Source organism: Rhipicephalus sanguineus, chromosome 4 (genome assembly GCF_013339695.2).
Source record: "Rhipicephalus sanguineus isolate Rsan-2018 chromosome 4, BIME_Rsan_1.4, whole genome shotgun sequence".
In the NCBI taxonomy this organism is placed as follows: domain Eukaryota; kingdom Metazoa; phylum Arthropoda; class Arachnida; order Ixodida; family Ixodidae; genus Rhipicephalus; species Rhipicephalus sanguineus.
The window spans coordinates 200,695,537-200,932,797 of NC_051179.1; the positions used below are offsets into that span (position 1 = coordinate 200,695,537).

Consider the following 237,261-nt stretch of genomic DNA (forward strand, 5'->3'; position numbering starts at 1 on the left):
TCATAGTTTCGATCGCGTTTAGTTGCAGTTCCGGCGCATGCCTTGTCTCTGTATTTATGGCTCATGATGAATTGTTAGTTCTGCGATGATTCAATTTCTGTTATGGGATTACCTTGTTCGGCAGCGTATATAAATCGGCGCGGTTTCTGAGAATAAACAGTTGGAAGTTGGCGCCCGTGTCTGTCTGTTCGTGTCTTCGCTTCGTCCCCGTCTTCTTTGCGTCATTACAGTTTTCCCTCAAAAAAACTTCGTCCCCTACTCAAGCTAAAGTCCCTAGATTTTTCCCTGTTCTTTCTTAAGTACCGACAACCATTGAAGCGCCGGCGACGAATCTCATTGGCTAACGCTCGTTTTCGGTAGCCATGTTCTTCCTAACTCTTTTTCAACACCTGGTGAAACGCGTCCCCCATTCACTAATGACAGGTGGTTGACGGGAGGAGAAAGGCTCGTCGCGGTAGCATATTGTCCGCTGAAAGATGCGTGGCTACTGTACTTAGACGCACATGGCTTTGTAAATCTTCCAAGTTAGGAAGAAAATGGCGTCGGGTGCCAGCTGCGCGTGAGAGAGGGCCGTATGGGAGGCAGTTGTCGGTACTTAAGTAAAAGCGAAAAATCTAGGGACTAGACAGGCCCCTCTCAGTCATTCTTTTCGCTGAAAACCGAACTGCGAGCCCTACCAACAAAAAAAAAAAAGAAAAGAAAAAGCCGACAAAAAACAGCTGTTTGCGCCGGAAACAAGTTCTTCTCCATCTCTTGGACACCACGCGGGGAACAGTAGACCACCCCCCACGGGCCCGGTGTGCCCGGAGGGCACCGGGTGCACCGTTAGGGCACACCGGTGGCCCGATGTGCACGGGCCCGGTGTGCCCTAACGTGGCTACGCCCCTGTCTCTTGGACACCACGCGGGGAAGTGTGTGCGCTCGGCCGCTCGCTCGCCTGTCTGTGTGCGTGCGTGCGTTGTGAGCGTGTTTGTGTGTGTGTGTGGGAGGGGGGGTGGGGGGTGGTCTACTGTTCCCCGCGTGGTGTCCAAGAGATGGAGAAGAACTTGTTTCCGGCGCAAACAGCTGTTTTTTGTCGGCTTTTTCTTTTCTTTTTTTTTTGTTGGTAGGGCTCGCAGTTCGGTTTTCAGCGAAAAGAATGACTGAGAGGGGCCTGTCTTCCTCGAATGGCTTGAGTAGGGGACGAAGTTTTTTTGAATGCTTACGTTAACAAGAGTCGCTGCATGCTGGTTTTTCGGCAGCTTTAAACGGCTGTAGTTTGAGAGGTTTTTCAGACAGGAAGAAAAACATAAATAAAGATAAGTTAGCACAGCGTATTTACACACGCAGACAGAAAAAAAAAAGAACTACGGCGGCCGTTCTTGGAGAACAGCGGCCGCCGCAACCGTAGCCGCCGCCTTTAAACATGCAGTCGGGCCCGTAGGCGACAATCCTAACAGTGCGCCGCTAGCCCGATAGAGGGCGACAGCAGTAGCGCCACCATACCAGCTCACGAGGTCTATACGTAAATTGTGTAAGCTCAAATTTTCCTTTAAAAAATGTGGGCGATTATAACGTTAAACTACCCCGCATTGTTTCCTTCCGTATATGTCGTTAGCTGTTAATGATTGATAGAAATTTTCTGGGTCATGCTCACAGCACCTGCTCGTAGAACGACGCAACAAATGACGCGTAAGTGATCCACCGCGCCCATCAGTTCGTCACTGGTTGTCGTCTGCTAGGCCGTGGCTAGGAAAGCGCATCGCCAGCCCGCGCGTGAACGTGAGGACAAGAAGCGGCGATCGTCTGTTGTTCTGCGGTTTCCGTAGGATTGAAAAAAGTCACAGTTTCGCCGCAACGGCGAAGCAATGATTGCGATAGCAATAAATTGTAATGTAACGCGAAGAACAGAAAGCAGCTCGAAATTGTCAGCGCGTCGCTCGAGCTCAAAGGACGCACGAAAAGAACTCACACAGGACGACCGCGAACTAATTCGTCACAGCTCGACACGAAGCGCACTGCTCAAACATAAAGCAGGACGCACGAAACAAACGAACAGGTACACACAAGACGAGCTCACGGTTGTTACTTATTTCTGATTGAACAGCGCGCTCCTTTCGCAAACGCGGCCGCTGCAGCGAGCGAAGCGAAGCAACCGACCGGCCGCCCCTTCTTTGCTTGAGATAAGCGCACGAAAGCGACGACGCCCTGTAGAGCGAACAGCAACGGCGTTCTCAGGGGCGGGGCGACGATCTTTAAAGCGCGCAACACGCGCGCACGTCGCGCCATCTATGTGGCCACTAAGAAAGCATGCTGAATTACATGGTGTATATAAATAGCTCGCTGTTAGCAGGCTGAGAGACGGTGCTGTCGTGGCCTAACGTCTAACGCGGCGGGCTACAAAGCGAAAGGTCGCCCGTTCGATTCCGCGCGTCGGAAAGAATTTCTTAATTATTTTTCTTTGTGGCCTTTCTATATATATACATACTTATACATATACGGTGAATGACGGCGACGGGGACGGACATTTTCCAGCCGAGACTGTCCATATAATTGCTATCGCAATAATTACAATAACGTGTGTTTCAAAAGGAGTTCTTGGTCGCTTGGTACAAAGTTGCACGCGAGTGGTCAGTGTGTGGTCTGAAAGAAGAATTGATGTGCGCGATGGAATCTTCCGACATTATTGGGAAATGCAGAGTGCAAGCGAAAACCGAGGACTACGCCGAACGAGTGGAGGTGAGGTTTTGATTTTTCAGTGCTCTACGTGTGCTGAGCCATACCGAATTGTTTTCGTTCTCAGCGAAGAGGACGCGGCAAATTTGTGTCTGATTCCGCACCGGCTACCCCTGCTCGCCGCTCTGGCTGGCAAGAAATCACGCGTGAGAGCAGAAGACGCAGACAGGCACATTGCCCCTCTAGGTGGCCGTTGTCAGCCTGCTATCTTCCTATTTCTTTGTGACCTTGTAAGCTTGTGTATACATTTAAAATAAATAAGAAAAGGCGAAAAAAAAACGCACGAAAGTGGGGACACTTATGTGCGGAATTCGAGGCGTTGCTTACGCAGCCCCGCACAGCTGCGGTAGAGTTGTCTTTCATTTTCGTCCGACTGAATTTTAAAGCTAGTTGCTTCCGAACGGTGTTCCTACAGCTGTTGTGCCAGCCATGCACGCAGAAATACAAAAAAGTACCGGACTACTGCGACGTTTTTACGTCCTTTCGGCGAAGAGCCCTGCGTTTCTACCGTGACTGTGCGCCCGGGTAACCCGGGGGCAACAAACGACAATCCCAACTTCTCAGCCGCGGGCGTCAGGTGGCGCTGCCTGTTCGGCAGCGAGGGTTCTGCTAGAGGACGGACGTGTTTTTCGTGGGCTCCGGAATGACAGCGTCAGATAAGTTTTTTTTTTTGCATGATTCGAGCTTGTTTTTTTTTTTAGTTATATGAGTACATAAGCCACTAGATTGAAGCTTTGAAGCATAATAGGGCTTACAATTTTGTACTGTTTCCTGTGTGACAGTCGCCTGGGATTTTTTTTTTTTTCCGTTAGGTCACCACGTGTCTGAAAGGCACACATGTGCTTTGAAGTATAGCATACTTGCGGAGTTTTGTGATACCATTTGACTTTAAGTGTATCTAATCCGCCGTGTGAACGATCTAGCCATGGTCAAAAAGACCGTAAAGTGTTCAGGGTGCGGAATGGGGTGGAAAATAGAGGTTTGTACGGATGAGAAGAGAGAGGGAGCTGACGCCAAGTGTAAGCAATGCGAGTTAGAGGCGAAAATGGAAATAATGATGGCTGCCCAGAATACGCTCATGGTAAGAATCGCCGAGCTGGAGATCGCGTTGGCGACAGAGCGGGAAAAAACGATGGCTATGGGGGAAAGGCTTAAGTCAGCCGAGGAGGGGTTAGCAAAGGTAGTCATGGTGAACAAAGAAGCAAGCGACAGCGGCAACAGCGGGGCATCGACCCCCACAGTGGTAGACTCGAAGGGGGAAACAGGTTTGGAAAAGACAGGTGCAAGGGTCACAGGACCCAGCTTCCGCGAAGTAGTTTTGGGAAGGGGAGGGGACAAAGCAGCAGTGGCACGCGCTAGTAACCGAGGCAGTGGCCAGGTGCGGGACGGTCCAGCAGAAGAGTCGGAGCACGTGATAATCGCCGGGGACTCGAATTTAGTTAGATGCGAAGAAGCAGTCAAGGAAAGGGTGAGAGGCGACAAACGAGTTTTAATAGGGAAGTTCCCGGGACATAGGCTGGGATCAGTGATGAGACGAGCTAGCGCAAAACTCGCAACTAAGGCTAATGGACGTAACCTCGAGATAATCGCGGGAGGTCTAAACGACGTCTTGAATGAAGAATCAGCCGAACTAGCGACCACATTGGCGAAAGGGGTCGAGGACATGCGCGCCATTTCCTCTCAGGTGCAGATAGTGGTATGCACAATACCGGAAGTACCAGTGAGAGATATCAACTTGCAAAGAGCTGTTGTCGACGCAAACAAAGAGATATGGCGAATTAGTCGAGAGAAGGGCTTCGAGGTAGTGGATATAAACAGGGAGGTGCACAGGTGGGGCGGTTTCCAAAGAGACAGAATTCACTTCGATAAGAGGCTTGGTCATGAGGTGGGCTGGCGACTGGCAGGACGCGCAGTAGCTTTTTTGGGGGGCACGCGGGCCCTTCGGTGCCCACGGTAGCTTGTAATGAGGAAAACAACCAGGGGGACTCTTTGACAGGCAGTATAGCGAAAAACCAGAGAAAAGGTAAAAGAAGGGAGAAGGCGCGTGTTGCAATTAGTTACATAAACATGCAGGGTGGCAGAAAAAAGGCAAAATGGTTAGAGATTGAGGAACAGTTAAGCAAGGAACAGATAGGTGTTTATGCGGTTACAGAAACACACCTTAGAGACTTGGAAGAGCCACCACATATTGACAATTATATTTGGGAAGGATGTAACAGGATCACCTCAGAAAGGAGAGGTGGGGGTGTTGGAATGCTAATTCATAGCAGAACAAAATTGGATAGAGTGAAACAAACGTGTTCAGAGCACATGTGGGTTTCGGGCACAGTAGGTGGAAAGAAAACGTGGCTAGGTGTAGCTTACTTGTGGACAGGCAATAACTGCAGAGAAAAGAATCTGGAGATAGTGAAATGCATAAGCACCGATATTAAAGAATTTGGTCATGATGTCGAAATAATCCTTCTAGGGGACATGAACGCTCACATTCATGACCTTGACGGATATTCAGACACCAATGGCAAGTTATTGCTAGATCTCTGCGAGCAACGTAGTCTTGAGATAGTTAACGCGGGGCCTAAGTGTGAGGGGCGGATCACGTGGGAAGTCGGAAACCGGCAATCGAGCATTGATTATTGTCTCATGACAGAAGGAATATATGACAAACTTGGAGAGATGAGAATAGACGAGGAAGGCGTTAACAGCTTGGGTAGTGATCATAAACGCATAATATTACAAATGGGATATAAAACTGAAAATAAGAACATAGAATCAAAGTTTGGCAGCTTGTATCTAAATGACAAACAAATAACAAATATAGCCGCAAGAGTCGAGGAAAAGGTAGACGAACTACCAGGCAAAGACTGGAAGTATAGTGAGCTGCTACATGTAATCACGAAAGAAATGGAAAAAGAGAAGAAAACTATTTGTTGGAAAGGAAAGAGAAAGCCAAAAAGTTGGTGGAACAAAGAAATCCGGGAGGCGATCGAGAAGCGACGTGAGGCATCACGGGAGCACAGACAAGCAAAAAAGGAGAAGCGGCCACAGGACGAACTCAACCAAATATGGGAAATATATTTAGAGCAAAAATCCATTGTGCAGAAATTAGTCGAGGCAAAAATTAAAGGTGAAAGTGAACGCTGGATGACAGAGATTCGCGAAAAGAAGAAGGCCGCGCCTAGGATGTTTTGGAGCCACCTAAAAGCGCTGTGTAGGAAGTCTGTCACAATGCAACAACATATGGTAGATGAAGGAGGAAATCAATTGGAAGGGTATGAAGCGCTAGGTTACATCCGAAAGATAACAGCTGATTCGTTTAAAAAGGTCGCCCTGGGGATTCCCCCAGTGAGTAAAAGTACGCAAAGGAGTGCAACCGACGAAGATGTAGTACTAGAGAATTTCAATTGGAAGAAGGCCGAAGGAAAAATTCCTAAGCGCACTACTCCGGGCTTAGATGGGGTTCCCGTCAGCCTCATTAACGAACTCGGACATAAAACTAAAGAAGCACTGCTGAAAGCCGTACAAAAGTGCTTACAGGAGAGGGAAATACCAGACAGTTGGCGAAAAAGTAGAATGAACTTAATCTATAAAGGCAAGGGAGAAAAGGATAACATTCGCTCGTATAGACCGCTAACCATTACATCGGTGCTATACAGGTTGGCGATGCAGGCAGTAAAATTAAAAATAGAAGCGTGGGTAGAACAAAATGATATTTTGGGAGAACTTCAGAATGGATTTCGAATTGACAGGCGGTTAGACGATAATCTGTTTGTTCTTACCCAGTGTATAGAAATATCGAAAATAGAAAACAGGCCCTTATACGTAGCTTATCTAGATATTACCGGGGCGTATGACAACGTTAATCAGGAAATTTTGTGGGATATACTGAAAGAAGTGGGCATAGGTGACGACTGTATACAGCTTTTGAGGGAAATATACCGAGAAAATACAGTTTGTATAGAATGGGAAGGAATAAGTAGCAAGGACAGCGTTGAAATTACCAAGGGGCTGAGACAGGGATGTCCTTTGTCCCCGCTGTTATTCATGCTGTACATGGTGAGGATGGAAAAAGCGCTAGAAGGTAGCAACATTGGATTTAATTTGTCACACAAGCAGGTCGGCACGATGGTTGAGCAGAAGCTTCCAGGTCTATTTTATGCTGATGATATTGTCTTATTTGCGGACAGTCAAGATGATATACAGCGACTGGCAGATATATGCGGAAGGGAATGTGAGGCTCTAGGACTAGGATTTAGTGCAACAAAATGTGGATTGATGGTATTCAATGATCACGAAGACCATGTGGTCTTTATACAGGGCCAAAAAATACCGAGGGTAAGCGAGTACAAGTACCTCGGAGTATGGGTAAATGAGGGGGATATATATATGGAGGTACAAGAGAAAGCATCGGTAGCAAAGGGAAAGAGGAATGCTGCAATTATGAAGCACAGAGCTTTATGGGGATACAATAGGTACGATGTGCTTCGAGGGCTGTGGAAGGGTGTGATGGTCCCGGGGCTTACATTTGGGAACACAGTAGTGTGCATGAAGTCAGAGGTACAATCAGGAATGGATGTAAATCAAAGGACGGTGGGCCGCCTCGCGTTGGGCGCTCACGGGAAGACGACAAATGAGGCTGTAAAGGGTGATATGGGATGGACAGGCTTTGAAGTGAGGGAAGCTCAGAGCAAAATGAGATTCGAAGAGAGGCTGAGGAAAATGAAGAACAGTAGATGGGCAGAGAAGGTTTTCGGGTATTTGTATAGAAAAAGCGTTGACACGCAGTGGAGAAAAAGAACTAGGAGGCTCACCAGTAAATATACGGCTGGCAGTGCGGGCGATATGGCAACAAGGAGCATTAAGCGGAAGGTCAGAGAGGCGGAGAGGACTTATTGGATGACAGCGATGGAAAAGAAGCCGGCTCTGAGTAACTACCGAAAAGGAAAAAAAACGAAATAAGGAGGGAAAGGTTTCATGATAATTCAAGGGGAAGCGCTTTACTGTTTGAAGCAAGGTCGAGCTGCCTTAGAACGCGTAGTTATAAAGCGAGATTCAGTAACGAAGAACAATGTACATGCTGCGGGGGAACTAAGGAACCTATGGAACATGTACTGATTGAATGTGGCGATATTCACCCAGGTATACGTGTGGGCACGAGTCTACATGAAGCCTTGGGTTTTAGGGAGAACAATGGAAATGTGAACACGCCCGCGATAGAAATAAGTAAGAGACGGTTAGAGTATTGGTGGCAGAAAGGTAGAGATAAAGTACAAAAATAAATAATTGGGGAGAAAAAAAAAGGTCATTCTGCCTTAAGAGGCATAGAGATGGACCGTGAATTTATATTTTTTGGTATAATAACATAGATTTAATCAATGTAGATAAGGCATTAGGACAACGGAAGCTTTTTTTTTTTTTCCTCCTTCGAGCCTGGTGGCAGACATGTCACCGCCCCATTATAAAGGGGACGCTCATAGCATCCATCCATCCTTCGCAGCGCCGCCTGGGCAGCCAGTCGCGCTTTTACAATCCCGACCAACTCCAGCCGGCGACTGCAACGCCGCGGCGCGTACCGGCACGAACTATTATGAGCAGCGCAGGGCTAGGGGCTTTTTTGACGACCGCGCGTGGCCTAGGCACTAAAAGCGCGAACGTCCCTAGCCATTTTAGTCCCTAGCAGTGGCTGGAGCGGGGAGCCAGGGTTGCCGTTGGTGGCTACTTTGCGCCAAATTGGCTACTTTACGACCCAGTCTGGCGACCAAAATTTCAGGTTGGCGCCATGGCTACTTTCTGGCTACTTTGAACCTCTATTTTAGCGCATTCAGTAGCCATTTTTTCTCATTATCTGCAGATAAAATACCGAGCAAGCCTGACGACTACCCTTTTTTTTATTGAAATAGAAAATAAATGAAGGAGTTGTCACCATTGCTTCGTGACGGCTACCCCATTCCACATAGTTGTTAGGATAACAAAATAAATAAAAAATATATATATATACATATATACAGTCCTACAAGTTCGTTTCCAAGCTTTTCTGACGCGTCAGCCAGTGTATACCCGTGTCCTAGCCCCGCCATGAGTCTGGTGCTCATCGACGCACCTGAACGCAACGCGCAGTGCGCCTGCCGAGACGGAATGATGAAGTTCTTGTTCGCCTAGTCAGTGTCTCACACCCATTATGGGGGATCGGCCAAGAATTCGGGGGTTTTATGAATTTAAATAAAAATTAGGAAATTGGAAATATAACTTACAAATTAAAGATGAAATTTAAGTACGCCTTTTGGCAGATCAAAACTGACGAAATTGCGCGCATGTTGGCATACGCGTGGCTAGCGCGCTGTTCACGCTGCCCGCCATCGGTGCCGACGCTATACGAGCCAGTTTTATAGTGCTGACGCACAGCGTGTGTTCTCGTGTGACCTTGACAAAAACAGAGATCCGGTACAAAATGAAGCTGGACCGGTCATCTTCGAGCAGATATCACTTCTTGAAGCTGGTCGTGCTTGAAGTCGCAGACTTCAAGCACGACCTGCTTTTACGATTAATATTCCTACTGAATGGCTGGCTGGAATGTTCCAATCTTACTCTGCCTCTGGCAATTACTCTATTCTATATAGGCTGTATGCAGGTAATTGTTCATTTATTTGCAACTTGCTTATGGCTTGAAGACCAAGCATGAGGAGAAAAAAAAAAACTGTGTTCGTATGCTATCTTATTGTTGGCACAAAATGGTATTTATTGTTCAATAATAAAAACTCTTTTCATAATACCGCTTTTCTGCCATTTGGCTACAAGTTTGGCGATAAGGTTAAAAGATGTGGCTACTTTGGCTACTTTTAGCTTCAATTCTGGCTCCTTTTCAAATCTACCCAACGGCAACCCTGCGGGGAGCGATTGTTAACGCCATGACACTGTAACGCCATGGTTGCGCTGTGTGTGTTGTGCGCCAGTTTGTATTTTTGTAATATTGGCGCGTCATGCGAATGTGATGATACGTGAGTGTTGGCTGTTTCGTGCAAGTGGTAGTGTTGAATGCGCACTGACGACGGGTACTTGCTGCTGTGTGGTCGCTTTTAAGTGCGATCAGGACTGATTGCAGTATGGTTGCAATTTGAGTGGCGGTATTTGTTACGGATTACTTTGGACCGTGCAGCAGGGACAGGTGTCACACGAGCACTTTTGAATCGCTGGCGGCGTGAGGAGCGCTCGGGTACAGCAGTGTTGTGTGTGTACGCCGGTGAGCTTTGCACTAGGAGTGGAAGCTTGCGCCGTTCATGAAATAGCAAAACGTGAGGATATCCTGCGCTCATGGTTGCATGTGCGCACCGTACTTCTTCAGCACATCTTGTTTGCATACTCTGACAGTACATCTTGTCGGGTGTGAAATCTCAGCTAAGGCTTCTTGCGTTGTCGCAGTTAACCATTGCAGTGTTTTTTTTTCTCAAAGGTTGCATTAGTAAAAGGACCGAGGCAGTTGCGCGGCCTTGGCACTTCTATCTTCTTGCTCTGGAATATTGCAACTTTGCACAGCAACATTAATGCTTGCCTAAAAGCCCTAAATTATTCCGGCGCAGTACTAGTACTTCGTTTACGGTGCTTCAAAGCAAGTTATTTACAAATAGATAATTTTATTGAAATGTGCTGGCGTTCTATTTTACCGTGTGCTGGAGCCTTCCGTAGTAGTTATAACTCATCTAAGTGCAATATTTACAATATTTAGCATCGATGTACTACTTCGTTACACATACACCCAGACTAACCATATCTATCCATTTTTGTGTGTCTGGGCATTCTGTTGGTTTAACCACTGTGGAGCATGTTGGTTTAACCACGGTGGAGGTTTGAATAAGGACGTGCCATTGCAGCATCTAGTGCAGGATGCAATACAAACACTGAGCAAGACTGTGGCAATCGTGTTATTTTAGTCTGCCTTTGTGTTGTGTCCTGTGCTAGATTCTGAAGCATTAATAGGTCATGCTCCCAAATGCAATGTTTGTGAACTGTTGCTGAAGACAGAATGACCCGCATTAGGATTGACCAGTCCAACATTTTGCATTTCTTACTTGATAATGGGATACAATGCCAATGGTAACATTTACACATTTTTCTCCAGGGTCTTTAAGGGCTATTGAATGAGAGATTAGCTGCTTTTTAAGCACTCCTCTCGCAGACGCACAGGAAAGTGCATGTCAGGTGGCCATGTAATATAATACACAGGAAAAGCTTTTGGGAATGCCATAGTGCACCATATTTCATCTAATGTCACTTCCTGTATCAAATATGTTTGTTTGCAACAGCCATTGTGGACTGACTGCATTTTCTTTATCAAGTAGCCATATTCTGAGATGTGTACTTCAGTATGCCAGCTATACTGCATTGAATTTGCTTTCAGACTGTGAGAAAATCATTTCCTAGGTGACTTAATTGTCATATTTCACTGGACTCCCCCTTTTTCCCTAACCATTAAATAAGCTAAGCCACGACAGTTTTGTATTGTGGCACTGCCTGGTGCTGTATGCGGGCGTATTGTTGATGCACTTTTATATCGCAACTGCATGACTCATTCTCAAGTGACAGGGTAAATTTGTATGTAGTGGGTGAGGTGCGAAATTTCAATGAATGCTACGTTCTGGTGCGGTAATAATTCGCTCTGTGAGACTTGATAACTTTCCACAAGGCATGTGGCAAAATGGTCTGCAATGCACTTACTTTGTGGGCAACTGAACTCTTGTCCATTTATTGATATACTAGTTGTAGGAACACTGACTCTATGCATAGACATGTAACCATTGAAACACACAATGGTGTCCAAGTGTGCGTAAACATTCACTTCTCAATGCTAGTACTGAACACAGGCTTGAATAAATGGCACACAGTGCAGCAGCTCCTGGAAGTACATACAGGTATACACAGAAAGCATATTTATTTACCAAAGTAATTCATGAAGCAAGAGTGCATATAGGACTGCTATTATGTTTGTATAACTTTATCTGCCTCCAAGAGATCCCTGTGACAATGGACAACATTCTGTTAGAATCACTGTACTAACACATGGTTCAAAATTTCAGGGACACTGCATTTAGATAAAAAAAAATCAAACAAATCTTATTTATCTATCGCTCATTCAACACAATTGTTTCTTTACAACACCTGTCATACAGAGTGGTGCTACATGGAAACTGTACATGCAATTACGTAGTGGGTGCCAGTTGCATAGCAACTCTCTCAGATGAGTTTGTGCTCTGTACTCGTGCAGCAACTACCAACTTCACCTACCCCTGTACAGTAGGTGAAGTTTCATCTGTTTTTAGCTCACAAGTACTCGGGTTGCATTTTACCCATGAACTTCGATGACGTTCGGTTTTACGGTTTTTAGACCTTAAGATATTCTGCAAAGGACATGCTTGCTGGGGCTACTACCCGAGGGCTAAGAAGGGATTGCTTCCCTTTGATTCAGCACATTTTAAGACAAATAAGAGAGCTACAGCTTTGATGTGCCTGGAATCTGCTCTAAAAAAAATCGTGCCCACATCAAATGGTGCCCAATTTTGAGAACCACATATGCAGTCTTTCGGCTGCAGGGTTCCCCAACTCAGTCTTGACTGCTCTTCCTGAAACCCTCCGCTAAAAATTGAAATGTGGAACAGGATGTGCAACCACGAAGGATCACCGGAAGACCCTTAGGCCAGAGGTTGTACAATATGTTCATATAGTTTCCCACTATCTTAAGAAGATGGGAAGTAGGCACGGTGTCACAATTTGTTTGTCTACTCCCAATAAGGTGGGAAAGCTGTGGCCATGCATTTGCAACACCAGTAAATGTGGATGCTGGAAGAACCACAAAACGCTGTTGGTCAAGTGTTCCACAGGAGTGGCATATTGCATTCCCATGTCATGTGGGATGTTCTACGTTGGCGGAACTGGGCACTTTGTCAATCACCATTTGGGGGAACACGCACAAAAATTGCAAAAGGTAGATTACAAGTACGCACGTTTAGTTGCTCATGTCAGCAAAATGTGTGGCCCGGTTTAAAGGGACGACGGTTTGCGATAGGAGTGAAGGCAGTACTCCACGTATCAGTTTAGAAGCCTATCATATTAAGACATTTGATAAGTGCACTAGCCCCATCTCTTGCCCTCTTTAATGCTGAGTTTCATCTTCTGGATGCGGCTGTTACATCTTGGATCTCAAAGGAAAATAAAAATAATGTTTTTGTGTGTTAAGCCTTGTTTTGCATCCCTCTTTTTTTCCCATGCTTCACTCTGGCATATATAAGGTGTGTCATTCTGCCATCAAAGGGGCCCTGCGACACAAATTAAGCGTGTAGTTTTCATTGCTTCTTCTCGAACTATGGAATGCACTGATTTCGATCATTCTTTTTGCATTCACCTCAGTATTCAGCATTACACGCACTACAGCGCTGCAGTTTGCAGATGAAAAGGCGTTCCAGGGCCCCTTTAATCCAGTTGTTGGTCAGCACTAGTGTGTCCGTGTCGTCTCTAGTGCAGTGGTTCTCAGCCATGGATGACCTGGGAACCCCTTGCAGTGAGAGACAAAGGGTCAGAGTAATAAATTAACACAACATGCAGCTGAAACAGGTGGCTTTTATTTCTCCCTGGCAAAGCATGGTCAGAGTAATGTGCCACGCCGATTCGATGTCAACAGCTTGTTAACAAGCTGTGCTGTCTGCAGCCACCTTCAACCTCTTTTTTAACAATGTTTGTTCTTCAAATATTGAAAGCTAGAGAAAGTGTGCTCGCGCACATATGCCGAAGACAACTGCAACAGAAGCTTTGAAGCCATCTGATAGAGAAGTGGTATAGGTTAGCTTTGCCGCAGTGCAGGAGTTTTACGCGGCGAAGCATACCACAAATGAAAAGGGGCCGCTGTCGCAGGGAATAGTCAGCCTCCAAAAAGTTTTTTTTGATGAGTGCCGCGGACCCGTTGGGGTCCGTGGACACCCAGTTCAGAACCACTGCCCTAGTGGGTGTGTTCGCGCGGTTACTCGTCACGTTCTGTCTTGGCGATTTGAACATTGCGCGCGTTCTTGCTGTTAAATGGGAAAGAGAAAACGATGAAAACAAGAATCTACACGGTGATCAAGGCACATAACAGTTTGCTTTTAATGACGGGAGTTCAACAAAACAGCGCACAATGCATTCGCACTGGCTTTCCAGGCGAAATTAACCGACCAAGCACAAATGATTGGAAGCAGCGACGCAATAACCCGTCTGCGGCTACAGCCTGTTGCCACACTACAGCCTGCTGAACAGCAAGGAAACGATTGCGGATCGTGTTTGCCGCAGAACACTCTAACATAATTTACTTACATAATTGGCATGTATGTACAGTACATTACTCGTCCGTAAACAACTGGAAGCTGCCGATGCAGTCGCTTGCCGTTTGCAGTCGTTTACACGTTGCAAAAAGAAGCCTCAATACAGGGCATAACGACACCGACTGGTTATCTCATAGCAACGAGAGTTCACAAAACAAGAAGCACACATCGCGTTCATACCGGCTTTGCCATCGAAATGACCGCATGCTCGTGTGCATGGCAGATGGACGCGTAACAAATGGCGAACACCTCCTCACACGCAACAACATCGAATGATGACGGGCCCAACAGCGACCGAGCTCTTTTCCGACGTTCGTATGTTCCACGGAGAAAGGAATGTTGATATCCGAGGCTTTCTCTTCCACACAACACGGGACAACATCTACCGCGTGCTTTCGGTTTTCGCCCTGACTTGTCTCGCCTTCAAACGGGCTTCAGATGGAAAAACAAAAACAGAAAAAAAAGCTGCCGTGACGTGTATGGACGTGTATAGTGACTTTAGGGACTAAAACGGCTAGGGACGTTCGTGCATTTTGGTGCCTAGGCCGCGCGCGGTCGTCAGAAAAAGCACCCTAGCTTGCGCTCTCGTGATAGTTCACGCCGTGACCGCGCCGCGGCGCTGCAGTCGCCGGCTGCAGCGCCGCGGACGGACAGCGCTGCTAGAGGACGGACGTGTTTTTCGTGGGCTCCGGAATGACAGCGTCAGATAAGTGCTTTTTTTTTTGCATGATTCGAGCTTGTTTCTTTAGTTAAGCCACTAGATTGCAGCTTACTAGAGCTTACAACTTTGTGCTGTTGGTACAAAGTGGTGTGACAGTCGCTTCGGGTGTTTTTTTTTAATATTTGTTTTTTTGGCCACCACGTGGCTGAAAGGTGCACAGGTGCTTTGAAGTGTAACATACTTGCGGAGTTTTGTGATATCATTTGGCTTTAAGTGTATCTAATCTGCCGCGTGAATGCTCTATAGCCATGGTCAAAAAGACCGTAAAGTGTTCAGGATGCGGAATGGGGCGGAAAATAGAGGTTTGTGAGGATGAGACGACAGAGAGAGCTGACGCCAAGTGTTAAATGCAAGGCGAGTTAGAGGCGAAGATGGAAGTAATGAATGGCCGCCCAGAATGAGCTGCAAGGTGAGAAATCTCCGAAGCTGGAGAAAGCCGGTAGCGACAGAGCGGGAAAAAAACGATGGCTATGGCGGAAAGGCTTAAGTCAGCTAAGGAGGTATTGGCCAAGGTAGTCCATGCCAAGCAAAGGTAGCCATGCCAGCAAATGTAGCCACGGGGAACAGGAAGGCAGGCGACAGCGGGAAAAATGGGCATCGACTCCCACAGTGGTAGGGCGAGAAAAGGTGGAAACAGGTTGGAAAAGACAGGTAGCAAGAGACACAGGACCCACCTTCCGCGAAGTAGTCTTGGGAACGGGAGGGGGACAAAACAGCAGTAGCACGCGCTAGTAACAGGTGCAGTGGCCAGGTGCGGGACAGTCCAGCAGAAAAGTCGGATCACGTGATAATCGCCGGGGACTCGAATTTAGCTACATGCGCAGAAGCAGTCAAGGAAGGGTGAAAGGCGACAAACGAGTTTTAATAGGAAAGTTCCCGGGCCATAGGCTGGGATCAGTGATGAGACAAGCTAGCGCAAAACTCGCAAGCTAAGTCTAATGGACGTAACCTCGTGATAATCGCGGGAGGTCTAAACGACGTCTTGAGTAACGAATCAGCCGAATTAGGGACCACATTGGCGAAAGGGGTCGATGACATGCGCGCCATTTCCCCTCAGGTGCAGATAGTGGTATGCACAATACCGGAGGTACCGGTGCGTGACGGCAACCTGCAAAGAGCGGTTGTCGACGCAAACAAAGAGATATGGCAGATGAGTAGAGAGAAAGGCATTCGAGGTAGTGGAAATAAACAGAGAGGTGCACAGGTGGGGTGGTTTTCGAAGAGACGGAATACACTTCGATAGGAGGCTTGGCCATGAGGTGGGTTGGCGTCTTGCAGGACGCGCAGTAGCTTTTTTGGGGGGCACGCGGGCCCTTCGGTGCCCAGGTAGCTTGTAATGAGGAAAACAACCAGGGGGACTCTTTGACAGGTAGTATAGCGAAAAAACAGAGAAAAGGTAAAAGAAGGGAGAAGGCGCGTGTTGCAATTAGTTACATTAACATGCAGGGTGGCAGAAAAAAGGCAAAATGGTTAGAGATTGAGGACAGTTAAACAAGGAACAGATAGGTGTTTATGCGGTTACAGAAACACACCTTAGAGACTTGGAAGAGCCACCACATATTGAAAATTATGTTTGGGAAGGATGTAACAGGATCACATCAGAAAGGAGAGGTGGGGGGGGGGTTGGAATGCTAATTCATAGCAGAACAAAATGGGAGAGAGTGAAACAAACGTGTTCAGAGCACATGTGGGTTTCGGGCACAGTAGGCGGAAAGAAAACGTGGCTAGGTGTAGCTTACTTGTGGACAGGGAATAACTGCAGAGAAAAGAATCTGGAGATAGTGAAATGCATAAGCACCGATATTAAAGAATTTGGTCATGATGCCGAAATAATCCTTCTAGGGGACATGAACGCTCACATTCATGACCTTGACGGATATTCAGACACCAATGGCAAGTTATTGCTAGATCTCTGCGAGCAACATAGTCTTGAGATAGTTAACGTGGGGCCTAAGTGTGAGGGGCAGATCACGTGGGAAGTCGGAAACAGGCAATCGAGCATTGATTATTGTCTCATGACAGAAGGAATATATGACAAACTTAGAGAGATGAGAATAGACGAAGGAAGGCATTAACAGCTTGGGTAGTGATCATAAACGCATAATATTACAAATGGGATATAAAACTGAAATAAGAACATAGAATCAAAGTTTGGCAGCTCGTATCTAAATGACAAACAAATAACAAATATAGCCGCAAGAGTCGAGGAAAAAGTAGACGAACTACCAGGCAAAGACTGGAAGTATAGTGAGCTGCTACATGTAATCACGAAAGAAATGGAAATAGAGAAGAAAACTATTTGTTGGAAAGGAAAGAAAAGCCAAAAAGTTGGTGGAACAAAGAAATCCGGGAAGCGATCGAGATGCGACGTCAGGCATCACGGGAGCACAGACAGGCAAAAAAGGAGAAGCGGCCACAGGACGAAGTCAACCAAATATGGGAAATATACTTAGAGCAAAATCCATTGTGCAGAAATTAGTCGAGGCAAAAATTAAAGGTGAAAGTGAACGCTGGATGACAGAGATTCGCGAAAAGAAGAAGGCCGCGCCTAGGATATTTTGGAGCCACCTAAAAGCGCTGGGTAGGAAGTCTGTCACAATGCAACAACATATGGTAGATGAAGGAGGAAATAAATTGGAAGGATATGAAGCGCTAGGTTACATCCGAAAGATAACAGCCGATTCGTTTAAAAAGGTCCCCCAGGGGATTCCCCCGGTGAGTAAAAGTACGCAAAGGAGTGCAACCGACGAAGATGTAGTACTAGAGAATTTCAATTGGAAGAAGGCCGAAGGAAAAATTCCTAAGCGCACTACTCCGGGCTTAGATGGGGTTCCCGTCAGCCTCATTAACGAACTCGGACATAACACTAAAGAAGCACTGCTGAAAGCCGTAGAAAAGTGCTTACAGGAGAGGGAAATACCAGACAGTTGGCGAAAAAGTAGAATGAACTTAATCTATAAAGGCAGGGGAGAAAAGGATAACATTCGCTCGTATAGACCGCTAACAATTACATCGGTGCTATACAGGTTGGCGATGCAGGCAGTAAAATTAAAAATAGAAGCGTGGGTAGAACAAAATGATATTTTGGGAGAACTTCAGAATGGATTTCGAATCGACAGGCGGTTAGACGATAATCTGTTTGTTCTTACCCAGTGTATAGAAATATCTAAAATAGAAAACAGGCCCTTATACGTAGCTTATCTAGATATCACCGGGGCGTATGACAACGTTAATCAGGAAATTTTGTGGGATATACTGAAGGAAGTGGGCATAGGTGACGACTGTGTACAGCTTTTGAGGGAAATATACCGAGGAAATACAGTTTGTATAGAATGGGAAGGAATAAGTAGCAAGGACAGCGTTGAAATTAGCAAGGGGCTGAGACAGGGATGCCCTTTGTCCCCGCTGTTATTCATGCTGTACATGGCGAGGATGGAAAAAGCGCTAGAAGGTAGCAACATTGGATTTAATTTGTCACACAAACAGGTCGGAGCGATGGTTGAGCAGAAGCTTCCAGGTCTATTTTATGCTGATGATATTGTCTTATTTGCGGACAGTCAAGATGATATACAGCGACTGGCAGATATATGCGGAAGGGAGTGTGAGCTCTAGGACTAGGATTTAGTGCAACAAAATGTGGATTGATGGTATTCAATGATCACGGAGACCATACGGTCTTAATACAGGGCCAAAAAATACCGAGGGTAAGCGAGTACAAGTACCTCGGAGTATGGGTAAATGAGGGGGATAGATATATGGAGGTACAAGGAGAAAGCATCGGTAGCAAAGGGAAAGAGGAATGCTGCAATTATGAAGCACAGAGCTTTATGGGGATACAATAGGTACGAGGTGCTTCGAGGGCTGTGGAAGGGTGTGATGGTTCCGGGGCTTACATTTGGGAACTCAGTGGTGTGCATGAAGTCAGAGGTGCAATCAGGAATGGATGTAAATCAAAGGACGGTGGGCCGCCTCGCGTTGGGCGCTCACGGGAAGGACGACAAATGAGGCTGTAAAGGGTGATATGGGATGGACAGGCTTTGAAGTGAGGGAAGCTCAGAGCAAAATGAGATTCGAAGAGAGGCTGAGGAAAATGAAGAAGAGTAGATGGGCAGAGAAGGTTTTCAGGTATTTGTATAGAAAAAGCGTTGACACGCAGTGGAGAAAAAGAACTAGGAGGCTCACCAGTAAATATACGGCTGGCAGTGCGGGCGATATGGCAACAAGGAGCATTAAGCGGAAGGTCAGAGAGGCGGAGAGGACTTATTGGATGACAGCGATGGAAAAGAAGCCGGCTCTGAGTAACTACCGAAAGGAAAAAACGAAATAAGGAGGGAAAGGTTTATGATAATTCAAGGGGAAGCGCTTTACTGTTTGAAGCAAGGTCGGGCTGCCTTAGAACGCGTAGTTATAAAGCGAGATTCAGTAACGAAGAAGAACAATGTACATGCTGCGGGGGAACTAAGGAAACGATGGAACATGTACTGATTGAATGTGGCGATATTCACCCAGGTATACGTGTGGGCACGAGTCTACATGAAGCCTTGGGTTTTAGGGACAACAATGGAAAGCTGAACACGCCCGCGATAGAAATAAGTAAGAGACGGTTAGAGTATTGGTGGCAGAAAAGTAGAGATAAAGTAACAAAAATAAATAATGGGGGAAAAATAAGGTCATTCTGCCTTAAGAGGCAGAGAGATGGACCGTGAATTTATATTTTTTGGTATAATAACATAGATTTAATCAATGTAGATAAGGTATTAGGCCAACATGAAACAAGGAAGTTTTTTTTTTTTTTTTTTTCTTCTTCGAGCCTGGTGGCAGACATGTCACCGCCCCGTTTTAAAGGGGACGCTCATAGCATCCATCCATCCATCCGGAGTTGGTCGGGATTGTAAAAGCGCCAGCCAGTCAGGCCTATCCACCGATCAGCAGACAGCTCGTTACCGCCTTCACGTTGAAGCGACAGACAGCACGATAAACCACTTCGCACAGCCTTATTCCCTTACGCGCCTGTCGGACCAGATCCTAAAGGAGCTAGCTGCTAGCCTTACTTCGTATAACATTCCAATTTGTTGCTGTTGCAGTCATTCGATTCACACTTGCAGCGTAACTGACTATATTAATCTGAAAAAAAAAAAAAAACGGCAGAAGTTTTCAACAACTTTTGACAGCAGAAGTGTGACAACTCGAAGCACATTGACGAGTTGTCGACGAATTCGCCCCTCGCGCTGCCAATTGCTAGCTTCCTGGTTAGCTCAATTGGTAGAGCGACTGCCCCAGGAAAGGCGTTGGTCCCGGGTTCGATCCCAGGACCAGGACGAATTTTCGGCAACTAGGAGGCTTTCTTTCTGAGAAATTTGTATGGATTTCCTTGTGGCTTCGTACTACAAACAGCTGGTTGTCTATTTTCCCCTTTCTTAACTCCTCCGCCACCTTGCGGGATTCCGCAGAACGTATTTGCAACTAAAATGTTGCGTGGCCTGTACAGGTGCTTTGTTTCATGGAGCCAGCACATGAACTTTTCCAGCACAACCATGAGTGAATGTCAATGTAATAAGGGAAGCCATACTTGGGTCATGACTATTTTTTACTGCGTCATTCGTTGCATGTTGAGGAAAGGCCTCCCACCAACAAAAATAAAGCAGAAACACAGAGTCCTTTCTAAAAATGAGATGTCAAGGACACATCATCTTTGCCTGCTAACATGCTTCAACAGACATGCAGGTGTCCCAGAGCATGTGAACCTCTTCCAGTGCTTGGCCTGCCTGGTGGGCAGTGGACTAAACACCAAAGGCTGTATTAATCTATCCTCGCAACACTATCAAGCACTTAACATTTTTATAGCACGTATCACTCGACATACAAGCCGTGAACATCGGATACTGTCGACTGCATGTCGTGTAGCTACAAAAACAGCCACACAGGTAATGTGGCACTCAAATTACTAATTCTATGGAATTGCAAATAGCACTTCGAACACAGCACCCTTTTTGGCTTTTGTCCACGTACAAATATTGTGTGAGTGGTTTAAAATCATGACAGCCAATAGAACTGAAGAGATTGTCGGCTTGCCGACACATGGCCAAGCTAACTATATAAGTCCTTACAATTATCTCGTCGGCATAAAATAAAAAACTGGTGTAGTTTGTGCCAATGCAAATTTGATGCCATATAATGAAGCAAGCCCATTAAATATATCGCTTCAATATGACATTGAGATGATTACTGCCCTTTTAAAACAACTGCAGACCTAATGGTACTTTAAAAACACATCAGCTACATTGAATGGCATTTGGCCAGTGCACACATTCTTTGCCATAGCAAAGCACAACACATTGAGTTTTCATACAGTTGCAGCTTTGGAATACCCCAACTCACAATTGCTGGACTTGACCAAAACACAAGAACCAACATCTCAAAGGTTCAAGCGAACATGACAAAATCCACTGAAACCTCGAAAGCCTACTGCAATTACATTGTTGACTGCATAAAATGTCACTTGTATTAAGCAACCTCCAAGCAACACTATATGTACGAGGTGTCACCAAACGAGTGACAAAGTGCTTGCACAAAGTGGTGTTGTAATACTAAAAGTGAAAAGAACGCTCTGCTAGAAACCATAATGAGAATTACTGTTCGGAATAGATTAGGCGACATTCACTCCGCAGTTTGTGGTGTATCATCAGATGAATGTTGCTGTTTAGAAAGCTTATAGCCCTGCAGAATTGCAAGAATTGTTTATACAGTAAAAGCTCGTTAATTTGAACTCGAAGCTGACTATAAAATTGTTCGAATTAGTGGGCGGGCACTGGAATGAACAGACATCACACCACACTGCACAGACAGAACCCAAAAAAGGCACCACTGGACTCGGTTATTGCGAATTAGGCAATGTTACATATTTGTGGCAGGTGATTTTGTTAATTAAGTTCATGGAGCTCTAACAGCGAACAGAATGAATTGAGCAGCAAGTGACACGCCAGAAACAAGCAGCAACTTGCATTCATGTGAGCAGTGAGCCTTAATGTCAAAATATATGACGCTATTTATGCTCCAAAACATGTTTATTTACATGGCATAGTTAACACAATCAAAATTAAAAGTAGTAATTTGCATTTGCTTGCGCTTCTTCAGTCGCGACTTCATGAGCCTCGTTTGCAGCTTGTCCAAGAGCTCCAGCAAAGCATCCGAATTCTCAACTGCTGAAAAATGCTGATGTTTTGCGTCTCTAGTAAATTTAGTTTGGTTTTGCAGCACATTGTGATCACTCTGGGCCGACTTCTGCAAGGAGCGATGAAAGCCAGGGGGCTCCCACTTCAAATTAGCTGTTATGGATACCGAGGTGTTTTAATTATTGGGGATTTTTCCCCCACAGAAATACACAGGGCTCTGCCGGGACCAGGGCGTTAGTTCGAACTAACCGAGTTCGAATTAACGAGCTTTTACTGTACTACTACTTCATAGGCAATATGAAAAATATTAGTAGGCCTTTAAGAATTATGACCCCCCCCCCATAGAGCAATATTTCCAACTCAAAAAGTTTGTTTTCAGTCTATTTTCCAGCTTACAAATGCAGCTCCGACATCAGTGGCTTCTAATGAGAGTTGGCAGTACTACCTCACGACATCGTCATCAATACAAGTGGTTGCTCGGTCTCCCTGGGTATTGTAGATGTTGCAGAAAAAGAAGTTTGTGGGTTGTCTCCCTTGCTCTGTTGTGTGGTTGCTCTCTCTTGGTGGTTCTACATGCCAGTGCAGAGGGTTATTTTGGTAGCTGGCAGATTGCCTAGATGGAGGCCAGGAGCCATTGGGCTCTGGCAGTATCCTCGCCCTGCTCACCACAACTGCGTCGGTTTATGGCAGGTTGCACCTCGGCTAAAACACCCACAGTTTCACTCTCTACGCCCATCCTAGATTCAATAAGTGCACTCCACTTGATGTTACGATTTCGGACAGGTGTTTTTGAAGCCATTAAAAAAGTTTATGCATCATATTAGAGCACTTACAATTTAAATTTGCGATTGTCAGACACAAATCTACTTGTTAAAGCATAAAGATCACAAAGATATTTGCACTGTCAAGTGTTTAAGCCTGACAAAAGCAAACTTAGATGTTATCACTTCTAGTAGAGGTATTAAATGGCAATGCCAGGACAAAGAGCTGTAAAGGAATTGACCTCAGGCAAGCAAAAGTTATGGAAACCAGCTTGAATGCAAAGCCTTTAACATTGGCAAGACTTGCCGCAAGCATTTTCATCTAGATATGCCCCAGGAACTTCAAATTCTTTCCCAGAACGAATCCCGGTCCACCGGAGCAACTTTGCCTCTATGAAGTGTTTTAAGGGGATATGGTAGGGCAATTTGACCAAAAATGTGATTTTTCATTTCATTGACCAAACAGTGCATGGTCGAGTGCATCGGAGCATGAAAGCCTTTCAAACGGTTGCATGGGTTTGTTGACATGTTGTTTTTCCATAATTTTTTCTGCATGAATATGTTTTTCTGTAATGTGGCTAGACCGGTTAAATATTCCTGCCATTTTAACAAGTTTCGATGGTAAAATTCCTTCTAGGAACGCTTCTATAGTGTAGTCATTGCTTTATGTTGTGAACACTTTCCACGCATGTTTTTACAAGTAAAATTTTGCGTTTCTTGCGTTTTTCTGAAAAACCATCTGACAGACTGCGCTGAAATTTTCCGATTATACTTAAATGCATTCCAAATAGTCTGAATCAAAACATTGCAAAAGTGCTAGTTATAATTATGAAAAAAGAGATTAATTGGAAAGTTTCTCTTGTGGCACTTCGAGTGAGGACAACATTCTTTTTTTAGATAAATGTTGGAATCTGTTCTTTTATTGAATCTGTGTGAAAAATTTCACTCGTGCAGTTTTTGTTTCTGAGAAAAGGTACATTTAAATTTACACCCCAGTGTGAAATTTGGTACTTAAAGGGACTGTCTACCGTCCTTCATCGCTTTTCTATTTTGTACCGCAATAGAAAGCGTACCGTCTGAAGTATCCAACCTTGCAGCGGTTTCCCTGGAAAGTGAGTAGAAATTTTTAAAACAGAATTTTTCGATCTGAGTTCAGTCTTCTTCCATTGGCATGAAACATGCCCACAACTCTGGTTGGTGGACGCGATGATGATTGTAGTGCCGGTAAAATTAAAACCGAAAGCACATGTGATTTCTGTAGGATTACTTTATTTTCGCTCAACACTATTGTAATGAATGTAACAGTCGTTTTCAGTGCGCTAGCGGTTAAATGATGCCTTATTATACGATTACAGAACACTTGTATTTCTTTAATCGCAGTCTATGCGTTTATTTTAGCACTGCTGCCGCAGTCCAAGCCAAGTCGATTCATCAAAAAGACAATAAATGCGTGCCTTCACAGTGTAGCACATGTGAGACATCGTAACAACAATACAGCGGCACAGTACGACCAGCGCGGAAAGCCGCATGACATAGCGCACGAGTTGAAGCAGAAGAAATCGAAGACTGCCGCAAGCAGCGCCACCGAGCGCCTTTTTCAATGCGTGAGAAAAAAAAGGCAAAAAATTACTCTCTGACGCAACTGAAAGGTGCCTCAAGTGCGTAAAATACAATTTCAAGTTATACATATTTGTTTTTAAGCAAAATGAGTCTACTTTCGAGGATTTCTTGTCATACCAGTGGATTGAACCACATCGCTGTTGGGTGACGCTAGCGGTCATTCTTTCATGATTTTCAACCTCAAATTAAAAATATAATTCCTTTTTTATGGGGCAAAAAAGCATGCTCGTTGCCGCCGATGTGACGAACGATCTTCTCATTTTCACCACAATCAGAAAAATTTTTCCGAGCGGTAGACAGTCCCTTTAAATACAAAGACGTAACAAAAGCTACAGGGTAAAAATAACACGAAGTGAAGGCGAAAAGCTTTCTTGAGCACACAAAGATTTCAAAGTAAAATATGGAACAGTTAGGGAGGTATAAAGCTGAAACCAAGACCCATTTACGCAACCATACTGCCTTAACGAAATTAGAGGGTAGTGCACAGTGAAAGCAAATTAGAAGCAAAACGGTTGCAAGGATTTTACTGAAGTTACGTGTTGCTTCACCACTGCATGCCCATTGCTTGCTTACTTGTTCAGTAAACTGTGGTGAATGTACAAGAGATCGAGTGGGTTGTGAAGACGCATCTTAGTACGTTTGAAATTACACTACTGTTTAAAGCAGTTAAGTGCATTACGTTCGCAGTGAATACACATTCAATGGTGATATTTTCAGCGTGTTAACAGGCATTGGCAAATTTCAGTTATGACATGAACAGCAGCGGTGGCCATGTACGCAATTATTTTTCATTCCTGAACAGCCTTTATTTGCAATGTTCTGAAGAAAATACAATGGCAGAAGTTAGAGGCTTAATGGAACTGATCACTGCCATAATATACTTGAGATCAGCTAGGTTAAATAAGGAACCAGATGGGCACACAAGCAAAGGTTGAAGACTGGATAAATCTGTGCTACCCACAGTTCCCATTGCTGTGTCAGCACTGGGCTCGCAACAGACACTGGTGCCACATTACACGAAAGTGCTGGGGCAGTGATCAAGACAAGTATACCTGCGGGAAGACTGAGGTGCATGCCAATCGTATTGATGAAGCAAACAATGCTGGTAACATTTTGCAAACTAGTTTAAGAAATACAGGCAAGTTACGTACAGCCATCATACCGAAGTTTACGGACTTGAATATTGGGGGGGGGGGGGGGGGGGGTGGATATGCAGCGCGATATTGCAATTCAAGATTGGTAGTGTATGCCAACAATGATTCTAAATGCTGTGTTCAATCGGTTTCACTGGATAAAGTTGCAAAGTGCTTTTCTCGCGTTCCAAAATCTGTAAACTTTTGAGGCCAAGTGCAGTCAAATGTAGTGAGAGCAAGCGAGTTTTTTCATCACCCACATTATGCACACACAGCTACGAGGTTTGCACTGGCTACATTAACCAGATCGTACAGGTATGAAATCATAGCTTTTATTCGCAATAGATGCTCTACTCACTTCATACAACCCCCGTTATTTGTCTATGATAGCACGTTTAGGGCTGCAATAGAGCCATTTTTTTTTACATCTCTAAGAGTGGGCACTCGTAACAGTGGTGAGATCTGCTGTGCCACAGTGGCATTGGAATGAAAGCAACCGATTTGGCAGGGTATCACCGGGTAGGTGTTCAAAAAAAAAAAAAAAACCAGCACACATCACTGCTACAGCACAACTTCCATACACAGAAAAGTCTTTTAACCAATGCCAGGCAGGACAGCTCCTATTTGTCCATATCCCAGGGGCTTGGTCTTTGTATAATACGCATCATTGTGCACTAGGAAGCCATTTTGCTTAGCTATAAATAAGAAGACACCAGGGATGTAAGCAACTTAGCTTCACACTTATGGGCAGAGAGGTTCCTGCAACATTATATAGAGAAAAAACAAGAGCTCCTTAGAGAGGCAATGCAAGAGGATGGCACAGTGTGCACAAGGTCATGCGCTGTGCCATCATGAACCAACTCGCTTAGCTCTTGTAAGGAAATGGAGGCTTGGCCCGAAACATGACTGCCACAAATAAATCAGCAGTCTCTGCTTCCCATCATAACAAGAGAACAGAAATGGGTAAGTTGAAGTAGTGCATCGATTGCCTCTGTGAACTGCCAGCGATAGTGCTCACATGTCGTCACATACTGTTTTCGTGCACACTAAGTCGCTACGGAAGATGCGATAGTTCTTCACGGTGTCCAGCGCCACCTTTTTCTTCTCTGGCAGTGGTTGCAAGAAACTCTCTGCCAAGTGTACTAACAGAAGCTGCCCACCAGGGTCACAAGCGCTACCACAACGGTCCCAACAAACTGTCTGATGCAAGCAGGCTGCAAGAGGGACTAGATGGGAGAAGCTGCGCACACACACACACGCAGGACAGGAGGAGCAGGGCAGCTTGTCTCTCGCTTTTTATTGGAGTAGACGACAGCAGGCCCATCGACGACGGCAAAGGAATGTGTCTGGCTGAGGGGGCCCGGGGCGTCCTGGCAAGCCACTGCGGGCACCCAATTTTTTTTTTTATCTCATTTTGCTCGCTTAGTCTCATCTGTCTTCGCTAGAGGTCCTCAACGCGCAAACAACAACAACAACAGTGACTCAAAATGATGAACCAGCAGCGGCTTTTCACTCTTCACCCTTGGTGCCTCGAACTGTGCCTTTCTTGCGTTGCTGCAAGGATCAGAAACACCACCGGTCACAACTGCTGTCAATGCAACCACACCTTAATGGGTCCTTACTTTGAACAGGTCACACAAAGAAGAAAACTATACCGCACCTACTACAGCAGAGCTGTTTGCTCGAGGTTGGCCATGTGTTGTAGATAGAAAATTATCCTCACCACACTCTGGTACAGACGGTCAACCAGAGAAGCCGAAACTGGTAGAGGCAAAAGCCGAGCCAAGCTCTGCTGTGCCTTGCACAACGTTTTTTTTAATGGCCTGTTATCAAACCATTATGATCAGACTGCTCTAAAACCTTCAATTACTGCTCCAATGCTGTCGTCCCTACAGGCTTTGGTCACCACTGGCATCTCCACAGAAACTTTTCGTCTACATTGAAGACTATTAATGCAAGCCTTCCTTTCATATGCGGCCACTGTGGTGGTGTCCCTGAACAAACCTTTTGGCATTTGGTCAACAAGGAACCAACCAAATGTTCACATATGCCGTAAAAGCTCGCTAATTTAGAAAATCGGATAATCCGTATGTGTTCCCTGGACCCGGCCAGCATATGCATTGTTTCATGGCATCAAACTCTCGTTAATTTGGTCACATTTGGCCGCAGGCCAGCTAATTCGGACGATCCTCGGATCAAGCCGAGCGTGAAGCGCCACAAAAGTGCGATGCAAACAAACAAAAACGGCGTTCGCAGACAACCGATGCGAGGTGGCACTGTCCGCATTGCTATCATCATCAGTTATTGACCACGGTTTTGTCCACATGCGGATCCAGCACTCAGCAGCTTGATTTTAACTTGATGCATTGCACATGCAATGTTGCGAAACTCAAACATAGCAGAAGCTACTGAAAATGGGGAACTTTGGAGAAGCTATTGAAGATGGAGAACATACAACTCGTTTGTTACATCATGAAGGACGAACTATCAGTTGCCAACAACGTTGCTTGTTGGGCGAGTTGGAACAAGTCAGTCATAATGGTATTTAGCGCAAACAGCGTGTTTGCGCTAAATATCATTATGACTGATCAATTGCCGGCCATTTTACCTGCAAAAGAACTAACTATGGTCACGGTGGGAATGGCAAGCACCGACCAATCGTTGAAACAAACACACAAATTGACGTTTCGGCCCCGCTACGGGGGCCTTGTTCACAAGGAATGAAAGTTTTTAGGGCATGGGTTATATGGGCTTGATGATGTGACGTAAGCATCGAGTGTATATCGGGGGCAGATTGCCTGAGTTGCGGTTGAGCGTGTTATCGGTCGTCTGAATGTGAGGGGATTTAAGATGAAGCCTAGCTGATTTGTTCTTTTCTTTTCCTATTATCTTCGCGCTATATCCCAGTCGATGTCATGGCTCGTGGACACTGCGTGCTCAGCTAGCGCGTTAGTTGCCACGTGCTTGGTTTTCACGTTATAGCTGTGCTGTTTAATTCTTTTTCCAAAGTCGCCTGTTTCACCGATGTAAACTTGATTACAATCGGCGCAAGGAATTCTGTACACGACGCCCGGGAACTTCTCCTTATCGAGATTGTCTTTCACCGTCCCCACAGCTTGTCTGAGCTTGCGCGTAGGCACGTGAGCGACGTCGACTTCATACCCCCGAAAAATTCGGGACAAACTTTCGCTTATGCCGGGGACGTACGGCACAGGAATCCTTTTTCTCTTCCCCTTGTCATTGTGTTGTTGAGAGTCATTTGGCGTAGGATGAGCTAGGCTCTTTAACAGCTTTCAAGCTGTTACGAGGCCGAGTAGGCGCTGCCACACTGCAGCTGCGAAAAGATTCCTCGGTCACGCAGACCTTCGTGGAACTCCTCGCGAGCGAAGCAGCAGGTTTTCGAGACGGCGTGAAGGGGAGAGTGGAGAGGTGTACAGTCACGTTACGAATTTTCCCTCCACATTCGGTGGTAGCGCCCAGCACTGCCCGGCACCGCAGTGCCCCACCACAGCATGGGTCTCCCCTATGGTTGAGACTTTGGCGACCCCCATCGTCAAGCTGCACGTGTTTTGACGCGCCGGCGTGCAACTGCTGGTGATAACTACACTATACTATACAAGGCTATGCTATGCTAGCGTGCCTGGATAGCCGAGTGGTTAGGGCACTCGCCTTCAGATCGAGGGTACACGGTTTTGAACCCGCCTCGTGAAGAATTTTTCTCTTTCTTTATATCTTTCTTTCTGTCTCTGTAATAGCCGAGTGGTTAGGGCACTCGCCTTCAGATCGAGGGTACACAGTTTCGAACCCGCCTCGTGAAGAATTTTTCTCTTTCTTTATATCTTTCTTTCTGTCTCTGTAATAGCCGAGTGGTTAGGGCACTCGCCTTCAGATCGAGGGTACACAGTTTCGAACCCGCCTCGTGAAGAATTTTTCTCTTTATATCTTTCTTTCTGTCTCTGTAATAGCCGAGTGGTTAGGGCACTCGCCTTCAGATCGAGGGTACACAGTTTCGAACCCGCCTCGTGAAGAATTTTTTCTCTTTCTTTATATCTTTCTTTCTGTCTCTGTAATAGCCGAGTGGTTAGGGCACTCGCCTTCAGATCGAGGGTACACAGTTTCGAACCCGCCTCGTGAAGAATTTTTCTCTTTCTTTATATCTTTCTTTCTGTCTCTGTAATAGCCGAGTGGTTAGGGCACTCGCCTTCAGATCGAGGGTACACAGTTTCGAACCCGCCTCGTGAAGAATTTTTCTCTTTATATCTTTCTTTCTGTCTCTGTAATAGCCGAGTGGTTAGGGCACTCGCCTTCAGATCGAGGGTACACAGTTTCGAACCCGCCTCGTGAAGAATTTTTCTCTTTCTTTATATCTTTCTTTCTGTCTCTGTAATAGCCGAGTGGTTAGGGCACTCGCCTTCAGATCGAGGGTACACAGTTTCGAACCCGCCTCGTGAAGAATTTTTCTCTTTCTTTATATCTTTCTTTCTGTCTCTGTAATAGCCGAGTGGTTAGGGCACTCGCCTTCAGATCGAGGGTACACAGTTTCGAACCCGCCTCGTGAAGAATTTTTCTCTTTCTTTATATCTTTCTTTCTGTCTCTAATAGCCGAGTGGTTAGGGCACTCGCCTTCAGATCGAGGGTACACAGTTTCGAACCCGCCTCGTGAAGAATTTTTCTCTTTCTTTATATCTTTCTTTCTGTCTCTGTAATAGCCGAGTGGTTAGGGCATTCGCCTTCAGATCGAGGGTACACAGTTTCGAACCCGCCTCGTGAAGAATTTTTCTCTTTCTTTATATCTTTCTTTCTGTCTCTGTAATAGCCGAGTGGTTAGGGCACTCGCCTTCAGATCGAGGGTACACAGTTTCGAACCCGCCTCGTGAAGAATTTTTCTCTTTCTTTATATCTTTCTTTCTGTCTCTAATAGCCGAGTGGTTAGGGCACTCGCCTTCAGATCGAGGGTACAGAGTTTCGAACCCGCCTCGTGAAGAATTTTTCTCTTTCTTTATATCTTTCTTTCTGTCTCTAATAGCCGAGTGGTTAGGGCACTCGCCTTCTGATCGAGGGTACACAGTTTCGAACCCGCCTCGTGAAGAATTTTTCTCTTTCTTTATATCTTTCTTTCTGTCTCTGTAATAGCCGAGTGGTTAGGGCACTCGCCTTCAAATCGAGGGTACACAGTTTCGAACCCGCCTCGTGAAGAATTTTTCTCTTTCTTTATATCTTTCTTTCTGTCTCTAATAGCCGAGTGGTTAGGGCACTCGCCTTCAGATCGAGGGTACACAGTTTCGAACCCGCCTCGTGAAGAATTTTTCTCTTTCTTTATATCTTTCTTTCTGTCTCTAATAGCCGAGTGGTTAGGGCACTCGCCTTCAGATCGAGGGTACACAGTTTCGAACCCGCCTCGTGAAGAATTTTTCTCTTTATATCTTTCTTTCTGTCTCTGTAATAGCCGAGTGGTTAGGGCACTCGCCTTCAGATCGAGGGTACACAGTTTCGAACCCGCCTCGTGAAGAATTTTTCTCTTTATATCTTTCTTTCTGTCTCTAATAGCCGAGTGGTTAGGGCACTCGCCTTCAGATCGAGGGTACACAGTTTCGAACCCGCCTCGTGAAGAATTTTTCTCTTTATATCTTTCTGTCTCTGTAATAGCCGAGTGGTTAGGGCACTCGCCTTCAGATCGAGGGTACACAGTTTCAAACCCGCCTCGTGAAGAATTTTTCTCTTTCTTTATATCTTTCTTTCTGTCTCTGTAATAGCCGAGTGGTTAGGGCACTCGCCTTCAGATCGAGGGTACACAGTTTCGAACCCGCCTCGTGAAGAATTTTTCTCTTTGTTTATATCTTTCTTTCTGTCTCTGTACTGGTTATATCACCCATCAGGGTTATTACAGGCCACGCCATAGCAGTGCCCACACACCGCCATGATGATGATAGTTTTCAGGCACACATTTCGCACAGAGCTAGAACAGCTTCGCCGTTAAAATTACTTCAAGGACCATGAAAGCATCGCTTAATTCGGCAAGCTGCCATAATCCACTCTCGACACCTCTGCTCCTCGCACTGCTTCCACTGGAAACAGTAGAACTTGACGGGCAGTTTTTGGCTCTTCGTCATTTGTAAAATTTCTGTTCCCAATGCAGCAGCATTGCATGCCTGCTTTCCAGGACGATAAAGAAGCGGTAGCCACAGTGAGGAAAATTAGAGATCAAAAGCCCCGAGGAGCATGTCTTCTGCCCATGCAATGGGAAAACCAAGCAAGCACGACCGCTCCAAGTGACTGGAGGTTCGGTCTTCCTCCAATGGGGCGGCGGATGGCGTTGCGCAATGCTGAGCATGGGAGGCCTGTATGGGAGGGGTGAAGAGCACGTTTCGGGCTAATTAACACACGGGAGTCTGGTGCCGTGGTCGCATTGAGAACCAAGTCGCAGGATGATGAAATGTGCAGATTTTACACTGCTCTTATGCAAAATAAGTACAGGATTTATGCACTCATCAAGAAAATAAAAGTGTATTGATGTAACAGACATTTCTTTATTGTTTTCTTGATACTTTAGATAATTCGGCATTCAGTTAATTCAGACATCTTTTCCAGTCCCGCGAAATCCAAATTAACGAGCTTTTACTGTATATGCCAATTTTGTTCAACCAGGTTTGCCTTAAGAGAAGCCTGCAAGATTTATAGATTTTAATTATATATACAATTTCCCAAATGCCTGCCAACTTATGCAAAGTCAAACACCCACAGTTTCACTTGAGGCCTTTTAATCGGCCATATATGGCGTGCTCCAGTGAGGCTGCAGAAATCTGCTTACTGAACATTTAGTGGTCTTTTCCATCACCAATTCATGCATTGTTATGCCAAACCTAAACTCAGTCCCTATAACGAGGATGTGATTGTACAAAGAGCATTTCACAGACAAGGCATGCCATATATGAAAGGAAGATGGCAGCCACTAAAAAATTATCCCTCACGCCTTCTCAAATTTGTTACCTATAACTCATTACTCATTAACTATCACTATTACTAAGTTTTATTTATTTCTTGAATGGCCCTTGTTTGCTAATTAACTATAAATGCCAGTGCTATTAATTACTTATAAGCTGGAATATTATCATATTGACAGGCTTGTGGATACATGTTTGTTTTGAAAGTGACTATAGACAACTCGGCAACATTGATCAAGTCGCATGGGTAGTTAATGAGCCGGCACTACATGGAATGAGCATAATGGGAAGCCCATTTAAAAGCTCAACTGAAGGATGGCATGCTATCAAAATTCAGTATTATGCCATAGTCCCTCAATGCTTTTTTACTGGTCACGAAACTTCGGGCCAAGTTTGGTATAGGGACAGAACCTCCCGCCAGGGGACGTTACTGCAGACAAGGGGGCTTTCATCGCGGCCACTTAAACAGCATTTTCGGTGCGTCAAGAGGTTTCCGTGGCGGAGACTCGCTCTGGTGGCTTCACGGACAAATTTCCGATGGTTTTTATGCACTGATCACCGATCACGTATAGGCAGCGTACTCGTACCTGCACGTAGCAGCCATAAATATCTGTTCGGTTGCGGCAGTGTTCTATTCCTTTCTATCGCGGCGAAATCGGCGTGCAGCTAAGCCCTGCACGATGATTTAGCAAATACTGCTTGGTCATGCCTTTTTGACACGTTTTATTTTACTTGAGGCTGTAGCCGACGTCAGCGGAAGAACCGCGACCAACATTGCCAGTATACACCGCCGTACGTACGACGGGCGTGAATCCCGCCTCTTCACCGAAAAACGTACTGAGGCGCGCAACGTACGCGATGATACTTTCTCCCGGCGATTTATCCATGCTTTGAAAAAAGACTTAGCTTAAATTGCTCTGAATATACAAGACCGAATTAAACGTTACCTTAGGGTACATATCCGTGCGCCACCGACGCTCGGCGTAGGAAATACCACGTTAGAGAAAGAAATTGTAGATTGCCCATGCATCACTAAGTTCTGTCTCGGGCAGACTGCACGTACGAAACTCTGAAGTGAATATCACAACAATATTGTAATAATACGAGCGAAAACCCTGATAACGCTCTTTTACCCGCCTCGGTGGCTAAGCAGCTAAGGTGTGCTGCTAAACATGCTTGGTGAAGCGCTCGCATTCCAGGGAGATGAGGCACATAAACATGTGTACTTAGATTTACAGGCACATTGAAGAGCCACATGAGGTAGCTTTTTTTTCTTGCAAAATGTCTAAGGGCCCTCGCGCTCTGCGAAGTGCCAAGCGATTGTATACTGTATTTTCCCAGCCACGCTCTACAGCAGCTTCTCTCAGTTGGACGAAAGTTGAACAGGGGTCTTGTCCAGCCATTTGATCAACAGGAAATATTCAATCCTTTTAGAACCTTATCAAAAGGTGAAAGCCAGTGGGCTTCATCTATTCTATATATTCATAACAAACAGCAAATTGCTGGCTATAAGCATTTTATTTTGAAAACAGAAACTGAAGGCAAACAGTGAAGAACTTAGCAGCACAAAAAACTGTCAAAGTCTTAAACTATAGAGTAAGGTTTAAGTTCAGCAGATATATTATCGAGGATACGCAAACTAGGCAGAGAACACTATCAGGTAAACAGCACACACACTGTAAAATGCTCATGCAGGTAACACTACAAAGCTCGTAAAGATGACAGATGTAATGAAAAATACATTTGAGTGTTTACGAATACAGAAGCTAGAAGACGGGCCTCATTAACATGAATGCCCACCAAACAATGTCATTGCTATTATGGAAGCACGGCTCACGGCTTTCGGGGTCGCTGGGGAATGCAAACAACGATGCTTTTTCATCGGTTCCGCTATAGCCAGAACGACAGTGCAGCACACAGCATGTCTTTTTATCGTTTGTGAAACTGCCGCTAACTGTTTGTCGCATACGAAAACGGTCACAGGCACACACAGCACCGCACACACGCGATAAAACGACGCAAACAAGGCGAACACAGCACGCCGTCTTCTGCATCGTTCGTCACGCTGCCACTAACTATTCATCACGTTTGAATACGATAAGACGCACAGAAAGCACCGCACACATGCGATACAGCACGACGCACAAAAACAAACACACCATGCCCTCGCCTCGCTGACTGCTTCGACGAGTGCCGCGGGTGCCTCCCTATAGAGTCACTGGAAAATCAGAGTACCGCAAAGGTAGGCTGCACGCGGGCAACATTGGGCGGCGGCGGCCATTTCCCTTCCAGACCGTCCGGCGTGTCGCTAGCATGTGTTGAGAAGTGATCGATCTTTTCGCCTCGGTGCCGTGTTACGCTCAGCGGAATGGCATTATGTGTGTGTGTGTTTATTCAAGAGGATATTAGAAGTGATTTCGAGTCATCGACAGTTATGGATCGACTGCGCGGTTAGCTGTGTAACTAATGAAATGTGCGGCGAATGCTGCCATGTGCTCGCGAACTCGCTTCATGGCTTCATCGGTCACTTTTCGTGTCACACTCGGGTGTGTTCGCTAGGCCCGGAGCTGAAAACATAGTTGCATTAGCGCAGTGACATTGTGCGAGATGCCATTTACTTCGACATTTGGTGAATCTTGACTGTTTGCGCTAGCTTTGCAGTCGGTGTTCAGGTTCACTGCACTCGAGAACGTTATCGAACAACATCGAGAACATTCAACATTGCGTCCTTCGACTGATCGCTGACACATACCTTGCTTGCGCACCATGCTTGCTGTTCAACTGGTTCTTATGTGTAATAGAAGTTGTGTGTGTACGGTAATTGGAAGTTGTGCGCGACGTATTTATGTCTTGATTCGGAACGCCAGCAGCCAAACGCATGGGCGAATCGGCGTGCGGTAGGTAAGGTGCGTCTTATCTTGCGATACGTAGAAAATAGGTCAGCGAAAACTATTGACATCACTACCTAATTGTTTCATTTACTATTTCTTTTGTCCTTAATATTCCCAACGTTGCAGTGCATTTGCAAATATGTGGCGGTGTTCCGACAAACAGTCTTTTTTTTTTTTTGCGCATAAACAGCTGGGGTTCGGTTTCTGCGTTGCTGCACTTTTTTTTCATAATGCACTGTCATTAAAACTTCTTCGGCATGGTGCTTTATGTTCTGTTCATCAGAAATAGCACATCCGGGAAATTTTTAAAGCTTCTGCAACACAGTACGTATACAGTAGAACCCCGCTGTTACGTTCCTCACTGGTGCGTTTTCCCGGCTGTTACGTCGTTTTCCGCCGGTCCCGGCATAGCTCCCATAGGATACAATGTATTGGGAACCCCGCTGTTACGTCGTAACTGTCGGACCGTTCCCGTATGATACGTCGCGAAGTGCGCTCGGAGCCGACCGAGTGACTACCGAAGAGAGTGGCCATGGTGCATTTTCACGCAGCTTGGCCTGGTTTTACCGTAATATTAGCCGCATGAGAGGCGCAAGCAACAGGATCTTTCAATTGATGCAAACAAAAGCATGGCCTTCGAGATTCGTGTTGCAAAGATGGCGTCTATGACGTAATTGCTCGCGAAAGCAAGGCCTTCGAGATCGGCATTTACTATTGACAAAAGCACAGCCTTTGAGATTTGTATTGCACAAACATGGCGTCTATGACGTAATTGCTTGCGAAAGCAAGGCCTTCGAGATTGGCATTCACTTCTGCCATCACGTTGGCATAGACTCATCATCATCGTTATTTGTCGGAGGACGGGAGGAGTTCGAGCGGTTCGAGCTGGTTGGAGCTCGCATGGTCGTGCGCGTGGTTCGCGGTCGGCCTCTCAGCGCTGGTCGTGATTGCGTGTGCTTAGTTCTTTCATGCTTACAGCTGTTGGTGTTAAAAAGATCACATACGTTGATTACATTTCTGTGGATGAGGCCATCCCCAGCTCCGCGTTTCTATCCATCGATCGCCGCTGAGCGCGCCAATTTTCGTGCTGCTCGTAAGCATTGAAATAAAATTCTGTACCACTAAATATTTTGTCGTTTTTCCTGTTTTTCGGCTCTTACGTTTCCCGTCTCTTACGTTTATTTCTTACGGTCCCTTCAAAAACGTATCAGCGGGGTTCTACTGTATATACATACATAGGGCTCGCATAAAATGGACTCGCGCAATATGTGGGATCTGCTTTTAAAGACGATAGTCTTTCTTGGGGAACCTAAACGCAGAAATTTTGGTCTGTCTTTCTGTTTGTCGGCACGTCACTCGATTCAGCCACTCGGCCAAAGTTGAACCACTTGCCCAAGGTCCAGCTATCTTGAACGGCTGACTAGGTTCATACTTGTGTACATTGTTGATCAAAAAACAAACATTACGCATATCTGAGGCGCAACATCACTAGGTAAGTATTAGGTGGTGTGTTCCTTTAATAGAAAATACATAGATACGTAATTCTAGAGACCCTATAGTTTATTAAGCTGCGCTGAAAATGCGACTGCGCTGAAACTTGCCTTTCTCCGTGCCCTCTGCACGAGCTCATTGTTGTGTTTCGGTTTCGGTTCAGTATTGCACTGTACGAATGCCATGGGGCGCCGCTCTGGCATTCCTGTTTTACTCAGGCGACGTGTAAATAAAACAGTGTGTGGAGAGTACTCGTTGAGTGCGGATGTTTCTTCTGCTTCGGTGCTTCGCGCCAAACCGCGTGTTCGGGCTGGCTGGCATCCCCGCCGGTCGCGTTGGTCACAACCGGTCTTCGCCTGCTGATGCGCCGGGACTACCAGCCCGCAACACAGCACTCATGTTTCCCGACGTATTGCCAGATGGCGTCCATATCTCACGCAGCGCCTCTTCTATCGTCTTTAGACGACATTTGCAGCGAAGCCCGCAGATACGCGGCCATTTTTTTTTTTTTTTTGCTGTGGCCATTTCTCACCCACTAAACAGTATTTTGGGGTACGCTCGGCGCAATGCAGCATTAGCAACATTTTTTTGGCAACTTATTTAAAAATGCGATAATAACATTGCCTTATACCAAGTTTATCAACAGAGGTCCACGCTTCTGTTTTGCGCAATGGCAAATGATCATGCCACAATTGCCTTCAAGGTATACCAGTAAACAGTTATTATTTTAATAAATCTTCAATTTCACTCTCGTGCGTGACACGCTTATAACTCGAATAGCATACGTAATCCGTTCAACAGATCGAGATATAAACAGCCGAGCAAATAGCAAGGTATATATTGTTTTCAAAATCGCTGACCATAGCGAACCGAAAAGGTGAAGTATCCTGTCGCATGTGATCTTTTCCAGCAAAGTTTGTGTAGTTCACTGTAGAAATGTGTGTTCTTCGAGGGGGGCGAATTCATTCCGACCAACTACAGTAAAAGCTCGTTAATTCGACTCTCGTTAATTCGGAAAATCGGTTAATTCGGACACGTCATCTGGTCCCTGTAAATATACGCATCACTCTATGAGACTGGGCGCTCGTTATTTCGGACAGATTTGACCGCAAATCGGATAATTCGGCGACTTTCGGGCCGCTGGCGAGGCTCGAAAACGAAAAAAGAACAATTCGGAACAAAAGTGAAGCTCAAACGCAGCATCGCCATGGACATCAATTATCGACTTGGCTTGGATTGAGACTGGTTGAACGCCTTTTTTTCGCGTGTGGGTTTTGTTGCTTTGTTCCCGTTGGTGTGCTGCATCGTTGATCGCCGATTTATCGAGGAACGTTTCAGTACGGCTCCTTTAGCTTCATCGTTGCTGGTGCTTTTGTGCTGACTTCTCGTGCGACCGCACTCTCCGCCGATGGCAACGCCGGCGAAGCGGCCCAAGTACGAGGCCAAGGACTTCACCACCAAAGTAGAAATTTTGCGTGCTCTGAATAACGGGCTCTCCCGACGAGAAGTGATGAAGAGTGATGAAAGGGGATCCTTCAATCGGCGGCAAGAAGCAAGGAACGAGTAACCGTACTTTTAATCCCCCAACGTGACGGGAACAGAGCGCTTGCCGCTTCTCGTTATCGGGAAGGTTCAAAAGCCACGCTGCTTTAAGAACATCAACAATCTTCCCGTGGATTACCGTGCCAACCGAAAAGCGTGGATGACGGGTGAAACTTTTGCGGTACTGCAGACATCATGCGAGCTGCTGAGCACCTTGAAGGGCTCAGAAAAATTGTGTCCGCGCGAATTTCTGCTCGAAAACAGACAAGCATCCGCGATTACTTTAAGTAAAGGTATGTTGAAAAAACTCGTGCATTTATTGTTTTTATTTCGGCCATTCGATAATTCGGACATTCGGTTAATTCGGACATTTTTTCCGGTCCCTAGAAATCCGAATTAACGAGCTTTTACTGTATATATGCAGTCACGTAGAACGGCGCTCTTTGACATGAATTTTTCCCACACGGCATGCAAAAATTAATGAGATTCTCAGAGTATCTCACCAGTAACGTTCGATTGCTGGTGAGCTACTCTCTAGAATCTGCATGCAGTGGCGTAGCCAGGGGGTGGCACACCGGGGCCCGTGCTCCCTCCCCGCCCCCCAATTTTTTTCCCGTGGTATACATAGCACGAAATGCCACTCGACCACATCTGCCTGCTAGGCCCCCACTTCAGATCAAGGAGGTGCCCCCCCACCTCCCGAAAAAATTTCTTACGCCCCTGTCTGCAAGGCGCGTTTAAAATTGCGACAAAGTACTTCTAGAGACCGTGGTACTGCTAAATGTCCGGCCACGCTCTGCATTGAACGCGCCTGCACGCAAAGCGCTTGGAAGGGATATGGCGGCGAGAGGTCACGTGATGCGAGTAAGCCAATCGCGTCGGCGGCGGCGCGCGGAAAGCAGATGCGATACTCTGAAATTTTTCCAGTGACTCTACCTCCCTAACACTGGTGGCGCCGCCCCGCGGTCAAAGTTGGCGACACACAAAGCTCTCCCATAGAGTGACGGGGAAGTTTCGTGACCAGTAAAAGTATTGAGGGACTATGATTATGCTGAGGTATTTTAGCTTTAACATGCATGCTTGTTTTTTGTGGTGACCATATCTGACCACCTAGAAGTCACCTGCTATCGCTCACCACATGCTGTGCCTGAATGTTTCCAAATGTCCTAAGAATGTACGCACAACAATGCATACAGATTAGAGAGTTGCTCGTCCGGTCTTCTCTTGTGTTGTGTGGTGTTGCACTTTCAACAATGGTTTCCATGCATACAGATGAGTACATTCCGAAACATACGAGCACCAGTGATAATGCTGGAATGTACTATGGTGCACGTACAGAAGCCATGTGTTTGAAAATTACGAATGGCCAATGCCCAGTTCTCTGCATTGTGCTGCTACCAGCATTGTACTGTGAGTGTTGCTAGGCACAGGTTTGACCACTAACGAGTTGCCCATACCAACCTGACTGCTGTCACAACTATGTGACACTATCATAGTACTAATATACACTTAAACACTACCTATACTAACTATCAACCTTCTATACTCGTTCTGACAGAGCGCAAGCCAACGTTAAGAAAGCACTTTTTGAGGAATTAAAATGTGATACTGTGCATTGAAGAAAGTGAGCTTTGAGAGCAAAGTTGACAATGACATTTCTGAGTGGTTACCTCATCCAATTCCTTTTTGGTCTGCTCTTCCAGCTTGCGGATGTCAGCCATGGTCATACCATGCCACCTGTCCATCCAACAGAACACCTGCCGGTGGAAGTTGAGAAAGATCCTTCGCTCCGTCTGCAGCATTTGAAAGCACACACACAGGTTATGTTCCCAAAATGGCCGGCGGTCTTTTCTTTTTCACATAAACAGGGGGGGGGGGAGCAAGCTGAGGTGGGTATCCTTTTTCAGGCACAAAGACAACTAGATTACACCTTTATTTACATAGGTACAAAGTGACTTCACAGGCAACAAGCACTTATTTCTGCAGGAATTTTGTTGCAGCTAACTTTGCCTTTTTCAAAGATTTCTCAGAATATGTTCTTTCTCTGCATATTTCTTTATTCAGGTAATTAAAACATCAACAAGAAATTCGTCCACCTTTGAAAGGCAGGCACAATGTTGCCTTTTCAGTAGCAAGGTTTATGAGGTGCCTACGCTTATCTTGCCTATCATAAAGCTGGCCGTCCAAGCAGACGGCCATGCAGTTTGTGACAGGAATATCAAAAGGATGCCAGTGCATCTGTAAAATATTTCCCAATGTTTCCTGACCAGTACTTAAGAAGCGCAACCTGCTCAACCATTTGTCAGGACAGCAAAAATTCTTGTGGTTTAATTGCTTAAGATAGATTTACCAGCGCAAAAAAGACGGAACATTTAGGAAGGACACACACACATAGCGCTGCACTCACAACTGATTTATTACTTCGAACGCAGGGCCTTTTTGTAGGCACACGTCGAAGCAACAGAAAAATAACATCAAGAAAAGAAGCGATGAAAACTACGTGACACTGCTTGCTGAAAAGACTATCTACCGAAGGTAACCGCGCAGTTGAAAATTCTTACGCCACAAAGTATGCCCCCGTTATGAAAGTAATAAATTGCTCGAAGTAATAAATTAGTTGTGAGTGAAGCACTATGTGTGTGTGTCCTTCCTAAATGTTCAGTCTTTTAGCGCTGGTAAATCTATCTTAATCATGAACCAACTCGCCCAAGCGACTGTTTTAGCAAGGTTTAATTGCTGTCGAAACACGTTGCTGGTACAGTCGAACCCACTTATAACGATCCCACATAAAACGATCTATCGTTTATAACGACCATATTTGGGCGCCCTTACAATTTTCAAATGCTCACCATTGAAGTTGCGTCCACATATAGGGAACATTTTTCAAAGCCTCCTTCTTTTACAATGAACACGTCAGAAATATGGCGCATACGAAGCGAAAAAAAACTTAAAACAGGCCTTGTAAAGCACGAGCGCGGCCCCCGCTCCAGTTTACTCGCAACTAAGATATCCCTGATCGGTGAGCACTGCATGCAAATTTCGGACGCTGCGAGCGAGGTCGCACACTTTCCAGCCTTTCCTTCAGTGGCAGAATGGCAGTGAGGCAAAAAAAAGTCACAGTCTCGCCGCAACGGCGAAGCAATGAATGCGATAGCAACAAATTGGATGTAACGCGAAGAACAGAAAGCAGCTCGAAATTGCCAGCACGTCGCTCGAGCCCAAAGGATGCACGAAAAGAACGCGCACAGGAAGAGCGCGAACTATCATGCGTCACAGCTCGACACTGCAAGCTCGCTGATCAAATATGAAGCAGGACGAACGAAACAAACGGATACACACAGGACGAGCGCGCACTGTCACAGTTGTTACTTATTTCTGTTTAAACAGCGCGCTCCTTTCGCAAACGCGGCCGCTGCACGAACAAAGTGAGCTTCGTACGCTCTGTGACTTCAGCGCAGACATCGCGGGGAAAGCACAAGACATACAACCTCCTTTCTTCCTCGAGATAAGCGCACGTAGGCGACCGTGCCCTGTAGGCAGGGCTGGGCAAAGATACTCTGAAATTGTATCGCGATACGATACAAGATACTTTGGCAAGAAGTACTTGAAATACAGATACAAGATACTCCACGAAAAAATGTGTCCGATACGATACTTCCCAATTCTATCTTAAGGGGAGACGTGGGTCTTAAAAAATGGTTTTTTAAAAGTTGGGTGAATGGCATGAAATTTAATACACTTATTCAGCTTTTTCTGCAGATTCAAAATCTTTAAGTAGATTTTGAATAGCTGCATTAGAACAAAAGATATGCAATTTCTAACACATATTTAAGCATATTTCTTACGAGGATTTTTGGCAACTTTGCTTTGTCAAACACAAAAACAAAGTATGTGGCAAGATTGCCAGGCAGCTGGTCTAGCCGGTGATGCTATTTATTTTCTTATAATGTTGTTCACCAAATTATAATTCTCGATTATCAGAAATAGTATGCAGCAAAAAAATTTCACTCACATTTACGTCTATTTATTTTGCATTCAAAGTTTGTTGAAGACAATCGGATTAGCATCACCGGCTAAACTAGCTCTCTGGCAGCCTTGCCACATACTTTGTTTCTGTGTTTGACAAAGCAAAGTTGCCAAAATTCCCGTAAGAAATAAGCTTTTAGAGATTGCACATCTTTTGTACTAATGCAGCTACCAAAAATCTAATTAGAGATTTGGAATCTGCAGAAAAAATGGGATAAGTTTGTTAAATTTCGTTCAGTTCATCCAGCTAATAAAAGAAATAAAAAAAAGACCCGCGTCTCCCCTTAAGATACTTGGATAAATTTGCAAATTAGCTATTATAGATCTCTATAATGAAGCAGCAAAGGCTTATGTACAGAAGTGTTTACTTGCACATTTCTTAACTGCGACCAACTTTGTTAAATTTTAAGGAAATATCTGATTGCATCCCGAAAGTTCTGTCTTTTTTGCCCAAAGCCACTACTCCCACCGTGCTCAAAGCATACCAGTTTCATTCCAAAACAACTTACTAGAAAGGGACACTAAAGGCAAATATTAAGTCGACGTACATTGTTGAAATAACGGTCCAGAAACCTCGTAGTGCTACTTGTGCACCAAAGAAGTGCTTATTTTGAAATAAAATCACGTTTTAGTGGTTCGAATTGCGTTTGAAGCGCACTTCAAATCACCCGCCTGAAAGCGGTGTTTCTCACGTCACTGCTGCCGTGCCCAACGCTGCCCGCCTTTACTTTGCGGCGGCGTGCACTGGCGACATGTACCATTCGGGCATCTGGCAACATCACATGCATGCGGCATTTTGTCGAACTTTCTGTCAGAGCGACTTTCACGAGCGCGCTAAACACACGCAGCAGTACACGATACCAAAACTACCACTGAGACGCAACCGCGTGAGCGAAGCAGGGTGCCGGGCAAAGCGCAGTTCGGTGAAAATGGAACCTTTGAACCATGCGTGCCGTTCTTTTTCTAGAGGTTCTTTTTTCCATTATTCAAACAGAAACGAACAAGCAGCGTTTTATTACGCCTCTTGATGCATGGAAGGTTCTTTTTTCGATTACGAGTGATTAATTGTGGTCGAACTCTCTCACGTCATCGGGATCATTTCCAAAATGTGCCGCTCGTGGCGCTCATCGTGTGATACATTTAGCTTAACTTTTCGGTAAGTAGGGCACTGCTGTTGATATTATTGCCGTTTTAGACGTCATACACTGAGCTTTCACTCTGACATAAATTGTTATTTGCCTTTAGTGTTAACATGACAGCTCTTTATATGCTGCAAGGTCAGCTGTTTTTGCTTAACACTTTTGTAATTGATGCGTATCGCTGCTCTACTTGGCGACCAGCTAGCTGGTTACCATCTACTTGCAAGAACGTGATTAAGAAGCCTCCGCATGATGGCATAAATACCGCTGTAGTCTTACCTTGTGTAAGCGTATTACAGTTTTCGTAATAGTGCATCACCCTGCAGGTGTAGAGCAGCAAAAACGCTGGTAGCTGTATTTTTTGCGACGCATCGTGCGAAGAAGATACTACTACTGAGTCAGCGTTCGCAGTTCTTTGAAGACATAAAAGTGCAATAGTTTTCGATATCCTACTTATCTTCTGGAGTAAAGGATTCGCTATCAACATATTCACTAACGGGCAATCTTTTACCAGAGTCTTTTGATAACACTGAAATTGCTGAGAGACTCTGTTTTACCATTTCTCCTCCGAGAGAACTTGTGGCACACAGAAATGCCTCTAACATATTGTAGCACCAGAAAGCGTCGCAGGATATCACTGCTATTTGCACTATTGCCACTTCTAGCTGTTCTTACCTACTGATTTATAAAGGAAAAAAAAAAGACATTACGGTGACCTACAAAGGAAAACGAACATACCTAAGTCAAATAGCAAGGTGGTTCCGTATTAACCCTTTGAGACGCTATGTACACAATTGTGTACACCACTTTTTTTTACTATTTGTATCGACAAGGGGCTAAGAAAGAGCAAGATACATTGAGCTTTGGATGAATTGAACCTCCTGCGTCATAAACTTCTCTTTATTTAGCTACATTTTGCAGTGTACTGTTGCATATGATCACTTTACTGAAGGCATTACCATATTCGATGAGTCGTTCGACGTGCCGCTTCCCGCGACCCACGTCAAAAGTATAATTTTTCTTTGCTCAACATGGACGTAACCGAAAAAGAATTTGCATGATATTTCTAGCCTGAGGTTTCTTTCGATTTATGCAAAAACACAGTATGAATGGCTTCAGAATAAATATTTAATTACAAAGTGATTAGGAATGATTACTATAACGCATATAAATTAACGTATTCCGACATTATTTTTGTTGCAATATAATATCGAGTGCCTTGAAATAACATTGTATCGATTTGACGCATTTACAGACAATTTTTCATAGGCGGCGTCTGAAAGGGTTAAACAATCACAGTCAATAAATATGCAGTGTGTTTGTTCTTGTCAACATCTTCTTCTTCTTCACGTAAGTGGAACCAAATATTTAAAAGACAATGGTTAACTGCAACTGAATGAAACCAATGGCATATGCACTGATGCTACCGAGGACTTCTGATTTGGAGCAATTTCTGGAGCAGCAAAATTTTCATCTTGGAGCACTTTGGAGCAGATAATTTTGCATCTGGGAGCACTCTGGAGCAGCAAATTTTACATCCTGGAGTGCAATACAGAAGCATATTGCATTAACATTCAAGCCCCTGAATATTATTATGGGGCTCTTATGAACGCTAGAAATGTTTCGATTCATTGCAAATCTCATGGAAAAAATCATCTCAGGAGAACTCCATACTTCACTCGCTAATGAAAAAATAAGGGCTCATGCATTTGAGTGTTCATGGATTAACCTCTTCGGCGATTATTTTCGACACTAACAAATAAACAGAATGCCGGTTCAATTAAATTACATTTTATGAAATAACACTCGAAGTACATCTATGTGGTTATCAGCAGACGTGGTAGACAAACGCCGCGATGTACAGCAGTGCCTCAATGCCAAAGAGCTACACTGTCCCTAATGCATTCCCCTAAGAAAACTCCAAGGCAAAAGCCAGGTTCTTTTTCTTCTCGATGGACGGGTAGATCCTCCCCTTCCCTCTCTGCAAGCTTTCTGCACCTCACCTGGTTTTGCGCTAGCTCCATGATCGACGCACCGATCACGGAAGCAGTGTAAAGCGACAATGTCATGTGATGACGTCATCACGTGACATCACGATATATGACGTCGTGATGACACCATCATATGATGATTATTTTTTGCATCAATCGATTGACGCCGCCGACGGTCAATTTTCGTGTTTGATAAAGCCTCTAAGGCTTTCGCATTAATATTGCGTGTTGAGCATTAACAGCCTGGCCATTAACAACCTGGCCTTACATACCAAACTGTCCTCCACCATGTCACCTCTGTGCCATGCGCGAAACAGCCTCGTTTTCACAGAGTGAAATGGCTCAATTTTTTTTATTGTGATAGCAAATATATGGACACTCTCGGCGCATTTTTGCCGTTGCCATCGCCGTAATTTTCATATAAAGTCCAAATTAATAACATCACCACGCGCATTCTAGCCGCGGTTAAAAGCTCGCGAGCATTTGGCGACGAACGCGGCTGAAGCGGCCGTCTGTCTCCGTCGCACGGAGAGCGCATGAGATAACATCTTCCCGCGTGCGGGCCTGCTGTCGAATGCTCACCAAACAGAGAGGAAATGCCCCGCCCGTCTTTCGTAAGGAGCACGAAGGGACACCAGGGGCGCGGGGGACCGCATTGTTCGGAGGGCGCAGTCGCTTGCGCGCGCGCTATCTCGAGATATCAAGAGACGGTTCGTAAACTTGCTGTGCTCTCAACGCTTACTTTGTGTTTAGAGAACTCAGAGCACGAAAACGCTTCGGTTCCTGGGGCGGCCATATACCCTTAAACCAGCGTTTTGTTGAGTTACGCGAGATCGGATCCAAAAGAGTTAGCTGCTTGCCTTACGTCGTTTTACAATACAATTTGTTGGTATCGCATTCATTGCTTCGCCCTTAAGCGAAACTGAGTTTTTTTAACTGTCAGCTATTGACCCTCGAAAGAGAGGGGCGGACGTGTAACATGGCGTATCTGCTTCACTGTGGGCCGTCAGCGACGGGCCCGCTACTGACAGCTGCGCATTTGCGGCTGCTCCGACCAGGAGATATGCTTTCATTAATGAGATTACATTTTTAAAAAAGCAAGCAAAAATTAGAATTGAAACCCTAGCACGTGAGCTTGAAAGGGCAGGGCCTTTTAGGGGATATTTACCGCAGAATGATGTCAAACTCTGATGTGCCGTTGGAAGGAATTACAAAAAGGCTCATCTGGATGAAGATCCATCGATAAAGTGTATCTGAGGAAAAGTGTCAACGCGTTCCCACCGTTCGCGTGCTCTTCCATAAACGCGAAGCAAGGAAAATTCGATATTGTTCCACATATCTACTGCTAGCGATCCCAGATTTCATTCCGCGATGTCCAGAAACAGAAGTGACAGACATTTCAGCGGCACGCATGCAGTTATTAATGAACATTGCTTTCCTTGCGTGCCGTGTGACGCTTGAAATGAGCTATCAGCAGCTTTTCTGGAACAGACGACGTCCGCCGATGAATCGCCGTGGCACTTTCTCGCTACCGATAGGCCTAGACGTCACGAGCCTCTGCGGAGAGCGCGTTTTGCTTTCGAGCCGACTTGTAGAACAGAAGCTGCATCGACACCGTGCATGGCATCGTGGCTTACTTGGAACGCACGCGCGAGCGCTATTTATTCAGCGGAATAATTCTTGGTCCATGGTTGCGACTTTGGCAGCCCCAAGAACAAGCTGCACATGTTCTGACGCGCCGGTGGTGCGATTGCCGGTGATAGACACCCCCAAACCCGAGACTTTGGCGCAGTTTGGCGCAATTTTCGTCGATATTATCAGGATGGCGCAGTAAATACAATTTGGCACACTTTGGCGCAGTTGGCGCAGGAGTGGAATCACTGCATATGGTTTGCTGTCATGTGGCACTCGTTATGGCATTTTTTATATTGCGCCTCAATGGTTAATTACATAACCTCAATCATGGAACATTTTTAATATTCATTTTTGGGCCGAGTGCCTTTCATCACGAACAGAGCGCATTTAAAAACGACCGATCCATTTAAAAATTTTTTTTTTGGCATAGTACATGCTGCATAGTGAATATTTACCAGCTTTTTAAAGGAAGCCCTCGAAATGTTAAATAAAATCACGTGACTGCTCATGCGCTACCGTACTGCAGCTCTCAGAAACGTACTTCGAGCAAAACAACCGGCGCACGGACCGTGAAGACCGTATTTTAACGGAAGGTTACAAAAGACTTATAACAGTGACCAGGCGGGCAAGAACTATACCGAGGCCTAGGTAATGCATGGAATGCGAACAGCAAAGAGAGCAATTGTGCTAACAATCAAATTATCATTAAGATAACTCCTTGAATAATTTAGTGGGAAGAACAATGACGCCAAAACATCTTTTACGTAACTCTTTGTTCTACTGCATTTAGCACCGGTGGTGTCGCGGTTGTTAGCATCTCATTTGCATATAAATCAATCTCATCATCAAGCTTACATCCATGAGATCCTTCTAATTGCTGATGTGTGATAGCCACGAGACATCAATCAACCCCAATCTTGCATTATTGAGAGTTTGCAATAAAGCACCACGCAAGACAAACTTTGAAAACGACATTATAGCGGCATCAGAATTTGAGCGAAAGACGCCGCACGTATTGGAGTGGTGATACAAGTACAGATGGCCGGAGACTAGATAGCAAAATAAGACATGGCGCTACGAGAGCCCAAAACAAACTAACTCTATTTTCCCGCGTCCCCATCTTTCAGTCCCCAGGCGTGATGCCACAACACACAAAGCAACAGCGCCGCGCGAGGGCGCTGCATGTCAGCTGTTAACATTGTGACACACCCCCCCGTCTTAAGAAGAAAACTACGGGGAGCACCTAAGCACTGGTTTCCTCGACCTTTTGCTGCGTCGCAACATTGGTGTGCAAGGCGCAGCCACGGAAGAGTCAGTTCCCACATGAACACCACTGTTGCTTGCAGTAATGTCAGTGTTTCTGGCACAGCCCCTCTCAGGCGAACTTGTAGACGGCTCGACAGCCTCTTGCTCCGGCATGTCCGGAACAGTTGATTCAAGGAGTTGTGGTATGGCCGCAGCATTAGCATGAAGCACATCCCTTTCAGACGCAGGCGGTGGCCCTGTCTGGGCAAGACGCAAGTGGTCACCGTGTCGGTGCCATATAGACCTATTGTCGAGAATGATGTGGGCTGACGGCGGAGTGACGTCGACAACACTGGCCCGCACCCATGGTGCTCCCTGTCGAAAGTTTCGCGCATACACGCTGTCTCCTGGTTGCAATGACGGAGCTGGTCGGGATCCTCTGTCGGCATAAAACTTCTGCTTAAGTTGCCTTAGAAGCACCAACATCTGCAGGCTTGGCCGCAAGACATCCAACGGTGTCTTGAAGGCTTTTGCTGTCAGGAGTTCGCATGGTGGCCGATCCGTTACTTCGTGAGGTGTAGTCCTGTAGTGGAGTAAGAACAGGGACAGTTGTGTTTGTAAGTTGCCCGACCCAGATTTCTTGAGTGTTTTTGACAGTCTGTACTGCTCGCTCTGCAGCACAGTTGGACGCAGGGTGATACGGCGGTACCAGCATGCGGCATATTCCATTTCGAGTCAAGAAGTCCAGGTACTGTGCACTGGTAAAAGCAGGACCATTGTCCGAAACTATGATGTCGGGGAGGCCGTGCTGGGCGAATGCCATTCTCAAGGCGGAAATGGTAGCGTCTGCTGATGTGGAAGACTTCTATCCATTTCGAGAAGGCGTCCACTATAGCCAAGAAGGTATGCCCTAGAAATGGTCCCCCGAAATCAATGTGAAGCCTAGACCAGGGTCGCTGTGGAAAAGGTCAGGGTGTCTGCTGCACTGGCTGGGCAGCTCGATGTTGAGCCTGGCACGTAGCGCAGCTCTTCACACTGTTTGCAATGTCATTGTCAATGCCTGGCCACCAGACATGGCTCCTGGCGAACATCTTGCCCTTCTCAATACCCGGGTGGCTGGCATGGAGCACACCAAGTACCTGGGCCAGCAATTTTTTCGGAATCACGACTCTTGATCCCCGTAGTAGATAGCCTTCATGGAGACTGAGTTCTGCACTTCTGGCATTGAAGGGGTTCCACTGTGGTCCCGCTGGGAGGCTTTCTCCTTTCAACACAGATAGGACAACATGGCTCAATACTGGATCGTCCCTTGTGGCTCGTGCTACAACAGCTGGTGAGAGGAGTTGTGGATATGCCTCCTCCAGCATGAATATCTCAGCAGCACGAGAAAATGCAGTGCAGTCGTTAGGCAGCGGCAGTCTACTAAGCGCATCGGCATGCCCGAGCTCTTTGCCAGGTTTGTAGACAAGTTTGTAATTGTACGCGGAGAGCTTCAGAGCCCATCTGACCACTCTTGGCGAAGCCTGCACAGGAACAGGCTTGATGGCACCCAGAAGTCCAAGAAGTGGCTTGTGGTCAGTGTGTGCTTCAAACGGTATGCCCCACAAGCAGGGTGTCGGAACGAAATGTTTTTAGTTTCGGTTTTTGTTTTGTTCCACCGCAAAAAGTTCCGTTTCGTTTCTGTTCCGAAACGAAAAAAAAATGTTCCGTAACGGTTTGTAACGGTATTTTTATGCAAAAATTTGAAGTTGAGGTAATCATAAAAAACATTAGATTTGTGATATAGTTACTTGCCCTCCTCTTAATTAAGAAAGTGGGGCAGGGGTAAAGCACGTTCTTTCAACATTCTTCACAGGAATGGAAGTAACTGTACCACGAATTCCTACCACCTCGCACAAAACAGTACTATACCCTTCAAAGTCATGGTATTTATTTTCTCAAAATTCAACGTTCTCGGCCATCGGCGTCTTTGTGCACCAAAACTGCGCCTATACCGTAAGGTGATGCATCACAGCTGAGACATACAGGCCTGTCTGGGCGGAAATGTACAAGAACTGGAGCTGAAGTCACCAGATGCTTGCAAGCAGTGGAATCTTGCTGGTCCTTTCCCCACTGCCACTTCTTTCTATCACCAAGAAGCAAGTGCAACGGACGGAGAATTGCAGAAAGGTTGGGCAAGAAATGCCGATAGAAGTTGACGAGTCCCAAGAAGCTTTGAAGTTCCTTGATATCTTGTGGCACAGGAGCGTGCAGAATGGCAGACACCTTGTCCACGTTCGGGGAGAGGCCTTCCTTACTGATGTGCCCGAGATGCTCAACTTGGGGCATGAAGAAGTGGCACTTCTCGTGTTTCAACTTGAGGCCAGATTCTTGAAGTTTGCCTAGTACCGCACGGAGGTTGCGACAGTGCTCAGCATCACTTGCACCATTTATGAGAATGTCGTCAAAATAGACCACTACGTGTGGCAGACCCCTAAGCAAGTTCTCCGTCTCGCGTTGAAAAATAGCTGGAGCAGATGAGACCGACCCCAAAAGGTAAGCGGGTGTATTGAAACAACCCCATGTGCGTCGAAATCGTGACATGCTCTCTAGAGGCCTCATCCAGGACGACTTGCTGGTATGCATCACGCAAGTCCAACTTTGTAAATTTCTCACCTGCAGCCAGCACAGTCCAAAAGTCCTCAATCCTTGGAATAGGGTAGCGTTCCACCGTTGCGACTGGGTTAATGGTGATACCAAAGTCCCCACAAATTCTGATGCGCCCATCCCTTTTAGTCACGGGAACAATTGGAGCAGCCCACCTAGCTGTCTTCACCGGAACAATGATAGAATCTCTTATTAATCGCTGAATTTCTTGCGTGACTCCGTCTGTCAAGGCATAACGGCAGTGGGCGTGGCTTGAAGAACCGTGGTGGAGCATCTGAAGGTGCATGTAGTGAAGCCGTCGCACCCTTGAACGTACCCAAGCCTTCTTCAAACACTTCAGTGTAATCTTGCACTAAATGTTTCACATCAGCAAATGCATGAATGTTCACTTCAATGTCGGAGACGCCGATGCCCAACTCCTGCGTCCAGTTGCGTCCGAGCAGAGTGGGTGATCCGTTCCCGGCCAGAAAAATTGGTAAGTGAGCCTCTTTGCCATGAAACTTTACATGGACATCAGCTTTGCCTTGTACCTTCTTTAAATCCCTGGAATAGCTTCGCAGAAATACTTGAGACGGCTGCACAGGAATTGAAGGTAGAAGCTGCAGCAAACGCGACTTGGCAATGACCGAGACGCTCGCCCCCGTGTCCACTTCCATGCGGAGCGGCTTGCCGCAAACTTCAACATTGATGGTAAAAGGTGGAGGCGCCTTGGTGTAGTCAACTTGCCACATGTCGAAAACTTCAGCGGGCGAAGTTGTAGTGGAGGCTTCATCCTGGACAGTATTAACGCGATGACGGTTGCTCACCGACAGTGAACTTCGGCCCGTGAATGAACGCGGTCTGGGAGAGCTGTCGCTCTGTGATTGCTCGTCTTTTCGTTTCGTATTGCAAACCTTCGCCAAGTGGCCGCGTTTGTGGCAGTAATTGCAGATGGTCTTCACATGGTCGCAAGCGGACGCCAAGTGTGCATCCCCACAGCGATAACGGGACAAGCCCACCGGCGCTGCCGTGACACGGAGGGTGGAACAGAAGGTGCTAGCGTGAGCTTGCGGGATCTCCCCTGCATCCTTCTTTGCTGCTTCCATTGCTAGGGTGGTCTGCACTGCGTCTTCGAAAGTCAGGTCCGCTTTTTCCAGCAATCTTGTTTGGACGTCTGCGTTGTTGATGCCACACACGACGCGGTCGCGGAGCATGTCTTCAAGCTCTTGACGAAGTTGCAGTGCTCGGAAAGGCTCTTCAGCGCTCCAATGAAGTTGCTGACGGACTCTCCTTCCGCGCGAACGCGCGAGTTGAAGCGGAAACGCTGCACAGCAGCAGAAGGCTTCGGGCAGTAGTGGTTTCCTAGCACCAACAGAATCTCGTCCAGCGTCTTGTCACTAGGCTGGTCAGGCTTGACCAAATTGCGAAGCAACGCATACGTTTTCTGCCCGCAGCAGCTGATGAAGACGGATGTTTCGCTGTCTTCAGTGATGTCATTCGCCGTGAAAAATGCCTTCAGCCGGTCCACGTAGCAAGGCCAGTCATCGCCTCCTCCCTCGAGAGGCTCAAGATTGCCGAAATTTGGCATTTGGACTGATGATGGAGCGGCAGGAACTCGCGAGAACATTCTTTTTATCTTCTTCGCCAGTTGATACAAGTACAGATGGCCGGAAGATAGCCGGACACTAGATAGCAAAATAAGACATGGCGCTACGAGAGCCCAAAATAAACTAACTCTTTATTTTCCCGCGTCCCCATATTTCAGTCCCCAGGTGTAACGCCACAACACACAAAGCAACAGCGCCGTGCAAGGGCACTGCATGTTAGCTGTTAACATTGTGACAAGTGGCTATGAACAAGTGTCATGGCACCGACACAACTAAAAAGAAAGAAAATATCGAGAAAAAACGTGGGTTGCACGTAGACGTTCGCGCGCCTGTTTTTGTCGAGACGGCTCGAGTGCCATCACGTGAGCCTGCTCCACGAATAGGGACGCATAGACCTAATCGCCTGTGCTCACTGGAGCACTCTGGCAGAAAGATAAAAGAATGTCACTGTCGTTAGCTTTATTCAGGTGGCATAGTGGCAGCAGTATCAGCTTGAGAAGCGGAGTTCGGCCAACGTTTATTGTTTCGCACGGTGGTGTTTCTATAGCAGTATCTTGTATCTTTAGATACAACATACTGCTACAACAGCTACTAATGTTGATAAAATATACATGCTTCAGAAAAAATGTATTAGGCGTATATTCAATGCTCATTTTGTGGCATCCACTAGACCCTTATTTTGTAGCTCAGGAATAACTAAGGTGCACCAGCTATATAATTATGCATTAAGCCGAAAATTCAGATCGGAAACTATTAGGCACGTAAAAAATCTACGCAGTCTAGCCAACCTGCGTGCAAGGAATCTAAGCTACCCCACCCGTCATAGAGAGAAGTGGGAGGTTGATAAAACATGGTTAAACTCCGGCAAACAGCGTTTATCATACACTCTTCTGAATCACTGTGACCTGAAAGGTTTTCACTTATACAACTGCTCATACCGCAACATCCATGAATTATTTGCAACGATACAATACTTGATCTTTAAATCAATAGCACATTCAGTTATACATATTTTTTCTCTCAGTCCCAAATCAGAACTCTTAGATATATATTTGCATTTTTTTTTCAATTGTGTAGGTACTTCTAGGGTTGTAATCTATATAATGTATAATGTTGTAATCTGTATATTGTCTTTTTTTATGCAGTGTATTATATGTCTTATATTTTGTTTCTGGATGACAATCGCGTTATCATGTTTATGTTTTCTACACAGTGTAATAATTTCGTTTTCAATCTGTGGTTCATATATGCATTAAAATCGCAACTACAATGTGTACGCCCTGTCATGGCGCACTGCCTGTGAGGTGCCATATCGCCATGTTTACCGCGGTGCTGCTACCTCTCCGACTTTTTACTTTATATTTATTTTTCTGCTTTCTTTTTTGTATGGGGCCGTGAATCAGTCAAGCTGTTTTAAAACACAGCTTTTTTCACAGCCCTTTTCTTCTGTATGACGGAATGGAAAATAAACTGACTTTGACACGATACATCATTGACTGTATCGGAAATACAGACACTCGTTTTGCGAGACGTATCGCGATACAGATACAAGATACCCAAAGAGTATCTTCTTTACTGCCCAGCACTGCCTGTAGGGCGAAGAGCATCGGCGTTTGCAGGAGCGGGGCGGCGACCTTTAAAGCGCGCCCGCGCGCACTTCGCGCCATCTCGGTGGTGATTAAGAAAGCATGCTGAAGTAAATGGTGTATATAAATAGCTCGCCGTTAGCAGGCCGAAAGACTTACTTCTCATGGCCTAGCAGTCTAACGCCGCGTGCTGCGGAGCGAGAGGTCGCCCGTTCGATTCCTCGCTTTGGAAATTTTTTTTCGGTATTTTTTCTTTGTGGCTTTATATATATATATATATATATATATATATATATATATATATATATATATACATACATACATATACGGGCCCTGACGGCGTCGACAGACGCTGATGGCAAAAACTAGCCGAGAGTGTCCATATTGTTACGGGGAGACGACAGAAGAAGGCTGTATTTACAGTATTGACACAATCACAGAGATAGGGGTGACAACCAAGATGGCAAAAGCAGCAACGAACACGTCCTCCTCCTCTTCGTCTTCTAGGTAAGCGGCACATAACATTACCCGCCGGTGGTGAAAGCACCGACTCGGTGCGCCCAGGCAAAGACGGTTGCGAGGATGGTCACTATACACACGCGTCGGTGGGTTCCGGTAGGTGACAGGGCTTCAGACGGACAAAGTGAACAATGTCGGTGTGGGGCTGAGTCGACGAGGACGAAGACAATGGCTCACGTCACGTCGGTCACTTGGCGGCATACACGGTATGGTCCGGTGTACGGGAAGAGGAGCTTTTCAGAAAGCCCAACACGTCGTGCTGGAGACCAAAGGAGGACAAGAGATCCAGGATGAAAGTGAGCGTTTCGGTGACGGCGATCGTAGCGAGATTATTGGCCCGCTTGCGATTTGGTTAACTGAACGCGCGCAACTTGACGTGCATGGTTGGCGCGGGCAATAGCTTCTTGAGCGTACTCAGTAGGTGGGTACATGGAAGGCGACATCATCGTGTCCAAAGGCAACACTGGATTTCGGCCGAATAAGAGAAAGAAAGGCGAGTAACCAGCCGTCTCGTGCCGGGACGTGTTATACGCGAACGTGACAAAAGGCAATGTTGTGTCCCAGTCTTGGTGGTCGGCTGACACGTACATTGCTAGCATGTTGGTAATGGTCCGGTTCATCCACTCCATCAAGCCATTCGTCTGTGGATGGTAGGCCGTGGTTAGCTTATGTTTAGTCGAGCAAGACGTCAGGATGTCATTGATGACCCTGGAAAGAAACTGTCTGCCACGGTCGGTCAAGAGCTGGCACGGTGTCCCGTGTTGAAGGATGACGTTATGGAGCAAGAAGTCTGCTACGTCGGTCGCGCAGCTGGTTGGAAGTGCGCGAGTAATTGCAAACCGTGTAGCATAGTCCGTAGCAACGGCGATCCATCGATTTCCCGAGACAGACGTAGGAAATGGACCAAGCAAGTCGAGGCCGACACGATGAAACGGCTCATATGGGATGTCAAGTGATTGAAGACGGCCAGCAGGCGGGAGTGTTGACTTCTTCCGGCGCTGACAAAGGTCGCACGAGGTCACGTAACGGCGTACCGACCTGTACATTCCTGGCCAGTAGAAACGACGGCGTGCACGATCATAGGTTCGGGACAATCCGAGGTGCCCCGCTGTCGGCACATCATGAAGTTGGGCCAGAACAGTCGAACGAAGGTGTGCCGGAATCACAAGCAAGAGGTCAGGACCGTCAGGTATGAAACTGCGACGAAGCAAGGTGCCATCGCGTAGCATGAAGAGACGAAGGGAGGAGTCAGGAGTCGGTGAGTTGAGGCGGCCAATGATCTTGCGGAGAGTTGGGTCACGGCGTTGCTCAGCAGAGATGTTGAAGAGGTCAGTGATTGTGAGCACAGATGGAATGGTATTGTTTGCCGAAGGTTCTGGTGGGTCTACGGGATATCGAGACAGGCAGTCGGCGTCCTGATGCAAGCGGCCAGACTTGTAGACGACAGTGTACATGTACTCTTGAAGTCGCAATGCCCAACGACCAAGGCGACCAGTGGGATCCTTCAGAGAAGACAGCCAGCAGAGGGCGTGGTGATCACTGACAACGGTGAAGGGTCTGCCGTACAGGTAAGGACGAAATTTGCTGACGGCCCAAACAAGAGCGAGGCACTCCTCTCTCAGTTATTGAATACAGTCGAACCCACTTATAACGATCCCACATATAACGATCTATCGGTTATAACGACCATATTTTGGTGCACTTACGATTTTCCTATGCTAACCATTGAAGCCGCGTCCAGATATAGCGAACATTTTTCAAAGCCTCCTACTTTTACAACGAACACTTCAGACACGGTCGCGGTAAAAATATGGCACATACGAAGCGAAAAAAAGTTAAAACATGCCTTCTGAAGCATGACAGGGGCGCGCGCTCGCGCGTGCCCCGCCCCAGTTTACTCGCGACTAAGGTACCCAGATCGGCGAGCACCGCACGCAGATTTCGAACGCTGCGAGCGACGTCGCACACTTTCCAGGCGTTTCTTCAGTGGTAGAATGGCAGTGAGGGGAAAAAAAAACAGTAGGCAGCATGAAGCCTTGCGGTCAGCTTTCGCACAGTAACCCAGTACACATTCCAAGAACACGAGGTGTATCGCCATCAGCTACACAAACAACAGGTGATGAAGCGGGCGTAAGGACCTTGCGGAGACGGCGAGAAAGGTGAGCGCTCATTACTGATAATTGGGCGGCAGTGTTGATGAGCGCCGAAACTGGTATGCCATCGACTTCTACGTCCAAAAGGTTTTGTCGGGTAGCCAGGGTCAACAGAGGATTTCCGGGTCGATAGGCCAATGCAGCGTCACCTCCGGGAGCTGCACTGGTCAGTTTTCCGAGGATGGACGCCGAGGATACGGCGAAGGTGAGCGACGGGACAAAGGTGACCGAGAACGTCGCTGGTTCCCCGGGGACGGTGAGCGGTCGTAACGCGGGGCTGAGGTTTGGGCGTTAAGGTTGGTAGGGTCCTCGCGGGCGTAAAAAGGTGAGGATCGAGTGTCCTCTGGACGGTACGTTGCACGAGGAGACGACGGCCTACGATAGTGACAATGGCGAGAAATGTGGCCTACCCCGTTGCAGTTGAAGCAGATAGGCCTGTCATCTCGTGTGCGCCACTGGTTCGGATCACGGAACCTGGAATAGGTCGGTTGTGGGCGGTAGGATGGAACAGTGCCGACCGCGGGACGACTGAGGGCACATATGGGCTGGATGCCTGCGTTTGCCAGTTCTTTGCGCACGACGGCCTGGATCAACGACACTGTCGGGCAGGTTTCTTCGTAAGAACGGGCCTGCGGTGCGGATGGCGATGCTGCCTTGATCTCTCGCAGCACAAGGCACAAGAAGTTTTCGGTACTGGGCGGCGGCTGGAGCTCGGCATCTTCGAACGACGACGTGGCGGCGGTGTTTGGGAGTCGAACAAATTGCTGCGTGACTCGACGACTCTTCGCTTCTTCAAAGCATCGGCACTCCCTGATGATGTCGTCGATGGTGGAGCAGTCCTTGTAGACTAGTAAGTGAAAAGAGTCATCGGCGATGCCTTTGAGAATGTGGCTGACTGTCAGTTTCGGGCATTTGGTCGTCAACTTGCCGGCACAAGGCTAGGACATCTTGGATGTACACCATGTACGGCTCCGTCGAGGTTTGTGCACGGCACGAAAGTTCTTTCTGGGCGGCGCGTTGTCGTGCAATAGGCTTTCCGAAAAGGTGTTTCATTTTTTGTTTGCACACATCCCAGCTGGTCAGCTCCTCCTCGTGCGTGTCGAACCACACACTGGCTGTTCCCCTGAGGTAGTAACTGACGTTGGCCACCATCAAAGTGGGATCCCACCGGTTGGTCTTGCTGGCGCGCTCGTAATCGGCCAGCCACTTTTCGACGTGCACGTTGTCAATTCCGGAGAAGGTACCAGGGTCTCGGAGATGGGTCACAACGACGTGGCTGGGTTCAGTTGGCGTAGCGGGGGCAGGATCAACGGGCCTGCCTGTCAACATGGTGGATTGCCCAAGGAGACGCCCGCTGCAAAGTTCCGTGGTGTGCTTCGGATGTACCCCGCGCCTCCACCAAAGATGTTACGGGGAGACGACAGAAGAAGGCTGTATTTACAGTACTGACACAATCACAGAGATAGGGGTGACAACCAAGATGGCGAAAGCAGCAACGAACACGTCCTCCTCCTCTTTGTCTTCTAGGTAAGCGGCACATAACAATATAATTGCTATCGCAATAAAAAAAGGAGGCAGCACGAAGCCTTGCGGCCTTTCATGGCGCCGTTCTCTGCAGCTATGACTGCCTATGATGAACCAAAGAATGCTTTGGAACGCAAGAAGTGATAACCGCGATAAATTTCCATCCCATAAAGGTTCACTGAGCCCCTAAACTCGTCGACGCCACAATGTACCGCAAAAGGTCGTCCGTCTTTTTGGTAACGGCAGAGACCAGTTGATCGGTGATAACGATTTCCGCGCGACTGCGGCGGTGCCGAAGCATCAGAAAAAAGCGAAGGCAAGGTGGCGGCCGTCGATGAACGTGCAAATATGACTTATAGACGACAAGCTTGTATCACAGTCATCTGTAGATATCTGCTCGGCTGTGCGTGTGGCGTACGCCGTATACTGTGCGGATTGACCGCGGTACGAGCGCGCCATGCTGCCGTTCGCAAGTTCGCCGCCGCGCTTTAAAGTGCGCATTGCTTTGTAGAAACGAAAGTCCCTCGCTGTTGTTGAGCGGCACGGGCACCGAGAAACGTCGATGACAACTCAAGTGCGCCGCGCATCGTCGTGCAGGGCCGCGAGAGCATCGCGGAGACAAACAGTGCGCGTTGCTTGCAAAATGCTTGTTCTCTCAGCCTTGAACGAACAGGCTACTCGCCACACCAGTGCACGGTCTGGAGAGAATCAGGCACGAAGGACGTACAAATGCGCGCATATGGCATAGAGAAAGCGACCCGGCAGTGACTCCGCGAGCAGAGTAGGCAACGTGCTGCACGCAACTAGCCAGGGATGATCGGTTCCACGTGGCGTACCGCACTTCGGTGAAACGGCGTCAGTTAATTGCAAAGGTGGCTAATTAACTCGTGAGCACGTAGCGAAGTGCTCACGACGCGAAAAGGCTTAGCTTGTCACCGGAGGGGTTGTTAGCACTTTATTAATAAAGGTGCAGAGAAAAAAAAAAAAAAAGGCTTGGCCGCTAAGCGCACGTTTTAAAGGGACACTAAAGAGAAACAATGAATTGGTTTAGATTGATAAAGTGTGCTCGGAGAACTCTTGTGTAGTTTATTTCACCACCATAGATTGATTATTAGAAGAGAAAACCAAGTTCAAAGTTTCATTTTTAAATTTCGCGCCAGACTTTGTAATTCGTGATGTAAAAGACTTCAAAGAACATTTAACGTATTTTGGAGCCACTGGCTTGACGAAATTTCCACAAACTCGTTATGTCAAGTCTCTGGCCCCCTCAGAGGACAATGTACTTCGATTTAACCGCTTAGGAACCTCGTAGGCCCAAGCAGGCGCCGTCAAATATATGTGATGTCACGGCAAATGGTGCAGGAATTCCAAGGTGGCGTCGGCACCTGCATTGTCTTTCTGCACGTTTTCTCGCTTATTAAGCGTCTTCGCCCAGAAAGCGGGGTGTTTTTGGTATCGTGGAAGACTACTTTACTAATGCGAGAAAAATCGTTTTGCTCTTTAATGTCCCTTTAAAGGCGAGGCTATATACAACGAACTACTGATATAACGACCACTTTTCGCGACACTTTCGAGTTCGTTATAAGCGGGTTCGACTGTAGTGACACGCCATTTCACCAACAATAGCAGTCGTTTTCGTTCGTGCACAGGTGTACTGCTTAACGAAGTCCGATGTCAGAAACACCTTGTGGAGCAGGGAGCCACATGGTCAGCGGCTCCCAACAGAAGGTTGTGCTCCAGCAAATATCCTGTAAGCAAGCACTCCACACGCACAATGTATGCGACTCAATTTATGCCGTACACATGAAACAAGCGATCCCCAAGCTCTGTCATGGTGCTTGGCAGTGTGTGAAGTAAGAGCTCAAAGCGAAACAAAGCGCCAGTACTTGTAACGTATGTAGTAGTATTTGCGAAATCACTATATTATAGTAATTGTGACATCAAGCACAGTCTCGATGGTCTGGTGTGACAGAGACTCGCACAGCATGATTCATGTATGAAGATGCATGTGCAGGTTTCCGCAGAGATTGTCCTTGCAGGCAATCTCAGCGCCAATCTCTGTAGCACAAGACATCTCGCAGGAAGGCTTCCACCTCGAGAAAAGGGCAGTGAGCAGCTAGCGCTTTTTTTTGCACGAACATATAGTTTAACATACTATATACAATCAACATCCGATTTTTCGGACACCTTGGGACCGCGACATCGGCCGAAAAATCGGGCAGTCCGAAAAAGCGAAGTCATGTTTTTTTGTTCCGCCCAAGTAGTCAAATCGCCACAGCCACGTTCCAAATAGTTTCAATGTCTCCCAGTACACTTATCAGGTATTTTGGTGCGCGCTCAGGATCTTGTGAATACATGCGGTACCAGCCACGAACCCCGCTTGAGGGGGGACGTGGCAATGAAAACTATCTTGATTATTTATGGAGATAATGTGATGAAATTTGGCATGCAGATGTGATATGTTGTGCTGATATCATAACTGAAATCGGTTTTGAGCTATCTTTTGAAGTCTGAGTTACAACACTTGATTGACTCTCACTGTCATCCCAAAATTAATTAATGAATTAGACAAAAGTTCATCAAGATATTTGCATAAGCATATTCACAAGGGACCATTCTGTGCCGTAAAGCTATTGGTTTATTTTTTAATATTCAAATAAGCACACAAAAAAATCTTTGAAATTTCTTGTACTCATTGTCTTTTTGACAATGAGTACAATAATTGACTTTTACAAAAAGCCAATTATAAAAATCTGTATGGCGTGCAGACAAACATGGACAGCTTTACGGCACTCGCCAATGTCTCAGGATTTAAGTGCAGAAAACGGAATGGTTATATCTTTATTTGTTGTGAAATGGCACAGGGATGACTGACAGCAACTGTTCAAAAAATGAAAGCTGAGAAAATGGAGCTCAAAGAAAATGGAGCTAAAAGCTAAGAAAATGGAACTCAGAAGAAGCTGATTTTATTTTTCCTTGGAGAAATGTAGCTTTGTGGCTATCTTGAGCTCTATCTGTCCTCTTTATGATGACGCCAATATGATGGCACTGTGTCAAGGGAAAACTGCAGACTTGCATTTTGTAAAGCCCAATTTTCTCATCGTTTTTGATGACAGCATACTAGTAAAATGCTTTCTTTTTCACCTTCTACTGCTTATTTTGGTCTAATATTTCACCAAGACGTAAAATGTGGTCTCAGGATTGCAGAAAAAAATAAATGTAAAAACTGAACATTTTGACCAAATTTACCATTCCCATTGCCATGTCCCCCCTTAAAGGGCCCCTAAACCACCCAGCAGTCGAAATTTAGTTGAGGTGAGGAAGTTGTGCTCGAGTTTACAACGAACACGTAGCCGTGAGAATTTTTCGAAATGGTGCCGTAATAGCGGAGTTACACGCGTTTGATGATCGAAACGCGACAATCGCTTCTTTCCCTCTTTCCTACGTTACCCTCTTCCAAAACCGCTTTGCCCTCCTCGCTGAATGCCCCTCCTCATCTTGCGTGGCATACGTCACCACTGACGCGCTGTTCGAGACAGCGTCTACTTCCGGTTGCCGCGACTCCGGCGACTCCGACGCTCCAGCTCGCCGTCAACTCTGTGTGGTATCTGGGTGCACTGTTCGTTGACTAACCGCTGTTGCTGCCGTGCCGGCCCGTGCCCCTACGAATCGTGCCGGTATGGACCCTGTGTTGCGCGCACGCCTTCAAAGGATCGCCAACGTGATGGGACCCGTACGGGGACACGCCGTGCCAGACCACCTCGGCTCGAGATGAGTTCACGGAGCTCATCAAACCGCAAGGCGTGGATGTGTAATTACGCTAGTGACTTGGCGGTTGCGTTTTAGTCTGTCCGGCATTAAAGAAAGCGTCGCATAAAACCAAACAAAATGTCCCCAAGCTGGCGCCAGGTCAAGTGGCGCCAGCTATGGAGGATTAGAAACAACTAACAAACGCGTAATCTATGTCCTCCGAGCATTCGGAAGCGCCCTTCTCGACTCGCTAAGCCTACAGCATCGATTATTTGAGTATGGCTCTCCAAAACGGGGCTGAATCAGTACGAATACTTTGCTGTCGAAGCTTAAGGACATGAATCTAAAGCAAATGGAAGCATCAGTTCGGAGCTTACACGCTACAGAGCACACGGCGGCCACTTGATAGACTCGAGGTGGACGACAACCGCTTTTGGCACTGCGGCCATGTTTTTCGGAGGCTTGCCGGCGTAGCTTGCCGTGCAAGTTGGACTGCTGTCGCGCGTGCGGCGACGGCCGACGTTCTGCGGCACCGCGCCGTTGCGGCAGGCTTGCCGCTAGCATGAGCGGGCCCTTACGGGCCGCAGATGTCGATTCGCAAGCGGCAACACGACCAAGAACAGCAAGGTGCGCACGAACAGCTGTTTGGAGAGTAACCGGAAGTCGTCGGTTGTCGTTCAGCCAATCGCAAGCATCGAAACTGATAACGTCATAGTTTCACTGGTGATGTCACACATGTCAGTGGCGGGAATGGCGGGGACCGGAAAGGAGAAGCTATTGTTTTTTCGAAATTGTGGCGCGCCCGCGACCTGCAGCGCTGCGGCGTGTGGCATCGTTGATCGCGACGGCATTCTGCACGCAATGCGCTTGTTTACATGAAATGTTTGGGAAAATGCCGGAGGGGGTTTAGGGGCCCTTTAACTACGTGCCAACTGCCAATTGCAAATTTGCGTCTCGTGATGAGCGCCGCCGATGCCAGCAAAACATGGAAGAAAACGACTCTCTCGCATGGAGCGCTTCGAAGCGCTGATGCGGAACACAAAGGCTGCGGCGGAAGAGCGGACGTCTCGTCCGACTCATTTCCCCCGATGCGTGGGCGCACGTAAACGATGCGCTACTGTACGAAAATCTTCGCCAACATGCAGTATTAGCTGCTGTGTGCAGTCGATGGTTCCCAGTTGTGTGCAGCCAACTCTGCTGACGCCTCCACTTCTGGAGGGCTTGCTGTACCGCACGCACGCACTTGTCATAAAAGTGTTCGTGATGTTCACCCCGTTCCTGACCGCATACGAGCGCAGCGATGGCGAGCTGCCTTCGTTCTTCAAAGCAGCGCATGTGTGCGGCGCACTTAGCGGTCTCGCACAAAGAGGCAGCATGAACGCCGTCTTTGGGTTGTAGGCTTCATGCACTACCGAGCAGTTAGCTGCTTATCATAAAGGACTGTAAGCGATTAAGTCGTACTGGCACGGCGCGTTTAAGCACTGAGAATGCCACTGTGCATTCTCAGTGCTTATCCGCAAAGACATCACCGCACTGCACCGTGACAGTGGACCCCTTCAGATTTTCTATCTGTTTCATCCCATGACACTTAAGCATTACGGCAAAACTGACTTTCGGACACTGCTACGTTCGCAAATAGATAGACTCACTGAAAGAGCTGGTTCAAACCTAGGAGATGATATATGCGGCAGATGCGGGGGCTTTAATAAACGCTGTTTCAAATCAGAAATTTGGGCAGAAAGTCTGAAAAATCGGATGCCAAAGAGTTTCCTCGTCTGAAATTTCAGACGTTCTCATACATTGACGTCTATGGGGCTTGTGATAGTGCAGCAAAAGCGTCTGAATTTTCAAGCATGTCCGAAAAATCAGCAGTTGAGTGTAACATCAATCTATGGTGCACACGGCAACCTGCACATTTTACCAACACACAAATCTACGTTCTAGCAAGGGGGGTATCATGTCCCCATCAGGTATGGTGGGAGGCCTGTGAAGGCACCCCTGACACTGCACTGCACAACAGAAAGTGTTGGCACCATGCAAGGTTCATTAGGCACGAGCGCTGTTTTCTTTGCAGAATAATCCTTGATTCATGGTGGCCACTTTGGTGGCCACAAGATCAATCTGGCACAGCGTACGTCGATTTTATCATGATGGCGCAGTAAATCAAATTTGGTGCAGTTGGCAAAGGAGTGGAGTGACTGTATATGTCAGCGTCCTTGCAATGTGCATCACAATGCAGCCGCCAGGGTGGTCTGGGCTGGTGCCCTGAACTGCGCCATGCCAAAGCTACTCACTTTTTGAATGAAGGCCTCGACACGGTTCTGCAGGCCAAACCACTTGAACTCGACTGTAACGAGCTTGTACGCGCACATCACTGGCTTGCAGGTCTTCATCCAGTCACCCTTCAGTGGACCCCTCCCGGTCTTCTTGGACACAAAGGTCGACGGGTCCTCATCCTCCTTGTAGTCCTGCGATTGCAATGTACCACATTAGCCTACGCGCAACCCCCGTAAACAAGGCACAATATGGTGACCCACATGTCAGGCTAGTATTCCCAATTTAGAATTGGGTCATTCCATGCCAGACATTGCGCTTGACCCTCTAAGACTTTCTTCTAAAAAATTGTGAGCAATCATTTTAGTGTGCTACTTGCTTGCTCTCCTACAGTAATTTGGTAGAATTTTTTTTCTTTTCTTCGTTTTACTTGCAACTATCCAGCCATGTGATGTAGTTGTGCTGACTTATAAACTTTGCAGAATTAAAAAAAAAGATTGTCAAAGTGGGAGCATAATCACCGTATTGTTTCACCACAAAGCATATTGGGTGACAAAGGAGTGAATGCCAATTGGCGGGAATAAAAAAGCGCCATTCATTTTCTAGCAACCAGCAGAGATTTAAGGCACTACGTGTAGTATTGTATTTTTGAGCAATTTTTTAGCAACCTAGGTTTCGCCCATCACGGCAATATTCAAATCTCTCCGAAGGAGAGAAAACATTTTTTCTAGCAAAAATACTGTAGGAGGGCAAATAGTGCACTAAAATGATTGCCCACGATTTCTTAGAACAAAATCTAAGAGGGTCGAGTGCAATGCCCGAGACATTTGGCATGGAATGACCTAACTGCTTTCCGAACCGAAGGCAGCAAGTATGGCCCATACATTTAAAACATGCACTATCTGCTCTGACCTACCATGACACTATTATGCAATATTTGTGGAACTACTAGTAACTATGTTATCTCGTTTTTATCACAATAATGCTGTTATTCCCATGCCACCATTTTCCTTTGAAAGTTGCTGCAACTTTCATCTATGCATCACTTTTTAGTGCCCCTCTTCTCTGCAATACACCTTGAGAGTAATCTAAAAGACAGGATCGATTTACAATAGTGGTGGACATTGCACTGAACACATACTGGTTAGTTCAAGAAGTTTCTTATGGCCATGACATGGCAGACATCAATCAATCATGCAAAAAAAATTTGTCATGCATAAAGAGTGCTGACGAAATATCCCAGCACCACTAGTAGACAGCAACACTTAATGCAAGCACATTGTAGGAAGTTCACCAAAAGCCAAGGGAAGGCATGCGCACAGCACTTTCACCCGACAGGATGAAGACAGCCACAATTGCCCCATGCAGCGTGGCTCAGGAACATACACCAATCTAGGTGCAACAACTACAGCAGAGTCTGCAATAGCTTTCTTCTTCAACTTGCTGCAGGGTGATTCCACGTAAGATCGAACAAACGATGGCTGGTCGACCTCTTAAATTTATTTCAAAATTTTATGTATTATTACCTGATGAGTTGAAAGAAGAGATCTGCAATTTGTTTTGCCGCCAAAAATTTTTTCGAACCGCAGGAAATCAATAACGACGAAGAGGTGGAGTGGAGTGCTCATGCGCTCTGCTGTTTTGGGCAACTTTCGTTATGAATTGCACAAAATATATTAGTTAGGTAGCTGAAATTTCTTTTAACTAAATATATGCATGTTTTTGCTTCTGCTCAGGTATTTTTGGTTTTTATGTGTGGTGTAGATGTTTTTATGAAAAACCTCCAAATTGGCCCAGGAAATGTCATTTTCTTTACTTTGAAGGTCTTTATCTAAAAAAAAAAAACCTTGTAGCAGAGCGACAAAAATTCCACATTACGTTCTTCGCATGCTTATCTACCAAGCTGGCGAATCTTATATTTATACAGCTTTTCAGTAAAGAGATATGATCGGGCTAATTTCAAGGAAACACCGAACAATGGAAACTTCTGACGGCAATTAAAAAAAAAAACCCATTTTTTATATTTCTTAAACTTTGTCCACTTATTCTCCTCCACATCAGCTTTCACAATCATTGAAAACATGTTGCATAGTTCTGTTGCACTAATAGTTACTGCCCCTCCAATGAGACCCTTAGGCAAGGATTGGCACTTCCGACTTCTTGCCCAGTAAGTGTATAAAATGCAGGCAGGATTGAATTTCTTTTTATTAAAAGGCCAGCAGGTGCCGAAAAAGGTGTCGCCGGCACTGCAGACGTTACTTTTGAAATTATTTGGTCACTGCAGCAGCCATGAGCGCGGGGCTACCGAGCAGGCGCCCGCGCACCCGAGATGCTCGTAAGAGACGGCGCAGTGAGAGCTCGTTTTCGCGTCCTCAGAGCGACTGAGTTTGAAACAGCAACCCCTCTCGGGTGACTTGAATGCACGTGCACCGGTAGTCGCAGTGATCTGGTTAATGACGTTGATTTCTTTTTCAAGGGACATAAGAATGTCATCGTTAAACTGTGCGATCTGTGAAGATCTTTCATTGCAGTGGTAGAAACAGCACGCGTAGCACAAGTAGTCCGTCTCAGTGGCAGTCACTGATCCTTCGGGCGTTAAACGTTCCTTCAAAGCGTATATGCCTAGGTCGGTAACTCTGCGAAATTTTGGCTTCTTTGCAATAATTAATGGAGTACTGACAAGATTTTGAGACATCGCAAAAGGGACATTTTTTGCTTCATTGGTATGCAGTGTCAACGCTGTCCACACACTGGAGTCGGAGAACACGTATAAAATATTTTAATTTGACTTTGAAGTTTTCATCGCTGAGCATCTGGAAGCCAGCCCCACTGCAAGGACATTATCCCGACGAGTCAAGACAGTTCCCCCGAGTTTGCGAGTTCTGCGTCCTGCATGCAGCCTAACTTGTAGAAATCACTGTCAGGGTCACTGGACGACAATTCACTCATCGTTGTTTATGTGCACCACGAGCAGATGACGGATTTGCCGCTAGTACGTCGCGAGTTTCCGTACCTCCGTGACGTCACACTGCTATGAAACGACACTGAGAAGCCACCCCCTTGATATCGAACCCGAAAGTGTCTATTTAAGGTGGCACTAATTAAAATATATACGATACATTCCCAGGCACCACAATAGTCATTTTAGGTTTCTCGACACCAGTATTTTTATTTAGAGCAACAATCCGAAATTTTTAAAAATACGTGTCAGTACTCCTTTAAGCTTCTTGAGCTTCAAAAGGTAGTCTCCACAATACACTCATTCAGAGCTATACTTCTCGCCATGAGACGCACAGGAGGAGTAGAGTAAGAGCAAAGCACAAGAACTATCCCGCGCCTAATGAAGTGTGAACAGCGCTATGAACGCGCGGCCAGTTCAGGCCGTCTGCTGCCGACATCTAAGATAGGCAAGCGCATCCGGTTACCGATAGTTTTGCTTTTCTTTCCTTTGACATTCCATATTTTGCTTTGCCACTGGAGCGCCACGTTCATGCTTTCCACTGATCGCAACTGGCGCAGTGCAGTTTCTCTGGCAGCAGCGTGCGTGAAGCGAGCACTCATAGCTCCATTATAGAGTTTTCATCTTGCTTCCATCTCTGCCGTGTTATCAGCGCCTAGCTGCGATGCGAACAGAGGGCGGATAGAATAGCGAAGCTCCAGTGCATGTGTGTTCAAGTCACCCGAGAGGCGTTGCTGTTTCGAACTCAATCGGTCTGAGGACGCGAAAACGAGCTCTCACTGCGCTGTCTCTTACAACGAGCATCTCGGGTGCGCACGCGCCTGCTCGGTAGCCCCGCGCTCGTGGCCGCTGCAGTGACCAAATAGTTTCAAAATTAATGTCTTTAGTGCCAGCAACACCTTTTTCGGCACCTGCTGGCCTTTTAATAAAAAGACCGAGACGCGTTGCTGTTTCGAACTCAATCGGTCTGAGGACGCGAAAACGAGCTCTCACTGCGCTGTCTCTTACAACGAGCATCTCGGGTGCGCACGCGCCTGCTCGGTAGCCCCGCGATCGTGGCCGCTGCAGTGACCAAATAGTTTCAAAATTAATGTCTTTAGTGCCAGCAACACCTTTTTCGGCACCTGCTGGCCTTTTAATAAAAAGACCGAGAGGCGTTGCTGTTTCGAACTCAATCGGTCTGAGGATGCGAAAACGAGCTCTCACTGCGCTGTCTCTTACAACGAGCATCTCGGGTGCGCACACGCCTGCTCGGTAGCCCCGCGCTCGTGGCCGCTGCAGTGACCAAATAGTTTCAAAATTAATGTCTTTAGTGCCAGCAACACCTTTTTCGGCACCTGCTGGCCTTTTAATAAAAAGACCGAGAGGCGTTGCTGTTTCGAACTCAATCGGTCTGAGGATGCGAAAACGAGCTCTCACTGCGCTGTCTCTTACAACGAGCATCTCGGGTGCGCACGCGCCTGCTCGGTAGCCCCGCGCTCGTGGCCGCTGCAGTGACCAAATAGTTTCAAAATTAATGTCTTTAGTGCCAGCAACACCTTTTTCGGCACCTGCTGGCCTTTTAATAAAAAGACCGAGAGGCGTTGCTGTTTCGAACTCAATCGGTCTGAGGATGCGAAAACGAGCTCTCACTGCGCTGTCTCTTACACCGAGCATCTCGGGTGCGCACAGCGCCTGCTTGGTAGCCCCGCGCTCGTGGCCGCTGCAGTGACCAAATAGTTTCAAAATTAATGTCTTTAGTGCCAGCAACACCTTTTTCGGCACCTGCTGGCCTTTTAATAAAAAGACCGAGAGGCGTTGCTGTTTCGAACTCAATCGGTCTGAGGACGCGAAAACGAGCTCTCACTGCGCTGTCTCTTACAACGAGCATCTCGGGTGCGCACGCGCCTGCTCGGTAGCCCCGCGATCGTGGCCGCTGCAGTGACCAAATAGTTTCAAATTAATGTCTTTAGTGCCAGCAACACCTTTTTCGGCACCTGCTGGCCTTTTAATAAAAAGACCTAGAGGCGTTGCTGTTTCGAACTCAATCGGTCTGAGGATGCGAAAACGAGCTCTCACTGCGCTGTCTCTTACAACGAGCATCTCGGGTGCGCACGCGCCTGCTCGGTAGCCCCGCGCTCGTGGCCGCTGCAGTGACCAAATAGTTTCAAAATAATGTCTTTAGTGCCAGCAACACCTTTTTCGGCACCTGCTGGCCTTTTAATAAAAAGACCGAGAGGCATTGCTGTTTCGAACTCAATCGGTCTGAGGACGCGAAAACGAGCTCTCACTGCGCTGTCTCTTACAACGAGCATCTCGGGTGCGCACGCGCCTGCTCGGTAGCCCCGCGCTCGTGGCCGCTGCAGTGACCAAATAGTTTCAAAATTAATGTCTTTAGTGCCAGCAACACCTTTTTCGGCACCTGCTGGCCTTTTAATAAAAAGACCGAGAGGCGTTGCTGTTTCGAACTCAATCGGTCTGAGGACGCGAAAACGAGCTCTCACTGCGCTGTCTCTTACAACGAGCATCTCGGGTGCGCACGCGCCTGCTCGGTAGCCTCGCGCTCGTGGCCGCTGCAGTGACCAAATAGTTTCAAAATTAATGTCTTTAGTGCCAGCAACACCTTTTTCGGCGCCTGCTGGCCTTTTAATAAAAAGAAATCCAATCCTGCCTGCATTTTATACACTTACTGGGCAAGAAGTCAGATGTGCCAATCCTTGCCCGAGGGTCTCATTGGAGGGGCCGTAACTATTAGTGCAACAGAATAATACAACATGTTTTCAATGATTGTGAAAGCTGATGTGGAGGAGAATAAGTGGACAAAGTTTAAGAAATATAAAAAACGTTTTTTTTTTGTCGTCACAAGTTTCCATTGTTCGGTGTTTTCTTGAAATTAGCCCGATCGTATCTCTTTACTGAAAAGCTATATAAATATAAGATTCGGCAGCTTAGTAGATAAGCATGCGAAGAACGTAATGTGGAATTTTTGTCGCTCTGCTACAAGGTTTTTTTGAGATAAAGACCTTCAAAGTAAAGAAAGTGTTTCCTGGGCCAATTTTGAGGTTTTTTATAAAAAAATCTACACTACACATAAAAACTAAAAATACCTGAGCAGAAGCAAGAACATGCATATATTTAGTTAAAGAAATCTCAGCTACCTAACTTTATATTTTGTGCAATTCATAACAAAAGTTGGCCAAAACAGCAGAGCGGATGAGCGCTCCACTCCACCTCTTCGTCATTGATTTGCTGTGCTTCGACAAATTTTTTGGCAGCAAAACAAATTGCGGATCTTTTCTTTCAACTCATCAGGCAATAATATATAAAATTTTGAAATAAATTTAAGAGGTCGACCATCTTTCGTTTGTTCGATCTTACGTGGAATTGCCCTGCACATCCCGATAAGATCTGTCAAATGCAAAACCTCATGTGCACGTCAGCAAAGTGGCGATCTTTCTGCTGATCATATTTCCAAAGGATTGTATGACATATGTCTCGCAATTGCAGAACTCAATTTAAATCCGTCCTCGGAGGTGTGACTGGCCACATGTCAACGAAGCCACGAGAATCGCTGCTGCCATCAACCCCTGCAGCGCCCCGGACAGCAGAGCAAAAGCCGCGCAAGCTGAGCTGAACAGTTATCAGTCTTCAATGTGTGCTCGCTGTTAGCATGTCGTTTTCCCCCAGCCTGAGCAGAATGCTCCACCCCTGGTGTTAACTGGAGTGCAAACTGACAGGTGTTAGCAACAACTTGTAGGTTTGGGCGAGTCGGTTCATGAAGCGAAAACTAGAAGCAGCGCGAAAGAAACGACGACAAAAATAGGAACACACACAACAAGACTAGCGCTGTACTGCCAACTGAATGTTTATTGAAAAATCACCACTTATAGCTCTGCCACCAAAAACGCCTTGTCACACAAAAAACGCCACAAAAAATCAACGATTGCGGACATGCGTATTGCTAAACTAACAGGTTTAACTACTCATGAGAGATCTTTTCTCGATAAACACCTGTTAGTTGAGCAATACGCATGTCCGCAATCGTTGATTTTTTGTGGCGTTTTTTGTGTGACAAGGCGTTTTTGGTGGCATAGCTATAAGTGGTGATTTTTCAATAAACATTCAGTTGGCAGTACAGCGCTAGTCCTGTTGTGTGTGTTCCTATTTTTGTCGTCGTTTCTTTCGCGCTGCTTCTAGTTGTCGTGACAGATGTGTCACCAGGGTAAATGAACACCTTCGCTTGAAAGACCCATCTCATTCCCCATCAGCCAGGCGCCCACTGTGGTCGCCACTCTACACAATCTGGGGGATATGGGCCCACAGCTCTAAGTGATGGTGCTGCTGCGAAAGTACTAGCGAGAGCAACTCGCACTCGGATAGTGCGCGGAGCGATCCAAAGGATTGGTCAGGTTTGTGAGTTCAAGTCAGTAAGATCATCTATAGACTCCAAAAACCCTGTGGAATGACGAACACCTGAAAAGTGGCCTATCTGCTTGACATGCTGTCATGTTGGCCACATCTCTCAATGCCATCGCAGCCACAGGTACTCATCTCCACGTCCAAACATCCCCATGAACCACAGCTTGGAATATCTTAGAGGGGCACCGGAATTCATGGTATGGTTATTTGCGCTCTGCTGAAGTCAGTAATTGAAAGACCCAGGTGTTTGTGTCTGTTTATTCCTGTCCTATGTTCATAAAGGGAGGACAAATAACTGTAACACGAACTGAAATATCTGCAATGACGATTTCATGCGCGATCCGATCCATCCAGTGCCAAAGTTGCCCTTCAGAAGTATAATTTGCCTTCACCTCAGCCTCCCCAGTCCCGCTGCCACCACCTTAACATTTGCCACCTTGGTCATTCACTCGTCCCATCTTGGAAAACTAAGCAATGCAGCATTCAGACGAAAGGGGCTAGTTGGTTCATGTTGGCTTGGTGATGCTCTTACGGTTGGGAGACACAGTGTTACACATTGCGCTCGTCCTGTTACCACTGTGTCCCACGTACTTTGTAACGTCTCCCTACCGTAAGCGCATCAGCAAGCCAGCTTCAGAGTCGACTACCAACGTTTCTAGAACCAGGTCAGTTTCGCAGCTCCCCATAGACGCTTGCTCTCCGAAGTGGACGCAATGGCCGATGCAAGAAGTAGCAGCGCTGCAGTTCCATCTTGCATCATGCCTCACGCGTCGTCTGCTACAACACCCACGTGACCTATCGTCGCTGCAGCTTTCGGCGGCCGTGACAGCCAAGATTCCGAGATTTAGACTTTTTTCAATAACCTCGACTGTTTTAAAGCAATTATTTCACAAGCTAAGCTCCAGGAACATCAAAAGATAATCAAACGTGACCTATAATAAAGGTACAATCTCACACGTCTAGCTGTCCTCTCGCACGAATATTCCATTGCCGTCAACCTGCGTTTAGCCGCCACGGTGGAGCAGTGGTTACGGTGCTCGGCTGCTGACCCAAAGGTTGCGGGATCGATCATGACTACGGCTGTCTCATTTTTTCTGTGGAGGCGAAAATGAAACTGGCTCGTGTACTTAAATTTGTCACACTAAGCAAGTGGTAAAACAGAGGACCGTTGTTAATTTTCGGGTGAATTATTTCTGATTTCTTGAGAAAGGCGTACAACGCGAACTATGGTTGATCAAGGTACCTGATTTCATTCCCTGAGCTCGGTTAGGTGACTTGTACCGAAGTTAGTCTTCACGGTTCTGGTGGGATTGGCGTTCAGGAGATATTTCCTGCAAGTCCCTGCCCTGATTCGGAAAAGTGATAACCAGTGTTCGTTTCTGAGCAGCTTGAGCAACACGCGCACCAAGATGACATTCTTCAGCTTTGTCCCTTTCACACGTGCTAAATCGAAAGAAGAACTGCTTTCACGCAATCACTGTTCGCAAACAATCACGCACGGAGTACGGAGAAAGCGAGCACAGATGAACGCACAACGTGTCGCAAGCGGCTACTACTCGCGCGTCTGAGATCGCTGCGGCAGGTGCGTCGCCTCCGTGACCAGCTTCGGCAACGCGCCATTAGGAGCAACAGTGCGTTGCCGTATCCTATCCCAGGGGCCACGGCAAGTGAAGCAAAATGGAGCAGTAACGCCGCAAGTTCACGCGTCGGCCGCCTGTGCCGGAACACGAGCGGAGCTGCGAAACTGTACTGGTTCTAAAAACGTTGGTACCGACGACCCAATCTCGGTTTCACCCCTGCTACTTGGTGCAACCAAATTGCTCGTATCAGTTACAGCTCTAATAAGTACGGGTGCCCAGACCCCTGCCATACTCTGTACATACACCACCTGTGTCCTACCACTGCCGGCCACGTTACATCCACGTTACCGGCCACGTTACATCCGTCATTGACCACTGCCCTCACAATCTTGCCACAAGAATCGACTTTGGCACTATGCTCTGTTGAAAGGGCAGCAGGAGTCACAATAAAACTACGAGGGTCGTCCGTAAAATAAGGTTCCCAAGGAGCCGTAGCCACGAGGAACGCTGCTACGCGGGATCCGGCAACATTGCCGTGTAGCTTGGTTCCCCCTCTCACAGTTGCCGCCCAGGCTAGCCGTCTGGGACGCTCAGTCTTGGCTTGGCACCCGTTTGAGATTGAGTGCCCACTCGCTTTTCCCGCCACATGTGAATCACATTCTGCAATAAGTTTTCTTTTTGTTCTTTGTGCAAAAGAACACTGCACTGGTGGACATGCATTTCCAACTGCACAAAGACTACGAGCAAAAGTGTAAGCGTACAACACGTGCGCAAATGGTGCAGATAATTCAAACACGGATGTACAGACGTCCAAAAGGAACAGCGCTCTGAATGGCCATTGGTTTCAGTCGAAACGATTGCGAAAGTGGAAGGAACAATGCTGAAAGACCGAAGCGTAACGTTTTGGGAGTTCTACGAGACGATCCCTAATGTCAGCAAGACCGGAATTGATAAAATTTTGAGACTGTTTAGGGTATACCGAGGTTTCTACAAGAGGGGTTCCCAGAATGCTCACGGAAGACAATGAACGGCAACGTGTTGAAGTGACCCGCGAACTTCTTCGGGCCTACGAAACCAATGGTGAGCAATTTTTTAACTCTACTGTCACTGGAGACGAGACATGGGTCCACTACGAGACACGGGAAGTGAAGCAACAACACCATCAGTGGAAACAGCCAGAGTCGCCGAATCCGTGGAAGTTCAAACAAACACTGTCTGCTGGCACAGTGATGATGAGCGTCTTTTGGGAGGGGAAGGGGTTATTGCTGTGCGAATTCGTGCCTGTCGGTACAACAATCGATGCGAACCGCTGCTGTGAGACACCGACGAAGCTTCGCGGCACGATTTGAAAGAAGAGGAGAGACGTGCTCACAAAAGGAATGCATTCGCATCGGGACAACACTCGTCCGCATATTGCCCGTGTAACGAACGATCTCGTGAACAACTTTGCATGGGACGCTGTCGCACACCCACCCTATTGCCCAGACATATCCCCAAGTGACTATACCATCTCTTCCCTGAATAGAAAAAAAAAAGGAAAGACACCCGGTTAGGATGCATTTCAGAACCAGAGAGGAGCTGAAAGAAGAGGTTTTATGCTACGTTCGTGGCGAGCCGGGAGAGTTCTACGATTCGGGTATAAAGAAAATGGTACACCGCATGCAAATATGCACTGATCTGAAGGACGATAATGCAGAAAGATAGGGGAAGGTCTAAGCTTCCTAAAAATGTATTATTCAATGCCAGTGACTATGCTTTTCACTGTGAAAAATCATTGGGAACCTCATTTTAAGCAAAACCCTCGTACAATAATTGTTGGGTTTCAACGTCCCAATGATTATGAGAGACGTCGTAGTGGAAGGCTCCAGAAATTTCAACCACCTGGGGTTCTCTAACGTGCACCTAAATCTAAGTACACGGTCCTCAAGCATTTCCGCCTCCATTGAAAAATGCGGTCGCTGCAGCAAGGGCCCCTTTAAACTAGCCCATAACTAAGGTATACTGGTTTCACACTTTTTCAGCAAGGTCCAAAAACGCTGCCAATCGGTAGTCGAGGCTCCCGAGAACACGCGAGCCAAACATTATAGCGCAGCACACGGCCTGGAATTTACAATTAATTCTCAAAGTCAGCTAGAAATCGCTCCCTCTTCTCTCTACAAATGATGCCATACACCCAAATTCCACAGCCGCTGGCCGATTTGAGCACCCTGAGCTACATAGTTACCGTGGCAGCCGTGAGAGGCCAACATGTGACCGTGCATGCGCTCGCGATCACACTGAAAGTAGGTCGCGTTCAAAGAAAAAATAAAAAGTGCTCAAGGTCATGACGCACGCTGACAAAAGAACGCATGTTCTTGCCCCCTTGTCATCCCCCTCCCTGCGTAGCTTTCAGCATGCCCACTGGCACGAGAGGAGAGAGCGCCTAAAGCTTGCGGCAAATCAGCTCATACTTGACGGATTATAAAAATTTTTGTGGCAGTCGATTTCTGAGGCAATAAGATCTTTTACTGAAGCCATTAGACGACTACTTGGAAGGTAGTGTTGCAAGGTAGGACAAAAGCTGGAAGGAGAACAAGAAGCTGGCAATGATTCTAGAAATGACCGAGGAGGAGTACTCGTGGAATGCACCAGAAGAAATTGGCCTCACATTTCAGACACCTTCTCTGGAAATAGGAAGTGCACACAGAAAATCCCTTATGCAGAAATAATGAACCCAAGCAAAAGAGAATAACCGTGGAGCTAGTACAGGAGGGAGATCACACGAGGGCAAAGCTGCCCCGAATGTGTGCCCGTCCTGAGCACAAGCAGTGCACATGCGAGAAGCCATTGCTCACCTGCACTACTGCCGCAGTAAGGTCAACATTGGCCAAGCTCCAAAGAACAGTCTCCAATAATAATAATAATAATATCTGGGGTTTAACGTCCCAAAACCACGATATGATTATGAGAGACGCCGTAGTGGAGGGCTCCGGAAATTTTGACCACCTGGGGTTCTTTAACGTGCAAAGAACAGTCTCCAAAGAATCGATTACCCGCTGTAGAACATGTGCATGTGCAGAGTGGTTTGCAGACACTACAATACTAGGGATATACCAGGCAACGAGAGAATCGATAGAGGTGGCTCACGTAAATAAGAAAGGCACACAGTGTACGAGTGTTTCATTGTTGTCCCAGCCTGAACTTTATTTTGGTGTAGGTGCCTTCCCAAATAAATCAGTTGGCACAGCATCCTGTCCTTCATGCCCATGTACTTTTTGTCATGTCACGATTCCGTCCCAATTATCACTTGGTGAGAACCACGCCTTAACATATCGGAACCTTCTTGAATGTTTTCAACTGTTCCAGTAAGGTTGCATGCATGCCCTGAATACTAGTACGCAAGTGCCTGTGATTATCACTGAGTGTACTGTGACTCGTGCAGAAATAGCCAACGCTATAGATCCACAGATCTTATTCTGACGACTGTTCTCACCACTATTGTACTGTGAATGTACTTCGTTTTGCTGCGCACAAGTTCAACCAATGACAAGTCTGTTGCTTAACTTACAATTCGAGTTGTCCCGTTCTTCGCCGTCACTAAAACTTGTCACGAGTCAAACATGTATTTCTCGGTAACTGTGTTTGGTTTAGACTTGAGGTTTTATTCACCACCGTTGGAGTGAGTAGTTTACTCCTACCCAAATTGCTTCACGGCTGTTGCAGAGAGAAGCGTTTCAAAGTCACTTCTTTTGTGACTCCTATAGGCTTATCCCTTTTCAATTACTCATGCTTATTTTCTTTGTTATGTTGTCGGTCGGTGTGCTACATTACTTATGAACCAGTTAAGGGGGATCGAGTGGATCAAATCGCGAAAATAGCCAAAAAAATAAATTTTTGGAAAACACTTGTTTTGGCATCTCTCATCTTATCTACGCAGTATCTAAACGATTACGCTGAAAACGCACTCTAAGTGCCCGAAAAAAATTTTGTAAGTGAGGTCGGTGAAAAAGAAGCCCAAAATCATGCTAAAACGGTGCAATTCACATTGTCGTATCTCGTATTTCCTGCCACCGAATGCCGCCACCTTGGCGTCGTTTCAAAGTTCAAAGTTACACCTTTCTGTTCCCGCCCCTCACGCTTACGATCACCGCATAGACAAATGGCAAAGAAAGAAAAAAAAAAATCGGAGGGCGTACTCACGAACCATGCAATGAACGCAGCACTTCTATTGGCGGAGCGCGCGACACCGTTGAGAGGCGCTTTTCTACTGGTTGTTGGCATGGCGACGGCCGCTGTGTTTACGAGCGGAGTGCTCGCTGCTTGATCACTCCGCGCCTGTAAGCACATGAATCGCCGCTGTTCGAAAGGTGACGCGTGTACGGGAGGCAAAGTGCAAGCCTCTTTAGTTTTGTACGGAGGAAAACGGGGGACGGTACCGCATGGATTGGGCGAGCCAGTGATTAGATTGGGGCGTACCGACTGGGTTTTTGGCACGTCGTGTCATCCCTTGCCAGGACGGTAATAAAGCGACAGCGATGTAAACCATAGCACTTGATCATTGAAACGCTTACTGCCTATCAGATGACGCGCGAGTGCCGCTTTACCGGCTTTACTTCGGAGTTGATCTGCCGACACTTGCTCTCGCGCCGCACCGCTGAGACTCTAGCTTTGTGCGTGCGCGTTCCTGGTCCGGTTTCGATAAAACGGCCGTCTAATGTTCCCACTAGCAGAACAGCGTTCTCGTTTCACTGAGAAAAGTTAATGTGAGAAAACGCGCCTGCGGTATAGTTCGGTGCGAAGTTGCAGTCAGCTCCGGACTGCGGAGAGGGTGTCGGCTCAGTGGCGCGGTTTATCGTACAAGGAAATGAATCTTTAGGTGTAAGTACTTGACAGGGGTGATTGCAAAGTTTCACCAAACTAATACACCACTATTTAGGCCGCCTGACGACACGTTCCGTGGCTGCAAAAGTAGCGATACAGTCCAACATGCCCAAATGTTTACATGCAGCCTCGTGCGTTCCAGGGGGCTGCACAAAAGCGTCTGCGGTAAATGATAGAAGGTAATAAAGCTCCTAACTCGGGCCAAATTAGGAAGCGGAGGCCCGAAAGATTGCCTCCTGGCAGGGGCACCAATTATTACTGTCTTGGCACATGCAACCAAAACTTTGTTGTCCATTTCTTCAAAAGAGTGTTTTGTGCCTGCCACTTCGCTTGCGGAAAGCATGGCACAACTATAGCTGGACCGATTATTTATGCTGTTTCTTTTATTGTAATCCATAGACTGTGCTATACTTCAACACACTCTTGGAATTTTTGTTTAGGCTTTCATCCTTTCATTATTTCATAATCACTGCGTGGCACGATTAGCCGAGACAAAGGCATTTGCATGTAATGTTCCGTGGAAAATTATTAGGGTCGTACAAAAAAAAATCTAAAAGTGTCATTAAGTACAAACAGTATGTGAGCAAGGATACGAAGTAGTTCCAGCCTCCTAGCATGTTTCATCACTGTGCCAGGCTTTTTACAAGCAAGGAACATGTGAATTTGTATAAAATAAAAACTAGTAAAGATATCTTTATGAAAATTTGAATTTGCTTTTTAAGATGATTTGTAGTGTTTGTGCCACATTTCAATAACATAGACCAAGTAAAGTGTGTTGCGGGGCTAGTTGGTATGACATTAGAACAGTAAAGAACTGCGCAATGGACTGCGCTTGTCCTGTGTACTACTTCTTGTGTTCCGTCAATCGCGCAGTTCCTTACTGTTCTAACCTAGACCAAGAAACTAAGAAGTTACAAAGGATCCCCGCGTTCCCCCTTAAGCAGAGGGGACATTATTTGCGGTTTCTTAAAGGCCAACTCCGGCGATTTTTTGGCCATGTCAAAGTAATGGTGCTTTTATGTTCCTGAGACGCTCCTGTTACGGGCCCGATAGCAGAAATACTCGGCAAATTGGAGAATAATTTTAAATAAGCAAAAAAGCACAACACCGAAACCGAAACCCAACAGAGTGTACTGTCTACGTATGACGTAGACGTTGTTACCAACGAACCGGAAGTCGTGCAAGGCATGCCGGTCACGCCGGCGCGGAGTATGAAAACTGTGACAGCCGGGACGACCAGCAAAGCGCCGGCCAAACCAACGCTGCCTGTCGCCTTGTACACAGCAGACGCTCGCTGTAGCGGCCTAAGCGCCGAAGTTAGCGGTGCCCTCAGCTGCGTCACTTCCGCCGCCTTGCCAACACTGACGTCACAGACGCAATGTTGCCAATAATTGTGGGAAGCCAGGAGGGCGTTTGCAGACAATCTTTAAAATTCATTTGCAAACAATCTGCGTATGTCTCAAGCCTGTAATTTGGCATAAATGACGGAAACGTGCAAAGGAACTAGAGCTGTGCACGGGCCGTATTTCCGAGCCCGAGCCCGGCCCGTGCCCGCTGACTTTGTCGAAGGCCCGCCCGAGCCCGACGGCAAAGGGCTGCGAGCCCGCCCGGCCCGGCCCGACGTACGAAAACACAATCCCAGGCCCGGCCCGGCTTTTTGAAGGTTCGCCGCGAAAACAAAACATCGTTTTCCGGTAATTTGGCATTTTATTGAGCATATCGAATATGATCAAGCGACACACGACGAACAGTCTCCAATAGAAACTGTTCGCGGCACTTTTGCTATACAAGAAGACGGCCTCATGCCAGCAACAATGGAGTTCGCTCGCCAAAGCCGTCACGTGTATGGAATATGCCAATGCAAGCATCAGCTTGCACGAAGGCGATCTACGTCGGGTCGCTCGTCGCTGTCGCGTGCATGTTCACTCATATGGGATTTGGCCTTAAGTCTAACACGGAACAGTCGCGTGGCGCCGTCACTAGCTCAGGTGGTGCTACTTCTCCGTTTGTCGGAGTGCAACAGAGGCAGTGCTTTACCTGCTCCCCTTTTGTTTAAAGTGGCGAATGGAAAGGAAAAGCGGTAAAGGGCGGTCGCGGAAAAGGCGCTGTATGCGTGCTGGACAACAATTCCCGCTCATTCTCTATATTTCGGGCTTGAGTCGGGCTCTGTGCCGGGCCCGAGCCCGGCCCGATAAAGCTCCAAGTAGCCCGAGCCCGGCCCGGGCCCGAGGTGAAAGTACGTCGGCCCGCCCGAGCCCGGCCCGCGGGCCGGGTCGGGCTCGGGCTTTCGGGCTACCCGGAGCCCGTGCACACCTCTAAAAGGAACGTACCCAGCGAATTTCACTGAGATCCATCGACCTCGAAAAATCGCCGGAGTTGGCCTTTAACTGTAGTGCCACGACTTAAAATGAAAGGAATTGAAATGGAAGAAAAATCACCCTTTCCGTTGGTGGGATCCATGCCCACAACCGATGCTCAACCATTTGAGCTAAGAGTCCAGTTTTCTGTAGGGCATTTATGTGTGCTTCATACCTGCGAGTGTTAGCCAGCGCCACTTAGCTAGCCCAGGTGGCCAGTGTGCCAGAGGACGTCATGCGGGCTGTGGGTCCGAACGACGGAAACGGTGACTTTTTTGTCCACTTTAATTCCTTTCAATTTAGGTGAGAATAATGTCCCATTGGCTCTGTCGGTTTCATAAGTTGCACATAATACAGAAAAAACAAGCCTCTTGGACAGTTCCCTTTCTGATGTGCTACATCACTGTCTCAACATGCGCAATTATTCCAACTATATGAGCACCTTGCTGGTACCGAATTCACACAAGTCCATGGAGGTCCAACTCTCTCTTCTGCATGCTAAAAAGGCAATTGTAATTATTGTTATACTAGCGAGTTACCCCAGTGCCAAACTTGTAACGCACTGCCGGGAATCGACCAAAGAAACAAAAGGGTGAGGACGCACAAACTAGCCCCCGTTGTAGCCTTACTAGCAGGGCCGAACCACAATGGATCATAACCACTGCATACTTTCACTTGGCATGGCGTCACTGAGAAAGAAAAGCCACTTATTTATTTCCCAGTCTCAACAGCATGCTCAGATGCAACATTAGAAGCTTTTCCTCCTCCACAAAGGTGGAGGCACCAATGGGCGTGCACTCCTGACCGACGTCATGGGCCGGAATGCCAGCGCTTTCGGAGAATGTTGCCGTGTGCATGAGCAGCACTACTATTTCTTAAGTCGCAGAGGCAATCGGCTGCCGCACTTCTGTCACGTGAGTGGGGCTTCTCCGGACTTCTTAAGTTGTATCAGACTATAATAGTTGAGTACGAAGCTATGACACCCGCCTTGAAATTTTTATTTTCTAACGTGCTGCGGCTGTCACAACAATTGCCCATGCTGCCAACTTGTAGCATCGTGAAAAGTCGTGCCACTACTCGCCATGTGCTATAAGGTAGCTCTACATTAGCCACATTGCTAAAACTCATCCTAGGGCTTAACAATTTTGAGTTCGACGGTGTACACTACGTACAAGTCAGTGGCACTTCAATGGGCACCAAAATCGGTCCCAATTACGCGAATATATTTATGGGCCAACTGGAAACTAGTTTTCTTTCAACGCGTAAATTACAGCCCTACTATTACAAACGTTTTATAGACGACATTTTCCTCATCTGGCACAATGGCAAAGCAGAACTCCTGACTTTTATGGCAGATTTCAACAAGGTTCATCCGTCCATTTCATTCTCACAATCGTACTCGATGAAATCCATATGTTTCCTGGATGTCACAGTGTCGCTATGTGGCGAAAAAATAGCTACGAAGCTATACAGGAAACCAACCGACCTTCACCGATATCTTCATTTTAAAAGCAGCCATGTTAAACATTGTAAGACTAGTATACCCTACAGTCAAGCACTTCGCTTCAAGAGGCTGTGCTCTGAAAATGCGGACTTTGCTAAAAACTGCGATAGGCTTCGCGATGCCCTAACTGAACAAAAATATCCGCCTCAGATAGTGAATGACGCGATCATGCGCGCCGATGCGATGGACCGCAGGGCGCTTCTAAAACCGGGTGAACAAACTGTGCAACGAAAACACACCAATTTAGTTTTGACACATTCCGCGTCGATTCCAAATGTTAACGTCATTCTTAAAAAGCACTATAACATACTAATGCAGAGTAATCGTCTCAAAGACGTCTTTCCGGAGCCTCCACGAGCAGTCTATCAACGATCGAGAAACCTACGGGACATACTAACATCATCTAAAGTAACAACGTCTGTCCATGTGGGATGTCATCCGTGTAACAAGACACGTTGCAAGGTGTGCCCCCACATGACGACATCGCAAATAGTTAAGAGTGCTGCATCAAACTTTACTTTATGAATAAAAGGCAATTTCGACTGCGACACGAGCAATGTAATTTACTTGCTAGAATGCTCAACGTGTAACCTTCAATACATTGGCCAAACGGAGACACCTTTCCGATTGCGCTTTAATAATCATAAGTCGCATGTCTTGGGCCTGCCTAGCCTTCCCCTGTCCAAGCATGTCGCTACGCCAGGCCACTCTTTTGACAACCTAACCGCCACAATACTCGAATCCGGGTTTAAATCGCACTACGAAAGGGAGGTTCGCGAATCTTTTTTGATTCATAAGTTTAATGCCATAGCATCAGGGATCAACGAGAATCCGGGCAGGTTAACTTTTTTGTGCGCGTGCACGGTTGTTTGCTGCCGTGATCGAATCTTCAGTGACGTCAGCCCAATCATTCAGGTGACCAGAATGCGCATGTAAACTTGCTATCATAATGTGACGTCGATGCTGGTATTTGCTCGTGTACATTTCGTTGCAAACAAATGTGACTTATCAAGATTGTATAGATTTTATTTTTATTTTTTCATTGCGTCACAAGTGTGGTGATTTTTCAACCACCCTACATACTATCTCTATTTTATGTTTGGGTTTACTTTGCTTTGTCACATTTTCAATATGTACTGCTACTCCGCTATTTATGCGATCACCATACAAAATACTGCGCATGTCTGAATATCTGTGTGTTAACAGTGAATGCCTCTGTGTAAAAATTTGTTAGCAGTGAATATGCACAATGGGGGCACCCCCTGCCATGTACTTATTTAAGACCTGCACATTACAGTCATGTGCACGTGTGCCCTGACCGAGGCCGGTCCCCGGCCGCAACGTTGGCAATAAAGCATCGTTTTTCGTTCGTTCATTCACGTTCATTTTCGTTCGTTCACTTGAGCATCTATAATTCTACCGAATCCAGGAAGACCTTCCAGATATATACACACACACACACACACACACACACACACACACACACACACACACACACACACACACACACACACACACATATGGTGCATGACGGCGGCGACGGCAAGAACCAGCAGAGATTGTCCATATAATTGCTATCGCAATAAAACGAAAATACGCGACACGTATCACCGTACGGGTCCATCATGTTGGCGATTCTTTGAAGGCGTGCGCACAACACAGGGTGCATAGCGGCACAATTCGTACGAGCACGCATGGCAACAGCAGTGGTTAGCCGAGAAGCACCGAGTTTACGGAGTCGCGGCAACCGGAAGTGCCCGCTGTTTCGAAGAGTGCGTCAGCGATGACGGTATGTCACGTGAGATTAGGAGGGGCACTTGGCAAGGAGGGCAAAGCGGCTTTGTGAGAGGAGACCAGCAGACGAGTGCAGGGTAGCGAAGGAAAGAGTGAAAAGAGCGATCGCAGCGTTTCGATCAAACGCCTGTAAATCCGCTATTACGGCACCGTTTCGAAAAATTCTCATGGCTACGCGTTCGTCGTGCACAACTGTCACACCACAACTAAATTTCGACCTCTGGGTGGTTTAGGGGCCTTTTAAGGCATGTCATCAATAGCACTGGGCTGCATCGAAAACCGCTCTTGTCAAAGCAGTTTATAGCTTACACTTTCCCACAACTCGTTGTGATAGTGCATTGCCTCCAATTTCGCAGGATGCTCAGCCCTAGCACTACACAATGCACTTTCCAAATGTGTTGCTCGCCTTCGATGAGTCGCACACAGTTGGTGCAAATGGCTCATTACGTCTGTTGGGAGAAAGATGATTTGCAGATTATGGAGGAACACCGAGTCTTTCGGATAAGCTGCGGAGAAATGACACACTTTGAAGTCCAGTCACCTATTGAGACACCAGGAACTATTCGAAGATGTCCAAGTCGTACAAGACTGAGCTATGCTCGTAAATGGAAGGGAGGTAAGCAATGTTATACAAGCACGTCTTTATTTTTCTGATCATCCATGGCTAAGCCATGCTGCTACCATCTGTTACAGCAAAGGAGTACAGTAACGGGCCTATTGCCTGTCTACCACCGTGGCAGGATTCTCCTTTCACACTTAGCAACTTAATGGGCTCGAACTGGTAGAACCGGCCGAGCTCATCTGCAATGTACACATTGAGCGGGTCGTGAGCATTGTAAATACCTGGCAGCAGTGCAATCCAGCTCTCAACATCAAGCCGGTTCATGCTCGCTGCTTCTCCATTTATCTGTCAATAGGCAGTACCAAGTCTTGTACAGAAATGGCTGATCCAATCATTCGACGCAGTGAAGTCCAGTGTTCCCAAAACGTCAATAATTTTCAAAGCTTTTTTCCCAGAAAATGCTGCCATCAAAGTTTCTGCCTGAAGCTCTTGCCTGCTAGAACTACTTGAGCAGTGCTTCAAGTTCTCCATGCCTTGCTCCACAGGCTTGCTTTCTCAGTGACGAACGTTGAAGTGTTATATTTCCGTGAACACAATTGTGTTAACAGCCGACACCACAAGCCAAGTTAATTGGCTATGTCAATCTGTTTTCTTGTCGGCTTCTAGTTGATGGGTGCACGAACACTAGGCTTCTCCTCGAGTGAAACATTTGCGCTTCCCCGAGGCCACAGCTCTTGAACAAGACAAATGCATGCAGAGGAACTGCAACGAATCCAATGCCTGACAGCTCTGCGAGATTCACGAATTTCAGAATAATGTTCCCACCTGAGATGGGCCAGTGAATACAGTAGCAAAGCTACTGCTGCGGGTGGCAATGTCAAGCTAGAGTACATTAGCATGACCGACTAGCACACCCAATAAAGTCGTGCAGCCCGCATGTTTTTTGTCAAGAGCATGGCATCAAGAAAAGCTCAATATGCTTCCTTCACCACGGCCAAAAAAGAAAGAAAACTCGTAGGGTCCCTTATGCGTTTGCCTAAGATGACACGAGGGTGTTAGCTATTCGGTGTGACTATTTTACCGTGCACTTTATATTGGTGTCCAACATTCACTAATTACTAATGTCACTTTCACTAATTAGGCAACTCAATTTCCTTTATCGTCACACAATTAACTTCCTCTAATCTTCAAAATTCACTTTTCCTATTTACTTGCATTAATTAACTCACTTAATTGGCCTTGATTATCATCAAATATATGCACAGTCATGCATAGAGTTTCTTACAATTACCTAGAGGGAAAACTGGCACTGAATCGCTGTTATGGGAATGCTGGGATGTGTCCGATTCGAATTGGCATTGTTCTCAGCGAGCCCCGACAACTCAAACAAGCATTCTTTGCGTCACAATGCTTAATTCTGTACTAAAGCAGCTCACAATGAGTGATCTTTGCATTACACAGAAACAACTTTTATTTAACACTGGGAACTTCAGCTTAAATGTACAATTTTATGAGATGTCAACAGTTCCCTTTAAATGCCTAGGAGAGCATATATTAAATGATTTATCTTCGACCCATTACATTGATCAGTTAATTCATGAAATCTCTTACCAAATTATCTTCGCCATAACTTGTCTTTAGCATCTCCCTCAGCCAAACAACTTACACATAAAAGTTTAATCATTCTAAACTAGAACATGCCTAGTTTATGCCAGTGCTATTTATGACAACTATCAAATCAAAGAGGGAGGTTGCTCTAGAACTTTTAAAAAATTCTTCTTGATTAAATTAATAAATAAAAGCAGAGTTTATATTTGCGTGCCGACTTCAAACATGACCTTATTTTTCCAGCATCACGTGTAGATTTTAAAATACTGTCGAACACTTCCTCCTTTTTTCCAAGCAAGATTTTTCCTAAACTCGAAGAAATACAAAGTAAATTAGCATATCAAAATATTTGTAATGAGAACTGTGTGTAATAAAACAAAAATGGATGTTCTAAACCCATTTGGACAAAAGTTATGGTATGTTGAACATGCATGAATGCGTCCACGTCAAGCTCAAATTTCAACCACGTACGTTCAATGTACCGTAATTTTTATTCAATGGGTTTAGAACATCCATTCATGTTTTTTTTGCATAGAGTTCTAATTCAAGATTATTGCGATATGCTGATCTACTTCGTAAATTTATCAGTTTATGAAAAACCTTGCCCGGAAGAAGGCACACGAAATGCTCAATATTTTAAAAACATGTTGCACTGGAAAAATAACTGAATACTTGAAACCGGCACGCAGATATACACAAGCTCAGGAGGTTTCAACAAAATCAATCATGAATATAAAAAAAAATTTTAGGAGCAGCTTCTCCCCTGAATATGAATAACACTCTTGAATCAGTCCAGAACCGAGCTACCTGGTTCATTCCTTCAAACTACCACTGTAACACAAGAGCCTCAGCTTTAAAATCCCGTATGTCCCCCCCCCCCCCCCCACCGCAAGAGTGCTCGACTGCTTTTACTGTTAAAGTCATTTCGTTCCTTGCCCACAGTCATCATTCCAGTGCGTCGTTTATTTCTCCATACACATTCAAACACTCTGCACCGACCATATGCCAATTCCACTGCATTCCTTCTTTCACCTTGCAGCCAAAGAATGTAATGCCCTTCCTTCCAACATTGCCCTCATCGCCAACATCTTTCGTTTCAAAGCTGCCGCTGAAGACCATCTCAGAAGTCACTCTGCCTAGCCTGACCTGCCATTTTTTCTATGTGCCCACCGCTCATGTAATGTACTGGAACTTTTGAGGTATTATGAATAAATAATAAATAAACAAAGCCACAATCAGCATGCTACTTGTCTCACACTGCTGTAATGCAGCATTATCATGGAAAAGCCCAGCTATGAAGAGGCTTCCATTCCTGAAATTTAGCAGGTTGTACTTTTTAATGTGCACAAGCATGATCAAGGCACAATGAATGCGCATAGTGGGTTTGCAATGCTCTTGCACTTTCGTTATGTGGGTGTTCTCGCATTGGTACGGATGCATGTCGCACATCTCATTTTTGCCGATGCAGTCAAGCCTTGTCTTGTTTACATTGAATCTAGAGGCACAGACACTTATGATCACAGCTTGGCGATTTAGTGAATGTTACTGCCAATGCTTACACAAAACATGCAAAAAAAAAAAAGCATGTTTTGTGGGAATTTAGCATGCAGTAAAAAAACAGCATAACAATATTAAATCACTTTTGCCAATTTCGGTGCTAGGAAATCATGCAAACTGGTAACGTATCAGTGAAGTTCTACTATGGGTAGCAAAGCATCAAGAAATTAAAATTCAGTTGCAAGTGCGCGCTTATTCGTGTCAGCCTTGTCCAGATGCATTTCTTTTGTGCCTGTAACTGTTCCTAGCCTTAGTCTTTCTTTGTTCCTCAATATCTATAATTCAATTCCTGCTCATGGTTGGTTGGCTTATGTCCCAAAGCAACTCACTATGAAAGACACTGAGCGATAGCTTTGACCACCTGGGGTTCTTTAACAAGCACCAACATCGCATTTCAGCACCATTGAAATGCAACTGCTGAAACCAGGATTGAACCCGTGTCGGTTGAGTTTGCACCTGAGCACCGTAACCATTTTATCATTGTGGTGGCCCTTGTGTGGACGTGTCGTGTTCTGGACATAATTAAAAAGTATGTGACATTTTGCACAACTAATACCTGCAGTGAATCTTTCACAACCAAGACTACTGAACCAAGTTAAAAGGTGCGAAGACATCATCATCTTCATGCCTTTTACCTCGGATCATGCAATACCAACACGCATAGAGTTTCCTCATCGGGCGGGACGAAGGTTCACTGTAGCCTTAGAATCATGAATGGTAGTCTACCACTATCCCTCAAGAGGAAGGTACTATATAACAGCTGTAACCACAGGTCGGCAAAAAAAATTGGAGCTCACTCGGACTCACTCAAGAAATGTATTTTGCTCGAGGGCTCACTCTGACTCAGACTCACCAAAATTTTCCTCAGCCAGACTCACTCAGACTCAGACTCACTAAACTTATGCACAACCGGACTCATTCAGACTCAAACTCACAAACATATTACTCAGCCGGATTCACTCAGACTCAGACTCGCGGCTTCACCTGAGCCTGAGTGAGTCGACTCACGAGTCCGTCGGCGTAAAATTAGCTTTTTCGGTCATGGTGTCAATCCTCTTTAACGCCAATACTCACATAATCGGTGATCTGCGATACGCCTTTTGACCATGCACCATCAAATACGAGTTATCATCATATATCATATATAATCATTATCATATTGACGCAACCTACATTCAAAGTACGCGCGCCGGACGTTTCCTACAACCTTTCTAGTTGTCCACGGAAAGAGAAAGAGGATTACCGGTGGATGCCATGGGCTCTGACAACACAGGCGCGTGCGAACGGACGGGACTCGAGAAGAAGAAGAGGTGTGAGACTCTGGTAGAAAAACGGTGTTCTATATAGAGACATTCTCGTTGTAACTACTTGTTTGCAGGGCACAAGTTCGCCCGAATTAAAAGTGTTTTCTTAAACTGTGCGTGACAAATCTGGTGGAGGTGCGGGGTATGAACCCAAGCTCTTCTGAAGTTGGAGGAAGCAACCCGGAGCCAAGGAGACTCGGATCCATCGAGCTGACTCCTGTTCACCAGCGCAGCAGTCGTCGCCTACGTGGTGAGGACCCCGAGTTTTCTCCTTTGGATTCTACAAGAACAGCAGCAGCTGTTCACGGAGAAGCTACCGAGATGGCTTCTCAGGCGATGCCAGCGCAGATTGTAGTGGATCCGCCGATGACGCCCGAACCTTTCCACGGTGACGCATACGAAGACGCAGAGGACTGGCTCGGACGCTTTGAGCGCGTCGCGAGGGTCAACGGCTGGGATGAGGAACGCAAGCTACGACGTGTTTACTTCGCGTTGGAAGATTCTGCCAGAACGTGGTTCGAAAATCACGAGACAGCCATCTTGTCCTGGGATGACTTCCGACGGGAGCTGCTTGCTATGTACCCAAGTACAGATCGCAGGGAGAGAGCCGAAGCCGCTCTCCAAGCAAGAAACCAGCGGAATAATGAAAGTGTGGCCATGTATGTAGAGGACATGTCCCGTCTTTTCCACCGAGCAGATCCCAACATGAGCGAGGACAAAAAGCTTCGTCATCTGATGAGAGGCGTGAAACAGGAACTCTTTGCCGGTTTGGTTCGGAGTCCACCGTCCACCGTCGCTGAGTTCCGTTCTGAGGCGGCCACAATGGAAAGAACACTTCAACAACGAGCGAGGATGTACAATCGGGATCTGGGCATTGCCTCCGTAGACGCAGTGCCGACTGTATTCGGAAACAGCGTGGAGTTTTACGTGAACTGGTGCGATCTGTAGTGCGAGAGGAGCTCCAGAGGCAGCGGCTCGACCATCGCGCTCCAGCTGTATCGTCACTGGCCGACGTGGTGCGCGAGGAAGTCAGACTAGCGGTTCGAGATCCCCAGCCCATTCGGGAACCTCAGCACTATGCCCAGCCAGACGCGCCACCACAGCGACCGCAGAGAGTCTCATACGCCGATGCACTACTGCAGGGACCTCCGGTGCGTATGGACGTCGCAGCCACTTCTGTGTACAGCACTACGCCTCCGAACACGCTCCCGCCACCCGATAGGAGACCAAGGAAGACTGATATATGGCGCACTCCTGACAGAGTACCTCTTTGCTACCACTGCGGAGAGGCGGGTCACCTCTATCGAATGTGCCAATATCGCCAAGCAGGGCTTCGTGGTTTCGCAGCAAATGCACCTCGTCCTCGGAACGGTGAGCGTCCCTTCGAAATAGAACAGTATTTGTCAACTCGTCAAAGCCAGCATGACCTTCAGCAACATCAGCCTCGTTCCACAGTGCCTTTGAGATATCGGTCGCCGAGCCCCCGTCGGTCATCCGTCTCTCCCACTCCAAGGCGCCGTTCACAAAGCCCGCGTCGGGAAAACTAGAGTCAGCGACCTCTGGAGGTAAGGCCGCTGCCGACGCTAAAACAGAAGAACCTCCATCGCTGACTCCGAACGACGACGACGGACTAAAAAGCCGCTACAGTAACTGTGATGTCGCTTCCGACTTGGGTGTATTTGTTGACGGCTACGAAGTGAATGCACTAGTGGATACAGGTGCAGATTACTCAGTAATCAGTAGCGAGCTTGCCAGAACACTGAACAAGGTACTAACTCCTTGGAATAGACCGCAAGTTCGCACCGCAGGGGGACACCTCATCGACCCGAAGGGAATGTGCACTGCTAGAATCGGCATAAGAGGTTTCACATACGTCGCAAGTTTCATTGTACTGCCTGAATGCTCTAGAGACTTGATCATTGGTATGGACTTCCTGCAGGCTAACGGCGCTGTGATTAACTTGCCGGAAGCATGCGTCTCATTCTCAACAAGGCACGCCATCGCAACGTACAACACCGAAGAAAAAGTCAACGACCTCTGTATCGCGGACGACGACGTGGTGATACCTCCAAGGTCCAGCATAGCTGTCACAGTAAGGAGCAATGCGTTCAGTGACTATAAAGGGCTTGCAGACAGCAATGCCGGACTCATAGTCGAAAAAGGTATCTGCATGGCGAGAGGCCTCGTCGAGCTTAGTGGCGGATGTGCTAACGTTTTGCTCACCAACTTTGGGAATGAAGTACGACACCTTGCAAAAGGAACCGTCATTGCGAGCATCCATGACTACACCCACGTTACGGACCTCAGCACTTCCGAGGACTCATCACCTGGTTTCCAAGATGTGGATTCTGTCCTAGGATCCATTGACATCGAGCCAGGACTACTACCAAGCCAGAGGGAACAGATAGAGAACCTTGTAAGAGAATTCGCCGCATGCTTTTCTATGTCATCTAAGGTCCGACGTACGCCTGTTACCAAACATCGTATCATTGTGGACGAATCAGTCAGGCCTATACACCAGCACCCTTACAGGGTGTCACAAAAAGAGAGAGAAGCCATCGGGAATCAAGTCAGGGAAATGCTAAGAGACGACGTAATTCAGCCATCGGCGAGTCCATGGGCGTCGCCTGTGGTGCTTGTAAAGAAAAAAGACCAGTCGTTGCGCTTCTGTATAGATTACCGAAGGCTGAACTCCGTCACTAAGCGCGATGTTTATCCACTTCCGAGAATTGACGACACTTTGGATAGGCTACGAGATGCGAAGTTCTTTTCCTCCCTAGACCTAAAAAGTGGGTACTGGCAGATAGAAGTGGACGAACGAGATCGCGAGAAGACGGCATTCGTGACACCTGACGGGCTATATGAATTCAAGGTGCTTCCATTCGGCCTTTGTTCAGCTCCCGCAACGTTCCAGCGGATGATGGACAGCGTGCTGTCCGGACTGAAGTGGCAGTCCTGTCTCGTTTATCTTGATGATGTTGTGGTTTTTTCTGCTACGTTCGATCAGCATATGGAACGACTGCGAGCTGTGCTGAAAGCTATTAGTTCAGCAGATCTGACGATAAAGCCACAGAAATGTCATTTCGGCTTCCACGAGCTCCTTTTCCTCGGACATGTCATTAGTGCTGAAGGCATTCGCCCGGATCCTGAGAAGACAGCCGCAGTAGAAAAATTTCCAAAACCAACGGACAAAAAGGCAGTTAGACGGTTCCTGGGCCTCTGCGCTTATTACAGACGCTTTGTTCAAAATTTCTCGAAGATTGCTGAACCACTAACGCGGCTGACGAAGGAAGACACCCCTTTCATTTGGCAGAAGGAACAAGAGGATGCCTTCAATGAACTGCGACAGCGTCTTCAGAGTCATCCAGTTCTTGCACATTTTGATGAGGAAGCTGAAACGGATATTCACACAGACGCGAGCAATTTGGGTCTCGGGGCCGTCCTCATTCAATGGCAGGAAGGAGTAGAACGGGTCATTGCATACGCTAGTCGCACACTATCGAAGGCTGAGATAAACTACTCGACGACAGAAAAAGAATGTCTTGCGGTAGTGTGGGCCATCAGTAAATTTCGGCCGTACTTATATGGCAGACCTTTTCGAGCCATTAGCGACCACCATTCACTGTGTTGGCTGGCGAATCTCAAAGACCCGTCTGGACGTCTAGCCAGATGGAGCCTACGGCTGCAAGAGTATGATATCACGGTCGTATACAAGTCCGGGCACAAGCACAGTGATGCTGACTGTTTGTCGCGCGCACCGATTGAGTCTAGTGGCCCTACTTCCACGGAAAACGAACAAGACTTCCCTTTTTTGGGAGCTGTGACTTCGTCGCAGATGGCAAAACATCAGCAATCTGACCCTGAGTTAGTTATGCTAATGAAATACTTAGAGGGACAACCTGTTGATGTTCCACGTGTTTTTTCCCGTGGCTTGTCGTCATTCGTCATCAGAAATGACGTCTTGTACAAACGAAACTTTAAGCACAATACAGAGACATTCCTGCTTGTCGTCCCTTCAGTGTTACGACCCGAGATCTTGGAAGCGTACCACGATGACCCATCAGCAGGACACTTAGGAGTGACCAGAACATTAGCACGCATTCGCACGAAATATTACTGGCCGAAATTGTTGAATTCTGTGCAGCACTATGTAAGAACTTGCCGGGATTGCCAAAGGCGTAAAACACCACCGCTGAAACCAGCTGGTCTCCTCCAACCTATAGAGCCACCTGAAGCCCCATTTGCACAAGTGGGAATGGACTTACTCGGCCCATTTCCTACGTCGACGTCAGGGAAGCGATGGATCATCGTCGCAACGGACTATTTAACTCGATATGCCGAGACAGCGTCTCTTGTGAGGGGAACTGCTGCTGAAGTAGCCGAATTCTTCGTGACGAACATCGTACTGCGGCATGGCGCTCCTACAGTGCTGATAACAGACCGAGGAACCGCATTCACGGCTGATTTGACAAACTCCATTATGAGATTGACGCACACCAGTCACAGAAAAACAACAGCGTATCATCCCCAAGCAAATGGACTGACCGAACGGCTCAACAGAACGTTGACTGATATGTTGTCGATGTACGTGGACATAGAGCATCGAACTTGGGATAAAATATTACCGTATGCAACGTTCGCGTACAATACCGCTGTACAGGAGACGACTCGCATGACACCGTTTCAACTTGTTTTTGGCAGAACTGTTACCACGCCCCTAGATGCAATGCTGCCTGTTGATCAAAATTCTGACAACGACCAAAATACCAGTGACTTCACGCAAAGAGCCGAAGAAGCAAGACAGCTTGCGCGACATCGCATCCAGCAGCAACAAGAAGCCGACGCCCGTCGTTACAATTTACGACGAAGAGACGTCAAGTATGCTCCTGGAGACAAAGTATGGGTGTGGACTCCAGTACGTGTACGTGGGCTCTCCGAAAAACTACTCAGACGTTATTTTGGCCCCTATAAAGTACTTCGCCAGCTTGGTCCTCTCAACTACGAAGTTGTCCCAGAAGAGCAAGTAGCATCATCGAGGCGGCGGCATCGCACCGAAATTGTGCATGTCGTCCGAATGAAGCCGTACTACGACAGACAGTGATCAATCAGACACCACTGCTGGACGATGTCTACTTTCGTCAACAGCATCATGAATGCTACCCTGGAAACTACCTCATAGCAAGCATCGGGACGATGCATTCTCAGAAAGGGGGTAATGACGCAACCTACATTCAAAGTACGCGCGCCGGACGTTTCCTACAACCTTTCTAGTTGTCCACGGAAAGAGAAAGAGGATTACCGGTGGATGCCATGGGCTCTGACAACACAGGCGCGTGCGAACGGACGGGACTCGAGAAGAAGAAGAGGTGTGAGACTCTGGTAGAAAAACGGTGTTCTATATAGAGACATTCTCGTTGTAACTACTTGTTTGCAGGGCACAAGTTCGCCCGAATTAAAAGTGTTTTCTTAAACTGTGCGTGACAATATATAATCATATATATCAGTATCATATATATCAGTATAACTTCCATGAAATCAAACCTCTCCCTCCCATCATTATCATCGTGCAGAAAAGTGTCACGCATTGCCTTGTTTCATAAGACGTATCATCATCCTGCACTACGCGATCGCCTCATCCCTGAGCCATCTTATGTATCCCATCGCACAGATCATCGTCATAAAGTCGGACTCCCTTCATGTAATACTGCGCACTTTTATCATTCATTTCTACCACGAACCTCTCGCGATTGGAATGGCCTTCCCGCGGACGTCGTGAACATTATTCATCATGAACAGTTCCGTAATTCCATAGCTAACATTGTATACTCAGGCTCTTTGTAAACTCACTGTAAATTCACATTTTGCTCTATTGTTTCATGTGCGTTTTCTATTACTTTTTTTTGTTTTTTTTTTTCGTTCCTTTGTTTCTTGTTTTTTGTGTCAAAGTGTTGTTACCACTCCCCCTCTGTAATGCCTCTTGGCCCTGAGGGGTATAATAAAATGAAATGAAATGAAATATATAATCATTATCATATATCAATCCAGTAAGGACATTTTTATGAAATACATGACTCACACAAGGTAGTTTTATCAAGAACTTCCTATGAAAGAGTTTGTGAGGGGAGGTCGTGCCACCCCTTCCCCTAACTCGCGCCTCGGATCAATAAATATTGAGGTGGCACATGAATGCTAGTGCGCCGAGATATGTGTGAATAGACTCGAGTATAAACGTAAGCCGATATAAGGCTGACAGTAAGGCTGAAGATGAGTAGACAGGACCATAAGTCAGCAACAAAAGGTGGAGCTCACTCGGACTCAGACTCACTAATATTGTCTTCAACCAGACTCACCCCGACTCAAACATGCCAAAATATTACTCGGCCGGACTCACTCAGACTCAGATTCACGGCCCGATCCGAGTCTGAGCGAGTCTCAATGAGTCGACTCACGAGCAAGTTTGCCGACCTATGGCTGTAACTGTAAGTTTCATTTTTCTGTACAGACATTTGTTATGTAACACTCGTTGTAATGCCCTCAGGCCTTGGAAGTATGCTAAGTAAGTTTTTGTGCATACAAGCACAGATATGGAAGCTCGCACATTAGCTTCAATTACTAAGGACTTGATCGTAAAGAGAAACGTGGCTCATAAATTAAAGCACGTGAGTTGCAGTAGAGCATCGTAAACACCGCATGCACAAAGACAGCCCTTCCCTTGGCCAGCTACAAGTGCATTGTAACAGGAGAGTGAGCGTTAGTGGAAGCATGCAGAGCAGCCACACACACAAGACAAAAAAAACATGGGGCAAAGGTCACTACTACCTCTCCTGCGCCGCAACCAGCATGCCGCCTGCGTCCATCCTGGAAGGCGCACACATTCAGGCCTTTGACAAAGGGTCGGCATGAGGAGGAAGAAAAAAAAAGAGGAGCACAGCGTGCGCACTGCCTCGCTCACACGACGAGGAACTACTACTCTCAAGCAAACAACACTGCGATGAATGCGGCACACACATGGCTTAATCAAGACGGCAACTGTACAAGCGAGAGGCAAAGTTAGGATGTAATGAAAGAAAAACAGCGCAGGTATTCTACTATACTCTGAGTGAAAAGATTCACAATAATTTACAAAACACATTAGTTATCGCATCACTCTCTTCTAGTGCCAATTTTGTTTGCTGCTTGGGCGGAGTTTCCAGTGCGTAGGAGCGGTGTAGCTTTCAATAAATATGAACATCACATCAGAGCTTGTCTCACTTTCTTGCCATGCTGTTGTGCATTGCATTCATCACAATGAACATCAAACAACTTGCCAAACCGCAGATGATGCTGTGCAACACTGTGGCTGCATGTTACTGCGTGCAAACGCCAGCTGACAACCGTGCACACTCTCTGCAGCCAGAGTCTGCTTCCTAAAAGCTGCATGTTCCTGTCACTACAAAGCAGCTTCTATGGTGCAAGCTGCCCCTGTCTGCTTGGTATCAACAGGCTTCTTAAGTGCTGGTGGTCAAAACTGACAGAACTCCATTCCAGAAAACTTACTCCTTGAATACATTGCTCTCAAAAAGTTGGTCATCCAGCATAATTAAATGGGACTACAAAAGCATTGTACTTCAGAAACCATAGCGCACTAAATGAACATGAGAGCCCATTCATTTAGTCATCATCGTTATCAGCCTGACTGCGCCCACTGCAGGGCCATGTCATACCGCCAATCCTGTGCTTGCTTCGGCCACGTTACAAACTTCTTAACAATCTCATCTGCCCACCTTACTTTCGGTCTCCCCCTCGCACGTCTCCTTTCTCTTGGAATCCAGTCTGTCACTCTTAATGGCCGGCGGTTATCTAGCCCACACGCTACATGCCCTGTCCATTTCTTCATTTCGACTAAGATGTCCTTAACACCCGTTTGGTACCTGGCCCACTCTGCTCTCTTCTTGTCCCTCAAGGTTACACCCATTGTATTGCTTTCCATTGCATCCAGGTTTCTGCTCCGTAGGTGAGTACCGGTAAGATTCACCTTTCTCTTCAGTGACAGTGGTGAACCACCATTCGTGATTTGAGAATGCCTGCCGAACGTGCTCCGTCCCATCCTTGTTCTTCTAGTTCGGCTCTGCGCTTACTGCCTGTCCTAAGGAATACAAATTCCAGTGCCTCGCTACCTATCGCAAAGCACTGTTCTCTTCAGAGACTGCTGCACATTGGTTTGTACTGTGGTTTTTGAAGTACGACAAACTAAACATGCCCTAATGTCCTCCCTTCTGAAGTACTCCGAAAGCACACATGCAATAATTACAGTCTACGACACACAATGATGGCACATGTGAACATTTGACACACAACATATGCACATGTGAACATTCTTATGTAAACTGTCCACACAATTTGTCTTTACATGCAACAAATACAAACTTATATCATTGCATACACCGCACATATCTTGACATATATTGTGATATATATCATAAAAATACTTGCATGATCACATACACACGTGCATCATAAATTGTGCACAATGACAGACATGTGTGTTGTCAAAGCGTATTATGTACTGCTTACAATGCAAGTATAACATTATTGTCCTATCTATCTTAAGTGAAACGCGGTGGATAGAACACTCATGTTATATGAATGTCACGAGAGAACGGCAAAAATGTGCCCAACATTGTGGGATGACAGTGCAGCCCAATAAGATGACGACATTGTAGTTAGCAAACTACGCTAAATCTTGGCCAACAACAGCTCGCACACACGGTGCCGGTGTACAGTTTTTTTAGAGGCAGCATGCAAGCATCCTCGGAAGAGGATATGGACACTTAGTGTGCAACAGCAACAAAATTTGGTACAGTTGTGACTAATTTAAACAAAATAGTAAAGGTGTGAGGGTGCAAGCTGTGATGTAGTAAAGCAACAAAAAGGGAGATGGCATACTGCAAACTAAAGCACAGTATGCTGGCCGGCTCCAAGCAGCGTCATCTAGCAATGGATCGCTGAAAGCATATACAGGACATGTGCCAGTAAATGCACGTTTGTGGCTAAACACCTTGAAAAATGTTGTTCCACCTTAAGCGACTGTTCCCTCAAGGCCAAACTATATGCAGCGTTCCTGGCGGCGCTTTCCCGGCGTTCCTTTCCTCGGCGTCGATGCTATAGGTGACCAAAACGCCCACCTCAGGACAGTTCAGACATCAGCAGCGTCTGTGCCAGAAGCAGTTCAATGGACACAGAACCAATCAGCGTGTGGCTGGCAGTGACTTCCGCTACGTAACGGCGTCGTCGCTGCTGCTAAAATGGCTGCCGCCCGCCTCTGATCTAATAAGTCGTCGCCGTGCACTGTGTGGCCTTTCAGTTCTTAACTGATGCTTGTATTTGACTTAACTTGTTCCCTAGAAGCTTCAACAGCAAAGCGCCCGTGATATCTTTGAACTCTTTCCGAGAGCAGTACTCAAGTTCATCGGTAGGCTTAGCAGGAATAAGTGTATTGGCCGAATATGTGGCCTCAAAGATATGTGACAACTTCAAGCTCAAAGGCCATATATTACGAGTTTGTGGTTCTTCTTAAAGGGACACTAAAGGCAAATAACAATGTCAGAGTGAAAGCTCAATGTATGACATCTAAAACGGCAATATTATCAACAGCAGTGCCCTACTTACCGAGAAATTAAGCTAAATGTATCACACGACGTGCGCCACGAGTGGGACATTTTGGAAATGATCCCGATGACGTGAGAGCGTCCGACTACAATTAATCACTAGTAATCAAACTAGCAGCAATAAAAAAAGAACCTTCCGTTCATCAAGAGACGTAATAAAATGCTGCTCGTTCGTTTCTGTTTGATTCATGGAAAAAAGAACCTCTGTGGCGTTGCCATGGGCAACGGCGCGCGTGGTTCAAAAGTTCCGTTTTCGCCGAACTGCGCTTCGCCCGGCGCCTTACTTCGCTCACGCGGTCGCGTCTCAGTGGTAGTTTCGGTATCGCGTACTGCCGCGTGTGTTTTGCATGCTCGTGAAAGTCGCTCTGACAGAAACTTCGACAAAATGCCGCATGCATGTGATGTTGCCGGATGCCCGAATGGTGCACACCACCAGTGCACGCCGCTGCACAGTAAAGGCGGGCAACGTTGGGCACTGCAACAGTGACGTGAGAAAGACCACTTTCAGGCGGGTGATTTGAAGTGCGCTAACGTGATGCGGACCACTAAAACGTGATTTAATTTCAAAATATGCACTTCCTTGGCACAAAAGTAGCACTGCGAGGTTTCTGGACCGCTATTTCAACAATCAACGTCGACTTAATATTTGCCTTTAGTGTCCCTTTAATGCCAATAGCTGGCGCTACAAGTAAAAAAAAAAATAGACCTTTCGGCGGCACTGCGACTTGTTTTTTGCACTACAAAACTGCAAATGAGACATAAAAGCTATAATCAGGAATATATCTTATTGGTCCTTGGACGGAAACTGTACACTGCTTTACGAGGTCTCAGGTTCATTCCCTCTGGTCACACTGAGCGACACTGAGCTGACGCTGGCTTTAACGCTCCTCATATGGTTTGCCGCTCTCTCTGGTGGCGTTGATGCGCCGCCACAAATGGTGCATATGTTTCAGCCTTAAGCGCGCTGTTCGTTGTCTTCTTCCATGCAGCCGCCAGAATTGCCAGTGCTCCCACAGCTTACCCTCAAGTGGTTTTGAGGCTCTTGTACAAACAAAATTGAGCAGCACGAGCACTTAGGATCACAAGTCCTTAGGATCAATAGCTGGCCAATTAAAGTAGTCTGCATAAAGTAATTTATTATAAAATCCTTGATATGCACACCACCTAAGATCACAATGGCACTGCCAATAGAGTTTCCTGCCACCCTTGCCCAAGGTGAAAGACGTCACAAGCTAACCAATGCAATTGGTTGTCTGAATGACATCAAAACAATTTTGCCAACCTAATTAGTTTGCAACAGCTGTAACACTTTATAATTTGTTCAGTTAAAAGAAAACTGCACAAGGAAGAGATTACGCTATCACAACTAACTACTAGACTTGGCAACTTTCGGGGGGTGCAACGTGCTCCATGTTGACGTGAGCAGCACTACCAGTGTTGATCTCGAGGTTTCTTCTGAATAACGCCCCGAACCACTCTTGCTGTATCGTGGGCTGCAAACGTAGCGATTGTTGCCATGGGGCAATCGCAACATTGCGTGCCCGTGCAAGGCAACCGGCGAGCAGCAGAGTGGCATAGGGCTCGTTATATATGCCAGGATCACTTCTCACCGTTAGGATAACACCTCCATTCCTGTATTTATTGCTTAATGACAATCGCCATGAGTTTTAGTTTGTCTGCTAGCTTCTTAGCATTTGCAGATTATCAGCTTCCCGAATGAAAAGATTTGAGCAACCAGTGGCCAGGATTTTCGTGCCACCTGGTGGCATAGACCGCATGTGCACAGGTGGCTGACCGCAGGAGATGGAGCTTAGCCCCGGCCACTGATCTCTAGCAAAGCGGAGAAAAACTGCCAAGGAGGAGGTAACATTTCAAATGGGCCTGCAGTTCTGCAGAGAGAATTTGATAATGTTGGGCTTGCACAGATTGCAAACACTGTTTCAGGGTCCATTTTGTAGATGGTGCTTTAGAATGCTCAACAGGCCTGTTAAAATGTGCCCATTCTGATATTTTTTTAAATTGTGAAATACCCCGAAGAAAAGAATCACTTACTCGGCAAGAATCTGATGCAAGTTAGTTGGTTCACGATCTTGAACAAGTTTATTTCGGTGCGAAACAGATGAGTGCGAAAGACCGAGAAACAAGGAGACAACGCTCGTCTGCGTCTCCTTGTTTCTCGGTCTCTTGTCCTCATCTGTTTTGCACTGAAAAAAAGCTGCTCAAGATCACACACTCAAGATCACTCACTTTCAGCCGAACCTAAGTTCACACTGACCGGCCCAAAAAAAGCTACAAGCATAGGAATATGTAACTTGTACCACTGCTTACTACTGGGAACATGTTACAGCAATTCAGAACAGTGTGCCAGCCTTGCAGTGTCACTTTCTCATCTGCTTGCAATGTTTGTCTATGACACTAAGCTCTTGTGCTCTATATATAAACAAATGCATGCAGCAGAGAGAAGCAAAGCATGCAACTACATACTAACTGTCAACGACACTACAATGTGCAACAGTGCAGCAAGGATGAAGCTACGTTTCACACTGCCACTAACTGAGAGTGCATTTAAAGAGCTAATGTGCCGCTTTATCTCAGTGCATATGTGCTGCCTCGTCAAAATGTTGCTGCCTCGATCATGAACTGAACTTAGAACCCGGAAAAGCACTTCGCAGCCCTGCCTAACAATGTTCTCAGTTAAAGGTGCTGAATGTGCCTCAGCTTGCCCTGCATATTAATGTAAGCCTGGTCGGTTGCTCACTGCCCAGGAAGGTGGCATCTGTCATTCAAATGCACTTTGTTTCACGAGTGAGCACAGTGTGAACACTAGAATTCTAGTGTGAATACTAGAATTCAGCGCTTTTTAGTAAAGCATTCCGGGTTAAATCTGGCCCATGATGCTAGCTGTGTCAGAAAGCACGATTAAAGGTAGGCATCACATCATTAAATAGAGAAAAAAAAAAGGTGATAATCATGAAGCCACAGCTGCATCCTTTCATTACGCTGTGTGAAAGCCTTTACAGAGAAGACAATTTGGCATACTTGCCCAGTTACTTTGGTTTTCCATGTCTTGTTTCAATGGAATCATTTTTCTGTCATTAATTTAAGAAGCAGCCAAATGTTATTAGCCATTTCATTGACATAGCAAAGGTGGCAGAAGACTTCTAGTCTGAACTGTACAGCAGCTTATGGATAAGTCATCCAACCTTACCAAGTGAAATGAAAGCCAAACTGGAGACTGTCAAATTTCACCATTTTGTCAAATTCTGCAATGGCAGAATTTCAAGCCAATCAGAGAGGTCATAGCCGCCCTCTGGGCCAATTGGAGTCGACAAATGACGGAATTCTACAGTGCCTAGAATAGCACCCCACAGAACCAAAGTTCCCCTGTGTAGTTATAGATGAGGTTGGAAAGGCCATGTCCTGCACAAAGGCAACAGGAGAAAACTGCACAGCAGTCGCTTTGATCAAAGAGGAAGGGAACACACCATTCTACACAAAATGGCTTAAAGACCTCAGATGTATCACCGAGATGGAAAAACACCAATTTAATTGTTGCATTTCCCGCGCCCGTCCCACAGAAAGAAGAAAGCACAGCGTGCGGCTGTGCTTGTGAGCTCGTTCTACCAGGAACCCAGGAGCTTTGACGTGCATATGCGGACACCAATAAACGTCCGTTTGAGCCGTTCTTTGTGCCACACATTTTACATAATAATCATCATCAGAAAGCAATTAGAGGCCCACTTTCACTTTTCTACAAATTATTCGCAAAAGTAATTTGGATACGACAAACACGACAAAGAGCACGAGCTCTTTTCATCCTCTTCTTCTGCTTTGCTCCCAGAACACTCGCGCCAATTTGTCCGGCAAGGGGGAAGCACAAAGCAGAGGAGAGATGTACGGGTGAGGAGGAGGTCGAAGAAATAAAGATGTAAAGAATTGGCAAAAAAATATTTCTCACGAGGTGGTAGGATTCGCACTTGCGTACCCACAATTCTGAGGTGAGCGTCTTAACTGCTCGGCTATCCAGGCACGCCAACAGAACACCTTGCATAGTATCGTATAGCACGGGGGTAGAAAAGCCCAAGTGAGGAGGGAAGAGAGTGAGAGAATAAGGACGAGGGGAATCGAGACTGAGATAGGAAAGAAATAGCATTGTAATGTTGCTGCTCTGGGCGAAATGCACGAAGGACTAACGAAAAAAGGGGCCAACACAAGTGGTCCTCTCCCCGTTTTGGGGACAAGCATCCCCAAAAAAGGGGACGGGACCACTTGTCCCGTCCCCTTTTTTCGTTAGTCCTTCGTGCATTTTGCCCAGAGCAGCAACATTACAATGCCGTACCAACTAGCCCAAGTTGAAGCTTCGCTGAAAGAAATAGATATAAACAGACAAAGACAGAGAGAAAACAAAGAAGATCGCCCAGAGAAATATAGACAGGTTTCCCAGTGCTTCGCTGTGTCAAGCCTTGCGCGACTTAGTGCAAACTTGCCGCATTTTTTTTCTTGCCATTTTCTGTCACTGACTTCAGTTCTATTGCTGTACATTGAAGGCTGTCCACTTAGACAAATGCATTCTAGCATCTTGCAAGACAGTCTTGTACAAGTTTTTTCTCTCGACTCTTCTTCATTATCCGTGCAGATTAGCGAGTCATCTAGATAAAAGTCATTTTTTAATATCTGGGCTATCAGACACCAATCTTTTACGTGTAGAAGATGATGCAACTTTTCATGCAGCTTTTTTTTTTTTCTTATGCTGTAGAGGAGAATTGCTGATATGATCCTTTTTTTTTTGTTCTTGCCTTTCCTTGTGTTAAAAATGAAATACAAGCTTGCGGACACCATTACGACTTGGACAGGTGGGCTGCATAGTGTAAAATTTGGGCACACCACACGAAGACAATGGAAAAAGTACACAAGGACCAGTGCAGACTAACAACTGACCTTTATTCCATAAGAAAGGACATATTACATGCCCGATAACCAGTTATAATCACTGCGCATGAGCAACACAGCACCGCATATTCCTAGACATAAAAACGATCAAGTCATTAACAAAACGATACACTTCACATCTTGTTTAGCAAGTTAATTTCATCTTCATTCAACGCGGTGGATGGATGACTAACACATGAGTCTCGAAGTCTGCAAACATGCCAAGCTTCTACAATCTCTCTTGTCGTCTCATTATGGTGAACATACAAAACAGGAGTTTGATTACACAATGGACCACCCTTCAGGTTGACCAAGTGTTATTTTTTATTAAATGTAATATTTTTTTTATGAAATAAGCAATGTCTTCCTAATAAAATCCATGAGTAGTGAATCCTGTTCAGACTGGCTCATGTTTATCGCGTGCGACCAAGAAAATACTCGTGTCATGTTGGAAAATGCAGGACAGTGAAAGTGACCCCCTTACATTTGCATATGGGTCATTCCATGCCAAATCACCCAGCGTTTTTCCGACCATCACCAATATGGATGAAAAAATTTCCACGTTGTCCTGAAGTTCAAAACTCGTTCTGCTCGTTTATTTCTGTTGCCAAAAATTTTCCCGCCTGTTTGTGAGTCTGTAGTTTTGCGCCGACTGAGCTAAAGAGCATCAAACAACAATTTTTTTTCAAAGGGTGTTTATAAGATGCACTCGATAAAATGGTATTTCCGACAAGCTAATGAAGTGATGTAACTGTAAAAATAATGACTTGTTTATGTATATCGATTCTTCGAGGGCTTTTCGCACGAGTGAAATTGAATAAAGTTGCAAAGTTTGATATTTTTTTCCAGGAAAAAGGCAAACTCAATGGGTAGAAATTAATTATATACTGGAAGCCTAATCGACATACTACAAAAGAAAAATAATTTAGTCGCCGAAGGTGTAGCAAATCGTCTGAAAAAAAATTGCGAATTTCACTTTTTTTGTGAAAAGCTCTTGTATTCATCGTCAAAAAACTTGCCTTGGTGGTCGGACTAAAAATATGCACGATGCTTCATTTGAAAGCTCTATGTATTAGCTAAACATAGACAAAGTTACAAAAGGGTATTATTTTAACTTGAGAAATATTTTTTTGAAGCTTTGTATCTCCACCAGCTTTTCGCTGACGTAACTCAAGCGGCATGAAGCACTCGCAAAGGCAATCTTCAGCCCATGCCCACTGACCTGGGATGCAGATGTCAAGCATGGTGCTGTCTATAAAGCAACCCCATTTCCTTTTCCATTACTTTATAGACAGCACCATGTTTGACGTCTGCATCCCAGGTCAGTGGGCATTGGCTGAAGATTGCCTTTGCGAGGGCTTCATGCCGCTTCGGTTACGTCGGCAAAAAGCTGGTGGAGATACAAAATTTCAAAAAAATATTTCTCAAGTTAAAATAATACCCTTTTGTAACTTTGTCTATGTTTAGCTAATACATAAAGCTTTCAAATGAAGCATCGTGCATATTTTTAGTCCGACCACCAAGGCAAGTTTTTTGACGATGAATACAAGAGCTTTTCACAAAAAAAGTGAAATTCGCAATTTTTTTTCAGACGATTTGCTACACCTTCGGCGACTAAATTATTTTTCTTTTGTAGTATGTCGATTAGGCTTCCAGTATATAATTAATTTCTACCCTTTGAGTTTGCCTTTTTCCTGGAAAAAAATATCAAACTTTGCAACTTTATTCAATTTTGCTCGTGCGAAAAGCCCTCGAAGAATCGATATACATAAACAAGTCATTATTTTTACAGTTACATCACTTCATTAGCTTGTCGGAAATACCATTTTATCGAGTGCATCCCGTAAACATCCTTTGAAAAAAATCTATGTTTGATGCCCTTTAGCTAAGTCGGCGCAAAACTACAGACTCTCACAAACAGGCGGGACAATTTTTGGCAACAGAAATAAATGAGCAGAACGAGTTTTGAACTTCGAGAAAAGCGTGGAAATTTTTTCAGCCATATTTGTGATGGTTGGAAAAACGCTGGGTGATTTGGCATGGAATGACCCATATACATGATGCTCTGTTAAATACAGACTAACTCACGTACAACATTGCAGTAGGCACAGCTGAACTACAGAAACATCGTAACCACAGAGCCGAAAGTATAGGGTCTATGCTGATATCTGTGGCCCTGGACAAGTGATGATCCCTTTGGTGATGTGAAAGCAAACAAAAGGTTACTCTCGTTGGTGCCATCATCTTTTCAGGAAATGTAAGTGCATTTGTGTAATCATATGTGTAATATACCATTGTCACACGGGATGAATTTCATTTTTACGGAAGGTAAGAACAACAAAAGAAAAAGGATCGTATCAGCAATTCTCAATTACAGCATTTACCATTACTTTCGACCCGCTCCAGGTCAGATTTCTGCTTGCCATTACGAATTATCGTAGCCACACGATCTGACTACCTCGGCACCATCATACTGATTGTGATGCACCACTCATAGGACTATGACCGAGATGTACAAATCGCAGTTGACTGGATCCAGGTCGAGTAAAATTCCCAGCGAATGTTCCCGTATGCAGCGACGAATCCGAGTTGGACTTTATCGCGATCGAAATTGCCGTGAGGCATTCTTACAAAAAGATTTATCCTGCCTACATGTCAACTTTAGCCGATTGTTCTAAATTGGCAAGTTGGGTCTGTCGAACGATATTCAATTTGACTTTTCTGTTTCGCAAATTTGATGGTTAAGCACAGAATGCCAAAAACTAGCAGACGACATAAGTACTAGATAAGTGTTAAATGCTTCGTCGTTTTGTAGTGCTGAGCCAGTTCAGGATTCTCTGCAGGCAGTAATTTGACGCTAACTTTTCCTCCGTCAGGTCAAGTGTTTTAATGAACGCTTTAAAAGCAACGAAGAACACTGGATTCACAGCAGAAAGTGTAGTGCTGTGCAGCTAAAAGCGGACACGCGACGCACCTTAAGAGTTGCAGCGCCGCCATGCGGCGACTGTGGAAGGCCACGCGAGGCCGTGCCATCAGCACACTAGCCAGTATATTCCTGGCACTATAGAAGCGCACTCTATGAATTCGGCTCCGTCGAGCGCGCCCGGCAGTGCGCAGTCTGGCAACAGAGACAAAGTGCACGGAGTGGTTGAGGTCTGTTCCACCAGGCGCCGCCACACTACCAGCCATTCTTATTTTATTCTCTTGTACGGCAACAATCCCATATAAACTCAAGCAATATGGTTTTGTCTTCAGGGGTGAAGTTACAGCAGCAGACGCGTGTATCCTGGCATTGATTAGATTGCGAGAGCTCAACGCTCACTGCAGCAACAAGCTGAAGGGACTCCACCCGCCAGACGCTGTACAAGCCTTACATGATGTTGCAGCTTCACAAGTTGCCAATCGCTAGATTTGCGGCACACAACTTAGCTAGGGCAATTCATGGTGTCTGAGTAAAGCAACCCTGAGATAAACGCAGTCGCGCAGGTCACTCAACGTGGAGCACGTTGTAACACAGGCAGACGACGCTTGCCGTTAACCGGAGGTTCAGTGCACTGGACATAACCAAACTGATCGGTCGCAGTTGCTACACAACATGAAACAATGCTACGTAAAAAAGGAGTGAGAAATTGAAAATTCTGGCATAGCCACTGCGATCTATAGTGATTCACATGTTTAAAGTCTTGTAATAAATTGTTGACACAGAGAGCTTAAATTTGTCTGTACAAAACCTGCACTTACGGTAATTTCATCAAAATCTGGGATGGTGACCGATACATTCCTATCTGGACACAACCCGCTGTTTGCTACAGTTCTATTCATTGCCCTTTTTTCATTCCAAGAGAAAACCAGCATTTCAGCTTCATAACGACCACCTTTCTCTTCTGCATAGCATTCAAAATGTCACGTTCTATCGTTACACAAGTCAGCCACATTCCACTAAATTTTCCTTCCGAGTTTCTTTGCCAGGACAGTACGATGCTACCGCCATAATGATCCATAAGTGAAACAGACAAGAATGAATGGTCCCCGAAGAGCAAGACAACTGTAAGAGACAGACTGCACTTATCTCAAGCAATGACAACGGCCAACAATGGCAGCCTCCATAGCTGAAGCATGGACAAAGAGTAAACTCTTCTTGCGGAAAATGCCATGAGCAGAAGGCACAGACGACAACTAAAGAGAAAGCAACGCACTGCTTGGGCACAGAGTCTGTCGGGGACTGCCAGCACCACCACACTTAACAGCCAAATGAGCATCCCACAGAAATCTAGAAAGGCAAGCATGCAAGAAGCTTTCTTATCCATTATTACTCCAAGAACCACACTTCTCCAAGAACTACACTGAAGTAATTTGAGCACATCAAGCTAAAAAGGTGTTCTCCACTACTTTTACTCATCTATAATGAGACAACGTGTGCACTGGAGTTGCACTCACCTTTGGCAACACTGGGTCACTGGCAATGTCGATGACATCCACCTCTCGAATTTTGAGTTTCTCCGGTGGCAGCTCATGAACCTGCGTCATCACAGGAGCTTCATGAGTATGCAGAGCATTTAAGATGACTGAGCAAATGTGGGCATAAAACATGCCTTAATTTTTAAGCACAACAAACTTCTTTGCCTTCTGTACATGGTTTCAGATGCAGAATCTAGAATCTAAAAAAATTTGAGAGATCCCACACTTAGTGGGAATCTGTTTCATGCAAAGCAGTCAGCGAGTAGTTCTATGTTGCATTTCTTGGCTTTGAGCCAAGCATTATGAGGCGGATAGACGTGTTTCTGTAAGTGTAGTCGTTGTGCAAAAGAGTGCTAAGCCGGGCTAGTTGGCAAGAGTTCATAGTTAATTTACAGCGCGAAAAACGAGAGACAAAAGAAGAAATACTACACAGGACAAGCCCACTATGTCGTTGTGTGCACATAGTGGGCTTACCAGGCACGTCGACAAGACTGGTGTTTAAAGGGTAACTTATGATCTGATGTAACGTCAGCACACACGCCAATGCACTTTACGGTGCGGTGATGTGAATATCATAAGTAACTTTCGTTAGTGTATTCCCCCGGGGTCGAGCAACACTTGAATATAACTTGCCGAATCATAGGAATACAAATGTAATATTTATTAGACTGCTCTAAAACCGGAGCCAACACTGGAATCACAATTGAAGTTAACCAGACATGACTCCTGTATCGTAGGAATACATTTGTAATGTTTGTTGCTTTGTTGTAAAATTAGATAGCCAGCACTACCACAACTGATGCTGCACAGACGTTACGCCTGCATAGGTTTTCCAAAGCACTTTCTAGACCTTGCGTGGCTCTGTGGTAGAATACCTGACTGCCACGCAGAACGCTTGGGTTCGATTCCTTCTGGGATCGCAATTTTTATTCTTTGCATCCGTTGGCTCAACGCTACCGATGTCGGTTTTTCTTAACGCTCTTGCCTTTACATTATCAATGCCTGTTCTCGCCGTTCCTAGGCAGATACGAACTGTCAGTCAGCTGTGGCGCATACATCGCGGCCCGCGGTAAACGGGTATACGTGCCACACGTGTCTGGAGGAAAGGGTTTCACGACGTACGCGACAAGATTTTCACATTATTCATGTCTCGACCAGACAGTCATAGTCGTCAAATCCTTTTACCCTCCCATGCCAACTTCTGTCTACACCAAATTAAGTAGGCAATCACGAGAGCATCCAGACGTAGGCGGCTAGATAGGCAGACGGATAGATACGTACAGTAGAACCCCGCTGTTACGTTCCTCACTGCTGTGTTTTCCCGGCTGTTACGTCGTTTTCCGCCGGTCCCGGCACAGCTCCCATAGGATACAATGTATTGGGAATCCCGCTGTTACGTCGTAACTGTCAGACTGTTCCCGTACGATACGTCGCGAAGTGCGCTCGGAGCCGGCCGAGTGAGTACCGAAGAGAACGGCCATGGTGCATTTTCACGCAGCTTGGCCTGGTTTGACCGTAATATTAGCCGCATGAGAGGCGCAAGCAACATGATCTTTTAATTGATGCAAACAAAAGCATGGCGTTCGAGATTTATATTGCAAAGATGGCGTCTATGACGTAATTGCTCGCGAAAGCAAGGCCTTCAAGAGTGGCATTTACTATTGTCAAAAGCATAGCCTCCGAGATTTGTATTGCACAAACATGGCGTCTATGACGTAATTGTTCGCGAAAGCAAGGCCTTCGAGATTGGCATTCACTTCTGCCATCGCGTTGGCGTAGACACATCATCATCGTTATTTGTCGGAGGACGGGAGGAGTTCGAGCTGGTTGGAGCTCGCATGGTCGTGCGCGCGGTTCGCGGTCGGACTCGCCGTGCTGGTCGTGATTGTGCGTGCTTAGTTCTTTCATGCCTACAGCTGTTGGTGTTAAAAAAAATTACATACGTTGATTATGTTTCTGTGGATGAGGCCATCCCCAGCTCCGCGTTTCTATCCATCGACTAGATCGCAGCTGAGCGCGCCAATTTTCGTGCTGCTCGTAAGCATTGAAATAAAATTCTGTACCACTTAATATTTTGTCCTTTTTCCTGTTTTTCGGCTCTTACGTTTCCCGTCTCTTACGTTTATTTCCTATGGCCCCTTCAAAAACGTATCAGCGGGGCTCTACTGTAGATGCATAGATAGAAACGTTCAAAGTGGCTTGGGTTCACTAAGAAATGCTTCGCATTTAAAATAAAAAGTCACTGCGATCCAAAGAATGTAGAATTTAGACATGTATGCAACTATTAGGACTATGCTTCAGCCAGACCCAGTCCACATAGTGCAGTGACCTAGTTGGAACATATTCATCTTCACTGGATTCGTGCAAGCACACTGAGACAAAGCCACCCCCTCTGTTGCCTTGCTTGAGAAAGAAAGTCTGCTGTTGTCATCCGTACGTTAAGGCGTGTGATCACGAGCTGTGCCATGTGCACTTTTTGACGAGTATTTTTGACAAGATCGCGCATAGTGGATGGTTGCTAACCCCTTTAGTGCTTTATTGTTTTGAAAATTTCACAACGAAAAGTGCCTATTTTTTTTATTGCTGATTTCGAATCTGATTGTACTAAAAAGTAGCTAGTCGATGTTGAAAAAAAATTTGTACCACATACTTAGTCAAATCAAAACACGGAATAACGCAAGGGGGCCTGCTGCAGCTCCTGCACCAAAAGCGAGTTTCCTTTCTCAACTTTTTCCCGTTTTCTCCTCGCTTCCGAGAGCAAATGAAGCACTTTTGAAGAAACTGCTGAATATATTCCATAAGGTCATCTGGCGATGACAAGTTGAAAGTCTTGTCTAGAAAGGCCAAGAATGGAAAGCGACGAGGCTTCACAGGAGGGTTGTCCACATCGCGCAGGACCCACTGGCGAGCACTCGCGATGTTCGCTTCCGAGCTGTTTTCATCATCACCGGAGAAGATGCTCAATTCACCGCCATCACTGTCTTCACTTCCGGACACAAGATAAACATCTGTATCCGTATCATCATCACTCGAATATGATGACGAAAATGAAAAGCTTCTTTTTCGTGTTGACGAGCCAGCTATGCATGGGTGGCCGCCACCGCAAGCCATCTTTTCATACAAAAACCGCGTTCTTTCTGCAGGAGAAAAATAAATTGTCAAGTATATGCTGCCATCTGGTGGATTACACGCAATCTAAGCTGTAGAAGAGCGCCTCTCTTCCTGAACGCTAGAGGGGAGTACCTATTCGATTAGGATGAGCTCTGCTCGTCCAAAGCAGTTAAGGGTTTAAGTGAAGATTTTCAAAAAAAAATAAACCAGTTGTTAGATGGCGCTGATCCTTGTGTATCTCTTCTTTGTCTCCGTGTGCTTGCGCAAATCCGTGAAGATGGATGACGACAATATGAACATGAATAAAATGTCACTGGAAAAATACTTAACCACTTGAGGGTTTCCGCCGTACATGTACGGCAGAAGCGTCCTGGTACCAAAGGATTTTCGTCGTACATGTATGGCACAGCGTTTATTTTTAAAATGTGCGCCTTTTTCGATCATTTCTCTTGCTTGGCCTATGCTGCCACACTCGGAATAGGTGGAATTTTTTTCATGCGCCGATGTCTCTCCGTTGTTGCTTTTTTTTTATGCTTCGCAAAACGGTGCGTCGGCTATCGCTCGCGCAACCGAGCGCGCCTGCGGCGCGGTTGGTTTCAAACGCGCGCCTTCGTCGATCGTTTCTCTTGCTTGGAATGTGCTGCCACGCTTCGGAATACGTGGAATTTTTTAAATGCGCCGATGTCTCTCAGTCTCTGGACAAGGGTGTCAATGCAGGCTAGTTGGTATTCGCACTTTCCAGCACCTATAGGTGGCGCGGAGAACATTTCAATATGGCGGGACGAGAGGTGATGGAAGCGATGCGAAAGCGTGCACGTCTCGAGAACCAGGCGGCTTACGAGCCTCTGGTATCTCTAAGCGCGATCCTTCCCAAGGAGACACAGAGATGTGTTGTCGAAGGAGAGGCGGCGTTTAACGCTGGCCATATAATAAGTTGTGGAGTACGCGAGACGACAAGCGCGGCCGTGCAGGTGGAGTCCCTCTGCCTGCAGACAAGTGCCATAAAAGGTCCGCCGCATAGAATAACTGTTCAAGTCTGCAACGCAACCGGTGCCGTAAATGTCAGTATTTCTTATTACGTTTTGTAATCTATATATGATGTACGAGAATTGACACCAACCAGCGGTAGCGCTCGTGTGTACGTCCCCCCCTTTTGCGCTGCCTGAAATGTAGTGTGTGCATTCACGGCCAGATACATGGTTCCCCGCGCCGGTTTAGCTGTGAGATGATTGTTCAAGAGTGACACGGAAACAGTTATGTAGTGGCGATTCAGCGGATATGAGCGCGATGATGAGGTATGCCAATATCCAGCTTCCCGCACGATTGGCGTTTTCGCGTGCCGTGGGGTGGTGGGGAGACACTGTCACTTCTTCATTCTAGTGTTATAAAAGTAGCATTATGTTGCTTAAAGCTTCCCGGATTCATTATGCATGTGGCAGCTGTCGCATTTTACCCTGCGAAAATTACCACAGTTTTAATGTCGTTTGCATGCTTAGCATTGATTTATTTTCAGGGAGAATGCACATGTAAGGCCGGTCTCTCTGCTCAGTGCAAACATGTGTTTGTCACACTGGTATATTTGAACAGGTTAAAAACCTTTAACGACATGAGTTTATCATATTTTGTCGGTTGTCTTCTGCAATGTGCACCAAGGGACTAACAGTGAATGTGTGCGATATGCCGTATACTAAAAGCTTCAATGTAAAAACAAACACAGAGGCATCACTGCAACAAAAGGAAATGAAATTGCATCTGGCGTTTGTTGTTGCACTCCCAACGTTGACTTTTAATGACATGTTTCTACTTAACAGTCACATATTAGTTGTCTTGTTGAAGTACACACGACCATTTGCTAACTTCTTTCCCAATGCGGAGCTTGATTGTCCACAACTCCCGTCGTTTTTTCTCTTTTGGAAAGCGGTGCAAGCTGACTTTTCCAAATTTTGCACGATTTGTGCATTGTGGCACACTGCCCATGCGATTGCTCTTCGCTCTTAGCCCGTTTTTCTCCATGGCGCACTACTACGACGCTCCGGCAGCCACACAAACATTCACACAAACGGGGCGAGTGGGAAACCCACCACCGTCTCCTGCCTTCCGAAAAAATCCGCGCGGTGGCGCTAGCTCATCTGGAAAGTGCGAATTTCATTGCAGGTGTAGCGCCGCGTACAAATTGGTAAGAAAGAAGATGACAGGAAAGAGGCGCACTCGCAACTGAACTTTATTTTGCGTCGATTGCGAATATAAAGCTCCAGGACAGCTTTGTTACCCAGACGGAGAGGTTGAATGCTGCCGGGTTTCCCTCTCACATGCTATGTGAATTGGCGACAATGCTTTTGTGCAAGAAACGCACCGATGCTGCAGAAAAAGACAAAGGACAGGAGACACGCCCAAAGACTGCGGTAATCCCTTATCTTCGCGGCGTCTCACATCGCATCAAAAAGAACGTGGGACGCGTAGGTGTTCGTGTTGTCTTCAGCGCCCCAAACAAGCTCGGAGCCATGTGCCGCCAAGTGAATTCTCGTGAACACGGGACGCCGACTTGCACCAAGAAACACGTCACGTCCTTCGTCGAATGCCAAAGGAACGTCGTGTACGAGATCCCCCTGACGTGCGGACTGGTGTACGTCGGTCAAACGGGGCGGTGCCTCAACGAACGTCTAAGGGAACATAAGGGCACGTTAAAGAGTGGTACGGGAAGCAACTTGGCACCTCATTGCATCAAACAGTGCGCGTCAGCCCACTGCGCACCTGAGCTGGAGAAGACGCGAGTACTTAAAAGATATAGAAGAAAACAAGAGCGTGAGTTATTTGAAGCGTATGTCATCAACAAGTTGGGCAGCAGATGCATCAGCAAGCCGTCTCTTGACCTATTTTCATGTGAAATAGACCATCTCGATGATTAGTGCGGTAGGCCAATTTATCTGGTTTTATCTGGTTTTACTATGTGGCAGTGTTAGAGGTAACACGTGGTGCTTTTCATAGCTTTATATTTGCAATCGACGCAAAATAAAGTTCAGTTGCGAGTGCGCCTCTTTCCTGTCATCTTCTTTCTTACCAATTTGTACGCGGCGCTACACCCAAAAACCTGCTCTCAGTCTCTTTTGTTCCCCCCTCCAAAGTGGCACGGCGGCTTTCAGTTGCGCATCAGAACGCGCGCACGCGGTCCGGCTGGTTTCGGTTTTGTCCTTCGGGTGGTTTTCGCTTCTTGCACCCGCAAAGCTGATGGCCGTTTGATTTCTAATCTCTCAAAAGTGACCGCTTGTTACTCTCTCGTTTATTGCTCTCCGGGTCGCGATTACATCTGTTTACGTGCGGTGCTAAATTACACAAACGATGCCGCCGTGATTGATTTCCTGTTTTTGGGGTCTCAGAAAAACTAAGTCTTGTTGGCGATAAGACGAAGGATTACTGAAGCTTTTTCACTCGTTTTGCTTTCCGGACGGGCGCACAACCAGAAAGTTTTCTTCTGTGCGCTCACTGACGCAGTTCACTATGGAAGTGCATGCCGGTTGCTCTGCTGCCAGTGAGTCGAGCAGCGATTCTTCCGATGCGGACTATTCCCCAAGTGCCGCATCAGAATCTGATTCATTGGAGTTTAGTTTTTCAGATGAGGATTTTCTGACGAGTTCAGACTCCGATAACGATCAAGGAGTGACATCTGAAAAGCGTGTGCGGCGAGACGATGCGGACTGGATCAAAGGTGACTTTTGTCCATCCGTGTTTCCTATCTGACGCCACTCATTCAGGACAAGTGTCTAGCTCTGCGTTGCCGCCAGATGCAAAAGAAGTCGAGTACTTCAAGCTTTTCTTTGACGAAGGGCTAGTCTCAAATATTGTAGCAGAAACGAACAAGCATGCTAAGACGACTCCCAAGCGAAGGCTGTCCCGAAAGTCATGCCTGCGGTTATGGCAGAATACTGATCTTGCCGAAATGTACTGCTTTCTAGCGGTTGTGTTCTTGATGGGCATGGTCCGGAAAAATGTTCTGAGAGACTACTGGTCGAAAAACACAATGTTGTATACTCCTTTCTTCCGGTCAATCTTTTCAGTCAACCGCTTTTGCGTGCTCCTGAGAGTGCTGCACTTCAGTTCCCTCACTAATGCAAAGAACCACCTAAGAACAATCAGACCGGTAATGGAAGAAACAGAGGAAAGATTTTCTGCCTTTTTTGTTCCTTTTCAAGACCTCTGCATCGATGAGTCTTTCATGCCTTGGAGAGGACGACTTTCTTTTCGACAGCATATTCCTTCCAAGAGACATTGCTTTGGAGTGAAGTTGTTCACGCTTTGTGACGTTCATACAGGCTACATTTCGAGATTTATCGTCTATACTGGAGAAACTACAACTGTGACTACTATGAAGCAGTTGGGATTCTCGGGGTCTGTTGTCGTAGAGATGCTAAGAGACTTCCTGGACAAGGGGCATTCACTTTTCTTGGCTAACTGGTACACTAGCCCAGCACTATTCCAGTTTCTCTTCAACAGGCAGACAAATGTTCGTGGGACAGTGCGCACAAATAGGAAAGGGCTTCCAAACTTTGCGAAGAAGCTGAAGCAAGGTGACGTGGAGAGGTACCACACGAACGCTATGTTGGCGCTGAAATGGCGTGACACACGGGGCGTGCACATGCTGTCCACAATGCACAGCGCAGAGATCACCAAAGCTGAAAAAGTGGATTGGAAAACGGGTGAAAAGAAAAAGAAGCCAAAATGCGTGCTAGAATACAACAAAAAAATGGGACAAAGTTGACATGCAACTGAGCTTCTCTGAAAGCATCAGAAAGACAATGAAGTGGAACAAAAATTTTTTTTTTTTTCACTTGCTGGAACTGTCACTGCTAAACGCATCTCTTTTGTAGAAACGCCGCATCCACAACAACGTTTGCGGACTTCAAACAGCAATTAGTGAGCCAAATGATCGAGGAGTATCACACAGAGAGGAGCAAGGCGGGAAGGCCAAGCGGAGATCCTCCTGTTAGGCTGACAGCGCGACACTTCATAGAGAAGGTGCCAACCACCGATGCACAGGGAAACAGCACCCACAGAAGATGCTACGTCTGTGCCAACACCACTCGACGACAGAAACTTCGCAAAGAAATGCGCTACATGTGTGTGGAGTGCAACAAATCACTCTGTGTGGAGCCATGCTTCAAAGACTACCACACGCTGAAAAGTTTTGTGTTAGAGCACGAACATTTTTAACCGGAAAAGTACTCTGGTGCGCTTATTTTTGTATGTCTGTGAGCTCAAGGCGTGTTGTTGGGCTAGTTGGTTATGATCCATGAGACTGTTTGGCGTAGCTCGCAACCACAAGGACAAAGGAGGACACACACACAGCGCTAACTTTCAACTAATGGTTTTATTTCTGATCACACCTGCTCTTTTATAGTGCAACGGGCAAACGATAAAACCAAGGAAGAACATGTAAAAAAGAGTACAGCATCGATTGCGCACATGTCACAACTGATCACAACTATCTGCACCCATCTTCTTCAAAGTGACAACTCGAGATATCTCTTTTCTTTATTGGACAAACCTAAAGAAGGCGCACTCATGCATTTTCCTTTCACTTTGTGAATTTCAAACGCCTCAATTATTTCCCGGGTTGTTTTTCCTCGAGCCCTACATAGAATACGAGTGCTCTCAAATTCTGGGACGCAACCACACCTTTGGCAGTCAATGCCGAAGTGGCCAGACACAGCTTTCTTGACATTATATGCATGTTCTCTGAGTCTGGTTTATACACCTTCCAGTTTGGCCAATATAAACGCGTTCACGTGTGAGAGGAATAGAATACACCACGCCTTCACTGCAATTCACAAATTTTTCGCAGTGCTTGATTGTGCAATCGCGCTCTTCCTTGCTGTTTGCATTAACCTTTTTGGACATCCTTTGCAGACGTTCGGGAGCGGAAAAAACTACGTCCACACTGGTCTTTCTCGCTATCCTGCGCAAATTATGCTTATGTGAAATGGCGTGCATGTAGGGCACCACAGCCTTCTTCAGACTGATTACAGCCTTCCTCAGACCCATTTGGTGTCGTGTGTGTCCAAAGGTATCAACAGACTAGGAACAATTCAACTCCAAAATGCTGCCGGGGTGTCGAGTTAGCAGTTTTTAGAACTTCTTTCCTTTTATCTTAACTCGACATACGCGACGTGGAACGGAAGCATTGTGTGTGGGAGTCGAGCGCGCCCTCCCCTTAGGCGCCTCGTTCCCCAGCTAGCGTGTGCTGGCCCAGCGCGGCTCGAGCACCAGGAACCACCGTTAATCGGCAACATGGCTACCGTGGCTACACCACCACGCCACCTTGCCTGGTACGAGCCGTGCGTCGGTCTTCCCCGCACGGCTCCACGTGCCCGGGCATGTCTGAACACTGCTCGCGGCTTACTGCGCTAGCCTACATCACTGCGCTGCGCCTGTCCTCATTGGCCGCCAGTGACAACCCCCTTCCCCCATGAGCTCGCTTCTGTCTGGCGCGGGCTTGCCCGCGTAAGATGCTCTCAGACCTGCACGAGAGGTTTACGCGCTGCTCTGGCAGGCGGCTTCTTGTTTTTGTGCTCCCATCAGCTGCCCTTCGTGTGATAGTCGTAGCGCTGCTGGCAAGTGTACTCGATCGGTCTTGCGGAGTTCCCCTCTTTACTGTGCTGTATCTTGGGTTAATGAGCCTGTGTTCGTTGACAACCTGCCTCGAGTGCCTTTTCTGCGCTGTGCCGGAGTCGACGAACCCGGCCGTAGCGTCTTTGTTCGCTGCGGCAGTGGAGAACGTCGCGTCCCTTCCCGGTCGCCTCGTAGGGTAAGCTTCGTGCAAACCTATCTCCACACGTGAAACTATAAGAATGGCATTTGTATAGGTTCCTGCATCGCCCCATACTTGAGCGATATGTTTTTAGCGAAGCGTAACCAAGTTCTCGACGCACGTGTGAAGCACACGGATATTGTTGCTGTTTAATAGATATGTAGATGACTACCTGATCGTTTGTAATAATGGACCTAACAGTTTTGACGTGGTCGTTTTGGAGACGCTAACCATGTTCACAATGCAGTTATCTCCTCTGGCGCTGACGCATGAAGTACCAAAAGACAACTTCATAAGGTTTTTAGACCCCAGTTTGTATTTTTTGTCAACAGGTGTGTGTTGGGGTTATGAACTGTGAGGAAATAAGCCTGTACTTTCGTATACATCTGCGCACTCAAAATTGGTAAAGGTTCATGTTTTCAGAGTTCACTGATGAAATCGTGCCAAAACAAGCTTGAAGAGAGCTTGTGGGCCCAGGCTAAACGGTTAATTGATTCTGGCTACCCCCTGCGCCTATTAACCGCCGTCATTGGAAATGTCAGTAGAAAAGGAAGGGCGAATGCCAGTAAGCAGACCGCCGCCACTAAGGCAACCAAGGTTGCTGTGGTGCGCTACATGCACACCATTTCGCATAATTTGCGCAAGACAGCAAGAAAGTCCGATGCGAACGTAGTTTCTTCTGCTCCTGAACGTCTGCAAAGGATGTGCAAAAAGGTTAATGCGGACAGCAAGGAGAAGCGCGATTGCACAATCAAGCACCGCGAAAAATTTGTGAATTGCAGTGAAGGCGTGGTGTATTCTATTCCTCTCACACGTGAACGCGTCTATATTGGCCAAACTGGAAGGTGCATAAACCAAAGACTCAGAGAACGCGTATAATGTCAAAAAAGCTGTGTCTGGCCACTTGGGCATTCACTGCCAACGGTGTGGTTGCGTCCCAGAATTTGAGAGCACTCGTATTCTATGTAGGGCTCGAGAAAAAACTCGAGAAATAATCGAGGCATTTGAAATTGACAAAGTGAAAGAAAAAATGCGTGAGTGCACCTTTAGGATTGTCCGATAAAGAAAAGAGATATTTCGAGCTGTCACTTTGAAGAAGGTGGGTGTAGATAGTTGGGATCAGTGGTGACATGTGCGCGATCGATGCTGTACTTTTTTTTTACACGTTTTTCCTTGGTTTTATCGTTCGCCCGCTGCAGTATAAAAGAACACGTGTGATCAAAAACAAAAACATTAGTTGAAAGTTAGCGCTGTGCGTGTGTGTGTGTGCTCCTTTGTTCCTGTGGTTGCGCGCTACGCCAAACAGTCTTATGGATGTCTATGGATGTCTGTGAGCTATGTTTAATACAGCATAATTTTTATTTATAAAAAAAACTGTTTACGTTTTCTTTTTTTAGGATTTTGCTTGATTTTACTACGAATAAACCATGTGTATGTAACAACAAAAATTACTTTTTTGTCACTTTACGGTCACGAAAAAGTATTTTAGACAATTTTTTTCTTAAACAGAATCGTCTGCAGAACTTATTTCAGCAATAAAAAAATTACACATTTTTGGACTGGATTTCGCAAAAAGTTCAACCCTCAAAGGGTTAAAAAGCTGCCAACATTGCTCCTCTTGGAGCTCTGCTCGCCCAGCGTTTTGACAATGTGACAAGATATATATTATATTGTCACGTGGTCGAGACGGTGAGGAACATCAACTCAAACAGCTGAAGACTAGACACTTTACTGAGCGAACTTGTGCCCAGAAACAGAAGTGACACACTCATTGTCAGTGCAACAGTAGCACTGAGCCCAAATGTTGCTAGTTGGTAATTTGATCGTCCATGAAACAACAGCTTTTACACATGCCTGATCGAACCTTCCAGCATTATCGCAGGTGCTTGTGCTAGATCCAGAATAAACTATTGCTATTTCACAATGTGCGCATATCTTCACAGAACATACTAAAGTGAAGCTGTGGGCATCAGGGAAGACCTCATAGTCCCGAGCGCCAAAATGTTAAAGTACTTTGTATGGCACAAAGTATCCTTGAAGTTTATCCCCAAGCCTAAATCGGCCTATCGGCACCCAAACCCAAACATGCTTGCCGGGCCGATATTCCTCGCGTCGTCGTCGAAGGTTGCACCGACAGCTATCTGTCAAGTACTGGTTCTTGATGCACGGACGGACGAGTCGTCTGGCTTCTGCGGTGCGCTGAAAGTAAGACTGCAATGTCGAGATTGTCCTCATCCCTGACAGTCAACAGCATGGCATGAAGCGTTGTTGCCGGGCTCCTTCCGTAAACCAGCTTGAACGGCGCCATGTGCATTGTTTCGTGCATGGCCATGTTGAAAGCGAAGTTCACATATGAAAGGACTGCAGCCCATGCCTTGTGTTCGCGACGTCAATGTACATTGCCATCATGTCAATGAGGGTTTTATTCAGATGCTCGATGAGGCCATTTGTCTGCAGGTGATAAAGCAGTTCGCTGGTGACTTGTCTTGCCGGAGTGAGTGCAGGATGGCTTGAATGAGGTCCGCAGTAATTGATACTCCTCTGTCGACGATCAGGACCTGCGGGGTGCCTTTCCACCACTTCGGCCGCACTACCTTTTGGCAGGGCTTTTGTTTCAGCAGAGCAAGTCAAGTAGCCGGTGTCACAACGATCCATTTCCCCAAAATTGATGTTGGAAATTGCCCTCGTCTGTGCTCAGAGTTCCGAGGAAGGTGTCCCGATCATGTTGCAGCAGTGGCTCAATGGGGGTGCGGAACAAGCAGTTGGCATCAATGTGCTTGAGCTTGGACTTGTACACCACGATGATGACAAATTCTTGAGTCAATTCCAGCATGCAGAGCACCCTTGAAAGGCCTGCCGTACTAGTAAGGTAAAAAAATTAACAGCATATCCACGGGTGAATGATGAAGAGCTTGGGCGAAGCTCCTGAAGCAATCATGGTTACACCGTGAAATCTTCAGTGGTTTCGCCCAGCAGTAATCAAAGCGATAGCCCAGTACATCATCAAAAACGTGACAAACGCTGTATATATTTATAAAAGAAATTTTATTAATCGTAAGTGGTAGCTGGACGTGGCTTCCATTCCCCCTTCATTATAACGGCTTTATGGTCGGTGAAGTGATGGATCGGTGATGGGTCGTAGTGGGATGTTTGCAAAGACGAAGTAGTGGGCAGTTTGCAAAGGTGGCTTCCGTTCCCCCTTCATTATAACGGCTTTATGGTCGGTGAAGTGATTGATCGGTGATGAGTCGTAGTGGGATGTTTGCAAAGACGAAGTAGTGGGCAGTTTGCAAAGGTGGCTTCCGTTCTGCCTTCATTATAACGGCTTGTGAAGTATTGGATCGGTGATGGATCGTAGTGGGATGTTTGCAAAGACGAAGTAGTGGGCAGTTTGCAAAGGTGGTTACGCCGGACAACAGAGACGTGACAAGGTTAGACTAAGAGGAGCTTCGCCCCTAAAACTGATGCGGCCCAAATGATGGCAAGGTACTCTCTTTTCGCCGCGGAATAATTCACTGCAGTCTTCGATAGAGACTTGCTAGCGTAAGCGATCGCTCTTTCTTGTTTGTCCATCCTCTGCACAAGCACAGCGCCAAGTCCTACGCAGCTTGTGTCAATGTGTAGTTCATTACAATGGCGCAGTCGTCGAAAAGGAAGCATTAAGGCAGACACCACCTGTGCTCGTGCGTCTTTGGCGTCCCGGACGCTCCATCCAAGGAATGCCGTCCACGCTTCCTCGGACAAGGAACCCGCCTACCTGTCACTGCACCAAGCACAGTTCGGAGACTACATTTATGCCTCCTCGGCACCTCATAACCTCCCGGTGCTGTGAGTGCCGTCCGGGGACGGCATCCAGGTCTCCTTGGCAGCTTGACTTTCCTTCACCGGCACCGCGATACCAGTTCACACGATACCAGTGCACCACACAGGCTCCTCCCGTGTGAGAATGTGGTTAATGCTTTGAATGGCATAGATCCCGTGAACATGACTCCGTCGTCATATCAACCTCCAACAGACACCGTCCACGTGTACTTGGCCATAGATTGTGCCTTCCGCAGATGGCTGCCCTGGCTCTCCGTGCGGATTACCCGACAGTGCCGCAGGTGAACACCTTCAAGCTGCAGCAGTTGGCAATGCCGCCTCCAAGCTGGACAGCGCTGGCCCCTGTCGAGCCGGACGAGCCACGAATCCACAAACCCTATCAGTCTACAAATGCCTGCAACACCACTGCCTATGCTGAACCGCTCCAAAAATTAGACCTGTCCAATGATGCTAGCAAGATCGGCCCTCACCAGTCTGAGCCATATCTCCAGACACCGCATTTATTAGACGTGTGTGTGGATGCTGGTCATTTTGTTAGCGATGCCTCCTTAGAGGAAACCGAGGTACATATCCCTGTTGAAGTCATAGTCAACGAAGACTTCTCGGTACAGACCACCTCTCTTGCTGGCGACACTGTCTTCGACCAGGACAGCTCGAACGCATGCGGCACTTCGTCAAGACCTGCCAGCCCGACTACCTAAAGGAGCACTACATCAACGGTGCTGCAAGACAGTGAGCTGCGTGGCAGCTCATTTTGGGAAATCGCCCACTCACTGACGCAGGTGCGTTGCAGAACAACTCGCTGCAGCTCGACCCACCGTGAAGAGTGCAAGGGACACCATATTGTGCAACACTGGACAGTTCCGCTATTTGCGCTTCTTGGCCCTTCAGCAGGTCTGCATGTTCTCTCTCCTATTTTCAGAACTGCGGCGGGGTGAAGGTCAGCCCTTTGGGATGTGACCGTGTCAAAACAGTCAAGGCTGCCCACCGAAACCATCACTGAGAAAATTTTATGCAAAGTCTCATCATGGCGGGGAACTTTGGATGCTGCGGATCTGCCAATTCGTCCACCAGTGACATAGTGACCGGTTTCAGCGAAACAGCACCCAGATGTACCATAAAATCCCCAGCAAGCGCCCCTACCCAAGCAAGCGCCCCCGTCCTTCCTTCAGGAGACTTCAAAATATGCACCCCCTTCTCCCCTCCCATCTTCGTATCTGCCAATTCCGTCCACCAGTGACATAGTGACCGGCTTCAGCGAAACAGCACCCAGATGTACCATAAAATCCCCAGCAAGCGCCCCTACCCAAGCAAGCGCCCCCGTCCTTCCTTCAGGAGACTTCAAAATATGCACCCCCTTCTCCCCTCCCATCTTACTTGCTATCCCATCTTATTTACTGCTGTTAGTTGTTCTTACTTTCAATCATTCATTCCGTTTTTATTCGCCCAACGAGGGCAAATGAAAACAGTTAATGCATGCATATTCAATAATGCATTGCATTAGAAGCACGGGTGTGCATTCTTTATTGTTAGCGGCTCTTCCACCGCCATCTTGAATTTTGATCCATGACCAAGCAAGCCCCCCCCCCCCCCTCCAAATCTTACTGGATTATCCTTTACCGTAGGGGGGTGCTTGCTCGGGATTTTACAGTATATCTGGCAGCTGCCCACAAAATGTCGCTGCATAGCAGAGACCAATCATCGCAATTGAGCCAGCATGGCCGGGACCGACCACTGAGATGCAGTCAGTGCCGCCCAGCAGACACACTGTCGGCAGCTCCACGCGCTTGCAGTCATGGCCGAGCGTGACGACGAACACCAGAGCTATGGTGTGCGGGCAGCTAGCACAAAGGAGAGAAAGACAAGGGCAGAATAAGAACAGCCGGCCTGGCATACGAGCGCTGTCGCTGTCTTGTTCATTACAATACTTAGGTATTACCCACAAGCTAATATCAATGGTTGGTTGGTCAATGGAGTTCAGTGCCCCGAAGTGACTCAGGGTATGAGAGATGCTGTAGTTGAGGTCTCCAGATGATTTCATTCACTTGGGGTTTAACATGCACTGACTTCGTACAGTGCACCTAGATACCTTTTATCTTCGGTCCACTGTGGTTAGCTTTGAAGGTTAGCATTATGTACAGCACAAGGGTATCTGTATTGGGTCTTTGCTCGCTCCCATTCTGTCGGATTTGTATCTAGCTATATCTGACAAATGTGTAAACAGCTTTCTTATCCAGTCGTACCCCGTTATTGTTCTCAAGTAGGTGGACGATTACCTGGTGGTTGTTAATGAAGTTGTAAGTTCAGTGCTAGAGCACACAGCAGTATCAGTAATTGACACCTTTAGAAGCACTTCGGAGGCTCTAAATTTCACATACGAGCGGCCCAGCGACGGTTGCATTCGCTTGCTAGATCCGAAGCTCATTCTGACGAACACGCACGTGTGCCGAGAATATGGGCCACGGGTGACGAAGCGGCCGATATCGTACGACAGTGCCCATTCTAAGTCAGTCAACAGGGGAGTCGCTACGACGTGCTTGAAGGAAGCACAAAGCAAATCCTGCGCACACACAGTAGAAAGTAGCTTTCAAAATCGGGTAACCGGGCTGGCCCAAGTGGGCTTGCCATCGTTTTTAATTTCCAGCGTTTGTAATAAGCTTTTTTAAAAGCTCAAACAGGAAAGGCAGGCGGGTAACAAAGAAAAAATAGCCGACAAAAAGAGGGTGCACGTGATCCTCTATTGGCATAGAGTTTCACACAATCTTAAGAAAGTTGCGCAATAGCACAACGTGAATCCTGTTTTCAGTGCCCCGTGTAAATTGTCCAAGATCTGCCCGATGTTACACAATGCAAAATTGGATCCCTGCACCAAGAAACACGCGGTACAGCACACTCAATGCAAAAAAGATGTCACCTAGGAAGTCCCCCTAGGCTGCAATAAGGTGTATACAGGACACAAGGAGAGGGCACGAGAGCACAACTGGACAGTAAACAACAACGCGGGCGGGCATATGGAAGAGCACCGTGAGCGTTGCAACTGCCGTCCAATTCTTAACAAGACCAAATTTTGGCACAATCTGGGGATCGATTCGAGAGGGGTGATCCTCAAAGCCTTTTACACTGCGCGCAGGAGATTAGCTGCATGTCGAAGATAAAGAGATTGCCTTCGTGTCGCGATACAGCCTTAGCACGTCACGATGGTGATATCGGGTTTTTCGTGTATAAGTATTCGTGTTTCTTCAAGTAAACTCTGTTGATGGCTTGCGCTCGTCCATTGTAATTGTTCCTTACGGTCCTCGTGTTTTTTGTGCGTCGTTTCTTCGTTCGGTATTTATGGCGAGATCTCGATACGGCTTCGCCTTCCCTCGAACTCCTTCCGTGCTCAAAGTTGGAATGTGCCGTTACAATCCGGAAACCACATCGCTCAAATGTACTGTAAAAGAACTCGTGACTGGGCTAGTTGGTAAACCATTTCAAAAATTATTTGGGTGCTAACACACGGCACATGCACAACGTTCTAATGTAATTAGAGCTTATGCTCAAATGCAGGGGCCGGGCAGTGATGTGTGGCCCCTGGCACAAAGTCAGAACCACCCCTCCTCCACTCATCTGAAGGCCAACACGGCCAAGTGTGACCTCAAGTGGGCTTTTTGCTTGTAACCAATATTTGTAAATTTCAACCTTGTAACATGTGTGCTGAAAACAAACATAATTGCTATTCCACTTTTGTACATTACTGCAAATTCGCCATTCTTTATCTGCACCCCTTCATTGTGATAATCCTGCCTGATTTATCTCCTCCCCACCCCCCTCTTTTTTTCTACATGTGTTAAAATGCTCGCAGTTTCTTTTATTTTCCTTTCTTTTGCAACGTTAATTTACATTTTGTCGCTAATATTGTACAACATGCTTCATTTCAGTTCATTTGTTATCTATGCTTTGTTTCATATTCTGATGATGATGATATGAGGGTTTTAATGGCGCAACGGCCATGTTTGGGCAAAGAGCGTCGTGAACAGTGATGAAAAAGTAACAATTATCTGTGATTTACGATACGTAAGGGATCTGAGCTATGATAATGTTACATGGCTGTATACGGGCCTAAAATTCCGCGCGCCATGGCGGGTAAAAACATATGAGCATTAAGATTGTGAGAGTGACGTGAAATATGTGCATATAGAATGAATGGCAAGTGGGCGTGATGATAAAACTATGGGGATATGGTGAGTACGAATGCCTCATCAACACCCCTGTGTCCAAGGGCCATGAGGCAGGTGCTTTCTTTAAAGGGACACTAAAGGCAAATAATTTATGTCAGAGTGAAAGCTCAATGTATGACAACTAGGGGTGTGCGAATATCAAATTTTTCGAATACGAATCGAATACGAATATCCACCTTCAAATATCGAATCGAATATCGAATATCAAAGGAAAAATGCCTCCACAGTAACAATATTTTATTTAACATGTAGCTATTTGAAAAAAACAAAAACATTAACAGCCTGACTGGCAACACAACATACACTGCTATCTCCAGAACACAATGTCCAGGCTAGCACAATGCACATCACAACACAAGCAAATATCACGGCACAATGAAAGTAATGACTAGATGTTATTATGAAGAAATATGAGTTGCTCCACATGATCAGGCAGCAGGCTCTCCCTTGTAACAGAGACACCCCCCCCCCCTGCCACTGAACAGGCACGCTCGCTTGGAACAGAAGTGGCTGGTATAGGGAGGTACATGGGGCAAAGCTTTGGCAGACTGGGGTATCTGAAGGTGCCTACAGTCCGCCACCAGTCACATGGGTCACTGTCTTTCTTCAGAAGTGGCCCAGCATAGTGAACGAGTGGTAGTGAGGCACGTTACGGCCGCATAATATTGAAAATGTACGGTTACATGATCGCCAACAGCGCTGCGCGTCGGAGATACACCAGCAATAAATCATACGTATTGGGGCACTCGTCGCAGGCAGATATCGTGCCTCCGTGTACTTACGATGTTTATCGCTGCTCTCGGCAAAGTTTTTAGTGATACGAACGCAGCAGAAATGTGGAAGACGAGTTATTTTATGCATGATATTCGAATTTTTCGATTATTCGAAGTTATCGAATATTCGAAACTTTTCGAATACGCGATTTTCGAATCGAATACGAATATTTGGAATGTAATATTCGACGAATATTCGAAACTTTCGAATATTCGCACACCCCTAATGACAACGTCTAAAACGGCAGTATTATCAACAGCAGTGCCCTACTTACCGAGAAATTAAGCTAAATGCATCACACGATCAGTGCCACGAGTGGGACATTTTGGAAGTGATCCCGGTGACGTGGGAGAGTCTGAATACAATTAATCACTAGTAATCAAACTAGCAGCAATAAAAAAAGAACCTTCCATGCATCAAAAGACGTAATAAAATGCTGCTTGTTCGTTTCTGTTTGATTCATGGAAAAAAGAACCTCTTTGGCGTTGCCATGGGGAACGGCGTGCGTGGTTGAAAAGTTCCGTTTTCGCCGAACTGCGCTTCGCCCGGCACCCTGCTTCGCTCACGCGGTCGCATCTCAGTGGTAGTTTTGGTATCGTGTACTGCCGTGTGTGTTTTGCACGCTCGTGAAAGTCGCTCTGACAGAAAGTTCGACAAAATACCGCACGCATGTGATGTTGCCGGATGCCCGAATGGTGCACACCACCAGTGCACGCCGCTGCACAGTAAAGGCGGGCAACGTTGGGCACGGCAACAGTGACGTGAGAAAGACCACTTTCAGGCGGGTGATTTGAAGTGCGCTAACGCGATGCGGACCACTAAAACGTGATTTTATTTCAAAATAAGCACTTCCTTGGCACAAAAGTAGCCCTACAAGGTTTCTGGACCGCTATTTCAACAATCAACGTCGACTTAATATTTGCCTTTAGTGTCCCTTTAATGTGGTCACCGCAGGATCGACCTCTGTCCAGAGGCCGTGCTACGGATCGCCTGGGTGTATGACATGAAAACTATGTACATCGTTTATAAAAGCAGACAGTGACTGATAAGTAAAAAACGGATCCCTACTGATGAACATCAAAGGGTGCAGTGGAACTTGCTGTCAGTAGGGTAATGTAAAGTGCTTTTTTCTGATAGCGTCGAATTCATTGCACTGGATCAGGATGTGAAGCACAGTAAGTGGTTCTCCACATCTCTCACACCTGGGTGGATCATCACTGGACAGAAGGTATGCATGTGAGCTGTGTGTGTGTCCTATTCATAGCCTGGTAAGTGTTACCTGTGTGCGGCGTGACTGATACTGGAGGCCAATTCGCGAGATGTGGCTTGATGAGGTGAAGTTTATTTTAAGTCTGCCTGTCCCATAACCGCTGCCAGTAATTCCTGAGCTCTCATTTCAGGAAGGGCTTGAGGTCTAGTACAGGGATAGCCATGGGTGTATCAGCAGAGTTTGACGGATGCAGATGGCTGGTCTGCCAGCACATTTCGTTGGATCTCGCGGTGCCCTGGCACCCAGCACACTACAACAGGCTGTTTGAGTGGTAGATAGTGCATAAGATTGAGTAGAGCGAGACAAGAAGAGGATTTCTATGTTTTTTCAAAGTTTTCAAAGCTTTAACCACACTTAAGGAATCTGTGTTTATCACTGCTTTTTGTAGTTTTTATTGTTTAATGTGTTTAACGGCCGCAAATACTGCACAAACCTCTGCTGTGAAAATGCTTGTATTAGAATACAGAGCACCGGCATCCGAAAAGGCTGGACAGACAAATCGCTGCGTAGGACACACCTGTGCGAGACTTGGAGGCATCTGTAAAGAACTGGCGGTCAGAGTACTTGTGCTGCAATTCGAGGAGGAAGTGCATACAGATGCTTTGTCACTTCCACGAAAGATACATCACAGTTACAAGCTGCCCCTGCCATGGCAGGAGATGTGTGTAGGGCTGTCTCATGGCAGGTCAAATAGGACAGAACTGGACAAATAATTGATAGCAGAGTGTAAGAGGTGTTCGTTGTTCTCATTCACCTTGAGGAAATATACAAAATACAGGTAGGATCTCTGGAGATGTAATGACCACTCATTCGATTTCACGGGGCTTGTACAAAAAGCACCCATAGGAAGGCAAATGCCTAGATGGTGGACAGGGTCAAGGATCTTCAAGGCGCTTGGGGTCGCAGACTGATAGGTTATCGCCCCGTAATCTAGAAGTGTGCGTACGAGGCTTCTATACAGATTCATCAGAAACTTTTTCTCACTACCCCAGGTAGTGCGTGACAACACTTTCAGAATGTTATTTGTTTTTATGCACTTGTTTTTTAATAATAATATCTAGGGTTTAACGTCCCAAAACCACGATACGATTATGAGAGACGCCGTAGTGGAGGGCTCCGGAAATTTCAACCACCCTGGGGTTCTTTAACGTGCACCTAAATCTAAGTACACGGGCCTCAAACATTTTCGCCTCCATCGAAAATACAGCCGCGGCAGCCAGGATTCGATCCCGCGACCTTCGGGTCAGCAGTCGAGCGCCATAACCACTAGACCACCATGGCGGGGCGCAGTTGTTTTTTATGTACTTGATGTGTGATATGAAGGTCAGCTTTGTGCCTAAGATTAGGCCTAGGAATTTATGCTCCGTCTTTACAGACAGACGTTGACCATGCAGGTCAATGTCAGGATCGGGGTGAAAGCCTCTTTCTGGAGAATAAGATGCACATGCTTTTTTGTGGGTTAAGTCTGAACCCGTTTTCATCCACACATTTAGAAACTTTGTTCAAACCAAGCTGAACCTGCCACTCACACACTGCAACATTACAAGACTTATAGCCAACCTGCACGTCATCTACATACGTGTAATAGAACATGTTACGTGGGATGCACAGTCGCAAGGATTTTATTTTGATAATAAAAAGTGTACAGCTCAGGACACCACCTTGCGGCACTCCAGTCTCCTGGACAAACGTTCTGGACAAAACATTGCTTACTGGGAATGTACGATCTGACAAGTAACTTTCTATTATGTTTAACATTCCTCCACGTACACCTCAGTGGGACAGGCCTCTTAATATGTCGTGTCATAGGCCTTTTCCATACCGAGAAAGACAGAAGGAAAGAACTGCTCGTGGACGAAAGAGTCACGAATTTGTGCCTTGATACGTAACAGGTAGTCAGTCGTGGAGCTACCTTCACAAAACCCGCACCGGTCAAGTGATTTGCTTGCTTCAAGGAAATGCAGCAGCCGGCGATTTATCATCTTTTCAAAAGCCTTGCACAGAGAACTTGTTAGGGCTATAGGCCTGTAACAGGAAGCGGATGATGCGTCCTTGCCCTGCTTTAGAATTGGGATAATAATGGCTTCTTCCAGGTGGAGGGGATCCCACCAGAAAACCAAACAGCATTATACAGGGGAAGGAGGGCTTTAGTTTCAGAGGGCAGGTGCTTCAACATTTCATATACCACACGGTCAGAGCCTGCGGCAGATTTATCGCAGCAGTTCAGTGATGCCTGTAGCTCAGCTAAGTGGAAAGGTTCATTGTATGCTTGGAGTTCTGTGGATTTGCGCTTAGTTTCCGTTTTTCGATTCTTGTTTTGTATCGTTGGAAAGCTTCAGTATAGTGCGACGAGCTGGACACCTTTTCGAAATGTGTGCCCGCTTGGTCTTCCAAGCTGTCTCCTTGTGTGTTTAAGAGAGGCAGTGAATAGGCTTGTCGTCCTGCTACCCTATTAACCATGTTCCAGACTTTAGCCTCATGTGTATATGAATTGATGCCTGATAAAAATTTTTGCCAACTCTCCCTTCTAGCCTGTCGGCACATTCTCCTTGAGACTTTATGTTCTTAAAATTTGTAAGGTTTTCTGCTGTTGGAAAGAACCGCTCAAACAGCCACTGCCTCGAGGGACGTTTGGAGTGGTAAGTGTGTACATGCTATTCCTCGATTAAGGGGGGATGTGGCAATGAAAACTATCTTTGTTATTTATAGAGATAAAGTGATGAAATTTGGCATGCAGATGTGATATGTCGTGCCGATATCATAACTGAAATCGGTTTTTAGCTACCTGCTGTAGTTCTTGAGTTACAACACTTGATTGACTCACTGTCATCCCAAAATTAATTAATGAATTACACATAAGTTCGTCAAGGTTTTTGCATAAGGATATTCACAAGTGCCCATTCTGTGCCGTAAAGCTATTGGTTTATTTTTTAATATTCAAATAAGCACACACAAAAATTTCTGAAATTTCTTGTACATATTGTTTTACTAACAACTTTTACAAAAAGCCAATTATCAAAATCTGTATGACGTGCAGACAAATATGGACAGCTTTACGGCACTCGCCAATGTCTCAGGATCTAAGCGTAGAAAACGGAATGGTTATATCTTTATTTGTTGTGAAATGGCACAGGGATGACTGACAGCAACTGTTAAAAAAATGAAAGCTGAGAAAATGGAGCTCAAAGAAAATGGAGCTAAAAGCTAAGAAAATGGAACTCGGAAGGAAGCTGGTTTTATTTTTCATTGGAAAAATGCAGCTTTGTGGCTATCTTGAACTATATCTGTCCTCTTTATGATGATGCCAATACGCTGGCACTGTATCGAGGGAAAACTGCAGACTTGCATTTTGTAAAGCCCAATTTTCTGATAGTTTTTGATGACAGCACACCAGTAAAACACTTTTTTTTTAACTTGTACTGTTTATTTTGGTCTAATATTTTACCATGACGTAAAATATGGTCTCAGGATTGCAGAAAAAAATAAATTGAAAAATTGAACATTTTGACCAAATTTACCATTTCCACTGCCACGTCCCCCCTTAACTACAATGGCTACACCACCGGATGACGCCAAGGCATCATCCCAGTCATTTCGAAAAATAATGTAGCTGCGTAGAAAAGTGGTGCGTTTCTTGTACACACAGCACTTTCGGTGAATGTTTGCGTAAAAATCCTTCGACATCGTCGAGATTTCTAAGGAGTCCTCTGACGTTCTATTGTATGATTTGTGCTTCCATATTGAAAGTAAAGTAGTGCTGTTTGTACGAAAGGAAGTGGCTGTTGTTTCAGCGGAAAGTTGGGGCTCAAGTAGCAGGGCCTTTGTCGGGCCCTGTTATCGGCGTTCTTGTTTTCTTAGCACGCTCCAAGGAGCTACCAGTACCAGGGGTACCAGAGTTGTGTCCATTGCCTAGGCCCTAGACGCTCGCGTATGCGAGCTGCTGGTTCGTTTTTCTGACCTCACCTGGCGAGGTGTGGTCATGATACCCAATGACCCTGGAGTCGCTGCTGAGGCTTGGTAGGTGGAGCAGTCTTGACTGCTGCCACCACACAAGCAGCCCCCACGGCACATTCGCATGGGCTGCATCAGCATAGATTGGACCGTGAAAGGCCGAACACCTTCTTCATGCTTCTTTAAATGAAACGTTCCCTTCAATGATACGATTTATTTTTCCTTCCTCCAGTTTGGGCAAGAACACGAATACCGTTGCAGTTCACACAGTGTGGCGTTTCATTACAGATGTCTGATGCATGGCCTTGGACACCACATTTTGCACAGGTAGGTCGACCACGGCAGCTCTGAGAGCCATGGCCTAATCTTTGACATTGGAAGCATCAGCGAGGGTTCGGGATATATGGTCTGATAGGTGTCTTTGTGTAGCCAGTTTCTATGCTTTCTGGTAGATCACTAGTGGCAAAGGTAAGTATCAAGAGTTTAATGGGGATTTCCTGGTCGTTTCTTCAGATGACAATTTGCTTTACATTGGTCATGTTCTAGTCCTTCTACCCTTCGAGGAGTTCGGTCTCTGTAAGGTCAAGGAGATCAGCGTCTGATACGACTCCACGTGTGGAGTTCATGGATCTATGGGGAGTTACAGTTATTGGAATGTCCACCAAAAGTTACGAGGTTTCGTAGTTTCTCAAATAGTAACTTGTCGCGGAGTTCTAAAAGAAGGTCTCCACTAGCCATTTTAGCAGTTTTATAGCTAGTACCTAGGGTGTTTGTTAGTGATCTGGCAACTATAAAAGGGGAAACAGTCCTAGCTGTTTGTCTGTCTTTTTGCTGTGTACAACATGGTAGTAATGCTTCTTTCGGTCGGCTTAGGAAAGTCAGCTCTTCGGTGAGTACCTGCTTTGAAGCGGCATGATCACTTATTGAAAATGATGATGATATACGATGTTTGTTGGCGCAAGGGCCATTTGTTGGCCAAAGAGTGCCAGGACATGGTAAAGAATGTGGACAATGATTATGGTAAGTGGCTGTAAAAGGTCCTTAAAATTCCTCGCGCAAAAGGCGGGTAAAACATATAAGAATTAAAACCACGTGAAATGTGTGTCACGAGAATGAATGGCGAGTGGTTGTAATAATGGAAGTGCGGGTACATGGAATGAGCACAAATGCCTCGTCAAAGCCCTAGAGTCCAAGGGCTGCGAGGCAGGTGCTTTTGTTAGGTGTAACTACCGCAGCAGCAGCCTCTGTTAGAAGGCCATGCTACGGAATGCCTGGGTAAATGACGTGAAAGTCATCCACATCCTTAAAGAATGAAAGCAATTACTGATGTTTAAACAGCGGCTCTCGACCTATGAACATCGACGGGTGGAGTGGTACTTTCTGCCGGTAGGGCAGCGGAAAGTGTTTCCTTCTAATAGCGTCTAATTGTTTGCATTGCATCAGAATGTGAAGCATGGCAAGCGGTTCACCGCACCTCTCGCATATGGGCGGATCATTACGGGACAAAAGGTATGACTGTGTGCTGTGTGTGTGTGTCCTATCCTTAATCGGCTAAGTGTGACCTCTGTGCAGCGTGACTTCGATACTGGTGGCCAATTTCCAAGACAGGGTTTTATGACATGTAGTTGATTGTGTATTTCACCGTCCCATAACCGCTGCCAGTAAGCCCAGAGTGTTTTCTTTAGCAGAGGTTTCAGGTCCGTTACAGGGACAGCTATGGGTGAATCAGTGCTCTTTCGAAGGGCGGATGTGCCAGTTCGTCCGCTAACACATTACCTTCAATCTCGCGGTGCCCTGGCACCCAGCACACCACCACATGCTGTTTAACTGCGTAGAGTGTGCATAGTGGTGAGTAGAGCGTGACGACGACAGGATTTTTGTGCGTTTTGAGAGTCCTCAAAGCTTTCACAACGCTTAAGGAATCAGAGTACAGTCGAACACGGGTATATCGAATTCGCCAAAAAATGTTTATTAGTTCGATATATGGCATAATTCGATATAGGCCCGCTATAGGATTTTGACACAAAGGCACATAACAATAAGAAAAGTACTTTATTAATATGGTGGCTTACTTGCGTGCCCTACTTTGGAACAAAATAGCCCTGGATTTTCTTCTGTGTCAACGACTTCGCTGCCTGCGACAGCACGCACGCCTCCACGTTGTCCAACGAGTAGGAGCAGCTGAGGCCGCAAGCTTCCACATTCACGCAATAGCGCTGGACCAACGCAAGTGCACTAATCACTTCGGAGGATGTAGGCAATGGGCCATCGTCAATTTCCTTATTGTTGTTGCTTTGGCTCGTGGTCGGCACGACGTCTGCAACGTAGTCCTCATCTTGTAGCTCACCCATGATGGCGACATCATCGTCCGCACTGACGAACTCGTCGAATGTCGATCCGTTGATAGCTCCCGGGAACTCTGCCAGCTCGCTCCAAACTTCAGCGGAAACACCTGCGGTGTCTTCAGTGCTGTCATCGGAATTTGGGGTGTCATCACCAGGCATGCGGAAGCCGGCATGCCTAAAGCAGTTCTGGATCGTCTCCTTCGTGACATCTGCCCACGATCTACTCAACATAGAAAGAGCTCCGAGCAAGTCGATCTTAAGCTCCCTGCCGACACGAAGGTTCTGCAGCAGCCTCTCCACCAGGCGCTTCCGACAGCCGGCTTTCAGTGCGCGTATAACGCCTTGATCCAGTGGTTGCAGTACAGACGTAGTGTTTGGGGGCAAAAAACGCAGCTCGATGTTGCTGAAGGTCGTACTGCAGTGGTGCGATGAACAACTGTCCACGAGCAGGCACACCTTGCGATTTTCGCCTACCAAATCATCATTCCACGACGATAGCCACCTGCCGAAAAGCTCCCCGGTCATCCACGCTTCTGAGTTTGCTCGGTAGGTAACTGGAAGCGACAGCACATTTCGAAAACACCGCAGTGCCGTGCTTTTCCCGATTACCAGAGGTCGAAGCTTTTTCGATCCGTCTAAATTAGCTGCCAACAGCACGGACACACGAGCTTTGTTTGCCTTGCCGCCACAAGTCTTGTCGCCACGACACGCAAGTGTCTTGTTTGGCAACATTTGCCAAAATAGAGCGGTTTCATCCGCATTCAAGATATCTTGGGCTTGATATCTTGCTGCGATATCTCGCCAGTTTTCCTAGAGCCATTTGTCTACGCTGTCCAGGTCCGCCGCTCTACTTTCACCTGTAACAGCTTTGCCAACGATGTTGTGCCATTCTTTGAACCGTTGGAGCCAGCCTGAACCGCCTTGGAAATCGTTCCTGCCAAGCAGGAAAGCAAGGTCCTTGGCTTTCTGCTCGATCATAGGGCCGGACACCAGGATGTTTCGCGACTGAACGCCCACAAACCATTTGTAAACGGCCGCTTCAACATCTTCGTACACAGCAGTGCGCACACGTCGGGCGCCACAGACACCTGGCCTTTTGTCCGACTTGGCCCTGATGTCTGCCTTGTTCTTCAGGATAGTACTCAAGGTGCTCCTTGGAATTTTGTACGCGGCGGTGACGTCTGACTTCTTTTCACCGCACTCGACCCGATTTATGATTTCGAGTTTCGCGGCGAATGGCAAATTCTGCCTCTTTGCACAAGCCATGACGGCAGCGCACCAATAAAGTTCACAGAGCACCAACAGGCAACACCACCAGCACGGACCACGCTGAATGAGGACTCGAGGAAAACAGGCAGCAGCAGGCACACAAGCATAAAGAAAGAAAAAATGGCGCTCACTTCTGCCGCCTCCGTGCCTCGGAGAAAGCACGGCGGGCTGTGATTGGCTGTAAGCGCTGCGAGCGGGCCAGGATCATTTCTTGCAGGGGGGTGTTCGCCCGTGCACAACCGGGTCTAAACCACTTTTTCTAGGGCGGCGCCGGCAGTTTTCCCCGCCACCGCGAGGGAAAGCCAACTTGCTGGGGCACTTTTGAGGCACATGGAGTTTGATATATCGGTTGTCGTTGCTATTTTCGTTCGATGTAACAGTAACTTTTGCTATATATTCTCAATGTAAATTTACCGTGTTTAGAAATTGTTCGATATACAGAATAATTTGATATAAACGGGTTCGATATAGTCGGGCTCGACTGTCAGTCAGTCAGTCAGTCAGTTTATTTTCCTTAAAGACCCCCGGGGGGGTATTACATAAGGGGTGGGATAAACATGTTCACATAACAAATATATTAAGTAATACATGGGTTACAATTCTGTACATTTCTTCGTATTTTTACAAAACATACATATAAATTAACACACTTAAACTTTATTGAAAACAAAATCATACTCGGAGGCTACTTGACAGAATATGGTCAGTCACGTGTTGTGCAAATAAGATGGACATGTTATGTCGACAATGGCAGGAGGGAGGTCGTTCCAGTCTTTTGCCGTGCGGAGAAAAAATGATGCTGAAAATGTTGATGTTCGAGCACGCATTAGTGAAACCTGCAGTGGGTGGCTTGTCCTGAGCGATATACGCGCTGCGGGTTTGATGTCACATGGTTCATGCAGATGGGAAATGTGAAAGACTGTATATAACTGCGTAGTGTAATTTGGATTCTTTCATGTGTTTAATTAAAACAGCGGCAAGTATCGCATAGGCCTCCGTTGTGAAAATGCTCATGTTGGGGTGAAGAACACCAGCATCAGAGAAGGATGGACCGACTGCGGCGTATGACACACCTTCGTCAGACTTTGAAGCGTCTGTAAAAAGTTCAGGGTAAGAATATTTCAGTTGTAGTTTGAGGAAGTACATGCGGATGTGTGTCACTGGTGCATGCTTCGTGACTTCCATGAAAGATACATCGCAGTCTATAATCTGCCACTGCCATGGTGGCAGCTGTACAGTCATCACGTGGTGCTCAAAGAGTGGGACTCCCACTTCCTCGGCAAGACATCGTACGCGCAGTGAGTAGGGCTCTCTCAATGCAGGATGGCTGCGAAAGAGGCGAGAACTAGACAGATCATTTATAACACAATATGCGGGATGTTCACTGTTAGCATTGACTTTCAAAAAATATACGGAGGAAATGTAGGCTCTCTGCAAATGAAGCGACCACTCGTTTGATTCCACGTATAGGCTTTCTACGGGGCTCGTCCTAAAAGCACCCGTAGATAGGCAAATGCCTAGATGGTGGACAGGGTCGAGCATTTTTAAAGTGGTTGGTGTCGCCGACTGATATACTATGACCCCATAATCTAGGCGTGTGCGTATGAGGCTTTTCTACAAATTTATAAGACACTTATTGTCACTACCCCATATAGTGTGGGACAACACCTTTAAAACATTAATCGTTTTCATGCACTTCTCCCTAATATATTTAATGTGTGGCACGAATGTCAGTTTGGAGTCTAATATTACGCCTAAGAATTTGTGCTCCATTTGGACGGACAGGTAGCCGCAGACTGTACAGGTCAATGTCAGGATCAGGGTGCAGACCTCCGTTTCTAGAGAACAGGACGCATGTGCTTCTTCATGAATTTATGTTGAACCCATTCTTGTCTGCCCATTTGGCAACCTCGTTCAAACCAAGTTGTACATGCTGCTCAATATCGATAATATCTGGGCTTTAACATCCCAATTGTACCTGCCGCTCACACATTGAAAGATTACAAGATTTAAAACCCATCTGTACGTCATCCACGTACACGTACAACTGAGGACACCACCCTGCGGCACTCCAGTTTCCTGGACAAATGCTCGTGACAACACACTTCCCTATTCGACACGGAAAGTGCAATCGGACAAATAGTTTTCTATTATGGTCAGCATTCTGCCTCTTACACCTAAATGTGAGAGATCTCTCAGTATTCCAAAGCGCCAAGTCGTATTGTAGGCCTTTTCCATGTCGAGGAATACCGAGAGAAAAAACTGCTTACGAACAAATGCTTCGTGAATTTCAGCCTCAATGCGTATTAAGTGGTCAGTTGTGGATCGAGCTTCTCTGAATCCGCACTGGTACGGGTCAAGTAATTTGTTTTTTCGAGGAAATATATTAAAGGGGCCCTGCAACACTTTTCGAGCATGCTCAAAAAGCGCTGCCAATCGGTAGTCGAGGCTCCCGAGAACACGCGAGCCAAATATTATAGCGATGCGCACGGCCTGGAATTTACAATAAATTCTCAAAGTCAGCTGAAAATCGCTCCCTCTTCTCTCGACAAATGATGTATTAGTCCGCAAAATATGACGCGATTGTCGGCAGTTCCACCATTGGCTGATGTTATAATCACGATAACACCCTCATTATTACTTTCGTTGTTAATTTTGAGTTCAATAAGTAGATAATATGTATGTTTATATTCTGTTAACGCGTTAAAAACACCGAACAAACATTACCGTAAAAACCCGCGTATAGCCCGGGGTTTTTTTCTAGATTTTAGGGTGCGAAATTTCGGCCCCGTACTATATGCGGGTCCCAAGAATTTTCGGCCCAAATTCAGTTTCGGTTTCGGCATAGCGCGGTGCTATCATCATCATCAGCTGTCTGCGCGCTTCTGCGCTAGGTAGTGTTAGCGGCGTTAGTCTTAACTGGTCAGTTGGTCAGTGGCCTTTGCTTCAACTTGGTGCCCATAACGACGGCCTCGATTTTGCTCCTGTGATTTTACGCCATGTCAGGACCGCGCAGGCAGTACTCTGCTGCTTTTAAAAGAAAAGTTATCGCTGCTGCCGAAACCATCGGCAACTGTGCCGCGGAGCGGCAGTTCGGAGTCAACGAGCGGAGCATTCGCGGTTGGCGGAAGCAGAAGGAAGCCCTCTTTGCATGCAGCGGCCAGCGAAAAAGTTTCCGCGGACCAAAAAATGGAGCATTTCCTGACGTGGAACGAGAACTCACAGACTTTGTGCGGGAGCAGCGAGCTGCACATCTCGCTGTCAACATCGAGCTGCTACAAGCGAAGGCAAGGGAGATCGCTCGAGACAAAGGCATTCAGCCGGAGGATTTCAAAGCGAGCAAGCATTGGGTGTCTCGCTTCATGCGCCGCGCTGGGTTCTCCCTACGTCGGCGTACGTCGATCTCCCAGAAGCTACCAGAGAGCTACGAAGAGCACCTCGTGGCTTTTCAAAGGTACATAATTGCGTTGCGAAAGGCAGTCCCCTTTCAGCTGGGCCAGATCGGCAACGCGGATCAGACGCCGGTCTACCTGGATATGCCCTCGGCGCTGACGGTGCATCAAAAAGACTCCAGGCAAGTTATCGTGCGGTCGACTGGAAACGAAAAAACGCGGGTGACTGTAATGTTATCCTGCACGGCTGACGGTCGCAAGCTGCCACCCTACGTGGTGTTCAAACGAAAGACGCTGCCGAAGGGGGAGAAGTTCCCGAAAAATGTCGTCGTCCGCTGCCAGGACAAGGGGTGGATGGACGAATCGTTAGTCCTTGACTGGATAAAGTCCGTGTGGTGTCGACGGCCCGGAGCACTGCTGGGGCTCCCTTCGATGCTTGTGCTCGACGCGTTTCGGTGTCACCTGGCCGACTCCGTAAAGCGACTGCTGCGCGACTCCCGCACCGAGCTCGTCGTCATCCCGGGAGGGATGACATCACAGCTGCAGCCGCTTGATGTGTGCCTTAATAAGCCATTTAAGGACCATGTCAAGCGCCTGTACGTGGAGTGGATGAGGTCCGGAGAACCAGAAGTGACCCCTGCCGGACGGCTGAAACGGGCCTCGCCAGCGATGCTCTGCTCGTGGGTAGTCGATGCTTGGGCCTGCATTCCAGAGGCACTCGTTTGCCGCGCCTTCAAAAAGTGCTCCATCTCCAACGCGCTTGATGGCACTGAGGATGATGTGCTGTGGGAGAACATTTCCGACAAGGGAGCTTCGGAAGAGAGTGCGTCCGACGACGACGATGAATGAAATGTCAATAAATGCATTTTTTCCATTTTCCTCGGACTATATTCGGGTGAAAACTTTTTTTCTCACGTTTGCTATCCCCGAATTACACCCCGGACTATATGCGGGTCCGAGCTATATGCGGGTTTTTACGGTAATATTAGCACTTCCGGTCTCACCGACAGCTCGTCTGCTCGTAGTTGCGTGGTTCTGTTTTCTTCGCCATGCGCAGTGCCGAAAACGTGAATATTTCTGTGCTTTTGACCATCGCCGGTTGCCGTTGAGAGTGGCAGCCGTTCGAGTGTTGCCTCGTCAGCTGGGAACTGCATCGTCGGCACGTTCTCACGACCGACCGAGGCAGCCGTGCAGCACGTCTCCGATAACAATGCTGGCGTCCGGTAATGGCGGCGCTTCGGGGTCGTCTGCCAGTGCCGTCTTACGAGGCGGTGTATCGGAGTATGGGCCGAAACCGATCTCAGCTGTCATTCGTTCCAAACGAGCGCGCAGGTTTGCTTCCATGGTTGGCAAAGCGATGAAAACACTACGGCGTTCGAGGTGCACACCCAACATTACCAAACCGACGCGCAGTTTTCAAGCACGCGCGATACGGCTCCGCTCGACGAGAACGACGCAAGCCGACCGGAAGTGGCGGCACAGACCACGTGGTTGCGCCCAGACGTCAGAGAGAATAGAGTTACTGTATATGCTACCTTTAGGTAGCAGAGTTGCGCCACTGTTTTCCGGACGCCGCTCGCTCTGCCTTGGATGATTCCAGCAACGCTATTCGCCGAGCGCCATCACGTGGTCATAGGTGGCTCCTTTGCGCTGCGGAGAAGCCAACACTGCCAACACTTAATCGCAGGCGACGCCGACACTTCGTAGATTCCGGCGGCTCAAGGGCGGTTGACATCGGCGCTGCTGTTATTACATAGTTATTAGTTTAGCGTTAGCGTGATAGCGGGGGTTAAGGGAATATCGTTACCGTGCTGCAAACGTTCCTTGTGGACAGCGTGTTTTAGTTCAGTGGAATAGCGCTTACGTGCCCAAGCTGGGGCGGTGGCGCCACCTAGAGGAGGGTGAATGCGTTAAAAAAAGTGAACAGAAAAGACTGAGAATTCTCGCCTGTATACCCGCACGACGCAATATTACTTTTTTGTATATTTGCTTGCGTTCACTGTTTTAGAATGTGACGAGCGCAATAAAAGCCCCATGAAGGTCTGTTTAAATCAACACTGTTACTCTGTCAAGCGAGCGCGGCTCCTACGCGGGTGGTGAGTGGCTTTGCCGCAAGACTTCGGAGCCCAAGATGGCGTACCTTGGCGCAACTCTGCTACCTAAAGGTAGCATATACAGTAACTCTAAGAGAGAAAAAAATGAAGAAAAAATTTCCGCTGGCGCTCTTGGGCGGAGCCTCGCTCGTCTGCGCTCCCTCCCTCGACTCGCTGCCTAGCTCTCCGCGCGTTCGCAGCGTTGAGTTGAGGAAGAAAGCTGCGGAACGTGATCTCTATAATTTGGTAACACCACTTAGACTTGACGGATTCGAAAAATTTTTGCGGCATATGACTCGTGAAGAGTCATACGTCAATAATGAGACTATTCCAATATAACTAAGGAAGGTGTTGCAGGGCCCCTTTAACCGGCAGTTTATAATTTTTTCGAAGACTTTACACAGGCAACTCGTTAGTGCGATGGGTCTGTAACTAGTGACAGAGTATGGACCCTTTCCCTCTTTCAAAATAGGTATCACAATAGCCTCTTCCAGGAGGTAGGGATCTCGCCAGAAAACTATATGGAATTGTAGAGGGAAAGTAGTGTTTTTTGTGTTTCGTGAGAGAAGTGTTTTAACGTATCCTATATAATACGATAAGAACCTGGGGCAAATTTGTTGCAGCAGTTCAGTGCTGCCTGCAGCTCTGCTAAGCGGAACGGTTGGTTGTATGCTTCGTTATTTTTAGATTTTCTTTCTAACTTCTGTCACTCCAACCTCGTTCTGTACCTTTGGAAGGTTTCAGAATAGTTTGTGGACTTGATATGAATTCGAAGGGTGCTCCCAGAGAGTCTGCTTCGTCTCTCAGGCTTTCCCCCTCGGTGTGCACCAAGGGCACTGACAAGGCTTGCACACCTCGTACTTTCTTCACGCTATTCCATACCTTCCATATGAACTTCTGCCATCTGTCCCTTCTAGCCTGCCGGCGCATTCTGCGGCCTTGCGATTTGATCTGTTTGAAATTTATAAGATTCTCGGCTGTGGGAGAATCGCGCAAAGGCCTAACGCTTTATTCTGTTGCCTCTGAGCCTTGCGGCACTCGTCGTTCCGCCAGGGAACACGACGCTTGCTTGTTCCCCTAGTTATTTCTGGTATACATCTAAGAGCAGCGTCAATACTAAAAGAAGAAATGTCTGCCCACGAGATCTTTGTAAGTTTGTGAAACTCCTCCCAAATGGCTTTGTCAAGCTTCCACCGAGGAGCCTGGGGTGAAGATTCATTTTGTTTTTGTGTTTTGAGGAGTATTGGGAAGTGGTCACTCCCGTAAGGGTTTTTAACCACTTCCCAGTTAAAATCAGGTAAAATCGATGGAGAGACGATACTAAGATCAATCGCTGAATAAGATTTGCTCCCAAGGCTAAGAAATGTGGGTTTTTTCTTGTTCAGTAAACATGCGCCTGTGGAAAAAAAGGAAATTCTCAATGAGGCGGCCTCGCGCGTCAGTGCGAGAGTCGCCCCACAGGCTGCTGTGAGCATTAAAATCGCCGAGAACGAGGTAAGGCTCTGGCAAGTCGTCTATAATTGATTGGAATTCGTGTTTGTGTAGCTGGTAATGAGGAGGTATGTATACAGAACAGATAGTTATATATAAGCTTGTTTGCGAGTATAGCCACTGCCTCCAGTGCCGTTTGGAGTGGAAACTGCTGGCATGCTACTATTCTGTCCAGTATAATTTCCACACCGGCAGATGACGCGACAGCATCCTGGCGGTCTTTCCGGAAAACTACATAGTGACGTAGGAAATTTGTGTTTGGAATTTAAGTGTCTCCTGTACACGGAGCACCTTCGGACTCAATATACTGAGGAGTTCTTGAATATCGTCTAGATTGTGTAACAGCCCTCTAATGTTCCACTGTAATATTGTGTCCATGTTGAAAGTGTACGTGTGCTGTGTGTCGCAAGAAAGGAGAGTCACTTATTTTACAGAGCCTTTATCAGGCCCCGTGATTAGGGTTTTGTTTTTTGGAGCGGTTGAGGGATTCTCACCGCTCCTTCGGCACAGCCTGCACCGGTGGACCAGTAGTGTCCATCACCTCTTCAGAGGCGACAGGCAGTCGCTCTACCGAGCGGTGTTTCCGTAGTGTAGACTTCGCCACGGTCAACGAAGTCTTCGCCCCCACCAAGCCGGAGGTCGACGGCACCCCCTTGGCCTCTTCTTTGACCCGGCTGCTGCCAGGTCTTGTGGAGGCCACCGGTGTGGACCGAGCAACAGTCGGCAGGGCAGCACCGGCTGCTCCCGCCGTAGGGGCAAGTGGCGTTAGCCTCGGCACACTAGGCGTGGTCCGGGCAACTGCCAGGGGCCTTAGTGATGCCACCCCTCGTTGCATCCCTTCGGCGAAGGATGTTTTCAGTGGGAATGTCGATAAAATCCATTGTCTTGCTTCGCGGAATGATATATTTTCCTTTACCTTTACAGTGATTATTTCCTTTCCTTTCTTCCAGGCCGGGCAAGCTCTGGAGTATGCGGGGTGACTGCCGTCGCAGTTTGCACAATGGACCTCGTCATTCCTGCAATCATCAGTACTGCGGCCGATGGTGCCACACTTAGCGCAAATAAGCTGCTCTCGGCAGCTCTGCGATCCGTGACCAAATCTCTGGCACTTGAAGCAACGCCTCAGGGTTAGGGATATACGGTCGGACATGAAGTTTCACATAGCCGGTTTCAAGAGTCTCGGGTAGTGTGGTTGAACTGAAGGTAATTATTAGATGCTTCGTTGCGATTTCGTTGTTGTTCCGTCTGATTTTGATTTGTTGCACAAGGATTACACCTCGGTCCCTCCATCCATCGAGGAGTTCGTCTTCGTTTAATGTCGTCGAGTCTTCGTCCGACACTACGCCTTTGACTGTGTTCACGGTTCGGTGTGGACTTACAGATACAGGTACGTTACCAAAAGCTACTAGGCGTGCGAGTTTGTTGAACCGTTCTTTGTCTTTTAGTTCGAGCAGCAGATCCCCACTTGCCGTCTTTGTGGCCTTGAAACCGGCTCCAATCGTCTCTTTTAGGCTCTTGGCCACTAGGAATGGTGAAATAGCTCTAGCTTTTGTCGTCGGTTGCTTGCAGTGAAGCACGTGAAATTTCGGAAATGTTTCTTTGCTTTTAGGACGGGAGAGTGATGTTGCGTCGGTGCGTACCCTTTTCGGGGCACGATCGGTTGAAGAAGGGTTGAAGGTTCCCATGAAAAAGTAATTTGTTCGGAAACGGTGCCTACAACCCACCACGGAGCCCAACGAGGTGACGTGGCAGAACATGTGAACAAGTCTGCGCAATGCCAGTAGTGCGCCGTTCCTATAACCGAATATGGTTTACCCTAGGTAGGATAGCCACACAAGGTTAACCCTTGCCACCAGGAAAAGCAGAAGTAAATGGAAGAGAGCAGAGGACAGGAAAGATTGAGTGAGAGGTAAAGACGAAGATAAGGGGAGAGAGAGAGACAGGAAAAAGTGACCGCCGGTCTCCCCTGGGTGGGTCAGCCCAGGGGTGCCGTCTACGTGAAGCCGGGGCCAAAGGGGTGTGTTGCCTCTGCCAGGGGGGGGGGGGGGGGGAGCTTAATGGTCCAATCACCCGACGTCGGCTCAACCCCCAGGATCCCCATATCCCCGAACACGCACGCACAGCCACGCACGGCTAGGCGTGGGAAGGGTGAAACCCCTTGTTAGCTCGGGTCCGTGGTGTGGCTACACACCAAAGGCCTGCTTGCACAGACGCCCCTGTGAGGTTGTTTCATATTCTACATTTACAATTTGGCACTAATGTTTTATTCCTTTAATTATATTTACATACGTAACCCAAAGCCCTCCGCAATGCCTCGGTGAGGCGGAGAATAAATAAAGCATGGTATGGACCCAAATACTTCACAGCAGCTAACTGCAAACATTATTCTGCTCCATTAAGCCTTGCATGCCACTGTACACGAAGAATGAGCCTATAAAAGCTACGACTGGCACACACATTCCAAGACTGGTCAAGTGAAATGTGCGCTCACAAACAGCTCACTTTGCAGAGCATGCAGAATCTCTCTCACTCTATTGGGACTGCAGCTGGTTAATTGTGGACCAGTTGGGCTGTGCCTACACGTCCACTGTAGACACGACCGTCTCAGCAAAAAGTAATACTTCCACACATGTAGTAACTTAACCAACAACAGGATTGGGCTAGTTGGTACGACAAGACACAAGTACTCGTGTCCGTGTTCAATGCAGCAAGAACCACCCTTGCAAGCTGCTCGAAATTTGCATTAACATCCAAATATAAAACTACCTTTCTTGTGATAATATGACAGAGCCAAGGAAAGCCTAAGGGATATTGTTTTTAATCGTAGTGTAGTGCTACATTACAACAAAGTGGAATGAATAAAAGTTGACGAAAAGAACACCCCTTGCGTCAGTGCGGCCCAAACCCACAAGCCTTTGTTGTTTCGTCCACTTTTATTCGTTCCAATTTTTGTCGAATTACTACAGTTAAAAACAACCTATGCTTGCCTCGACTGTTGGTTTCATTCGGTTGTGTCTAACAAAGACATGAGCCCCTCAAAAAATTACTTCATTTTTTAAAAACCTAGTTACAGCTGGCTGCCAACATTTTCACAGCATACCAGAAGCGCAGCCACATCACGACAGCACAGGCTGCCCAAGCACAAAAAAATCTGAAATATTGCATTTGTTTCTACATCCCCCATCTGTCTCTCAGTACCAACCCAATGCCATTGTGACATCTGTCACCGTGTCAATAAATTCTTATATATAAAAGAGCACCGATGTGCGCAGACCTTATCTCCGCAATAGCTCCACCCGATGGCCACGTCAAAGCTAGAGTAGAAAGGTGCCAAAACATTTCGAGATGAGCAGCACCTTATCTTATGGCAATACTTTTTTATTGTCACGAAAACCTGCTACTATAAGGATGCTTTTAGAAAAAAGTGCACGCCGTGCACAAACTTCAATCGGAGCATGTTCACCCCACGTCAGTGTGTAAGAATAGGTCAACGTGGCCGCAATTTATCAATAGCGCATAATAAAAACAATATGCCCACACCATGGCTACTGGATGGAAACGCACACGGTGTGGCCTACCGCGTGCTCCAAGACCGGTGTGACAGGGCTAGTCACCGGAGGGGCACAGGTGTCGCGAGTGCCCTTGGGATGAGGTGTGCGCTGCACTGGAGTGCACGAGTCTCTCGGTCTAGCGTACATATCAGTTAATTACTGCTTCTGCTTGACGATAGTTGCAGCTATTGAAGAATTTTCAGTCTTCCCCAGCCAGAGATGAAACTTGAGGTGTTCTAACTTGCCCAAAAGCATCAAAATTCTTCATTTAGCTCTTAGTTTGTCCTTTCAGATTCCCGCCTTTTACTCTGCAGCACCTCTGTCACCGGTTCCCACTGTTTCTTTACTGCTCTCTCGTCACGTAGTTGCGCACTGCACCATGGTGCCATGTGGCATTGTCGCCGTGAAAAGTGTGCGCATCCCTTTCATTGAGGCTGTCTGTTGTAACTTTCAGAACGGCGCACAGACCCAATCTTAGATGAGCAGAACAAGTAGACAAAGAATGCGGAAAAGCGGCTGGTGCGAGATGGCCAGGGTCTCTTTTAGACGAATATGCATAGCAGCCAACACAGGCCTTGAGAGGCTGGCGTGCATATTCACACTCACAGGAACAAGGTGAGATGGGTCGCTTTACAAAGTGCTACAGTAGGCAATAAAATAATGCAGTACTTTACTTACACTATCCTTCATTATTCTTTTTGACGCTATTTTTATTCCTATTGTTACATAACCCCTTCAAGTGCGAATTATGGTGCACTGTCTGCAAATGAATCAAATTCGCATGGCATGATTCCAAGGCACTCAGTATTACATTCCAAGAAAGAAAATGAAGGAATGTGTTGCTTTGTGTGAGTTTCAGTAATTAATGTTAATTCGCGCGTAATTAAATATCTAATTATTCTGCAATCAGTAAGCTTCAATCCTTGCATAAAAATAATGAAATATTAGGCCCAAAATGCATGCACAGTTTGTTTTTTGGTTGCATTCGTTTCAAGTGATGACAAAAAAAAATACTCTTGACGTTGGTCCTGGAGCGCGGCACGTCGAACGATCGTCCAACATGGTAGTGTCTCCAGCAAAGTGATCCTCTGCGGCAATATGCAGCACAATGAAGTTAATTGACCGCTAGTTGTCCACTAAGGAAGCATGCACGAATGTGCACACTGAATTTCAAGCCATTTGAAGAAAGACGCGGTGCGTGACGTGCCTCCAAATTGATGTGTACAGTTGTACACACCGCCACTGAAGGGGATAATGCCTCTGGCATATGAGCCGATTTTTGCTTCCGTGTTGACTTCCAGCCTGGACTAGCCATAAAACCATCTGCTTTGCTCTTCTGATGTGAGCCGCTGTCCAGGCACCGACCTCGCTGCTGCGAGAGTCCACGCTCGTCTCCTGGTAGTTCATTTCATGTGTTTATTTATATATCGCCTCTTTTTTACATATTATTGACAAAGACCCATGTGCTTAACTGTCCCACAGTTCTGCAATAGTCGCGGATTTGCATGGTACTATGTGTAAATTTAAGAACGTAGTCATCGCTTGACCCTTCTAAAAAAAAAACAACAAGCAAAGTAGAAGTCACGCCTCAACATATAGCTTGCATTGAGATTGAGATCACCGCAAGTTAATTGTTTCATTTTTTTCAGTAAAAAGAAAATTTCAGCTGTGGCCTATTATTGCCAGCTTCATTTGTCGAGATATTAGCCACACCGGTAATCAACCATATATATATGACAATTTGTTATTTTCATGTGAAGAGCAGACAAGAAATTTGCAAGCCATTTCAAGTGAATTTCCGCAAACATGGTGACAAGGGTCCTGTTGAATCCACTAGCATCCGTAGACTTTTTGGGATGTATGACGAGATCTGATGAAAAAGTATGGTTTTCAATACATTTTGTGTTTACAAACAATATGAAGATATACTGTTTTATGTTTCAAAAAATTGTCAAACATTTTCAGCTGTGAAAGTTCAAAGGTGCTGAAGCAACGCCACAGAAATCGAAATAATGTTAAATGTACAAGCGAAGCGTTGCACACTCATATAAGAGGGTTGTACCAAAAGCAAGGTTTCCACATTTTTTACAAATAGAAAACATTGTTTATTGTTATTAATTTATACAGCATTGAAAAACTTATAATATTGCCTATTTTTCAACATGGTCTCCATTTTTTTCGACACACTTTTGAAGACTGTGCTCCAGTTTTTGTATTCCCAAGTCGAAGAAGTCTCCCGCCAACCCGCTGAGGAAGTGTGTGACCTCTACTCGGACTTGATCGTTGCTCTCGTAGCGTTTGCCACCTAAGTGTTCCTTTACCTTGGGGAAGCGGCGACGATCGCTGGGGGCTAAGTCTGGGTTGTACGGGGGATGGGGCATAACAGTCCACCCTAATTTCTTCAGAAGCTCCTGTTTGATGAGTGCTGTTGTGAAGAAGCACTACTCCCTCTGTCAGTCGTCCTCTCCGGCGATTCTGCATTGCTTGCCGGAGTTTATCAATGTTTCACAATATCTGTCCGAGTTTACTGTCGTCCCAGCTTGCACGAAATCAACTAGTACCCCCTTCCGATCCCAAAACACAGTCGCCGTAACTTTTCCTGCCGACTGCGTTTGTTCGAATTTCTTTGGTGGCGGTGAACCAGAGTGATGCCACTGACGAGATTGTTGTTTTGTTTCGGGGCTGTAACGAAACAGCCGCGTTTCATCACCCATGACGACAGAGTCCAAGAACTTCTCCTCATTGCCTCCCCCCTCACATTGTTGAAGAAACTTGCAAGTGCAGTCAAGGCGTTGCTCCTCGTGTCAGTCAGTCAGCATCCGGGGGACCCAGCGAGCCTTGCAATAACCCAACGTTTCTGTTAAAGTTCTTTCAATTGTGCCGTGGGAAGCTTCAGAAATGCGTTCAACAAGTTCACAGACAGTGACCCTCCGATCTTTGAGCAGGTCAATGTTCATCTTCTGGACAATCGCATCCGAAACCAACGGTCTTCCACTCCGTTCTTCATCTTGAACTTCCGTGCGACCCTCAGCAAAAGCCTTGCACCATTTATCGGACCTGCCGAACGGACGTGCACTCTTCCCCATAAACCTCAGTCAGTTGCCGATGGATCTCCACGGGCGGTAGCTTCCTTGCGTGGAGAAAACTGGTTACTGCTCGAACCTCGCACTTGGTGGGAGCGGCAATCAACACTTCCGTCTCTGACGGCTGCCGAGCGAACACTGAGCGACGTAGCGAATAGTGGACGGGCGGACTCGAGAGAGGGGGAACCACTGCGCACGGCACCGTTGTCGGATTTAGCCTAGCACGTTCCCTCGAGGCTGTAGCCGAGTGGGAACCTTACTTTGGTACAACCCTCGTGTATTACAGCCATTTTTGATCATGTTCCGTATGATATAACAAAAAACGGCAGGAAGTGGAAGATGGAAGCGTAAACAGGGGGTGGGTGCTCGAGCCACCCACCCCCTGTTTACAGATTTTTTCATCGTATGATATAACAGTGCTACGTGCATTGTGGTTTATTTATTTTATCAGCCACAAACATGGTAGTCGGTACTCAAGAAAGCTCGGCATGTACTTGCAAAAAAAAGTGGATGATGAACCAGATTATACAAACAGACTCGACTGAATGCATATCTCATGAATGCGATAAACGAGTTCAAAAAACCAATTCGGACAACTAAGTAGCAAACATTAACCACACTTTTATGGAAACCCCTAAATAATTTGCTACGGAATGAACGGCACTCGTTTCCCTCTTGTGCACCAGCACACAAAACAGTTAAAGTTCGAATTAAGCGGAGTGTGAATTAGCGGGCGGGCACTAGAATGAACGGACACTGCACAGACAGAACCTAAAGAAGCCACCTCTGGATTCGTTATCGCAAATTAGGCACTACTATACTCATTTGTGGCAGGTGATTTCGTAAATGAAGTTCATGGAGCTCTAAAAGCAAACAGAATAATTTGATCAGTCAGTGATACGCCAGGAACAAGCACCGGCATGCATTCATGTTAGCAGCGAACCTTCATGTTGAAATGTACGACGCTATTTATGCTCCAAAACACATTCATTTACATGGCATAGCTAATGCAATCAAAATTAAAAGTAGTCAATAATTTGCATTTGCTTGCGCTTCTTCAGTCGCAACTCAATGAGCCTCGTTTGCAGCTTGTCCAAGAGCTCCAGCAAAGCATCCGAATTCTCATCTGCCGAGAAATGCCGATGTTTTGCATCTCTAATAAATTTGCTTTGGTTTTGCAGCACATTGGGCTCCCACTTGAAATTAACCATTGTGGATACCATCACGTTTGAAATATCGGGAGTTTTCCTCCATAGAAATACACAAGGCTGTGCCGGGCCATCAGTTCGAATTAACAAGCTTTTACTGTACTCGCTCGTACTTTGGGCACAACGAACACTGTTGTCATAAAAGTGCTGTTGAAGAGCCTTTACCTTTACTACAGGTATGTCGTGCGTGCACATGCGTGCACATGCGTGCGGGTATTGCTATCGCATTCAACTCTTAACCATTTGTTTAACCATTTGTATCCCAGCGTCCACATATGTGGACAAAACATATCAGTAAAGTGGGATCTGGCTAGCCAACGAATTGCCTTAAAGATCGATTTGAAATGTTGGCATTACTTCAGAATTTCATAAAAACATCTATATGTGTCCACTTCTGTGCACAAACAGCGGTAAGTGCGCACAGAACAATGGCGTTCTTCACAAGTCGCCTGTTGAGGTGTATGCCTACATATTTTTTATATGTTCACTCTAAATTCGTAAGAGTTTTTATATTATTGAGATTTATTCGAGAAAAGGAAGGGTTTATCTTGTCTTTGTGTGACTTTTGTTGCACTGTGAGCGACCAAAGTTTTGCAAGTTGAGTTGTCACTGCGGCGTCCACGTTTGTGGACACCAGGCATACCGAGTTCGTGTAAAAAGCTGATAGAACGCCGCATGGTAGTAAGACCCGCTTTGTTGCCGTGCGGCTCTACCCAAAACATTATCAGTGATATAGCTAAACACGCCCTGTAGAAGTTATTTAGAATTTATTTGCTTTATTCGGGACGTGGATTAAGTGATGAAGACATACATGCCATAATTTTCGAGCTGACTAGCAGAATCGAATGATCCCATTTGGAGGGCACCGGTAATTGCCACGTTGAAGTAGAGCCATCAACAAGCAAATGCCTTATGAAAAATGCTACTGCTGATGATGAAAGCATTCAGTTTGAACGTAACCATGAACACACTGGTAATGATGATGAACCACGATAAAGATGATGACGAACACGTTGAAGTAGAGCGGTGGGCAAGCAGATGGGCCTTCAATGGTGATAATGATGGTGATGATGAAGGCGTTGAATCAGAGCCGTTAGCCATCGGCCACGTGACCCTTTATGATGATGATGATAATAATGATAATAATAATAATAATAATAATAATAATAATAATATGATGATGATGATGACGATGATGAACGCGTTGAACTGATGATGGCGTTGATTATGGTAAGTAGTGATGATGATAGTGATTATTGTGTTGGAACAGAGCCGTCGGCAAGCAAAGTTCCCATGTACGATGAAGAAGGATGATGGACCCAGTGTAACTGGTGTTCCCAGCGTCCACATATGTGGACACTTGTTTTCTTGTAGAACTAAAGCTAAAACTTCCTATGTTTTGGTTTATTCCCACTTTCGTATGTATTGTAGTTGCATATACGCAAAAAAATATTTACTTGCGCAGCTGGATTGGCCATGGGATACAAAGGGTTAAAGGGACACTAAATGCAAATAACAATTTATGTCAGAGTGAAAGCCCAAAGTATGACAACTTCTAAAACGGCAATATTATCAACAGCAGTGCCCTACTTACCGAGAAATTAAGCTAAATGTATCACATGACGAGCGCCACGAGTGGGACATTTTCGAAGTGATCCCGATGACGTATGGAAGTCGGCCTACAATAAATCGCTAGTAATTAAACTAGCAGCAGTAAAAAAAGAACATTCTGAGCATCAAAAGACGTAATAAAATGCTGTTTGTTCGTTTCCGCTTGATTCATGGAAAACAAAACCTCCGTGGCGTTGCCATGGGGAACGGCGCGTGTGGTTCAAAGGTTCCATTTTCGCCGAACTGCGCCTCGCCCGTCTCAGTGGTAGTTTCGGGATCGCGTACTGCCGTGCGTGTTTTGCGCGCTCGTGAAAGTCGCTCTGACAGAAACTTCGACAAAATGCCGCATGCGTGTGATATTGCCGGATGCCCGAATGGTGCACAACGCCAGTGCTGCAGCAAGGAAACCGGTGTGTCTTTTCACTGGGTGCCGCGGAATGAACCCTTACGCTCGAAGGGGCTTAGTGTCATGCCATTGCGCCAGTGTGCTAAACAGTCAAAACTTCTGCGTGTGTGCTCGCTGCACTTTCGTACTGAGGATTACGAGACCAACCGCAACTTGGTGAAGGCTTTGAATGTGCCCATCCGAGCAAGTCTTTGCCGCAGCGCCGTTGTTGCTACTGTAGGTCCCGCTAATTCCGCTCGGCTGCTACTAGTGTCGGTGGCCGCGCAGTAAAAGCGGGCAACGTTGGGCACGGCAGCAGTGACGTATGAAAGTCATTTTCAGGCGGGAGATTTGAAGCGCGCTAACGCGATGTGGACCATCTAAAAACGTGATTTTATTTCAAAATAAGCACTTCCTTGGCACAAAAGCAGCACTACGAGGTTTCTGGACCGCTATTTCAACAATCAACGTCGACTTAATATTTGCCTTTAGTGTCCCTTTAAGGGTCCCCCTATTTTTCTGTATTGCTCTTAGTTGTTTCTTATGCCTGGGAAGATTTAGATTAATTATATATCGGAGGCTAGTTCAGTAGAATCCAAGAGGACGAAGGCATTTCTAGATGTGGCTTCTACGGTTGTGATTTTGTTGCCTTTGTTGAGGTGACTATATTCCTGGACGAAGTTAGCCATAATTACCCGTGCCTCACCGCAGTACAGTTTCAAAATTATCCTTGCGACGGCGATTATACGACGAAGCAGCAACATGTTCTGGTCGCCTTCAACGATGACTTTCATGCCTGCGGGTTTCTTGCTGCAGATGAAAATTATTAAGTTTGCTGGATGCGGTACGGAAACTATGTTTAACTACATCAAGTGTGACAGTGAGTGAGCGTCTTATCCAGCCACAGCACTTGGTCCATACTTGTCTTTGTCTTGGTCATTTGCAAGCGAGTCTGTGGATTTCACTCACAAATCTTCAGCATAGCCCAACTTTTGTTAAAGTGACATGCGTTTGTTTTATTGCGTACTGTTCTTATTCCAGATTATTGTGATATGCTGATTTACTTTGAAACTCCCTCTGTTTAGGAAAAATATTGCTGCCAAAAAGGAGCATGAAATGTTTTGTGTAATAGAAATACATATTGTACGACAGAAATAATTGCATATTTGAAATCGGCATGCAAACACGCATAAAATCAGCAAGTTTTATCAAACTCAATCAAGAATTTAAAAAAGCATTTTAAGGTCCAGTGTCCCTGCTTAAACCAAAAACTAACTATAATGCTAGTTATTCAAAAACTGGGGGACCCTTCACCTTTAAGAGTTGAACACACTCAACTACTGCCTTCCCAATTGCTAGCTGGCCTTGGCTTCTCGGTGGAGACCCGAGCTGTGCCCAAAAGAAAGCCACAGTGCAAATACCCTCCTATCTCCATTGGCATCTACCTCACATTTTTGCTCACGGCCAACGCTGCTTTTTCGCTCACAATCAAGGGCACCGCAGACACCGGCATTTCTACGAACCGAGCTCCAACGCTATGACGTCAATATTTTCACGGCGTGGGCAAGGGGTGTGCGAGCTGTTTCTTGAGATACGTCTGAGCAGCACTGATACTCGCAAAATGTGATCGCTGCAGGCTTATGTATAAGTGTGCTCTGCCTGTGGAGTGTAAAAAAAAGTCTGGGCCTGTTTACTGGCCCTTCAAAGAGCACTTTGGTAATCTTGCACAGTGTGCCGCAGATTACCGTCTATCCAACTTGCTTTTTGATGCCTGCAGATGCAACATATTTTCCCTGGTAATAGCCAGGCCATAGCTGATACAATACTGTGGCATCTGTGCCAAGAAACACTGCGCACACAGACAATACATGAAATCCTCGAGTATCCAGGCAACAAAAAACAGGCTGCATCGGCAATTTGGCAAACTGCAATCATCTATGGACTAAAAAGAATTGTGTAACACTCAAAATGAAAATAAAAATTTAAGATTTTACTATTTTCTTACATGGGCACTGATTAATGTCACCTGAATATCACGTCACAGAGAGACACGGGCACGGATAAATTTAGTGCTCTTCACAGTGACAAAGATGAGTGTGGTGCAAGAGTTAGTTACCTTCGCTACAACTCGTCTGTTACCTTTGTGCAGAACTCTCGGCAACGTGGTGAGTATTTCACCATTCTCTCTACAAATGCACCAACATAATGCACTATAATTTGATACACTGGTTCCTCCAGCCGCTACATCATTTATTGAACATGCCACGAGCTTACGCAGTTCATCAGCGTGCATGTCACAAAATTTCAAATATTCATTACGATGCACAGAAGCACTGGGCTCGCCGGTCCTCCTCTGGTCCCCATGGAGAGTCATCAGAGCAGCTTCTCTACCCTTCAAATTATTGCGCTAGCTTGGTGACACCCCAGCATCTTTGACCTGCTCACTGAGGAGGGGTGCTTCCAGACCAAAACTACTGCATTGTAGAAAGCACCGCAACGGTGCTTTCATCACCAGAGAGCATTACAAATGTGGATAACTCGAGGCAGACAAGCAGTGGGTGTGAAATCAACCTACGTACTTTTGTAAATATGCGTTCTGTTACGTATTCATCCCATTCGTTAAAGCTACCCAATACAACCCCGTGCAAGCAGTCAAGGCATTGATGCCGCTATCCTTTTCCCACTTTCAGGGTGCCTTCCCCGGATAGGCCAGCGAAGCGATTCCCTGCTTTGAAGCCATTTCTTGACACAGAATTCTGGAAAGTGATCCATCAGAATGATTACCAGTGGTGCCCCTTTACTGCCATCCCCATTAGACCACAAGACAAGTGTGAAAAGATGTTTAAAATGTGCACCGTAAAAGGGCAACTAGAATAGAATTCAGACAACCTGGACAGAACTACAGGGACCGCCTTCAACCCAATGTACCAAGGCTGAAAACACAGCTGAAAACACCGCAGCCGTACGTACGTTCTCCTGGTTTCCGTTGTCGGGCGCGTGCATGGTCTCGATGCAGAGGGTGAAGTTGCCGGCCATGTAGTCCGGGTTGGTGAGCACGGTGCGGCAGTAGGGGTAGGCGTTCCAGGCCTCTTCGTGCACGGCCAGCGAGCCCTTGGGCATCAGCATGCGGATGAACGGCGGCACCTTGCTCTCCAGGTGGTAGATCTTGTAGGTGTACTGGCCCTTGTTGTACTTGCCGCCCAGCAGCTCCTTGCCCTCGAACGGCTCATTCTTGATCACCTCGATGCCCTCACCGCCGCCCGTCTCGTTCTTGCTCGCCTCAGCCACCGAGTACAGCTGGGCCACCTGGTACTGCGGCCACCAACAACGAGTTGAGACTCAACCCCGGAAACGCCGTGACGTCGGAGCGCGCGCACGGCACCGGCCGGTCAGTCGGTGTGCCAAGCAGGCATCATCCGGTCAGGCGGCGTGCGCGCGCTCCGCGGCCACGCCGACTCGGAAGAACGCCGGCTTACCTCTTCCACGGTAATGGGAAGAACGACGCGACTGCAACCAGAGAAGGGGAAACGGTGGTGAGAAACCCGGCTGCGATGCAATCGCAAAAGCTGCGGCCCGTCGGCGAAAGACCGCGAGTCGTGACACCCGCAGCGGAAGGGATGCGCCGCCACCCCCGCGGCCCATTGAAAGTCGCCGCTGAGCGCCGGCTCGGAAACTACGCTCGCGGCCGGCACTCGAGCTTTCCCAAGCCACTTGACCCTCGGTTCGCTCGACGGGCCACAGCGAGAATTGTGTGCGCGCTACTTACAATTCCTTGATGAGCATCGCGGCGGCGGCTCAGCAGCAGCGTCGCATAGGTCGGGCGGCTGAGGGAGGACTACGTCACTCGGGGAAGAGGCCGGCTGTGACCTGGGGGAAATGACAAGCTAGCACCCCTAGCGTCAGCCGCCCTCACTGCTGGCTCAGTCTGCTCGGTGTACCGCCAATTTCTACGCGGCTAGATTTCATTCGAAGCCATAAAAAGCCCGCTGTCGTCTTCCTCCACTTCAAGGCGGCCCGAACTGCAGAACAATCGATACGCGAAGCGCCATCTTCCGACTATCGCGAAGGGTGCGTCATCCTAGACGTCACTTGGATACGGTGTTTCGTGTCGTGTTCAACGCCAATGCACGCATGTGCCCGCCCCACGGCAGAAAACGCCCGAAGGCCATGGTCATTTTGTTTCGGCGTCACATGCGACTTCAATAGAGATGTGGTAATCACGGCGAGCGATGGTAAAAGAGGCGACTGGCGCACGTCGCAAGACGCTTCGTCGGGCGGCGCCGAAGCACTTGCGCGCATCGCTGTGGTCTCGATGTTAGCGCTCAGATATCACTCTTAGCAAATTTTTAGTCATATTTCACACGCCATCATCAATAATGACAAATATTCGGAAGGTTTCCCAAATGCTGTTCGAACACTCCACGAAGCTCATGCTTTTGTCGCATGTGCGCCCTAATACTGAAACTTTCTTTTAGCGCGCACAAAAGACGGAGGACACAGAAAGAAGGTACAAAACGAGCGCTTGTGTCCTCCGTCTTTTGTGCGCGCTAAAAAAATTTTCAACATGAATTCATACCAACTCGGCCAGCTCTCAGTTTTACTGCAATTCGCCCTAATACTCTTAAAATACGAATATCAAAATGCACCGTTGACCATCGAGCGACATCAGCTGATGAATGTTGTACGCACTACTGAAACCGGAACCATGGAGTAACATACGTTACTCTATGCCGCAGTGGCCCTTCACCACCAGGTTTCGGTCAGGCGACTGTGTGGCGCGAAAATAGTAAAAATTCAAAACGAAAAGCCCTTTTCGTGTGTTGAACGGAGTGGGTATAGATGTTCTCTGGGCTCCCTATGGGAGGAGATTGTGTAGCGATTGGTGTAGTTCTAAATTCTGCGCTAAATGCTGCTGTGAAACCCGAGGAAGCACTGGCGATTCCCGATCGTAGTTCCCACTGCTCCGTTTACCAAAACGATGACTTCACTGTTTGACGCAAACATGTCGGGCTTCCCCGGCACCGAGTAGAATCCTCTTAGCACTGTACTCTTAGGGAGATCCGAGTAAATTACTGTTTCACAATTCAAAAATCACCACGCTTGTCGTGAGAAGACGCTTGGTAAGCGAGAAAACGCGCAAAAAGAAAATGCGGGTGGCAACGCCACCACGAAATTCCCGCGCCAAATGTCGTGACGTCATAGATTTTGACGGCAACTACCATGTCCTACGTAGTTCCTAATCAGTAAGAATGAAGTTCATTGTCCTCTGAGGGGGCCATATGCACTTAATGTACCAAGTTTCAAGAAATTTCGTTCAGCCAATGTTGCCAAAATACGAAAAAATACATTTTGAAATCCGTGACGTCACGTGCGGTGATTTCGGCGCGATATTTAAAAATGAAACTTTGATCTTCATTTTCTCATCAATGAATAAACCTATGATGATGAAATTAACGACGTTAGAGTTATCAGAGTCTAATACGATTCATTGTTTCACTTTAAGTGTCCCTTTAAAGGGGCCCTGCGACGCTTTTGCGACTGTCTTGTTTAGCGCCGGAATGCGTGTAGCAATGAATGCCGAGACGAACGCAAAAAGAATTACGAAAATTGGTGCAAGAAAACTCATGTTATTAGTCTTCAAAGTTCATAACTCGAGCAGACGACGACAAGAAACGTTTAGAATGACAGAGAGCTGAGCTAGTTGGCAAGTATTCATTCTAAAAAGACAGGGCGTGCAAACACGGACACAAGAAAGAAGTCAGGACACCACAAACGCCGACTAAAACCTGAAGAGACGCACAACGGCGGAAAAGAAAGAAGGCACGAAAACTTATCTGCGCATGCCCATGCAACAGGCGAACCTATCAATCCGGCACGCGTGACGGTCTACGTGGAAGATAACTGTTAAGGCATTTGATTTCATCTTTATGCAAATTAATCGACGGTTAGCTCACGCATGCGCTACCACTATTCTCGATATGCCATGCTTCAATCATCAGGCGCGTTTCTTAACTTCTATGCCGGTACAACACTGCGCATTCATCGAATTTCGGCGTGCACTTACAATCTCGACAATGTAAAGATAGATTAGAAGGTGAGCCTCCTGTTAGCGATCTCTTATGTTCAGGGGCGTAGCCAAGGGGGGGGGGGGGTTGGGGGGTTCACCCCCCCCCCCCGAAATTTTTCAATTTTGCTTGGGTATATATACACGCACACATACAAACGCACGCACGAACATACATAATGTATGGTTGACCCCCCCCCCCCCCCCCCGAAAAAAATTTCTGGCTACGCCCCTGCTTATGTTCCAACAATCTCTGGTTAATGCATCGGCCCGTCTGTCCTACGTAGAAGCGGCCGCAGCTGAAAGGGACCTTATACACCACACTCGTACGGCAATCAGTGAATTTGTTGGTGTGTTTTACGAAACAAATATCGGTCCGCTTCTTGTCTCTTACTCGCTCATTCTTCCTCTGCACAGCGGCACAAATCTTACCTAGCTTATTGGCCGCCGTGAAAACAACATTAACGCCGTATCTACTTCCTACTTTCTTTAGCCTGTGAGATACGCAATGAATGTACGGTGCACCTACGACACGTTTCTTCCTATCGCTTTCTGCAACCATGCTCGGACTTAACACAATGGACTTCTTTAAACGTTCAGCGACAGTGGCCACTGCATCACGAGGATACCCTATACATCTAAAAGACGCGTAACCTGTGCGTTAAAGCTATCACTCATTTTGTGCTCACACGACTTTGTGAGGGCTGACTTAAGGCAAGACATGGCGATGCAGTTTTTTACAACCTTCGAGTGCTTCGACGGAAAATTTTACAGCGGTTTCGAAGATCTAGGAGAAGACTGCCAGCACACGTGGTTCTTCTGGAACGTTAAGGAAATGTCTAGAAATTGTATTCCATTATTCTGAGGCACCTCTTTAGTATCAGGTAGAGAGTGCTCTTCAGGAAGCCATAGACGTCATCGAAGCCTATCTCGAACCCTCAGGCCTTAGATACTCTCCTTCGAAATCAGAGCTCCTTTTATATCGACCCAAAAAATGCGGTCGGCGGCCTAAGGGCTGGGTACCCCTCGAGAATAGCAACATTAAGCTATTCACTAAGAGTGGCGGCCACATACCCAGAGTTGATTCAATCAATATCTTAGGCATGACCATTGAGTCGGGCGGCTCGAACTGTAAGACTATAGCCAAGCTTGTTGCCAAAACAGATAACGCCGTTCATCTTATTCGGAGGGTTTCCAATCGACATTGTGGACTCAAGGAGGACAATCTCCTTCGTTTAACGCATGCCTTTGTACTCTGCCACATCACGTACGTAGCAGCTATGCACCGCTGGAAGCGGGCAGAGAGAGACAAACTGAACACACTGCTTAGAAAAGTCACCAAGCGAGTTCTTGGAATACCGATTTTTGCTCACACAGAGCGTTTACTTCAGCTCGGCATTCACAACACCCTAGAGGAGATCGCGGAAGCTCAGGAACGCGCACAACTAGCTCGTCTCACTACTACCAAAGCGGGTAGATGCATCCTACGGGATCTCGGTCATTGCCCCGATGTGATCGCAGGAGACTTTTCCAACATTCCTCATTCTGTTCGCGAAAGCATTACGGTGGCGCCTATCCCTAGAAACATGCACCCCGATTATAACCGTGGTAGAAGAAAAGCAAGAGCTGCTAACATCCTTAAGCAAATATACAGTGATCAGCGACAGGTCAGCTTTGTGGACGCTGCCTCCTATAGAGGACGCCAAGCCTTCTCAATTGTAACCATTGATTCTAACCAACAAATTACCAATGCTGCCTCGGTTCGGGCCAGGAACTCGGAAATTGCGGAACAAATGGCAATTGCACTAGCCTTGCTTGATGACACGCGAGACGCTATTTATAGCGACTCGAGGTCAGCAGTAAGAGCATTTGAAAAAGGCGTTATTTCTAAGCAGGCCCTTCGGCTCCTCGAGGGTAAGGAAATCACACACCACTTCATTTGTTGGTTCCCCGCACATCAGGGTCAGATAGAGGGTGTTCCCCCCAACCTCAATGAGTCGGCTCATGGGGCTGCGCGCGACCTAACCTACCGCGCTTCCCCCGGACAGCTTGGAGACGACTCCACCGAGAACAGGGACACTCCTTCTACCTACAACGAGATTACAAAATATTTCTACCTCGCTCGCAGAATTTACTCTCTTCCACATCCGCGGCTCAACAGAGCTCAGGCCCTCACACTACGGCTTTTGCAAACGAATACATATCCGAACCCGTGTCTCCTACACAGGATCTATCCCGATATTTATACCGACAGTTCTTGTCCCTCGTGCGGAGAAATCTCCACTTTAGAACACATGCTCTGGCGGTGTGCCCGGTCACACTCTACAGTCGATAATAACTCGGCCAGGTGGGATGTGGCCCTCCGTAGCCCCCTTCTGGCTGAACAACTCTGGGCTGTCCAGCAGGCCCACGATGCGGCCGAGAGGCTTGGCCTTCCGGTCCCTACGTGGGAGCGGCCCGCTACGTGTTGAGACGCGTCCTGCAGGACCTCAATAAAGTTTACCATACCATACCTCTTTAGTAAAGCTCAGCCCTCCTCCATTTAATTCAAATTTTTCGCTAACTGAAGTTACCACCGTTTCAAAGTCCTCACCACTACAAAAAATCAAGTAATCTTCCACATAACGAAAAACCTTAATAACCGAATTACCTAAGGCGCCTCCCAAAAGCTTGTCAATCTTGCTAAGGTATAAATCACTAAGAACCGGTGCAACCTTAGAACCAATACATATCCCTGATTTTTGCACATAAACGCCTTCCTTCTTAACGTTTATAGATACCTTCCTATAAACATTGTTCCTTCCAACCTAGCAGCGTCGACTTTAAATACATGGAAAGAATTTCTAGAAATGCCCCGGTAGAAACACTACATTTATAGCTGAAAACCGTCTCGTGGCCTTGTTCGTTAATACATTCATTAATACATTTTAATAAGTCCTCATGCGGCAAAGAGTAATACAGGTGTTCAATATCCATACTAAAAGCTTTACAGCAGCCGTGGTTCTCCTCTGAGAGAAACTGAACTAGAACCTTAGAATTACTCTCACGAAAAGGGTCTGAAAACCTTCAAGAGGTTAAGCAGTTCTGCAAATAACTAGATACAGCGACTTCCCAGGTGCCTTGCTTTGAAACGATTGCTCGAAAAGGAATCTCGTTCTTATGTGTTTTCGCTGAAAAACACAATTTTAAAGTAAGTGATTTAGCCTTCTTGACATTACAAGCTATTCTCTCAAGATTATGTCTTAACAAAAGGTCGACAGCACGTTGCCTAACTACCGATGGTTTAAGTTTTAAAGTTCTAAAATTCTTTTTTATGGCTGTTAATGCTTTTTCTGAGAACAAACTGTCCGGCATAATTACAAAATACCCTTCCTTATCTGAAATTACTGGCCTGAGTTTCTTCTCGACACAGTAATTAACCAAAGGCCGGATAGGATCAGGACACTTGAGATGCATATTAAGTCCCTTGATACTAGCAACGCAGTCTGAAATGCAGCGGGATCACTCTTCTTCAGGAACTAGTCTAGTGATTGTACGCGGCAAACTTAAAACGTCTATTGGATTCAGGTTCGGCTTAAAACAGTATTTAGGACCTAAGGCTAGAGTTTTGCAGTGACTATCATCTAAGGCAGCTCCTCCAAGGACCAGCAAGTTATTTTGCGGTGAAACCGTAGAAATAACCTTCCTCTTGCATGGTTGAAGTTCGCGAAGTTTTACCCTCCATATGAATTCCGCATGCTGGTTAGCTACCCTCATCCAGTCGGCGTACATCTGCTTCTGGCGGCGATCGTCACGCGAAGTCGAGCAACGGACCTTGAGGCATTCCTGGTAAAATCTCACTTGACGCCATGATTCCGCGGTTAATATGCCGGACAGCTTGTTCTCAGAAAAAGCATTAACAGCCATAAAAAAGAATTTTAGGACGGTAAAACTTAAACCATCGGTAGTTACGCAACGCTGCGGTGGCTATCAGGGATCCGTTTTTGCGTACGGTATGCCAGCTCAGGTTAGGCAGTGCGTTACCAGATCTTGTTGTCACTACGGATAGCCGGCCCGTGACGTTGCGTGGCTATCTCAAGGAAGTGGTAGACAGTGTGCGTTTTTTATCTGTTCGTTTTTCGTTGGATTATCTAGCAAGTGTTAGAAGAAAAGAATTGTACAAAGATGTATGTGATATGGTTTTGCCAGTACCATTGTACAGGGCCATATACAGTGGAAGACCGGGACAAAATGTACTGAAGCGGGTGAGGAACATGCAGGTACCTACAGGGATGAAAACATTTTTCTTTAAGTTACACACAGGAACACTACCAGTAAAGACTTTCACAGAGGAACGGGGCTTTTTTACACCATTGGGGTCACACTGCTTGATATGTAAGAAACCAGAAACAATAGACCATGTTTTTTTGCATTGTTGGGAAGGGGTACATTTTTGGGACATTTTGCAGAGGACAATAAAGAAGGATTTTCCACTGGATCCACACGGGATAAGGTATCTCGCAGTAACGAATGATGAGGGGGTCCCCTTTGATGTAGTGATGTTGACCAGTCTCCACTGTATATGGCGTGCGCGAATGGCCGGATACCACTTCGACCCGGATGCAAAGCCAGCAGTGATTTATTTCAGGCAAAGCATGTCTTCATTCATTGAGTGTAGCAAAATACAGGAGATTGAGCCAGAATGGTTGTCAAGGTTTGAACCTCTGGCAACCCTTAAGTATTTTTAAGAGGACAACATCAGTCCAAATGGGACTGATGGCAATGCTTGTTCCTTTTTATTGTATTATGTGAGTGTGCAGTGATTGCCCTGTAAAATGTCCAAGCCGGGCAATAAATAAATAAAAAAAAACGCTGCGGTGGCTACATGGTTGAGCGTCCGCTTCCAATGCGGGAGGTACCGGGTTCGATTCCCAGTGCCGACCGTAAACCCACCGGTTTTTTGGGGTAGAGGAGTACACCTACCTGGCGCTCGGTTGTTCATGGGTACTCATCTCGAAAGGTGGCCCCATAAGCTTCTGCAAAGGCCCCTGGGCGCACCTTAACCCACCACAGCCTTGGTGAAATAGTTGAGCATCCGACGCTGCTGTGGGAGGCAGAGAATAGCTGCCGCCGGGTACCTGCCGGTAAAATAGGTACAAGCGCACTTCCGGCCTGGTGCACGGCAGAACGAAGTTCATAGTCGCTTGGGAGGGCACCCACCCTGTGGGAAATTGGCGGCACGGGACCGCCAGACCTAAAAGTAAGGTCATCCTCTTTTTTTTATTAATCTTCGCACCAACGTACGTCTCAAATCGACGAGATAATTCACGAGAATACCCCTACAAAACCCACTCTTTTGGTAGTTCCTTCCTTCCTCCTAAAAGCAATACAGGAATGGAGCCGTCTCCCGGACGATATCGTTAATGAAACTGATACTGAAACCTTTTTTTCTTCCCAGTAACAATGCCCACAATATCACTGCCAATCAGAATGGCTTGTTGTCTCGAAGCGTTTGGGTGTTTAAATTGTATGTCTAGGTCATTGTTTATAATTTGTGTAATTCACTGTTATTCGAGTGTTTTTCTCTTAAAAGTATGTTGTGTATCGTTGTAGTTGTTGTAACTATTATATCGATTGTTAACTGTGTTATGTTATTACCCATGTGTACCTCCCCTACGCAATGTCTATCCGTTGCAGAGATTGTGGATGTACACCTATGTTCGATGAGTGCATCATCATCGCAAGAAGTAGAAATGAAACGACGCGATTGAATATAGAAGCCCATAATATCTCACAAGTGAAAGATAGTTGCGTCAGTGAGCCTTCCATAGCATTGCCAGGAAAAGAAATCGCTTTTTTGAGTGGGTGCGCACGTGTTTGATGTTGTTCCTTGGGATATGCGCATTTATGTTCAAGTATAAATAGGGCAACACTGCTCCGAAATAAATTGCTAAAGGTTTTGCACCCTGTGTGTTGAACAACGTCTCTTCTTGTGTCCGTGTCATTTATGCGCAACGTTATACCCACTAATGGCAAACCAACAGGCCCAAATAGCAACCTTGGTGCTGTTGCAATGCCCTGCATGTAGTGCCGTTCTAAATTGAAACACGCCATTCTAAATTGAAAGTGCGTCGCTCAGCCCCGCGCAACGCAAGGATGGCACCGAGGGCTCGGACAAAACGCTACCGCCCGGCGACGCGGAAGGCGTCGGTCCGTAAGCGTTTAGAATTTTTCTTTTTTCGTTGACAGCACTTGCCGAAATGAGCGTTGCATGTTTCGCAGCTGCCGGTGTGGGATATCGCCCGATGCCGCAAAAGGGAAAATGCGGAAGAGTATCATTTGATTACCATTGGATGGATGGATGCTATGAGCGTCCCCTTTATAACGGGGCGGTGACATGTCTGCCACCAGGCTCGAAGGAAAAAAAAAAAAAAAACTTCCGTGTTTCATGTTGGCCTAATACCTTATCTACATTGATTAAATCTATGTTATTATACCAGCAGAATGGCCTTATTTTTCCCCATTATTTATTTTTGTACTTTATCTCTACTTTTCTGCCACCAATACTCTAACCGTCTCTTACTTATTTCTATCGCGGACGTGTTCAGCTTTCCATTGTTGTCCCTAAAACCCAAGGCTTCATGTAGACTCGTGCCCACACGTATACCTGGGTGAATATCGCCACATTCAGTCAGTACATGTTCCATCGTTTCCTTAGTTCCCCCGCAGCATGTACATTGTTCTTCTTCGTTACTGAATCTCGCTTTATTACTACGCGTTCTAAGGCAGCCCGACCTTGCTTCAAACAGTAAAGCGTTTCCCCTTGAATTATCATAAAACCTTTCCCTCCTTATTTCGTTTTTTCCCTTTCGGTAGTTACTCAGAGCCGGCTTCTTTTCCATCGCTGCCATCCAATAAGTCCTCTCCGCCTCTCTGACCTTCCGCTTAATGCTCCTTGTTGCCATATCGCCCGCACTGCTAGCCGTATATTAAAGACGATAGTCTTTCTTGGGATACGTAAACGGAGAAATTTTGGTCTGTCTTTCTGTCTGTCTTTCTGTTTGTCGGCACGTCACTCGATTCAGCCACTCGGCCAAAGTTGAACCACTTGCCCAAGGGCCAGCCATCTTGAACTGGTGTGTAGGTTCACACTTGTGTACATTGTCGATCAGAAAGCAAACATTACACATATCTGAGGCGCAACATCACTAGGCAATTATTAGGTGGCGTGTTCCTTTAATAGAAAATGCAAACGAACGTGATTCTAAAGACCCTAGTTTCTTAAGCTGCGCTGAAAATGCGACTGCGCTGAAACTTGCCTTCCTGTGCCCTCGGAACAAGCTCATTGTTGTGTTTCGGTTTCGGTTCTGTATTGCACTGTACGAATGCCATGGGGCGCCGCTCTGACATTCCTGATTTACCCAGGCAACGTGTAAATAAAAGAGTGTGTGGAGAGTACTCGTTGAGTGCGGACGTTTCTTCTGCTTCAGCGCTTCGCGCCAAACCGCGTGTTCGGGCTGGCTGGCGTCCCCGCCTCTTCTATCGTCTTTAGACGACATTGGCAGCGAAGCACGCAGATACGCGGCCATTTTTTTTACTGGTGAGCCTCCTAGTTCTTTTTCTCCACTGCGTGTCAACGCTTTTTCTATACAAATACCTGAAAACCTTCTCTGCCCATCTACTCTTCTTCATTTTCCTCAGCCTCTCTTCGAATCTCATTTTGCTCTGAGCTTCCCTCACTTTAAAGCCTGTCCATCCCATATCACCCTTTACAGCCTCATTTGTCGTCTTCCCGTGAGCGCCCAACGCGAGGCGGCCCACCGTCCTTTGATTTACATCCATTCCTGATTGTACCTCTGACTTCCTGATTGTACCTCTCCATTCCCACCAGTTCCACAGCGCACCTAGCGTCATGCCCGTTGTTTTGAATACACATCAGTTAGAAACAGAAGTAATGTGTTTCTGAGAAACCCTAAAAAAAGGGGGTTTCATTTTTTTTTCTTAGGGCTCAGTAATATGGCCTAGCTGCCACCATACGAATATTATTACGTGGTACTTGCCGCATCAAGCCAATCAAAATGCACGGCCTTTGTCGTCACTGCGGACAAAACGTCACTTCCCATAACAAAAACAGCCCATGTGCGTCGCCGTAGTCTGAAATCAAGGTAGTTTATCCGGTGGAATAAAATCATAACGGCTTCGTTTTCGGCGTTGCCACTTGCGCAACGATGTCGGCGCATTCCACAGTACCTGAACAAGCGTTGAAAACGACATGCTTAAAGGGGTGGTGCCATCAAATTTCGAGGCTATTGTGGGGTTCCTCTGTATGCAAGGACACTCCACACGAAGGGTCAGGCACAGCAAACGTTCAGAATATATTTTAATTCACTTCCAAAGTGTACCTAAATGCCCATTCTTCCAATAGAGACCCATCGCTAGCGCGCCAACACTGATGTAGCTCTATACATAACTTGCAAGTACGTCAAATCAAATCAAATTTATTTCAACATACAATTGAGTGATGCCACGGAAAATGAAAGCCAGCAAGGCTTGACAGGGTCCACTGCCCATTTTTCAGGCAGTGACAAAACGGGAAAACAAGAAATGCACCGGAATTAAACTAGAAATACACCGCATCATATTACAAGAATACAAGAATTACAAGAAACACAGGAAACGCATAAAAAAATGGCAGCGCCTCGTGCGCCGCGCGTTGCACGAGCCGATCCCACACAGAACCGGCTCCTGCACCGCACGGAAGTGACGTCACCTCATTAAAATAAACTTAATACAACTAAAATGGACAGATTGTTACTTTATAATGTGTTAAACCTACAAAAATATTAAACAAAAAGTTCGGCAGATCCCACGTACCGTGGGAATCGATGTTATGCGAAGCATGCGGCTGGAAGGTGACTGTGACGTAATTTTTGTTACTGAGCGAAACGCTACAAAATGACGCTAAAGATCTATAAATCTTATACGCACACACATATGCTGAAGAGCCGCATATGTTTTATTTAATCAGTTGTTTATACTGTTGGGTAACGATGCCAACGGCAACGTGGGTATTACCAACACCAGAATCGGTAAGCTGATATGTAGTGTTTATACTTGTCCCTAATGATGGAGAACGCACGCACGTTTCACGAACCCGTGTGCATGTGTGGAAGAGGTTCTTGACAGTTCTTGAACAATGTCATCATCACCGTGGTCAGTGAGCACCAGCAGCTAGTCATGACTTGCTATTGGATCCGGTCGTGATCGCGGTGACGATGGGTCTATATGTAGTGAAGCATGAGGTATAGTACAGTTGTTGGAAATCGTGGATGCCTCGGTCATTTCGTCGACAAATTGTATGTCGATAGAGCCAACGACATGTCGGAACCTGAAGTCACCCTTTGCGTTGGTGAGCTATAGGCCGCCGAGGCTGGTAGGCCTGGATAGTGCTACATAGACCAACATCAGTGGATGGCGCTTGTATTCGTAGACTACATGGGCGTATGTGGCCTACGTAGCCTAGTCTACAAAGCGGCTGTCAATCAATCTGGCATCATTATCGGCCAGCATGCGGCCATCGCGCAGCCTCGTAAGAAATGAAGAGGACACGGCGTCGTTCTGGCGGACTAAGCGCACTTTACGGTGCGATGATGTGAATCGCATACACAACGTTAGTTAATATATTCCTCCAGGGTCGAGCAATGCTTCAATACAGCTTGCTGAATCATAAGAATACAAATGTAATGTTTATTAGACTGCTATAAAAGCGGAGCCAACACTGGAACCACAGACGTTAATCTGATATGACGCCTGTATCGTAGGAGCACACATCGTAGGAGTACCATGTAGTGTTTATTGCTTTCTTGCAAAATTAAATCGCCAGCAACATAACCACAACTGACGTTGCACCAACATTACACCTGCATAGGCTGTTTTTCCAAACCAGTTTATAGACCTGGCGTGGCTCTGTGGTAGAATACCTGATTGCCACGCAGAATGCTTGGGTTCTTGGAATGCTTGGGTTCGATTCCTGCTGGGATCCTAATTTTCATTCTTTAAATTCTTCGGGTTAATGCTGCCAATGTCGGTTTTTCTTAACGCTCTCGCATTAAGGTTACTAATGTCTGTCCTCGCCGTTCCTGGGTAGATATAAACTGTCAATCACCTGTGGCGCATATCCGTACACCGCGGCCCGTGGTAAACGGGTATGTGCCACACGTGTCTAGTGGAAAGGGTTTGACGACGTACGCAACAAGATTTTAACGTTATTCATGTCATGACCCGGCAGTCATATTCGTCAAATCCCCTTACCCTCCCATGCCAATTTTGGTCTACACCAAGTTGAGAAGGCGATCATGAGAGCACCCAGACGTAGGCGGCTAGATAGATAGATAAATACATAGATAGATACGTAGATAGAAACGCTCAAAGTGCCAGAGGTGCGCTAAGAAATGCTTCGCATGTTTGACGAGTTAGTTAATGTACATTTGTTAATTAATGACACATCGCAAGCACCTTAATTTCAGGGGGCGCTGCGAAAGGTAACAGTGGCAAACATGGCAGCCGCGAAAAAATTGATGTGCGGCAGTTTCTCACTATAATGTGCGGATTGTTGCGTTGCTGTTGGAAGTACTGCATTTTCTAGTTTGCGATGTAAAAATGTGGTGTTGTCGAGGGTGAGAGTGTTCTTGCAACCAAGTACCTCATTTTGCTGTTGCGAAGGGTAAGGTTTACGATGAAATAAATGTTGTTGCGTAGTTCGTGTGAACGTCCGGACGCACAAGAAATCCCAGTGCGGCTGCGAAGTGTTTTTACTAAGCCTGTGATCACCGATCGCCAATGCTCTTGCGCTGAAGGCTTTTCGCAAAGTGCGAACACGTATCGGCCGTTATCATCCGTTGCTAGGTAAATAATGCTGTGATGTCACCGGCCGTGTTATTCAGCAAGGCAGACAAACTGTGCGAAACTGTTTTGTAGGTATGTGGGCTAACACAGTCGGCTGTTGCCATTGGACATCGTTTATCAAGTGCTGATCGCCTAGAGTACACTGTAGCCTAGAGCATCACGGCGACACGTCAGTATTTTGAAGCGACTTAGTCTGCCGATTACTTCGTGAGGCAGTGACGCTACACTGAGTGACATAAGGTTTCGTGTTGCATATTCGGCGCGGCTACAAGAGGCGAAGAGAAACAGTGACTGCAGGCTGCTAAAAAATGATGGCAGGAAACTTGTCCATCATTATTTCTTATGGTTACCATCTGCCAGTCATGCCTTGCACTCGGAACACACATGCAATGCGATAGCGCCAGCCGGAGCCAAACTCTAGCGCTATGGTGACGCCGGCCGAAAACACAGGTTCGCCCAGCGATATTCAAGGCATGTTGAAGTTCGACTGTACCGAAATCCACGCTTTACGCTGTTCGCGTTTCTTTTCATCGCGACAGTACATCACCATGAGCCGTTCGCGTAATTTAGGCGCCCAGCTCCCAAGCAACCACAGATATCCCTCAGGAATCCAGTATATATCCGTTTCGGATGTAATGGATATCCAGTGGAGATCCGTAAATTTCCGCTGGAGCTCAATCGGAGATCCGACAGATGTTGAAAAAAAAAACATTTTTGCAGATTCACAGGATATCCAGAACGAGATCCTGTCGTGGACATATTATGGACCTTATACGTATGTTGTGCCTGAATGTACGGTGCTCACAGATTGAAACAACAAGCACAAAGCAACATTCAGTAAGGAAGGGACACATACACAGGAAGGGCGTCTACGTGTCTGTTTCTTACTCGAGCATTCCTTTACATTTGTTCAGATGCCCAAGTTAAGTTATTGTGATGAGTGAAGTGCGCGTTTGGAAAAGTGCGCGAATGTGATGAAGGCGCGCATTCGAAGGCGAGGAGGACGACGGCAGAAACTGCGGATACGAGCGCCGTTGGCGAAATCACCGAAGAAGATGTAGAGATACAGCACGTGAGCGTGGGCAAGACCACACACACCGGCATTTTTCTGCCGGTCTTCAATCAGGCTTCTTCTGTCCGTCTTCGGGGCTAGGATCGGGCGGCAGTATCCTTCTTCTCGTTGAGAGTTTATTTCGTTTTTCTTGCTCATTTTAGTACCGGTACTAGTTATATCGGTCTTTCTGGGCTCAAGCGAGTCAGACCATCTCGATGTCATTTTCTTCTCCTGGTCAAGGGCACTTCCCTTGGCTAGCCTCTATACCGGCCAAGGATTGGCCTATTGATTCTGTTTTGCGCAGTGGAGTCAGCAACGTCTCTGTGGCTCTGGTACCTACCAATGGGGGAACTATACCGATGAAGAACCCAAAGGCGCTTCAACTGGAGCTTCGTAAAGCCACATCACATTACCAGCAGATTACCGAGGTTCGCCACTTCGGTCGTGGAGGCATTCTGTGCTGTTCTGCAGATCAGGAATGCGTTCGAGGCCTCCTCAATTGTTCCGAGTTTGCAGCGCATCCGGTGAGCCCGTTTATTCCAGCACATCTTGCATGTTCGAAGGGCATAGTCCGCGGTGTAGATACGAGCATGACACCTGCAGAAATACTGGATTTATTCTCGGTAGCCGGTGTAGTTTCAGTCTACATGTGCACCCGAATGATTGACAACAGGAAATCACCGACCGAATCGGTGATAGTAACCTTCGTAGGAACAGTTAGGCCATCAGAAATTAAAGCATGGCCACTCATATATAAGGTAGAGCCACTTTCCCCAAAACCCCTACAGTGTTTGAAATGTTGGCGATATGGCCATAGCGTAAAAGGGTGCAGGCCAGTTGCTAGATGCCGTATCTGTGGCGAGAATCATGACAGCCGCGATTGCAACTCTGCACAAGAGAAGTGCTGTTTATGTAATGGAGCCCACCCTGCGGACTCTGTAGACTGTGTGGCAAGAGAACGAGAACTTGGGGTTCTTGAAATTGTGGAACGCAGGCGTTGCTCCCGTAGGGAAGCAGTTGCGGAACTGCAGGACAGATCAAAAGGCTATGCAGGCGTAACAGCGCGTCATTCCGCTGCCATGGATGCATCTTTCGCAAAATCTATAGCAGAGGCCATAGAGAAGGCTACTGAAAAGGCAATGGAAGGCCTTGCAAATAATCTTTTAGGGGCGAAGCTCCTTAAAGGGACCCTGAAACGGTTTTGACGATTTTGTACGAACACATTGAGCCGGTAGAGCAAGTCCTAAGGATCATTTACAGACCGATTTAAGCTCTGTGCGTAAACTGTGTAATTTATTACAAGGCTTTAAAGATGCGAATCGCCACCGATCACAGCGGCTCAGCAAAACGCGTTTTCAAACCGCCCACTTCCAGTGCGCGTCGTATTGGAAGCACGACGTCACGCAGGCGGCTGATCTGATTGGATATGTCCAGTACACGTCACTGAACCTCCTGTGGGCAGCGAGCGTCGTCTGCCTGTGTTACAACGTACTCCGTGTTGACGTGAGCTGAGCGACAGTGTTTATCTAGAGGTTTCTTTTCTTGGACATAATTAATTGCCCTAGCCGTGTTGTGTACCACATTGTAAAGCTGCGACATCGTGCAATGTTCGTGAGGCATCTGGCGAGCGGAATCCCTTCAGCTCGTCGCTGCAATGAGCGTCACGCTCTCGCTATCCGTTCAACGCCACGATCCACGTTTTTGTGGCTGTAACTGCACCCCTGAAGACACAACAACATTGCCCGAGTTTACGCGTATCGGTGATCGTTCTCGAATTATGTTTGTTTGTCCGCATGCTTTTGCAGATTGTCGCCGTACAGGAGAATAAAATAAGATCTACTGGTAGTGTGGCGGCACCTGTCGGAGCAGATACCAACCACTCCGCGAGCTTCGTCTTTGTTGGGCCTCCGAGATTGCGCGCAACCCGTCGGCGCACCAGGTGCACATGGCTGGGCGAAGCTCACCGTCGAGTGCGCTCATGAAAGCGCTGCGATCGCCGGCGATGTCAGGGTGTCTGTGAGTTGAGGGTGCAAGGCAGTGGTGAGGAGGAGGGTATAGATATAAATTCCGTAGCGGCCTTGGTACACATTGCGTCGCTTAATTTCTGGTGCGAATGATTTGGGGATGCTCCTGCCTAAACGCTGTCAAAACTTCAAAAAACCGTTTCAGGGTCCCTTTAAGGCGGCACCCGTTCGTCCCTCGTAGTCGTCGTGGTCGTAGTAGTGAGTAACAAGTCTTACGCTTTGACCTCCAAGGTGGTGCCGGTGGGAGATTTCTCCTGTGCGTTGTTGAACAATAAAAAATTCGCAGCGTGCGCGTTAACTAAAAGCCGAATTCTTCTGTCTCTCATTCCCCATTAGCAGCCATTGGCATGTTCCAGTAGGAAACGTTAGTAGAAGTGTAAGTGTTACCTAAAAGCCGACTTCTTCTGTCTCTCATTGCCATTAGCAGCCATTGTTTACCTCCAAGGTAGTGCCTGGTGAGATTTCTCCTGTGCGTGATTAAACAATAAAAATTTTGTTCAAAACGCCGTTGATTGATGAAATAAACCAACGAAAGACGCCAGATGTTTTGTAAAAGCAGAACGAAAGAACGCCAGATGTTTTTCTTAAAGTGTAGTAGTAGTAGTTATATGTAGCCACCTCGCCCGATCGTCAACGGGCGAGGTGGACCGGCAACGGCGCGAGGACCCTGCCGTACGAGAGTTAAATCACACTAAAAGACATACTTTGCGGGCGATACACTCTAGTGAGCTTTCAACTTTTCGTCTTAATGTACATAATAAAGAAATTATTTCTACGAAAAATGCAAGGCACACCTTGAGCAATATGTTTGGTTTTGGGACGCTAAATGGAACCATGAGGCGATGCGAAGCCGGAGCACTTGCACGATCGCGTTCCGTTGGCTTTCGTTGGGCATGCTACCGACCTCGCGTCGTGGAACGCGCGTCCTGTCTTCCCTCTAGCCTTGCCTTTAATTCGCACAGGGCGAGCGGGGAATGCGGTCGCTCTTTCGCTCGGGAGCGGACTTCTTCCTTGCATTTCACCGATCACAAGTGATAATGAAGGGACCACGTAAACCAACAGTACAATAAAAGTTTGATGTTTAATATATACACGATGTTTCACACTCTTTATATTATGTACTGGGCGCATTTCACGGAAGAGTTTCACGGTTTACAGATGATTCCCTCCGTAGCTTCGCCCCACTCATCATCATTCACCCCGTGGATATGCTGTGATTTTTTTGAAACCTTGGCACAAATGCTATCAAATCAAGTGACTCAAATCCTTGGTGTAGTGTCAACGAGAGATCAGGAGTCTCAGGCTTTTGTGACTCCAAAGCGTAAGGAGATGGAAAAATCGACAGCACATCAGCGATCTGGCTCTCCTCAAGCAGGACCTTCCAAAAACTTGGACCAAGCTGATCTGGAAACACTAACAGATGATTCCGACGATATTGCATATATGGACGCGGACTCTCAAAAGACACTGAAGCGTACTAGGTCGCCCCATGAAAAAATGTCTCCTCATAAGTCGAAATCAAAAAGTACCTGTCAAAGAAAGACTACTTTGAGAACCTCTCTAAAAAAGACTTCTTGAAAACGGATATATTGGATCAAGCAGTTTCAGCTACTGTTATAGCATCAAAATAGGCTCCCTAAACATTTTGCAGTGGAATTGCCGATCGATTGTTTCGGCAACCACAGATTTATCATACATTTCTTTGCAACTTTCCCCAGACCTCATTGCTCTCCAAGAAACCTGGCTTACAAATGGTCAAAAATTTTATCTAAAAAATTATCGACTATTTCGATTGGATCGACCTGGCAGAGGAGGTGGACTTGCCTTCTTGGAATCAACTAAGTTTAGTCACAGAGCCAAGATATCTTATCAGTGTATGGCTACTGACTGTGAAATTCTCGTATTAGACGTAACGCTGCCAGACTGTTCTCCTTTTTCTTTTGTTAACGTATATTTTCCGGCAGGAGTGCAGGACACGAGATGCCTAGACGTCATGTTAGCTTCCTGCAGAAAGGACATATTACTGGCTGGGCACATCAATTCACACCACGTGTCTTGGGGTTTCAGAACAGATTTAAGTGGAAGACGCTTGTGGGAATGGGCTGTTGACAATAATCTATCTTGCTTGAATTCGCACGTTGCTACTTTTGTTAGAGGTCAGTCTAAATCGGCAATAGACTTGACATTTTCGAGCTCCTCTTTAAGTATATCTTCATGGAAAACTTTAGACTGCGCTACAAATAGTGATCATCTGCCTATTACCTTTGACATTAACTTTCCGAGGATATGTTTCGCCGAAAAGGTTGGCTCATTTGTTAATTATGTAAAATTACAAAAAGACTTAAAGGCTGCTTTGATTGCTCGCAGAGACATGCACGAAGATAGATATTAGGGCTATGAGCCTGTGTGCAGTATTGAAAAGATTAAAAAATTCAACTTTTAAATTAAACTCGGGCACAGGAGGATCTTTTAGTCCATGGTGGAACGCAGAATGTATGAGGGCTTATAGAAAACGAAAAGCTGCGTGGAAACAACTGCTAGTCAACCAATGCCCCAAAAATTGGTGTGATTATAAATTCATAGCCGCTGATTTCAAACGCACTATACGCAAAGCAAAAGATGACTACGATATTAACAAATTTAGTTATCTTTCTCGGGCTAAGAATAAAAAAGCGCTTTTTAGATTTTTACGTTCCCGAAAAATGATTCCACCGTCAGAAAATATGAATTCTACAATTCTTTCACCCCGTGAACTCTCTGAATTATTAGAAAATATTGCTAAAGGATTAGAAGATAGATTTACATCAACTATGCCAAAATACATGGTGAACCTAATTGCAGGTGAGGACTTCGATGAGGTTAATGTAGAAGAACTGGCGGATGTAATAAGGCATTTAGCTCCTGCAGCACCTGGACCAGATGGGGTGACCTCTGCAATGATCAAAGTAATATTCGAAATATCGCCAAATGAAATCCTTAATCTGGTCAATTATTCTTTAAAAAATGCTTGGATACCTGCAGATTGGAAGCTATCCAAAGTAATTCCGATACTTAAACAACAGGGAATTGGATTTGCCCTTGACAATATAAGGCCAATATCACTCACGTCCATACTGGTTAAACTCATAGAAAGAGTTTTGAATGTCCGGTTAAATAAATATATAGATGATCAATCCATACTAAACCCCAGTCAAATTGGCTTTAGAGCTGGATGCTCAATATGGTGTGCGCATGTTGATTTAGAGAGTCGCATACAGCTGGCTCGGCGTCGGCGAGAATACTGTGCGTTAGTTACTCTGGATTTAGCTAAAGCGTACGATAAGGATGAGCATTCGATACTCATTAAACAGATGGAAAATTACCGATTTCCAAACTACATAACAGCGTGGGTTTCAGAGTTTTTAAGAGAAAGGGAATTTTATTGTTTTAAAGATGGTTGCTCATCTAATAAATATAGGCAGAAACGTGGCGTACCACAAGGGGCCGTGCTGTCGCCCGTATTGTTTAATATTGTAACGGTCATGCGAAAGACAGAGAAGAGAAAGAGAAGAAGAGGAGAACGAAGGGTTTTTGCAAGGCCGCAGCGCGCTACCACCATCATCCATCTCCTGTAAATAAAACCCTCTCATCACAACTCGTTGTAACAGTTGTGGTGGAAGGTGCTGGGTACTCGACACCCGAAAACGGAGGCTGAACCGCAAGTTCTTCGACGGAGCCGTCGCCTTGCTGGACTCCCACCGAACTCATCTGGGCTGGACATGTTTCACAACACCGACGGACCACAGCCCCCCTCAACTTCTACGCCGAGCAGTTCTGCTCCACAGCTACGAGATGCCCGTCCCTTCGCCGGAAGGCCGGATGAAGACGTCGAGGCTTGGCTCATCCATTACAAACGGGTGAGTGCCGCCAACAAGTGGGATGTCGCTTCCGAGCTTTCGAACGTCGTGTTCTTCCTAACAGACACTGCGTTAGTATGCTATGAGAACCACGAGGAAAAGTTAACGACGTGGGACAGATTTGTTTCTGAAATCAAAGAGCGTTTCGGTGACTCCACGACGAAAAAGAAGAGAGCAGAACAGACGCTCATGCAACGCGCACAAGTGCCAGGCGAAACCTGCACGACTTACATTGAGGAAGTCATAAAACTGTGTAGGATGGTGGACTCTGGAATGAGTGAAGAAGACAAAGTTGGACACATTCTAAAAGGAATCGCCGAGGACGTTTATAGTTTCCTCATCGCGAAAGACACCCTGACTTCCGTCGCCGATGTCATTCGGCACTGTCGCACTTTCGAACAACTCAAGACGAGGCGCATCACGCCGAAGTTTGGCAGGCTAGCCAATGGGACGACAGTTGCAAGCATAGAGAGCAACCAGCCGCTCGATCTCGCATCAACGATCCGGCAAATAGTCCGTGAGGAACTCAGCCTGTACGCGCAAGTGGCACAACCAAGCAGTCATCACTCCCACCTTCCACTAGAGTTCGAGCCACACGTGGCGTCCTTCTCCTCGCATCAAGCGGCGAAGGGCATTGAGGAGTACGATCTCACGCCTCGACAACAGCCACGTCTCTACGATAGAGGCCCTTCCTATCAGGCTCGAGCACAACGAGAACAGCCGCGTTTTTATACTCGAGACCCTGTGCCTGACTACGTCCCGCTGACACAAGGACAGCACCGACCCTATTACCATGATGCGGCTTACGACCGATATGACGGATTCCAGCGAGCTGCAGAGACCCGTTACCCGCATGATAACGAACTTGCTCGTCGTCCGCAGCGGCCTAGGATTCGTTTCGACGAGCACAGCATGAGCCGCGACCCTCCCGTGTGCTACAACTGCGGTTCCACAGGACACATAGCTCGGTATTGTCGTCAACGCCGCCCATCACGAAGGACACCACCCATGTTCTCGCCACCAGGAACCGGTACATCATATGACCTGCGGACGACCGACTTGTTTCCGAGGGACCGTTTTTCGCACGAGACCAGACGCAGCGATTCCCCAGCCTCTGAGCGGAGCTTGACACCACCATCTAACCGACCCCGTCGCTCGCCGTCCCCTCGGCGTCGTACGTCCCCTCCGCCGCCGGGAAACTAGCATCCGCGGCCGATGGAGGTGAGGTCGCCGGAAGGTCTTTGCAAGATATACCTCTGCCTGTGGTGATGTTAAAAAACAAAGTGAATGTGTTGATTGACGGAATACCGACGATGGCTTTAGTTGATACTGGGGCGACTGTGTCTGTGATGAGCCTCGCCTTCAAAATCGGCTAGGCCACAAAGTTATGTTTTCTTGGACCGACGCCATTACCTTTCGTGGAGTAGGCGGCGAGTGGCTTCATCCCCTCGGTGTTTGTGCTGTGAGTGTTTTGTTGGCTGGAAAAGTGTTTGCGTCGGAATTCCTGGTTCTTCCTCGTTGTTCGCACGATGTGATTCTTGGTATCGATTTTCTTGAGCAATGCGGCGCTTCCGTCGACTGTGGCAGTGGCGAAATATCGTTAAACCAGTTATTTATACCGGCACTTTCTGAACAAAGTTCACGTGGCGAAGACAGGAACACACTCAGTGTGATCGATGAAGTGATAGCACCATCTTGGTGCCTGACACCCGTTCGTGTCTCTTCAAGTGCCGTTGATGCTGCTTGTGTTGACCTTGTAGTTGGGCCTCTCAGCATAAACTGTGCTAAAAAGAATATACTTGTGCCCTGTTCTGTCGTGTGCATGGCGAAAGGAGTCGCAACATTGTGGGCGCTGAACTGTTCCGCCACGCCGGTTGTGCTTCCTCGCGGTATGAAGATCGCTTTCTTCGATGAAGCCTCATGCAGCTCAATAGCAGCACTAACTGCGGACCCCGCCACAGCTTCCTCTCCTTGCGATAATCGTCATCACGATCTAATGCTCGGTATGATCAGTAAGGCTCTCAGTACAACGGAACGGCAAGCGCTGGTACAGGTCCTTTCCCGGCATATTGCTGCATTCGACTTTGAACATGGAGATGCGCCACTTCAGCTACCGTCATCCCGCACTCGCCATAGAATAGACACCGGCTCAGCACACCCCATCCGCCAGAACCCTACCGAGTGTCATCCTCCGAGCGCAAAGTTATTGCCGAACAAGTAAAGGACATGATGAACAAAGGTGTCGTTCAAGAGTCGTCCAGCCCGTGGGCAGCCCCGGTGATCCTTGTCCGGAAAAAAGATGGTTCCTGGCGATTCTGCGTGGATTACAGGCGTCTAAACGCAGTGACAAAGAAGGATGTCTATCCCCTACCACGAATTGACGACGTCATTGATTGCTTGCACGCCGCTTCTTATTTTTCAACACTTGATTTGCGATCGGGTTATTGGCAAATACCTATGGAACCTGAAGACAAGGAGAAGACTGCATTCGTGACTCCAGATGGCCTGTTCGAATTTAATGTTATGCCTTTTGGCCTTTGCAATGCTCCTGCCACTTTTGAAAGATTTATGGACACAGTACTGCGCGGTCTAAAGTGGGAGATATGCATGTGTTACCTTGACGACGTTGTAATCTTTGGCCGCACGTTTGAAGAACATAACAACCGTCTCAGCCTTGTCCTCGACTGCATCGAAAAAGCCGGGCTGGTTCTGAATTCCAAGAAATGCCGGTTTGGCGAACGTCAAACACTGGTTCTAGGACACTTAGTGGACAAGGATGGCGTCAGACCCGATCCTCGTACGATTGAAGCAGTGAGCTCCTTCAAACCACCGCAGTCTGCACGAGAACTTCGTTCATTCATCGGCCTATGTTCGTATTTTCGTCGTTTTGTTCCCCGGTTTGCCGAGATCGTCTACCCACTCACAAGTATCCTGCGACAGGACGCAGCCTTCAACTGGACACCAGACTGTGACGCCTCATTCTCCCAACTTAAGTTTATACTAACGTCAGCACCCCTCTTACGTCACTTCGATCCATCTTGCCCGCCCGAGGTTCACACTGACGCTAGTGGTATCGGCATAGGAGCAGTGCTTGTACAACGTCACAGTGGTGCAGAGCATGTCGTCGCATACGCCAGCCGTTGCCTGAGCAAATCTGAACGCAATTATACGGTTACGGAACAGGAATGCCTGGCAGCTGTTTTCGCCGTCCAGAAGTTCCGCTGTTATCTTTACGGGCGACCATTCAAGATAATTACCGACCACCATTCCTTATGCTGGCTGATCGGTTTGCGTGATCCCTCTGGTCGCCTCGCACGTTGGGCGCTGCGCCTTCAGGAATACGACTTTACGGTGTCATACAAGAGTGGCCGTCGTCACGCTGACGCGGACTGCCTCTCTCGGATTCCTCTTGCCACTACCGACTGCGATGCTGATAATTTTGACGACTGTCTCGCTGCAGTTACTAGCACGTTTCCCGACGCGGCCGACTTTCAGCGAGAACAACGCAACGATCTCACCCTCGATCCGCTTTTTGTCGCCGCCCGTACTTCCCACGGCAGCGGTCGCTTTACTGTTCGGGACAAGTTGCTCTACAAGACTAACTACTCTAAGCCTGGAGCGCGTTTTCTGCTAGTTGTCCCCGAGAGCCTCCGCTCCGATGTTCTACGTGCCATGCATGACGATGCCACATCCGGCCATTTCGGCTTCGTGCGAACGCTGCATCGCACGCGGGAACGCTTTTATTGGCCGAAGATGTACGAAACAACCAAGCGCTATGTCGCTAGTTGCGAAACGTGCCAACGTCACAAGCGACCTGCCACCGCAGCGCCAGGCCCCCTTCAGCCATTGACACCACCCAGTACGCCTTTCGAACAAGTAGGAATTGACCTTTTGGGTCCATTTCCTTTATCTAACAATAGGAACCGCTGGATAATCGTCTGCGTGGACCATCTTACACGGTATGCGGAAACAGCAGCCATACCCTCTTCCACCGCTGCTTCCGTGGCGGTCTTCTTGCTGCACTCCGTGGTCCTTCGCCATGGCCCACCGCGTGTCATTATCAGTGACCGTGGCCGCCAGTTCACTGCTGAAGCTGTTGAAGAATTACTTCGTATGTGCACTACACAGTTCCGCCATTCAACACCGTACCATCCGCAGACAAATGGTCTCGTTGAACGGACAAACAGAACGCTGACCAACATGCTTGCCATGTACGTTTCCGCCAATCACAAGAACTGGGATGACGTGCTGCCTTTTATCACTTATGCGTACAACACGGCGAAACACGAAACAACGGACTTTAGCCCACTTTATCTCCTGTACGCCAGGTTACCGCGAAGCCCTCTGGACACTTTCTTACCCTTCATTCTGCACAATGACGATTCTGTATCGCAGACCTTGTGCCTCGCGGAAGAAGCGCGTCGAATAGCTCGTCTTCGGACTCTGGCCTCGCAGCGTCGTTCGAAGGAGCGGTACGACGACCGTCACGAACAAGTATCGTTCGAAAAAGGCGATTTGGTGTTGCTTTGGACACCGCAACGCAAGCGTGGATTGTGCCAAAAGCTTTTGTCACAATATTCGGGCCCATTTGTAGTCGTGGACCGTCTCAGCCAACTCACTTACGTAATAGCTCGTCTCCTGAGCAATGGTCGACGATCAAGCGGAACGCAGCTCACTCATATTGCTCGCCTCAAACGGTTCTACCCTCCTTGACCATCTTGACTCGCCCTACGGGCTTCGTCTGCTTGCGGGGGAATGTAACGGTCATGCGAAAGACAAAGAGAAAGAGAAGAAGAGGAGAACGAAGGGTTTTTGCAAGGCCGCAGCGCGCTACCACCATCATCCATCTCCTGTAAATAAAACCCTCTCATCACAACTCGTTGTAACAATATATTCGTAAGCTCCATTCCTACTCATCAGGATATTCAATTGTATGTGTACGCAGATGATATTGCTTTCTTCGCGTCAAGTAATGATCTGCACTCACTATATCTGACGTTACAAAACTATCTCAATACGCTAGAATCATGGCTTCAAAATATTCATATGACGTTGAACGTCAAGAAAGGCGCGCTTCTTGCGTTCTCTTTTAAGGAGCCTGTCAACATCTCGCTGATTTACAGCCAAGAGCTCATTCCACAGGTAGATTCCCTTAAATATTTGGGCATCATATATAATAAAACATTAAACTGGCGATGTCATATTGAAGAAGTTTACTCTAAGGCAACACGTGCAATGGGGTGGCTGCGGAAGCTTGGTAACCGTAGAACGAGATTGCGAAGAGATACGCTGATAATGATTTATAAAATGTATTTGAGGCCTATCTTGGAATTCGGGTGCGTTTTATTTTCTGGCAGCGCAACTTATGAGACCCCTAGTACTATTGGAAAGGGAAGCTATGCGTTTGTGCCTTGGACTTCCAAAGTTTGTTGCTAACAATGTGTTGTATATGGAGGCGCGACTACCTTCTTTGTTAAGTAGATTCAAATTACTTACTGTTCAAACATTCCTCAAGATATACGATTCGCCTCAGAGACGATCATTTACGTTTTCATTAAAGAACCGAGTTTATTCTTTGAAAAACATTAGTCGCGACTACACACCCCACAGATTATATTTGTACAAGCATTGCTAGAACCACTGAATGTAAAAATTAAACATATTGGCTCAACAGGTAATCCTAATTCAAATCTTCAAATACAATTTCACGATATTTTCCCTTCTAATGCGAAACAGATGCCATTTCGCTATCTAAATAACCAGTTAGAAGATTATATAGCTCACCTGAAAATAAGCAATATAATTGCGACTGATGCATCAGTATCAAAGGAAAAGGCGGGGGTTGGCATCTTCTCTCCTTTTCTTGACTGGTCTTTTTCGGTTCGACTGCCAGGTTATACTCCTATATTTATAGCAGAATTATTGGCAATTGTTCTAGCATTACGCAAACTTCCCCCAAGTGAATCAACAGCAGTGATAATTACAGATTCTCTCTCAGTATGTACTGCACTTTCTGCGACAACAAATTTAACACTCATTCGTTTGTTTAGTCACCTAATACCGGCAAACTTACAAAAAGTTCAGTTCCTATGGGTACCAGGACACCGCGGATTAACTTTGAACGAAATGGCTGACTCATTAGCCACAATCGCCCTGAGTGGACCCCTCATCCCAATTTCACCAGATACGGCTTACACGACAGCATTGAGATTCAGAAGTGCTTGTTTGCAAAGCGAAATAGGCAAATTCTCATTGGATAAATTTAAAGACTTCGCACATCTAAGATATGGCTGGAATAAACAATGGTGTTTATCTCGCCAATTAGAAGTTTCATACACCAGATTAAGATGTAGGATTCCGCAATTGAATTATTACCTACATAAAGCTGGCCTCAAGGCGTCCTCGTTATGCATGTTTTGCAATGAAATTGAAACAATAGATCATTTCTTTTTATTGTGTCGCCGCTACTCTAATCAGAGGAAAAGATACCTTGTAGCGCCATTTAAGAAGCTAGGATTAGCAATGAATGTTCCAGAAATTTTATCATTTGGCGGCACTTTGTTAGGGTACACTCTAAAAAGTAAAGGAGGAAATGGGGGGTCGAGGTTACTCCTTTAGGGGAGTAACTAACCTGCCACACCCATTACTCCTTTTTGGGGGTAACTGCGACGGGACGAACCGTTACTCCCCGTAGAACTTGCTCCTTCAGGGAGTAACTGACTGGAGCAACGGATGCTCTTTGTGAAAACTCCCACGGGAGCAACGGTTACTCTTTCTCGATACTCCTCAAAGGAGGAACGGATAGTCTTTTTCGATACTCCCACGGGAGGGACGGTTACTCTTTCCCAATACTCCTGAAGGGAGGAACAGATAGTCTTCTTCAATACCCCCAAGGGAGCGACAGTTACTCTTTTCAATTGCTCCTCTAAAGAGCAGCCGTTGCTCCTTTCCTAAACTCCTAAAGGGAGGAACGGATGCTCTTGGTCAATACTCCTATGGGAGTGACACTTGCTCCTTACAAATACTCCCGAGGGAGGAAGAGATAGTCTTTTTCAATACTCCCCGGGGAGCGACGGTTTCTCTTTACAAGGAGGAATGGATGCTCTCTGTCAATACTCCCACGGGAGCAATGCTTGCTCTTTCTGGACACCTAAATGGAGTAACAATTACTCTTTCCCATTAGTCCCGCAGGGAGAAATGGACATTATCTCTCAATACCCTCATGGGAGCGACAGTTACTCTTTCACAACATTCCTCATCGGAGCAGCATGCAGTTAATCATCCTCAATGCCTCTCGATGGAGTAACGTTTGCTTGTATTGAGTGCTCCTCAAGAAACCAGCAGTCCAGCTCTCCCATCGGCAAATGAAAAAAAGTTTTGAGGAACATGATTTTCATCGGGTTGCGCCAAGTCTGACACAAATGCTCCAGGAGAGGGCAGAAATCCAGATCTATTTGTGAGAAAAATACTTTATTGAAATCAGTCTGGCTGTTCACTGGCTCAAGATGGTTAGAGCCACACGGACGAGTGACGTCGGCCGCAAGACGCTCTGAACTTTCAGAACTTGACACAGGAGATCGAAGGTCCGCTGAGCTTTCTTGCTGAAAACAATGTTCAGCGCCCAGTATAGCGCGACTTGTGTGGCAATGGCTGCCAAAAGGCTAGTCTCCTTAATAACAAGGCCCTCCAGGCGCACAATAAATTCCCTTGAAGTCAACAAGCTTCCATTGTATGTCACTGTCGGCACATGATGCGTCTTGGTGGGGTCCTACAAAACAAAAGGCACATTTTAACACAAGGCTTGTTGCTTCATTATTACAGCAGCTGCTTCATGTAGCAACAGATAAAACCTAATGCTTTACGACACACTGACAAATAAATGAAATTGCAACTTATTTGCAAAACATGGTTCGACACTGGTAAGAACATTCTTAACAAGTCAAAGCATTTGCAATAAGGCTACAGGTTTATCCACAGGTTAGAGACTGGTCTCGTTTACACGGAAGCCAATTAATTGGTTCTGAAAAAAAAAAAAACAAACACCCAGGCAGCACGCCGGCATTGGACCAATCTCGGAACAATGTTGGTAAACATTGGCAGAAATATTGGTCCTGCGTTGGCTTTTGGGGGTTTGCTACACCTAAATGTGCATTGGTCCAATATTGGATGCCAATTATTTTCCAATAATGGCAAGGATGGCTGTAGCCAACATTGTCCGTCCAACATATCGCCAATAATGGCAAGGATGGCTGTAGCCAACATTGTTCGTCGTACGTATCGCCAACATTGTATAAATATTGGCAGCTCCAATATTTTTTGCCAGCCTTTATCGTTGGCTGCACCATCGTTCTTTTATTTCCAGCGTTTAACGCTGGAAATGAAAACATTTTCCACTGAATGTGTAGTTTAACGTGAGGTAGATTTTGTGCACGTAAACAAATGCATGTTGCCCACGCTTTTGCTTTTAGGCAAGCAGCAGGGATAATCAACGTACAAAAGCTGAGAGTACACACAAGTTTATTCTGCATGTATACATATGGCAAAGATACTGCAAGTTTTGAAAATAATTTCGCATTTCGCGCTTTGTTCTGCTGACCGCTTGCTGGCAGATAACAGCTGCACAGAACCTACACTAATTACCTTCAATAACGTCCTTATATTAGAAATCGGGGAAACGGGACCACTCACAAACACACACAGCCTCCCTAGGTGTTAGCGCTTATTTGATTTGTCAGTTCACCGAAGGTTCAAAAGGAAGTCAGTGAAAAGCGAAGCGTGATAGAAAATGAAATAAATGAAGATGTACACGTGAACAGACATTCGATACAGCCGAGATCCATAACCACCTTAAACTACCAGAAATTTCATCGCCTATTTATTAATTAAAAGGTGACTGCAGCAAGAGCTTGAAAGTCTGCGACAACTTCACAACTAATAAAATTTGTGTGTTACAAATCCATCATTTCTTTGCGCGAATCCAGCGGCGAAGGGCAAATGAAAAAGGGTGTTAAGCTGACGCACTACAACGCGAGAAAAGAACAAAATAGCACACGCAAATGCTGACAACATCGCTGAGGGCGAGAACTTAACCAACCTACTTCGAAGCGCACAATAAAGCCCCCCACATCGGTATTCACCAACTAGCATATTTAAAAACACTTACGCGGTAATGTAGACAATAATAAACGCAGCACACATTTCACTTACGAACAACACGGAAAGTAACATGCGACGAAGGAGAAAAACGACTTACTGAACGCGATACGAACACAAAAATCCGGCGGAAAGTTTGCGAGTTGTCAGAACACATCGGCGCTCATCTGCGGATCGCTCTTCAAAAGTCAAAACAGTCAGGTCCGATGAAGAACAGGGCAGCTGCCTTCTCACTGTGGCATCGCCGTCGAATCTCGGTATCCGTAGAATCGTGGCCATCCTGTCTCGGTATCCGACTCCGTTTTTTCCCAATGACTCTCGACTGAATACTGAGGGGCGCGCGCCCGCCGATGCTGGGAGCCCGAACGAGGGAAAGTAACCGCCACTGACTGACGAAGAATAGCCGCCGGCCAGAAGGGGCCGAAACGCGTACGCATCTTCCGAGGCGCCGTCGTCTCCCGCCATCTCCCTCAACCCCCCCCCCCCGTCTTGTCAAAGGCATTGAAAGCGAACCGTCGTGGGCGGAGCAGCCGTCAAGTGACAAGTGTTTTATGACCAGCGACCACCGCGCTGCCCCACTGCCGCGAGGAGAGGACGTCGTGAAATTCCGGAGCAAAACATGGCGCCGCGCTGCTTCTCCGGCCTCCCGATCACCGAGAACATTTATTCAAAGTGAACACGTCTGGTTGTGTGAAGCGTTGAAAGTGCAAACATAACTCATCGATCATTTAAAGATTCCGCGGGCGATACCGTAGTCTTGGACAGCACGTCGCTGTAGCGCGCACACAAAGAAGTTATAATCCTGTAATCCAACCAGTCGTGTAGCAAACACGAAAATACACAGCGTGGTTGAAGTCACATGAAATGTTTTGATTGTTTGCCGCTAATAAAGCCGTGAGAATAATTTCGGTGCGTGTGCGGTGCGCAGAAGGCGCACCAACGCAGAGGCCCATTGCGAAGCAGATGACTTCTATTCTACTCCATTAACTCGTCAACGCTATGTACAGCTTCAATCAATTGTAAAAGTAGGGTTTTTTGGTTGTTTTTATACAGTTGCTATGTATACGCTGGCTGTATCACACAATTAACGTTAACTTTCAACAAGCATTGCAAAGTGAGATTTTGTTTGTGTTTCCTTTCTCATAGATGTACTTCCAACAGCGCGCAAAACTCAGTTGAGAACTTGGTACTTATTTTACATTGCTCAACATCTGTAAAACGAATTTTGTCCAACTATTTAGCATATATTTTGTGCCATACTAAATGCCAACCTAAAAATCAAGACCCTGTGTGCGCCATTGTTCCCTTTCTTATAGACTGGAATTTGCAGTTTTGTTTGTTGGCTGACAACGATGGACTGTTTTTTGCCATCTTTATATAGTAAAAGCTCGTTAATTCCACACTATTAATTCGGAAAGTCGGATAATTAGGACGCGTTCTCTGGTCCCTGCAAGCATGTTTATTGTTTAACGGCATCACACTCTCGTTAATTCGGCCATACCTGTCCGCAACCCGGTTAATTCGGACGAACCTCTTAGTAGGGTGGGGGGCGCTGCGACGAAACTTTGCCCCCCCCTAATGGGGAACCCTGCGCACGCCTATGGTGATAAGTAACCAGAAATCTTCTTTGAGGTGCGCTGGATGCCGGACAAAGTGATTTTCATAATAGCGTGCATGCAGGTGGTGGCTCGATTCGGTCTAACCTTCCCTCAGTGATGGTAAAAGGGGAAAAAAACATTCTTGCCGATTAATCATGCATATGCTTGCCAGTGTTTAAGACATTGGAGCGACAACGTGTAAGTCTGGACAATATTGTCCAGCGCGTAGCATTGGCCGCCCAATATTGTTTAACCAGTCAGATTGACTGGACAATATATCCGATCTACTGCCATTACTTAACCAACATTGTTTTACCAACGGATAAGCTGGCCCAATATTGCCATCCATACGGCCTGGTTCTGCCAATATCGTATTTACATCGGGAACCATGGGCCATTGTTGCCAACGTCAAAGAATAGCACGACCAATATTGTATGTTGGCTGGCAAAGATGGACCATTATTGGCATCCTTGTAGGCTGGCTTGCCAACATTGGTTTTATAGTGGTTTGTATGGGCCATCATTGGGCCATCGTTTGCCAACGTATAAACAATATTGGACCAATGTGCTGTGCTGCCTGGGCAGGGGCATTTGCTGTTTGCAGGCAGCACGTCATGCTAGCATACTTTATAAAGTAGAACCCTGCTGATACATTTTTCAAGGCCATGTGCAAAAAGAATGTAGGAGCCAGGAAGTGGGGAAAAAAGTAAAAGTGAGAGGTCGTAGTGAAATCGACAATCATATCTCAGTGGTTATTGATGAAAAACAAAAAAAAAATGTGCAGCGTTGGCTCCTGTACCTTTTTTCCATCTGATCAGCACAATGCGAGCAAATTCGTTGTGGTAGGTGGGAGTTGAGCTGTTAGAATGAATTATCGACTTGAGAGACTTACTTTCCTGCACTAATTAGATACTCATTGTGCCACGTGGCTCCTACCATGATAACTTGAGTGTACATTTTTCCGAATAAACCCAGTGTCTTTGGGTGGCCAGCACCTAAAACGGTATCTTGAAGCGACCTTCCGTCGTGATCCTTTCACATCCATAAACAAGATTATCGCTGGATGCACCGGCGGTAATTCAACGAGCAATGACGTTTCTCAGCTCACTTGCTCAGCATTTTCGGCATAGTGCCAGGTTGGTGTGGCTTGTAAATGGCCGCATGTCTCGCAACAGTGAAAGACCAAAAACACAGCCCTTTCTCCCAAACTTCACCACCACTGCACGCATTGGCACACTCAGCCATGATCTCATCAATCGACAGAATTGTGGAGTTAAGAGCTGCATTATCGACGAAAACATTATTGTAAGCGATTCCATTGGAGGCATAAAAGAGCCGAGCATGCACAGCATGCTAGCATGACTACAGCAATGACTTGCAAGTAAACAGAGTGCGAGAAGTAGTGATGCAAAACTATCGGTAAATTGACTATCGATAGTATCGATAGTTTTGTTTAAACTATCGATAGTGTAAAACAAACTATCGATAGTGCAATCGGTAGTACCATCGTTAATATTACTATAGCGATATTACTGCCACGCGTGTTTATTGCTTTGTTTTGACGTATCCGGGTTTCACCCACAAAGACTATTAGCAACGTTTGACGCAGACCGCGCCTTAATATTTCTGAAGCTTCACAATTGTTCGAGATCATTCTGTTAAGACTACGCACCGGACGCGAATAGTCCAGTTTATTCGAGAGCTTATGCGAGCACCAGCGATAACGCTGGAAGGTTTGATGACTGATGTATAAAGGACGACGCGTTCCACCGATGATCAGAGAACTAAACGGCTGACGACTGCTCCGCTATCAGCGCGCAGCATGTATCGCTTGTGTTTGGAGTTTTGATTTTCTGGGCACAAGTTCGCCCAAATAAAGAGCTCCGCATTTCCCAGTCTTGCTGCAGCATTCTTCACCGTCACAACCACGTGACAATACTATCGATAGTGGTGTGAATAATGATGCGGTTCCTGGCCGGCCATATTGCCAAAATATTTGTGATAGCCTACTACCAGCTTCGCTTAATTTATGAGGAATTTTCGGCGGAGAAATTAACTATTTCCGCAGTGTAAATGGCGGAATATATCCATCAATAAATTCGTATCCAAAAGTAACCAGTTACACCTTGCAATTAACTTCTTGATATTATTTTTATATTGAAATCATAAAATGCAATATCAATTTGAAGCCGCGCAGTCCTGCCACATGTAAAGGCTTCCTTTCCGCTACAGCTGAACAGTTTCGCTTTATGATCATGTGTCAGCAAAGCACTCTGGTTAAGAACACAAGCATGTCAACTTTCTTGCCCTTCAGCCTGCTCCTCCGGCTCCACTATGTACCACGCACGCGGGGAAACAAGTTTATTCTGCATTGAGTCCACGCTGTTGATTTTATACTATCGATAGTACCATCGAATTTTTTACTATCGATAGCGCTATCGATAGTATTTTTCACCATCGATAGTTCGATAGTGACTCAGCTATCGATAGTATCGATAGTACCATCGATAGTTCTGCATCACTAGCGAGAAGACCATGCCGTCTCTGGTCTTGGTGGCCTTAATTTTGCCAACACCTCGCACAAAAAACATTTTAGAACTATGTGACCTTACAGATGGCTGTAAATTGCAAAAGATGATTGAATAATTGATGATTGAATAAATGTTTAGGGGTAAAATAGACTTCAAATATTCCCGAAAAAAATTGTGAAGTTAGAGAAAATAAGCGATTTGTCGCATGTTTGACCGTATTTTTCATACTGATGCGGTCCAAGTAAAAATCCTCGTCATGCGGCGTTTGATAGAAGACTTCGTCGTTAAGTAATGAGGAAAGTCTAATGAAATAATTTTTTTGTTTTAAGGAAGAAAATAATTTTTGAATTTGGCCCTCCGAACGCGGCCTGCATTTCATTTTGTTGCCACTTCGCCGCAAAGCACGTGGTCGCCCTTCCAGCTGACACTCGTCACAGGCAGCGGCAAGATGCGAGATGTATGTCAGTGGCTCGTGAGTGCTCGAAAGTCTTGTCGCGTTGATCTCAGGGCGACGAGTAATCAATTGGCGTTACAATGTGAGCTTGCTTGGCGGGCCCAATGGGAAGTATGGACGCCCGAGAGCAGCCTATGGCGTCGTTGGCACAATGTGCTAGAGGCCATCTGCACAACTAGCATACACATACTGAAAGAAATAATGCACATTGTGTACACGTTTTTTCGGGGTATACGTGTCGCATACATGTCGCATCTTGCCGCTGACTGTGACGAGTTTTAGCTGCAAGGGCGACCACGTGCTTTGCGGCGAAGTGGCAACAAAAAGAATGCCGGGCACTTATGGAGCGCCAAATTCAAAAATTATTTTCTTCCTTAAAACAAAAAATGATTTCATTAGACTTTCTTCATTACTTAACGACAAGTCTTCTATCAAACGCCGCATGACGAGTATTTTTACTTGGACCGCATCAGTATGAAAAATACGGTCAAACATGCGACAAATCGCATAAGTTCACAATTTTTTTCGGGAAGATTTGAAGTCTCTTTTACCCCTAAACATTTTTGTACTATAACACACTTTCCTGAAAATCATACTACTATTAAGATTGGTTGGAGGGAGTTCGAGATAGCACAAGAAAAAATCACGAACATTGATGAGTTTTGTAGTTTTTGAAGATACGTAGCTGGTAGTGAAACACAAAAATTTCGGAATTAGTGGATAGGACATCTAAACAGAACCTCTGCGATAGCGCCAGCGTGGTTTCAAAGCTGAACACAGAAAAATAGATTTTATATACATTTTTCTATTAGGCGCGGTTTAACCAATACAAGATAACTTCGAGGGGGCGCCATGACCGTCAAAATTTTTATCGAGCAAAAATGTTTTGCCACAATACTCTATGTGGCACAGGAAAAAGGCACAAATTTTATCAGCAAAATCTGCGATGTGCGAGCGCCACGTCTGGGACACTTGGGATGGAATGACCCAATAATAATATCTGGGGTTTAACGTCCCAAAACCACGATATGATTATGAGAGACACCGTAGTGGAGGGCTCCGGAAATTTCGACCACCTGGGGTTTAACGTGCACCTAAATCTAAGTGCACGGGCCTCAAACATTTTCGCCTCCGTCGAAAATGCAGCCGCTGCAGTCGAGATTCTATCCCGCGACCCGAAGGTCGCGAGATCGAATGACAGGGTCAGCAGTTGAGTGCCATCCATAACCACTATACCACCGTGGCGGGGCTTATCCATTGAAGTTGCCACTAGCAACTGAGCAAAGAGGCTTATCCATTTGAGAGGCCTGTTTTATAAAGAAACTGACTACGAGCAAGACTTCGATTTGGGCGAGTTGGTACATGCTTAGCTGGGGAAAAACAGCGCAAAAAAGGACGAGGACGCAGGAACACAATACACTGTATGAGCGCTGAACTTACAACTGACATCTTTATTGCACCAACCGCTCGTTTTTACAGCGCATCAAGCCGAGCACGCCATTCCAATCAAACCGCCAATCAAAATCATCAGGTATGCAAACTACATTGTCACTGAAAGCTATCACATGTACATGAATTACACCGTGCGCATGCATCTTCCACACTCAGATAAAATGAACAAACCAGTTCCTACAGGCACGTAGCCAGGATTTTTTTTCGGGGGGGGGGGGGGGGCAACGCCTAATTGTTCGAAAGAAAGCCTTTCCATGGCAAAAATAAAACAAAAGTTGCCCGGGAATATAGAAGGCCGGACGAATTTCGGGGGGGGGGGGGCAGCCCCCCCCCCTTGCCTACGTGCCTGGGTTCCTAACAAGGATGAACAAGCAACAACAACAAAAAAACCCAGCAATACCTTCCACGTTTTCTACGATGAAAGAAGTGAGGGCTAAATTCGGTGCAACAATGTTGTCATCAAGGCTGAGATGGGACCAAATTTGGCAATAACGTAAAATTTAGCGCTGCCGGATTTTTATAGAGTATGGACGAAGCTAAAAAATGTAACCCAACGCTGCAGTAATCGATGACAAACGCTGCTGCAACCGCTACAACATGAAGATCAAGCACTCACCGTTAAACCGATGGTGGAGACGTCAACTTCAGAGAACATGTCCAACTCCTTTATATGTTCCATTGAATCCCGCCCCGTCCACGGCTCGTCGAAAGTGACGACGGCATTTCTGTCGCCGTATGTAACGAGGCACTTCGATGACATTGGGCGACAACGGCGCAAGACAAAGAACAGTTCTCAAGCCTGCCGCGGTACATGCATTCGCTCACACATACACGGTGTAGTGTCTCTACGACTCGATGGCTCTAGTCCTGAAACACCCAAAAGTGAAACGAAGCCAGTGATTAAAACAAAACGAACTTATTTACTGATACACCAAAATAGGAAACGTCCACGCAGCTCAAAAGGTTCGCTGGCGACTGATGTTTTCCCGGTCCGCTGGGCCTGGATTCTCCTCCTTGCACCACAAACACACGCACACAAAAACAACCACCGACATAGGCGTGCGCAGGGGGGGGGGGGCAAGGGGGCGAGAAGGGGGGGTCAGAAGGGGTCAGTAATGTTGTGCAGGGTTTTTAAAAAACCTATTTCAATACTACCGCTCTTTTCAAAACTTTTTGAGGCTGTTATAAACTCACCACTGGAAGGATTTTTTAAATAAGTATGCTATAATTAGTACATCTCAGTATGGATTTCAGAAAAATAAATCGTGCGAGGATGCACTCCTCAAAACAAAACATCAAATACTACAAAATATTGAAAATCGTTTATACACGGTCGGTTTATCCCTGGACCTGCGTAAAGCATTTGACAGTGTGAATCATGAAATACTGTTATCTAAACTTCATAGCTATGGGATACGCGGTACAACTTTAGATCTCATGCGAAGCTACCTAACGGATCGTTTTCAGTATGTCTCACTCAATCAGGTCACCTCTCCACATCTTAAAATACGGACTGGCGTACCGCAGGGATCTCCGCTTGGTCCAGTATTATTTAACATATACATTAATGACCTCCCAAACATTTCACCTGCACCGAACATAGTCATGTATGCGGATGACACCAGCATTTTCTTTTCAAATGTATCCCTACAACAGATTGAAAAAGACATTAATGATTATTCAGATTTGTTATCTGACTGGCTGAACTTAAACAAACTTCAATTAAGTGTTAGCAAAACTAAGTATATAATATTTAAACCGATAAATAAGCCAATGCCTGTTAATATTACTGTCTCATTTAAAGGAAAGCAGATAGAACAGGTAGCAACGCAAAAGTTTTTGGGGGTGTGGTTTCAAGAAAACCTCTCTTGGGACAAATGTTAATAAACTCAGCAGCGACGTCAGTAAAGTAGTAGGCTCTATGTATAAAATTGGTAGTCTTATACCACTAACACTAAAGAAATCAATGTACCACGCCCTCTTTTACTCAAAACTGAGCTATTGTGCATTAATATGGGGAACAACTGCAAAAAACTACGACAATTTAATAAAACTACAAAAAAGGGTAATACGATGTTTCGAAAACTATCATGGTAGACCGCGAGACTTACCCACGCACAATCTTTTTGATAAACACTCATTAATCAGAGCAAATCAAATTTACTATTATAGATTACTTTTGCACACAAAAAAGCACAGGCTCCATGTTAGTAACCTACCCATTTCTTCCCCTCGATATAAATTACGCCACCAAATGAGAATGCCACCACTCATGCTAACTAACTACGGGCGTCAGGACCTAGAGTATCAAATACCCCGGCTATTAAACATTGTTGAGAATCACATAGATTTTCATGCCCCCCCCCCCCGTTTTAAACAATTTGTAAAAAAACTTCCTGTTACATTCCACGATAACTTATCAATAAAATATATCTCATTAATCTTTTTTATGTACACCGCATACACATGTTTTTTTTTCCGGTTTGAGTTGAAATTTGAAAGTTCACTATTTAATGCGTATATGTATATGTTCTTGAAGTGTTCGTATGATATGTTTGTTTTTCATGAAGTATCATGAAGTGTTTTCATGTATGATGTCTACCTGTATTGCTTTATTTGCAGTGATAATGATGCACATGCATTTTCGATTTCTCTGGTTGCTCCATTGTTTGTACTAGCTTCGAAAACGTGTACATGCATGCCGAATGCGCATAGGAGTAAGAGCCTCTGTCAGGCAATATGGCCTTTAGCTCTTACTCCTCTTTCTGTATCCCCAGAAAGAAAGAAATAAACTTCAAACTTCAAGTAGAAGGCCAGCAGAAGATGCATATACTGGTTCTTATTTCAGTCATTTGGGCTGCCATATGCATTAAACTGCTTACTGGCAATTAGGTCATATTGCTACACGCATATTGCCTGCCAGCCCCTCGAACCATGCGCGTGTGCGCCGGACGAAGAGAAGGAAGATCTCCCTCCGCTCGGGCTCTGAGCTGAACCGGTCAGCGCTGCAACCGCTACTGTAAATATATTGTGTAAATAGTCTACGGACTACAGTCTACCGAGTCGTCATTCACGTAAAAGTATAATAGAACAATCAAGCGAACAAGTCAATAATATATTTCGATTAGTAAGGGGTATGCATGAAAATATTTTATTGTACGTGGTACCTCAATGATGTTTCTGGGTTCTCGATTATGCGTCCCCCGGATTTGCGACGACCCGCATTTCACGACGAATCGGTTTGGTCCCGACAAAATCCCCATAGAAATAACGCATTAAAAGCCTTCGTTATACGACGCAATTTTACACCGAACCCGCATCTTACGACGACTTTGATTCCGTTCGAGAAAAAAAAATCACCTTCTTTACTCGTATCTGAACGCTGACCAAGTATTTGCGAGTGCACAATAAGAACTCTCGTTCCCCTACGTTGACAATTACAAAAGTAGAGAGTGAGACAGTAAATTTATTCTCCTGGCAGTTCATGCGCTTCTGCTATCCAGTTTTCCTGGCTTTTAAGATAGCTTCTGGATACGCCTCGCTTGCGTGCGTATCCAGGGTCGTTACCTAGACAAGCTCTCTCCACACTGAGTAGCTTCAGCTGACCGGTCATTGAGATCCAGATATTTTCACGTTTTCGGTCCGTGGAAACTTTTCCTGGTCGACATACAGCTGGTCTCCTGCCCTTGTTTGCAGCACTCGCAGTCACAGGTCTTGAGCACGCAAAAGGACGCGACGCTGCTATTTTCACCGTGCAAAATAACTTTCGCTTGACATGAACGTTCATAATAACAGCGGGACACCACTAGTTGCACTTCACAGGGGCACAAATACGATGCACACAGCTCAGTCGAGCACGAAAGCATTCTACGCAAACTCGTGCTCAAGTTTGCGGCGCGACGACAGCGCCGCGCTGGCCGCGCTGCGGCTCTGTAAAAAGCTCTGGAGCTTATGCGCGGCCGACTCAGCCCCTTTCACGGTAGCGGTAGCGCACGTGCGCACGCGTTCTTCTGTAGGTGCGGGTAACGGGGAAGGGGGGGGGGGGGGGGCGTCAGCTCGGCACGTTCAACCGAGAGGCTTGCTGTGCGAAGCTGCGCATTTCCGCGATGGCAGAAGCGACCCCACGGAAGTGGACGTGAGGTCGGAAGTATTTCTGTGTCGTGGGCTGCCACAACAGTGCAGACAACACCAAGGCACGCGATTTACGTGTGAAACTGTATTGTTTCCCGCTTGTGTTGCACGAGAAATAAAGGCGGCAAGCGTGGATAGTTGACAGCGCTGTCTCGCCTTCTATTTTGGAATTGTCTGAGTTCATCGCTTTCGTTCGACTACCTGAATCGGTAAGGAACGCGGCGCATGCACGCAGCGACTACAGTAATGATTACTTGCTGTCTTCTCGCATTGTGAAAGTCCAGTTACGGTTGAAGGTGAAACAACTTTGTGTTTTGATTCCCCGTGTTCGTGAGACCTACCCGTCGTTGTTGAACGTTCACACTCGCGCTATACCGCTAGCGTTGCGCGGTTGGTTTAATTCAACTGAACTCGGCACATTGTCAGAAGTTCGGCGTCTGCAGTTCACGCGTCGGCAAGGCTGCTTTATCACGCCGGAACGGACGTCCGTGCATTTTCAGCAAGCTTTGACATCGTTCTGCAGGTTTGCTTTGTTTTTGTCACTTTATTAGTGTGATATACATTTAAGCCGCTAAATGCAACTGGCACTTAATACATGCTTTGCAACTGCAACCTTGAAGTAACCTTCTGTCACCTTCTGACTTTGTGCGATTTTGTAGCCGCGTTCGCGCAGCAGGTTTTATACGCCTGTCAAGTCGATATCATAAAAAGAGACTGCAAGCATGACACGAGAGCCGAAAAAACGAGGCGAGCAGTTCATCTTGCTTCACAGTGGTTAAAGCTCAGCTAGCTGCCTCGCGTCTTAATCGGCGGGTGATTCTCCAGCGGCACGGAGGACTTGACTCTAACCTTCTCAGGAAACAGGGCCATGGCGGTGTAATTTCTTTTTTTCGCACGCCGCAAACGTTTGTTCACGAAAGTACACGGCTGCTACTGTTAAGCATGCCATATCAATACAACAATGGTATGATTCGTAGTCCACACCGCAGAACATCCATAGCGTGTACAGCTTCATTTCGGAGTGCATGTGGACCATTATTCATCTTTAACATGACAGAATGAGACTTACCTCGAGGGATACGTCCTACACGGTGTAATCGCGACTTGGGAAATGCATTTCGCTTTGAGTCGGGCGTCGTTGTCGTTGATCGTCTGCTCTTCACCGTTAACGTGATTGACGAGCCTTTCTCCTTTTATCAAGTTCGGTTTTCGGAAGTGCTTGTCCAGCTGTGAGATCTTTTTGAACCCTCACTGCAGGCGGTGCATTGTGAGGCGCCGCGAGAGCTCTGCACGTGCACAGAAGCGAGCGGCAACGCGGTGGAGAGAAGGGAAAACGCTCGCTGCTTACACCCCAGTTTCTCTTTTTCTGCCAGAGATGACGCTGCCTCGCCGCTAAGCGTTGCTTGGGAAGCCTATTATGTGATGGCGATGACACTGTGTCTGACTCCCCTGACGGAAGGCTGTTGCCAACGCGGTTTCGGTTTCGTTTTCACGCACAGGCAACTTTCCAACTCGATTTACAAGGAGAAAGATGCGCACTGGATTCAATTTTTTGAAGTTGAGGATGACGATTCGCTCATACCTCTTTCAACTAAGTAATGCTGCCGTTCGCTGCCATTTTCAAAAATAATTTAATCTACCTTCCTTGGAAAAGCACAGGGTCGTGTCGTGGGCTTATTCAGGTGGTATGTTCCCCTTTTCTGGCCAAGGCTGATTGCCACTGCCTATATTCTTAGTTTTTCGATTATACGACGCCCGGATTATACGACGGTTTTGCGTGGGCCCCTCAAAGTCGTATAATCGGGCTTCCACTGTAAATAATTTTCTGGTTATGACCTGTGACGATGCGCATTGCCATGTGTAAGAAAGCTGCTGTTTCAGCTTATGTAGTGAATACACGTTCATTTGTGGACTCCTTCACAAAGTCATACATGAATATCCTTTGAAGATCCATAATCGATTATAACTTGTCTGTACGTCAGAACTCCAAAACTGGATATCCACTATGGTATCTCTAATGTACATCCACTGAATGTCCCACACTCGCACTGGACGTTGGGCTCTTGCATGGATACTGAGCGGATATCCGTGGTTGCTTGGGAGTGACCCAGTTCTGAGACCACGCCTGTTGCAGTGCGTCTTCCTGTCATCGGAGCCTTGATAAACCATGGAAATCAACATTCTTGACGCGGATGCCGGAAAAACCGATGCAGCCAGCTGCCTCTGAATTTTGCGTGTCCTCCTGCGTCCCGCCGAGAAAGTGCATTGATTCTTAAAACAGCGTATCATTATAATAGAGCCAATTCTGCGAGGGTCGTCAAACATCCAATATCAAAGGGCCTGTAGACAGGACCACCAGCAGTGCAGCAGCAGCAAGTCCGGCTGACGGGAAGCCGATGGGGAGGCATACTCGCTTGCCGACTCGTCGAAATGAAGGCATATTTAAACGGCGCCCCTAACCAGAAAACGCGTGATGTCACTTCCGTTCGGTGCAGGAGTCGTTTCTGTGCGGGAGCGGCGCGTGCACCGCGCGGCGCAGCAGTCTCTGCCTAAAAAATCCAGCAGATCCCACGCACTGTGGGAATCGATGCAATGCGAAACAGCCAGGAAAGAGCTGCATACATCGCCTTGCTTGACTTTGAGCCAAATGAAATCATTCATGTCATGCCATCTAGTTCACCATATATCGCATGTTTGCCATGCACGCATGCATCCACAATTTGGTATATGCCATGCTAACGAGACGTATATTCTGGTATGTCAATGCATGACCTGTCGTTTATGTTCATCACGTACTCGTGTCATGCCATACCAGTTTTAGTAAATATCCAGTTAACAAAACGGCCGGAAGCGCACCATGACAGTGTAATGTATATCATACCGTACATTACATGACATGCATAACATGATTCGCATGTTAGGACCTGTCATTCATGTTCATCATACAGGCACATCGCGCAATACCAATTTTGGTGTATATCAAACGAGCGAAATCGCCGCGAGCGCACCTTGAGTATGGCATGTAAATCATGCCATACATGACATGCATATCATGGTTTTCATATTACCACCTGTCACTTGTATACGTCATACAGTCGCGTCGCGCAATACAAATTTTGGTGTATATCAATCTAACGAAACGGCCGCGATCGGACAATGAGTGTGCCATGTAAATCATACCGTAAATGATATGCATATCATGATTTTCAAGATCCTACCTGGCATTTATGGTTGTCACACACTCGCGTCGCGCAATGCCAATTTTGGTGTATATCAAGCTAGCGAAACGGCCCCGAATGCAACATGAGCAAATCATGTCGTACATGACTTGCATGTCATGATTTTCATGTTACCACCTCTCCATTATGTTCGTCATACAGTCACGTCGCGCATTACCAATTTTAGTGTATATCAAGCTAGTGATACGGCCGCGAATGCACCATGAGCAAAGCATGTCGTACATGACTTGCATGTCATGATTTTCATGTTACCACCTCTGTTTTACGTTCGTCATACAGTGGCGTCGCGCAATATCAGTTTTGGTGTACGTCAAGCTAGCGAAACGGCCGCGAATGCGCCATGAGCGTGGCATGTAAAGCATGACATACATGACACGCATGTCATGGTTTTCATGTTACCAACAGTTATTCATGTTCTTCATGCAGTAACATCGCGCAATGCCAATTTTGGTGTATATCAATCTAGCGTAACGGCCGCAAGAGCACCATGAGCAAATCTTGTCGTACATGACTTGCATCTCATGATTTTTATGTTACCACCCCTCAATGACGTTCGTCATACAGGCGGGTCGCGCAATACCAATTTTGGTGTATATCAAGCAAGCGAAGCAGCCGCGAATTCACCATGAGCGGGGCATGTAAATCATTACATACATGACATGCATGTCATGGTTTTCATGTTACCACCTGTTATTCATGTTCTTCATACAGTCACATCGCGCAATACCAATTTTGGTGTATATCAATCTAGCGAAACGGCTGCGAGTGCGCCATGAGCGTGGCATGTAAATCATCTCGTACATGACATGCATGTCATAATTTTCATGTTACCACGTGTCAGTTATGTTCGTCATACAAAAATGTCTCGTCATACCAGTTTTCGTATATATCCATTCATTTAAACGGCCGCGAGCGGCCCGAGATCATCTCATGTAAATCATGCTGCACATGACATGCGTGTCATGCTTTGCACGTAGGACCTGTCAGTATGTTGTTCATGAACTCTTGTCACATCATACCAATTTTGGTATATATTAAATTAACGGAACGACCGCAGGAGCCCCAAGGCCGTTGAATGTGAATCATGGTGTTCATGACATGCATGTCATGATCTTCATGTTATGACCTGTCATTTATGTTCGTAATACGGTCATGTTATCCCATACTAGGGGTGTGCGAATATCAAATTTTTCGAATACGAATGGAATACGAATATCCACCTTCGAATATCGAATCGAATATCGAATATCAAGGGAAAAATGCCTCCACAGTAACAATATTTTATTTAACATGTAGCTATTTGAAAAAAAAAAGACATTAACAGCCTGACTGGCAACACAACATACACTGCTATCTCCAGAACACAATGTCTAGGCTAGCACAATGCACATCACAACACAAGCAAGTATCACGGCACTATGAAAGTAATGACTAGATGCTATCATGAAGAAATAGTGGCTGGTATAGGGAGTCACATGGGGCAAAGCTTTGCAAGACTGGGGTATCTGAAGGTGCCTACAGTCCGCCACCAGTCACGTGGGTCACTGTCTTTCTTCAGAAGTGGTCCCACATAGTGAGCGAGTGGTAGTGCGGCACGTTACGGCCGCATAATATTGAAGATGTACGGTTACATGATCGCCAACAGCGCTGCACGTCGGAGATGCACCAGCAATAAATCATACGTATTGGGGCGCTCGCCGCAGGCAGATATCGTGCCTCCGTGTACTTACGATGTTTATCGCTCCTCTCGGCAGCGTTTTTAGCTATACGAACGCAGCAGAAATGTGGAAGACGAGTTATTTTATGCATGATAATCGAATCGCATATTCGAATTTTGCGAATATTCGAAGTTATCGAATATTCGAAACTTTTCGAATACACGATTTTCGAATCGAATACGAATATTTCGAATGTAATATTCGACGAATATTCGAAACTTTCGAATATTCGCACACCCCTATCCCATACCAATTTTGGTATCCATCCGATTAACGAAACGGCCAGGAGAGCAAAAAGTCGTAGGCGGCTAGATAGATAGATAGATAGATAGATAGATAGATAGATAGATAGATAGATAGATAGATAGATAGATAGATAGATAGATAGATAGAAGATAGATAGATAGATAGATAGATAGATAGATAATAGATAGATATAGATAGATAGATAGTAGATAGTAGATAATAGATAGATAGTAGATAGATAGATGAAGATAGATAGATAGATAGATAGATAGATAGATAGATAGATTAGAAGATAATAGATAGATAGAGATAGATAGATAGATAGATAGTAGATAGATAGAGATAGATAGATAGATAGATAGATAGATAGATAGATAGATAGATAGATAGATAGATAGATAGATAGATAGATAGATTATGATAGATAGATAGATAGATAAGATAGATAGATAGATAGATAGATAGATAGAATAGATAGATAGATAGATAGATAGATGATAGATAGATAGATAGATAGATAGATAGATAGCTAGATAGATAGATAGATAGAGTAGATAGATAGATAGATAGATAGATAGATAATATGATAGATAGAAGATAGATAGATAGATAGATAGATATATAGATAGATAGATAGATAGATAGATAGTAGATAGATAGATAGATAGATAGATAGAATAGCTAGATAGATAGATAGATGATAGATAGATAGATAGATAGATAGATAGATAGATAGATGATAGATAGATAGATAGATAGATAGATAGATAGATAGATAGATAGATAGATAGATAATAGATAGATAGATAGATAGATAGATAGATAGATAGATAGATAGATAGATAGATAGATAGATAGATAGTAGATAGAGAGATAGATAGATAGATAGATAGATAGATAGATAGATAGATAGATAGATAGAATAGAAGATAGATAGATAGATAGTAGATAGATAGATAGATAGATAGATAGATAGATTAGATAGATAGATAGATAGTAGATAGATAGATAGATAGATAGATAGATACGCTCAAAGTCGCAGAAGTTCGCTAAGAAATGCTTCGCATTTAAAAAATACTCAAGAATTATATTAGCAATACGCCGCATCATATAAACAGGAATACAAGACTTACAAGAATACAAGAATTACACAAGAAGTACACCGCATTTTAGGCACTAGTACATAAACATTGGCATTGCAGTGCATAAACATAGTATACATAAACATAGGCATTGCAGTTGCATACATGTTTTTTTTTTCTGACAATATGAAGGGTTACGTCACACCGCGGAACTCTGGGATACGATCTCAGCATGCGCCGCCATCTCCCAGCACATGGCAGCAGACGACACCGAGTCAAGCTGTGCGGCGCTCGCATTTCCTGTCAACGCCGTACGTCGCAATGGCGATTTGTGCGATATTTGACTGCCGTACGAGAAGCACGTGCAAATCAGATTAAAAAAGGACCAGACGCGGGGACGTACTGTTTGCCAAAGGTGATCACAAACCAGCGCTGCCGCGCGATAGAGCTGTCCGAGATGCGGGGCACCCCAGGTAGCACAAATGGTCTAGAAAGCGTTTTACAGCGAAAGCTGTTATGAGATCATTTCACCGGCCGTTTTTGGCGCCGTAGTTGTCCGCCGCCGCCGCCGATGTCCGTAACCACTATCGCTCGAAAAAAAAAAAACGAAATAAGAAAAAAATTCCAGGATGGAACGAGGTTCGAACCTGGGCCCTCTGCGTGGAGCCCAGCATTCAACCTCTGAGCCATGCCGGTGCTTGAAACTGCTTTGCAAAAAGGTCCTATACAGGCTTCATGTCGGAAAGGAACCACATTAACATATGCAATATAGCGTGGTAGAAGAGTAAAATAAACACCAAGCGTCGCACAACGCGAAATCTGTAATCAGGCGTCACACAATGCGAATTGCGCAACGAGTGAGTTGTTGAATTCTTCCAACCCATTACCAAGGGCTCTGCCATAATTCTTCATCGTCATCAGGCAGAGCATCAACAAAGTGCGCATAATACCTTACAGGTGTTTTGCCGGTACCACGGTTTTGTGCAGAATGGCGGAAAATTGCGTAGTGGCTGCTTCCTTACTTCACAAAAATTATGATTTATAGCATAGTGGGTTCCTCGCAAGTGCACTTGTATTAGTTGCCAAGGAAGCCCATAAGCGCATGATCCATTTCACGGGGTCTCAGTAAAGTTCTTCGCCCCCCCCCCACCTCTCTCTCCCACGTCAACGTATGTTATACAGCATGGCGGGAGAGGGACATAGCGACCGGGCGTCACCTAATGCAAATTACATAACTGGTGGGCCGTTTAAAGCTTCCAACCCATTACAAAGGGTTGAGCCATAATTCTTCGTCATCAGTCGTCGCGTCAACAAAGTGCACATAATGCTTACAGACGTGTGGCTGGTGCCTCGCTTCTCCGCAGAATGACGGATAATGGCTTAGTAGGTGCTTCCGAGCTTCACAAAAATTGTGTTTTATGGCGTAGTGGGTACCTTGCTAATGTACATGTATTAGTAGCCCCAAGAGAGCTTACAGCGGTGCTTTAGAAACGCCGCTCTTCCAGCTTTTGCTGTGACTGTGCTGCGGTTTCAGCGCAGGTCTGGCGTTTTTTTACGGATAAATGGGATAAACAGATTATAAACCAATTTCGACGTTTTAAAAACGTCACAGGAAATTCATATTATATCCGTTTTTGATAACGTCTAGAAAACATATTTTTTAAGACCATTTTGGTCTGGAACGTATATTTCAAGACGTTTGTTCGATTCTAAACCAATTTCGACGTTTTAAAAACGTCACAGAAAATCCGTATTATATTCGTTTTTGATAACATCTAGTAAACGCATTTTTAAATACCATTTTGATCTGGAACGTATATTTCAAAACGTCTGTTCGATTCTAAACCAATTTCCAAGTTTTAAAAACGTCTTGTTTGTGTCGTCTAGAAGACGCACTTTATAAGACGTTTTCTCGCCCAGCAGCCGATCGCGCGCCACTTGGCCCATGCATGGGCATGCATGAACCACCGCGAATTGAAATTTGAACTCGAGCCCGCGCACGCCATCTCTCATTGCGGTAAATAAAGTAACGCGCAAAAGAATAAAGGCGTGTGGTGTCTACATTGCATCAGCAATAATGAAGACTTCAAAGTTCGTTAACCAGTAAACTTTACGTAATTTACTGTAATTTGCTCGCAGCGATAACCGTCTAACTTCCTCACGAAGGCCTTAGCGCTGACTGTATCCATCCGCGCGGCTGTTGCTTCTGCAATGTCAATTGAGCTTGCCGATTTCGCATGTGCGCTCGAGCTCACCGGTCATGCACTCTTTTGCTATATTTCGTGCTTGTGTTGTGATTCATGGAGGCTATAAACGCAGCTGTGAATAAACTATTCTTCGCTGCGTGTTAAGCTTGTGGACCCGAATGCAAGTATGTTTCTGTGGAGCGACTGTTACGATGACTGACGGTTAGAGTCTCGTAAGATTCTCTGCGGAAAAATTCACTCATCAGCTTGCGCGCGGGACGCTCTCGCAACTTCTTTTCTTCTATGCTCGAGGGACGGGCGTGGTTACTCGGATGTGCGATCAGTTTTCTGTGGATTTGCGGATACTGTAAACCACGGGCTTGTGTCATTTTTGAAGGTACACTCTAAGAAAAGATCGAGTAAAAAGGGCGTCTTTTTGTCCCACAACAATAATCGTCATTTATTTTGCCTTCCTTTCCTTGCTCTATCGACGCGCGCCCGGCACTTTCCGGTCACGAACGACATGCGCGCTATCAGCGTGACATAGCATTCTTGGCAGGAAAGTGGCCAGCGCCGAGTTTTCAAGAAAGGAAACGCAAGCAAGCCAGATGACGATTATTGTTGTGGGACAAAAAGACGCCCTTTTTACTCGATCTTTTCTTAGAGTGTAAGTTCATTTTTATTGCATTGCGCTCAGTATTTGAGAACTATGACAAATGAAAAAATGTTGCAGTGGCTTAGCTCGGCTATGCGAGGATATACATAGCGTTAGCAAAGGTTCATCTGATTATTCTTAGCTTTTCATGTCTCTGCAGCACGTTTAGCCTTCTGTTCATTCTTCCTACGCTCAACTGCTAACTGCCAGGCAACTAATTCGAGATCCGATGAGTTAAGCTTCTCCGCTCATCTGCGCCGTTGAGCAGCATTTGCGCTCTCCTTCTCCATGGCTATACCACACTGGCAAACGCCAGTCAGAGGCGCTATCAAGCGGCTCCAGCGCAGTGTCAGACGGCGACTGCACAGCGAAGGCGAATAGCTGCGCGCACGCCGGCGCCAATACGTCTGCCAAGGTTACGACGTCAGTCTCTGGAATGTGCAGACCGGTGGCGGCGTAGTGCGTGGGAGGTGCCGGCTCCGGTGCGCCAGCTGCGTGACATCACTGATCCTCGCGCATGCGCAGCACGGCTCTTGAAGACCCACGCGAAACCGGCTCGGCTAGGCCAGTGTAGCTAACGCTACAAAAGCGTGTTCCATTGCATCACGGGCTGCATGTGCGACATGTTTCAGCAGTACGTCATTGCGGAATTGATCCAGCATACATGATAGAGCTGTCGAAACGTAAATGCAGGTCATGGTTTCCGTTCATGTTCAAACGAACGTGAGCGAAAGCCGTATTCATATTTGTTAACCTAATTTCAGTACAATGACTGTTTTTTTCTTGGCCGCTTTATGAGGTAGTTTCAAGATATTGCCGCGCGTATGTGCCAGTGGTGACGGCAACGAAGCAGCGCGAGTGTTCTTGGCCCATCGCGGGAACCACATGTAACACAAAACCTCTAAAAGACGTCTCGAAACGGCTACGGACGGCTATAGACGTCTTGGTTTACGAGAAGATCAAGAATACACATTTTTGCAAAATAAAGCACTTGCCTCTCAAATATGCCTGCGTACTGTTTATTACCGTTTTCAACAGCTACGACATAGCCAGAGTGTATTCTGCCAAAGAAGTCCACAACGTCTACTTTGAGACATTTTTAGACATTCTGCCCATGAAACACAAAACCTCTATAAAACGTCTTTAAAACGTTGAAAACCTCTATAAACCTCTACAAAACGTTTTACAGAGGTTTCGTGTTTCGTGGGTGGGGGAAGTACGCGCGCAACGACTATCTAAATGATTCTTCAAATGTTTTGTCCACGAGCGCAAAGACGCCAAAACGGCATGTCTAAAGAGCGGTGACCAGGGTGTCGGAACGAAATGTTTTTCGTTTCGGTTTTACTTTCGTGCCAACGCAAAAAGTTCCGTTCCGTTTCTGTTCCGGAACGAAAAAAAAGTTCCGTAACGGTTCGTAACGTTTTTTTATGCAAAAATTTGAAGTTAAGGTAATCATAAAATCATTGGACATAGTTACTTGCCCTCCTCTTAAGAAAGTGGGACAGGGGCAAAACACGTTCTTCCCACGTTCTTCAAAGGAGCGGAAGTAACTGTACCACCGATTTCTACCAACTAGCACAAACCACCATATCCTTCAAAGTCAGAGTATTTATTTTCTCAAAAGTCAATGACGATTTTTTCAGCGGGCTCAGTGCTTTGCGCCAAGGGAGTGAGCACGATCTCAGAAGCAGCACGTGATTGAGTGTACTCCATGATGTGCGAGACTGCTGTTCTGATACGGAATCGCCAGGCCGGCGCGGAACACGCAGCACAGTCACAGCTTTTGCTGTGACTGTGCTGCAAAAGCTGGATGAGTGGCCTTTCTAGAGCCCGTTGCATAGGCCGGCAAAAAAACTGGAGCTCACTCAGACTCACTCAAGAAATATATTTTGCTCTGAGTGCTCACTCGGACTCAGACTCACCAAAACTTTCTTCAATCGGACTCACTCGGACTCAGGCTCATTAACATTTTTTCTCAGCCGGACTCATTCAGACTCAAACTCACCAACATATTACTTAGACGGACTCACTCAGACTCACGGCTTCACCTGAGTCTGAGTGAGCCTAAGGGAGTCGGACTCATGAGTCCGCTGGCATAAAATTAGCTTTTCCGATCATGGTGTCAATCCTCTTAAACGCAAGTATCTTACATAATCAGTGCTCTACGATATGCCATTTCAAATACGAGTTGTCGTCATAAATTATATGCCTGCCGCCGCATCACGTGGGAGGAGAGGCTGCGCCGCTGCTGCGCGCGGGGGAGTAGAGAAGGCGACCGAACACCTGCGTAGAGGAGGAGAGTGGGAGAGAGAGTAGGTACATGCGCAGTAGAGCGCGGACGCCATCACGGCCGCCGGACACAGCCCAGAGCATAAGCTGCTTCGCATCTAAAAAATTTTGAAGGCACGAAGTTCGGCGTCAGCTTAACAATATATATGTTCTTTAAACCGCATCCCCCGCCGCGGTCATCTCGGGGTCTACGAAGAAGAAACGTACATCTCAAAGGTGATACCTATTTAGATATTAAAACAAAGAATGCCAGATGGACGTAAAATTTAAAATAAAGGAATAGTTTTTTTACCATTTAGCAAAACAGAACAGCGACATTAATCACATTTAATAAGGTCGTTTGGCATTTTTTTTACGAAAATTTCGCCGCCAGTTTCCTTCCCTCTCTGCTGTAAATAAATGGCAACTGTGGCTCAAAACGAAGAATGGTGTAGTGGTCTGAGACGGCCTTCGTAAATTTCGACTCTTGTGTTGCCGTAAATATCGCATTTGCGTCTCTAGTCGCCGTGCTTGTTATCGTGTTTGAGGTAAACGCCAAGGCTTCATTTGACGTCTTGTTTCAACGAAATAAAAGCGTGTAGCGCACATGGTGTTTATATTGTGGGGGCCATTGCATGTGCTGCCGTTACGTTCACGCCAAGGAGATCTACGCGGCTAGAGTGGCGTTGACTAAAAGCTTTACGTGAGATTGTTTGTCGCTTCGTCAACTTGCACTGGCGCTACCACAACCCCTTCAGTCCTTGAATATTCAACTTTTTTATTTATTTATTTATTTATTTATTTATTTATTACATACCTCCATCGCCCCATTGGGCATTACAGCAGGGGGGGGGGCACTTTTGCTGGAAGAGGGGCCCCTACCTTCTATGTACGTGTTTGTATGTACAGTTGAAACCCGCAATAACGAAATCGGTGGGTAAAGCAGAAAATTTCGCTCTTGCGGGAATTTCATTGGCGCGAGAATATATGTATATATATATATACATATATATATATATATTGGGAAGAGGCTGTCTTCGGTATTTGTCAATGTTTGGATCGGAGACCGATCTTTATGAAAGGAAAATTTACGAGGCTTCGATGCGCTTTTATAGCACCTTCCTCCGAGACGGTAGAAAAAAAAATAAAAATAGAAAATGAAAAAGAATGAGTAGCTGAAACATCACGTGTATACACTTGGCTTGGACATACAAAAAACAGGTGCATCCTTGAAAAAAAAAAACATATAAATGTATACATTGTAGCGAAACCGAAACGGACGGCAGCATGCTGACGCCGACGCCCTCTCGCGCTCCCCCTTGCCTGACGACAATGCCCCTGCTCAGTATCTCACATTGCTGTTTCTGCCATCGACGTTCACAAGATCGCTACCGAACAGCGCAAGGATAAATGAATCGCCTCGCTGAGAGACGTGTTCACTGATCCGTCGTCAACACCAACCACTCGCGCACTGAGTCGTCAAGCCCACCATTTCGCCCTTCGTGACGACCTACTGCACAGCAATTACAACGCCGACGGCCGCCAGTGGCTACTTGTGATAGATGCCCAGCAGTCTGCGTTCTGAAATATGCGAGTCCTTGCACTCTGATCCGCAATGCGCGCACTCTGGGGTATCTAAAACTTACCACCGCATTCGACAAAGATACTTCTGGCGAGGGATGTACCGCTACGTGTGTTCGCTCCTGCCTCGATTGCCAACGCCGAAAACCTTCGACGCACGTGTCACCAGCCAGTCTACAACCATTACCTTGCCCTAACAGTCCGTTTGGGCACGTGGGCACCGATTTGTATGGACCACTTCCTTTGACGTCGGCTGGTAACCGCAGGGCCATCGTCGCTGTTGTAATGCGATACGCCGAAAGCGCCGCCCTGCCAGCAGCTACAGCGAGTGATGTGGCCTCCTTCCTGCTACACCGATTTATACTACGTCACGGTCCACCTCAGGAGCTCCTCAGCGATCGAGGCCGTGTCTTCTTGTCGGAAGTCGTCGAAGCCATCCTAAGGAGTGTCATGCTGTTCACCGCAAAACTACTGCTTACCATCCGCAGACGAATGGCCTAACCGAACGCTTTAACCGCACGCTCGGCGACATGATCTCAATGTACGTCGCTGCCGATCACACAAATTGGGATGCCATTGTGCCCTTCGTCACCTACGCATACAAAACCGCTTCTCAGAGCCCTACCGGTTTTTTCAACCTTCTTCCTATTGTACGGAAGGCACCCGTCGCACACCATCGACACGATACTTCCATACAAGCCGGATCGATCTGAGTGTGCGCCTCTTTCTGTCACAGCCAGACATGCTGAGGAGTGTCGCGAGCTTGCCAAGACCTTTACAACGCATGAACAAGAGCGGCAGAAGAGCATTCGCGGTGGCACCACCACTTCTTAGTCTACGTTCCTCCCTGGAGCGCTCGTATGGCTCTCGGTCTCTCTTCAAAACTACTTTGTAAAGGCGTTTATTGACGGCGGGATCCGACGGCGACGATGCGCAGCGACGACAGTAACGACAGAGCGCAGACTCGCAGACTCTCACGAGCAAGAGCACGAGGGGCGTGCTCTCCGAGAAGAGGTGAAGACGGCGACCCACTAGAAGGCGCTCAAGAGGACGGCCCATTACAGCGTTCTAATGCTTCTGTACAATTACCCCGGGTACGCAAAGGGAGCCGCCCGGCGACCTAACAGCTGGTCACTATGAGCGGGTCATGGTAGGGCTTGAGGCGCTCCACGTTCACAATGTCGCGCCCTCGACGGCGCATGTCCGAAGATGGCTCAATGGGTTCAATCAGGTAGTTGACCGGGGACGTGCGTTCGACGACACGGTAGGGGCCTTCGTATTTGGGAAGCAGTTTGGAAGAGAGGCCAGTTGCAGCGGTCGGGACCGAGAGCCACACGAGCGCTCCAGGAAGGAACGTGGACTCAGAAGTGGTGGTGCCACCGCGAATGCTCTTCTGACGCTCTTGTTCCTGCGTTGTAAAAGTCTTGGCAAGCTCGCGACACTCTTCCGCAAGCCTGGCTGTGTCCGAAATAGGCGCACATTCAGATCGATCCGGCCTGTAGGGAAGGATGGTGTCGATTGTGTGCGACGGGTGCCTGCCGTACAATAAGAAAAATGGCGAGAAACCAGTAGTGCTCTGAGAGGCGGTATTGTAGGCGTACGTGACGAAGGGCAGAATGGCATCCCAATTTGTGTGGTCGGCTGCGACGTACATTGAGAGCATGTCGCCGAGCGTGCGGTTAAAGCGTTCGGTGAGGCCATTCGTCTGCGGGTGGTAAGCAGTAGTTTTGTGGTGAACGACGTCGCACTCTTTGAGAATGGCTTCGACGACTTCCGACAAGAAGACACGGCCTCGATCACTGAGCAGCTCCTGGGGCGGACCGTGACGCAGCATGAATCGGTGGAGCAGGAAGGAGGCCACATCGCGCGCTGTAGCCGCTGGGAGGGCGGCGGTTTCAGCGTATCGCGTTAGATGGTCAACAGCGACGATGGCCCAGCGGTTACCAGCCGAAGTCAGAGGAAGTGGTCCATACAAATCGATGCCCACGCGCCCAAACGGACGGTTAGGGCAAGGTAATGGTTGTAGACCTGCTGGCGACACGTGCGTTGCAGGTTTTCGGCGTTGGCAATCGAGGCAGGAGCGAACGAACTTCTGCACGTAGCGGTACATCTCTGGCCAGAAGTATCGTTGTCGAATGCGGTGGTAAGTTTTGGATACCCCAGAGTGCGCGCATTGCGGGTCAGAGTGGAAGGCCTCGCATATTTCAGAACGCAGACTGCGGGGTATCACTAGTAGCCACTGGCGGCCGTCGGCGTTATAATTGCGTCGGTGCAGTAGGTCGTCACGAATGGCGAAATGGTGGGCTTGACGACGCAACGCGCGAGTGGATGGTGTTGCCGACGAATCCGTCAGCAAGTCGATCAGCGAGGTGATCCATTTATCCTTGCGCTGTTCGGTAGCAATGGTGTGAACGTCGATTGAAGCAACAGCTATGTGAGATACTGAGCAGGGGGCATTGTCGTCAGGCAAGGGAGAGCGCGAGAGGGCGTCGGCGTCAGCATGCTGGCGTCCGTTGCGGTACAGCACGCGGATGTCGTAGTCTTGCAGTCGAAGTACCCAGCGGGCGAGACGGCTTGAGGGATCCTTCAATGACGACAGCCAGCATAGTGCATGATGGTCGGTGACGACATCAAATGGGCGACCATACAAATAAGGTCGAAACTTTGTAAGGGCCCAGATGATCGCCAGGCACTCTTTTTCCGTGACTGTGTAATTGGTCTCGGCTCTGGTAAGCGTACGGCTTGCGTCAGGGGCGTAGCCACGTTAGGGCACACCGGACCCGTGCCCCCCCCGAAATGTTTTTTTTTGCCATAGCATACAGAGCAGAAAATGACACTCGACCACATCTGCCTGCTCGTCCCCACTACAAATCAAGGAGGTGCCCCCCCCCCCCCCCCCCGAAAAAAATTTCTGCCTACGCCCCTGGCTTGCGTATGCCACGACATATTCGGGGAACCCTGGTTTGCGCTGCGCAAGAACAGCGCCGAGGCCTACACCGCTGGCGTCCGTGTGTACCTCCGTTGGGGCCGTAGGATCGTAGTGGCGTAGTATGGGAGGAGACGTCAACAAACAACGGAGCTTTGCGAACGCGTCGTCACACTCGGACGACCATGAATTTAGGGGTCCGTTACTTCCAAGGAGCTTCGTCAGCGGCGATATGATGGTGGCGAAGTTTCGTATGAAGCGTCGAAAGTACGAACACAGTCCTACGAAACTGCGCAGTTCTTTGACGGACGTAGGTTTGGGAAATTCGGCCACGGCCCGAAGCTTGGCCGGATCGGGAAGGATTCCGTCCTTGGACACGACGTAGCCGAGGATTGTCAGCTGCCGCGCTGCAAATCGGCACTTCTTCAGATTCAGTTGGAGGCCTGCGTTGCGCAAACGCGTCAAAACATGCCGCAGACGTTGGAGATGCGTGGAGAAGTCCGGAGCGAAAACGACGACGTCGTCCAGATAACACAAGCACGTGTGCCATTTCAAGTTGCGCAGAACGGTGTCCATCATGCGCTCGAAGGTCGCGGGCGCATTACACAGACCAAACGGCATGACGTTAAACTCGTACAAGCCGTCGGGCGTGACAAAGGCTGTCTTCTCGAGCGTCATCCGCCATGGGTACTTGCCAGTACCCCGAGCGCAAATCAAGAGATGAAAAGAATTCGGCTCCTTGCAGACTGTCAATCGCGTCATCGATTCGCGGCAGCGGGTAAACATCCTTGCGAGTGATCTTGTTGAGCCGTCGGTAGTCCACACAGAACCGCACGGAACCGTCTTTCTTCGCAACGAGAACGGGAGATGCCCATGGGCTGTCCGAGGGCCGAATAACGTCGCGTCGAAGCATATCGTCGACTTGCTCATTAATGACCCGCCGTTCTGCGGGAGACACGCAATATGCACGTTGTCGCAGTGGTGGTTGGGCGCCGGTGTCGATGCGATGCGTAACAGCGGAAGTGCGGCCGAGAGAAGTTTGCCCGACATCGAAAGAAGAACGAAATTCTACCAGCAGGCACAGAAGTTGGGAACGCTGGACCGATGTGAGGTTGTCAGGAATGGAGGACCTAAACACATCAGCAGGTGACGAATCGGACGTGGAAACAGCACTGAGTGTACGGGAGCTGGCGCAGTGCGTGTCACCCGGTGCGTCTATAACTTGGGCGTCTTCGAGGGGTTCCGCTCTGCCGAGACATTCCCCTCGCACCAACGTAACAATGAACGGGGATGGGTTGGTCACAAAAATATCCGTGTCGCCCTGAGTGATTTCCACGGTCGCAAATGGCACCAGCAAGCCTTTCCTAGTGAAAACGCGGTCACATGGAGAAAGGAGTGCAACGGCGTCGCAGAAACCGGTGCAATAGACTGACACAGCCGTTGACGAATTTGCAGGAACTGTGATGTCGTCTTTGACTAATACCTTGGTCGCAGCCGATGAACTGTCTGCCGGCGTCAAATCTGAGAATGGTGAAAGCTCTATTTCGGCTGGCGCGCAATGAATGACGGCGTCGTGGCGGGAGAGAAAATCCCATCCCAGGATGACGTCGTGAGAGCATGAGGAAATTATGATGAATTCGACGGCGTACAGAGCGTCCTGAATGATGACACGGGCTGTGCATACCGCCGTCGGGTGAATACATTGGGCGCTGGCTGTACGGAGGGAAAGACCGGAAAGTGGCGTCGTCACTTTTCGTAGCAGGCGGCTTAGTTTAGCGTCCATAACGGATACGGCGGCTCCAGTGTCGATAAGGGCAGATGCGCGAACACCGTCCACAAAAACGTCTATTACGTTCGATGGGCTTCGCTGAGGGCTTTCGCAGTTCGATAGCGTCGCAGCCCTTGCCTCGTGGACTGCGACGACTAGTTTTCCTGGTCGCGTGCGACCGGACGCGGGCGCATCGGCGACAGTGAGCGACGTCGGGGAGACGGAGAGCGCCGAGTAGATGGAGCTTGGCGTGACGTCGGTGACAGAGGCGTAGGTGGGGCGTAAAATGTGCGGGTCGTCTGGCTGGTGGCGGGCGACACGACTTGAGGCGGCTGGACGCGATTGCAATAACGCGCCACGTGGCCGGCGTAACCGCATGCGAAGCATATAGGGCGGTTGTCAGGTGTGCGCCATCGGTTTGCTGGAGCAGGGCCCGCCCATGGCGCAGGACGTGATTGACGGGGTAGCGACTGATATGACTGCATCGTGGGCTGCGGTCGTGGCCTCTGCATTCCGTCGGCGTAGGTAGCCGGCACAGCCGCTTCGAAGGACTGATGTCTAGCGGCGGCTTCGGCGTAACTATGTGGGGCTGCCGTAGGTATTACTGGGGACGTCCTTGCGACAACTTGGGCGTAACTCAGTGGTGCAGGAGCGGGATGGTGCTGGTGGTACTCAGGCATGACCTCCGCGATTTCCTGCTCAATCGCTCGACGGAGGGGAGGGAGAAGAGTGGTTGACGGCTGTTGAACGTACTGAGGTTGAGCAATGTCCAGCAGAGAGAACTGGCGCGCGATTTCCTCGCGCACGAATGACTTCACCTCTGCGAGCAAGGCAGAGTGGTCGGATATGGTCGACAAGCCAGCGAGCTCGGCGTCGCGGGATGGAGGGCGACGGGCCATCGACCGCTGCCGGCGCAGCTCCTCGTAGCTCTGGCAGAGCGTGATGACCTCGGCCACTGTGCTGGGGTTTTTGGCGAGCAGCATAGTGAAGGCATCGTCGTCGATGCCTTTCATAATGTGCCTCATCTTGTCAGATTCCGACATGGTGGCGTCGGCTTTCTTACACAAATCGATGACGTCTTCAATGTAGCTGGTAAAGGTTTCGCCGGCCTGCTGAGCTCGTTCTCGCAAACGCTGCTCGGCCTGCAGCTTACGAACGGCAGGGCGGCCAAACACGTTGATGATGGCGGTCTTGAAAGCGGACCACGTCGGAAAATCGGATGCATGGTTGTTGTACCACATGCCGGCCACACCCGCGAGGTAGAAAACCAAGTTGCTTAGCTTGCCTGCTTCGTCCCATTTATTGGGGACACTCACCCGTTCGTAAATCGTGAGCCAGTCCTCCACGTCGGTGCCATCCGCGCCGGTGAAGACAGGAGGGTCGCGGATACGGGGGACACCGGGACAAGCGGTCGGGGCAGGAGGCGGCGTTTGCTGAGCGGCGTCTTGCGGCATGGTAGATGGCACGGTACGGGATCGAAGCTCCAGGGGCATCAGATGGAGACCGAAGTTGTGGGGACGGTACAGCACTCTCCACCACTTTGTAAAGGCGTTTATTGACGGCGGGATCGACGGCGACGATGCGCAGCGACGACAGTAACGACAGAGCGCAGACTCGCAGACTCTCACGAGCAAGAGCACGAGGGGCGTGCTCTCCGAGAAGAGGTGAAGACGGCGACCCACTAGAAGGCGCTCAAGAGGACGGCCCATTATAGCGTTCTAATGCTTCTGTACAACTTCAAAACTGGCCTCTCTTCAAAACTACTGCCGAAATACGAAGGCCCCTACCGCGTCGTCGAGCGCACATCCCCGGTCAACTACCTGATTGAACCCATCGAACTATCTTCGGACATGCGCCGTCGAGGGCGCGACGTTTCAACGTGGAGCGCCTCAAGGCCTACTATGACGCGCTCATAATGACAAGCTGTTAGGTCGCCGGGCGGCTCCCTTTTCGTACCCGGGGTAATTTTAGAGAAGCATTGGAACTGATTAATGGGTTGCGCTCTCTATAGCCTTCTAGTGGGTCGTCCTCTTTGGCTTCTCCTGCAAGGACGCGCTTAGAGGCCTTGTCTTCACTGTCGCCATTGTGCACTGTCGCTAAGTGGCGTCCAATAAACATCTTAAAGGGACAGTAAAGGCAAATAACAATTTATGTCCGAGTGAAAGCTCAATGTATGACAACGTCTAAAACGGCAATATTATCAAGAGCACTGCCCTACTTACCGAGAAATTAAGCTAAATGTATCTATCTAGAGTCACTGGAAAATCAGAGTACCGCAAAGGTAGGCTGCACGCGGGCAACATTGGGTGGCGGCGGCCATGTCCTTCCAGACCGTCGGGCGCGTTGCTAGCGTGTGTTGAGAAGTGACCGATCTTTCAGCATCAGTGCCGTGTTACGCTCGGCAGAACGGCGTTATGTGTGTGTGTTTCTTCAAGAGGATATTAGAAGTGATTTCGAGTCATCGACAGGCATGAATCGATTGCGCGGTCAGCGGTGTAACTAATGAAACGTACGGCGAATGTTGCCATGTGCTCGCGAACTCTCTTCATGGCTTCATCGGTCTCTTTTCGAGTCACGCCCGGGCGTGTTCGCTAGGTCCGGATCTGTAAACATAGTTGCATTAGCGCAGTGACATCGTGCGAGATGCCATTTACTTCGACATTTGGTGAATCTTGACTGTTTTTGCTAGCTTTGCAGTCGGTGTTCAGGTGCACTGCACTCGAGAACGTTGAAGTCTGGGTCATTTGGTACATGACGCTGAGGCAAAAACCAGTCAAAAAGACGCCGGACAAGGGGAAGAAGTGACACACACAAGGACTGGAGCTTCTGTGACAAGGTAACCAGAGTGTGCTCCTTTAGGAAGCTGACCACTGAGGACTTCAGTTTTGAAGGCTTGTGTTGTGAAGGCAAGAAGTTCTTAGCAATGGCTTCCGAGGCTTTTTTACCAAAGCTTCCCGTGGGAAGAACCACGAACCCCCCTTCCTTGTCCGCTTCAAGTAGCGTGAGGTCGTTGTCAACGAAATGGTTCACAACGCGGTGAAGCGCCCCCGAGCTCTTCTTGGGTCGACAGTCGACGCCCTTGCAGAGAGCATCGATTCCTTCGGACAAAACACGCTGCTGCTCATCCTTCTCAGCCTTCTGAGCTACACGGCGTACACTCGCAAGAAGTTCATGCCCGCTGATTCTTGGCTCCAAGCTGAACTTGGGGCCCTTCTGAAGAAGGTCATTCACAACTGGTGGTACCGAGACTCCCTCCAGAAAGGTAACGCTGTCACTGTGGACCTGTGGCCGTATTTTCTTAGGTAAAGACCGCCGCACTTGATGCCATAACACCTCAGTAGCTTGGCTTGCCATGCGACGATGTTCTTGCAGGGAACGGACGCCAGCGGAGTCGCTATGCCCAGAAAGGCACAAAATTCGAAGACAATCATGCAAAAACCGCACCTGTCTCCAGCACTCCGATTTCCAGATCTTGGTCATACGCTTCCAGTGGCCCGAAGAAGGCTCCAATAACCCGAAGAAAGCAACAAGCTCCTTTGGGGCCGAGTTCACCTTGATGCAATGGGACAGAACGCGAGCTCGGCAAGTGATGAGCGCAATGGTGCTAACACACTTAGTGGCCTGGCTTCCGGAAGAATGCACATTTAGAAAGGTACCCAGCGAAGAAGAAATATAATGCAATAACGTCGAAGTCTGGGTCAGTTGGTACATGACGCTGAGGCAAAAACCAGTCAAAAAGACGCCGGACAAGGGGAAGAAGTGACACACACAAGGACTGGTCCAGTCCTTGTGTGTGTCACTTCTTCCCCTTGTCCGGCGTCTTTTTGACTGGTTTTTGCCTCGAGAACGTTATCGAACAATATCGAGAACATTCAACATTGCGTCCTTCGACTGATCGCTGACGCATAGCTTGCTTGCGCACCGTGCTTGCTGTTCAACTGGTTGATATGTGCAATAGAAGTTGTGTGTGCACGGTAATTGGAAGTTGTGCGCGACGTCTTAATTCGGAACGCCAGCAGCCGAACATCTTAGAGGGACACTAAAGGCAAATAACAATTTATGTCCGAGTGAAAGCTCAATGTATGACAACGTCTAAAACGGCAATATTATCAAGAGCACTGCCCTACTTACCGAGAAATTAAGCTAAATGTATCTATCACACGATCAGCGCCACGAGTGGTACATTTTGGAAGTGATCCTCATGGCGTGAGAGAGTCCGACTACAATTAATCACTAGTAACTTCAACTTCAACTTCAACTTTTATTCTTCTAGTTACAAACTAGAAACTGATTAATGGGTTCTCGTAGTAAAGTAATCAAACGTAGTAAAGCAATCAATCTAGCTCCAATAAAAAAGAACCTTCCGTGCATCAGGAGACGTAATAAAATGCTGCTTGTTCGTTTCTGTTTGATTCAAGGGAAAAAAAGAACCTCTTTGGCGTTGGCATGGGGAGCGGCGCCCGTTGTTCAAAAGTTCCGTTTTCGCCGAACTGCGCTTCGCTCGGCGACCTGCTTCGCTCACGCCGTCGCGTCTCAGTGGTCCACTAAAACCGACCACTAAAACGTGATTTTATTTCAAAATAAGCACTTCCATGGCACAAAAGTAGCACTACGAGGTTTCTGGACCGCCATTTCAACAATCAACGTCGACTTAATATTTGCCTTTAGTGTCCATTTAACAACATAAATAATCCCGGTGGACACAATCAGTAAGTACATTCGTTTCGTCAAGCCCCGCGTCTCCGGCTCCCGCCTCCTCATTTTCCCGTGAAGCATGGTGAGGGGGTGAGGCTTCACAATAAGGTATAAGTTTTTAAAAAAGGGTTTACGGACCATAATAGGCTTCACGAGAATCGATGATGTAGCTTTATCTAATCCAAATTATCGTTGCGTATTACATGCACACAATACACGCGAAATGCAAAAAACGCACGTTAGACATAAGCAAGAATTTCACATATGATATCGTTAAGTATGATGCAACGACATTAACAACGAAAGTTTTTTTTTCTCAGTAATAGTTTTAGCGGCGTCACTTCAGTTACGGGCAGGGTACCGTTTGGTGCCGCACTAAGTTTCGGGGGTCAATGTGGCAAGACTGCCACCAGATTTAATAATAATAATATCTGAGGTTTAACGTCCCAAAACCACTATATGATTATGAGAGACGCCGTAGTGGAGGGCTCCGGAAATTTCGACCACCTGGGGTTCTTTAACGTGCACCTAAATTTAAGTACACGGGCCTCAAACATTTTGGCCTCCATCGAAAATGCAGCCGCCGCGGCCGACTGCCACCAGATTTGCCGGATAAATTTGCCGTTGCGGTTCCAGCTTTCCCGTAAGGCTTCTGTGTCATCCGCGGGGCATTTCATTCAATCAATCAATCAATCAATCAGTCAATCAATCAATCAATCAATCAATCAATCAATCAATCAATCAATCAATCAATCAATCAATCAATCAATAAATAAATAAATAAATAAATAAATCAATCAATCAATCAATCAATCAATCAATCAATCAATCAATCAATAAAGGATTATTTTCAGCTTCAAAAACACTCAATGAAGCTTGGCGGGTGCAGACAAAAAAAAATCACAGCATATCCACGTGGTGAATGATGATGTGTGGGGCGAAGCTCCGGAGGAAATCATCGGTAAACCGTGAATGTTCTGTGTAACGCCCCATCAATCATCATATAAAGAGTGAGAAACACTGTGTGTATATTACAAACATCAAACTTTTATTTTTCTTAATTAGATGATGCTTGGTTTGCGTTGGTCCGTGAAATGAAGGGATAGCGGTTCCTGTACGGGTTGCAATTGAAAATTTGAAAATACCAGGTCTATAAACGTCCCTCGGATGGTCGTTGGTTTCATATGATCAAAGGACGTGCACGTGAGAGCATATTTCGCTGCCATATGTTGTATTAACCACGCATTGTTCTTTTCGGTAATATCGACATTCAGGTCACCAACTAACACAAGTGGTCTATTCTTGTACTTGTCATAATTACACGATGCCGTGTCAATGAATGTCTTGATATTCCCACTCGACAAATTGGGTGCAAGGTACATGGTCATGATGATGCATCCATCAAAATCGATGCAGCATATTCACCGTTGTGGCTGTGTCGTTGGTAGTAGTTTCAGATCTTGTGCCTTTTCTGTTTGTTTGACGTATACGGCCACACCACCTGCAGGACGCTCTGCATCATCGATGGACACGACTGGAACGTATCCTTTGATATACGGTCTTTTGGCGTTCCACGTCTCGTTAAGACAGAATACGTCCACCGCAGTAAGTATGGGGTCCCGTTCCACATCGTCTACAAGCTTGACATAAAACCAGCTAGGCTTACATAGTAGGCGGGAAACTACAGAAGGCAACAAGTAAAGAAAACATCAGAGAACAGCAATCTTTTGTCAAGACGTTCGACCACTGCAAAGCTATCTCGTGGGTGGGCCTCTGTAGCCTTGTCTTCCAGTGAAAGAAAAAGCGCGCCAAGAGGGAGCCTCATGGCGCGTTACTTCTGAAATGTTGTCTTCGGGCGTCGTTGAAAACACGAGACGTAGTAAAGAAGAAAGAACGCCACACAGGCGAACACGCACGAGAGTCTCACTCGTCAACGTCGTCTTCTTCTTCTTCTACTGCACACCAGAACGCGCGCTTCTCACGAACTAGAGGTCGCTACTACAAACAAGCAAACGGAGGATGGACAGACCCACGGCATAAGGAGCTTCGCCCCTAAAAGCCGTAGATCAGGCTTGACAGGGTCCGTACCCCCGGGCTTGGCAAACATGGCATACAGAGTGTACAGAGAGGCAAAACGGGCACATGCCAGTTCTCTTCACTGGTACATCATGAATAAACTAGTAACTGAAAAGAAAAGGCAAGTCGTAGGTCTGTACACAGCAGCGAATGAAAGAAAATATGTACACAATAAAATAAAAGAAAAAGACACTGGTACAGAAGATTGACATGCACTCGATACACATGCTTTTATCATTACACAGATGCGAATTAAGCACGCGAAACTGTTACGCGTGTTACTCGGAATTATTAAGTAGTAACGGTAGCTGGTGTTTTAACATCTGAGTTCCGTAACTTGTTCGCGTTCTGGGCAACCTCCAGACTTCACGGACCCTTAAAGTGCGCACATGTTGAGCGCGATTTAGCCCAGACAATTCTGTGAAAAATATGTCGTTGTTTTTCGTAGCCGATGTGTAGAGCTTGCTTGAGATTGTGCGATAGAGTTCCTTCACTGGAAATAAGTTCAGAGCCTTGAAAATTGGCTCCGTGTGTGCGTCATATGCGGCACTACGATGTTTCGAATGGCTTTCTTTTGAAGTTTGTGTAATTTCTGGATGCTGGTTTTGGTGGTAGTGCCCCAGACTAAGTAACAATAAGATAAGTTAGACAAAAACAATGACTTGTAAATTAACAACTTTATGTTCTGTATTTCGAAAGTGCCAGTGTGATATCGGCCGTTTTAATGAGCGGAACGAATGGACCCCGCGTGTTGCAGAAGTCGGGACGCGTTCTTTCGCTGTGTGCACCGTACAATTAAGATATCCGATTCTGACTCGACTGTGTCGCAGAAGTAGGGAATCCACATACGCGCAAGGGAAGCTGAATAGCGTCGCAGAAGCCCGCGGACACGCGTGTGCGCCGTGTTGCAATACATCGGACTCGTGCCCCCGAAGTACGGAATATCTCCGTAGCTGTGCGTGCCCAACCACACCCAACGACGCTCACAGTTCGACGGCCGATCGCTCGACGGCCTATTAACCTTGCGAAAAATGTGACAGCGTCGCTTTGCACTGCCTCCGTGATCGTTGCGCGGATCACGGAGGCAGTGCATAACTATGTGAGGTGCAGAAAGCTTGCGATTTCCCCCGTACTGGAGGCAGTGCAAAACAACGTTAGGTACAGAAACCTTTCTGAGGGGGGCGGGGAGGAACAATACATCGGCAAAAGAAAAAGAAGATGGCTTTTGCCTACGAGTCGTCTTAGGCAAATGCACAAGGGAACCTGCGAGTTATATGAAACATATATACGGTATCTGGGATATCCACGGCTGGAGAAATGATGCACGTCGCTTATATCAGTGCTAGCTACGCCCGCAGGCTGCTTTATCGCCGCTGCTGGACGACAATGCTAGGTCTGAGCTGGTAGGGGGAGGCGCGTGACTCGCGGAAAAGTAAATGGGGGGCCCTGCATGGAAGAAGGTCTCCACCCACAATAACCACGTACAACGAAAATTCCAATTAATGCATTTTAAGTGCGAATGCACTTTATAAGCGACCCTGAATCCGCCGTCCCATATCAACGGCGCGAGGAGCGGAGAGGAGCGTCTCTAGCAACGGCGCAGCGACGTCACACCCCACGTGACTGCGCGCGCTCCGCCTCCTCACCGCGGTTTGCGCGGGCGCGCGCCGGCTCCGCACCGCTCTTCTAGGTGGCATTGGGTGCAGTGCTTCGCCGCTCCTTCTCTCGCCGTTCGCTCTCTCTCCTCCCTACGCCCCACTCTCCCGTCCGCTGGCTGGGCGCCTCTCAAGAAGAAATGTGTGCTCGAGACGCCGCTGTGAAACGCCAACGGCGACCACAAGGCTGAGATTATGGCCGTCAGGTACAATGACAACACAAACAGGTGCTGATGAATGTGTAAATAAATGGTTACGGTACAAATCCTCGTCTCGTCATTAATTTACGCCATTAAAATTACTGCGCCGTGTACTCTCGGCGCAAGAAATGCATTCGCATTTCCTCACGATTCCCTTCGGGGAGGTGGGGGCATTTTTTATTCTCTCTGGGCTTGAAAGAGCGCCATCAAAAAGTAATAAATAATTCAGACTAAAAAGAACAAAAAAACGCACACATCGGGTTGATAAAGCTGAAGTTGTCGCACGATCGTCTTTAAATGGGAAACCGGTGTGTGATGATCTCCATGAGCCGAAGGAACTTGTCCTTCACGTCCGGACCTCCACCACAGCCATCCACAACATCTACCCCATACATTGATTTAGTAGGGGGGGGGGGGTGCTGCGATGAACCTTTGCCCCCACCCCCTGATGGGGAACCTTGCGCACGCCTATGGTTGCGTACGTGCGGAAGAATGCATAGTACGACTTCTAAGCTAGGGATGTGCGAACATCCGATTTGAAAGGCAGATTTATTGTTAAGCCGAAAGCCTTAGATGTCTCATCAAACGCGAAAAGTGGCCGTCGGCGGCGTCCCGCGTCGTCAGCGTCAACGCGATTGATGCAAAAATCACCACCTTGTTTATGAAGTAACGTCATCATCGCCAAAACATGTGACGTCATCGTGAAGTCACTATGGCGTCGCAGAACGTGATGTCACGTGATGGCGTCATCACATGGCATCGTCGCTCGGTGGCACGATTACGGAGGCAGTGCAAAACCATGGTGAGGTCCCGTCCACTGCCATGGTCCGCGGCTTCGGTGCGCTTCACACTATATTGTAGCGTTAGCTACACTGGCCTAGCAGAGCCAGTTTCGCGTGGCTCCTCAAGAGCCGTGCTGCGCATGCGCGAGGATCAGTGATGTCACACAGCTGGCGCATCGGAGCCGGCACCTCCCGCGCACTACGCCGCTGCCGCGCGCGACTCGCCGCCGCCGGTCTGCGCTTTCCAGAGGATCAAGTGACGTCGTAGCCGAGGTAGACGTACTGGCGTCGGCGAGTGCGCAGCTACTCGCTTTCGCTGTGCAGTCGCCGTCTGACACTGCGCTGGAGCCGCTTCATAGCGCCTCTGACTGGCGTTTGCCAGTGTGGTATAACCATGGAGAAGGAGAACGCAAATGCTGCTCAACGGCGCAGAAGAGCGGAGAAGCTTACCTCATCGGATCCCGAAGTAGTTGCCTGGCAAAATAAATATACATGTGCCACATAATATATATATATATATATATACCATGTGTGTGTCATTGTAGCAGCAGTAAGCATGATAATCAACCTAATCCTAGACAATCAGGAAAGCTAAGAACAATCAGCTGAACATTTGCTAACGCTACGTTATCCTGGCATAGCCGAGCTAAGCCAGCGCAACATTTTTTGTTAACATTGGGTGCGGAAAGCTTACAATGCCTACTATCAGCCGGTGCAAAACCACGTTAGTTGCAGACAGCTTTCGAAGGAGGGGGAGAGCATCAATACATCGACTAAGAATGCATAGAAGAAGGTGGCTTTCGTCTTCGAGAGCTGAATGCATCGGGAACCCTGCGAGTTTTTCGATACATTCGGACACCCCAATATTTTAAAACATATTCAGAACGTATTGTTAGTGCGCAGAAGTGACACAGAAAATGTTTTACAAGCCAAAGCGAATGTTTTATCAGCCAAGGTGTCGAATAAGTTCGCCGAAATAACGAAATAAAACTTGGTTTTTATTTCGTTAATGCGCCCCCCACCCTATGTTTACCTAAGGGGGGCGCAAAGTCTGCCCCATACGTTTACTCAGTCGGACCTGTTCCACCATTCTTTAACGCCTGTTTCTCACGCCAGTGGTGGCCGAAGCCACCTGATGTCGAATTCCAAGAACTGCTTACACCCCATCTTTACTCCCCGAAAGGAGGGGACCAAAGGCAGGACATCGTGACAAGCACATCGTCGCTACCTTTTCATTCTTTTTTTTTCATCCTATGATGAAGCATGTTGTCTTTTGGACTCGACCGACGGAGTGGGCTTTGGGGGGGGGGGGGGTTCTGCAATAAAACTTCGCCCTCCACCCCCCCCCCCCCGCCCGACGGCGAACCCTGCGCACGCACATGCATTCAGCAATTGTGAAGCCAGCAAATGCTGATAAAATATTTTATTTTGACCTTAAAGTCAATTTTCGCATTGTGCACCTAGTGACATCAATACTAGCGCGTCGTCAGGCTATAGTGTCAATTCTGCTGACTTCACACACCAGCATGGCTAGTTGTGTTGACGTCGGTACCACACATACAAATACAAAATCGCCGCTTGCGCATCGCCAACGGAGCGGAGCGGCCGCGTGGCGACGCCCTTATGTGTACACATACAACCACATGTGGCTGAAACCCATGTGAAGAGCTGCGGAACGAATCGGCGATTTCCTTGCAATGATTTCGTTATTGGGGTGAGTGCAGTGTAGCTTCTTGTACACAATATCCTCCCTGGGCCTATACGCCAAAAGCCACGAACAGATTTCGAAAAAAGTAGCTGCAGAGAAAGAGCTTCCATTTATCTATTTATTTATTTATTTATTTATTTACCCAACATACTATGTACCCTTCTGGGAGTTATTCGCCTCGTGCGCCACCGATGGCGGCGCTGCGAACGGCGCTCACGTTACACACTGTAGGCATAGGCGTGCGCACAGTGGGGGGAGGGGGGGGCGAGCAGGTGAGGTGGTCGGCCCTCTAATCACCTAAGCGGGGAGGCGCAAAATCTGCCCCGTACATTGACGGGGGGGCGCTGCGATGAACCTTCGCCCCCCTTTGATTGGGAACCCTGCGCACGCCTATGCTGCCACCTATAGCCCGATCTCACGGCGAACAGCTAATCTATAAAATGAGCTTCCGTTCCAACGCAAGCGAGAGCTAATGCAAGTTCTTCAGCCGTTTCCGTGTTGCGGCTTCTAATGGTGGCGGCCGATACGGGGACACCTTGGCCGTCGACCACCGAGGCGACCGCGGCGCCCGACTTGCCAATTGCCGCGTCCACGTGCGCAACCGACTTGTGGTCCATTGATCCAAAGCGTTTGATTAGAGTTCGCGCTCTTTTTTCTCTCCTCTCTGCGTGGAATATGGGATGCATGTTTTGAGGAAGGGGGGAAATAATTAGATTTTCTCGGCAGTCTTTCGGGATGTTTGACTTGGCTCGTGGTCCCATATCGGTTTGCAGGCCTACCATATCGAAGATAGCTCTGCCTGTGGTCGTTCGGCTTAGTCGATCGAGCTGTGAAATTCTGACAGCCTCCGCAGTTTCGTCCCAGGTATTGTGCACTCACATAGAGAGAAGCTTCTCTGTGGAGGTGCTGACTGGCAAAACTAAGGCCCTTTTACACCCGTGTCACACGGACACTAAAAAGTATTTTAAGCAAGAAGACTTTTTCCGAAAAAAAATCACAGCATATCCACGGAGTGAATGATGATGAGTGGGCGAAGCTGCGGAGGTTCATCGGTAAACCGTGAAGTTTCCGTGAATTCTGCCCAGTACATCATCACCGACGTGAAATCGGGCGCGTTTATACTAAAGGTTCGATGAGTTATGACGACTTGCAGCTCACTTTAATTTTACATGTACGCTGTGAATTGGCATTGTTTAGAAAACCATTGATTTAGAAAACATCTGGCGTCTTTCGTTAAGCAGCTGGCGTCTTTTCGTTTTGCTTTAGAAACATCTGGCGTTCTTTCGTTTTGCTTTTAGAAAACATCTGGCGTCTTTCGTTGGTTTATTTCATCAATCAACGGCGTTTTGAACAAAGTTTTTATTGTTTAATCACGCACAGGAGAAATCTCACCAGGCACTACCTTGGAGGTAAACAATGGCTGCTAATGGGAATGAGACACAGAAGAAGTGGGCTTTTAGCTAACACTTACACTTCTACTTCTACTAACGTTTCCTACTGGAACATGCCAATGGCTGCTAATGGGGAATGAGAGACAGAAGAATTCGGCTTTTAGTTAACGCGCACGCTGCGAATTTTTTATTGTTCAACAACGCACAGGAAAAATCTCCCACCGGCACCACCTTGGAGGTCAAGATCTGGTACTAGCGTTACGACTGGTTACGCACTACTACGAGGGACGAACGGGTGCCGCCTTAAGGAGCTTCGCCCCTAAAAGAGTTCCGTGCGCTGTCACACGACAGAGAGCGATCTCCTTTTCAGAAGCGGTCTTTTCTGGAAACGGCGTTCGAAGAACTCTTTCACGGCGGTAAATGAGTAGCCTCGAAACCAGTGGGCGCCTGCATTTATGAAGTGGTGAAAAAAAACCGACAACTCTTTATTACGGTGTCACTTGGGCTCACCGTAAAAATAAATTTCATTTGTCCTAAGCAGCGTAAGAAAACCATTTAAACTTTATTTTTTGTGTACTCTCGTAAACAGGGCGAACTGGGTTGGGGTTAAGGCCGCCCGCATAGACGCGAGCATGGACGCGAGTGAGCGCGGAAAGGCGAACGCCGGTGTGCAATCAGCCCGTCGCCGCGTCTGCTCGCCGCATCTGCCTCGTTTTCCAGAGAGAGATGGTACGCTACAAGACTTGCAATTGTCATTTTTCCTCCGTACGGTCATCCATGGCGAGGCAGAGAAGAGCGCTAACAAGGAAAACAGACGCCCACTGTTGCCACAATAATATATAAAGGCCGCCAGTTGTGCAAACGCTTCTGAAGAAACTACTGCGTGAACCTTTTTAGGGGCGAAGCTCCTTATAGCGGCACCCGTTCGTCCCATAGTAGTGTGTAACCAGCCTTAAAAAAATCACAGCATATCCACGGAGTGAATGATGATGAGTGGGCGAAGCTGCGGAGGTTCATCGGTAAACCGTGAATCTTCCGTGAATTCTGCCCAGTACATCATCACCGACGTGAGATCGGGCGCGTTTATACTAAAGGTTCGATGAGTTATGACGACTTGCAGCTCACTTTAATTTTACATGTACGCTGTGAATTTTCATTGTTTAGAAAACCATTGCTTTAGAAAACATCTGGCGTCTTTCGTTAAGCAGCTGGCGTCTTTTCGTTTTGCTTTAGAAACACCTCGCGTTCTTTCGTTTTGCTTTAAGAAAGGATCTGGCGTCTTTCGTTGGTTTATTTCATCAATCAACGGCGTTTTGAACAAAATTTTTATTGTTTAATCACGCAGAGGAGAAATCTCACCAGGCACTACCTTGGAGGTAAACAATGGCTGCTAATGGGAATGAGACACAGAAGAAGTGGGCTTTTAGCTAACACTTACACTTCTACTTCTACTAACGTTTCCTACTGGAACATGCCAATGGCTGCTAATGGGGAATGAGAGACAGAAGAATTCGGCTTTTAGTTAACGCGCACGCTGCGAATTTTTTATTGTTCAACAACGCACAGGAAAAATCTCCCACCGGCACCACCTTGGAGGTCAAGATCTGGTACTAGCGTTACGACTGGTTACGCACTACTACGAGGGACGAACGGGTGCCGCCTTGAGGAGTTTCGCCCCTAAAACGGAGGGGGCGTGCACACATGAAGGCTCCCTAAAGACAATGCGCTGCGACAGTACGTGATATGTATCGCCCTCTCCTCTCCTACGCTTCCCCCTCTTTCTCCTCTCCTACGGTCCCCCCCATCTTGCCCCGCGGCGCCGACGCAGGTAGCGTCGCGAGGCAGCGTCGCGGCAGCGTCTTGATTGAAAAAAAGGCGACCGCTCGCGCTGCACAACCGTTCACTGACCACCCCGTATATATAGGCACTGGATTTTGACCTTGTGGAGATAGGTTTAGCACAAAGCTTACCCTACGAGGCGACCGTGAAGGGACGCGACGTTCTCCACTGCCGCAGCGAACAAAGACGCTACGGCCGGGTTCGTCGACCCCGGCACGGCGCAGAAAAGGCACTCGAGGCAGGATGTCAACAAACAACGCGGGTTTATTAACCCAAGATGCAGCACAGTACGACAGTCACGGGCTTGCAGGCCGTAAGGGGAATTCCGCAAGACCGATCGAGTACGCTTGCCAGCGGCGCTACGACTATCACACCAAGGGCAGCAGTCGAGCACACGAACGAGAAGCCGCCTGCTAGAGCAGCGCGTCAACCTCTCGTGCTAGCCTCAGAGCATCTGCCACGGGCAAGCCAGGGCCCGACAGAAGCGAGCACAAGGGGGAAGGGGGTTGTCACTGGCGGCCAATAAGGACAGGCGTTGCGCAGTGACGTAAGCTAGCTTGGTGGCGTGAGCATGTGAGCATGTCCAGGCATGCCCGTACGCGCGCCCGCGCGCCGGGAAGCTGACGCATGGCTCGCTCCAGAGAAAGAGGCCTGGCGCTGCTGCCGTGGTCGCCATACTGCCGATTAACGGCGGTTCCCGGCGCTCGAGCCGCGCGGGGCCAGCACGGGCGCTAGCTGGGGAACGAGGCGGCAAAGGGAAGGGCGCGCTCGATTCCCACATTCCCCCCTCCTAAAGACCGAGGCCAGCCTGTGAAAGAGGCTGTCCGAGGCCAAGTGGCAAGGTCAGCTCAGCCGCAAGGGGGCTGGCCAAAGGGGCAAAGTCCAACAGGGAGCTGTCGTCTTCCCAAAGGTACAAGTCCGTAAGTCGGCCATGGTCACACCTAACGTCCCACCAAAAGTTCCACCAAAAGTTGCACCAGAAGTTCCACCACCAGGGAGAGCCCACCGCCGGGAAGAAGGTCCGCAGCCCAGGAGGAATCGCGGCGAAGCTGCACCAGGGCGGGCAGCCAGCCCGCTTGAAGTTCGCCGGACTGGAGAGGTTGACAGCCGGGAACGTACGAGGCGTGGCTGCCAGTTGCGTGCGGCAGCCAACCGCCGAAAGTCGCTGGGACGGGGGCCACACAGGAACGGTAGGCCGGAACAGCAGGCAGCCAGGAACGGAAGCCGGAGCGACCACGCTTGGGCCTGGGCCACAGCTTGAGTGGACGGACCAGCCGCCGGGGGCGGCTGCTGAAGCTGCCAGGTGGGTTAGGCAGGGTGGAGGTGGCTGCAGGGCAGAAGGCAGGGACCAGGCCACAGCAGGAAGGACCAGGGAACAGCAGGCCAGCTGGTCAGGAAGAGGCTGGTGGCACGGTAGAGCCAGGCGCAGGGAGACGACAGGGCGATGCAGGAGTGGACAGGAGTGCCCCCGGCATAGCCGGCTTGCCAAAAAGGGTGCCTGCCTGACAGTGCTGCCCAACAAAGGGGGCGCTTGCCAGGTTATGGCTTGGACAACACGTCAGAGGGTATTTTCGGCCAAGAGGGCCTTCTACCACTTCCAGACGTGTGCCACCGCACCTTAGCGGTTATTTTCCATTCACTGTCATGGCATGGAGTAAAGTCCAGCTACCTGTCAGTGGGAGAAAGGTTGCTTAGGTGCGTTTCCGCAGGTTGTACCGATGGCGTGGCTTGGAGCCAGCCTTCTCACGGTTTTCCTGCGGTGCGGTGACCGCCTCCCCCCCTCCCAAGTCGTTGCTGCGGGCAACGAAAGGTTTGAGGTCGGAGACGTTAACTGGACCGCCGACTTGCCTCCCTTGGGAGTCAGCCAGTTTGTACACCAGAGGCGACACTTTGGTCTGCACTCGGTATGGGCCCAACCACTTGGCCGACAGGGAGGCCGAGATGCCTTTGGCGGCGTCACTCAAGACGTGTTTACGCCTGAGGACGAGGTCGCCGACATCGTAGTGCACGTCCCGATGCGACCGGTCGTATTGAGCCTTCTGTCCAGCTCGTGCTTTTGCCAGGTTGGAACGCGCCAGGTCGAGGGCTGCGTCCATCCGTAATGCAGTTCCGCCGCGTAGCCAGACGGGCCGGCGTTCGTGGCGGACGCCCCGCTACCGCCCCGCAGAACACGGTCCATGGGGTTAGGCAGCTCTCTCCCGAAGTTGAGGAAAGCGGGCGTGTACCCGGTTGAACGGTTCACCGTGGACCGCAAGGAGAAGCCTATCTCGTTAAGACAGGCATCCCAATCCCTGTGTTGCTGCGCAAAGGCGGTCAGCAAGGGCTTGAGGTTTCGGTTTATCCGCTCAGTCGGGTTGGCCTGTGGGTGATACGTGGTTGTCTTGCGGTGCTTAATGCCAAAGGCAGCACACGCATCCACAAACACCTTGGCCGTGAAGTAGGACGCATTGTCCGTGATCAACTCCGCCGGAAAGCCAAAGCGGGTAAAGACCTCGGTCAACTTGTCCCAGATTGCGCGTGCCGTTAGCTTCCGAAGGGGAAACAGCTCGACCCACTTCGTGAAGTGATCTGTGACAGCCAGGAGAAAAACATGGCCTCTCCGGCTTCTTGGGAAAGGTCCCATAATGTCACAGGCCGCGACTTGCCAGGGTTGTTGGCTGTCGATCGGCTGCATGAGCCCGGGAGGCTTGCCACCACGAGGCTTCACGCATTGGCACACGCGGCATGAGCGGGCGTAGTGAAGGGCATCACGCTTCATGCCAGGCCAGGTAGCAGAGCGGCACAACTTTTGAAAAGTCTTAAGGCCACTCGCATGTCCGGCCAACCGCGAGTCGTGGAAATAGCCGAGGGTGGCTTTCCTTAGACTGCGGGGTATCACCACCTTGAAAGACTCCTGGGGAGCTTCTTCAGATGGGACATAGTGCAGGAGAACGCCATCAGCATCAAGCAGATACGAATCCAACGTGCCCGCAGCAATACAAGACTGCGTCCGGCACTCGGCGCCGACAGCAATACCAGACTGTCAATACGCGCCCGCTCTTTGGGAGCACGGCTCTTGGAGCCCAAAACGGATCGCACTGCTGTACCTTTGGTATCTCTTCTCTGCTTAACAGGATACCGGCTGAAGTGACGTGCTCACCCGAGGCGATCGACTCAAAAGTCAATTCGCCGTCGGGGTTCGCTCCTTTCGACCCATTGGAGCCAGAGGCCCCGGAGTCTACTCGATGCGATTGCTCTCGGGAGTGGCGAACACAAGTGTCACACCGAAACGGGGGCACGCGGCAAGGCGTGAGCCACGACGTTTGAACTCCCTTTCCGGTAGCGCACAACGAAGTTGTACCGCTGCAAAGTCAACGCCCAGCGCGGGAGGCGGCCCGAGGGCTCGCGCAAGCGCTTAAGCCAGACTAGCGCCATGGGGTTCGTTTCCTCCACCAATGGCACTATGTTGACATAGCAGTCAAGCTACCGGCGAGCGAAATCTCGAGTCGCGTCCCTAACTTAAAATGCAGCGGTAGCCAATACGAGGGTTGCAAATGGTAGTAGGGCGCCGAAAGGGACGATCCTGTAACCACCGCTTGGGAAGTCATTCACGATACCCGTGCGCACGAGAAAGACACGAACGAGAATCACGGGCAGCGAAAGACCAGGGAGATGGACAAAGCGCTGTCGGCATGCGCGATTCTCCCAGCGCACAACCAACCACGAAGCGCCGCACGAAACAGCAGTGCTGCTCGCGAGATGGAAGGCAATGTTTTGCCTGGAGCTGTGCCGCAGTTGTGTGCCGCAGTTCCGAGGCAGGCGCCGCCGTTGGAGGGTTGCGCGCCTGTTCACCGCCATGCACTCTAGTCCCAAAGGGGCCGATAAACGGCACAGAGACGAGTAGGGTTTCTGCACCGAGGGAACCGACGGATGCATGATGCCTCACGCGACGGGCAAACGAATCGACAACGGCGCACGGTGGCTCACATTTGCCGAAAGCGTCGCCCAAGTGCGCATGAGGAAAATGATCGTCGGAAAACGCGGCGACGGTGTCGCCTATGCGAGGAGGCTCGCGGAGGACATGGTCAACCATTCACGCTCGTGACAACGATGGGCCAGCAAGCGTGTGAATGCCAGCACCACGTGTCCTAGGTAGGGACGCTCCGGTGTAGCGGTTCGGTCACTCAGCTGCGCTGCTAACAAAGGAAGGCCAGCGAGCGGAGACGACGCATTGGAGGGGCCCGAAAGCACGTGCTCCGCGTGTCTTGGAACAGCTGAGAAAATCCGAAACTGGCTAGGCTAGGACTGTAGTCAACGTTCGAGTGGTTATCACCAAAGGAAGCCCCAAAGACGGGATCTCTCCCGGTGGCCGAAAACAGAGGGCCGCGAAGGCGAGCCTACCTCGTGCTGTCGGCTTCGTCCGCATCGAAGGAGATCAAGTCCGTCGCCACGGTATCATGCAGGAACGAACGCCTCGAGGGGAACTGCTCTGATGCCATGCCGAAACCAAGTTGGGCGCCAGTTATGTGGAGATAGGTTTGCGAGACGCTTACCCTACGAGGCGACCGGCAAGGGACGCGATGTTCTCCACTGCCGCAGCGAATAAAGACGCTACGGCCGGGTTCGTCGCATGCCCGCGCGCCGGGAAGCCGACACATGGCTCGCACCAGACAAAGAGGTCTGGCGCTGGCGCCGTGGTCGCCATGCTGCCGATTAACGGCGGTTCCCGGCGCTCGATCCGCGCGGGGCCAACACACGCGCTAGCTGGGGAACGAGGTGCCAAAGGGGAGGGCGCGCTCGATTCCCACAGTGTTTATGAATCCCCATATATGGTTGGTCATTCAGCCAGCAAGCTTTCACCTGTAGCTATTAATGAAAAGGCCACCGCCGCAGATACTCTGACGTATGAAGAGGCTTCTCTGCATACGCGTGCATCGGTGCTTCTTTTTTCTTTTCTTTTATTATTGCCCTTCCGTCCACATCATCCCCTTCCTAAGCTGCCACAAAATAGGTGCAACCAGGCTCACCTCTCAGCCTTCCTTTTCTTTTTTCGCTTTTTGTCTCCCTCTGTTTCGGCGAGAAATGTCCTATAGAGCTTTCTGACAATAGACAACGTAACTAAGCAGACAGTCTTACATTTACGTTGTTTCTGAAAGTCTCATAAAAACTGCGAATGTAATCGAAGCGTTCGGAGGGTGTTACATTCACCGGCATATTAAATAATGTATTTGTGCAAGAGCCAGTGGGACGGCTGTTAATTTCCCCGGATGCTTAAAAGCTGGGGTGGGCCGTTGAGTCCTTCGTGCTGATACAGGTTAAACTAAATACGACAAACGGAGCCAGTGTTGAAGTGCTGTCGGGTTTTTCAGTTGTCGTTACTCAAAGTTGTGTACTCATTCACGACATAAGCCTTCATTGTAATCATTAATGATATCGCGCGACAGTATTATTTCTGAGAAAACACCGGCACTAAGAACATAGCAGTGAAAAAATTCAGAGCACTTCCACCACTGTACACTATAACCACTGTCAGGATAGAAGCCAACTAAGCCAGCGGCTACGGCTGCACATTGCCGGCAGTGGCTTTGAGTCGTCTTCGCGTCCATTTGCGCTTCTGTGCGCGTTGGCGCTCGTTAAATTCCCGCTGTTCTTCCTCCGAGCGAAAGACACGTGTCCGTTCCATAGTGAATACAAAGGGAAACTGCTGATAACAGTGCTAGCTCGATCTCTACGTCATGAGACAAAGCGGCACTAGGATTGGTGGGAAGTGCCACCGCCGAATATCGCGGCCCTTATGCGAGATGCATCGGTGGTGGCCAGAGGACGAGGGAATGGGGGCGAGGAGTACCTGTGGTGTGGAGGCAAATGGCGAGGGGTGCCGAAAATTGTTGATCTAAGCGTGTTTTGCATACGGACGCCATCTGCAAGAACCTAGCCACACATAGCCTAGCTGCAAAAACGTCGAAACAGTCGAAAGCTGAGCAGTAGATGGGACTGATGATCGGGCACAAACCCTGGTTGGTAGGTAGCAACACAAAAAGAACAAACGAATGTGAATAATAAACGAGCTAAAGTGGCATAGTGTAGGGGGTACTCAAGCTTGTGCGGCGCAAGAAAAAGGCCCCTCCATTTGTGTTGCGGCTAGCGCGAATAAGCCGCAGCGCACGTTTGTCGATCTCTTCGATCGCACGTCAAAACGAAGAAGACGACCGCTGAATCGACCGGTCCGAGCAGTTCCCTGGTACCGTGGACGCACTTTACGAGACGATGTGAAACTGAATAATATTTCATCCTGTACCAGAGCTGTCGGTGCACCCGGACAAGTTTTGCTGTATTGAAAACTGGATCGCTGTTGCTGTATAGGCCTTCGTAAAAAAAGCCGCAGGCACAAAGAGGTTGCATTCGCGGAGGCGTAGCTCTGTTTTGAAGGACCGCCAGGGTACCACGGGCACTTGTTTGTATTCCATGTAACCGATTCATCACACGTATAACCACTGCATTTCGCAAACACGCGCCCGAATGGTTTGGGCCCTTCTAGATTATTTTAGAATCATCTGATAGGCTTGAGCGCGCAAACGCGGTCAGTTGGAGTTTATTCTGGAACTAATAATAATATCTGGGGTTTAACGTCCCAAAACATCGATATGATTATGAGAGACGCCGTAGTGGAGGGCTCCGGAAATTTCGACCACCTGGGGTTCTTTAACGTGCACCTAAATCTAAGTACATGGGCCTCGAACATTTTCGCCTCCATCGAAAATGCAGCCGCCACTTACTTTGGAACTAGCGCGGCCACCGGCGATAAGACTGGAATGTTCGATGGCGCGTGTGTACATATCGACGCGCCTAACCGCATATCAGATTACCGATGGCCGACGCTCTGTTCCCCGCTAGCAGTGTACAGAGTGTATTGCTTGTACCCTGAGTTTTCATTTCCCGGACTTAGGTTCGCCCAAATAAACAGCTTAGTCTTGAACCCACCGACTGCTGCTTTCTCCAACGTGGCGACCACGTGAAACGTGGCATACACTACGAAACCTTTTGAGCTTGGTTCAAGAGATTTGCTTTATTATTAATTACTCTGAACAGCAGGCTTTACAAGTCGTCTCATATATATAATTCCCTTTAGAGCGACTCGAGACAATAACCTGGTGGCTATGGATAACTGTAGAATAATTCTTTTTACAATTGGTTCGGTTTAGAGATATGCTGCTCAGTGTGCTATGAGCACTGCGTTACACCTGTACAGCGTGCCTAAAGCTTCACACAGTCTACATCGATAGTGACGTGAGTACAAGCATTTTGATTGAAAGGCTTACCCAGCCGGCCATTGTCACTTCGAGCGTGGCTCTATTGCTCTCGGCGTACTGCAACATAGACAACGCATGCGGCTGATTTTTTACCCTAAGTTTGTGGGGGTCAAAAGCTTGCTCCCTAGACTGTACTGGATTGGAACTTGTTCCGCGTGCACCAAGCCTTGGTTATTTAAGGCTGGACGATGCGCTTCCCCGATGTGTGCCTTTCCGTGATGATTTTCGTGACGAGACATGAAAAGAAAGGCGCTATTTCACAGCCTGCAAAGGATAGCTTTTGGGCACTAAAGCTTCGAAGACGTCTTGTTTACCGGAGGGCTCACGGCCATCGGGAATTATGTTCAACTACTGCTGATTGCCTTTCTGTGAGACACGGGTCTGCTCAAGCGCCAGCGAAAATCCCCCACTATCAACGTATGACTGGCTGAGACGGAACACTTGCCGACTATGTATGCTTTCCGTTGCGCTAAAGAAAACAGGTACCATAAAAATTGGTTGTCAGTCCCTTTAATACAAATCTGCATCTTAGTAAAATAAATTTATCTAATTTTGTCAAAAATGCTGTGTAAACATGACATGAACGATTCTACAAAAAAAAAGAAGTGTTCATCCAAGTTTACGTTTTGGGCCCTAAAGCACACGAGCATGGTATTAGCATCTTATAATTGGATCACGAGAGAAACGAGCCAACGTTGACATTTTTCAGTTGCAGGCTTGCACGTTCTGTGGCTCTTCGAGCGGTAAAAAAAAAGGAACGCGCGTGATTCTCGAGGTTCGTTTGATGTGGAAACAGTGCTGAAGTTGCAAGAGAAAGCGAAATGCTCTGCAAATGTGTCTCCAACAAGTGCTATGGTAATTTCTTGCATTGGAGCATCACTCTAACTCTCCGACTGCGCTAAGCTGGCAATAAAAAAAGAGCGAGACGATATTCCATCCCACGAATATACGTGTACTCAGGGCTTCTGGCCTGCTGTCTGCACTTGGACACTTAGTCTTGGCGGTCTTCTTAAGATGCGCACCGCCAAAGAAGCGAACGCCTAATTATATTATTAGGAATGTCCTTGGTTGGGACGTGACAGGGACCTCTTATTCGCTATATATAGCTGAATACCAGTGCCTAAGTTGGTGAAGATGCGTCGAGTTGAAGAACAGCTTGATCTGAACGAAATGTGTGGGAGCTCAATTCGACTTGGACTGGTCGGTGTTATATTCTCTTCACAGGAGATGTACGAGCGCTAGTGCAACTCGAGTTTGGCCGTTGTCAGTTCAGGTGGTACGTAAGAGCAAGAAAAAAAAAGCACAAATGAAAATTAGTTACGTATAAAGCTGTGCGAAGGCATTTCCTTCCGTCATCCTTGCTCCTGTATGTTTTTGTGACTCGTGAATCGTTAGCATTAACGTACGCTTATCTAATTTACCTTCTTTAGTTAGGGATGAACGACTGGGAGAAGTCAATGAAAAAATCCGTAAACAGGGGGTGGCTGCTCGAGCCGACGTTTCGACAAGCGGACTTGTCTTCTTCAAGGCTGGAACTGGAAGAAGACAAGTCCACTTGTCGAAACGTCGGCTCGAGCACCCACCCCCTGTTTACTAATTCCACTTCCACTCCTGCCGTTTTTTTTTTTTTTTGGGGGGGGGGGGGGAGGGAGAAGTCAAGTATTTCGATAGTCAGGCTTCTGGCATTTCAAAAGCGATCTTTCTGAAATAGTTCGTGGCAGACATTGTCTTTCAGAAGCTTAGCCTACAGTTTTGCACTTTTGGGGCGACGTATCATATCTTCTTTGTTTCCTTTCTTTCCACGGCATAACAAAAAGCTTAGCAGCTTCACTGTGAAAATACTTAATTCTATGATACAATAATTGGAGTCGCCCCGTTTTATGAATAAGAAACGCTTTTCTTTTCCACGGCGACACTTGTTTTTAAATCGCATCTTCAAACACTTGGAGGACGCTTGAGCGTCGACTTCAAGATTAGAATGCGATAGCGTAATCGGACGCTGTTCGCGTCGCCTTCTCAATCGCTAGCCTGGCTTCGCTTCTCCGTGGACACCTAAACCGTGCCTCAAAGAAAGGAACGTCTGTGCGCCTGTAAACTGACCATTTCAAGCTATCCTAGAAGGCCCATTGCAAGTACAGTTGCGATGTGCATCTACGCCGTAGTCATTCCTTTTGCGAGTTTGGCGAGGTACACACTACGCGTCCGTAAGGCAACACTCTCACCTGCGCAGCTGCACACGTCGTTGATGCTGTTGTGGGCCTTTATACCAACCCTCTTTGCTCAATTGACATGTTTTGACGCCTCGCAACACATAACATTCATATAGCGTTTGACAGCGAGAGCTGTTATGAGATCACAACAAGGACCGTTTTTGGCGCCGTATTTGACCGCCGCCGCCGCCATCAATATCACTCGAGATAAAAA

The 237,261-nt window shown here is 47.1% G+C and overlaps 1 protein-coding gene and 1 pseudogene across 2 annotated transcripts; both read right to left on the reverse strand.

The window, feature by feature from the left end:
• Window positions 1-26,743: 26,743 nt before the first annotated feature.
• On the reverse strand, window positions 26,744-156,342 carry LOC119391026 (phosphatidylinositol transfer protein alpha isoform). 2 transcript variants are annotated; one of them, XM_037658731.2, is made up of 8 exons: window positions 156,059-156,342; window positions 155,769-155,799; window positions 155,263-155,604; window positions 107,894-107,974; window positions 95,700-95,738; window positions 64,418-64,591; window positions 39,994-40,116; window positions 26,744-27,012 (listed from the first exon to the last, which is right to left on the reverse strand). In XM_037658731.2, exons 1-8 carry the CDS (start codon window positions 156,073-156,075, stop codon window positions 26,968-26,970), a joined length of 852 nt encoding a protein of 283 aa, XP_037514659.1. In that variant the 5' UTR covers window positions 156,076-156,342; the 3' UTR covers window positions 26,744-26,967. The 2 variants fall into 2 exon arrangements, with proteins under 2 accessions (XP_037514659.1, XP_037514660.1); XM_037658732.2 differs by lacking the exon at window positions 95,700-95,738 and having other exon boundaries at window positions 156,059-156,340.
• On the reverse strand, window positions 133,830-135,694 carry LOC125758172 (tigger transposable element-derived protein 6-like; annotated as a pseudogene).
• Window positions 156,343-237,261: the final 80,919 nt, after the last annotated feature.

Coding starts and splice junctions, on each gene's coding strand:
- LOC119391026 (XM_037658731.2), bottom strand. Junction 64,592..95,699: donor CTGGTTGCGGCGCAGGAGAG/GTAGTAGTGACC, acceptor TTGCAATCGCAG/GACTACAAGGAGGATGAGGA. Junction 40,117..64,417: donor TCGAGGCCTTCATTCAAAAA/GTGAGTAGCTTT, acceptor CAAATGCTGCAG/ACGGAGCGAAGGATCTTTCT.